The sequence below is a fragment of the Thermobia domestica genome, chromosome 2 (assembly GCF_964235325.1).
Source record: "Thermobia domestica chromosome 2, izTheDome1.hap1.1, whole genome shotgun sequence".
NCBI classification, from domain to species: domain Eukaryota; kingdom Metazoa; phylum Arthropoda; class Insecta; order Zygentoma; family Lepismatidae; genus Thermobia; species Thermobia domestica.
Window position 1 is genome coordinate 370,837,382 of NC_137455.1, and position 205,819 is coordinate 371,043,200.

A 205,819-nucleotide genomic window follows, 5' to 3' on the forward strand; every position below is an offset into this window, starting at 1 on the left:
AAAGGAGATAGTTACATGCAACTTACCACAATCATAGATAATGTTATTTTACAACATAAAATATAAACATGAAGAATTTTCAGTGTAGCCATCCATAGAAATTACAGTGTTGCCAGAATAACATTTCCCCCAAATCTAAATCAAGGCAGGGACTTGAGGAACGAACTCAACTGTATTTGATTACGTATCATGTTGTCTTGGAATTCTGTGAATTACTTTTTAAAAATAATAGTTGTATTTAGTTTTGTAATAAACAAAATAGTTTTAACATACAGTTATTAAAATTAAAGAATAATGTTATTTAAAAGTAGTTCACAGGATACCAAAACAACATGATACGTAAACAAATGCAGTTGAGTTCGTTCCTCTAGTTGCTGCCATAACTTAGATTTTTGGGGAAATGTTATTCTGGTAGTAAGACTGTAATTTCTATGGATGGCAACACTGAAAATTCTTCAGATTCATATTTTCTGTTGTATAATAACATTATCTATAATTGTGGTAAGTTGCATGTAATTATCTCATTCTACTTATGAAAAACATGCAAAAGAAAAAAATAGTAAATATTGTATTATTTTTAATATCTCAGGCTCTTAAACGCCTCGCCCTCTCTCAAAATTAATTTTAAGAAACTTCAGATGCAAATGCATAATCCTTTCTGTTTATAGGACTTTATCATATGATTATTTCAGAAATTCCAAATTTATAAAAATGGTTCTAGCTATCGAGGTAAATACATCTTCCTTTATATTTACAGGAGTTTACTACCTGAATTTCCAGAACTTCCAAGTTTTTTTGTTTTGTTGTGATTGTTGTTGTAAATACATATTCCTTTACACAGTGGTGCCCACCCCCCTTATGTCCATGACGCACCCTCCCAATTGTCTATCCGTAGGTGTTCTTCCATGAAAAAAAAATCTTTTCGATTAATTTTTACACCCCCTCAAACATATTTATACAGATTTTTAACCCCCCAAATATTTCAATGACGCAGTTTGCGTCATAGCCCCCCTTTGTGGGCACCCCTGCTTTACATTTATAGTAGTTTACTGCCTAATTCTTTCCTAGTCGTCTTTATTCCATATTCCCGTAGTTTGAAAGACAATAAATACTTTCTTTTTCGTAATATTTTAAAGTCATAAACATCTAGGCCCTTTCGTAATATTGTATCTAAAACTAAATTAAAGTTGATATACAAATACAGAATTAGGAACTGAAAATGCTTTCTAGTTATCAAATTTTCCAAACAATCAAATCATTATAGTTTCACTATAGCTGTGAAACATTATTGATTACAATAGAGTCCCTGAAACTCGGTACTCGAGTCCCTGAAACTTGGCAACTCGGCCACACCGTGGCAGGGCGAAAATACCCCGCACGCAGACCCGTTCAAGTATTTTTCTGAGTTCTGTCTTATCAGGTAAATTACTGTACAGTGTGTAATCATTAATTTTCGTTTTTATGTATAGTAAAGGCTCTATGCCTTCATAAAGTACGTACTTTTTCTTTGTTTAAGGGTAATTGGGCAGTTTATTCTCTGTATTTTGAAGCAACCAATACTTGCAAAGTATAGTACTGTATTTTCTGAGGAAACACTTGTAATTATTTCCTTTTAATCCAATTCCCGATCAATGTTTCTTTCAGGAAAAAAGTGTTCCGGGCGGCACACTGAGTAGTCGGAGGGACATTTCTGGTATTACCCTATTTATTACTATATTATAGACATATTATTCTAGTCTCTTCCGAGAGGACTCTACACTGCCCCCAATAAATAGTGTCTGGAAGAAACGTTGTCCCCGCTAATCCGCCATTTTCACAAAACTCAGCCACCCTTCGGTCCATATTAGCCCGAGTTTTTGAGACTCTACTGTGTTGTCTTGGCTTTTTAAGGGGGCAGACTACTAAATATTTTTGAAAAACTAATAATTTTTTCTTTTGCCCGTTTTTCGTAAGTGGAAAGAGGTAATAAAATGTAACTTACCACAATAATAGATATTGTTATTCTACACCCGAAAATACGAATCGGAAGAATTTTCAGTGTTGCCGTCTATAGAAATTACAGAGTGAACCGAATTTGAATTACTCAAAAATCTAGGTAAAGGCAGCGACTAAAAAAATAAACTCAACTGTAATTCATGACTTATCATGCTGTCTATGTTTCTTGTTTACTACTTTTTAAATAATGTTTCTATTTATTTTGTAATAACTTATTATTTTGTAATAATTTATGTAAGGTTTATAAAATAAATAGAAATATTATTTAAAAAGTAGTAAACAAGGAACATAGACAGCATGATAAGTCATCAATTACCGTTGACTTCATTTTTTCTAGTCACTGCCTTTACCTAGATTTTTGAGTAATTCAAATTCGGTTCACTCTGTAATTTCTATGGATGGCAACACTGAAAATTCTTCCGATTCGTATTTTCGGGTGTAGAATAATATTATCTATTATTTTGGTAAGTTACATTTTATTACCTCTTTTCATTTACGAAAAACGGGCAAAAGAAAAAATATTAGTTTTTTTAAAAATATTTAGTAGTCTGCAGCCTTAAGTACAATATTGTTAAATTTCAACATGTATTATACCTTAATATTATTTTATTGTTACAGTATTATGCAATACTGCAAAACACATTGCATTTTAGCACTACTACATTTTGAAATTAAGAAAGTATTGCAATGATTATATATGTTAACAACATGTGGGATGTTACTTTCTACTGAACACTTATCAGACATAATGACCTTGAACAACAGCAGCATTCTACGCCCGTTATCACTCTTTCGCAGCATGACAAATAATTATCACATTTATTACTGATTGACAAAAATTCAAGACGTATTTAGGTTATGTATTTTTTTAAAAAAAAAAATACTCTAAGTTAAACTTCATGTTTCGTCTTGAATTGTTACAGAAAATTGAGTTCAAAAATCGATTCGAGATATCAAAACTTTTTGATAAATCAGAATTCATTTGTAAAATTTACCATAAAGGTTAAATTAACCGAATATGTATAGCAACCAAATAATACTGTCGCTAGCTGTTCAGAATGACATTTCTAGTTACATTGCAGCTCCGTGCAAACAAATTATTTGTTGTTATTCTTTTGTACAAAGAAATAGCTAATAAATAAATATTATTATAGTTAATATTTCTTTTGTGCCATTAGAGTGGTTATAATATCCTATTATAGCGTCTTTTTTTGTGGTGATCTACCAACGACGATACTAATGGGTGGTAAAATTACAATTATGATTCTTGACGAAAAATATATTGTTTCTGCGTCTGACTGTTCTTCCTCTGCAATCAATAGAAAAGAATGATCACCAGAAAAAATAATCACATTTCACACCATTGACTTTTTTCTATTCCTTTTGTTGATATTCACAGTTTGTCATAACTTCACTGCGTCTCGGGTGGCAATCTTCGAAGGATTTGATTGACACCATAACTTAACACAAGAAAAGTAATTTCACGACAGAGATCCTCCGGTGGTGTTTGGAAACAACAGCGATAGGATAGCAGAACCTGAGAACAAACAACTCAAAGTTAGAATTTCATTAAAACACAAAGTTTAAGTTGAGACTTTCAAACATTTAGTAAATTCAAACAAGACTTTTTTCTAATGTTATATTCGGCCAAAACGTTTTGTAACTGTTAATCTAGTATCTAATAAAACTTGAATACGATCAGGGCCGTGCCGTGGAAAATCAGCGCCCGTGGCGAAAGTATACGACGGCGCCCCATACATATATTCCAAGCAATTTTTCCTATCTTTTTTCCTTTTTTCTATCGAATTTTTCGCCCCCCTTACTTCGGCGCCCCGCTCGCTCCCCCCCACGGCACGGCCCTGAATACGATAAACTTTGAAAGTTGAATATTTGAATTATTTTGTATTTAATAATATTTTTGTACTATTATATGTATAACTATGAAAGAAAATGTAATGCTGTATTGAATAAATCGAAAGTTGTGTCCCATAAAATACACAAAATTTTGTGTGCATCTTTCTGAACAAACAATTTCTTTAAAAAAAAATAAGTAAAAGGCAAGTTCTGTTAAATATGTGAGCTCATTCGTGGCTAAGCTATTAGCATACGCGCCTTTGGCATGGGAGACCCGGGTTTGATTCCCGGCGTTAGCTCATGTGGTTCGGATTCCACGTTAATCAGTAGGTCCCGTCTCATATAGCCTCGCTGCTGAAAAGGACGTTAAACTCAAAATCAACTCAACTCTGTTAAATATGTAATCATGCCTTCTAGACCACCTTGCATTTCTTCCATTCGTGTAATTTTAAATTTCATGCATAGATGGATTTCACGAATTTCCCTTACGCTGCATTTCAGAAATATCCATGGCATTAAGGACTCACTCACATTAGAATGCAGTAAAATTACTGAAGGGGCGCTTAATCCCGTTCAAAAAAATCATCAAAGAGCGATGGTCGAATTAGAAATAAATTCTGCTGAAAACAATAAAAGGAATCGCCTATAGAAGTATCAATTTCGTCCGGTACAATTTCGAGTGAAGTTATATTTACATCGAAATTGCAATACCCAAGCGTGACATAATTCCACGTGGTACTATGGACGTGGTTCACTAGAAAGGTGGAATGAAACGAGCCCTGCGGGGCTTCTAATCCCCTTCGCTCGCTCAGCTACGCTCGTAACGTAAGTAAATCACTTTTTTTTTATCAATAAAGCTATGTGTGCAAAGTAGACTAATTACCACGTGACATTACGTCACGACCGGATGGTGCAATTTCAACGTAAATTTAACTACACCCGTACATTTCAACTGCTGGAGAACGTGTGCTGCCACCTAGGGGCGCGATATGTAACTTCATGCTAATATTTCTGATATTCATGGTTACTTAATAATTGATATATCGCTTTCCTTTGCTTTAAATATTACGAAAAATTTCCGTTTTCACATATTTCTACAAGTAATAGCTTCCATCAATGAATTTGTAGAACTCTAACGTCAATAACAGAGAATAACGCCCAATATGCATTTGTTCACAAAGATTTTACAAATTACAAATACAGCTATATGTATATTATTTTGTGAATTATGACTTTGAGTATGAAAAAGTCATTTGTTTTATTTATATTGAAAGTTTATTATTATTATTATTATTATTATTATTATTATTATTATTATTATTATTATTATTATTATTATTATTATTATTATTGATGGTTTATTAGCTGGAATGTGTTCACAGCCCATTTCGTAAATATCTTTACAGAGACTAGTAAACTGGAGGTTAACCCTGGCTTTACTCTATAAAATATGTAACATATATTACGATTGGAATGCGCTTTGTACCCTAATCATGTTCCGTTACAATCTTACACCAAAACAATACTCCATCTCCTTCAGCCTAGCCGGCATAAACGTGGGACGTAAAACTCAAAGATTTCACTGATTTTTTATTACACTGCTGGATTAACAATTGTAACCGAAAATTTCACTAATGTTTAGTAAGATTTATTTTTATTTTTTTTTTAAAAAATGTAACTAGATAAACACAATGAAAATTGTGTGGTTCAGTTCCAATTGCTTTCTATAGGGTTATTCCAAAAGCGCGCCCGTTCTGTTACATCAAATTATGAACTTTATTTAAAAAAAAAAAAAAAAAACACTAACAAAATTCATAAACATGTTCATCACACATTTGATATCAGATATCGTGAATGACGTCGGGCATATGACCTCTACTGCGCTGGCATGCAATAACTGAAATTTGCTGATTGCCTGACTAACAGCCATACTGTCATGAATCACCGCGATGTTTTGCTCAGAATGACCACTACGACGCCACCCAGGACTTTTATTGTTTACTGTTGAACCCGTTTCAATTAACTTTTTCATAAGTCTGCGAATTGTTAATTCATTCGGTGTCTCATTTTGCCCTAGAATCGCGTGAAATTGCCTGATAGTTGCTGCGTAACTATCTCCGTTCTGATAAAAAAAAAAAAGTTCTCACAATTAGCACACGTTGCGCAATAGTAAACTGCTCCATGGCTACAACACAGACTGAAGAAATGCGAGAAATTCAGACTAAGGCAACAATCGGAATATTTGTGGGTAGAGCAACAATAAAAAACAATAGAGCAACCGAGAAACAAAAATTTGCCAAACCAGCACGCTTTTTGAATAACCCTTTATTTCAAACATTGAAGGGACATTCCTTTATTTATTTGTTTTAGTATTATTATTATTATTATTATTATTATTATTATTATTATTATTATTATTATTATTATTATTTAGAAGAGTAACTTTTGGAAGCTCAATATGGGCATGAATGACATAATAATAATAATAATAATAATAATAATAATAATAATAATAATAATAATAATAATAATAATAATAATAATAATAATAATAATAATAATAATAAATATTTTTCTTGTCTGACAATCTAGGACACGTAGTAACCCGCTATTTTCATAACAATTCCGCCTGATCTCGTACATAGATACTGCAACAGTCTCTGAAGAATAGATATCGAGCATCTCCATGCATTCACAAACTGACTCCCCCATTATGGCAAAAGTAGATCTCTCAATAATGTTGGGACTTAACAACTGAGTTCCTAGTTCTAGTAGAAACAGATGTCGGCGATGTTTCTCGTTCACTTTTCAGTCAGATTTTTGAGAAGCCAGATTACAATAACAACAATACGTATTTTCGTTTGTATTAGCACGTACTACGGAATGGAGCCCGAACTTGAAACCAAAAAGATTTTTTTTCTATCTCATATGTATAGAAAATAAATAAATTAAAAATTACTTTTTTTCTTTTCCATGGAACTAAGGCATACTTAAAGCTACAACATATTTGAAGTAAATATGATCCATATGTGAAACTATACATGGTGTTTCAAAACATCACCGACAACGTTTGAGAGGTGATTCCTGACACCAAGATAAGACAAAAAAGTATAGACCAACCTGGGTGCACAAATGTTCCTTTTCGTAGTTATAGGCTCCCAAAATATGAAGAAAACAATTTTAAAGGTCCGTAGCTCCAAAACTATGAGACCTACCGTAGTCGGGTCAAGATTTCACTTAGGAACTGAAATATGTGCTATCCAAAAATACATGTCTCAGAATCCTGTGCTACTCATGCAACAATTTTTGTAGAGGGAATTTGTCTACGGGCATATAATTTGAAGTACTCATCAACTACCTCTATAAAAATTGTTGAGGAAGTACCGTATGATTATGAAACTTAGATATTTGGATATGACATATACTGGTTCGTAAGTGAAGTCTTGACCCGACTACGGTAGGTTCCATAGTTTTGGAGCTATGGAACTTTAAAGTTAATTTTTTCGTGTTTTCGGCAGCTTATAACTCCGAAAGGAAGCATTTGTACACCCAAGTTGTTCTAAACTTTTTGTCTTATTTTGGTGTCAGGGATCATCTCCCAAACGTTGTCAGTGTTGTTTCCAAACACCCTGTATAGTATTTCATTCAAACTTTTATAATTAAATTTAATTCTGTATAGTACCTGTATTTCAAAACCATACCTGTACACTACCACAGAAATTGCTCTAAAGATATGAACTTACCAATCATTATTCCAGAAACACATAAAATGACGTGCGCACAATAGTAATCTACCAGTTGACCAATCACCACGTTTCCTACGATGGACCCTAATCTTCCCGCCACCATCGATAAAGAAACAGCTTGTGCTCTGAAAAAAAAAGGGAAAAAATCATAATTTTTACAAAATAAGGTCGCTTTTCAAATTTAATGCTTGTTCTGATATTTCTCAATACTTATCAAACTGATAGTTGTTTCTGTTCTTGGATTTCTGGAGCCCTTATTATATCATATATTTTTTATGGATCATATTAACTCAAAGAAAGATGAAAGTAGTAATATTTTGAAATTACATAGAATATTTTACAATGAACAATATTATGTATTGGATATTAAATATGCATAATTTCTTTAACAATCGTTGTATCAGTCCAGTTTCGAAATATAGTGTTGAAAGCTAATCTAAACCAATGTATTTTTCAACCTTCCGAGAATGAGAATGTGTATTTTTTATTTATTTTATTTTATTTTTTTTATTTATTTTATTATTTTTTTTCTTGGTGCACAGAAGGTGTAAATATATACTAACATTTCGAACAAGAACATTATCTATCGATGTATTAAAAGCAACACAATCGACTGTTTCCGCTTAACGATCTCAAAGGAATCATAAGAAGACTTTCACACTCAATATATATAAATACAGAGTTCTCATACATACAGGTCTCAATATGTAATACATTTATATCTCATAACTACGGACTAAGCCGGTAGCTATCAAACTGAATTTTCATTTCATCCATAATACACATATGAAAAAGCTTATAAACAAACTTTAAACTACGAAACATTTCCCACACTGGAACAATATTTAATAGAAATTGATAGCTTTCAAATAACATGTAGCACACAAGCGAAGCTATTTCAATCTTGTAATTATGTTGTATTGTCAGAGTCAATCAATCAGGAAATAAACTTTAGTTTAATTTCTCTCATTTCATTGTCTGTTTTTCTTTTACATATATGTAAAAACATGTGAACCCATGATTCATGAAATCTATGTGATTATTTGCTCTTTTAGGATTTTTACTTCTTGAAGTAAATTTTATGTACACAATGCGTGTGAAAAATTTCAATCTTGTATCTTGAAAACGAAGGGAGGAAAAAATTTGAAAGTCTGAAGGTATATTATATATATGTATAATAAAAATTACTGCGTCATTACTACTTAGCCTAGAGTCACGGTTCATACGCTATTTTCTTCAGTATGATGAGCCCTTTTCAACGGTACCATTCATATGTCCGTATCATAAACTTAAACCGGGAAATTCGGGGAAAACCGGAAATTTTTCTGAAAAAGTCACCCCCTCGGAATAGTTGCGCTCCTCGGACCCGGGCCTGGGTTCACGTAGGAATATCACAAAAATTGAGAAATACTCAAAGGTGCATACAATCCGTATGGTAAATTTAAATCGGATATCTTAAAAACTAAGTGTGATTTTTTAAAATTTGCCTTAAGCAAAAAATAAGTCACGCCCCTCCGCTCGCACTTGGTGCCACCAAGTTGACTTCCAGCTCCAAAATGCATATAAGGTATTATTTGGTCTATGTTTGACTTGACCAATAAAAAAACAGGCTTAAAAATACCTATAATAGAACCTAAATAAACAGTGAAAGACATTACTATTCCATGGTAACAAAAATAATCATAATTTTACCCTTGGTGTATTAAGATTTTCTAACCACCTATTTATAAGTTTTCAATGAGCTTTTCCTTTTCTTCTTTTTTTAAGAAAGGAGAAAAGAAAGAATTACAAAAGTTCTAGTTTTACGTACCACAGTTATACCCCTTAAGCTAAGGGAATGGTTGGTTAATGACGGTTAATGATAATGAAATACGTAAATAATGAAATGACAATGTGGGAAAAATCGGGAGAACCTAGGGAAACCACGAGAACGAAATTGTCTATCACAGCGCCGTACCATGGTTAGAAGGGGGCAAGCGAGGCGACGGCTCTGGGCACCGAAGTAAAAGGGGCCCAAAATCGGGGAGGGAAAAAGAAAAGAAGGAAAGAAAGAGAAAGACAAAAAAATTACTTGGAATATTTTGGATCAACTGCAGTATTTTTCAATCTAATATTTAATTTGACCAGGGTCAAATTTATATTTGTGTACATTATGTATAAAATGGAAGGAAAAAATAATAAAAAGTGCTCAAAATCAAGGAAAAGCAGAGTTTATGTTTGAAAATTTTTTTGCGCTTCGCGGTCAATGCGTCGATTTCACTCATATGTGCGGATAGTGACATCGTATACTCTCGCCCCGAGCACTGATTTTCCACGATACGACACTGGTCTACCACAAAACCACTTGGGTTGGATCAAACCACTGGACCCTAGTCTTAAAGTGACCGCTCTACCATTGAGCTCCATGCACCGACGAAGAATTACATGCTGTACAGGACCAGCGTTTAATAAAAGTCAACAAGTTCCTAAATGTTTAGAATTCGTTGATGGTTTAAAGTAATGCAACTTATATAATAATAATAATAATAATAATAATAATAATAATAATAATAATAATAATAATAATAATAATAATAATAATAATAATAATAATAATAATAGCTCCTGTCAGAAGAGCAACTTTTAGTCATTTCGAACTTTGGAAGAAAATGGTTCTATTTCCCTTTATTTGAATAAAATCTGTACCTGAGGTGCGTTGGGAAAATTTCAACCACTATACAGCAGAGGACGCTGAAAGGAACGGTTGCTGTTGCTTCAAATATACAGCTCATCACAAGGCTCTGAATTTTGGAGCTCACCAAATAGAAAGCAAGCGCTGAGCCACCTGCTCCAAGGAGGCTGGATACTGCAAAGGAAAGAAAATATTTCATTTAGGCAATTAAACACACGATTTCTTTATTTGTAAAGTCAAAAGTAAGTAGAGGAAAGTTGGGCACAGTGAAACAAGGGGCGTAGTGAAACAACCTGATTTACTCAATGCCATCTGGAAGCATACTTTTCAAACCCAGATGCTAGCAACAGTAGTGATTGTGACACCATATGCTAGTTTGCAAATGATTACAACCAACTGTGATTTCTGTGTTTTATAGGTTTCTTTGACCTTTAGGTGAGAACTAAAATATTGCTTTAACCCCTTGCGTCCCAGGTGTCATTTTTCTATGTGCGTGCTGTAATACCGGTTTCATTTACTGTTAAAAGACTTTGTAGACCGTTATATAGGGCATAATTATTGTGCGCGCGTGAGGAGAGCATTCACATTACTGAAAAAAACAATCATTTGCAATGTGGATAATTTGCACTCAGAAAGGGAAATTCTGATGTCTGAAAAGATTTTATGCCGCTTCAGGTTGGCAACACTGACCGAAGATCAAAGACAAAGGTTTTTCTTTTCCGATCTCTATCAAAACAAACACACGTGTGTTGTAATTGATTGCTTCCTTAGGCCTGCCAGTAAGGTGCTGTCATCTAAGGAGAAATAGTATAACTATGTCTTACCTTGCATCTACTAATAAATTTCAACATCTCCAGAATTAATACGACCTTAATAAGGAATACGTTTTCATGACATCCACATGGATGTTACTGGTACACAAGGGGTTAATCATTGAAGTGTTCAGCTACTTAAAGAGTTAATATTGAAGAAGACTAGTTAGACATTAAAAGAGACAACACTCTTTTCAAACATCACACAGTATAAATTTTGTATCACTTAGCAAAGATCGTTAATTTAGATATTATACATGGTAGCTAGAAAGAGAGCACAATGTAACACTTATATTCGGGGTGCAATGAAACATTTCATTGTGCGTGCCCTGTTTCGGTTGTTTCATTGCGCCTTTTTATTGAAACCAACTCTGTTACGTCAAGAAAAATAAGCAACTTAACTATGCGGTCACACCCAAAAGACAAAACAACTGTTATTTTTTTGCTGTCAATTTCTCACATACCAATATTCGTTTAGCTTCTTCAAGGATTTCGTTTCGCAAAATAAAGCCTTTTTTTTTATTGTAATCTAAAGTTACAATAATATTTGGTGCTCTTCAACCCATGTTACCAAAAATGGTTGGCCCAATATTGATTTTTAGTTGACATCACCAATTATCAACCGTTGAAACGATGGTTGGGCATGTCCGCTTTGCGTTTGTTGGGCCAACTCACCATTTCTCAACGTTGGTCCCACGAAGAAAACAACAGTTTTTCAACAATCTCCCAACCGTTGATGTCGCGTCAACCATTTGTTCAACCATGTTTCACCCGTTAATGTTTATGTCAACGTTGGGCCAACAAAAGATCAACCGTTACCGCAACCGTTTGACAACGGTTAGCATTTTACAACATTGGCCCAACAAAAAGTCAACCGTAATTACAACCATTATTCAACTTTATACACATATCAACCATATATCGACGTTGGGCCAACGACAATAGAAACAATAACACAACCGTTAATGCACTTCAACCATATATCGACATTGGGTCAACGACAGGACACGTGATAACTCAACCGTTAATGAACGTAAACCATTTATCAACTATAGATCGACGTTGGGCCAACGACAATACAAATGATGACACAACCATTATTCAACTTCCAACCAGTTATCAACGTTGGTCCCACGTTGGGCCAACGATAGGTAACAACGATATTTCAACCAACATGGACTGGATGGCGGGGATGGTAGCTTCCTTTGTCGCAGCAGGAGAATAACGGTATTGTACCTTGTACAGAACCAGACAATACTGACGCAGCCAATGGTGTACGGGTAGCAAGCCTGCTTGCCAAGTGGCATTCGGCTAGATCGAACGTAACTACGAACCCTTCTCCGGCAGGGCTTTCTCTGGGTTTCCTCAGTCCCACCTGGGGAATACCCGGATGCTGAGATGTGCAAATCCAGAGCCTCGCTACCTTCCCACATTCTTGTCCCTCCTATATCGGCCTAAGCATTGATATCTAAAGGTTATAAATGAAGTTCAATTTCATTAGAAAAGAAAAGTTGAACTTTATTTATAACCTTTAGATATCAATGCTTAGGCCGATATGGGAGGGAGAAGAATGTGGGAAGGTAGCGCGGCTCTGGATTTGCACAACTCAGCATCCGGGTATTCCCCAGGTGGGAGTGAGGAAACCCAGAGAAAGCCCTGACGGAGAAGAGTTCGTGGTTACGCTCGACCTAGCCGAATGCCTCTTGGCAAGCAGGCTTGCTACCCGTACACCACTGGCCGCGTCACTATTGTCTGGTCCTGCACAAGATAAAATGCCGTCATTCTCCTGTTGCGACCAAGGGAGCTACCATCCTCGGCAGTTTGTAAAAAAAAAAAAAAAAAAAAAAAAAAAAAAAAAGTCATATTTCACACATGACTGGTGAAAGGACTTCAAGGACCAGAAGGAAATCAAAGAGGTATATTTGAGCGGACAGTTTTTATTCAAAAATTTGAAGAAAAAAAAAACATACACATACACACAATGTAATTTATACATGATGTCAAATTATCGTACAATTAGTATTTATAACATGTTAAACAAACCTTTAAAAGCTATAGTTATGCTTTGAAGGCCATTACGCTTATTCGGATAACCAATGAAAACATTTGTTTCTTTCATTGATAACCATTTACATTTTCGTTTTACTGATAACTATTGATAACTATATACATTTTGCTTATTACTCGGATGTCCTAAAACTATAATGTTTTACGATAATTGTATAGGAAATAACTTTACTACAAATAACAGTGTGATATTTTGTGTCATTTTACAATATTTGGAAAGATTATACGGATGTCGCAATATGGATGGTCTCATTTTTATTTTTTAAATTCTCAAATGCGAGAAAGGTTTCCTGATAAGTATTGAAACAACGTGAAAACAATTCGTGCAAACAAGGAATAAAAAGAGTCTTATTTGAAAAATAATTTTATATTACACTCATAGAAACTACCTGTATACATACATGAAACGTTCCACAATTATGCAAGAGGGCACAGAACTCTGCTATGGCATACCAAGAAAATATTAAATACTTTTCATTTCTTATTAAATACTGATACGATTTAGACAAGAATGATACATCACAAAACTGAAAAAAAAAATGCATTGAAGGCATTAATACTAGGCCAAAAATTTCCGAAATCCGGCTTTCAAAAAAATCCGTACTTAGATGAAACAAGCAGTCTGGGTTTCGAGATTCTGACTTTTGTTTTAAGCCGCGTGGTGCTCTTGAGCTCACCGTCACAGTTAAATGGAGGGGAGCGGAGAAGCCACCTTTTAGCGGGATATTATGGCGAGGGCCATCTAGCCAATGTCATCATAGTATGCACCTTCCGGCTTCTGCTACGCAAGGCCATTCACATGAAACAAGTTACCTGACAATGTTTCGGGTCGCCCGACGCATCCGTGTATCCCATCGGTGATATATTCAACATACGGAAAGTAGAAGCGGATGCGATCGAAATACAAAATAGAAAATTTCCGCGTTTTGCTTAAATCAGCGACAGAGCTTTTGACAGTGTCGGGCAGCCACTTGTTTCATTCGGGTTGCCTTGAGTAGCAGAAGACGGAAGGCGACAACAATGATGTAATTGGCCAGGTGGCGCGCCCCAATATTTCCTGTTCAGTAAAATGGCTTGTCCCTATCCGACTGCGGCGTTTTAAGCTAAAGAGCAACAAGCCCACAACACGCGGATTCAAGTTGGACCAAAACTTTGAGCAGTGTTTACGAACTGAAAGCTTTTTTTTTTTTTTAATATCATTTCTTATGTCTATTTATTCAATTGGTCGCGTGCGGAATTGCCGTACTTTACAAAAGCTGGTTTTCCATTGCCTTAACACACACACACATACCAAAAAAAACTGGAGGTTGGTTAAGCACATTAACTCAACGTGTTGACTCTTGACCGTGGGAGAAAAAAAAACTGGATTATTTTCTAAACATCCCTTTTTTTTTTTTTTTTCAAAATTAAGATTTTTCCGACATTCGAAATTTTCTATTTTATTTTCCGGAATCTAGAAAGTAAAATTTCCGAAATTTCCCATCCCTAATTAATACTGTAGTACAGGCTTGGATCAAAATATGTCTCCTGTATGCTAGATACGAGTGTCCCAAAATTCACGCAAAAAGTAATTGTTACATTTTGACTTGAGCTGAAAATGAGCCTTATCGCCGATTACACTTTGAGGGCTTTGTTAATCAACAAAATCGTTGCATTTGTAGTTCAGAAAATCGAATTAACGCCTTGGAATGCCAACAAGGGTAGTACTTCAAGGAAAATGAACGCTATATGAACGAAAGTCAGCCAGATTCATTTAAAATGGTCATGGAAAATTTCAACAGTGAGCGTATGTGGAGGCTATTTACCCGATGTGTTGTTCCATGCATAACCGTATACTGTATAGTTTATGAATGAATAAATAAATAAATACAATCAAGTTTTAAGTATAAATATGTATTTTATGTCAAAATTAATTCTTGCGTGAAGTTTGGGACACTCATTATTAGCGTCCTTTCTAAAAGAATTCAGTGGTCTTCTCTGCTCACAATTTTTTCTCTCTCGGAATACCGTTAAAACCAGATTCTGAAAAATACAGCAGCTGTATAGCTCCAAAACCAAACGTGTCTCATCGAAGTGAAAAGCCTTAGTCATGATTTCACAACGAAAACAATAGCTTTTTTTTTTTTTTTAACGTACAGAAAGAGGCATTTTGCAACGTCATTAATTTTGGTGCTAAGCCTAAAGTTCAGATCCACGTAAGAAAATTACTTGGACAAAGTTTTTCGGTTACTTCACACATTCTCCGGCTATCATAAAGAAAGTGCAGATTTCCCACCTGAGCTTCCCTTATGAGAGTAGTAGAAGATAGTTGTGGAAAACAACCGAAAAATTTTGCCCATTTAATTTTTTACGTGTATCTGAACGTTGGGTTAGCACCAAAAGTAATGACGTTGCGAAACTAATGCTTATATTACTGATTTTCCCATATAGTTCTATACAGTTCTAAAAAAAAAAAAAAAAAAAAAATCCAGTATATTTCTAGGGTTTGCAACTCAGTACACACCTGCTATTTTTCAACTCTTCAAATGTTAACTGAATTCACTTTGGAGATCATACATCAACGGTACTTTGCAGCCACTTCATATCTCAGAAAATTAGATTTTAAATTTTTTAACCTGGATGTGTATCTTTGCTCTAACTAACTTTCTCTCCTGAAATACAATAAAACCTATCTAAGGAACATTAATCAACATGCGCGGCATCGCATTCCCATCCAAGCGCACCAAGAAATGTACAGCTACCAAAATCAAGTTATACACGAACCAGATTTATCGCGAAATCGTTGATTTCGAGGGCCCGTAAAAACTAATCGATGTTAAAGACGGGAAAATGAGCTTATGAAGTTTGGGTGATATGGTAGTTATGCACAAATGTGCAAAATTGCATGTTCGTAGCATAAACCATGTCTGAGTTGTGGACCTCTGAAATCAGCTTTTTTTCGCCCACTCACGTACTCATTGACTAACTGACTCTCATTGTTTAGGGTCCTCCCAGTTAGCTAGAGAGTTGAAATTTTGCACAAAGGTTCTTTATAACGTCCCGAGTATTGAAAAAATTATGAAATATGAGGTAGGTCGTATCACAATATTTTGTAAACTTTATGCAAATGTTTTTGCACTAACATGTGAAAAGTGTTTCAGTGAGCTTTAATCAACTAACCGTACTATGAAGTGTATGGGGTTACATATATGTCAAGGACGTTACGTCAAAACACGGTCCGATCCGATGAAAAACATCAGAGATACCAAAACTTCAGCTAAGTTCGACAGGCCCAGAATAGTGGTAAGACGGAGGATGGATGAGCAAAGCTCCTTGGCGAAAACATGTGATAGAAACTTTGGAAGTTGGCGCGAGGTCTCACACCATCGTCAATCCTAAAACTCGAATATCATCAATCTTGCCACCTCTCGGCAACTTCCTAACTTTCTCTAACAGGTCGCCAAGAAACTTTCGCTCATCCATCTTCCATCTTACTGTTTCTTAAGGCTGACGAACTTGGATGAAGTTTCTGATCGGATCTGATTAGAACTGTCATATCTTCTTTTCGAAGGAATGTTTTTTCAGATATAAGGTAGCAGCAAAATACTGTCGATGTGTAAACTCATAATTCTAATAAAAATGGTCCATGTTACAATAAGGAAGACAGTAATACAGGGATTCATTACAGAAGTCCCTAATTAGAATGCATTTTGTGAGAAATTCATCGGATGAGATTGTTAATTCATCCTTTACTTCGGATGCTCTAAACATGTGTAGCGAACTGCTATTAAGAGGCTTATGAAATATGTCTGTTTTCTTCAAAAACACTTGACACCTTAATGAGTAAGGTTCAGAGTTTCTACTATTCTGAACAATTGATTTTATCAGAAGTACTTCTTTCGCTTTAGTCATAAAGCAATTATCTGGTGATTCACAAGAAAGCAAACACCCACCAAGTTTCTCCAACCGTATGGACTTTATGTTTTGCTTCTTGTCAATTGTTACTGAACGGATCCTCTTCATAGTATTGTCACACACTGAATCTATTTCGCACAATCTGTTTGCAACCTGCGTCAACTCACGATTGGGACCACGCACCATGGATTTAATCTTCCGCATTTTATTTTCAAAGGGAAAAGCAGAAAAGTTATCTAAGGGCCCGTAATTGGCTACGTCATCTGCTATGTGAAGTAAATTGTGAAAATTGTATGTTAAAATACTTCTAGAATAATATACATGGAGAGAACTAACAAAAACGTGAAGTAGCTGACTTGCATATAACCTCCACTCCTCGTTGCCACTGAACATTTTGCTACAAAGTATGCAAGCTGATACATGTAGTATGAGAAAGTGTTCATACAAATGGTTAGGGAGAATTCCTCGTAAAACTATAGGTCCGAAATACAGTAAGAAAGCCCTAAGCTCCGTAGCTTTCCAAAATTTAAAAACACTTAAAGCTCTAGGTTTACGAACAAACTCTCTAGGACAAAATTTGGCAATGCTTTCCAATCTTTGTGACACTTCCCTTGTTTGAAGAAAGCTCAGTCGGCATTGTTTGGGACCCTTTTCAACCCACATCCGTATTAACTTTTTTGTCACTCCTAAATATAGAAGATGCATAGCATCTAAAGGAAATTGTGAAACTAATCCTAACTGTAGATTAGACAAGATGCTTTCGCAGCGTTGATGGTCGTCGTAAAACATGTTACGAAAGTCGGAATCAGTTCTTTTGTTGAAATTAACTTCATACTGCCATGTTGTATTACCATAGCTGACTCCCTCTTGTTCACATTTCTCACATCCATGAAAGCTATTATGAGAGACTATACACTTCACATATGCCCTTGCTGGAGCATCGGCTACAAAACAACTTACGCGAAAACCATAAACCTTACCATTGACAACTACTCCTCTTGTTTCCAATTCAAGGCACTCATTCACGAATGGTTGAAGAAATTCATAACTGCTGCTAGGTTTAGAATCGCCCAAGTAAAGAGCAATTATAAAGGGCGTTTTGTTAACCGACTGATCTAATAACCCAAGTATCGGCCAGAAAGATTTTGAAGAGCTTTCGCAAACAGGTAAACCATCTACATTTACGGTAAGAGTTAATAAGTCAGATATGTCGTCTGGTTTTAGGGTTGATATTATTGGATATTTTTGACCATCTCGTAGACCTTCATGTGCTAATTTTACTATTTCTTTTTCCACACCAAAATAAACTAAAGAACCACGATCATGTAACACTTGAGTGAGGACGTTTCGTGGAGTTTGCAAAAGCGTCCTAGCATCTGTAGGCAAATCAGGAAAATGAGGTTTCAGAATCTTCAAAAGTGCCGTTGTTGCATTATTAGGTATATTAAAGGTTTTAGACCAGGTGATGAGCTGATCTTTTACTGAAGGCACACAGAATGAATGATGTGGTGCATCCACACTTCCGTTCTCACTACTGTTTGCAACTATAGAAGTTACATCATTACTTGTCTCACTACTGTTTGTAAATATAAAAGTTGTTGCAGCGCTTGTTATACAAGGGCTGTAAATATTTACATTACTAGCAACACTTGTACCTGAGTGAAAGTTCACAAAATTCGTAGAACATCCTGCAACCTGTTTCCCAGATGAACGCAATGCCTCAAGAATGGTCCATTCCTCCTTCTCGATTAGTCTCCTCTTGTGTCTCTTGGAAATTGGATCACGTACGCCTTCGTTCTCTTCCTCCATTTCTATCTCTTCCCCAGCGGAACCAGTTCTGAATACTTTCTTTTATTTCCTGGTCTGTTGCTTTCCTGGCTATTCCATTAAGACGCACAGCCCCTGAAATGAAAATAATTTGTGAAGTCAACAGAACAATACTAGATATACTACAAATAGAACCAATAGATTACATCAATCCTTTATTATCCGTACTTCAATAACGGTTTGAAAACACTTGAAATATGAATACGCAAACTTACTACAATGTTCTATGTAACAGACTGGCGTGACTGAAAATAAAAATATTGTCTTAATGATAGTTGATTTTAAAAAATTACGATTCTACACAATGAAATAAGATCTGAGCACTCACCATATAGAAATAGTAATTTTAACGGCCTCACATCATAATATTTGGTTGTAATTAAGTAAAGAAGAGAGATCAAAAATAAAAATGGGTAAAAATCATGAAGGAAATTTCACAACACTTTAAGTCAGAACATTGTATAAACTATGCATGAATACTAGAGATAAGTCACAGTCTACGTAAACAACTGCAAGAATCACTGCTATGCTTTCTTCTGAGATATTGGCAAACTGAAGGAAATTCGTGTCAAAAAAAAGTTAACTACGTTCAACGTTGATAACAGTTAATTTTTATTCCCAAACTCTGTATCAAGTTTTAATTCTTTACAACATAAAAATTGATGATAGGTCATCGAGTTTTTTTCTTTCTTTTAAGTGGTGGGTTTTAAGAGGGCTCTCGACGCCAAAATTAAATTGCACGCATGATTTTACAAATGATAGCGTAGTTAAAACTTCTCTTAATATTTTCCGTTGTTTGGAAGTTAGGAAATAAACTTTTTAACGCAAAAAACAATTCATTCCTCGCTTTTTACATAACCAAAACATTCAGAGGAATTGTAACTACGCTATCATTTGGAAAATCACATTGTTAAAAGAACAACAACTTGCAATTTTTCTCCTCTTTATAAGTTTATGAAATATTTAGGGAAACGTTTAAAATTTGCGGCAATTTAATTTCGGCGTCGAGAACGCTATTAACCTTTTTTAAAAATTTGTTAAGTCGTATATATCATCTGCCCGCTTCTACTTGAAAACACATTTCCTTTTACACCTAGGTTTGCTTACACACAATCTTCTGTACAGTAAATATCGCATAGGGCTACGTGAATATCCCCAAACCGAATCTTCCATATCCAAATACAATACAACTGTCAGTTCTCATTTTGCAACACTGCTCTCTTCCGCATTGAAGAAAATTATTGAAGATGTACAGAACTCCCACCAGTGAAGGCCGGTCTCGCTACTCTTGTTCCTTCTGGCGGCCCAGGCTAGAAGTGGGTGATGAAATGCGAAAATGAGCTTCATTGATTTTGCAGATATGCTTTTTTAACATGAAATAATTCAAATATATTTCATCAACCTCTGCTCCTTACATAATAGTATCATTGAATTTCCTTCAGTGAAATGAAAAGCGTCAACACAAGTCGACTAGTGCCACTGCATCAAATTTACGAGAAGTATCGAGATAAGGTAATATCCTACCTATTATTATTCTTGAAATGGTCAACTTCTCCAGGGATCTCTTTTTACATTTCCCAGTCCAATTGTACAAGACAGCTACTTCGTCAGTAAAAACTCTTCTTAATATGTTTCTCACGACGTGGCCAAGATTTCTCCCACCAAAAGTGCCAAGGTACGTTTCCTGAAACAGAATTATAAAAAATAAGAAAAGAATTGAAACACTTCCTTCACGTTGTAAGTCAAGCAATCACAATATACTACTAGTGGGTCTACAGACCAATGGCCTCACGTCAATTGCAATAACTATTTAACATCTAAGGGTGGATTTCTATAACACTACTTACGCACTGACTAGGATGAGGATTGTTTAAAAGTCCAATTTTTGTTGCAAAGACATCATTTAAGGAATGCAACGGTTCAGCCGTCGCTTGAAAGCCCAAGTAAACTAGTTACTGTTTGGAGGTGTTTAGCCGGTAACTAAGATGCAATTTTTCAGAATGAACTGTTTAGTAATCAAACAACTCCGTATTTTTGAAAAGATAAAACATTATTCACGGAGAATAACTGTTCACGGATGAATAAAGGATGATTTTGATCCCATTCTTGCGTACCGATACAATCATGATGATGTACGACTCATGCATTGAATTTGAAAGCACACAGCACACGAATCGGTTGATCTCCCATGTTTAGGGTAGTTTGACACACGGGATTATCCATTGGCAACTGCTCTAAAGCTCTAATACTTTGTGGGAACTACTTATGAACAGGGAGTGCTCAAAGAACATCTCACACACACACCGCCGTTGTACTTAAGGTCGAAGTTGTAACGTAAGAGACGACGGTGTGCTTCATGTTGAATATTTTGAACCATGAATACGTGTGCGTGATAGAGTTTTGAATATGAAGGAAAAAGCCTCCTCTAGGCATTCCATCCGGTTAAATATTACCAGGGTTTGTTCTTCGTTAAGTGAACCATTGATTTCGTTTTTTTTTTTTTTTAAAAAAAAAAAGTTTCTAACCCAACTTAGCGAGCAACATCTTTATTATCTGAACGTATAATTGTTTAGAAGCAGGGCTGCCACAAATAAACTACAATAGTGTGAACTACTTTGTGGGTACGAGTTTACACAATTTGGTACTTCAGTGTTTTTAAAGAAGGATGTTAAAAATTAAAATGTATTGCCTTGGACGAAATTTGAAAGTTGACGTGTTTTTAAGACGCGTAAACAATAAATAATGGGGTTCGGTAAACTTAATTCAACAATTCACGAACGTAGCACAACGAAAGGTTAAAGTCCTAGACACATTTACACATTAAATTCATCTCTAGGTATTATTTTTAATTTGCCAAATTCTCCGTTATTCTAATGGGATTTTATTTTAATAAAAGAAATTTGAGGCCCTATCCCCTTGGTTTCAAATCTTTTAGGTATCCTTCCATTCACCCCCCGATTTACTTTAACTGATTCTTAAATTCACTCTACTAATTAATTAAATGAAGTCCTCTTCAATATTTCAAACGTACTGAATTGGCCTCTTTTCATTGAAGGGTGGGAGGCTCCTTTCGCCGGTAGGATCCCTTGAAGAATCCACATTCGATTTTTATTCTTTCTTTTTAATCAACTTTGGGTTAAAAGGGGCAAGGAAGGGTGTAAGATAAAAATGACGGGCAGTTTAGTTACAGGTCTATTTCTGCCTACTGCACTGTTACCTTACATGAATAGGTCTTACTGCGACTCCTTCCCAATATCTAACACGCCCTTTCCTTCCCCTGTGTTCATCCACAGTTGCCTAAAATCCAAAAATAAATTTTGATTCTGGATTCTGTGAGCCCCCCCCCCTCCCAAGGAAAAACTTGAAATATCTTCCTACATAAACAATTTACGATATTCCGGAATGAATAAAGTATCTAAAATTGGCAAGATGTTCATTAAAGTAGACAGCTTGAATAATATTTAATTTGTCTCCTTAATTTAATTTTTAAATATTGATGCACGGAAACAAAATTAGCGTAAAAATGCAAATATACTATTATTTAGAACACAAGCTTACCAGCGTCGTTGCATTATCACGTATTTGAAGCCATTCTTCCAAGTTTAACACATCTTCTACTGATGTACATGGAATTGTGCAGTTTTCCGGTAAGTTCACTTTTGCAGGCGATGTAGAATTTGCCGTTTTTAATTGGTCCTTCAGTAAACAAACATCATTGCTTAAATCTATTAGCATATTTTTCATTTCTGCAAGGTGTCTTGCAACTACTGCAAAACCTAGAATGAAAACAAGATGGGAGAAAATTAATACTCAAATTTTTTTAATAATTACTCTCAAATATTATGTTCTTGTTGTGTTTAAGCATGACGTGTATGAATTTTTGGATGAAAGAAAATACTTGTTAGAAAAGGTAGGCAGTGGGAAGGGACGGTAGGCCGAAGCGCCAGAATACCATAAACACACCATTTGCTGTTTAAATTGAGAATAAGTGACCTAAGTATATCTAGGGTTGTTGTATTTTAAAATAAAAAGAAAAAGAGATAGTAAATAAATAAAATAAACCTGAAGTACAAAAGAAATAAGTAATTTTTAATTTACTCTCACTCACATCTTGGTAAATACTTGATTTTTACTGAAACCCTTGACATTAAGTTACGTCCACAATCATGTGAATATGTTGGCCTTACGTCCAACCCCAGAAAATGTTTTCTTAAACAAGGGTACTGAGAAGTTAATAACATATATTTTAACATAGTAAATATTTAATGTAAAATAACATATAGTACTGTATTCATATATGTTAAAATTGTACTACGTTACTTTGTACTACACGACTATTCTCTAAAAGTCGAAAGTAGAAGAAAAAAATGATAACTACAGGAAGTTTTATTTCTCCAGATATTTAAGTGATTTTTATTATCCTCCAGTGTTTATATACTTATCAAGTGTGTCTGTTTGTTTTAATTACAGTATTACACTCTTGTAATACCTACCAACTTGATGAGCCTATATTCAGATCAAGCTGGAAAGAAAACACGAAAATGCCTACCTAATGTATATACGTGTTAATTTGCCTGAACTGGCATGTACCACAACTACTTTTAACAATTAAAACTTTAGAAGGGATTTTTCGAACAGAGCTACGTCTTTCATCAGGCATGAAGCAAAAGAAACTCAGGGAAAACTAAATTAAGATTAAAGGAAACGGACTATTTACATGGAGTCACCAGCGTGTCATTGTGCCAGCCAATATAGTTGAGTTTGTACCCAGACTTCCAGAAGAGCAAATGCATCCTTATTCTGCACATTCTTTAATATTAGACAACAAACCATAGTGGGCGGTTTCAGGGTTTCAGAATTACAAAATATCTTCTAAAGCCTTTGTAATTCTTAAACCTCATATCATTCACTCATGGTTGGTTGTCTGATGTTAGATCATGTGCAGAATAAGATGGATATGATCTTTTGGAGGCGTGGGTACATAATTGCAATTTCATTGCCATGAATAATGGGAATGCTTTGTAATTCAGCTTCTGTTCAGGCAAAATAAAATGGTGGAGAAACGTAAGAACAAATCTGTCACTTCATAAACTGTTACTTCATTAAAGTTCTGAGGGTGGTTGGAATCCAAAGTTATTCATTCGGTCCCGCGTTGCATAGCTGCGATGGTTAAAACGAACGTATAATTCCAAATTTTAATATCATGTAAACAACACGAAAAAAATAAAATTTTGGCAAAAATGCAATACTAAAATCAATCACAGTAACTTACTGCACGAGCATTCCGAAACTGTGGACGACTGTGGATAGGTCGAGTTCGAAATAATTCTTGATGTTCCGTCTTCTAACAGCTGACTGCCAGGTGATGTATTTCCATCTGAACTTGGTCGACCTTCTGTAACTTCTGCTGAGAAAAAAAAAATAAATAAATAAAAAACTCAAATGAAAACTTTCGCAGATTATTCAAAATATTAAGATCATATTCACAGTCATACATTAAAAAATACGCTTTTTGGAACAGGGCCCCAAAGAACAGGTAGATTCTTTCAACATTTCAAACCACCTCTACTTTACACTAGATACATTACCACATTAACTACAAAAAGGGGCCGACCAGTGCTATTTGTCAGGTACCATCTCACCATTTGTGTGCTAGGACTGAGAGAAACTCTGGAAAACCCGGTTAGGATCGTCGGCCGTAGGAATCGAACTCATGATCTCCCGAATAAGAATTCAACAGAGCTAACTAGCATGGTCTTTATTTCCGTTTTCATGAACTTAAGGTGTACGCAAAAACGGGGATTTCTCTAATATATACATATATATTCCCCAGCAACCCTACAGTACTTTTCTTATTACTTATTAAGCTTACAGTCGTGGAGCAAATTGTGAGTTTCAGGTTACTAGTATTCTATAGGAGATATATTCAATTTTGAGGACACTGAATCCCGTTTCTAATGTTTTCTTTTTCGGGAAGAAGTGAGATTTTCTTAGAATGCCCAAGACCTGGACAAAGGTAAAATTAAAAAAAAAAAAAAAAAAAAAAAAAATTGCACAGAAACAGGCTCAAACGTTTTTGATACAAACCAACCAAGCTTTCTCAAATTTTAAGATGGATTAACCAAACAAATGTTTAAACATTTTTATTTAGTGAGCTGTTGTGTAAAAGTTCATTTCTAATTCATACGTATCTCACAGTTGTTTGTGGAGAATTTAGATAAGAAAATAATTCTATATTTTGTAACATGTCCATTTAATTAAAAATTGCTCTTGCAAAAAAATTATTTTTTAAATTCATTTATAACTGTGGGAAATACGAACATTATTATTCTCTAATGTGGAGATTACTAATCTTACATACTTCCTATCATCCCATTCCTGGCGTACTCACGTATCTCAATTTTTCTAACACGCGAACCTCGTCCTTATCGACGCACATGTTCAGCTCATTTGGTATGTGGATTGTTGACATAAATATCAAATTGAACTGTAGTACTGGTGCTGTAGTGAATTTAATACATCACGTATCTCATGTGTTAATACAGCACAGGGTGGCGAGCGGGAGATGTTTCTGAAATTCCCTGACCAATTTAGGGTTTTGTAACCTGGAATACCCCTGTTAAAACTGCCCCCCCTCCTGTGTGTGACATTAAATATGGTATTTCATTTAGCACAAGGCCCAAAACGTTACTATAACCATTCCTCATATCATCATTATACAATTTTTATGCAATATAACCTAACTTTATCTAACATGAAGTCTGTATCGAGGACCAGATAACGTAACTGCCGAATTTACGGCAATTGTGTACATTGCAATCTTCATTAGTGCTATCGTACGACACGCTTAGTAGCTACTCAATGCTGCCAATGTACATGAAAATGGGCCGTTAACAATCAGCGGTAATTGTTACGATTAGTAACTTACACAGTGTTGCTCATGCTGCTATTATCTCTCTCTCTCTTTTGATTACTAATTATGTCTAGAATAAAAAAAAAAATCAATAAATGCACTTGGAGAAAAAATCACCCCGTGTTAAGAGCGCGCATTGCATGCCCAATCACTCCCTACAAGAAACTTTATTTTTTGTCTCACAGGGTTGGCATATTATTAGAATGTAGCCGATTGGGTAATATTTGACGTGAGCCGCTTCGGAGTTCGTGCAAAAGTTGGGGGCCAAATTTAGCAAAAATAGAAAGATTTACAGGAGAAATGTGTTAATAGCACTGAATCGTAATTCAACTGTCAGTGAAAAAATGAAATGAAATTTTTGAGTTTTACGTCCCACGCTTATGCCGGTTAGGCTAAAGGAGACGGTGATGATGAGTAATGAATGAAATGGTGGAATGAAGAAAGTGGGAGAACCCCGAGAAAACCCACGCACACGGTCAACTGTCAGTGAATTGTGAGAAAAATTTAAACGAATTTAGCGAGAAATAAGAGAAACAAATGAAAGTGAATCGCGATATAGCCGTGAATAAGTACCTAAATGGCCTAATCTTGCATATCGTGCGATATTTCAATATTAAATTTCGTGCTTACGTATGTGGGAAGAGAAAATGAAATGAAATCTTTGAGCTGTACGTCCCACGGTTATGCCGGTTAGGCTAAAGGAGACGGTGATGATGAGTAATGAATGAAATGGTGGAATGAAGAAAGTGGGAGGAAACGGGAGAACCCCGAGAAAACCCACGCACGCGGTGTTCGTCCACCACAAAGTTCACTTGGTGGGGGCTGGGATCGAACCCGGGACCCCAAGTATGTGGGAAGAGAGACTGAGCAGTTGTACAAATCATGAAGGTAAGTAGGAAATAGTAAAAGAACCAAAACCAAACCTAACCTAACCTATCCTAACATAATTTTGAAAGGAAATTACAAAATATGTAAAGAAAATAACACAATTGTTGTTGTAAAAACTGGCCCACAACTTGTGCACAATGGCTGCCACTTCTCTCATACAGTGTTACTTATAGTACAAATCAATGTTATTTTGGTTACTAATAATGTTAAGATCAGAAAACCCGAAGAACAAACCTCAATAAAGGCACCTGTGGGGGGAGGGGGGTTAAGAGCATGCCATATACGCGGTACCAATACCGGTACTTCCAAACAGTGTTATTTGGTTATTACTTATGTCCATAATCCTACAAAGATCAATAATTTCATTGTGGAAGGAAAGGAACGTATTAAAAGCGCACAAACACGTCCATCACCTTGCCGCGTCTCCGCCCTCTAAGGACCTATCCTTATAAGACACTTAATCATCATCTCTCGTTCACAGAGTTGGCTGTGGTAATCAAATAAAGGTAGATCATTTTAACTGGCAACTCCAATCGCTGAAAAGCCTCACGCCAGCTAGCGTTGTACAAGAGTGAGAAGAGGCTAATGTAAACTAACACCAATTAGGTAGTTACTTATGTTTGCACGGTTGTGGACATAATTAATAACCAAATAGCGCTACTTGGGAGTAGCGGGATTGTGTATAGCGCGCTCGTAACACGGGGTACCTCCCCCCAGCATTTTAAAGGTTTGTTCTTTGGGTTTTCTGTTCTGCACATTTATTAGCAACCAAAATAACACTGATTTGTATCATAAGCTACATATATGAGAGAAGTGGCTAATGTAAAATATTACGAGAATTGCTCCTTCCGTCGTACAGCATTGCTATATGGTACAAATCATCGTTATTTTGTTGGTAGTAATGTCCACAATGCTAAAAAGGGCGGACGTATTTCAGTACAAGGGCACATAAACGTTTTTGGCATTGTGACCTTGCACTCAAAACGGCTTAAGTTTAGAGTTGCCCCTCCAGCCTGAAGGTGCCCTTGGACATTGCAGCATACAGAAAACAGTGCTTAAAGTATTAAAAATTGTTACATTTCACTTAACTTCATTACTCCGTGTGCATCACAAAAATTTAAAATGTTTTCTTCATTATTTTTGCGCATCCGTTACAGCTATTCGCCATATTCGCCAAATTTTACAACTACCATGCTGCTGAAACATTCCGCAATGCTTCCGCATCCGGCAAATAGTACTAACTTCCACATATTTTTTCTCGTATTAAACATAACTCTCCTGCCGAACTTACATACCTAATCATCAAATAAAAACTTCAAATTATCATTTCTTACCTCATTTCTCCTGTAAATTTTCCTGATTTTTATAAAAAGCGGAGGGGTAACTCTAAACTTAACCCCTCAAAACTCCACACACTATCTCCTTTTTTAACTGTGGACGTTGCTAGCAACGAAATAACGATAATTTGCACAATAGCCAACGCTGTCTTTTGCGCGCAAGGACACATTGCCGAAATTAGGTGTGCCCTTGTACTCATATATACACACACTGCATACCACCCTTTTTAGCACTATGCACATCGCTAGCAATGAAATGACGATGATTTTCACCATAGCAGACGATGTGTGACAGGAGCTAATGTGACCTATTATCGCATTTTTTTTAAGATACCGTACTCAAAAAAACAAACCTGTTCCGAAATTACTTGGTACAATCGCGTTAACGGCGTATATCGTGTGCAGCTCACGGTAAAGTTTTACTGACACCATTTGTGTTTATTTTACCACTTCTGAAACAAACTCACATAAATTTAACGAACCTATGAGGAAGGAGGACCAGCTAACGCAACGCTTCCCACATTGCTCTACCCGTTTTTAAATTTACGTACACCTATTATGGGCAATCATATATCAATAGAATTACCTGCCGCTTTGTTTATAATCCTAGCGAACACAACACGGGATTTTATGTACGCCGAAAGTTTTGATTGCGTATTGAACTACAACCACTTATTATATATAAGTTAGGCATGCTACTGAACATATCTACAATGACATGAAATAACTACAAAATTGCATGAAAACTTACCGAAATCCAGCAAACGGAATCCTGCTGAGCGCAATGTTCGTACATACACTACACACTATGGCGGACTTCTGGCGGTTCGCCTGATGCACTCTGGGTAGGAATCACTCCTGCCTCCTACCGTCCACAGTATGAACTAGACGTGAAAATCTGGTAATTTCAACATGAAAAATATCATATCTAAATTACGTAATTGTGTTTTCTTCTGTTTTAATATTTGTTTTACTTTCCATTAATACATATTTTATATATATAAAAAATACACCTAAAAATCAACAATGGCCCACTGTTGCAAAAAGGTTGGTTGAATTCAACTATTATTTCAACGTAAAATGATGTTGGGCCAACAGTGGGACTTGGTTGGTTGCAAATAACGGCGTAAACAACACTGGACCAACGTTGCTTTTGTCACCAAAAATCAACGCAACCATATTTTAACGTTGGCCCAGCCATTTTGGTTACTTGGGAATATAATATCAAATTACCAGTTTTAGCAAAAATATTACTATTATCATTGTGTCGTATCTGTTGTTTCATTGTGCCCCGGAATTGGTTACGAAACATGTCGTATCTGTTGTTTCATTGTGCCCCGGAATTGGTTACGAAACAATATACAACTCCTGAAAAATATTTTATTCTAATCTTGTACGTTGAACTATTCGAAGTAATATGTGTGGCATAAATAGAGTAAAAATAGTTCTTTCAAGGCATGCTTTCGAATGAATCTATTGTAAAAGAATAAAGCAGCAATTGTAAAATATACCTTTTGTTTCATTGTTCCCCACTTTCCTGTATTTATTTATACACTGGTGTAAACACATTTGAGAACATCCAGTTTGTATAATCTGATTTGAACTAAATTCATACCACAATGTATATCTGTAGAAAGTATGCTATAAATGACGTCTATAGACGGCTGGAGTTACAGGATACCGACCATCGTCAGATATTTAATAATCGTAGTTCCTGTAGAGGGCATGGTACCAGGGGTGGACTGGCTATGTAAAAAGGGCGCGGTCACATACTCTGGGAGGGCGCCGTCCATCTGAGGCTTTCGCTTGTATGGAATACCCCCTCCTAATAAAAGAAAGTGTCCGGGGGCTTCCCCCGGAAAATTAGTACACAAAGCAACAAAAGATTAAGTAGCTATTGCAGTTAATCACGATAGAATTATACAAATTCAATATTTTCATAAACAAACAAAGAGACTTTGCGTACTAAATACGAGGCGTGTTTTTAAAGTAAGGTCCGTTTTGTTGTAGACACGAGTAGTTCGCGCGCATATCGCAACTAGCGTGTGCGTCGTGTACCGCCATGCCTCGGGAACAACTGTGCTCAGTTTCAACTCTGTAGCTGTCCTGTGCGGTTGTGTTCTGTGCTTTCACAATGTTTAAGACTATCAAGTCGCTCGCCGCGTGTGAGGTTCGCTCAGTGATACGGTTTTTGTCAGCAAGTAACCTATCTGCTGCAGAAATTCATCGACAGATTTTCGAAGTGTACGGTGATACTGTTATGAGTGCAAGCAAAGTGCGTAAGTGGGTACGGGAATTCAAAAATGGCCGTGACAACGTCCATGATGAGGACCGCTCCGGTTACCCTTCTTCGATTACAGACGATTTGGTGGCTTCAGTTGAAGCGAGGGTTCGTGAGAACAGGCGCTTCACAATAACAAGTCTTTCAAACGAATTTCCTGACGTGTTGAGATCAGTGCTTTACAAAATTGTTTCTGAACACCTAAAGTTTAGGAAACTGTGCTCCCGTTGGGTCCCGAAACTCCTAAAGAGAACCACAAAAACCAAAGATTTGAGTGTGCCATGAAGTTCTTGACTCGTTATCATGAAGAAGGTGACGGCTTCTTGAGTCAGATCGTAACTGGAAATGGAACATGGGTTTCGCATATCACGCCCGAATCGAAGCAACAGAACATGGAATGGAGACACACACACTCGCCTGTAAAGGTGAAGGCCAAACAGATTCTGTCCCAGCGCAAAATCATGGCGTCGGTGTTTTGGGATAGGCATGGTGCTTTGTTGGTCAACTTCATGCAACGAGGAACCACTATCAATGCAGAAGCATACTGCCAAATCCTGTGAAAGCTACGCAGAGCGATTCAGAACAAACGACGCGGCATGCTGACAAAGGGCATTGTTCTTCTCCATGACAATGCAAGACCTCACACTGCAGGTCAGACCCGCGATTTGTTGGACAGTTTTGGCTGGGAAGTTTTAGACTACCCATCCTACAGTCCTGATCTTGCGCCGAGCGATTACCATCTGTTCCTCTACCTCAAACAACACCTCAGTGGCAACCGTTACAATGATGACGACAATGTGAAAACGGCAGTGAACTCTTGGTTATCGGAGCAGGCGGCAAGTTTTTATGAAGAGGGTATTTTGAAATTGGTTGAGAGGTATGATAAGTGTTTGAACAAACTTGGCAACTATGTCGAAAAATAGAGTAAAGTATGTACTTTCTGAAAATATATTTACTTTTTTGAAACAACCTTTCGTTGTGTACTTATGTTCAAATGGCCTTACTTAAAAAACACGCCTCGTATATTAGGCCTATATAAATTTGCAGACTTTAACTGAGACTACAAAAATCACACCAGTTGTTTAAATTCTTCGGCTACATTTGTGAACAGCCTAATTATAACTGAAAATTTGAGTTGTTTGGGGCTTATGCTATTTTTCATACTTCTGTCCTTTTAAAGCTATGTTCATCATAACATTAACTTATTTTTCATATATTTTTGAAACCGTTAATAAAAAGTATACATGAAACTTTTACTAAAAATTAGCAAAAGTAAATTTAGAATTATATACCTGCCTAGCGAAAAAAGAATTCAAGAACAAAACTGGAAAATGAAAGTAAAGTCACTGCTTTATGCTTGAAGGAGCCTTTGCATCTCCTTGCTTTTTTCACACATTTTGTCAATAATAAGATTGTTGTCCATTTTGGTCAGAATGTCTCTTTCTGAGTTCATCAAGAACAATGATTCCAGATGTTCATCTGTAAGTCTTGAACGGAGTCTTGTTTTTATGTAACGCCACTAGCACCTCTAACGGCGGGAGTGGGAGGGAGAGACATGTAAAAATGATCCAAAATGACCGAGATTAGAGTCAAATCAATATATTTCGAAGTCACTGAGATCATTAATGGTACCACCAAAGACTAAAACAGAAAGGGCAAGGTCGTATGCCGAGTAAAGACGGGATCTGGGGGCGGAGCAGTGGGGGTGGGAGGGTTGATATATAAAAATCATCCAGAATGACCGATATTAGAGTCAAATCTATAAATTTCAGGGTCCCTAAGATCATTATAATGACATTCTCAAAACCAAAGACAGAAAGAGCGAGGCCGCAGACCGAGCAAATACTGAGATTTGGGGCGGAGCGTGGGGTTGGTAAGGGTGATATGTAAAAATTGTCCAAAATGACCGATATTAGAATCAAATCTATATATTTAGGGGTAAATCTAATATCATTAATAGCATTCCCACGCCGAAAACAGAAAGAGCGAGGCCGCAGGCCGAGCAAATACCGGGGTCTGGGGTGGAGCCCTAGCTGGCCAAAGGCTAGCGAATTTATAAAATAATTATGTAGCTTTGTTTTTTTTAAAAATTGTGTTCAGAGAGGAAACTGTGCGCCTTCCCGAGGCTAAGACGAGTCTTAGCCCCTCCCGAGGAGGGCGCAAAGGCACTGTTGTGAGGAGGGCGCAGCGGCCATCGGGCCGGTACTTGATTATGGCCAGTCCACCCCTGCATGGTACTACTAGTTTCAAGGTCCCCAGACAACATAAAAAATGTAGGTGTGTTCAAATGAAATCTATGTAAATCACAGCGTGTGTTTACATTTCTAAGGCGACTCTGGCCACCAAACGCCTATAGTACAATTAAGTGTCTTTGACCTTAGCTGTATAGTAATGCCTAACGATTCTCCCACGAAATTGCCCTCACCTATGTTGTGAATTGATAGTAATGAATTGGTGATGTAAATAATGAGAAGCAGAATTACTACACGTTTTTATCCTTAGTATCCTGTAAGGCAGTGGGTAGTACTCGGACAAAAGAATGGTGGGAGCTGCCTTAACTGACAGTACTGCGACCGTTGGTCTAATCAGAGGTATTAGGAAGTTGAATACTAAATAATCGATTGTTGGACGCAGGTCTATGTAAACGCGTTATCTCGCACAATTACTCTGACATCACGAATATCTTCGGTACTGTTTGAAGAGACTGTAGTGGCGAGGCGAATGGCTAACTGCGTCTTCACAGATGTACAGATGAGCGGAAAAATCCAATGTGTTTTCGGACAGGACCCACACTAAACGGTATGGTATCAAAACGCTACATATCGACGTTCTTGTATCTTATCTGGACACTGCATGACCCGTACTTGCAGCAGGGTAGCTCGCTTCCGAATACCATTAGGGCAAATCCAGTATTGTCTATTTGATATACGTCTTCTAAAGTTGCCTGCTATCAATGCCAACGCTAATGACCCCACACACTCAGCAATGCAGTAGTCCCCTCGGCAATGCAGTGGAACCCGATATACAGAGCCTAACCGTTAGCAAGGCTCTGACAACGACCGTCAGCTACGCCAAAATGGATGTGGGATGCCATGTCTCATGGCCACCACTACAACTCACAACAACATCATGGTGGACAAACACCGTATGCGTAGCTTTTCTCGGAGTTCTTCCGTTTCCTCCTATTTTGTTCATTCCACCATTTTACTCATTCTCATCATCACTGTCTCCTTTAGGCCACACATCACATCACAACGTAAAACGAACTGAAAGATTTAATTTCATTTTACTACAATATCATCTTTTCCCGAACAAACTTTGAGCTAGATCCACGAATTCCTACTGGGTGTTCTTAAAAAACATTTATATATATATAATGCATTATCTACCAAAAAGTAATGAAAACATTATCATACATACTAAAAAGGAAGCTTCTTTTTCATCAGATAGGAAAATGAAGAAGAAAGGACAAGAGAAAAGTTAAAGAACATAGGAGTAGCTCTGAAGCGTCCAGATGGGCACAAGGATTCCAACATACGCTCGCTTGTACCTTTCATAGATTCATTTTCGGTTTTTATTGTGATGTTATTATTATCATTATTATTTACTTCGTCCCTTCCTATCTGATGAACACTTTAGCGAAAGCTCCAAAACTTCATAGCAAACATTTTCAAAAGCTTTTTTTAAAACTATTTTCTGATAAATAATTTGTTTGCAATGTTCGGTATTCTTTTGTTCCGACCACATCCCGTTGTCTATCAATAAACAAACAATCAAGCACTGAGCCTAACAATATCTTCATATAATAAAAGAATACAGCAAAACAAATTTATTTAAATTTTTAGCGCAAAAATGGCAAGCAATGAAACAAAAGTAATAATGATTTATCATTTATTGAAGTTTAGCCTAAGCTGTAAAGCATAGTTTCCTGCAACTTCCCTTCCAAAAAGAATAAAAGAGGAAGTAAAAAAGACACTAAACGTCAAGTGTTAATCATCATGGTGAATTAAGAACTAAAAAGATTCATTTATCTCTTAAATGTTTGTGTAGTAGTTTAAATGTTTTAAATTAAAGAATAAAAATAAATAATTAAAATTATTCAATTACTTAGATAAAACTTTATCTAACATATTAATTCTTTTATACAAGAATTAGTATAGAAGTTTAAGTTTCTTCCCTTAGTTTATTACTATAAAAGTTCATTTTTTTAACAGTATTACTTCCTTCACAAGCTTCCACTGACAGCTATCAAGGTATATAAAATAACAGATAGCTCCAGTTCGCGTTTAACGTTCTGATTGGCTGCCTGTCCGTGACATCATGTGGAGGGACTTTGGCCCATCTGGAAACAGTATTGCGTATGCAGTATTTTACTTGTTCTCTTGAACGATGCCTCGAGATAACCAAGGATGTGTATAAAATAGATGATCTGCCCATATGTATCTTTATCCTATTAACTGAATGAAGCCAAAAAAAAAAAAAAACTATACCCTGGCCGGTGAACGATGATTTCTGACAGCTTTGCACAAGGCCACGGCGAGCAAGCAGAAGACAGCAGGTCAACCAACCTTAGGCTCAGAATCTGTCGCGTCTCCATGGTAACCACCGCACATTGCCAAACTTTCACTCACCTCCTCCCAACCCTCAACGAGGAAGCAGACGATTCTCTCCTGCGCGAGAAGCACATGGCAACACCGCACTCCACAGTCGTCCTCGCGAGCTTAGCTGTCAGAAATCATCGTTCGCCGGCCGGGGTATAGCATTGGCATGTCTGATTGGCTACTCTCGTTTCCGCCATATATATTGGCTCAAAACTAGGGATGGCCACAAAGTTCCGGTTCCGGCGGAACCGGTTCCACGAGGAACCGGTTTTCAGAACCAGTTCTGGAACCGGTTCCGACCTGGATCCGAAAACCCGGTTCCAGAACCGGATCTTAGGAACCGGTTCCAGACCTGGATCCGAAAAACCGGTTCCAGAACCGGGTCTTAGGAACCGGTTCCATATCTGGATCTGAAAACCCGGTTCCAGAACCGGATCTTAGGAACCGGTTCTAGACCTGGATCCGAAAGCCCGCAGAGACCCGTAAAGGAGGCACAAATTTCACCTTCAAAACACTGCAAAGAGGACCATGCGCTTGTGCCCTCCCCGCCCAGACTCTCTTGTGCCCCCAGAAAAAAAAATTTTGGGCCACCAGTTTTTTTTTTTGTTTGTTTTGTTTTTATTTTGGTCCACCAGTGGGTGTTTAGCCAAATGAGTTGGCCAGTTTGCCTGTTTAACCATTGAGTTTGCCTGCCAGTTACCCAGTTTATTTAGCCAAATGAGACAAGCGGCCGCCGCCTGGGCGCCTGCCTGTCGCTTCCACCATTTCATCTAGCACACTGTTCACAGCCTTCCAGCACCTCGGGTTTAACGTAGGGATCGTCTCAAAGTTTCGGTTCTAGACCTGGATCCGAAAACCCGGTTCCAGAACCGGATCTTGAGAACCGGTTCCAGACCTGGATCCGAAGAACCGGTTCCAGACCTGGATCTGAAGAATCGGTTCCAGACCTGGATCCGAAAAACCGGTTCCGGAACCGTATCTTTTAGAACCGGATCCGTTCAGACCCGAAAACCGGTTCCAACAGGAACCGGTTCTGGCCATCCCTACTCAAAATATCGCAATCTTCATATGTAGACATGTAGTGTGCCTGTTGTTTATTTTTATTTAAGTCTTTGCTTCAGGTTTATATTATACAATGGTTACATGCTGCACGTATGGGTGTACAAATAAAAGTGAAAAGAAATTACCCGGAATAACCTTTCACAGGTAAGAAAATCACCAATCATAGGATACGTATATGGCTGTGACGATTTTGTGGTATGGGCAGATCCTCTATTTTATAATATCCTTGGCGATACCTCCACGTGACATCACCGACAGCAAAGTATACTGGGAAAAATGAGACCAGAAAGGCTGAATCGAGAGTTCTCTGCACCGCTATTCTTAAATACTTCAATAAAAGAAATAATAGAACAATAGAAATAAAAGAAAAATACAAATATCATTTTATATTGTAAAGATTTAAGCTACTTAATGAAGATTTAAATTAAGAAATGAAGATTAAATAATGAATCTCTTACCTAGAAAGAATTTCCTTCCAAGCCTATCAACACAGAAGGCTACGAATATGTTCATGGGAATTGAGGAGACGCTGATGATAAGAGTAGATATTAAGACTTCTTTATCCATTTCGATTTCACAAAAATCGTCCATCCCTGTAACCAAATCTGCTCCAACAGACGCCACCTCACAGACTGAAGCTGTTTCGTTCGGATACAAGCTTTCGAAGATTTCATATCGATTGTAGATTTCAGGATTCCACAGGACCAGGGTGAAGTATCTGATACGAAACAAGTTAAATTAATGCTAACAGCACAAACACTTTACTACCTAGCTAACTCTATGGTTTAAGGAACTCGGTGATTCATTAACGCAGAAAGAAAGGAACAGCACAAGATTCTATTCTATGTCAAAGTAATCCAGTCAAAATGATATTATTGTACAGGGTGATTCACAGAAACAGGAAATTTTGAAAATTGTATTGGCAACAATCGACAGACTGCCATTTAGTTATCACGAATGCTTTGAGTGGTTCGCAATGTGCTTTCGCGATCAAAACGTTCTACAAGAACAATGACAGTGTGGATGGGGCATGTAGAGAATTTCGGCGTCATTTTAATTTAGGACGCAAGATCGTGTTCCATCAGCACATGCAATTAAAACATGGATACGTAATTTTGAGCAAACTGGTTCGGCAATGAAAACGAAATCTCCAGGCCGTGTGGGAGTCGTTCGTACATCAGACAATATACAAGCTGTTCGAGATGATATCATAAGAAGTCCTGTTATTTCTTTTTGTGGGGTCGTCTAAAAACCAAAGTGTTGCTTAGTCGACCTAATACAATGGAAGATTTGAAAGTCAACATCCGAGAAGCAATTGCCGAAATTCCAGTTGAGATGTTACGTCAAACCATGAACAATGTAACAAAGAGACTGCAGGCATGTTTACGTATAGAAGGAGCTCACATGCAAAATATCATCTTTAAGGAATAAATTATAATGTACGTATGTATTCTAAAATGTCATTATTTTTACTATTAAATGTGATACTTTTTTTTTTCATTTGTTTTCATGAGATTATTTAATTTTCAAAATTTCCCGTTTTTTCTAAATCACCTTGTATATTATATTCCCTCCTTCTTCTAGACTCACAAAAAGGTCTCTTACCCAAAGGCTTTCAAACTAGAAATCTATACATCCCATACGAGAGGGTACCCCCACTCATCTTAGGCGTCTTGAACTAATAGCTCATATACAGGATGCCCCAAAAGTATGTGAACTTTAAGTGATAACATTTACGACATTTTGGGATTGCACATACAATTACATTTACTAACACTATTCAATTTTGATAAACAAATTATCACATTTACAATTAAGTTTTATTGTACATAGTAATACAACACAAATTGTGAATAAAGGGATTTATCTAAAAATTTTACCATGGCAGGTGCTGAAACCGCTATCCGCCATGATTTATACAGCTTTGAAGTTTATCTTTCATCATTTCGACAGTCTTTTCTTGTACAAGTGTCTATGTGAATTAATTTCTTGAAAGGTACCTCTGTTATAATTTCCCAAATCACTAATACTTTGTGGCTTTCGACTATAAACCTTGTCGTTCGGTACTTCCAAGAAAGAAAAAGAAGTCCATTGGAGTAAAGTCAGGTGAATATATTGGCCAATCAATTGGCTCTCTTTGCCAATTCATTTCTCAAGAAATATTTTACCGAGATACTTTCCGGCTGCTCTTGAATAATGTGTAGAGGCCCCATCTTGTTGGAAATAAAAGTCATGTGAATTAACTTGTTGTTGTAACTATGGAACATCTTGATTTATCAGAATTTCGAGATACTTACCGCCTGTGACTGCTCCGTAAAAAGAAAGATAAAAAATCGTAAAACACCTGAACTTAAACTACAGTGATACCAGGCTGATTTACTTGTTACGATAATGTTAAATGTTCTCATAAACCAGTAAACACAATTATGTCTGGTAATGTGACCGAGTAATTTGAAAGAAGGTTTCATTGGTACATACAATATTATCTAAAAATTACTGGATTATCTTTAATTTCGTTCAGCGTGATTTCACTAAGTTATATCCATCTGTTGAGGCCATTCTCCAATAAGCCATTCATTAACCGTAGATGATAAGCTTTCAACCCAATAGATCTCAGGATTTGTATAATGGAGATTCTGAAATGCTCAAGTCTGTTGAAACTCTTATTATGGTCCTTTTTTTTTTTGGGGGGGGGGGAGAGGCAGAGGACTGTGAACAAATTGTTCGGCAACAAGTTGCTTATGAGTTTCTGTGCAGTTTTCGGTCGATCAGTTTTTGAGGCATTAAGAACGGACTTAGAGGTATTACATTTATCCCGAATATGGTAAATGATTTGCTTCTTTGGGGCTTGAGTCCAAATGTTCTGACCTATTTTCTTCTAACGGTTTCAGAATTTTGAGAATTCTAATACTCCTTTAACCCCCATTTTCTTGCTTTATCATTTAAATTATTTATCATTATAGATTCTCTGAACTGCCTGAAAAGAAAAAAAAAAGAATAAACTTGCCTAGGTAAATACATTTAGTTATAAAATTTAATATAACACCAACACCATAGTTATAATGAACATTATTGTTAAAGTATAACCATAACACAAACCCTATTCCACCTACTGTCCACTTATTTTTGGTTCACCCTGTATATATAGAGTGTTCATGAAATCCGTTTGGTACCCTATAATTCCGAAACAGCAATTTGTGAAAAAGGCTTAAACCCGTATTCCATTATTTTAAGTAGTTGATATTTTGAGCTAAGTGAATTTTACGAATGGCGTCGCCAGAGAGATGGGAAATAGAACTCAAATATTTTTAAATAAAGAAATGAAGTAGACAGGGCCGTGCAGTTGGGGGAGTGAGCGGGGCGAGGCCCCGGGCGCCGGAGTAAGGGGGCAAAAAATTCAGGAGAAAAAAAGGAAAATTGCTTGGAATATATGTATAGGGGCGCCGTAGTATACTCTCGCCCCGGGCGCTGGTTTTCCACGGCACGCCCCTGGAAGTAGAGAAATACATCATTTGAAAGGGTTTTAAAAAAAGATGCAATACAAGTTTCAGGTCACTTGAACTTGTTACATTAGAAAAATGCATATATATTATATATATATATATATATATATATATATATATATATATATATATATATAATGAAATTGGTTTATGCATATTTTCTGATTTTCTAGGGCTACATGCATATTTCTGTATATATTTATCATACTAACCCATACATAAATCCAAATTGCACAAACAGCATTATGAGAGTATTTTTGAGATGTTTGGAGCCAAACAAACTTGTCACTTGGTACCAGATATGTCTTAAAACTTTGCATTTTTTCCCTCCTGGTTCTAAGACTTCTGAGAGAGCTGCGTCTGTTGTTCCTACTATTAACACCTTTACCTGAAAAATATTTTTTAAAAAATATTTATTATTTCGTTTGCCGTAAGGTGTACATTACAAACAAACAAGCTCAATATTTGAAACATATTTATCGGCTAACATTATCAGCAGTAGTAAAAGAAGTTGGTGGAGATTGTGAAAAAGAAAAATTGACACTCTAATCTCACATTTACTAATAGCTCTAATTTTTCTATTGTTTCTGTTTAACTCAATGGAAGTTATGTCCAGCACTATGATTTAAAAATGTTTGTAATTAGGTAACTAGCATAAAACGTATGATAATACAAACTATGTATAATTATTGGTAAAGTCGTATAAAAGACTAGCTCTACACAACGCATTATTCACATATGAGCATGAATCTCCTTGTCATTCCTCACAACAACTGTACATGTTCCTTTACAGACACAAGTGAAAGACGTCTTGATACAAATTAGCACGGGGTACCATAAAGGGGAGATTTTTTTCCATTATTGTTTTCAATATCTCGCACTGTTTGCAAGATTTGAGCCTACTTCCGGTTGGAGTTTCTAATTCATGTGTGATCAGTATTTTCTTTCTTCTTGCATATAGTATGTAATAAGTAAATACATTACACACACGATTAACTATAATGTCAGTAATATATGGTGTTCATTGGGCAAAACACTCCAAACGATAAAGATTCATCTTAGACTGGAGAAATGGTTATCCTTCGTTTTTCATTATCATTTGGCCATGGAACAAACGCCTGAGGTATATACAACCCCTATATACAACGATGTGGTATTGGAATGTATAACTCAAAGGATATGCTGCATTTTTAAAATTTCAATACTTCCAGTATAGCCCTAAAAATGTAATAAAGAAATAACGGCCATTTTTTTTTAAATATTCAATTAGAACTGAACAATGTACAAACAATTTGCAATCGATCAGTGAAAATGGCATCTTTCTTGAGCTTGAAGTTTCCAAGATATCATTGTCAAAAAGAATTGGCCTCAAATATATAAACGTGCACGAATGTATAAATTTTTCTCGACCACAAATAAATAAACCTAGAGCTTTAATATATAGATTGGTTCACTAGAACTACTCAGGAAGAGTGGAAGAAGCAATCAAATAAATACTTTATCAACTAAGAAGTGGAATAAATATAATATAATATAATAAATCTAGTACAAATAAATTTTTAAAAGACTTGTTCTGTTAACTGTAGTATACTATTTTAAATTATTTTTACATTACATGAAATAATACAAAATATATATTGCGTCTTTCGATTGTAAATAAGTCGTCATCCAAGTAGGGAAAAGTGGAAATAGACAAAAGTTGAAATCTTCAAGCAGCCTGTTAATCTGCTTTGTTTAATTTCGTTAAATTTCTTATACGTGTGTTGTCTTATCTTGTCCTTTCTATTATTATAACATTCACATGGGTTTAATCCTTCCTAGTATGATTTTTCTTCGAAAACTCTTTCATAACATGGATTTGCCGATTTCTTGTATTTCCATCATACTATCAAACATTGTGGACTATCTTAACTTTTTTCTTTCTCTTCAAGGTTTATAACACTTTTCCCTAATAGTAGAATTATTTTATATTAGACTTTCTAAACTATGCTATCAGTAAGTATAGTGAATGTGAATCTTATAGAATGAGACAGGAATTCGGTCCATTGGTCTGTCTGTCGACATGTATCATAGTGAAATTGTAAAAGGTAGCAAGAAATAGTTTGTTGATACTGACCAAAGAAGACAGTAGAATTTATCAATCAAGGGAAGAAGGGTATAAACATTCAAACTCGTGTCCTTTGAAGAGAAGAGTGATTTTTGTGCATATATCTATATCTATATCTATATCTATATCTATATCTATATCTATATCTATATCTATATCTATATCTATATCTATATCTATATCTATATCTATCTCCATATCTATATCTATATCTATACCTATATCTATATCTATATCCATATCCAGTGGCGTATTTAAGAGTGGCTTCCGGGCTTAAGCCCCCCCCCGAAATCTTACTTACTATAGTAAAGTATATGAAATATCTTGCAGAATTTTCCCATTTTCAGGCAAAGCCCCCACCCCCGAAAGTTAGCAAAGCCCTCCCCGAAACAAAATCGTAAATACGCCACTGTCTATATCTATCTATCTATCTATCTATCTATCTATCTATCTATCTAACTAACTAACTAACTAACTAACTAACTAACTATCAATATCTATATCTGTATATATATATATATATACGAGAAGTCAAAAAGTAAAGGGACTTGAGAAAAGATACATTTATTCTAATGATAGAGAACTGAAACACACACTATTTTTCTATATAATCTCCCTGTACTTCACCACACTTTTCCCAACGTTTCACAAGTTTTTTGATTCCGTCGAAAAAAAAAAAGCTTTTCGATTGCACCTGTAACCAATGTAGCACCACATCAGTGACTAGTTGATGGTTGACGTTTAAATTTCTTAACTTCTGCTGATGATGGGTGTTTCCAAACCATGCTCTCAGCCTTACTTTTTGGTTCGTGATGATGTACTTAAGTTTCATCTACACTAACGATTTGCTATAAAAATCCATCTCCGTCGCAACGATAACGGACCAAATGCTTATGAGAGATGTTCAACCTTTGTGCCTTATGCTGCGTGATAAACAGCTGTCACCATACTGAGCTTGCATTCGACAAATAATTTCCGCAGGTGATACACCTTCCCAAACAAAAAGCGAATCACTGCCTTCACTTCCTCGTTTTTGCAAATCGCCAATGGAGCTGCCATGTTTAACCGTATGCTACATTCCAACGACTAACGTGGGGAATAAGAGTGACAAGTTGCATAGAAGTGTTGCATATGACACTAATTCAACGCTGGATACTAGCAGTGTTACCAAATCCTAGTGCAAGAAATTGCAATATAATGCAAATAACAATTTTGGTTTACTAGAACTTCTTTATACATGTATATTACTTTGTCCATATGCTTTTCTGGGAGACACAAAATCTTCACAGCTATTTGATGGATCACCATCAATGTTGATCAGCATATGAAGAAATTAAAAGATAGGAATCAAGTTGACGAAGATGACCATCCAGTTGATTCCAAGATATGGACAATCAAAAATCAGTCCTGTAGACATTCCCATGGGAACAAGTCTGAATATCATCCTAGCTAAATAGATTACTCCCAGTGCTACTGTGATTAGCGGGTTAGTATAATGTTCAGGATTCAAAATACTAATCTGTTCGTGGAGTACACCACTAAAATAAAACTAAATGACTGTTCACTAAACAAATCTAAAGACTTAAATATTTACTATATTCAAATTCATTTGTACCTCTGCATACGGAAAACCACATATCTGTACGGACGTAAAATTGTATAATAAGCTACCTGGGTACATAAAACATACTTCTGAAAAGAGTTTCTTTGTCAACTCAGTACGTAAACTGCTAATAAATAACACATTTTTATAGCAGATGAATATCTTTGCGATTCATTGTGAAACTTTGAAAAATAATTAAATCCCTATTGTATAGAGGGCTTTATAAAAACGTGTCACAATATTTTAGAGACAGATTCCTCACATTAAAATAAGAAAAAAGTTCATATGAACCTGTGCTCGAAAGTGGATAGTTTCTGAGTTATAGGGTGCCGAAAACGTGAAACAAATGAACTTTAAAAGTTCATAGCTCCACTATTATAGGACCTATCGTAGTTGGGTCAAGACATCACTAAGGAAATGGTATGTGAGCTATCCAAATATCCATGTTTAAGAATGCTCCAGTACTTGCACACTAACTTTTAGAGAGGTAGGTGCAGAGTGATCAAGTACTCTCAAACAGCCTCTCTAAAAATGATTGTGCAAGTACCGGAGGTTCTGAAAGATGGATATTTAGGTAGTTCACATACTAGTTCTTCAGTGATGTCTTGACCTGACTACGATCGGTCTTCTAGTAGTGAAACCATGGAACCAAGTTCATTTTTTCACGTTTTCGGCACCCGATAACTACTAAATTATGCACTTCCGATCACAGGTACATATGAACTTTTTTTAAATTTTATTTTGATGTGAAAAATCTATTCTCAAAATATTTTGACAAGTTTTTGTAATACCCCGTATATCAGAAAATAAATACAAACATACACATATATACAGTAATTAAGTCTCTCTCTCTCTCTCTCTCTCTCTCTCTATATATATATATATATATATATATATATATATATAATTGTTATATAGATTGTAGAATTGGTTTAGCCTATATGTATTTTCACAAGTTGTTAAAAACAAGCGCATGATATTTGTTCTAAATACTATATCTATTTTATGTACTGACGAGTTCTATACCATTTTGTATAAAGGTACATGTAATATGGTCCATAGAATCTATCTAGTCTAATAAATCTAATCTATTCTAGTCTGAATCAGCCATTGTGCACTCAGCTCGCATACTGCAGGACAGTGCTCCAATCCCTCTACGGCTGTTGTTCTCATGGCTACCGTGCTAAATTTGGGCTGTAGGGTGAATGCTGAGTCTTTTGAAACTCACAGTCTTTCTGCTGAATTTATTGAAACCCACAGTCTTTATGCTGAATTTCTTGAAACCCACAGTCTTTATGCTGAATCTTTTGAAGCTCACAGTTTTTATGATGAATCACTTGAAACCCACAGCCTTTATGCTTAAAATCTTGAAACCCACAGTTTTTATGATGAATCTCTTGGAATCCACAGCCTTTACGCTGGATCTTTTGAAACCCACAATCTTTATGCTGAATCTCTTGAAACCCATAGTCTTTATGCTGGATCTCTTGAGACCCACAATCTTTATGCTGAATTTCTTGAAACTCACAGTTCTTATGCTGAATTTTTCGAAACCCACAATTTTTATGCTGAATCTCTTGAAACCCACAATCTTTATGCTGAATCTCTTGAAACCCACAGTCTTTATGCTGAATCTCTTGAAACCCACAATCTTTATGCTGAATCTTTCGAAACCTACAATCTTTCACTGCAACCTTGGTAACAATAGCCGTGTGAACCGAAGCATTGCCATGCAAATTGCGAGCCCAACGCACAATGACTGATGCAAATGACAGTTTAAACAGCAGAAACTAATACGTTATTTCTTCCATAGATGACACTATGTGCCATGAACCACTCTTTACCAGTGGTACGATGTTTATTCATTTACAAAATATAATGTAAACAGCTTACGGGAAATTCTTGTTCGGTCTTTCCTGTGTTATAGCTGAACATTTTCTGAAAGACTTGAAGAGCTTCGTCTTGACGTCCGCAGGACAATAAATACTTGGGACTCTCTGGAAATGTAAACAGAACAAGTCCAGCCACGAGGTTAGGTATTGTGGAGACAGCAACAAATATTCTCCAAGAATTATACGTAAAAACTTCGGATTCGTAGGCCCAGGAAAGTGGAATTATCATTCTTGCAAGACCTGAAATTGAGAAACACAAATAATTACGAGATATTTTTCTAATTGATACAGCTCCTTAAGTATTTTTAATTTTAGGATTTTAATTTTGGTAGGCCCGCCATTGAGTATACATACACCATTGAGTATGATACAGAATTATCAGTACATTATCTCCTGAAACTTGATAATTAACCAATTAAAGCATCGCAAAACGTGACCTTCACTGTCTGCTTTAGAGGTTATTTTTGTTGTAGTAGTTGAGAGTATTTATTAAATTATCATTTGTAATTAACCCTAAGAACACCAAGGGAGCCCTGAGAGGCCCACACATTATTTTTGTTATATTTTGTAGCATATCTAATTGGATAAAAAATCTAAAAAGAAAAAAAGGTATTGTCAGGATTGATCCCCTTCATCATAAAATGTACTTCCTTACCTTTTGGTGTTTTGTTTTTTCTATTTATAAATAAAGAACGCGTTGTGAACCTCAGAGGCTACTCCCTTGGTAATACTAAAGAGCTATTCACCGCATACGCTAACTGTTACATTTCAGTGTTTTGGCTATTTATTTTATTTTCCTTTGAAACAAGTTTGGTGCCGTATTACAACATGCAGGGGCACTCTGGAGTTTTAAAGAGCTCCCTCGTGGCTAAGCGGTTAGCGTACGCGCCTCTGGCGTGGGAGACCCGGGTTCGATTCCCGGCGGGAGCTTATGTGGTTCGGATTCCTCGTTTATCAGTAGGTCCACGTCTCATATAGCCTCGCTGCTGAAAGGGACGCTAAACTAAAATCAACTCAACTCAAATCAAGTCTGGAGTTTTAAATGAATCTGACATAGAAGGTGGTGAGCTCGAAGCTAGTGAAGTGGAAATAAACTTGTCAGAATTTGATGCAGAAGATAGTGATTTGAACATATTATTTGATAATGCAAATGAAACAAATGGAAGAGTGGTGCTTTTGTTGCAGTGAATACTTTGTAATATTCATGGCACTGTATTGGTATTAGTTTGCAAAACTGTCAGACAACAGGTAGCTTGTTTGCTAACGTTTTACATGTACATTCCACAAAAGCAAAAAACTGACGTTGCGCTTATAGAAAAGTTGTAACTTTATGTTGGGTTGACAACACTGCTTCTCTGGTGACATCCCCTATAGTGACAATAATGGTCCCTGACACTGTCTATCTTTTCTCGGAAACAAAATTTAAAAGAATTTCGCCATTCCAAGGATAACCGGGATGGAAAGTATAAAAGGTTAACTCTGAATTCATAGGAATACTGAAGTATACTCCATTCTTCCCCATTCCACCCCATTCTACCGTACCACCACCAAAATGAGATTAGAAGCCACCTTTCAGCACATACACTGTACTAAATTACTATTGATCTGTTTGATAGTTTTTCAATAGAAAGAAATAAAATAAGTAGGTCATAGTTACTGACATAAATAAAAATGGTATCTTAAATAATTACAAACATATAGTTGGCAACATTGTACTTAGAAACCTAGTACTAATAAAGAATAAAAAAATATATGATGTCTTAGACGTCCCAAGTTCATATCAGACAAGATAAATTATTCACCGTGAGAAATGATGACCTTTAAGTTGTGGGCCTCAAAGTCCCCCGTGTTGGTGTTTCATGTAACCCAAAACCTTGGTGTTCCTAGGGTTAATATAAGCCAATTTAACAACTTCTTAAATACAAATCTACTGCTTTGTTTCCCATCTTACTCGCTAAAGCCACCTCTGTGCTGAAGTGCTTCTCACATACAATTATATATATATATATATATATATATATATATATATATATATATATATATATATATATATATATATATATATATATATATATATATATATATATATATATCGTTCAATTCATATCCATACAATCGAATTGTCAGTAACCATACGGCCGTCCTTCCGGAATCATGTTATTATTAGCTTGAAACAACCGGCACCACGGTAGTAGCAACTTGATTTTAGCAAATCGTTTTTGTAAGCACGAGAGTTATTTGTTTTTAACCGTCGTTAAGCAACTAAAGGAGAGCAATGTGTGATGATGAAACGTGGATAACACAAAGCTGTTCATTGGATCTCTCCCACATTTCTGATTATTTCATTCAATCATTGTGGAGTAGCGAATCGAAAACATATCGAGTACGAACAAAGCATCCATCAAATAGATGAACTAGATGTTATAATTCGATTTCCCTAGGCGAAAGGACATAATTCATTGTCGAATGAATACGTAAGGATCACGAGTGGGACTTTTAAGTATTGGCCGTGTGCACGACTGCTATATAGGGTTTAACTTAATAATCACGGGCGGAACTTTTAAGTGTTGGCCGTGTGCACGACTTGTACATAGAGCTTAACTTAAAATTTACGAGTGGAACTTTTAAGTGTTGGCTGTGTGCATGGCTGCTACATAGAGTTTAACATAAGAATTGCGAGTGGAACTTTTAAGTTTTGGCTGTGTGCATGACTGCTACATACAGAAGGTTGCTCGCTTCATATCCAACCATTTTCGATTCGGTGCTGTCACCTGGCGTATCATGCTGGAACTATTTGTTTGCTGGCAGGAGCAGTATTGTGTCTGATCTCGTAGGGGCGTGAGTGTTATTAAATGGCGTCGAAAATCAACTGGTATTAGGAGGGTTGTATAATGGTCTTTTACGTACTAAGTTTTCGTACGTATGTAGAATCGGTTAAGACTCCGAGTGACTACTGCGAAAGCTATTGTGGCTTTCACCCACGAAAACCACCTGCAGAAGAGCTACAAACAAAGTGACACTCGTAGTGCTATGAGGGATTCGTCAATTGGCATGCCAAGAAAATACTCCGACGCAACGTGATATAGGCCATAGACTCCACCTCGCACCGTTAACTGTGAACAAAACAATTCTCAAGCGCCTCAGATTGGAGTACGTGTGGAAGAACCGTGTACACCACCTGCTACCGCGTTACATTGCCAAACGTAAGATGAACTGCACGAAACTGTATGAAATATGCCTGATGGGTTCCAAATGGAGTGTATGAATCATATGTCCATCTCACTGCTAGTGGTCACATTTGTGCGATTATATACTGTGACATTGACGGCAAGGGGTGCAGCAACTTTGTTCGTCAGTACAGAGAAAGTTTTCCTTGTGACTTTATGATTGTTACGGGATTCGGATATGAGGGAAAGTTGATAATACGCAAGGTGGACAAAAACGTGAAGGTAAATGCAAGATACTTCCAAAATCTAATCTGACACCTATCTATCGGAGAGACCCCCACAATTGCATGAAATGGACTCGAATCAGGTGATGATCCATATGGACAAGGCTTCGCGTCATACCGCCAGAATATCATTATGTTTTTGTTAGTAAGTGAGAGGGGAATTAGGAATTCGTGTCATTCCGTTTAAAGACATTCCTATGAAAAGCCCAGATACCAGACGAATGGATTTTTGTGCATTTGGACTGTTGAAACGACGTTTACAATATCGCCGCCCGCGCATCCTGGATGGCACTCTGGTGCACAACTGCTATATATTTAATGTAATAATTACGAGTGGAACTTTAAGTGTTGACTGTGTGCACGACTGCTACATAGAGTTTAAATAAAGTATTACCGATATAAATGATAAGGGTGACCAAGGGCAGCAAATGATCTTGCTGAACGCATGAATCATGTAGTTCGTGAAACGCTAAGATTATGATCTACTGAGTCCCCTGAAACTTCAAGATCAGCCCTAGAGATATTGAATTACACTTGGTGGGTGATTCGATTACTACTCCACAAGAGATTCTGTCTATCGGTGTGAGAGTTGGGCGACATCTAATGAACAGTTTTGTCTTGTCCTGTTTTTCCATCTCATGTGGTTCATCTCTGGTAGCTTAAAGGAGGTTGAAAAAATAGCTCTCTTACAGACTGAATTTATGTAAGATTTAACAAGATTCTTCCATGTATTTTCTCCTAATCTTGCTCTAAATAGTAATTAGCTTTTCTTTTTTCAACGAAAATCTGGCTAAGTTCAAACCCAAATTTTAATGGCTAATAGCTCGGAGATCAAGAAGCTGCAGAGGAAAATATTTCGCATAAATACTAAGCGAAATCTGGCTAAGTTCAAACCCAAACTTTAATGGCTAATAGCTCGGAGATCAAGAAGCTGCAGAGGAAAATATTTCGCATAAATACTTTCGCATAAATCTGCCTAAGTTCAAACCCAAACTTTAATAGCTAATAGCTCGGAGATCAAGAAGCTGCAGAGGAAAATATTTCGCATAAATACTAAGCGAAATCTGGCTCAGTTCAAACCCAAACTTTAATGGCTAATAGCTCGGAGATCAAGAAGCTGCAGAGGAAAATATTTCGCATAAATACTTTCGCATAAATCTGCCTAAGTTCAAACCCAAACTTTAATGGCTAATAGCTCGGAGATCAAGAAGCTGCAGAGGAAAATATTTCGCATAAATACTAAGCGAAATCTGGCTCAGTTCAAACCCAAACTTTAATGGCTAATAGCTCGGAGATCAAGAAGCTGCAGAGGAAAATATTTCGCATAAATACTTTCGCATAAATCTGCCTAAGTTCAAACCCAAACTTTAATGGCTAATAGCTCGGAGATCAAGAAGCTGCAGAGGAAAATATTTCGCATAAATACTTTCGCATAAATCTGCCTAAGTTCAAACCCAAACTTTAATGGCTAATAGCTCGGAGATCAAGAAGCTGCAGAGGAAAATATTTCGCATAAATACTTTCGCATAAATCTGCCTAAGTTCAAACCCAAACTTTAATGGCTAATAGCTCGGAGATCAAGCTGCAAAGGAAAATATTTCGCATAAATACTAAGCGAAATCTGGTTAAGTTCAAACCCAAACTTTAATGGCTAATAGCTCGGAGATCAAGAAGCTGCAGAGGAAAATATTTTGCATAAATACTAAGTAAGTCAAAGACTACCTCTATGCTACGTTTTGTTAAGATCTCATAAGTTCTTGAGATCGAGTATAACATATACTCTAAATCCAAACCCCAAATTTGATATCCATAGCATAGAAACCCAAAGTCTACACACAAAAATTAAGCATATGCATACTAAGCAAGTTAAGATTGTTACAGCCTTCCTAAGTTTAGTCGAGACTGGAAGAATTCTGAAGTTCTCCCGGCCCTGTTCTTGTAACGATTTTACGCTTATCTACTGAATTTTAAGACTTTTTTAAAGTAAAGAATAGGTGCCCATACCTGCAATTCCCACTTTCCCTATTAACCAGTATACGTCCAGCCAACAAACAGATCCTCCTCTGTTCTTTGGCGCTTGAAATTCTGCGAGGTAAGGATACATCACTGTCACAGCACCACTTACACTAAAAAATAGTCAAACGTTTTTAAATTAATTTTGCATAAAATAATTAAGCATTACATCAATAATTAACTTCCCTTTAAGAAAAGTGAAACAAACAGTTATATTTCTTTACTTTGATAGATTTTTTCTTTTTCTTTACATAAGGTAAATTTAGAATTCATTGATACTTAGTCTACCTACAACTTATCTTAAAAAGTGTTATTTTAAACAGGAAGCACTGGTGTATATTTAAATTTAGATATGAGCTCAATATTTTTATACTGAAACATCCAATCGCAGCTGTTTCGATTTTCCAATGAACTGAAACATCCAATAACATCTAGTTCCATGTTTCAGTGTACTGAAACATCCAATAGCATCTAGTTCTATGTTCCAATGTACTGAAACATCCAATAGTATCTAGTTCCATGTTCCAATGTACTGAAACATCCAGTAACAGCTAGTTCCATGTTCCAGTGTACTGAAACATCCATTAAAATCTAGTCCCATGTTCCAATGTACTGAAACATCCAATAGCATCTAGTCCCATGTTCCAATATACTGAAACATCCAGTAACAGCTAGTTCCATGTTCCAATGTACTGAAACATCCAATAGAATCTAGTCCCATGTTCCAATGTACTGAAACATCCAATAGCATCTAGTCCCATGTTCGAATGTACTGAAACATCCAGTAACACCTAGTTCCATGTCCCAATGTACTGAAACATCCAATAGCATCAAGTACCATGTTCCAATGTACTGAAACATCCCATAGCAGCTAGTTCAGGGCTGCCAACTTTTCAAATCTGTTTATACGTACATTCATAGCTTGAGTGCTCCAAATTCAATTTCGTTAAATTAAAACCTTATTTGAGTTAAACACATCTATGTATGTGTTTTTATTTCTAAATCTATGTTTAGCAATATTTCTTAGTGAAACAAAATAAGGTTGATTTGAAACTGCAATTAACATTTATTTCTGAACAGACTTAAACTTATACGTCTTTTCATTTTTAGCACTTTTCGATACAGCAAGATTCCTTTTTACATACGAGTAAAGCTCTTCTAAGATCATAATAAAAAAGTATTAGCACAAAGTAATAAGTAGGCTGCGCTTTTGCTCTGAAAGGAACAGAGGAGTAGCTAGGTCGCACGCGGGGAAACGTCATACTAGGAATAGCTGCCGTCGCGCCACTAACTCAATACCGGAAAACAAAATTTCTGGTTGCATGGAGGCTAGACAATGACTATTAGGCTTATACAAAGTTAACACTGTTCGTATCTTACTTTATAATTCTGATCACAGTGGATGATAACAATAATGCTAAATGATAACAATAATGATCGAATTGTTGCTTTTAGCCAATAAAAGAAAACCACTGTCAAAATTGTTAGTTCACCCGTACATTTTGAGTAGCAGCTCGTACACCCGTATCTGAATTGTTAAACCCGTACAATTGGCAGCCGTGAGCTAGTTCAATGTTCCAGGGAACTGAAACATCCAATAGGAGCTAGTTGGCCAGGAAGGTTTCTTTAAGTAAAAACAATAGCGCATGTCAAAACAATAGAAGCTACCACGTCAGACTTAATACAGTGTCTGAAAATCTAAACCATCCCTTTTTGTTTCTTTTTCACAGATTCATTCATACAAGTGCAAAACAAGGCGCAAAAATGTATGTAACTCAAGAGTGTTTTGAAACAGTAACTTACTGATATACGCCTCAACACATGTAGCTGAAGTGAGCTACCAGATACATTGAGAAAATTGGAAAGTCAGTAGCCATAATCGCGAAGAAACTACGCATAGGGAGAAAAAAAATAAACAAAACATTTCTATACACAAGATAGAGATATGACATAACACGTGGGAAATCATTAAATACGCCTCTCATTCATCCGAAACACGAAAGAATATTCATAGTGCTATTGTCCTCGACAAACCGTACTGAAACCGCAAAGAACTTCCCTTGTCACTTCTCTACGTTGACCGACTTCATTCTTTGCAGAAACTGTACTAGAGAGATACCTTAAATTACTTTTTTTTTTTTTTTTTTTTTTTTTAAGAAAAAGGAAAATAGCCCCCTACCTTGGTTTGAAAGTCATATACTGGCAACTGTATCTAGAAAATTCTAATTCTTTCGCTCTAAATAACGATGTCAATCATTCTTAGAAACGCGACATTGATTAGTTCTAAATGTGGATTAGAAAGCAGGGCTTTACAAAGAGAGATGGGTGGTCATTTTTTACGAGACTGTACCTCTCAGCTTGGTTGGATATCATCTTAATCAATGTATAGGTCTTATCATACGCATTAAACTGAAAAGCATATTTATCAGGAACTGCAATGGCGCAATGAACATGAAGATAAAACATTTTAATTTTAAGTAGCTGAACCTGCACTCTCTACAGAGCGCATCATTTACATATGAGCATGAATCTCCTTGTCATTTCTCACAACATCTGTACGTGTCCCTTTACAGACACAAATGAAAGACCTCTTGATAAAAATCGGCAAGGGCTACCAGAAAGGGGAGATTTTTTCTATTATTTTTTTCAATATCTCGCAGCGTTTGCAAGATTTGAGCATACTTCCGGTTGGAGTTTCTAATTCATGTATGATCAGTGTTTTCTTTCTTCTTGCATGCAGTATGTAATAAGCAAATACATTAATACACAATTAATTATAATGTCAGTGATATATAATGTTCATTGGGCAAAACACTCCAAACAATAAAGATTCATCTTAGCCTGGAGAAATTGTTATCCTTCGTTTTTCATTTTCATTTAGCCATGAAACAAACGCCTGAGAGATATACAGTATCTGTAGGTAACTATGTTGTGTTGGAATGTATAACTCATAGGATATGATGCTTTACTTTTTAAAAATTTCAACACTTCCAGTTTCGAGATCTCATTTTCGAAAGGATTGGAGAGAAACATATAAACTTTTCTTTCGAGACAAACATATAAACCTAGCATTTCAATATATAGATAATTTGCTGGGGAGTTCATATTAATTTCATCTACATTAGAAACTACTATAAAAGTTCTACACTAAAAATTACTATTAAAAATTCTTTAAATTCATAAACCATAAATTCATAAACCATTCTTTAAATTCATAGTTAAATAAGGGAATATTTCTAGCTATTCTTACCTGAAACCAGAGATGAATCTTAATACTAGGAACAATTCATACGTCTGAGCAACACTTGATCCTAATCCGGATACGACATTAACAAATATAGATGCTAGAAGAATTGACTTTCGTCCCATGGAGTCTGCCAGCGACCCCCACACGAACGCACCCATGCACATGCCTTTAAAACAATAATAAAATGGATACACGTTAAAATACTTTCATTTGTACAGTGCTTCTGCAAATGAAATAGTCACTTTTAACATTGTATAAAATAAAATTAAAACAAAAGATGAATGTAAGGTATAATAACCTGTAATCCCATATGTTCATTATTAAAAGGAAAGTACTCCATATATTTATTATTCAAGGATACGTATGTACACTATATGTTTACTATTCAAAGATAGGCAGCCCATATATTTATTATGAAAATATACGAACACCACCTTGTATTATTTTAAAGATATGATTATTTTTAAAAAATGGGTATATTATACTCCTGCAATTGAAAGATAGGCATTTAGCATGTTTGGTGTTAAAATTCAAAAATAAGCACACCATATGTTTATTATTCAAGGATAGGCGAACCATATATGATATTTATTATTCAAATGTAGGAAACCCATTTGGGTATGTGTCCCATATGATTCTTTTTGAATAAGAGGCAGCCCATATATTTATTATGCAAATATAAGAACACCACTTGTGTATTATTTAAAGATATTGTTTTTTTTTTTTTCAAAAATATACACCTTATATTCTTATAATTCAAAGATAGGCATCGGATGTGTTTATTATTATTCGAAGATATGCCATCCATAACTAACTAACTAACTAACTCTATGGCCTTTGGAACCCGGAAGTTCAATGCCGTGTTCACAAAAGCTCTCCACTGACTTCTATCCTTAGCCATTGGATCCAGTTTCTACTTTGTATTCCTATCTCTGAGAGATCCATCTGAATATTGTCCTCCCATCTGCGTCTAGGTCTTCCTAATGGTCGTTTTCCGATTGGCCTTCCAGTTGAGACTTTGAAAGCGTTTCTACTTTCTTCCATCCTAGCTACATGACCTGCCCACTTAAGCCTCCTAGACTTGATGACCCTAACAATGTTGGGTAAACCGTATAAATTATGTAGTTCCTCGTTATGAAGTTTCCGCCATTCGCCATTCCCGTTTCTCTCAAATATAGGAACCGCATTTGTGTATTGTTTAAAGAAAGGTATCCCATATGATCCTCTTCCAAAATATGCACTTCATATTCTCAGATAAGCTCCCCATATGTTTATTATTCAAATATAGATTATTTATATCTTTTATTATTAAAGGATAGGTATTCTCTACTTCACTATTCTTAGACAGGTACCCAATACGTTTAGAAGTAAAGAGTAAGGATAAAAAGTTGAATGAAAGGAAGTTGAAACCAGAATACATTGCTGTATGGTATGAGAAGTTGAAAAAAAAATGGCTAGCAATCCTATTGAGAAGTACTCATTGGTTGTTTGAGATAGCGAAAGTACTGGGTTCTAGAGGGAGATGTGGTAAAGTACCAACAACATAGCAATGTATCCCCATAATAAGAAAATTTTAAATTACTGTTCACATTAACTTACAAAGAGTTAAAAAGTGATTTGATTGCATAACGAGATTTTCGTTATATTTTATATTACCCAGTTCGAAGATTAACATAAATAACACACCTCCATTAGCACATTTAGTTTTTATATATATTTTGCATGAACCATCTATTATCACACATTAAAATTATATATAGCACAATTTACTTTTATTCTCAAATCTCCATAAAAAACTTTCTGTTGTCATAGCAACACGAAACTGTAACTATCATTATATAAATATCTATCTATCTCAACATATATTCTACATTTTTTCTTTTTCTTCTTCTTCACAACAGATTGTGCACTTTTAAGCACCGTTGCCCAAAATAGCTACAATTAAAAATGAAAGTAATTCACAGATATCAGATATACAATATCGTTGTAACTGGACCGGGATTCGAACTGGGATCTTCGGCAAACCGTGCCGATACTTTAACCACTACGGCACCCGGTCCGCTTCCTAGAACAGATAAATACTATCTCACTCCTGTAGTCGGTGCTCTCTACTCAGGTCACATGGCTTGTACCACACCCTAGCTCTTTGTAAGTACTGAATTCGCATCTACATAATTGTGGTGTGTAAAAATAAGTTTAAATCGGTTGTTCCCTCCTTTCATTAATATTTACTATTCACATTATTTACAATAATCTCACAATATTTACAGTGTAAAACAAATTAACCGTTTCATCCTAGGTCGAATTAGAGCTTAGGGTCCCTTTAAGCAGAAGGCTGTAAGAGAAGTGAATCTACTAGTTAACGTAGGACCCGAATCACATGAGCTCCCACCACGAATCGAACCCGGATCTCCCGCACCCAAGACGCGTACGCTAGCCATATAGCTATGAGGGATCTCGACCCATAGAATATCTTTAACTTACTGATACAACCTTCCGGACATTCGCTACAAAATCGTGTTGTCTACAAAAAATGACAATTTGGTTTGTATACTATATCGATAGCGTTTGAGACAATCTTGTGTTCACAGCAAAATTTAAATGAGTAACTGGAAGGCCAACATTTTGCTGTAGAATGTGAAGATAGTCAATATTCGTGGACATATATTAGACAAAAATTTGTATAGTTGAGAATCATTAGGATGAATGATAGCGAGAAAAAATCATAAAAACTTGTATAGTTGAGAATCGTTAGAATGAAGAATGATAGTGGGAATAAAAAAATCATAAAAACTTGTATAGTTGAGAATCGTTAGAATGAAGAATGATAGTGGGAATAAAAAAATCATAAAAACTTGTATAGTTGAGAATCGTTAGAATGAAGAATGATAGTGGGAATAAAAAAATCATAAAAACTTGTATAGTTGAGAATCGTTAGAATGAAGAATGATAGTGGGAATAAAAAAATCATAAAAACTTGTATAGTTGAGAATCGTTAGAATGAAGAATGATAGTGGGAATAAAAAAATCATAAAAACTTGTATAGTTGAGAATCGTTAGAATGAAGAATGATAGTGGGAATAAAAAATCATAAAAACTTGTATAGTTGAGAATCATTAGGATGAAGAATGATAGTGGGAATAAAAAATCATAAAAATTTGCATAGTTAAGAATCATTAGGATGAAGAATGATAGCAGGAAAAAAATCAGAAAAATTTGTATACTTAAGAACCATTAGGGTGAAGAATGATAGCGAGAAAAAATCATAAAAAATTGTATACTTAAGAACTATTAGGGTGAAGAATGATAGCGAGAAAAAATCATAAAAATTTATATAGTTAAGAATCATTAGCATGAAGAATGATAGCGGGAATAAAAAATCATAAAAATTTGTATAGTTGAAAATCGTTCGGATGAAAAATAATACTGAGAAAAATTTTAGAAAAATGTATAGTTGAGAATCGCTGGATAAAGAATGATAGTGGAAAAAAATTAAAAAATATATAGTTGAGAACCGTTAGGTTGAAGAATGATAATGAAAAAATCAAGAATAACCAGCTGTATAGTTTTAACGAAATGCTAAAGATTGGAAGAAGCAGGAAGAATAATACTAGTTTTAAAATAAGTGATGGAGGTGCACTTGCAAATTACTTTGGTTTGCAGCCAGAGAAGTTTATGCTCATACTGAAATATTTGTCTTTCAGCACTTTAATTCTTTATCACTTATGGCCCTCAAGTACGGAATAATAATAATAATAATAATAATAATAATAATAATAATAATAATAATAATAATAATAATAATAATAACTTTACTTTCAGTGCTATGAACAGCTCATTGGCAAAAATACAGCACTATGTTAAGATCATTATACAATTATTTAAAACAGACCAGAAAATTTGTAGTATAGAATAAATATTAGAGCCCTTGTCAGAAGATTAATAAATTCAAATTACAAGATTCAAGCTGATTATAAAACAAGATTAAAATAGAAACAGTCAATATCATAAAATATTATTTACAGAATTATGCAAATAAAAGTTTCATTTAACTATCGTTTAAAGAATGAGTCAACCTTGCTTAATAATAATAATAATAATAATAATAATAATAATAATAATAATAAGTTGTAAATACTATGTACAGTATTACATGTTTCGTCTTAGACTAAGTATATATTTCTAATAAAAAGAATAAGACAATAAATTAGATACAACACAATAGAAAATAATAAATCCTTAAGCAAAACATAAAAAGAATATTCTATTACTTTTTTTTTTTTTTTTTGGGACAAATGAGCTGTCCGAAACCAGAGTGAACTTTCTACATTTTCGCCGATTTCCAAGTTTAAGCATGAAATCATTTGAGTTACGTATTCCACACTGAACCTTATGCTACAATGAAATAAAAATATATAGAAACTGACGTAACGTTCAGCTGAAGCCCATTTCCCAATCGTTACAGTTCGTATTAAGTTATCATTGATTCCATAAATGCTAATTTCTCAAAAAGGAAATGTAGTTAGTTCATTAGTAAGACTATTCATGGCTTTGGATTAATTGTTTTAACGAAAGAGACACTGACCAAAGCTTAAAACTTTATTTTAAATTATAATTTGTAACTGTTTCGGATATCTAGCATATCCTTCTTCAGACACGATCGAAATTAATGAAAATACAGACATATATATAAATGTTGTTATATATGTAAAGCGAAACAGTTACAAATTATAATTTAAAATAAAGTTTTAAGCTTTGGTCAGTGTCTCTTTTGTTAAAAAAAAGTAGTTAGTTCACTCAGACAATTCAGATAGCTCAAATAGAAATATAATTTTAGAAGCAGGACAAGTTTCAGTAGCAATAACGTTAATACCATAATCAGATTCGGAGCAATAAATAAGTAATACTTCTGTTGACTTTTCTTGATTTATCTCTCACGTAACCGCGATGTTATCTTGCTCATGTTTAGTTCACAATGTATCAAGTTTGATTGATGCTGAAGATACAATTCTCATTCTACAGAATCATTAAACTGAAATCTTACTGTTATTTTTATGAGACACATTAACTCAATGATACAGTGTCCACTTTTGATACATGAAGTTCATCATTCGATCCCAGATTATGTGAGGTTGTGACGAATCTCGTGCTCTGTTTTCTTCGGGCGTTTTAACTTCCTCCCACATGTTCATTCCACCGACATAATCATTCACTTGCACTTATGACAAGTCTCACTTAGACTATTAGGCATAACTATTTTATCAAAAGTGATTTGGTTTCAATTTACGTTATTTTTTCCTAAATTTCCAGGTTTGTGGAAAATTTAAAATTTTGTTAGTATTTCTTACCTGCGAGCGGTGCAACATTGAGCCATCCTTTTTTGTCTGAAGTGAGTTCGAAATCGCACTGAGCTGAAGGGAGTAGATAGGACACTACCGATATGTCCATCGTTGCTCCAGCATTCAGAAGACCGCATATGAGAAGAAGAAAGTGATGGAACTTTCCATGGCCTGGAACAAGATATTTATGTATTTATTACAAACAATAAACATGGAAAATAAGTATATATCAATGAAAGAAGAAACAACCGATTTTTAACACACTAGATCCCCTGTAGATGTGAATTCTATAACACACGAATGAAAAAGTGATTGACTGGACCGTGATTCGAACCTGGAACCTCGAACTTGGTCGCCGAACCTCTCGAGAGTAAGAGAATGTGTGGCTGTTCTGGGAATCGGACTGGGAGGCGTAGTGGGCAACGGCACAGTGTGCCGGAGGTCTCGGGTTCGAGTCACTGTCCAGTGAGTCACTTTTTCACTCTTTATGTATTATGAAAATAAATATTTTAAACACAGATACGATACAGCACATTTTCAGGTTACCGGCAAATCACCCACAAATATTGAGAAACATTTTGCGGATTACAAAAGTTATTTTGTAAACAGCACTATACATGCTGGCGTTTACCAGACAATTTGTCAATGTTCAATTCATACATTGAAATGACTTAAGAGAAATAAAAAAAAAAAAAAAGAACTAAAATAAAATGATATATAAGAGACATAAAAGTTCAGGATTTTGCGGTTTCTTGCTTGTCAAAACGTCTAGATATAACCAAACACAACTTAAAGAAAATCAAAGTTAAAAAAAAAAAAAAAAAAAAAAAAAAAAAAAAAAAAAAACTAAGCGAATAATAAATTTGGATGAAGAATCTCGACAAGAATTACGATTTAATTATAAACAGCAGGGTTAGAGGAAAAAATGAAGAAGAAAGCAAATAAATTGAGGTGTTGTGAATTAGTATATGAAGTGAACACAGAAATTTTAATAGCTTATTCCCTATTTTAGTGTTTGTTTGTAGAAAGGACGAAGTTAAATAAAATGAAAAAAAAATTGTGAAACCAAAGCTCTTCATTACTGATTAGCCATTGAAGGCAACAGGATTGGTTGCTAAAATTATACTAGGAATATAAAAAATCGTTTATAATTCCCAGAGTATATTATAGATGAGTATTAATAATGAAAATAAGTTGTTAATTTGTAACGAGGGTAAATACTGCTTTTCTATTATTCAATGCTTCGTTTTGTCAAGATTTATTTTCTACAGCCGTGGAATGATTAAAATTTTGTATTTTAGAGGATCTTTTACACGCCATTCTAGCCCTATTATTTTTGTTGAAAGTAGTGAAGTCTAAATATGAGGGCGATTTAGAAAATAATGCCACCAAGCCAGTAGCATAGCAGGAATTTTGATTGGGGGGCCTTAGTATTTATATATATATATATATATATATATATATATATATATATATATATATATATATATATATATATATATATATATATATATATATATATATATATATATATATATATATATATATATATATATGTGTGTGTGTGTGTGTGTGCGTGTGCGTGTGTGCTTGTATGTGTTTGTCAAAGGATACAGTTTTATTATTATTCTAATTAATAATAATACTTACATCTTTCTCTGAAGTGTACTTACATCTTTCTCTTCTTTAAATATTTCTTGATTGATTCTCGATTGCTGTTTGTTTTTGGATATTTTCTTCGCCAAAATTAACACCACTACTGCCCTTTTTTTTCGTGCTAGCCATTTTTCTCAAACGTGTTTAGAGTTTTCCTCTGAATTTATATTCTTGTTTAGATCTTTCTCTGTTGTTTTTTTGGTTTATTTGTTTCCACATTATCCTTACCGAAATTAGCACAATTGTCCTTCTTCCACTTTAACCACTTTTGTAAAACATTTCTGACATTTTACAACTGCGAAGTAAGTTCTTATTTCGACACCCTGAACACGCATAACTAAAAGAAATCTTCTGAACTGATGTAACTGATCAAACATCAGAGATTTCTCTAACATAGTTACACGCTACATGTCTTTATTTTTGTTTTCCACCCTCTCCTGTTAAAAATTATTTCCTCAAAAATTTTTCATGTGAATGAAACCAAAACAACAAAGGAAAATCTTTATTTTTAAGTTTTTTTCCTTGCAGGTTAAGCAGAGTAGCTGCTGAAAATTTATCGAAATCAATTGATGCCAATTGCGGCCCTTGAACTAAGATACAGGTTTTTTTTTTTTTTCGGGACCTCCCTTTATTATTAGAAAGGAACTGATTCTTTGTAGTATTGCTTGACTCAGTTTCCAAACTTTGGCTTTAGATTAAAGAAGACAAGTGAAAGCTACAGTCATTGCTATGTCAAATAATAGAACAATAACTTCAAGGTCAGCATATGCATATAGAGCCTCCTCTCCTCTTTCCTTTCTTCCCTTTGAACAGCAAGGATTCTTGGAAACCTCGAGTTCCACATCCCCCAAAATGCAAACATTTCTAAAGAATCAAGACCACGTTGGTGAACACAAGTTGTCTAGAAACTGTTTAGTGATATATTTTATTTTGAAATAAAGTACTTGGAAGGCAATTGTTGTTTGTTAAGGAAAAACATTAGAAACGTCAAAGTTTCAATATACATTGTCGAAAATCTTTTGGGGGACGAGAATCCATGGGCCCACCTCTTCCTTACGCCACTGCTCCAAGTCCACTACTTGACCAATAATACTGCAAACATTCTGAACTGTTTATCATTAATGCACTGATGTTTAAGCTTTAGAATGTCACTTGTTTCACCTTTCTATCTCTTCTCGTCCCAGAGTAATGGAGCAATACGTGCCATCCAGTGGTCAAGTCCGGTTGCAACAGCGGGCTGTCATTGAATTTCTGACTGCGGAAGGTTGTGCGGCCAGGAACATTCAACGCCGGCGACGAGTCCTGGATACACCATTACGACCCGGAAACGAAGCGTCAGTCGATGGAGTACCGCCACGCATCCTCTTCTCCGCCAAAAAATTCGAAGTTGTCCGACCTGCTGGCAAAGAGTTGTTAATATTCTGCCTCATCGTGCCTATAGGATCTTGCGCCTTGCGACTTTTGGCTCTTCCCCAAACTTAAGGATCACCTTAAGAGGCCCTATCACTGCGAAATTAAAATACCGCTAATTTTACAGTAATTGCATGATATCTTCCAATAGATTAAAGATAATCGAAAAGTGGAACAAGACCTCCTGAGACAATATTATTTTACGTGAGATACCGTTATCACGTCTCACTTATCTGCTTTCGGTTTCCAACCATTTAGAAAATCGGCATTTATTTTCGCGTTTCTAAATAACTGCAAACGGAAACTTACTAGGTGACTCGTGATAACGGTAAACTCATGCAAAATAACATTGTCTAGGGAGTTCTTGTTCCACTTTTCAATTATCTTTTATCTATTTGAAGATATCACGTAATTACTGTAAAATTAGCGGTATTTTAATTTCGCAGTGATAGAGCCTCTTAAGGATCAACGCTACAGTTTTGTGACGTGGAGGTGCAAGCAGCAGTTCGGCTATGGTGTCGCCAGTAGCCACCATAATTCTTCGTCAACGACATGAAAAACCTTGTTTCGCGTTGACACAAGTGTGTTGTCCGTAATGGGGACTATGTTGAAAAATGATTCCACCATTTGTAGCTGACGTTGCAAGCTTTCCACTGATACCTGTATCGATGATATCAGTCAAACACAAATAAAGGTATCACCTTGGAGGCATTACTTTCTGAGTCACCCTCGTATTTCATAAATACTTTATTATGTTTTAGTTTCGTAAGGGCTGCTTTCTAACATTTAACCCTTTCGGGTACCTGGGTTTTGGGGGTATTTTTTAGACTTTCAGTCAAGCAGCTACTGCATCGTCACTATTTATCCTAGAATCATGGTACATACCTCATTCTCTTCAGAATGGAGCTGGCTTTCAAATGGTACCACTTGCATGCCCATACCATATACCAGGAGAGGGAAAAGTGATGTCAAAGGAAAAATTTCGGGGGAATTTTTTTTCACACTTTGGGCCCCTCTGAAACGGCCCTGTGTGAGCGTTGAGATCTAAAAAAAATCTGATAAATAGTACTTGATAGAATGAATGTGTGTGCCAAATTTCAAGTTTCTATCTTGAATACTAATGGCGGGAGAAATTTTATCAAGAATCCCCACAATGCCCCAAGTTACCGCAAAACACCATGATCTCAGGTAAAAAAATTCCTGAGACATCTCTATTTACCCTAGGACTATAATGCGCCAATCATTTTCTTCAGAATAGAACTGTCTTTCATCCGGTACCATTCACATGTCTCCATCATGTATCTAAGGCGGGAAAATCCCGAAGAAAGGGACTTTTTCGTAAAAATATCCCTTTTTTCAACATTTTGCCCCTCTGGATCCCACCCTGTTTTAACGCAGAAATCTGGAAAAAAAATCTGGTAAATACTACTCGGTGGACTGAGTGTTTGTGCAAAATTTCAATTTTCTACGTGCAAAAATAAGCCCGCCAAAAAATAATGAACATAGGCTTAATAAAAGAAAATATATATTTTAAAATTATTACGTCATCACCTCCTATGTCTCGACGCAGGAAGATGTGAAACCATACGTAAGGTCTTCTACAATGACTCTGGACTTGAAAAAAAAAAATACCGGACGAAAAAGCTCAAATAGGAGAGCTATAACGCAATGTACCATGAAACAACCTTATGGTACAAATTGTACCATGAGTACCCGAAAGGGTTAAGTATTTAGTAATTCAAGAAAGTTACCATTTCGTAATTAAAATAACTTAAATTTACTTGAATACTTCTTGTAATACGTTGTACATTAATGTATTCTGTTGGTATTATTATGTTAAGAGGTTTAGTAATGTTTATTTCTATCTTTGGTCTAAGCATACTTTCAGGTGATTATTAGAAGCAGGGACTGCGGTCCTATAAAACTGTAGAACACGTGTTTGTACGCAGGGCCGTGCCGTGCGGGGGGCGAGCGGAGCGACAGCCCCGGGCGCCAAAGTAAGGGAGGCGAAAAATTCCGGAGAAAAAAAGATAGGAAAAATTGTTTGGAATATATGTATGGAGGCGTTGTCGTATACTCTCGCCCCGGGCGCTGATTTTCCACGGCACGAACCTGTTTGTATGTGTCAGAAAAATTCCAAGTAAATCCAAAATGTAAACAACAATAAACCTTCTTATTGTTATTTTCTCGGGGTGCTCCCATTTCCCCACATTCTCATTCCACCATTTATTCTATCATCACTCCTTGCCTTAATCATCCGTCTCCTTTAGACTAGTGGTCGTAAGCGTGGGACGTTAAACTGAAAGACAAAGATTTAGAGTAACTCTTGACGAAACACTCGGACGTATACTGCTTGCATAGAAACAATAATAGAACCAATAATGAAAAAAAAAAAAAAACAATTAAACATAATGTTTTGTATTTATTTCATTCACTTTCAGATTGTTTTAGTATTTGGTAAATGATTGTTGAGGAAACATAGCAGTCACTTTTGCAAAGCGTTTCTCTCCTCCACTCTTTGAGATTAAGATTTCTTTGGAATTGCAATTTAAGTTTAGTCAACAGGTCAAGAAACGTGACAAGCTCTTGCTTTTTTTCAGTCCAATCGAATGCTTGAAATGGTTTCCATAAAAATGTTTAAATTTCCTGTAAATACGAGCAGGTGACAGGTACAGACTACGCGGCCATTATTTCAAAGATGTAAACAAACCATAACCTCGTCATACACCATTGTTATACGAGTATGAAAAACAAAAAAGGCTTGATCAATACTGTTCTTATAAGGCATTTCATTGGTAACTGCTTGTGGCTATCGCTCAGCATACTTACAGTTAGACATACACGGTGCTGAAAAAGTCTCGGAACGGTCCAATATCTAGCGAAATACACAGATCAGCAAAACAACCAAAAACACATGATAAATAGTTTTGATAAAGCTATCTAATAATACCAAACACAACCCCTATTTTCACCTCGTCCGTGGCTACGGGGGCAAATTTAAAATTTTAAATGCGAACCCCCATTTCTTATAGCAGATTTGGACTCTCCAGAAACAGGGATAGTGGTTTGACCCAGAATTGGAAACAGTGCCTTTACGGATGGCGCTTGAATTGACACAAAAAGAGGGGGGACCAAAGTATTATGAAAACGTGAATTTGTGGCTAATCGCTAACGCTCTCGCCTTCCGTGCGGGCGGTCCTGGGTTCGATTCCCGGTAGGGGCACTCGGTCGAAAAAGTATCAAAAGCTTTTTCCGTCCAGCCATTCTGAATTAGGTTTCGCTGGGTTTTCCTCATTCAAACGAAGCAAATGCCGGGGTGGTACCTAACTTATAGGTCCCAGGCTGCTTCGTTCTTTTCCCAATCCTTTCTTCCTTCCCTTTCATCGGATAGTGTGCTCGTCGAGGGACGTCATCCCTCATACGTCACGGGTTAAATGGCCTTACATAATAAAAGCCCAGAAATCTATATGCTATGAAAATGCGAATACATCGAATCTTCTACTTGTTTTCAGTTGCATTACACCTTTACTTATACAGGGTGTTTCAAAACAACATCGACAACGTTTGGTACGTGATTCCTGACACCAAGATAAGACAAAACGTATAGGCCAACCTGGCTGCACAAATGCTTCCTTTCGAAGTTTTAGGCTGCCGAAAACATGAAAAAATGAACTTTAGAATCCCATAGCTCCAAAACTATGGGACCTATCGTAGTCGAGTCAAGACTTTACTTAGTAACTACTATGTGCCCTATCCATATATATCCAAGTTTCAGAATCCTGTGGTACTTCCGCAACAAGTTTTATAGAGGTAGTTGGTGAGTATAACAGATTAAATGCCGGTAGCCACACTCCCTGTATAAAAATTGTTATGTGAGTATCTTAGGATTCTGAGACATGTATTTTTTTGGATAGCGCACATATTTGTTCCTAAGTAATGTCTTGATCCGACTACGATAGATTCCATAGCTTTGGAGCTATGGACCTTTAAAGTTCATTTTTTCATATTTTCGGCAGCCTATAACTCGGAAAGGAAGCACCCAGGTTGGTCTACACTTTTCGTCTTATCTTGGTGTCAGGAATCACCTCCCAAATGTTGTCGGTGTTGTTTTGAAACACCCTGTATAACAATGTAGCAAAGTTATTACTTTAATTTACTATTATTATTGGCAACATCTCGCATGCGCATGAAGCTTACTCCTATTCTGCAAACTTTTTTGTCCCGACTGGCAGAACAAAACAGAAATAATAATAATAATAATAATAATAATAATAATAATAATAATAATAATAATAATAATAATAATAATAATAATAATAATAATAATAATAATAATAAGAGTGAAAGAGCTTCTTTTAATTTGCAATCTATGCATCAAAACTATAGCAATCAATCTCCTCAAGTAACTCTTAAATGTTGCAATACTGTTAGTATTAGACACATGTTTTTTGTTCAACAATGTGTAGTCATCTCACGCACATACATTACTAGCATGACGTAGTGGTATTTAAAAATTGAAAGGGGCATACCGAGTTGGCAATACTGCGTTACTTACAGGATTGATGATAATGCTTTAGGATAGCCTCTTTAATACGTAAAATGTTACTAAATTTTCCTATAGATTGACTAAATGATGAAATTATTGTAGATTATCAGTGCGAATTTAGGTGAGATCGATCAATTATCGACCAGATCGGAAAGAAATGGGAATACAATACCCGGTACATCAATTATTTATTGATTTTAGAAAGGCTTACGACTCGGTTAGGAGAGAAACATAGAGAATTTGGAATACCGAAAAAGCTAGCTAGACTAATTAAGATGTGTTTAAATGAATCCGAAAGTAAAATCTGAGTAAAAAAAAAATATATATATTGTCCATGAGCTTCTACATCGAGAATGGCCTGATACAAGGAGATGCGTTGTCGCCATTATTATTCAACTTCGTTCTAGAGTATGCTATAAGGAAAATCAAAGATAGCAACCAGGGTTTAAAGCTGAATGATATTCACCAGGTTATGGCATATGCTGATGATGTGAATCTGATACCTGTAGGAAATGATAGGAGAACAATAGAAAGAAATGCGGAGGCTTTATTAAAAGCTTGCAGGGACATGGGTTTAGAAGTAAATGCAGAGAAAACTAAATACACGGAAATTCGCCGGGGCGTCAAGATACTCAATAATGCCTACGACAAAGTGGATACTTTCAAATATCTAGGATCAATATTAACGAATGAAAATCATATACAGGAAGAAATTAGACTAAATGTCGACTGCAAGGAAGAAATTGAATTATTATTCAGTTCAAAATCTTTTGTCTTCTCGAATTCTGTCGAGAAATTTGAAGTTTAAAATATATAAAACGATAATCATGACTGTTGTCCTGTATGATTGGGAAACATGATCGCTCACTCTGAGGGAAGAACGTAGACTGAAAGTATTTGAGAAAAGATCCTGAGACGAATATTCGGCCCCCAAGAGGAACGGAAATGAGGAATGATGAAAACTTCATAAAGAGGAACTGCATAATTTATACAGTTTACCAAACATTGTTAGGATTATCAAGTCTAGAAGGTTCAAGTGGGCAGGTTATGTAGCGAGAATGGAAGAAAGTAGGAACACTTTCAAAGTCTTAACTGGAAATCGAATCGGAAAACGTCTATTAGGAAGACCTAGGCGCAGGTGGGAGGATAATATAAAGATGGATCTCTTAGAAATAGGAATATAAAGTAGAAACTGGATCCAATTGGCTAAGGACAGAAGTCAGTGGAGAGCTGTCATAAACACGATATTGAATCTTCGGGTTCCATTAGGGATGCGCACGAGACGAGTCGAGACAGGATTTTCCTGACAAAATTCGAGTCGAGACACGGCTCTTCCAATAGAGAAATATACATTTTTCGAGTCGAGACATCACTTTTACAGCACATTTTCGAGACGAGACAGCTACAAAATCCTGTATCGTACGGATCCTTAGATTCCATAGGCCATAAAGTTAGTTAGTTAGTTTATAGATTGCCTTAGTACATTTGAAGTTATTTGAATTTCATTATTCATTGTTTTTCCCCATTAGCAGCTGCAATTTTTGAATATTTTACATTTTTGGAGGGAGTAATTAAGTCTGTTTTCATGCAAAACCCATTTACAGTTGGGGAGCATTTCTGGTTGGTTCATATGTATATATTCTAATGTTTCGTTCTGTGGTTTTGATTGGTAAAGAAGCTGCGTTTGACGTGGGTTGTCAGACATAGAGAAATGAGAGTTCCGGGTTAATTAATTCATTGTTTTCAAAGATCGGTCTTGAAAGATAATTTTATCTAAGAAATTCATATTCGTGTTCAACTCCTAATTTAAAAATAATTAGCACAGTACTTAGGTGAAAGTTGCAGAGAGAGAGAGAGAGAGAGAGAGAGCAGTTTTGTGTCTGATCACTAAGGTTGAGATACTGCTATCTTCCTAATGTGTTCTGATATACCTATCACCTGTAAAAGTTGAAATCTTCAGGAGCATTCCCTGCGGATATACGGTAAATATGGGACAAACAGACATGCTAAGTAAACGTCCTGTTGAATGAAGTATATGTAATAGCTACGATAGAACTGCATACAGATGGTTAGCAAAATAATGGAAACATGAAGAGAATGAAAATTACCTGATTACTATGGCGTGGGACCACAGTTAGCGTAAAGAATGGAGACATCGTGGAATCGAGACATACTGTACATCGTATATGGTTCCATAGTACATTATACCATTCCTAATGTAGAGCAGCACTCAGATTCGTCAGCGAGAAAGGAAGAGGACATTTGTTTCCCAGTCTGAACTTCAGATCTGAACACAGGTGTTCAATAGTGTCAAGGTCAGAAAATTTGGCAAGTCCGGAGAAATGCTGTAGTTCATCACAATGTTCATAAAATCACATCTTAACAGCCCGCAGTGTGAATTCGCGCATTACCATGTTGGAAAATATATCATTGCCCGGAAACAACATTTGGCCAACATGCTCACTGGCAGTAATGACAGAGTATTCCACGTACGCTGTAGACCCTGGCGTAGCGGTGAGGTGTCGTTGCTGCTTTCAAGTTATCAGTCAGGCGCCACCGTACGGGCTTAATAAGGCTTAGGCCCAGAGACCTGGGAGACAAGGGTTGAAAGACTGCACAGAGTACAGGACGCTGGATTTCTCTAGTGGTGTGGGGTTCACGTTATCCTGTTGGAAGGCAGAGTCTCAGAAAATGTCCAGATAAAGTCGGAGGACAGGATTGAAGAAGTTACAAATGTCCTAAGAACTACTTATACTTCTCTGGATGAAAACTCAAGTGGGATTACTGTAAAAATAATTATTAAAAGAATTTAACTTTTGAATAATTATAACTTAACGTTACATTACTTTCAATTGTTTCATTCTTTTTTTAAACTACAAACTCCTATTTGAGCTCATTGTCTTCAAAGTTACTAGCTTATAGGGTATACTCTGAACTCTAACGTACAACTATGTACTTACCGGTAAGTTCCACTGCTTTGTCAAAATCAGCTTCTTTGTCATCTTCTGGCGATTCTGAAAGAAAAGATTGAAAGCAAATAAGTACAAATGTAAAATGAAAAATAACATAACTGTGTTACAAAAATGTTTCGTGTTTGGCCCAAAAGATTAATACTGTATTAACGTTATACGTGGATAAATCTAAAAGTATTATCTCCTATTTTTTTCTATTTTTTTTTAAAGAAATACAAAGAAACGTTTATCTTCAACAATGTTTATATCATTTTAAAGCTTTTATTTTTTAAAAAAATATGTATAATGTATACATCTTTCTCCTTCATACTTGCCATTTCGGTCGATGCATTTTTTTTAGGCGCTGTGGTTGTTCTTGTATACAGATGTCGGGTAACATTCATAAGTCCTAAACGGCATAAGACCTAAAAATATAGGCACTAGACCTAAATTTTAGGTCTTGTGCTATTTAGGTCTAGTGCCGCTAAATGATTTTTAGGTTTTGTGCTGATTAGGTCTTATGACGTTTAGGCCTTATGTCGGTTAGTACTTGTGCCATTTAGATCTTGTGCCATTTAGATCTTGTGCCTTCTTCATTCACTTGCCTTAGTTCTGAAATTCGCCACCACCACACGAAATTAACCAGTAACCAGTTGGCAATAATTGCAGTAACCAATTGGCAATAATGTTACGAAACGTAGCTAATTCCAACGGTAACAGCTATATTTGTACTACAAAAATTATTATTATCTGTTCTGCAGTTATATATGAATTAACCTATTTCATTCTAATAATTAATTATATAATTGGTTAAGAAATTCGTTTCCTTCAAATGGAGATACGAGAACCCCATGACAAATTCCTAAAAAATAATTAAATAAAAATGTTTAAAAAGCATATTTCACCAGATTTTCTGAAACCAAGCAAGCATTCAGAATTGCAATATATATTCTGTGAAGTGTATTTTATTAAGAGTAGGACAAAACCCCACTCTAACTTTCCAAAGGTAGAACAAAAGCTCACCAAAGTTTACTTAATTAGGGCAAAAGCCCACTAAATATTTCACAAGTGATCATTAAATACCGACTGCATACATTAGGAACGCAGTAAATTTAAAATTGAACAAAGAACATTTCTTATGCAATACAGTTACTATATTTTACAGTGTGTTTTCATAGAGTTGATATGTATAAGCAAGAAAAATCAACAAATAACGCTAAATTACTAATGTAATATGCAACACAATACGTTTGCAGAAACCAATACATAGTCATTTAGGGGCGTATCCTACAAACTTTTCTAGAAGAGCAGGTTTTTTACATATTAAAAGCAAACCAAAAGTTTATTTCCAGATTACGAAATCTTCAACAAGACTATAAATATATACATATTACACGCGTACATAAATACATATATTATTATATTTCCAGTTTGTTATCTTTTTGAAATCTGGATCTTGACAGTGCATGAATTTAAAACCACAGCTTGTGAAAAATGTACGAATAAGGTAGTCATTGGGGCCGCGGTGGCTCAGTGGTAGAGCGTTCATCTCTGGTGCATGGGGTCCCGGGTGCAAACCCTGCTCTCACCAAGTGAACTTTGTGGTGGACAAACACCGTGTGCGTGGGTTTTTCCGGGGTTCTCCCGTTTCCTCCCACTTTCTCCATTCCACCATTTCAGTCATTTTTCATAATCACCGTCTCTTTTAGCCTAACCGGCATAACCGTGGGACGTAGAACTCAAAGATTTCATTTCATTTTATTTTAAGTTAGTCATAAGAAATCGTAAACTGTTCATGGAAGTCCATTTGTTTGGCTGTTTTTATCTTCTGTACTCTTATATAAAAGTGTTAAGATGACTTTTTGGGCACACTACTACAAGTTGAGTTGTTAAATTTTAATTTTAAAAGATCATTTTCTTACGAAAGCAGGACATAAGAAATAATTTTTGGAAATACGTATCATAAAAAGGGTGGGGTAAGATTTTTTAAAAGAGTAGTGTATCTCCTAAATCTCTGAAGCTAGTAAAATGAAACTTGGCATATACACTTTCCACTGAAAATTCAACACATAAAAGGGAAATAATAAAGGGAGCACTTTCTTTAATGTTAAAATTCCCCATTGCTTATCCAGAAAATATTTATAAAGTAAGGAAGGATTTGCTTAAGCTGGATGCGTGAAACTTGGTATTTGAACTTTTAACTAAAAGTAATAAAATATGTTTCAGCGACTTGAAAATTACACTTCTAAGAGGGAAGAAAACTCTTTTTCTTTACGTCTCGGTTCATCTAGTTAAGCAAATGAGAGTACAAAGTGGATGATTAATTAGGTTCTTTTAATTATTTTAACATGTTGACGTAGTTTAATTTCTTAAAAAGTGTTATCTTTCACATTCTATTATAAACATTCTTAATTTGCTGTAATTATTAAACATGTTTAATAAACATAAAACAGACTAACCCAGATTTGGGGGCGGGGGTCATGAGTTTGTTTGGGTGTTAAGCCACGATTTGCCGTCCGTGACATAACCTTTGATTATAACTTCACATACAATCAAGGCTCAGGTCTCAAAATGTAGCATATCTGAAATTTACTACTACCACTACTACTACTACTACTACTACTACTACTACTACTACTACTATTATTATTATTATTATTATTATTAATAATAATAATAATAATAATAATAATAATAATAATAATAATAATAATAATAATAATAGTTAATTCCAACGGTAACAGCTATGTTAGTAATACTAAAACTATTACTAATAATGGTAACGAGTAAAGAGTAGTTAATTACGAATATGACAGCTATTTGCTACAAAAAGAGTTCAATACAATAAATATATGTGTAAAAATAATTTACTTCAAATTAGCACAAGGAAAGCAAAATTTATGAGGTATATAACTAAAATACAATATTATGTTACCAATACGAGGTCAATGGTGTGGAAATAGAAAAAAAAAAAAAAAAAAAACATTATGAAAGATCTGAGAATCATATTTCATAGGCAGTTAAAATTTTGTGATCACACAAATGCTATCATGCAAAGGGCAATAAAGGACAAAAGGCTTTATTTATTTCTTTATTTTTTATTTCAGAACGATAGAGTATGTACTTATACAAATTACCTGTAAGAACTAAGCTAGAATCTGGTTCTTTAATATGAAACAGTATGTTCAAAACTTTGACTAACAGGTTGATAGTATTCTTGGCATGGACGCAATGGCAGGTAAGAGATTTTTAGGGCTAGTGCCGTTTAGGACTTGTGGCGTTTAAAACTTGTGCCGCGGAAATAACTTTTAGGTCTAATGCCGTTTAGGTCTTGTGCCATTTAGGTCTAGTTTCGTTTAGGACTTGTGCCGTTTAAAACTTGGTCCACAACAGGGTGCGAATTACCGGGGGGGATGAGGGGGATTTTCCCCCTCAATCACATTTTGTTCCCCCCCAAAGAGGTCAGCTGAAGTATCCCCACCGGGGATGCTCGCTTTCCCCCTCAAACTATGCTTAGTATAACTCCAAATTTCACTAATTTTTGTTATTTCTTGTAAATTTAATCTTCTAGCTGTATTTCGAAATGATCGATGTAAACTGTTCAGTTTTGGTCATTTCTACTTACCACCTAATTACCCACTATTTTCAACGTTGTTTAGTAGAACTATATTATTATGACTACGGTTGTTACTTGCAACTGTACCTTCGTACCCTTCAGTTCGTCATCGTTTGTGAATTTGAATGTACTAATTGCGTATAACAAAGCCACATATAGATTTATAAATGTTCTTAGCGGTTGGCCAAGAAGAAGTAAACAAATAGCTTCTTCTACCATACTTGGCGAATTTCGGATATGTCATATTCATCCTCTATATTTGTAACGATTATCATCTTATTCTAATTTTTATTATAACATGTTATTTCATTTTCCAGTGTACTCTTTGTAGCACATGGTCTTCATTCCCTAGTAGGTTGTGTGTATGCAACTCAAAAGTTGCATTTAATTTGTGATAATTAGCATAGTAATCATTGCTTTTACAGTTTACGGAAATGAACTTGTGAAACTGTACTCAAAATCTGAGATATAGGTATTCTCTCGTAAGTATATATTAACGTACACGCTGGGGGATACGCTCCTAGTGAGCAGACATGTTAATGAGGGTGATTTTTAGGTGAATAAGCGAATAATTCAAGATTTGTTTCAGCATTTGTTAATACGACTGGTTCTCCGTGTCATTGTCCGTGTCTGTATAAGCATTTCAACTGGAGCGGGTTTTTTTAAAGTTAACCCTTCATTTTTCCATCTTTTCGCTGTACAGTTTGCTGTCCACGCAATTAATGTTGTCTGAAAAACTTCAGTGTAATGTTTTACTTTATTTGAATAACGTAGCCCATAGTGAATCAACTCATCTTCAACCTAACAGTAAAGTAATTTTTAAGTGTTGACTTTCTGTGCCCATCACGGAATCGATATTTGGAGAAAAAAAGTCGTGATGCGCACAGCTTTAGCGGGAAGTAGAAGCGCAAGCTCGAAATTTGAATTGAGATATTTTAAATATTTGGCCTTCGGTTTGACCTTGATGTGAGAAATCGGGACCAGCAACAATCCATTTCTTGTTTGATAGGCTAATATCTAGATTTTCTTAAAATAAATAAATAAATAAATAAAAAAGTCCGGTTTAACTGATAATTTTAGTAGTTTTCACAAGACTGAAGTAGGTTTCTTTTCGCAACCTGTATGTATTAATGCAAAGTGGAAGCTTTCAATATGAGTGGAAAAATTAACATATGCTTGTGATCATGGCTATCGCTCGAGCGGAATTATTAACTAAATAAACCTTAGAGAGCTACGGGGACAAGAGTGAGTACAACATTAAAACACGTTCAGAAAGGTTTAGTGGGGTGTGTGTATGTCAGACAATATATATGTGCATAGTTATTGTCGGTAGATTTATTAAATTAATAAATCTCTTATTTATTACAGATGTCACACACACACACACACACACACACATATATATATATATATATATGGGGGTAAGGCATTTATTGTCTCATTTTGAAATTTGAACCTTCAGACTGTCCTTTGGCCTAATTTTATCCCCCCCAATATAGATTATCTAATTCGCACACTGGTCCACAAAATTATTTTTAGGTCTTGCGCCGTTTAGGTCTTATGCCGTTTAGGACTTATGCCGCTAAATGATTTTTAGGTTTTGTGCCATTTAGGACTTGCGTCGCGCCCCCCCCCCTGTCATATCAGCTTGCTGCCATGTGTTTGAGGAAGCGTTGAATTTCATTTTTCACCTCTTCGTCGTTACTGAAGCGCGTTCTGTCCAAATGTTCCTTCAAATTAGGAAACAGGTGCTAGTCACCAGGGGCGGATCCAGGACGGACTTGTGGGGGAGCGGTGGGTTGTATTATTGCTACTCAGAGATACTTTTAAGAGCTCCAAACTCTGGCATGGGTTTTATTTATATATATAAAATAAAAAGGTTCCTCTTCTGGGGGGGGGGGCGATTGCCCTGATCGCCCCCTGGATCCCCCTGCTAGTAACTGGTTCGCTTAGCCTTGTCGGAAATTGATGATCTGCATTTTTCTCATCGTGAATTTCAGTACGACCAGCCACAAACTCCCTATACCATTTGCGGACTGGTTTTGTACATCCATGCACGACTCGCCGTACATTACCATCAATTGGAGATGAACTTAAATTAGTTTAACGCATTTTGCATTCAAAAACCGAATAACTGCTCGAACTTCGCACTTGGCGGTAGGGCCAAAGAGGCAACTTCATTACAAACGGCAACTAAGCCAAGTCTGAATGTCCCAACAATATTCACGCAGGATTGTTTCGGAGTGGGCGAAACAACAAACACAACAATGTTGCCAACAACCGCACGAACACGTTTCTTGAGTCCCCAACGCATTGGAGACCTTACTTATGGAATTATTGTCGTAGGTTACATATTTTTCTTTATTACATAGTTACCATATATTGAAAGAACAATTTACTCTATATTGAAGAACAAAACATATTTTCCACTACTATTATTTACAGTAAAAATTAGAAGAATTAGCACACGAAAAGAAATGTCAAACTATTTTGAAATTACTATTTAAGAGTAAAGCCTCCAGATTACACAGTACCATTGCGTTAGTCTGTTGTTCTTGTACGGAGAAAGAAGTCTATCATGCAGTTCATTCAAAATTTTACTTCATTTAGCGACATGTATGTAAGTCACACGAATATGAGCCGAATGAAGAAGTAAACGCATTCTGAAGCTTCCTTCGTTTCAGATAATAATTTTCGCATCTAAAGGGTTTACAAGTAAGAACATCAGCACTTTAAAATCGTTTCCTGGAAATACTCAATGGATTGGCGAGATTATGTTGTGACAGCCGAAGGAAACTATGTATATGTATATATATATATGTGTGTGTAAAATTGATGTAAAATTGTATCTTCAAAATTCATTCCACCCAACGCAGCACAGAGCATTATTTTTAGCACAGATTTCTCTTAAAAAGAACCAATAATCTTAACACTTTCATCTAATTGGATGGTAGACAGCAAAAATTATGATTCATGTTTCAAGTGCACGCATACCAAGAACGCTTTGTTACATTATCAAATGCAGATAGTTATTATAATTTACGCATATCAGACGCGCCCTTAATTTTTAAAATATTTTTTTGGCCTTATATACGCGAGAAAAGAGAAGTTATTTTAACAGTTTTTTTTTTTTTAAATATCAGTTTTTGTTCTGTATTACTTATCGAAAGATTTCTGCCACTAGTTTCCGTTGTTCGGGAAGGAGTTTAATTTATAATGCTCCAAAGAAAACATGTAAATACACTAATTTGCTATTCTTAGTGGATATATATTTTAACCTACTAGTTTTATATCAGAAAACAATGCTGCCTTAGGAACAAAATGAGTTATTCAAAAGAAAAGTGTACCAGCTTCTTCGATTTTACCGTATCATTATTGTCATTCATTTCATTTCTTATCGTATTTTCTGTTAACCTAAAAAGACACAAAAACGTTTAGGTAAAGATATCATTCCTTCAGTTCGGGCGAACCATTTGAATTTGTATGTAGCTTTTGTGGTTCTTGGTCTCATGAAATGTGTTTTTTTCCCCTTCCTAATTCAAGTACTTTCTTTTATCCATGTCTTTATTTCTCGTTCACACTTCATATCTCAAGTAGTCCCTTTTATTTTTTTCCTTTTCACTATTTTGAATTAGATCTAATCAAATACGTATATCATTTCTAGTTGATTGAACTGTGTTAAAGATTTTTCAGGCGCTAAACGCATTTGATTTCAAGCGTTTGTATCACTTTATAATGTCATCAAATTGCATGCATTATACCGGTATAGTACCAGCATATAGTCTCGTATTATGGTAAATGCATAAACACACGTACAAGCTATAATACGCTTAGAGTACGAAACGTTCGACATGGCTTCTGATATTTGCACGAAATAAAAGCATAGGTTGAGTGAGTGGGGTAGGTAAAGATCGAATAAACGTTATAAATTGATTTATAGCTGTTCACATTTCGCTGTTATCGCTGCATAAGGCTTTTTAAGTAGTCGGTTCAGTATGTCTTGCTTACGTTATGGATGACGTCACTTGTACGTTATCTTCAGAAACATTTAAATGTAGATGAATATTCTATTGTTATGCTTCTAGCAATTTCTCTTGTAACCTAAATGTCAAGTAAATAAAATGCCCGCTTTCCCGAAATCGAATCTGTCTCACACACACTGTTAAATACCCGTACGCAGGCCCGTATCCAGGGGGGTCTAGGGGGGCCAGGCCCCCTAAATTTTGCTGGTCCCCTAAAATTTTCATGTTAGGGTTGCAAATAAACTATAGTATGGTTGGATCGGTCCCCCCTAACTACAGCCGGCCCCCCTATATTTTTCGGCTTGCTACCGGCCTGCCCGTAGGCCTATTTCCAGGACTATTATTATTATTATTATTATTATTATTATTATTATTATTATTATTATTATTATCAACAACTTTAAAAGTTAGTTACTGAATACCTCTGTGTCTCTCTGTGTGTATATATGTTATTCTGTGTATGTATGTATATATTGTTTGCGAATTTTTCAATTTTGAACCCTTTTTTCGATAGAGCATCAAAAACTATCTGAAAGAAGTGATGGAATTTTTTTCGTCACTCTGACCATTCCCATTATATTGGTCAAAAGAGTTTCGATTTAGGGAGATTTAAGGAATCATATCTCGGGAACCGTACGTCATAGAGAGATCATATTGGTGTTCATCAATACTTAAGAGGATGGTGAACATTTTGGTACCAAATAGTATCCGGTTGCTACTGGTCAACTGGCCAACGTTCCCCAGATATTGGCCAAAAAGTTCCGATTTCGGGAGATTTAAGAAGCCACATCCCGGGAACCGCAAGTCATAGAGAAATGATATTTTGTGAATGTTTCAATTTTGAGCCCTCCATTTTGAGCATATGTCTTCGTAAAACAATATATCGTAGAAGTTTTAACAGTACTCTTAAACAAAACATGTAGAAAAAATTTAGTACTCAAGGAAATTCTTAATGGATAGATATATTACAAGAATTGTTTAATGAATATAATATTAAAGTACATAGAACAATTGAAGGTTTGGAAACAAGAACCAGGTAGGACTTTTTTTTTTTTAGTTAATTTGAGATATTCACATGTTCCAATAGGAAAAAAATCACTCTACAGGGTGTGCATGTATAATGTGGATCCGATTATTATATTCAGTATTATAATGCAAAGGAGGTACCTACATACATTATTCATCGTGAAATTAGAGCAAGAAGCAGGGAACTCCGGAAAAAATTCTAAAAGTGGATTTAACTGGTTCTTGCATCCAACCCTTCAATTGGTATAAAGCCTGTAGAACTTACGAGTCTTCATCCCTGCGAAATTAAAATACCGCTAATTTTACAGTAATTATGTGATATCTTCAAATAGATAAAAGATAATTGAAATATGGAACAAGAGCGCCCTAGACAATATTATTTTACATGAGAAACCGTTATCACGATTCACTTATCTGCTTTCGATTTCGAGCCATTTTGAAAATCGGCATTTATTTTCGCGTTTCTAAACAGCTGAAAACATAAAGCCACTAGGTGACTTGTGATAACGGTACCTCACGCAAAATAATATTGTCTAGGGCGCTCTTGTTCCATATTTCAATTATCTTTTATTTATTTAAAGATATCACATAATTATTGTAAAGTTAGCGGTATTTTAATTTCGCCGGGATGAAGACTCTTAATGAGAAAAATTACTTATTTCAAAGTTCGTCCTGGCAATGCTCTTCTAGTATTCTCAACTTGTTATTATTGTATTAAAGAAGATTTAAAAAATAGGAGAAATGAAGCCATTTCAGGGGCTCCCCCGGAGTTACAGGTTTCCCCTCCCAGGGGAATTTCTGTGATCGGGATCCACCTCAGTTACCAGTATTTTCGTAATACTATTCTCGCCATCATTTATTCTAAGTCCCCCGGGGAAAATCTAAAATCATCACTGAATATGCTCTAAGGTTGAATTTATGCACAAGCGATGCCTACGGTTGACACAAATTGCACAAACACTTATCTCTCTGTCTTTTTACTCTGATCGTACTCACGCGACTTAGAAAACATGAAAAGAAAATGTTTGGTGATAAACATAGCAGGCAAGGTTGCCGCTAACCTACTTATGAATCCCGTTCACAGGGTGTTCATAAAAGAATGAGAAGCAGTTGCCTTGTGCCGTACGCCAGTAGCACCCCAAAAGGTTAGAAACGTAGAACTGAATATACAAGAAGGAACCCTGCGGTCAAGTTCGAGTGACAAGATCGCACAATTCAACTCTTATTTAATAGAAAGTTAAAGAACAATATAGTACAAGCTATACTGGCAAACTCAGCTCACTGAAAAGCTATGGACAATTTAAAACTACGTCTAACGAGGGACCCTATCCAAGTGCGACTCTGACTTCGAGTCGAGACTATGGTCGTTGGATACCTTGTCCCAAAAGAACATAACACGAAAAGTGAGACATCCTCGATCGCAACCGTTGCAGAGATATAAGCGTGAAAAGTTCGAAATTGAGCTCCATACTATACATTACAAAGTCAGCTTCCGGGTCAGATTTGGCGGAAACGGTCAGGTAAGGAAACTCAGCGAATACATATCAAAGTAGTGTTGGGAGCCCACCACCTTTTGAATGAAAAAAATGTTGTCCCCGGGGCACTCGCAGGGTCCCAAGCGGGTCCAACTCAAAATTGCCAAATGGAACCGGGGGTCAAGTAGCATATTGTATGAAAGCTAGTGTTAAATAAAAGAAGATAGAACAAATCTCAACTCTCTATGATGACCCTGTGCAAACGGGCAACTGGTCAAAATGTCAATACAACCTACATCAGAAAATATATGGCCACTGTGAGAGACTCTGCAACAATTTGTTTAACTTCAATACCTTGCACTTTTAAACGTGTTTTTCTGTCTTGTTATTGTCACAACTTAACGGATTTAGAAGAGTGGCCATATATTTTCTGATGTAGGTTGTATTGACATTTTGACCAGTTGCCCGTTTGCACAGGGTCATCATAGAGAGTTGAGATTTGTTCTATCTTCTTTTATTTAACACTAGCTTTCATACAATATGCTACTTGACCCCCGGTTCCATTTGCCAATTTTGAGTTGGACCCCGCCTGGGACCCTGCGAGTGCCCCGGGGGCAACATTTTTTCATTCAAAAGGTGGTGGGCTCCCAACACTACTTTGATATGTATTCGCTGAGTTTCCTTACCTGACCGTTTCCGCCAAATCTGACCCGGAAGCTGACTTTGTAATGTATAGTATGGAGCTCAATTTCGAACTTTTCACGCTTATATCTCTGCAACGGTTGCGATCGAGGATGTACCACTTTTCGTGTTATGTTCTTTTGGGACAAGGTGTCCAACGACCATAGTCTCGACTCGAAGTCAGAGTCGCACTTGGATAGGTTCCCTCGTAAGATAAATCGTGCTGATTTTATTAGTTACTTTCGGAAGAATCGAAACCAGTTTGCTGAAGTGCATGGGATAATCCAGAAAGTGATTGACCCAAATGGAGATTATCCCCAAAAGCAGATAGCAAATGAAGAAAAATTTGAAATTTTCTTTAGGTAGACAATGGACATGCCACAGTGTCTTTGAAAATTATAATTATATATCAAAAATTATCATTAAAATTATTTTGTTTATTGCATAATTCATGAATTGTTGCACCTATTTATTTATTTTGTTTTATTTATATTTTTCAATGTTAATTTCAATGTGATGTATGTATAGGAACAACACAAATGGCAAATAATTAGCACGAGCAACTGTGTTTCATCCACGCGACTGAGAGCAGACATAATTTTTCTAAATAGTGTTGTTTAGGATCATGTTTCCAATTTTACGCCGTAGTATTTAAATTCTGTAAGATAGCTACAAAATAGTACCCTGTGCTACGTCGCCTCACACGTACTATACGCGCCTTAATTTACGCCTAACCTAACTTGATGTTCCTTGACTCGCGCGACAATCGCGATGCGTAAATCCCTTCTCACTATAGTGATCGCACAGAGTCGTGAAGCTTGACCTAGATGTAACAATTTCAGCATCCAATAGTACGCGAGGGTGTGTTCTGGCAGTCAACATCCAATCATGAAGTTTTGCCAGTTTCGTCTCTCGTGCTTTACGGAGAACAACTCCCGAGGGTACAATGTTGTCGAATTGCCGCAAAGTAGTTTTCGTGTTATCCTTGTTTAAGTGTTGTTTTCTTGTCCTTCATTCGCCATGTCTTCTAAGTTGGGCAACATTATTGGTGTTCACGTGTTCTGGTGTTTCACGTGTTTTCAAGTGTGCGTTCGAAATCATACCACCAGGAATCGTACCGAATTCTTCCAGTACATCACAGGTGAAACAAAGCAATTGTCATTGGTGTCGAGCCCAGGCTTCACGAGTCGTCGCGGTCACTATAGTCTAATGGCTAGCGCACGAGTATTTTATGCACGAGGTTCAGGAGTCGATTCCCGTAGCGAGAGCATTGAATACATTACAACAGTTCAGATTTTATTTTATGAAAAGTGTTGCTGGTGAACGGCGTAAAAATAAATTAATCTATGAATAAGGCCTAGAAGTTGAGTGGAGATAAGCTCTTCAGCATGGAGGGAGGGGGTGACGCAGTCAACATTATGTTTTGAACTCCTTTTCACGCAGATTGTTCCAGATAGCCGCATATTAACGAAAGCACAGGCCAGCCAAGTCGAAACAGAAAGAGGCAGGAGAGGGTACGGAGAAAAGGCAGGAAAGGGTGTGGAGAAAGAGACAGCAGAGTGCGGGGAAAAGGCACGAGAGGGTGTAGAGAAAGAGACAGCAGAGTGCGGAGAAAAGGCAGGAGAGGGTGTAGAGAAAGAGGCAGGAGAAGGTGCGGAGAAAAGGCAGGAGAGGATGTGGAGAAAGAGACAGCAGAGTGCGGAGAAAAGAAGGGGACGGTGTGAAGGAAGAGGCAGGAGAAGGTGCGGAGAAAGAGGCCTGAGTGCATTGACTGTCTGTCTCAATCACAATGTTGGAGAGGCCATTATCCAGCATGTGGTCAGGTGAGTATAGTTCAGGTGCAATGCTTGGTTTTCATTATTCACAATTTCCTGCCTGTACTGAGCCTCGCTTTGGTTGTTCTGTCCTCTGGTCAATACGGAGATAGCCTTTCAGAAGTTGGATGAGATTTCATGCAGTATTGGAACGAGAGTAGAGCGAAATTCCACCTTAATCGGGGATAGAACCGGAACCAGTTGATAGGTAGACGACTTAGTGAGTATGCCACAGCGACACTGTAGAAGATTTAGTATTAATATAATTTATGTAATAATTAGCCCTATCGGCTCCCGTTATAATGCGAAAGACAGTTCAACGTAATAACTTTCTTTAGCGTCTCTCAAGGTTTTTCAAGTGAAACCTCTTGAAGTGACAATAATCACTGGCGCAAATCCCGGAGGATGAGGGGGACACGTCCCCTCCAATCTTGAAACTGAGGGGGAACGTTTCCCCCAATAATCCGATTTGAAGTGTGTTTTTGGGGAGAAATTTGATGATTTTTGTCCGATTGCCACAAAGGACGTGAGATGAAATTCATGTCCCCCAGAATAAGCTTTAAATCTGCCTGCCTTCCAATGTTAAAGACAAATCTGCTCCTCTGATCCTTCACAACATTGTTTTTCAACTTCATAAATATTTTGAACATCACAATATACAGGATGTTCGGGATAAATTTGACAGTTGGTTTGACTTCATATAAATATGCGTTCACGGAGGGTGTTGCTTGAATTCTCACATAATTTCTTCTCTTTGGTTTCAGATACAGCTGTGAAGTCGCTCAGAACTGCAATGGATCAGTGGAATATTGGAAAAGAGTTACGTGAATCATGATGATTCCCGCCGGGCACCCAAATTTTGCAATCACGACAGCCGCTCAGTGCTCCTCAAACATTGTGAAAGCGATACGAAGTGAAATGCAGAGGTGCAACAGGGACTACGAAACCGTGGCTGCGAGAAAAGTGCACAGAAGTCGATCTGATTGCCGCTGTACACAGGAATTCACGCAACAATTGCAGGAGAATGTGAAGGATGATCCAAGTAAGGGTATCCGGGCTCTAGCGAGAAAAATGGGTGTTGCCCCGTCAACCATGCAAGTGGATTTGAACAAAGATCTTGAGAGCAAGACTCTGCTCCCTGCGATACTGCTGGGAAGACCCTGAAATGGTTGTCTGACAATTTTTACGACTTCACCGGTCCCGACATCTGGCCCTCAAACTCGGCTGATTGCAATCCTATGGATTATTATGTGTGGGGTGTGGTAGAGCAACTAACCAACCGCACTGCCTGCACCACGAAGACTCAGCTGATCGACCGGATTCAGGAGGCATTTGCAGCTCTCCCTTGGGATACCGTGAAGGCTGCCTGCTCCAGATTTCGGAGCAGCCTTGAGGCTGCTGTGGACGCGAACGGTGTTTTTGAGAGTTTTTGCTTTATCTGGTTCTCTTTATTCTGTACACTTTCCATGAGGTCAATACAATTTAGATTGAGGAAGCTATTCCCTGTTTATTACTTCCACCCGCAAGTGTCAAATTTATCCCGAACATCCTGTATATATATATATATATAGGAACGGTAATATTAATATTACTACTTTACCAAAACACTTATATTTTAAAAATACTACTAACAATATTCTCTCAATTTCATATTGGTACGTTCTCAGTTTCAAATTACAAAACCGTGACATACTATGAAGATTTACATTAAAAACGAAGAAATCCTTTGAAAATTTACATCAAAATCCGGGTCACCTTTTAAAAAATTACATAGTCATGGTTGTTTACTTCTTTACTTCTTTTTTGCTGAAATATAATTAATTAAGTAATATGGCCCACCACACGTAAGCCAGCAGGTAGAAACCAGCCTCGTGTAAAGAGGACCTCGGCGCTATTGCGTGTGTTTCGGCGCATGGCGACCCCCGAAAACAACCCTCACAGCGTGCAAAGGCCAGTAAATGCCACAAATTGCAGGCGACAATCATCCACATCATTCACAAGGATTTACGCCTCAGTATCGTTCGCAAGAGCAGTGGTGTCATGTGGCTGAGCGAAAAAGAAACCACAAGACACTGTATGAACGTCATTTCGCCGGTGAACGGTGGAAGTTTGTTGTTACACTTGATGAGGTGTGGATTTACTTGACATATTGTGGTAAAGTTCGTGCCATTACATACTGACTTGCTGACGCCAATGAGCGAAGCACGTTCTTCCGCCAGTGCGCAGAGAGTTTCCCAAAGGGATTCATGATGGTGGCAGGTTTTTTTGTATAGAAGCAAACTGCGTCTCCGAAAGTTGGAACGAAACGACAAAATCAGTCCTGCTTACTACTTGACCCATGTCCTGACTGAAATGTACAATCATGAAATACCAGCATTGTACAGGCAAGACGTGAACCAACTTGAACCACAAAGACAAGGCATCTAGTCAGATGGCGAAAACATTTCTGGGATTCTATCGCCGTATGGAACAGGGAACTGAAATATTGGCAATTCCCTTCTCTGATAATATTGTCAAGAGTCCAGATCCTAGTGAATAGGCGATTGCGTTTTCGGACTCGTCAAGCGGCTCGTGTCGCATCGTCGGGTACACACTGTCTCCGACCTGTGGAAAGCCTGTAAAAAAGAAGGAGGATATTATATCCATGGTCCAGCTGCGATTCAGTCTCCTGCAATGGAAACTCCGATGCCGGGCAATAGTCAGTAGCCTAAAGGTGGCCTGAAGGTTAAATATAACCGGTGGTGCAAACACCGTATTTACTTCGTAAGTGTTACATTTAAATTCAGGTCAATATAAATTAACTAACCTCTGTATAATGGTTGGAGAATGGTAATTCCTTCAAATTTAGCAGTTAGATTGGCAGCAAAAATACACCGTCGAGCGCATTTCGGTTTAAAAAATGTTTCAAATTTGGCACATCTTTGTTTTATTGAAATATCATACTGCTAGGAGCACATTTCGATTTAAAAAGTACTTAAAATTTGGCGCATCTTTGTTTTATTGAAATATTATACTGCAAGGAGCGCATTTCGGTTTAAAAAATGCTTTCAATTTGGCGTATCTTTGTTTTATTGAAATATCATACTGCTAGACTTTACTAAGATCATCATTAGAGACTATTTAGATCGCGCCCGTAACAAATGAAAGAGTAGAATAATTTTTTCTGAAGAATGTCACAGCCAAGGTATCACATGATAAAATCTATATGGACTAGATGGAAAGTTACCAGCGAGTGGGAGGTACCACTACAATTTCGTAACATTACACCATCTTCGAAAAATATAAGTGGCATAAAACGAGTTTTAGAAAATGCTATTTCTACATTTTTAAACCTACTTTCAATTCTGACCTTCAATGGTCAGCAGTTTACTTCAGGACGATAGAAAGAGGCTAAAGGTTAAACATCCTAGATCATACAACCACACCATATTTTCCGCAAACTAAAAGTTTAATCGTTTAGCATCATGGAGAGCTCAATCGACTACTAAGTTTAAGATATGCAGCTGATCAAACCAAATGGAGTCTATATTCGAAAGAAATGAAGGAACTATATATAGATCAGTTCGTTTGAATGCTACCAACATGTCCTACCGAGATCTAATTTCTTTATTCTGCTGTAAGAAGCTTTCAAAAGACAATATTCTTTCCTGAGGAATTAAAGTATGTTGATATTAAAGATAGGCATTTCCAATTGGAAACTACTATATGTATAACGGAAAATCCTCAGGATAAGAAAAGTTATTAGAAAACGATTGGAGAGTGGTTATATCTCACTCTTGTGCGATAAAACAACAAACACACAAATATTTAACTTTTATGTTGGACCATATGTAATCACCAAATTATTGAGAAAATGTGAGATATTGGAAGATATCAAGAGTAAATATCAAGGAACGCAAATTCTAAAGAATTTAAAATTCTAAAATTCTAAAGAAATTTAATTGATTAGAGAAAAAGAAACAAGAACTGTTGGCTCAACATCGAAACTAACTATTATTTGCTTGTAATACAAACCATTAGATATGAAACTGTATAGGTTCAACTTGTTGTTTGTAACCTATTATGTAGCAAGATGGTTTGCTTGTGAGAGAGAGAAGGAAAAGAAATAATTAATTTTTTCTCAGTTGTGCAGGAAAACTTTAGCAGACCATTCTGCATTACCATTATAGTTGTAATTTTAGAAGAATGTTTTATCAAGTAAAGTCTTGTAGTAGCTGCTTCTTTCGGAAGATAAATCGAAATGTTGGGGTTTATTTTCTTTGTGATAAAGACTATTTAAGCAGTCTTTTAACATTGTTATTGTAAATTTATAATAGGGAATTTAGAGAATTTATTAGAATATCTAATATTGCAATTGGATGTAAATCTATGTGGAGCGTTTATATGATTGTAAAGCATACATTTTAAATTATAAAGGAATAAAAAGGAGATAAAGCATATAAAGACGGTTTAAGAAAGCGTGAAATTACTTCTTGATTTTAGAAAGAAAGTTTTTTCATGTACTGCCTGTAACTTATAATTAAGTATTACTATTACTAGTACGGTTACACTTAATCAGGAATTGGTGTAGTAATTTCCTGATATTGTTTGAAATAAGTAAATATAATATCGGCTTTCCTCAGTAAGATATTGGTATTTTATGCATTACATGAATAAGATTTTTGCGTAAAAAGTCAGGATCCCCAACTGAATCTTACCTCACCTATTAATGTTAATTCTTCTCAATTAATCAAGTCTTACGTTGTATAGTATAGAGTGTGTGTCTTACAAAATAGTCTGTAGAATACCAATTCTGATGATACATGACAAATGCAGTTGTAATGAGATAATATCCCTAACAAATTGTTCTGGATGTCTGTCTATTTGAGTCTGCTGTTGCCGTGTTTCTCCTGCTATTTGATCAGGATATTTGGAATTAGTTACAGTTAATTTATCATTGCAGGGAATACTTTCACAAAAGTATTTCTTGATGCATATTATAAACTGTATCTATATATTAATCCATAGTGTAATGGCCTTACCGTTTAAGAATTCATGACTGAGAGGTTGCACTAGTGTATTGTGCCTGAGCCACTGCTTGTACATACGAATCATTCAGTAAAATTAAATATATGAGTATTGAATCCCCTTTGTATACAATATAACCTTGAGAGTTGTTGCAATATATCTGCTTGTTATTTTGGCGTTACTACTCTGGTGACTTCTACTATCTATTTTACTGCATAAGGCCTAATACAATGTACTTATGCTCTGTGGGAGGCTGCAACATGGGACTTAGACACATTTCTGGCGATGTTCTTTACACATTAGTAGCAATTTAAATCTACTGGAACCGTCTCTTCGTGCATGAGTTTAGCTTCTAAGTATGATTGACAGAGTAAAGGGATTGCTATAAGTGGCACAGTCGAAGAATATGGGGATCAAAATTTGCAAAATTTACAGGTAAAATCTGTTATGTTATTATGAAAGCCTAATGTATAAAGGGGGCCGCGGTGGCTCAGTGGTAGAGCGTTCACCTCTGGTGCTTGTGGTCCTGGGTTCCATCCGAGCCCCCGCCAGGTGAACTTTGTGGTAGACAAACACCGTGTGCGTGGGTTTTCTCGAGGTTCTCCCGTTTTCTCCCACTTTCTTCGTTCCACCATTTCATTCATTCCTCATCATCACTCTCTCCTTTAGCCTAGCCGGCATAATCGTGGGACGTAAAACTCAAAGATTTCATTTCATTTCCTAATGTATAAGGAACATTTATACAGGCCGATTACATCTAATTAAAATAATATGGCAAAAATAACAAAAATATAAGATTAATCGTCCTTCAATGGGGCCCTGTACACTGCATACATGTCAATAACTTACATACATTTCACTATGATATTCTTAGCTACAGGAAGTGAAGCGAGCGATTGCACTTTTGGTGTTCCACATATCTGTTGTTACACATCTAGTTTGTCTCAATCATGTTTCTAGTTGCGAAAATTGTTGCTCAGGTACGAACCAAATTCCCTCGTCACAGTATGACCAACATAAGTAAAAATCGCTAATAATTAATAAAATAAGAACTTTATGAAAATTGGAATAAAAAAATACAGCATGTATGATATGGAATGGCTCTCATATTGTTAAATTACATGGAAGGGATTGTTTGTTCATCATAATAATGTGAATATATGAAGTAAAGAGAATTTTTGAAAATTTTGGTAAAAATATAGAAAGAAAATTTGAATATAATCTGTATGAACAAACTCGATTAATAACGTTTGATTCCCTACAGGGTGGTCCGGAAATGGGCGTACCCCCTTTAGCAACAGTATAGTGTTAGTTATGGTAGAATGTCTGTACACAGCTACCTTGAAGTCTTAAGAACCTTAAGAGCCATCCATGTCGTAACAGCTGAATTCTACGCCAAGTTTTCGCAGATGTTTTGCAGAGATACTCCGGAGTCACGACGGTAAAGGCGTGTTCCACAGCTACTCGTAATACCTGCGTTGTGTAATATCGAGTGTTTTTTACTTGTTGCTTTATGAAACAACAGAGAGCATTGTTTAGTGTCGTGGTAGAGCGTTTACCTCCGGTGTTTGGGGTCCCTGGTTCGATCCCAGCTCGCATCGTGTGGACTTTGTGGTGGACAAACACCGTGCTCGGGGTTCTCCCGTTTCCTCCCACTTTCTTAATTACACCATTTCATTCATTCTCATCATCACCGTCTCCTTTAGCCTAACCGGCATAACCATGGGACGTAAAACTAAAGATTTAATTTTTTTCAAGGTATAGTTAGGATGCCTAATAGGTGAATAGACGATAATTTTAGAACGCACACTTTTTTTTTGCAGTTTTTGAATGTGCAAATAAATTAAAGATGTGTATTAAGTAATTATAAAATACACACACACACTGAGGTTTTTAACGGTTATTCCCGTTAAAATGTGTATTAAATAATTATAAAACACGCACACACACTGAGGTTTTTAACAGTTATTCCCGTTAAAATGATATGTGTATTAAATAATTATAAAACACATACACACACTGAGGTTTTTAACAGTTATTCCCGTTAAAATAATATGTGTATTAAATAATTATAAAACACATACACACACTGAGGTTTTTAACAGTTATTCCCGTTAAAATAATATATGTATTAAATAATTATAAAACACACACACACACTGAGGTTTTTAACAGTTATTCCCGTTAAAATGATATGTGTATTAAATAATTATAAAACACATACACATACTGAGGTTTTTAATAGTTATTCCCGTTAAAATAATATGTGTATTAAATAATTATAAAACACACATACACTGAGGTTTTTAACAGTTATTCCCGTTAAAATAATATGTGTATTAAATAATTATAAAACACACACACACACACTGAGGTTTTTAGCAGTTATTCCCGTTAAAATAATATGTGTATTAAATAATTATAAAACACACACACACTGAGGTTTTTAACAGTTATTCCCGTTAAAATGATATGTATATTAAATAATTATAAAACACACACGCACAATGAGGTTTTTAACGGTTATTCCCGTTAAAATGATATGTGTATTAAATAATTATAAAACACACACACACTGAGGTTCTTAACAGTTATTCCCGTTAAAATAATATGTGTATTAAATAATTGAGGGGCTTAGTGGAAAGGGGCGTATCCCACATTTTAATGTTTTCGAGAAACAGAAGGTTTTGCGTTGCAACTGACAAAAGTTTTACTATGAAAGAAAGGTACATAATTACAACCACACATGTTAGAGGAAGGTCTGATATGTTTCAGAAAAAATCATCATGCATCTTTAAGAAGAAATAAACATGAGATATGCACATGATCATGGTTGCCAAACCAATACGCGCTTTCTATATTAATGGATCAAAATAAAAGTTCCAATGCGCGAATATGTATATAACGTACAGAATAACACAACAGAGTAGACCATGTTCGTCTCTGCAAATAACGTTTACGTACTCTACTCAGTGAGAAAGAAATCCACACATGTTCGTATAGCCACGCAAATAACATGTTTTAGAGGACAAAAATATTTCCTTTGTACGGCAGCACCCTAATATGCTAGAACCGTACACACTATAAACACAACACTGCAGAGGAGCATCATACACATTATACTGTACAATAAACCATTACCCAGTTCACAGTACTCACGTCCCTGGAGAGTCACTTCACACTAACACTCGAGATCGCTACTGTCAATATCCTCTACCCGTACGTAGTACCTGTCGCCATTATTGCATTTTAGAGATCTGCAACATTCGTGGTGGATTGGTGGAATGTAGTTTAACATGCTCATTAGATTATCATACTTAGGCTTCTGAATAGGTCTTCCTTCAGGAAAACCATATCTTTCAGAGAGCGCGGTTGTCCGCTTCCTCTCTGCAAACGTAGAGTACTCAAAGACTCATATGTGGAGTACGTGTATTTCCCCTGGACTAGTTGGCTGCCTTTCATAAATTTCATGGCAGTCGCTGCTCTCATATTGAAGATTTTCCCATCTTCTGTTTTCTTGCTAAATATCAGAACATACCGCAACGCTGATACAACCTTCATGACTCATGTTGTCATTTCGATGACTTGAAATGGCTTCTTTTTAAGCGCTGTCTTTATCAAAGTGACTTGTGTGGGGGTGTACACAGATTGCTCCTCTTCGCTCTTTCAATGATACCGAAATCAGCATCGCAGGGGAGGAATATATGACCAAGAACCAAAACTGTGTTCTATTGTCTGGAGGTCGGTGGCATTTAACAAATACAGTCAGAGTCCCATAATGAGCGAATATTTATTTTATCCAACGCACGAATCACTGTACACTAGTACGTCTGTTGCGAATATCTCTGGTAGGTGCATCATCACTCGAAGAATACAGCTTGCAATTCACGAGAAGCATCACTATCATCACTATCACTATCACGAGAAGCAACAGATACCAGAACACACATAACAGCAGAATCATAATGACAGAAATGGGTCCCGAAACAATATGTTCACAAATGCCGCAAATAGAAAACAGTTCGCGTGCTTATCATCGGGGTTGAAATTACTTGATTCAGATCCATAGCAGCAACTATGGTGCTGCTGTTAATGTATTTGCATTCCTATTTTACATTTCTCAATGATTGGTAGGCTGCTTCGGCTTTATGAATATGTATATGATATTCAGGTGGTCTAGGTTCTGTGTGTAGCATCGAATCACAAGTTTTACAAGTGTCGGTGCGTGATGTTAAATTCATTATTGAACACATATCGATATGTATGTAATTTCACTGGACCGATTTCCCTTTGTTCACATTGTTCTACATATAAATCGTACATTTGTTGTAAACAATGCACCGAAACTACGGCATGTATATATGAGCGTTCAGGGTGTAGTGGAACAGTATCTTGGAAACGACCTAAAGTGATTCCTGACAATATCTAGTTTTTCTTCCGAAATAGCATGGCGGCGGTGTTGATGTTTACCTGGACGGTCTTCTTTGGGAGAAAGCAACGGTTTCGCAGGTATATCTTTCATATGTGTTCTCTAATCACCACGGGCGGTGCGCAATCTACGTTCAGTGATACCATAGGTATTGCAGAATGCTTGCTTGGCATGCATTAACTTTCATTCCAGATGACAGACGAAGAACATAATAAAAAGTATTGGCGCACCCGAAGACAATCACATTTTTCCTGTCTTTAATGTGCACACGTTCACATTCTGACTTCCTCATTAGCCCAAATAGATAGGCATTTTGCGTGTTGAAATCTTGCATGTTGCAAAACGAAATTAAAATATTATCTTTGGTTTCAGAATCGATATCCTTCAAATAGCCTATCTACACCAGGGCCGTGCTGGGATACTAATGAGGGCGGTGGACAAGTCTACTAAAAGGGCGCCCATAGAAACGGGAATATACGGTTTATATATATATATATATATATATATATATATATATATATATATATATATATATATAGAGAGAGAGAGAGAGAGAGAGACTTTGAAAGAAAGTATGGGTGCCATTTTATATCAAAATCACCACCAAATTTGTTTTAGTATTAACGTAAATAGCTAACCTCGAATCGAAATCCTCTTTACTCGAGAAAAACTTTTTAGTTCCTGTACGGGTAATAACATTTCTGTCAAATAAAAAGAAGCTAAATGTACCAACAACTTAATATAGCTCTATGGCCTATGGACGCAGGAGGTTCAATGCCGCGTTTACAAAATCTCTCCATTGATTTCTGTTCTTAGCCAACAGGACCCAGTTTCTACTTTATATTTTAATCTCTGCGAGAACCATTTTAATATTGTCCTCCCATCTGCACCTCGATCTTCCTAATGGTCGTTTTCCTAATTGGATTTCCAGTTACAACTTGGAAATCGTTTCTAATTTCTTCCATTCTTGCTACATAATCTGCCAATTTGAGCCTCCTAGACCTGATGACACTTAACAATGTTTGGTAAACGTTATAAAATTATACAGTTCCTCCTTATGAAGTTTCTGCCTTTCCCCATTCCCATTCTTCCTTTAGTTCGAATATTGGTTTAAGAATCTTGTTTTCAAATACTTTCAGTCTACGATTTTCCCTCAGAGTCAGTGACCATATTTCGCAAACATACAACACAATAGGCATGATTATCGTTTTATGTTTTGAGCTACAAAATTCTCAACAGAATTAGCGACAACGAAAGATTTTTAACTGAATAATAACACGAAATCCATGCTTTCAGTTGACATCAATTTTTTAGTGATTATGGTTTTGGTCTGTTAATAATGATCCTAGATATCTGAAAGTATCCACTCTGTCGAAAGAAAATATTATTTGGTATTTTAACGCTTCCATAAAATGCAGAATTACCATCTCGATAAACTTCCATTTATTTAGTTTTCTCTGCATTTACTTTTAAAGCTATATCCCTGCAAGCGTTAATTAAGATTTCTGCATTTCTTTCTATTGTTCTATCATTCCCCATTAAATTTACATCATCAGCATACGCATAACCTGGCAAATACAATTCAGCTCTAGTACCTGATTGCTCTCTTTGATTTTCCTTATAGTGTTCTCCAGAATAAAATTAAATTATAATGGCGACAACGCATTTTCTTGCTTCAGGCCATTCTCAACTTGAAAGCTCGGGAACAAGAATTTCTCTACTTGAACCTTACTTTGGGATTCATTTAGACATATCTTAATTAATCTACCTTTTGCGGCATTGCAAATTCTGTAAGCATATTGTACAATGTTTCCCTCCTACTGGAGTCTAAAGTCAATAACTGATGTGCCAGGATATTGTATTCTCATTTCTTTTCAAGTATTAGTCGAATGGTAAATATCTGGTCGATAGTTGATCGATTTTACTTAAATCCGTTCTGATTTCCAATAATCTCCAATAATTTCATCTGCGTATGGAGTCAATCTTGCTAATAGAATGTTTAAGAAAATTTATTGGATCTTGAGAGAAGAGAAATGTCACAATAATTATTAAATCAGTTTTGTTACTTTTCTTCTGAACTGGAACAATGATTAATTCTTTTCACTCTTGTGGTAATTCCTCCTTGTTCCAGATAAGGAGAATGAGTTTGTGTATCTTGCTCTGCAATTTTTCCCCTCCAGCTAAAATTAAGTCAACCAAATTTTTTTTCTACACCCGGAGATGTGTGTTTCTTTAATTTTTTAATAGCGATTTCTATTTCTGTCTGGATAGGTTCTTGAATATACGGTTATGTTGTATGGATTTCACTTTCTCCACGCGCATTAGTTTTTGGCTATGTGTTAAGCAAATCGTCAAAGAAATCTTTCCTTCTATTTAAGATGCTATCCTGATCAGTGAGAACTGTTAGCTTTCTTTAATATACAAGCATAAGGGTGATAGCCTTTCTTTAGTTCATTGATGCATTTATACATGTTCCGAATGTTTTTGTTTTTACTGTTATCTTCAAGTTAATTAATTTTAACTTTCAAAAGTCGCGTTTCTTTGTTCTAAAAGTTTTGGAAGTTTTATGCCAGATGACAATGAAAATTTATGTAGTTATTTCGTTCGGAGTTTGTAGCCAAAGCTGTTTCTTCTGTTTTCTCTTCTCTGCTACTTTAGTGCATTCCTGGTTGAACCATGGTTTGTTCCTACGTATTTCTGCGTGCCCCAATATTTCTTTTGCTGAAATTTTAATGTTATCTCTAATTTCAACCAAATATCCTTAACACTAGTGCACTCCGAACCTTCTAAAAACCTAGAATATGTTCGACACTTCAATCTGGCTCCCTTCTCACCTGAATCTCCTCTATTTTTTAAAAACAAATTAAACCGCTCCGTTTTCAGATATTGAATATTTCCTTTATTCAACGATAGTCTCTCTCTTACTATCACAATCAACTCCTCTGAACGACCGAACATCTGTTGTGCTAGACTGTTTTCTTCTGTCTACTAAAACATGATCAGTTTGAATATGTGTTTTACCATCTGATGAAGTCCAAGTATATTTATGAATGTCGCGATGCTGGAATTTTGTAATCTTCACGATAAGGTTTCTGGATGTTGCACAGTTCACGAGTTTAACGCCGTTGTCACAACCTTCCTTATGCAAACATTTATTCCCTATAATCGGTTTGAAAATACCCTCTCGTCCTATCTTCACATTGAAACCGCCTAACAGAATGTTCATATGGTATTGCAGACAATGATAAATACCCGTTCTGTTCTTTCGTAAAAAAGTGTATTTTTTAATGGCCATCCTTATTTTCTGTTGGGGTATGTGCATTTAAAACAATAATATTACACCACAGACCCTTAAGAGAAGTAAAAGAAAATCTAGCATTAACAAATTCAACCCATGCAATTGCTGATATTACGTATTCGTTTGTGAAAAGCCCTGTTCCTAGTTGGTAATTTTTAATTAGCTCCCCGTAAAAGAACGTAAAATTTCCCGACATGACTCCTCCATTTCCTTATCATCTAACTTCCTGATATCCCACTAGGTCCATCCTCTATTTTTAAAATCATTCTTTACAAATTTTAACGCGTCTGCCCTATAGAAACTTATATTCAATGTTCCAAATCTCATGTCGATTTTACTTTGCTGAGTTCGTGTCAAGTTATCAGTTCTGATCCGAGGATTCTGCGAACTTATCTGAACAATCCTTTCATTTTATTTTATTTTATTTTATTTTATTATTTATTTATTTATTTATTTATTTTACAGGATGAGGTTGTTAGCCCCACACCAAATCCCCAAGTTGGAGGATCAGCCCTTGTGTGTCCGTGACTGCTTATTCAGTGTATTCGCAGCTAACCTCTATATCCCAGAGGCCTTCTCCTCGATCCACAACCTGAGGACGCGCCGTACAGTGGTGACAGGAAAACCACATTTTACGGATATTAATATAGCTATATTTCATAAATACAATAGTTACCGATTATCCGAACACTGATTTAAAACACACAGAAACAATCAATATGTTCGGATATATGTTTTCAATTAAGACTGTGAAAGCTTCGATGCCGTAAAAGTCGTAAATTAGAGACTAGTATCAGTGTAGTATTACATAAATGCATCGTACGTTTGACTATCCGAACTATTCTTGATGTATCACATTGTTTCCTTTTATAGTAACATAACTTTATAATATTTTTATAAGTGATTATGCTCTTTACCTGTTATCTGCCAATAGCAACTGTATGAATCTTATAACGACTTATCAAAAAGATAGTCGTAAACCTGGTTCGTTTGCTAAAATAAATATTCGAAGTGGTAGTATTTCTTCTTCATGTACAAATTAGCTTCGATATGTAAATACCATTAATCTCACCTTTCTAATAAATATGACAACGTCTATAAATGGTGTTAAACTGGTTTATTATTTGATATAACTTAAATATCCTTTTCTTTAAACTGTTAAGTACACAAACTCACTGACTAGGTAACCATAAAACATGTCCATATCAACAACTATCCCATAATAATCTCTTACATATATTAAAAACATTCTTCTTTTGTTAATATGAAATGAACATTCTACTAAGTATAGTGCATATGTATGAGTACTTTCTGCCCAAGGTACAGGTAAATATTACACAAACCAAAGTATTTTGTTGTATAAAATGTCGCTCGACAAAGGGACTGAATATAAAAGTCATGAGTAGGCTTGGCTTTTATCTTCAAGAACCACTGGTCCGTTTACATTAATGTTCTTACATAGCTTGTGTCCAACATATTTTAATCGCACCTTGTATATCTATTCATTATATTTCACATATACATATATATATAAATACATTCATAACAATTCTTTCATTTCATCAATAATTATCTTTAATTACATTAATTATATTTATTTCATTATTCTCCACTATATTATTAATATATATTCTTATTAAAATATCGTCGCCTATTTAATTAGTCGTCGAAGGTTGCGATTTCAAAAAAATGTAAAGGACAAACGTGGGTTACAAATAATATTAATCTTTACGGGCGCATTAAATAACAAACAAGTTAGATGTTGCATTTAAAGATATACATAGTAGCACTAAGATGTTATAATAAAGAAGAATATTGTTCAAGTTAGTCGTTGAATAATTAGTTTTATAGAATAGAGCTTCTTTTTAACATAATCTTTGACAATTAAGTTTTCAACACAAATCAATCTAATATAAATAATCTTTGCTTTTAATTAATTATAAATCGAATTATAATTCCTCATATATTAAAAACATTTGAAAATTATCATTGATTAATGAGAATTAAAGAGAATTAAATTGAATAAAAATCATTTGAAAATCAATTTTCCAGTCTACTTAAAACTCTATTTAAGCATTTCAAGTATTTTTAAGAATCGTTTTCATTATTGATATTAACACATAAATTTTAAAATGAAAATTTACAAGAATCTACAACTAACATGAATTTAACCTAATTTCAGTAACGGTAATCAGGTTACATTCGAACTTGCATACGGTTCTAATAAAGTACACTGTACTGCGCTATCATGATTAGGTTCTACATGATGTTGTACATGTCTTTCATCGTGATTCTGACTTTGGTATGAAGTCCCATCTCTTGATCTCCAATTACGCCTATCCACGTAGTTCGCTGTATTTCTGGAATTTCGCCATACATTACGTCGATTTTTAAATCTATTTTGACTATATGGTCTAATATATGAATTGCTACGATTAATTAGGTTAGGCGGATTCTCTACATAACCTTGTCTATTTTGCGTATTTTGATTGCTAGAGTATACTCGGCTTAGGTTAGGTTCTGTATTATTCACACTCCGAATATTTAAATTCCGAACAGGCACCAAATGATCTGAATTATTCTTATTTTTACCTATTCCTGATTGTGGATTCATGGCATGATATTGAGTTTCGTAGCATTGGACAAGCATCAATAAATGGCTGAAACTCATACACTGTGTGGAAAATAAGATCTGTTGCAATTTAAATGGAAGCAAATTTCGAATCGATGCTATTATTCTCGATTCCGATTGCAAAGGATTAACGACCTTTAATTCGTTGTAGACATTTACAACAAATTCTACAACAGATTTGTGCAATCGAGGATTGAAGTGTTGATTTCTAAGGGTGGCATCTCTATTAGCCAGCAAAAAGTCATTTTCATAATTTGCGATCAATGCCGCTTTGAATTCCTCATATGAACTAATGTGATCACGTATTGCTTTAAACCATAAGGAACAAGGTGGGAGTAATACATGGGGTATTAATTTCATATATTGTGATCGATCGATACACATTATATTGCATTCGTCTTGGAATTTCTCTAAGAAAGAAGTAGCATTCTCATTACACTTACCACTGAATTTGCTCATAGCTCGAATTTCACTCATCTTAACACTTAATTTTACCTTCCTTTTCTCATTCCTTGTTCTTGTTGAGTGATAGTTCCTATCCATAACGTGCTGTGTCGTCACTCCATCTATGTTTCGCTCATCAGTACTCTTCGGACAACTTTCTTCTAGTATAATATCCTCATCAGACCCCGGCGAAGGCGAGTTCATCTCTGGTGAGTGGGGCAACTCAAAGCGATCACTACCCAAGTTATTACGGTAAATGTTGTCTTTAGCCTGTAACGTTCTAATCTCTTCTTGAATAGTAGCTAACAACTGTGTATTTACACGTATGTTATTAGAGTTGTTGCTGACCTGGATCTTTTGCTGTTTAATGGAAGATTCTATTACTTCTAAATCTTTTTTTACAGCACAGATTTCTTGATTTTGGTGATTGTGCTTTTCTTGACAATCATCGGATATCCTTTTTAACTTTTCCTCGAACTGTGAGGATATGTCGTTCACCACCTGGACAATTGTTTGTTTCGTTTCATCTGATTTCTGTTCTATCCGTTCTATACGTCTACTTAATTCTTCATATTGCTTGTTAGCTTCGTCAAACTTCAGTTCTATCTTCTGTTCCATGGTCTTGTTAGATTCGTTGAACTTCTGTTCCATGATCTGGTTAGCTTCGTCAAACTTCTGTTCCATTCGTCTGCTTAATTCTTCATTTTGTTTGTTAGCTTCGTCAAACTTCTGTTCCATTCGTCTACTTAATTCTTCATTTTGCTTGTTAGCTTCGTCAAACTTCTGTTCCATGGTCTTGTTAGATTCGTTGAACTTCTGTTCCATGTTCTGATTTATCTCGGTAGACAACTGCATTAATTGTCGCTGTAAAGCTAACAAGATATCTTCCGATGTCAATCCTGGTGTTACACTAGTCTCATCGCTGTCACTAGTATTTGATTTCTGCTGCATTGTTTCGTTGTCCATTTTTCTTATGATTACTTTACCACTTCGCAATATGGTTAAGTTCGTATTCATAAAAGTAAATTCAACCTTACTCCTCTTCTTCGGGAACTGAATTTACAAAGTCCCGGGTTCCGTCAAACCAAAATTTTTATAACGACTTATCAAAAAGATAGTCGTAAACCTGGTTCGTTTGCTAAAATAAATATTCGAAGTGGTAGTATTTCTTCTTCATGTACAAATTAGCTTCGATATGTAAATACCATTAATCTCACCTTTCTAATAAATATGACAACGTCTATAAATGGTGTTAAACTGGTTTATTATTTGATATAACTTAAATATCCTTTTCTTTAAACTGTTAAGTACACAAACTCACTGACTAGGTAACCATAAAACATGTCCATATCAACAACTATCCCATAATAATCTCTTACATATATTAAAAACATTCTTCTTTTGTTAATATGAAATGAACATTCTACTAAGTATAGTGCATATGTATGAGTACTTTCTGCCCAAGGTACAGGTAAATATTACACAAACCAAAGTATTTTGTTGTAATCTATAATACAAAACTGCAACACAGAAGAATAAAATAAAAAAAATATAATGTGATATTTCGCAGGGCATCTTATGTAAAGGGCGCCTTGTATTCTTCACAGGTTCTGTACTACCAGTCAGTATTTGAATTTATTATACAAAGCTGGTATACAGGATAACTAAAACCACTTATCTATAATGTGATGTTTCGTATTGCGCCTTATGTAAAGGGCGCACTGTACCTTTCACGGGTTCTTTACCAACAGTAACTGTATGTATTTATTGTACAGAACTGTGCTATACAGAAGAGTAAATAAAATCGTTCATCTTCGATGTGGTCTCGCAAGGGCGCCTAATGTAAAGGGCGCACTGCACCTTTCACGGGTTCTTTACCAATAAAACTGTAAGAATTTATTACTAAAACTTGTATCTTCTTTTATACTGTGATATTTCGGAGGGCGCACCGGGACACGTCCCGGTGTCCCGGTGGGCCAGCACGGGCCTGACCTACACCACTCAGTTTTACAATACCTAACATTACTTTGTATTTTATCCGGTACTTCCTTACATATGGGACCAATGTAAATATCTGTGTTGCTATTAAGCTTACATTCATTATCCTTCCATTTGACTTCGTTTCGTGGTTTAACAGACGAATTTCCCAGACTGGAATTACTTTCAACGTCCTGCTTAGCGGCCATTATTACTTTCAACAGCAGTGTGTATCAGCGGTCACGCTTGGCCGATTTTCTAGACTGATAACCAATGACAGATGCTGCTATATCACCACAAACTCACAATATTATAGATGGAAACGGGATACGTCATTTTTCCACTCACGAGTTGCAGCTGAAAGGGGATACGTCATTTTTCCACTAACATTTTTGATACAAAATTTTCTTAATTTTCTTCCTACGCTTATGGGATCCATACTATACGGAGTTGAATCCTAACATTTCTGCTCAATATACCAGATAGTTCCCTGTATCCAAATTTGTAGATATCTAGATTTTCTAAATTTTGTGGGATACGCCCCTTTTCCACTAAGCCCCTCAATTATAAAACACACACACAAACACTGAGGTTTTTAACAGTTATTCCCGTTAAAATAATATGTGTATTAAATAATTATAAAACACACACACACACACACACACACACTGAGGTTTTTAACAGTTATTCCCGTTAAAATAATATGTGTATTAAATAATTATAAAACACACACACACACACTCAGGTTTTTAACGGTTATTCCCGTAAAAATAATATGTGTATTAAATAATTATAAAACACACACACACACACTGAGGTTTTTAGCAGTTATTCCCGTTAAAATAATATGTGTATTAAATAATTATAAAACACACACACACACACACACACACTGAGGTTTTTAACAGTTATTCCCGTTAAACTGATATGTGTATTAAGTAATTATAAAACACACACACACACACTGAGGTTTTTAACGGCTATTCCCGTTAAAATAATATGTGTATTAAATAATTATAAAACACACACACACTGAGGTTTTAAACGGTTATTCCCGTTAAAATAAATTAACACCGGTTCGAGAATCGGCAAATGGCAACACTGCATCCATTCTTTAAATTCAATTACATTTACAAAAATTGGAAATGTTGTTTTCGGAGTAGTGTCAATAAGGATTTTCTTTTTAAAAAAGTGGTGACAGTAACGCCGATTTAGAGTTCAAAACTGAAGATTACTAGATAAGTTTATTATTATTTATTATTGTTATTATTAGTAGTATTATACTCATTTCTACAATTATTATCACTTGCATAACGAATATATTTTAAGTTTTTGTAATAGTATATGATATTTTTAAAGACAAAAATCGATATTTTCTCTCAAGTTGACAACTTTGTTCTGAATGAATTGCAACTGTTATATGAAACAAACAAAAAACAGAAAAAAGAACATAAGATTCCCGATAATACATTTACATAAAATTCTTAGTTTAAATGTCCTATGGTTATACTTTGTAGGCTAAGGGTGATAGATGATAGGGGGAAGAAAAAAACAGTGCTGGTGTAGTTTTGGCGCACCACATTTTGGAAGATTTACAGGTGAAATTGAATACTTTGTACGAAAAGATATATTCATAAGGAACATATTTCTGCAAGCGACAAAATTTTATACAAAGTAATATAGCTGGATTTCAGGTTTACAAGTGTAGGGTTACTAGTGTAAAACGAGTGCATGTGAAAGATGACTGTATTAGATGGTATTTTCCGCCGGTGGTGTATTTCTGCACAGTGTACAGAAGCTGTATTTTATGTTTACAAGTGGAACATTACTAGTGTAAAGGCATGACAATTGCTATTGAAACTCGGATATTTTCCAAAATCCACTTCTTTTTCACTGTCCTCTCTTATGCCTATACCCACCATCGCTGACGCGCCTGCTCCCTTCGGACGCACCCCCGCGCTGCCGCGCCGACCCACCGGCTTCGCCATACCCTGACATGGTTAGATAGCATTCGTGCTTTTTAGTGGCCACCTAGCACGGGTTGGTTAATGCTTTTGCACTGCAGTTCTTATGCAATACGTCCGGAAACAGTATTTATACGCAAATCGAAAAATAATTGTAATTTTTCAACAATTATCTCTGGTGGTCCCCTTAAATTTTATCTATGCCAAGTGAGATATTTTGATGTTGCCTAGCGCAAATCTTTTAGGAGACAATAAGAAGTAAATTAGTGAAAGAATTACAATTTTTCAACAATTATTTCTAGTGGTAAGCCAAAACTACACCTGCACGAAGAAAAAAAAACAGTTATTTAGCTACATCAACAATGAAGTTTCAGGGATAAACGTTTAAAACCACATTATATGTGCCTTTCTTCACAAATATATTTACCAATTACTTGTCACCAACTTAAAGTAACTTGAAAACTGAATGCATTTGATATCCTGGGAAAATTCTATCCTATAGTAACTTTTGGTCATATATAGCACACTGCCCATTAGAGTTGCCAACCTCAGAGAAAATATCGATTTTCGTCTTTAAAATTATCATATATTACAAAAAATATCGTGTGTTCCTTATGCAGGTGGTAATTGTATAAACAAGCATATTAGTACTAATAATAAATAATAATAAACTTATCTAGTAATCTTCAGTTTAGAAATCCAAATTTGTGTCTCTGTCCTCATCAATAAAGAAAAAAACTTATTAACAGTACTTTGAACAGTAATATTTTCACCCCCTCGTAAACGTAGTCGGAATGGGTGCAGGGTTGCCAGTTGCCAATTCTCAAATTGTTATTGATTTATTTGAGTGGAAATGACAGAGGCGGATCTAGAAGCTAAAAACTGGGGGTCCACCACAACCTAGATTATGATAGTTATATCATGAGTTTGCTTTAAAGTTTCAATTATTTTTGTCAATCAAAAAACTGGGGGTCTAGGGCCCCTAGGTCCCGGGCTTGATCCGCGGGAATGACAGTTAAAAGCCTCAGTGTATGTGTGTGTTTTATAATTATTTGATGCACATTCAAAAACTGAAAAAAAAAAAAGTGTCCGTTCTAAAATTATTGTATATTGTTCTATCATCACAAGAACATTATCGGATATAGCATTAAGGTTCAAATTATTGTATATCACGATCAAATATCGTAGGTTGGCAAGCTTGTTGCCCAACTATCGTTTATAATAACAAATTCGAATCCAAATGGCGGCCGTCCGCGTGACATACTCCCAAAAGTAATCCCCTGGGTCTAATATGTATCGTTAGTCTGATATTCAATAAAAACTACATCGGTGTGGATTTTTTTAAAGGGTAGTAAGGAACTTTTGATACACCCTGTATATTTATACATATCTGAATTTTATATGCAGATGAAGTGTTTATGAAGTGAGTTTTGTCCCTTGAAATGTTAGTATTCAGGAATACGAAAGGGACAATCTTATACTGCTTTGAGCCAATGAGAAGTTAATGTAAATGTGTTTGTATTGAGTTTATTTATTTATATTAATGTGATATTTTATCATTCCCTAATGAAAGATACGAGGGAGGATCAGATACTAAGATTACAAGGCTAATATTTCTAGAGTTTCATCTGTTATAGAGGAATGAGGAGTATGTTGTAATTGTAATACATGGAGTTGGCAAAGGTGCGAAGTTTAAGCCACCCGCCACCTGTGGCGCTAGATGTAGGGTAAACACAAATGGCGACTCGTTTGGAGAACTGTTCTCGCGAAGAAGTACGCTCAGTTATTCGATTTTTCTGAGCGAAACATGTAACCGCGACTGTAATTTAGCGGCACCTATTAGAGCTTTACGAAGAGACTTAATGTCTTGCCAGCATGTCGCAGAATGGTGTCGACAATTTGCAACTGATACAGAAAACACCACCGACGAGGAGTGCAGTGGTCGACCACCGCGCTGTTGAAGCAGTTTCGGTGGGACCGGAACTCGGACCAAGCGACTTTCACCTGTTCCTACATTTGAAGGAGCACCTATTGCCCTCCCCTACTTCCTGACAATGTGGTTAAACTAGTGGTGGGCACAAAAACAGTTTTTTTTTCGGTTTTTTAGAAAAACCGGTTCGGTTCTAACCGAAACCGGTTTCGGTTTCCTACAAAACCAGTTTCAGTTTTGTTCTAAACCGGTTTCGGTTTCCTTCTAAACCGGTTCGATTTTCACCGAAACCAGTTTGAGTGGAAACTGAAACCAGTTTCGGTGATAAACCGGACCGATTTTTGGATAAAACCGAAACCGATTTCGGCGAAAAAACCGAACCGGTTTTCGAGAAAACCGAAAGCGGTTTCGGTGAAAACCCGAACCGGCTTTTGGAGAAAACCGAAACGGGTTTCAATGAAAACCGAAATGTCGATTTTTCGGGTTTCGTTTTTTTAGAAACCGGTTTCTGGTTTTTATAAAAACCGGTTTTGCCCATCCCTAGGATGAACACGCAAAGACAGGATTTTTATCAGAAGGGAATCTTCAAACTCATCCCTCGGTGCGACAATTGTCTCAATCGATATGAAAACTATGTCGAAAAATAATCTAATATAAGTACTAGCTGTTAGCTGTATTGCTTGTATGAAATAGTATATACATGTTTCACTGCAGGGTTTGTAATCTTACTTTCCGATCACCCATCGCACTTTGTCTCTCATCTATCAAACCATTTAAATGTTCGATGTGAAAAACATGAAATCTGGAAGAACAAAGTGGGAAAACGAAATTGTTTCGGTTATAAAACGAATGAAGACCAATCATAACACAATAGTATTTTGTTCTTTTCTCTACTTGTAGATGAAACTTCTGTGTGTGTGTGTGTGTGTGTGGGTGGGTGGGTGGGTGGGTGTGGGTGTGCGGTTTTCTTAGTATTGTGAAACAAAATGATGTAAGATGTAAGTTTATAACAACAACTGTTTCTGGAATCTTCTGTAAGAAACTTGTTGCAGGCTTTTGTTTGGTGCTGAAGAGAATATTTCAACTTTGCAAACCATTCACTAATACCTGAATGATGATGAATTGGTAGAATGTACTGGAAACAAAACTTCTGTTTAGATTATTCAAAAGGAAGACACTAACATACAATACTGGTACTTACATAAATTATACGGTTTCAAACTTTAATGAATACACTGCAGAAAATACACATGATGGACATGTAATTAAGTTAATTACCACTAATGTTCTAATTTCAATGTACAGCAAGACAATGTAGAGTATTCATTCAAGTTATGGTCTCGAAATGTCAACATTACTCAACGTTAGAACGGACTAATTATTCCGCGAAAGTTATATCACATTTGCAGACATACAATTTAATCATACACAATGTTAAAATTAGGAAACGAGGCTGGGCCTGTTAAAAATAAACGAATAACAAGTGCAATTCAAAGTAGAAACTTCCTTTGTCCATACACAGCTTTGAACAATCTAATAAGATATGAAATTGTTTCTGGAAGTCCTGGACTGTAACAAGGTGTTTAAAGTTCTTGTCATTGCGTTCTAGATTGTGGAAACATAATAAAAAAAATAGCTATTAAATGATGTTTCTAATTTGGGCAAAAGAAAGTAACCATTGGGAGACAGGTTTGGAGAGTATGCGGGGTGTGGTAACACACAAAACTTTTATGGAAGGTCAAAAAGTTTCGAAAATCATTTTATTGTGTGGTGGAGCATTGTCGTGTAACAGATTCCATTGGAGATTACTCCGATATTTAGGTCTCACATTTGTAATTCTTTGCAGCAGACGTTTCAGAATTTCCGCTTAAAAAGCTGCAATGGCAGTTTGGTTGCTGGGTACAAACTCCCGGTGGACAGTTCCTTTCATGAAAAAAAATCGGGAGTGACGATTTTTTAAAATTAGCCTTTTTTGATTGCGGGGGGGTATCAGAACTTAGCACTTTGCCGCTAAGTTTCCGGATCGTATTGGAATATTCATGTTTTACCCTCTACAAATGACGCTTTGGTTAGAATTTGACTTCCTTTCAGCAGAATTCATCAGTTTGTGGCAAAGATGCACTCTTTCCAATTTAAACTAATCCGTTAAAGAACGGGACACAGTGCTCTGTTTCTTTAAATCATCCGTTATTATTTTAGGAACAGACTCTTTATACGACTTCACGAGATCTGATATCACCCTGAGATTTGCATTACGGTCGCTGAAAATGATGTCCCGAACTTTATCAGTAATTTAAGTTGTTTTGACTACGCTATCGATGTTATTGTCTGCCTGTCACTACTGTCTTGCTACTTCTCCTTAAACTGTAAAGGCGAAAAGCAAGCTATGACGTCACGGAATACTCACTTGAAAATGACTGCTCCAAGGGAACCAATATTGAAACCAAAACTGGCAGATTTATACTCACACCATTCCCAGTTTAATAAACCAAAATGAAAAAAATCCAACCCTATTACTGGGACTCTGAATTAATGTTGTTTACGAGACGGGGATCACATTTTTAAATTCTAGATGAAACGAGGAGCATGATAACTATTCTGTCGTTTTAGACGAGACGAGAATCGAGACAAGACGGTATACGGTCATACAGTTATAGAAATGACTTTTAAACAGTGTTAGGACAGTTTGCACATTAACCCTTTTAGGATTTCCACTTTTTGAGGTAAATTTTAGAATTTCACTCAAACAGCTACTGCTTCCTTACTATTTATCGTAGGACCTCGTTTTTTCAGGATAGAGCATACTTTTAAACGGCAGTATTGCTTGTCCGTATAATACACCAGAAAACGGGAAAATCGGGTAAAACCGGGAGATTTTTCGAAAACAATTTTTTTTTTCGAAATTTTTGCGCATATCTAGCCCGAGCCCGGGTTCACGTAGGGATTTTTTTAAAAGAATACTTGCTATGTATACAATACATGTGCAAAAGTGTAATCTTGTATCTTGAAAACTAAGACCAGGAGAAATTTTTGAAACTCTCATGGTGACCCATTTTTCATGTATATATATATATATATATATATATATATATATATATATATATATATATATATATATATATATATATATATATATATATATATATATATGTTCTGCGTCATTACTATTTGATTTAGAGCCATGAATCAAAAGCCATTTTCTTCAGTATAACAAGCCCTTTCCAACGGTATCACTCGCATGTCCATAACATACACCTGAAAAGGAAAATTCGGGTAAAACCCGGAACTTTTTTCGAAAATCCCTCCAAAATATTTTTCTAATCTGACCCGAGCCTCGGTTCACGTAGGGATCTGAATTTCTCTTACGAAATATGTTATTGTGTACTTAATATGTGTGCAAAATTTCAATCTTGTAGTTTGAAAACAAAGGACGGAAACATTTATTGAAAGTGTGAATTTAGGGCCTATATACATATTATGAAAATTTACTGCGACATTATTATTTGACCTAGAGTCATGGTTTGAGCTGATCTGAGCTGATTTTGAGTTTAATGTCCCGTTCAGCAGCGAGACTATATGAGACGTGGACCTACTGATTAACGTGGAGTCCGAACCACATGAGCTCCCGCCGGGAATCGAACGCGGGTCTCCCACGCCAAAGGCGTGTAGGATAACCGCTTTACCACGGAGGAGCTCGAGTCATGGTTTGAACGTCAGTTTTTTCAATATAACAAGCTCTTTCCAACGGTAGCACTCACATGTCCGTATCGTACACTGAAGTGGAAAAATCGGGAAAACCGGATTTTTTTCTGAAAAAATCACCCCTTCGGAATATTTGCGCCTCTCGGGCCCGGACCTGGTTTCGCGTGGGAATCTCAAAAAAAAAAAAAAAAAAAAAAAAAAAAAAAAAAAAAAAAAGAAAAGAAAGAAAAGAAAAGAAAAGAAATAAAATTAAAAATACCCAAGGGTACATACAATACGTATGCAAAGTTTCAATCCGATGTCTTGAAAACTAAAGGCATGAAAATTTTTTTTTAAATTTGCCTTAAGAGAAAAATGAAAAGTCACGCCCCTCCGTCCCCATTTGGTGCCCCTAAGTTGACCATTCGCTTCCAAAACGCACCTGGGGTGTCCTTTTGTCCATCCTTGAGTTGACTCAAAACAAACAGGTTTAAATACCTGTTATAGAGCCTAAACGCGATCAAAGACGATACTACGCCATGGTAACAAAAGTTACCAATAATCCTAAAAGTGTTAAGTAGTGTCTAGAATGCCTTCTAACAGTGATTAAAAGAAACTGCCGTCAGAGTGTTCAAAATTTACCTGAACTTCTGATGTGTCCAATGAGTATACGGTCACAGGAACGACCTTTAAATAGTGTTAGGACACTTTACATATTTACAGGTCAGAAGTATAGGTATATTTTGAGCAACCTGAGGGCAGTTCCTATTAATCATTGTTAGAAGGCATTCTAGACATCTTTTTATTCAATGATAAAACAACGAAAATTTTGACAATGACCAAAAGACGTTCTCTTCTTTAAAAAGTTCAAACGCTGATTTACTTTTTGCAGTGTATGAAAGCATTAAAATCTCGCCAATGCATGCATATTATTAGACTTTCAAACTACGCTATGCATAAGTGTCAAAAGTCTTATAGAATGGCTGTGTCCGTCCGTTCGTCTGTAATTCTGTTGACAGATATCACAGAAAAACAGTAAGATATGTCAAGAAACGGTTTGTTTTTGCAATCGATTCAACGATCCAGGAATACTTTCTACCTCCTTCGCTAACTTGATATTGAAACCAGAAGTAGATGAAATAAACCATTTCCAGTTTCAACGTTTTTCGCCTTAGAACAAAAACGGTAACTGATAGCGAGAAGCAGTTCTTTATAATCGATTCAGTGTCTCATGGAAACATATCGTCACCAACCTCAACATACTGCCAAAAGCGGAAATTTATTACTACTTCCGGTTTAAAAACCGAATTCCATAAAGAAAATCTATAAAAGATACGGAGAAGTGCCTTTTTTGCAATCCATTCAGCGTCCCGAGAATAAATTTATATCCTAGGCTAACCCTCTATTCAAATCGGTATTGGTACAAATAAACCATTTCAGATTTTAATGTTTATAGTCATAGAACAAAAACGATAATAGATGGCGAGAAGCTGTTCTTTTACAATCTGCTCAGCGTCTCTAAAGAGCATACCACCCTTATCTGCAGCACTAGCGAAACCGGAAGTGGTTGGCATTTACTAGTACTTCCGGCACCAATAGTGATTTCCACAGAGCAAGAACTGTTACACACACACACACACACACACATATATATATATATATATATATATGGCCGGATTTAGGGGGGTGCAAAGGTGCACGTGCAGCCTCCTTCGTTGTAAATATACACTAACTAAAGTGAGAAGCTAGCAGTGAGTTTTGCAAAATCAATAGTTTACGTCGATTTTCTGAAGGTTGAAGGAACGAGAGCAGACACTTTGCATTTCCAAAGGAATTCCTCATTCACATCACAGATGCCTAAAGGCATTTAAAAAACTGAAATTTAATTCAAATGTACTGGTAGTTATTGGTGCAACCCCTCAGAGAATCCTGGATCCGGCCCTGTATATATATATTCTTCCCTTATGGTGATCAAGTTGAAACAGGTAATGGTTAATTATTACCACTCCCAGTTTGAATTGAAATACAAAACTTATTTTTGAGACGCTGGAACCATATCATCAAAAGGTATGGACCACTACACTAAACTTTTTCGCTCTAATTCCTTAAATTAAATCTTGTGCTGCGGTTGTTAATATAAAACATTTTCTTGTGTATTGTTATTATTATTAAGTATTCTGCCTTTTGGCAGGTTCTGGGACTAATGAGGATTTTTTTTTTTCAATTTTAAGATTTGGGCCTGGAAATGTTTCTTCCACTTTTCTCTATCTTCAGCTTCCTCTTCTAATTCCCAATATTATATTATATTTTTCATATCATCGATCACCTGTGTTCTTCTTCCTATTCCTCGCTTCTCTTCCATCTTTTCTTCTATAGCGGTGTGAAGAAGATAATTTCTTTGCAAGATGTGTCCAATCCAATTGACCTTTCTACGAAGGATGGTGGCTAGAAGTGTCCTCTTCTCTACTATCTGTTATAAAACATCTTCCTTTGTTGTTCTCTCTGTCCATTTTATCTTCTCGAGTTTCCTCCAACACCACATTTCGAAGTTGAATATTTCTTCTCTAACTTCCGTACTCTGAACCATACAGTCAATGCTCCATATAAAGCACTTGACCAACTTCTTCTTAAGTCCAATATTGAGTCTACTAGTTAAGAGTGATCTTTTCTTGTTGAATGCTTCTTTGGCCATGGCAATTCTTGACCTGATGTCTTTGGTACAGTAAGCGTCTTTCGTCAAAATACTTCCCAGATACTTGAAACGATCGACCTCTTCAAGTTCTCTTTGTTATACTCTGATCCGTAAGGGCGTATTTCCACGGGATATTCTCATGACTTTCGACTTTTCGATGTTAATTTCCATTTCATACAATTTTCCAGTGTTAACTATTTTGTCAATCATCTTCTGTAGTCCTCCTTCGGTTTTAGCTATTATAACCGTATCATCTACATACCTGATCTTGTTAATGATCTGTCCTCCAATCTTGAAGTCTCCAATTCCCATTAATGCTTCCTTCATTAAACATTCACTGTAAATGTTGAATAATTGGGGCGACAAACTACATCCTTGTCTGACTCCTCTTCCAATCTCCGCACTATTGGTTTCTCCTTCATTCAAGCGCAACTTCACTCATTGTCCTATGTACAGGTTGCGAAAGAGTCGTCGGTCTCTCCAGTTGACCCAAACTTCTTTAAATATTTTCAGAAGTTTCATCCAATTGACCCGGTCGAAAGCTTTTCGCCAGTCGATGAAACACAAACACAACTCTTTCTTTACATCAAGAATTCTTTCTGATATAATTCTTATCAATCCAATCGCATCTCTGGTGTCTTTCCTTTCCGGAATGCAAATTGATCTTCTTGTAACTTCTCGTCTGTCTTACTTTCAAGCCCCCGTTCACTATGCGCGCAACAATCTTTTCAGCGTGGGAAATCAGACTAACGGTTCTGTGATCGCTGCACTTCTTTGCTTGCTTTTTCTTGGGCAATGCAATCATTGTAGCATCAAGAAAATCTTTTGGTCATTCTCCACTCAGGTAGATCTTGTTAATAAGTGAAGTCAGTACTTTCATTGCATTGTCTCCTAATTTCTTGAGCAAATCTACTTGTATGTCGTCGTCTCCAGTGTCCTTTCTCCTTTGCATGTGGGCCGCGGTGGCTCAGTGGTAGAGCGTTCACCTCTGGTGCTTGGGGTCCCGGGTTCGATCCCAGCCCCCGCCAAGTGAACTTTGTGGTGGACAAACACCGTGTGCGTGGGTTTTCTCGGGGTTCTTCCGTTTCCTCCCACTTTCTTCATTCCACCATTTCACTCATTTCTCATTATCACCGTCTCCTTTAGCCTAACCGGCATAACCGTGGGACGTTAAACTCAAAGATTTCATTTCATTTTCTCCTTTGCATGTCTTTAATGCTTGTACTATTTCACTTTTCCAGTGGCGTAACTAAAGGCTTGGAGCCCCCCGTAGACAGCGTGGAGTGGGGCCTTCTCCACGTCCCACTTCACGATTTAGGGGTCCCATGATTTCTTGGGGTCCCCGCAATGCAGGGCCTGCGGGGCCCTTATTTACGCCCCTGCACTTTTCAATATACTGGGTCCTTTGTCATCATCATCCACCTTTTCCTCTGCTTGGATCGCAATATCTTTGGGGCGGTTCTTTTGATCATACAGATCTTTTATGTATTCTTCCCAAATTCTAAGGATTCTTTGATGGTTAGTGATTACATTATATTGTTGATCTATGCCAGACGTTCGTATACTTTTGTTACCTTTCCCTTCTAATTCTTGTGCTTTCTGATAGATCAGATCATATCTGCCGCGTCGCTGAAGTTCCATTATTTCTTCACATATCTGATCCATGTACTTTTCTTTTGCTTTGTCCGTTTCTCTTCTCAATTCTTATTCAGCCTTTTGTATTCTTTGATGTCCGTGTTTTTCGTTCCTTCTGCGTTCCTCCATTTTTTTTAAGCATCGCTTCAGTTATCCATGGTTTTCTCGGTGCTGTTTCCACCCTGCCAATGTTATTGTGGAGTGTGTCAAGCAGAATCTGTTTAACTTTTCCCCAAATATTTTCTATATTGTCGACTATATCGCTCATTGCACAAATTATTATTTTTTCAATGTATTTCTTCACATCATCATCGATATTTCTTAGTCGATCTATGTTCCATTTTCGAATTTTCCTCTCATTTTTCTTGATCGACTTTAGCCAGGTTTTCACTTCCACCACCAGGAGATTGTGATCCGAATCAATGTCCGCTCCAGGCAGTGTCTTCACATCTCGTACACTATTCCTGAAACGTTGCTTCACAAGAATGTAATCGATTTGGTAGTGTTTCTTATCTCCTGGACATTTTCACGTGTACAGCTTGATTTTTCTTTGCTTAAACGACGAGTTCATCACCACCAGATCATGTTTCCTACAGAAATCAATAAGTAGTTGACCTCTTCGTTTCTTCTACGTAGTACAAATGGTCCCACTACCTTATTCACTGCCACTTCTCCTACTACGCTGTTCAAGTCTCCCATTACTACGATGTTGAGTTTATCTCTTCCTTCTTGATGCAATATGTCACTAATCTCATCCTGTGAAATACGAACAAAATTCTAAGGCGTTTTCGGTACACTTCACCGAAACTCATCCCCAAAAGTAAACAACCCTTGACGATTTTTCCATAAGAAATATCTTGTGCCATATATTAAAGTTAAGGCGGATTTTCATGCAAGAGTCCGTTGCGTTCTTTGCTTGTAATGTGGCTGAATAGCCAATTGAGAAAGCTGTTTAAGTATGAAATGAAATCTTTAAGTTTTACGTCCCACGGTTATGCCGGTTAGGCTAAAGGAGACGGTGATTATGAGAGATGAGTGAAATGGTGGAATGAAGAAAGTGGGAGGAAACGGGAGAACCCCGAGAAAACCCACGAGCACGGTGTTTGTCCACCACAAAGTTCACTTGACGGAGGCTGGGATCGAACCCGGGACCCCAAGCACCAGAGGTGAACGCTCTACCACTGAGCCACCGCGCCCCCCGTGTTTAAGTATGGTTCTACGTGTACCGGTAATACAACTTTCTATTGGCTATACATAGAAATCCCAAGCAACGAACGCAATGGACGCTTGCAAGAAAATCCGCTATTATTAATAACATATTTATTTATGAAATACAAGTAATAACAAACTCGCATGAGGGGTATTTCACCAAATTATTAACCAAAAAAAAAAAAAAGAGTAAACTACCTATTGTGGATATTCGCATGGAAGTAATTTAACATTATAAGAATAATAATGAAATATTTGAACGTATTTATGAAATACTAGCAGCGTTCACCCCGCTTCGCTGCGGTCACCCCGGAACGCAATAAACCTTGTTAATTAGATAATTTTTACTTTTTCGCTTTCAAGTGATATGATAAAAACCATAGTAGATTCCAGTAAATGTTAACATTATATCGCCTGTCATTTATGTTAACCCGCCGAGTCACATGGTCATGCGGGTTGCATATAAATACGTTTATTTTTACCTATGATGAACTAATAACAAAGGATTTGTACGTATGAACACTTGAATGGTCAATTATCTCAAGACACTGGTAATTAAAAATTAAAGTGATCTGATAAAAACCATCTAGGGTCCAAATCCTAATAACCCCCCAAAAATGAAAGAAATTGGTTCAGCCGTATTAGCGTGATGAGTTCACAAAGGATTTGTGCGTTCTCTTTTATATATATAGATGACTACAATCGCCCGTGTCTATTTTTAGAAAGTAATTTTTTAAAAAAAACTCATCCCCAAGCGTAAATAACCCTTGTGATTTTCTCGTAATTTTCTTGAGTACTTTACATAATATTATAGTGTTTTAATGAAATATGTATTTAGGAAATGTAAACATAATGGCATGAGTGGTTATGGAGAAAATCGTTCCAAAGAAACTTATCTCCAAAATAAACTACCTCCCGTACAGTTTCTTAGGACAGACGAGTAATGTCATATTGTCTCAGGTTATTAGTGAAATACTTATAATTATGGAAAAATATAAACAAAATCGCCTGGGTAGTTTTTTCAGAAAAAAAGTCAAAAAAAAAGAAAAACACCCCAAGAATAAACTATTCCTCGTAGATTTTAATATGAATAAAATCAACTGAGTCGTTTTTGAGAAATTAAAAAAAAAAAAAAGAAAATCCTCCACAATAAAGCACCCCTTGTACATTTTTCACGACAAAAGAGTTATGCCATATTGTCATGTTATTAGTGAAATATTTGAGACATCTAGTATCAAAATCCATCACATTTATTTCGCTTAGTTTCGAGTAACGTCGCAAACCGTGCAGTGAAGCTCCATATACGCGCGTACAAAGTCCCATATCTGAACTAGTTTTTTTTTTTTTTTTTTTTTTAAGTACGAAATATTAAGCACGAAATAGAAAAATAGCTAAAACCGAAGGAGGACTACAGGAGATAATTGACGAAATAGTTGACACTGGAAAACTGTATGAAATGGAAATTAACATCGAAAAGTCGAAAGTCATGAGAATATCCCGTGGAAATACGCCCTTACGGATCAGAGTAGAACAAAGAGAACTTGAAGAGGTCGATCGTTTCAAGTATCTGGGAAGTATTTTGACGAGAAACGCTTACTGCACCAAAGAGATCAGGTCAATAATTGCCATAACTAAAGAAGCATTCAACAAGAAAAGATCGCTCTTAACTAGCAGGCAGGCAGACTTAAGAAGAAGTTGGTCAAGTGCTATATATGGAGCATTGGACCGTATGGTTCAGAGACTTGGATATTACGGAAGTTAGAGAAGAAATATTTGGAAGGCTTCGAAATGTGGTGTTGGAGGAAGATGGAGAAAATAAAATGGACAGAGAGAGCAAAAAACGAAGATGTTTTAAAACGGATAGGAGAGAAGAGGATACTTCTAGCCACCATCCTTCGTAGAAAGGCCAATTGAATTGGAAGAAATTGTTTTCTTCATACACCATAGAAGGAAAGATGGAAGGAAAGCGAGGAATAGGAAGAAGAAGAACACAGCTAATCGATGAGTTGAAAGATAGGAGAAAATATTGGGAATTAAAAGACGAAGCTGAAGATCGACAAAAGTGGAATAAACATTTCCAAGCCAAAATCTAAAATTGAAAAAAAAAAAAAAAAAAAAAATCTTCAGTAGTCACAGGACTTGCTGAAAGGCAGAATACTTAATAATGATAATAAATCTTTTAAACAAAATTTTGTTTCCATGGAATTTCTCTAGATCAAACATATAACAAGCGATATGTAACTCAATTTCGGTAAAAAAAAAAAGCGGCTTTTGATGTTAGGCGCCTCATTTATTTATGAATTATGAACAAAATCATATGAATCGTTTTTGAGAAAACTGTCCTAAACGAAATTTGTCCTAACAATAAAATACCCTTCTGGAGTTTTCCCAGAAGAATGATTTATACCATACGATGAGGTTGTTTTAGGAAAATTGGTTTAAGAAATATAACCAAGTCGTTAGAACCGTTTTTGAGAAAGTCGCATTTAAAAAAAAATACCCTTAATGATCTACCCTTATTTTTAAGGGAAAAAATAAATTCGAAAAAATTTCTCTGGAAGATCACATAAAAACCTTAAAGTTTAAAATAGGGTTGAGGTACGTTGAACGATATGGCCTCTAAGTTAGCATTCATTAGAATGAACAGACAAACAGATGTCAAACCATTTTATTTTTTATTTTATTTATTTATTTATTTATTTATTTTTGTATCTATGGATCATGAAACCGTGTAATTCCGTTAAAATCTCGAATTCGATTTGTTTTACGATCACCAAACTTTTTTCTCTCCTTTCGAGGCTCGAAAGTAAAAGGAAAAAAATATCTCGCTATCTTTTACCGCCTTTTCTCTATGGAGATCAATATTGAAACCGGAAGTAGTTATCAATTTGTATCACTTCCGGTTTCAATAGAGATAAGGATTGTATCAGGTATATTTTCTTCAGATGCAAAATCGATTCAAAAATCTGTTTCTCTCTATCTGTTACCGTACAGAAATATTTGCTCTATGGTGATCAAAGCTGAAACTGGAAATGGTTCATTTTTACCATTTGAGGTTTGAATGTGGGGCTAACGGAGTAGATGGATCACTGAATCGATTTTTAAAAAAATGCCGTTTTTCTTCTGTGGATATCAACATTGAAGCCGAAAAAGTAGTAAGTTTTTAACACTATCGAATTTAGTAGAGAGATATGCGAGTGAAGATGGTACTTTTCTCCAGATGCTGAACTGATTCCAAGAAGACCGATTGTTACTATTTGCTACCGTTCAGGCTCTATGGTGACTAACGTTGAAACCTGAAGTGATTAATTCTCTACCACTTCTATCAAATGAAATGAAACCTTTTGATTTAACGTTCCACGGTTACGTCCTAAAGGCTAAGGGAGACGGATGAGTAAGGTAAGTAGATGATGACGAAATAATTGATGGAATGAGAACGTAGGAGGAAACGGGAGTATGCGGAGAAACGATGTTGTCCACCACAAACTTACTTGGCCGGAAATCGAACTAGGGACCCCACGAGCCATAAGCAAGCACACTTCCACTGAGCGTCTCTACACCACTTTCAATTTGAAGAGATGGTCAACGGATGAAAATGGAGCCTATTGTTTGGATGCTGAATCAATTGCAAGAAATAGTTTCTCAATATCTTTTACTGATTTGATCTGATAGCTGCCGACAGCCAGCCAGCCAGACAGATATAGCCGTTCAATATGACTTTCGATACCTATACATAACAATAGTGTCATTTCAGACTTTCCCGGGGGGGGGGGGGGCGCAGGGTTGCTCACCAATATTAAGTTCCACAATTTTAGTTACTATATTAACATACAATTTATTAAAAAAACAGGTGTTTCTCAAAGTCAGGGAGAGGACAATAGCTCCTGCCCTCGTCAAATGACACCCCTGATGCACAACATAATTTGAAAGTCTAATAGTTCAGTAGGGGTAGAAAACAAAAATAGCGCAGGTAAGCAAAAGATGGCACCATTAACCCTTCTAAATTTTATCACCTATTTTAGATGATAGGGTACGGTCTTTATTATTCGATTAAAAAAATACCAATAAAGTTTTTTACTTCATTTTTTTTCAAGCCTTGAGGCATTGTAGACCATGTTACATGTGGATTCGTGTCTTTCTGTGCCGAGACATAGGAGATGATGACAGGGACGTACGCAGGGGGTGGGTCCTGGGGGTCCGGACCCCCACCGAAACTTCAACTTTTGTGTAAATTTAGCCTAATTTTTAGGGGCAATTTCAGGAATTTTAATATGAAATGCCCTCATATTGAGTTTGGAGCCCTCCCGAAATAAATTCTTGCGTATGTTACTGGATGATGACGTCATACGTAACTTTTAATTTTTTTGCTATGTCCATTTTATTATTTTTTGCGGGTTTATTTTTGCACCTAGAAGAGTGACATTTTATACATAGTCAGTACACCCCTTAGTATTTTTCAGAATTTTTTCACAGGGGGGTCCAGAGCGGCAAAAAGAAAAAAAGGGATATATATTTTTTTTTTTTGAAAAAAAAAGGTCCCTTTTTCGAGATACATGATGGAAACATGTGAATGGTGCCACTTGAAAGACTGTAATATTCTGAAGAAAATGAGGTATAAACCATAATCCTAGAATAAATAGGAATGTCTCGTGAAATTTTTACCTGAGATCCTGTTTTATGCGGGACTTTGGGGTATTGTGAGGATATTCTTAGCACATTGGCAAATATTTTTAAATTTATTTTCCAAGGTAGAAGCTTGAAACTTTGTACACACACATTCAGTATACTCTTAGTATTCTTCAGTTGATTTTGAGATCTGTGCGTTAACCCAGGGTGTCCAGAGAGGAAAAGGGTAAAAAAGGGATATTTCTTAACAAAAATTAGTTCTCTCGCGATTTTTCCGCCTCTCATACATGATAGAGACGTGTGAATGGTATCGTTTGAAAGGCTGTTCTATTCTGAAGAGAATGAAATACAAAACATGACCCTAAGATAAAATATTGATGTATCAGGAAATTTTTAAATTACATCTTGGTCTTTTGGGGTAATCTGGAGCATTGTGGGGTTCATTGGTAAATATTTCTTCCACCTTACTTTTCAAGATGGAAGCTTGAAATTTTGTACACATATTAGTACACCCCTTGGTATTTTTCACTTGTTTTTGAGATCTGTGCGTTAACACAGGGGGTACAGAGATGCTCAAAATTTGTAAAAAAAAAAAAAAAAAAAAAAATCAGAAAAAGTCCTGATTTCTCCCAAAATTTCCCACCTCAGGGACACGATAGGGAAATGTGAACGATACCGTTTGAAAGGCTGTTCTATTCTGAAGAGAATGAAATCCGAACCATGATCCTGGAATAAATAGGCATGATGGTGTACCTGCTTGATTGAAAGTGTATAATTTACCTTGAAAAACCCAAAACTTAAAGGGATTAAAGAAAAAGTACCATAAAGTCCATAAGTCAATATAACGCAAATTCGTCATAGGTTTGGAAAGGATTCGGTTCTTCGAAATAATTGTGAAAATTGAGTTGAGTTGAGTTGATTTTGAGTTTAACGTCCCTTTTCAGCAGCGAGGCTATATGAGACGTGGACCTACTGATTAACGTGTAATCCGAACCACATGAGCTCCCGCCGGGAATCGAACCCGGGCCTCCCACGCCAAAGGCGCGTACTCTAACCGCTTAGTAACAGAGGAGCTCCAATTGTGAAAATTATATTAGATTTGCTTATTTACACACAACAATCTTCGTGCAGTATTTACTGTAGTCAGTGGCGTATTTAGGGGGGGACTTCCGGGCTTAAGCCCCCCTTCCGAAATCTTACTTACTATAGTAAAGTATATGAAATATCTTGCAGAATTTTCACATTTGCAGGCAAAGCCCCCCCCGAAAATTAGCAAAGCCCTCCCCGAAACAAAATCGTAAATACGCCACTGACTGTAGTAAATAGAAATATGCAATGTGGGTCAATAATATTTGTTTTATATGAAAAATGATGTGCTTTAAGGTTTGTGTGTGTTCGCGAATTCACTCGTGTCTTGTTCTTTTGTGTTCCATTGGGAAGAAAATCCTTCAGTGTTTCTTGCCATTAATGATACCGGAAGTAGAAGTGTGTGTTATATTTTAGCCATCCATTATTCTTGGACGCAATTTGCTTCGGAAATATGGAAACCCAAACAACAATTAGTGTGTTTGAAATTACTGGGGCAGTAAAGTAGCTTGCATGGTTTAAAGTGCAAACTAAGGCTTAAAAAAGTAAATATTGCACGAGATTTATAAGCAACTAGTTATCACCTGTTATCGCTACCAAAACGAGAAACCACTGGTAGCAGTGTTTTGTTTCAAAATGTTCGCCGAAAACCAAACAAAATTCAAGGTTTCATAAGGTTCTGAGAGGTTAATATCCTTTCTTTTTTTTCTATTTATAGCGTGGTCTCTTAGAGTTCGCATTGAAACAACTTCTTCACCTGTCAAAATAATGCAATGTACAGAAGCGTTTGTATCTCGGAACGTGACATAATCTAAAACAATATTTGTGAAAGGAGCTACGCGTAGCACACAATTGCATGAAACACAAAGCTCACGTGTAAGAAAGATCTTCACGTGCCAATTGTATTTGTCCTACTTTAATCTTTTTGAAGTTTTCAATTACAGAGACCAGAAAGAGCATTAACCCTCGGAACGTTAAAGACGGGTCAACATGACCCATACACTAAGAAATTGTAATTAATTATTACCCATGTCACTGAAAAATGAAATAAAATGAAAGCTTTGAGTTTTACGTCCCACAGTTATGTCGATTAGGCTAAAGTAGACGGTGGTTATGAGAAATGAATGAAATCGTGGAATGAAGAAAGTGGGAGGAAACGGGAGAACCCTGAGAAAACCCACGCCATGTCATTGAAATTCTATGTATTCACAAAAAGACTTTTGAGAAAAATGAAATGAAATCTCTAGTTTTACACTGGGCCGCGGTGGCTCAGTGGTAGAGCGTTCACCTCTGCTGCATGGGGTCCTAGGTTGGATTCCAGCTCGCGCCAAATGAGCTATGATGTGGACAAACACAGCGTGCGTGGGTTTTCTCGGGGTTCTCCCGTTTCCTTCCACTTTATTCATTCCAATCATTTCCCATCATCACCGTCTTCTTTAGCCTAGCCGGTATAAGCGTTGGACGTAAAACTTAAAGATTTCATTTCATTTTCTAGTTTTACAGAAACTATTTTTGTCTTTTTGGATAAAAGGGCTGCATGATTTACAGAAATACTTAGGTAAATGATTACGAAAGAATTGGTGGAATGAAAATGTAAGAGGCAATTGTAGAACCTCGAAGAAATCCACAGACACGATGTTGTTGACTAGAAACTCTCACGGCCTGAGATCGAACTAGGGACCCCTGAAACCGGAGGTAATTGCTATACTACTTTTTAAAATCTCTTCAGGAACTCACTCGTGGCTAAGCGGTTAGCGTACACACTTTTGGCGTGGGAAACCCGGGTTCGATTTGCAGCGGGAGCTCATGTAGTTCGGATTCTACGTTAAGCAGTAGGCCCACGTCTCATACAGCTTCGCTGCTGAAAGGGACGCTAAATTCAAAATCTAATCGATTCAAAAACTCTTTCTGTGACGTTTGATTACTTAGGTCTCCCACTTGGTCTAGCGGTTAGTGCGCGCACTTCCGGTGCAAAGACTTTCGTTTCGATTCCCAGTAAGAGAGCCTTGAAAATTGAGCACATTTCAGTTTTTGGATCAGTGATGCTAAACCATTGAAAAAAATCGCATTTCGTGAGAATTTTTAATTATAATATTTTGAATATCGATAAAGGGAATTTTCGTCAAAATTGACGGCATATATGAGATTTTTCAATTATATTCATCAACACCAATACAAAATTCTTTATGAGAGGGAAATAGACTAATGGCGCTTGAATAACTGTGCAATCAATGTTCATTGTCAAATTTTTGCAATTTGAAACTGCATGTTAGTGTAATAAGTTATTTATGCACAAACTTGTGAACATTTTTTTTTTTTTTAAAAAAAGCAACAAGGAACGTAAATTGTACTCTGGAGTTTTAAAAAAGAATCATTAACGGAAGAAAATAAATGATCACACAAAAAACCGCCAGTCACACACGGAATAACTGGAGAATAAAGTTTGCCAAGTTTCATTACGTTCATTCAGTAGAACATTATGGCACAAAAGCGTGAGAAAAAACTAAATTCTGACAACAAAATGGTGCTTCTTTTCATCAATTATAATTTTAAATATTACTAGCAGATTGCCCGTTCTTCGCATAGAGAGAATACGTTTCGTTTTGGACATAAAGAGCAATGGGGTTTAATTTGAATTTAGATGGAATCGGAAGTGTCACTGTTCGTCTCAGCAATCCAGAAAACTATGGATTATCTTTTCTTACAAACATTTAGTTTATTTAAGCAGGAAAACTGTAGCCTAAAGAAAAAAAATCAGAGATTATACGTACTTAAAAATAAGTCTTGAAAATGAATAAAATTTTAATAGGGAGTCTATTGTTCTGCGTTAACTTGAGAATATCCGGGAAAGGGTTCTAAATCTCCCATTCCCCTCTGTATGACCTCCGAAGCCGTGATTTTGTTTGTTAGATTAGTTTATTTTCATTACAAGAAATTGAGATAAAATGAAATGTAGATCTGATTGAAAGAATGAGTTATACATTACTATATTCTTCTATTTTAAGTTGCAGTCCAGTCTTTGATTGTTTAAAGGGCGACATTGTTGGAAATTAATCAACAACAACTGTCAACGCTGCTCCTTCAAATCCTGATTTGAACGTCAGGAGACCACAGTTCCTCCAATCTGCTGTCCGCGCTTCCCTTCTGTACTATACACAGAGAAGTCTGTCACGCTCACTACTCTGTTGAGAACCTGGTGTGATGATGGAATGCATATACGCAAGGGTTAAAGCAAGCTGAGAGTAGAAACAAAACGACGATGTAATACTATTATTAAATATATTAAGGAGCAACAAACAGCGCACGATATTTGGTGGTTCACGTGCTCTTGTGAATTGCACAAGCCGCCGCAACTGCATTTGAATCTAAAGGACGCTTTCTACAAAACAACAAAATTAAAATTCTTTCTGTTGGGTTTCAGTGTTATATATCATGCTTATGCCCTGTACCAAGCGTGTCGAGTCGAATGCGGAGCGTATACTCCTCAAGTTTCTTTCGAGAAATGGTAAACGTTTCTTATTAATTGAGCAAGCATTTTTATAATTATGATAATGAGCTATTTTTAGAAATAATAAGCCCTTCCTCCACAAGATTATCACGCTTGCCATTGCCTGTAGCCTAAGAAAGACGAATGAAAACAATAGACATTTTTCCACTCCGTACAATGGCATATTTGCCGTCTCCACTTTCTCCAGAAAGAGCAAATATTAAAAACCACAATTTTAAGTATAATACCCCATCATGAATAACGAAAGAGAGGGAAAGAGAAACTCGCACTCAGAAAGGCCTAAACACTACAAATACAATCTCGTTGTGTCTGCTTTAATCCTTAAATAATAATCAAGCAAACACGCCTGCAGAGGAAAGATGGTAATCCTTTTTATAGATTTCAATATCGAGCTTCAATCTCAATGTATCAGTTTGCAATTCCATTGCAACTAGCTCTTTTGTCTTTATTTCCTGATTTTCCTTTTATGTATGTTAATTAAAAAAAAGAAACTTGTTTCCACCTTCAATGATAAGGAACTTATTTGTGACAAATAGAAGACTAGTTTTCATATCAAAACCGTCATAACTAATTAAATGGAACAGGTGTTCGCTACCGTTCGAGAATTGAGTTCTTGTGTTTCACAAGAATCAAGTAATTCATGCTGGGATTTGTTTAACCATTTGCTTTAGCACTCTCCATGTGACAAACTAATGCGACCTTATCATGATTTATGAATGTAGTATCCAAATAGGTCAGCTTAATAAATTTAATACCATCATCATGAAGTCTGTTTCCAACAAGAAATATTTTATTTTTAATAATATAGTTATGACAGATGTTACCGGTCCGTGCAAGTGTACGTGTTTCACATGTTAAAGCCGGCTCTGACGGAAATTGCAAGAGAATGTTGACGAAGGAATTAGTTGGAGTTAAGGTGCTTTTACACCACAATACTATCTGAAATGGAATATGATATTAAAATAGGATGCATGTTTTTGGGAGACAGCTAGTTTAGGTGTACCGGAAAGAATGCTTACTTATGTATATACTACTTGACATTACAATACTCTTTTGTCAGGAAGGAGAACGCTTGCCTCATTTTGTATCGATTCTGATCCGAACTACTACTGAAATTTACATCCGAGGTAACCATCCTTGATGATGAACGAGCACGAGTAGGTGGAATCAAGAAAACAGGTGTAGGAAACAGGATTATCTCAAAAAATGTATAGCAACGACATTGTCCATTTAAATTTCAAATGTTCTTTCGTACTCAGGTAGCTGATGGTCGAGACTTCAACTCTCAGTGGGGGGTACTTGCCTAAGATACAAACTATGAAGTTAGGATCCCTCATTAAGCAACATTGTATTGGTAAAAAAAAAAAAATCCAAATTTTACTTGTTCTTCAAATTTCATCTGTGAAAATTAAGGTAGAACGCTCACCTCTGCTGTGTGGGGTTAATTCGATTTCATTCCATGTGAATTTGTGTTGGACGTCGTGTCCGTGAGCTTTCTTATGGTCAGTGGCGGATCTACAAGGAAAAAACTGGGGAGAGGGCAGCCAGAACCCACACTATGATAAGGATATCATTAGTTTACTGTAAACTTTCAAAAATATATAAATAATAGTTTAAATTATTTTTGTACCTCAAAAAATTGGGAGCTAGGCCACCCCGGCTCCCGGTTAGATCCGCCATGCTTGTGGTTTTCCAGTTTTCTCCCACATTATCACTGCCCCATTATTTCATAATCACTCAGTTCATTAATCATTCGTTTCTTTCAACCTGCGTGTAATAATAGTAATAATAATAATAATAATAATAATAATAATAATAATAATAATAATAATAATAATAATAATAATAATAAACATCAAAGATATTTTGCCATCATTGGGAGGTCATTCGCCGCGATTGAGAAGCTTCCATGCACCATGATCTTTAGCTAAACTCTTTGTTTCCACGTATGATTTTTCTGTTTTTGATGCCATCCATCAACAGTAAAATATTTCATACCCTCCCTCTCTTTCCTGCCACCATACACTTTGTCACGTCTCTTACGGTACATTTTCTTCTCAACCAATATCCCAGTCAGTTTTGCTTCCTCTTTTCAGTTACAGCTAAAATTGTCCTTTTCTCCCCCATCATTTTTAACATCTCAGTCATTTTCCACTCGAATTAGTTAATTCTCTCCATTTTTCTCCATACACACATTTCGAAAGCTTCCAGTTTTTTTCATCGCTTGTCTGTTCCACATATAATATAATATTCCACACGAAAACACTTTAAAAGTCTCTTTCTAAATTTTTTATTCAAAGACCCACAAAATAGCCTTTTCTTTTTCCTAATTATTTCTCTCTCCATTCCAAGCCTTGCTTTTATTTTAAATTCCTCCTTCATGTAATCATTAAAATAGTACTCAGATATTGAACACTATTCGCTTATTCTATTTTATTTTCTTCCCTCCTACTCTCCGTTCCAATCACCATGGATTTTGTCTCTGTAACATTTATTTTCATCCAATGTTCTTCACAGCTCTGCCTCAAGCAGGAGCGTCATTTCAGCTTTTGCTTGGGGGGGGGGGCAAGACCCCTTGATATAATTAAAATTTAGCGTTTTTCACTGATTTACTATTATTCTATTGATAAAATCTATATACATCTCAAACTCAGGGGGGCAAATGCCCCTCCCTGCCCCCCTAAATGACGCCCCTGGCCTCAAGTTTTCGGATCTTATTGATTTTCTTTTCATAGATTTCGAAACAAAGACTTTATTTGCAAACCGTATACCAGGTACTGTACATAGTCCCAGCACGTAAAATCAGAAACATTTAATTTTGAATTCCGTGCTGGAAACGTTAAGTTCGATTTCCGCGGGATGGTATGTTGTTGGAACTCCATTGACCATTTAAATCTACATCTGATGTATCCTGTAGCGAAGCGGAAGGTTAAATTTCAATAGTCCAATAACCATTTAAATCTACATCTGATGTAGCCTGTGGCGAAGCGGAAGGTTAAATTTAAATAATCCAATAACCATTTAAATCTACATCTGATGTAGCCTGTGGCGAAGCGGAAGGTTAAATTTCAATAGTCCAATAACCATTTAAATCTACATCTGATGTAGCCTGTGGCGAAGCGGAAGGTTAAATTTCAATAGTCCAATAACCATTTAAATCTACATCTGATGTAGCCTGTGGCGAAGCGGAAGGTTAAATTTAAATAGTCCATTAACCATTTAAATCTACATCTGATGTAGCCTGTGGTGAAGCGGAAGATCAAATTTCAATCTAATTACAAAGACCGTGTCCCGCAACAAAGATAAACCAAACTATTATTGACTGGCCTACATTCGTAGGCAGGCAAGAACCCAGAAATTTTTGTTGGAAGGAGTCCAAGTTTCGAAGCCAGGGGGAGGGGGACTCTCGTACTACAAGCCACTATGTGCATGTAGTATTGAACGGTTATTATTCTGCACCCAAAAAGGCGATAAGTAATTGTAAAATTTTTCCACCTATATTTTCGGAAAGAATGAATCTTTTTATAAGAGAAAAAGTACAGATGAAATGTAAGATCAAACTTTCACACTACATCAATCGTTTCCCTGTTAAACAATTATAGTTTTATTAAGAAAGTATACAAATGTTTGTTGAGTTAGGAAGTATTTTTGAGGGGTCCGTTCAGTAGGTGCGCCCCATAGAAGGCCCATTTTACCTTGGGCTCGCTCGGGTTCGTGCTCATTTCTTTCAACTGGGCTAGTATTCACTCGGGTTCATGCTTTACCTGTCTCAACTGGCCTCGCACTCATTCGCACTAGCGATCATTTCTCTCAACTGGGCTCGTGCTCATTCGGGCTCGCGCTCACTTGGACTCACGATCACTTATCACAACTGGGCTCGCGTTTGCTCGAACTCGCACCAGGGGCGAATCCAGGACCGAACTCGCACCAGGTGGGTTGTCATACTGCTACTTTTAAGGGCTCCAAACTTTGGGATGGATTTTATTTATATATATAAAATAAGAAAGCTTCCTCTTCTGGGAGGGGGGGGGGAGATCACCACGATCGTCCCCCCTGGCTCGCATTTACCTCCCTCGACTGGGCTCGCGCTCATTTGGGCTCCTGCTCACTTCTCAATTGAGCTCGCATCCACGTGGGCTCGCACTCACTTATCTCATTTGTGCTCGAGCTCACTCCGGCTCGCGCTCAATTATTAAACCCGAGTCCGATTGAGCACGAGTGCCGAGCTCGCGAGCGTCAGGCTCGCGTGTTTGAACACCTATTTTGCGCTCCTCTTCGTAGATAAGATAAATTAGCTTTCAGTACGTCTACAAACATTTTTTTTTTTAAATTAAGCACTCTCCATTGTCCAAGAATAACTGATATTATTCCGGAAAGAAGGAAGAAAGTACTTTCGCATGCGAAAGATAATACATTGATTCCACTAACCTGGATCTTTTCGTGTCGTGACAGAATCCTTTCTTCCCGATTTGCTGTTGATAGTTGCTGTATATTTCCCTTGGGTTTCTGAATGCAAATGTTGATCCTTCCGCCGTTTAAAACAGTTCAATACTACTCCAACAATTGTCATTATGATGACTAGTTTTAAAATCAAAAACACTAAAGGTGTGCGGCGTTGCCGGGTATTAACATAGAACTAATATTATTATCAACCGAACAGCGAAGACACACTGATGGACAATTGGTATCTTTGATACGAGTGAACTAATAATCTTATATTTTTTTTGTTTTGTTTTTTTACGCTTTTTTTTTTTTTTTGCTTTTGTTCGATTCAGACTTTTGTCTTCTGCCGAAGCCGGCGTACTGAAAAACTTTGAAGTAGAGGTGTGTTTGTACACTGATCGTAGAACTAGAAACCACACTGATTTAGGGGGGTTAGGGGGGGACGAAGGAAGGTGGCAGCTGAGTTCTTTCAAGAGTATGACGCTCTGTCGTATAAAAGCGCTGAGGGGAAAAGACAGGGTGACGATATTAAACGCTGCACTGGAAGGAGAACATCGGTTTGCCCGTTATACGGAAAAGACTGAACCGCTTACATAAATATTAATTGTGCTGTTCAAAAATCACGTGGGTTTTCCTAACACTTGTTTTTAGTTTATGTTTTGTTTGCTACACGGATGCCCCGCTCCCCAACACAACCTCTTTATTCTTTTATTTGTTATTCCACATTTACTAACTCAGTAAGTGATTATTTTGAAACGTTTTTCATTGCATATTTTATAAACATAGCTTATATCCGTAAGCAGGTTATGAATCAGCTTTTTCTCAGGTAGTTCACATTCCTACGTGTCAAAGTAATGTTCATTTTATCATATTGACCTTCAGAAAACAATAAATATTCTTTCCAGTATTTTGCAGAATTTTGATATTTTGTAGGTTCAGTTATTTCTTTCCAGAAAACAAAGAAACATGATTGTTATACAGGGTGTCCCATTTATATCGTCAATATTTGTGGGTTTCTAAAACAGTGTTCTCCATCTCTTAATTTCAGTACAGTAGCTATTTCTCCAACTGCCTCATAATGATGGCTGAACTCCGAACTTTTTATCAGTGCCGTGCCTTCGGGGAGCGGGGGGACGACGGTCTCGGGTGCTGAAGTAAGGGATGCAAAATTCTGGAGGAAAAATGTAATGAAAAGTGCTCAAGATAAATGAAATGCAGGGGTTTATTCTTGAAAATTTTCTTACGCTCCGCGCCAAATATGATGGCTCTTCGCTGCTGGTCTGTCGATCTCACTTATATGTACGGGGTCGCCGTCGTATACTCTCTCCCGGAGGCGCTGATCTTTCTACGAGACAGCACTAAATTTTATGTTATTCCCAGAGGTCGAATCTGGAGTCACGTAAATAAATTCCGTGCGTGGAGATGAACCAGCTAAAACAAAGAATTATCATGAGATCTGATGAGAAGTACTGACCGTTTTTGCAACACCAAATTCTATTCTCTTCCACACACCAATTTCTACAATTAAATTAAGGTCATGTATTTTTATTATATGAATACTGAATGGCTTTAAAAATGGGAATAGGTTTTTCTACATTTTTTACAGGATTTGTTGTCCTATAAAATGTCTGATGATAAGGTAGATTCACTGGTTCAAATGCTGGGGGATGAGGGGGACATGTCCCCTCCAATCTTGGTACTGGGCGGGACCGTCCCCCCTAATAATCCGATTTGAAATGTGTTTTTTTTTGGGGGGGGGGATGTGATGATTTGTGCCCGATTACCACAAAGGAAAGTGAGATTAAATTGACGTCCCCCCAGAATAAGCCTCAAATCTGCCCGCCTTCCAATGTTGAAGACAACTCTGCTCCCTGATCCTCCACAGGATTTATTTTTCAACTTCACAAATATGTTGTGCATCGCTTGCCAAAAAAAAAAAAAAAAAAAAAAAAAAGCCTTATTTGTTCCCCACAATGATGTTGAAGACAGATTTGCGTCGCTGGGTAGATTTGCAATATTGTATTCCCTACTGAATGAGTGCCAACAGGGAATGCAACAGACTCCAATAAATCTTTGTGTGCTGTGTTTGGAGACGGAACACTATCTGACTGTACATGCAGAAAGTAGTTCAAGAAGCCATGCAGAAGGTGGTTAAGGAAACTCAAGAAAAGAGACGTAACGCTTGAAGATGTACCACACTTTAAACGACATTCCGTGATTGATAACGATGCTCTTCGTATTAAACAGAATCTTGGTGTTGATCAGCAAACAGTTTCTGACCGTATTACACAACTGGAATTTTTGAAAAAGTGCTTCAAATATTCCATGTGAAGTGTCTGAGAAGAATCGACAGGACCAAGGGCACTGATTTTTCTGTAAATTTGGGGGGCCCATTCAGATGCAGAAGGCATATATATGAGGATTTTCAGACAAATTGCACTCAAATTATGCCAAATATTGTATATTCATAAATACAATGCGGGGGCCCACATGAGCTTTGAGGGGCCCGGAACCCCTCGGCCCGCCCAGGATCGGCGCCCATGGACAGGACCGTGTGATTATCGGTTCTTCTCTTCTTGACAGCCAGAGAAATGAACCATTTTTAGGTCGCCTATTAACTAGAGATAAAAGTTGAAGCACTATTGAGAATGTGGTTAGGGAAAGAGATTAATAGAAACCAGGACAAGCCGTCCCCTCTACACATACCAATACAAGATTTTACTAAGGAGAGATTATTGTCAATATGGCGGGATATAAGAGGAGAAATTAGATATGACTTTCTAAATGCAAACAAGACAACCATTTTTCACAAATACTGCCTTTAGTTGGGATCCTGAAACGTGAGAAACATTAAAAAAAAAAAAAAAATTAAGAAGAACTAAATTTAACAAGGACCAGCCCTAGGCAATTTGCCACCCCTCCGTGCAATGGAATCATTTGCCGCGCCACTTTATCTAGAAAGAACAAATTTTAAAAGCCCCGATTTTAAGTATGGTACCCCATCATGAACAACGAAGGGAAGCAAAGTGCACTCACACCCAGAAAGGCCTAAACACTACAAAAACAATCTCGCTATGTCTGTTTTTAAATATATTATATTAATAAAATGTAAAGCAATTATACTGAGAAGGAAAGATTATAATCCTTTTAATAGGATTTAATATCGAGTTTCAATCTCAATATATCAGTTTGCAATTCTAGTACAACTAGCTCCGTTATCTTTATTTCTTGATTTCCCTTCTACATCTGTTGAAAAATCAAGTATCTAGGTTGTGTTGGATAAAAGTGCTTTTCGGGACGACGATGCCCAATCTTCTAACATTGGAACACGAAAAGTTGGAATTTAGATTTATCGGTCCAAACTGACTCTTCCATTGTTCGCCGTTCATGTCTTTATTTTATTCTTGGCCCAGGAATACTTTTTCGTAATGAATGCGTCTTTACCGCAATCCTACCCTAAAAACCACAGATCTGAAAGCGTTGGGCCACCGTCCTATTTGATAACCGACTGAAAATAGCTTTTCCATAGGGTTCTAGTTCTATTGTTCTTCTGGAGTGATCTATTCCGTTTGATTGTTTTTTCCAGTAAACTTCCTTTAAAAAGTTGTTATTTTGGGACGATCGGTTTATTTTCGTGTAATATTTACATCACTTTGTGACTACCTTTCAAGAATCCGACACACTGCTCCAGCCCGATCACTGATTGCTTATTTACACACACACACACACACACAAAAAGACACTTTCTCCCAAAATAGCTACTTGAACGCGTGTTTCGACTCCTAGTTAACTACTTTAAATCCGTACTTTAGTGTATTTGCATGTTCCCCACACTATTCAAATGGTTCACGCGAATGAAAACAGTAAAATCGCCTGTCACAAATTTGCATCCAATTTTGCCCGTATTACGACACAGGTGAATAGCGCGTACACAAATGTTCATTGAAGTAAAAAATAAATAAATAATAAGTTACTGACAATGGTTCACACACATACACACACGCACCACTAGGTGACACTAAAATGATGCATCATCAAACAATGCATGATGTTAGTTATCTTTTTATTGCCAAGGAACTTTCTTGGATAAATTTGTCTCGATGCCAACAAGACTTAAAAAAAAATTGTATCCTTAAATGAACAAAGTTGTTTATTTTTTAAAAAACAGTCCAATAAACATAGTTTCGTATGGACGGAGGAAAATTCAAAAAAAAAAAAAAAAAAAAAAAAAAAACAACAGAGTGCTCGAACTTTCGATCGTACTTTAAGTTTTACGTCCCACGTTTATGCCGACTAGGCTAAACGAGACGGTGGTGATGAGAAATGAACGAAATGGTAGAATTAAGAAAGTGAGAGGAAACGGGAGAATCCCGAGAAAATCCAAGCACACGGTGTCTGTGCACTACAAAGCTCACTTGGCGCGAGCTGGGATCAAACCAAGGACCGCATGCACCAGGGGGTGAACGCCAAGGTGACCAGAACTTTTACTTTTAAAAACGGGACGCATACGAATCGGTGACGGGGGGGGGGAGTGACTTCCACATTGCATTTTGGGACTCAGCAATATTTTCAATTTACAAAATACACAAGTAAGAATGATAACGCAGCGTTTCTAACTTAAGTACTACCCAAATATACTTTTAACTACTTCAACACTCAGAATTACCACTCGATTCCCACTTGAACCACAGAACACTCAATTTTCATTTGAATATTCAGAAGTTCTAGGCACGGCTGAACCTTCCCAATGAGTGTAGAATTAGCATTGACCATTTATATTTTGAATAATAATTACGGAACACCTGGGTCATGTTTGCTTAAAAACGGGACATTTAAGCGTCCCGTTTGAGAACCAGAAAAAAACGGGACAAAGGTTGAAAATAAGGGACTGTCCCGGCTAAAACGGGACGTCTGGTCACCTTGGTGAACGCTCTACCACTGAGCCACCGCGGCCATATTTCGATCGTACTGTTCACATCGATTAAAAAGTATGGATTTCTCGAACTCAGGGAGGGCAATTGCTCCTGCCCTCGGAAAATAACGTCTCTGCATTGAATAGATATAAAAGTAGACATTCCTGTTTCTGGGCGGACACAGGCCAAAGGAAATTTAGAGGGATCTTGTTATTGACTTGCTGTGATGTATATCCTTAATTGTAACACTGCAGGGAACATTCTCGTTAGTTTATCGCAAATATATTTAAAGACTGTGAAACAACCTGGAAACAGATAAACTAAAGAATCAAATCAAGTTTTCTTATATTGCTTGTTCCATTTTATAAAGTTGTTATAGCCCTGGTACCTTGGCATTGGTGACATGGTCACCAAATATTATTCACAGCAAAGTTTTATGAATTCTTACATAGAAAAAAAAATGAATAATCGATTCAGCGTGTTTAATAATAATGTTTACGAATATTTTTAAGTTCTTTGTCTGGATTTCAATTCATGTTATTTTTTAACTTGCTTTTTTTATTGTTTCAAGAAATGAATCACATTGACGTCATTTTAAAAATCCTATTGGTTTTTCTTCTTCTTCTTCTTTTGAAATATAAACTTGATTCTTTTTCTATCAATTTATATACATGATGGAAAAAAGAATTGTAATATTATTATTTCATTGTTTGCTCACTGCATTTAACAATGAACAATGGTGTATCAAGCTATTACTATTATTACGATTAGTCATTGGTGGATAACTGATCTGAGTCAATCCGGTGTGGTTACGTATGGTTCAATGTTAAATCTCTTATCTTTGTAGATTGATTCCGATGTTGAGCCCTGATTGCTCTATCATCTATCAGAGTAGTAGAAGCAAGAAAATGCCAGTATAGACTAGTTAGCTATCAGTTTGCCTCGCCCGAATTTTTTGATGATTAGTTATCAGTGGCGGCTCGACTATATGTATATAGGTTTCAGCGACCACCATTAAAATTTTATTTTTTGTGGTTTATTTTTTAAACTTAATTATATTTTGCTTCTAGCGATAGTAGGGATGTAGGATCGTTATCAACATAATCAACGTGTTCTGCAATTATTGGCAGATCATTTGCTGCAACTGAGAAGTTTCCATGCTCCATAGTCCTCCGCTAACATCTTGGTCTCTTGGTCATGATACAGTTCCTTCTTAGCCAATGTCACAACCAGTTTCTCTTCCTCTTCTTAACGATATCTATAATTGTTCCATTCTCCACCACCATTTCTAACAGCCTCTTGTTCGTTTTCCGTTCGACCCAGCTACTTCTCTAGATTCTTCTCCAAATATACATTTCGAAAATTCCCAGTCGTTTTTCATCATTTTTGTGCAATATCCATGTTTCTGTCCCATACAGCACATGCTCCACACGAAGCATTTCATGAGTCTTTCTCAACTCTTTATTCAAAGTCCCGGAAAATAGTCTTTTCTTCCTCCTAAATGCTTCTTTTGCTATTCATATACCTGCTTTTATTTCACGTTCACATTTCATATCTTCACTAATAATACTATCCAGTCATCAAAAACTAGTCAACAGTTTTCTATATTTGGCAATCTTCCGTAGCTATATTGCATACGCATAAGTATGTTAAATACGTCAGCTATGTATTATATATACATACATCTGCATATGAGATCCCTACTGCCTATATACAGTCATACGAAAAGTACATATGGATGGAACACTTATACGGACAGAATTATAAAACATATGTTTTCAGTTATATGCTTGCTGCAGATGTTACATATAATCGTACTTTAAGTCCAAATCTACAGGATTTACGCATGTAACCTACGTTTTTACGTACGCCACATCGTTTCTTTTTTCTCTATGCACAAGCAGTGGCGTAGGGAAAGGAGGGACCTAGAGGGGCCGGCCCCGCAAAGAGATCCGACAATGTACTTTGGTACTTTGATGTTTGTAATTTTTTAATATATTTTTATGTTTATATACTTTTGGTTTGTAATTTTTCTATATGTAACTATAACAGCACTTGCCCCCCCCCCTCAAACACACATCCTCGCTACGCTATTGTGCACAAGTCATGAATCAACTGACCGTCGGACAAAACAACGGACAGTTTATGAGACAATATCTTCCTGCCTTTTTGCGTTATCTGACTTTGAGGTCCTCAAATATTTATGTCTTGTGAAAGTTTTGTGTTTGGTTACTCATTATCGCTCCCACATTTCTCTACATTTTTCAAAATATGACAAAAATAAAAGAGACTCCTAAAATTTTTCTACTTAATTGAATAGTAGTTAGTAAATATCACTCAGTGGAATAGATTTTTGTTGATGTACTCCTCGTTCTTTAAACATAAGTTTCCCATTCAATTAAGATTTCATTGGCATACTGTAGATGAATTAAGGATGGGAAACGAGGCCGTTTTCAAAACATTTGTTAGAGAACACAAGTGGTGTTTTGTGTTCTCTAGAAAATTAGACTAAGAAATCATAATATCATTCTTTTATTTCTGAACTATTAAAAGAGTGCGGATGGGTGTGGTAAGCACCTACTGCTGGAATACACAAATCGTAAATTGCTACAGAGACGCTAATAGATTTCTCCAAATTCGATGCGACACAAAATTTACCATATTTCTTTTGCTTGTTTATTTTAAGTGAAAGGAGATAATGAAATCTAACTTACCACAATAGATAATGTTATTCTACAACATAAAATATGAACCTAAAGAATTTTCAGTGTTGCCATCCATGGAAATTACAGTGTTGCCAGAATAATATTTTCCCAAAAAACTAAGTTAAGGCAACGACTAGAGGAACGAACTCTACTGCATTTGATTATGTATCATGTTGTTTTGGTATCCTGTGAACTATTTTTTTAAAAATAATAGTTGTATTTAGTTTGTAATAAACAAAATAATTTTAACATAAGTTATTAAAATGAAATAATAATGTTATTTAAAAAGTAGTTCACAGAATACAAAACAACAAGATACACAATCAAATGCAGTTGAACTCGTTCCTCTAGTCGATGCCTTAACTTTGATTTTGGGGGAAATGTTATTCTGGCAACACTGTAATTTCCATGGATGGCAACACTGAAAAATCTTCATGTTCATATTTTCTGTCGTAGAATAACATTAGCTATGATTTTGGTAAGTTGCATTTCACTATCTCCTTTCACTTATGAAAAACAAGCAAAATTAAAAATGGCAAATTTTGTATTATTTTTAGTATGTCAGGCTCGGTGGCAGGTAGGTATTGGCAGCTTTAAGACTAACGTGTACTATCAAAATATTTGCTAAATACGCCTACACACACTCGATGTCGACACAAAGCTATAGATTACCATACGATCCGGGTTCGATTTCCGGTGGAAGCTCATATGGCTCATGCTTCACGTCTCGTATAGCGTCACTGCTGAGAAAGACGTTAAATTAAAAAAGAAAAACATCGTACATAGAATTTCATTAAGGATTTGTTCTAACATACAGGTTCGTATTGATAACATTTAATTTATAATAATAATACACTTAATCGCGTTTTAATATATTGATATCTTATATACTGCGTCTCTTTAACTGTTTTCAATGATACAGTTATATTCATGAAAGGGCCAGAGTTTAAAACAATACAGAAGTCGATTAATTTTGAGTTGGATAGATTATCACATTTTTTCAAATTAATAAATTAACCTTAAATGTTCATAAAACTAAGCACATATTCTTTAGAAAAAGACATAAAATGCAAAACATTAATAACTATCCTATTAAAATAAGCTCTCAAAAAGTAACAGTTGTTGAAAACATAAAATACCTAGGTGTTTGGTTTGATGAGCATTTCATTTGGGAGAAACATTGTTCTGAAATCAGAAAAGTTTCGGGACGCACTAGGTTAATGTTTACATTATCAAAGAAAATTTTTGACTGAATGAAATATATTGGATTTTTTTCTGGATCAAGGGCATAAAATTTTTGAACGGCCCCTAAATCGAATTTCCGTTTATTTATTTATTTATTTTTACGGGATAAGCAGGTCATGGTGAGTTAAGTGATAGTTTTGTTTCGGCTACATTATATGCAGTTCTCCAGATATGGGGCGTACAAGAAAAATTTTGATTGAATGAAATATATTTAATTTTTTAGATTAGGAGCCACAAAATTTCTGAACGGACCCTAAGTCGAGTTTTCGTATTTTTTTTACGGCATAAACATATACTGAGTTCAGTGATAGTTCGGGTTTGACTACGCTATATGTAGTTCTCCATATATGGAGCGTACAATAAAATTTTTGATCGAATGGAATTTTTTGATCTGGGGCCACAAAAATTTTGAACGGTTCCTTTTCGTTTTTTTTTTTTTTTTTTTTTTTTTTTTTTTTTTTTTTTTACAGAATAAGCACATCATACTGAGTTAAGTGATAGTTTTGGTTTGGCTACACTATATGTATTTCTCGAGATATAAGATTCTCTACAAGAAAATTTTTACCTCAAATATATTGGATCTTTTAATCCAAAAAGGAACTTTTTCTTTCGCGTACAGAACTGGTATTCTGCGAGCTGAACATATTAAAATTAGACAAACTTTATTTTTATAGGATAAATTGCCTAGTGCAGAGAATTCTCAAGAAAGATGCAATTATATTTTTCACCACAATTTGTTGAAATAAAGCACTCAGTTAGTACATGTGCAAAGACAAACAAAGAATTTGAAAACAAGACCACGATTAAGTTATGGTATCAAAAGTATCAGGTATCGATGTGTTAAGACCTGCAACGTCCTACCCTGAGTCAGGCCCGTAGCCAGCCCAAAAATGTAGGGGGTGGGCCCGATTGAACTTAGGGGGGGGCGAACCAACCATATGATAGTTCATCACCATATTATAGTTCATTTGCAAGCCTACCGTGAAAAATTTTAGGGGGCCAACAAAAATTTAGGGGGGCGCCCCCTAGACCCCCTGGATACAGGCCTGCCCTGAGTATCAGTGAACTACAAACTTTTAGCAAATTAAGAAAAAACAGCTGAAAGAGTATTTGATAATTGAGACAATATCATATTAGTGTATCATTATTATTATTATAAACTTATTAAGTATTTAAAACCTCATGTAATTATGTGATATCTATATGTATTAAGTATTTACCCGCCATCCTATAATATCTAAATAATTTCTGGAAGGGAGAGCCATAAACAAGAGAAGCTTGGCCTCTCCTTGAATCGTTTATAAAGATTGTTAAGTAACTGTTTTGTACTCACATATATATAAATAAATTCTAATTCTAACCTTTTGGTTCAAATTTTAACAGACCGTAGAAGGGTCCAATAGAAGTGTTGTGGGATAGAGAACGCCTATTACAAGTACCACTTCATCTTCAAAAATAAGAGCAGGAGTAGATGAGTTTATCCAACAATGTAACGTCGTACCCAACCTTCTTCATTGTGTTTTCGTCCGTGGATGAGGCTCCTTCTATCTGTTATGGTATTTGCAATATTCATGTCCGTAATAGTGTCAATCACATACCATTCACTTGTCTCGTAAATCAGTAACAATCTTGTATCAAGTTGTGTGCTAGAGCGTAGAGTTGTGTAGAGTTGTGTAGAGTTGTGTAGATCTTGTAGAGGTGTGTATTATACATAAGAACTGTGACGTAAAAACTCTCAAATGGAGGGGAATTTCGGCGAAATTTCTCTTTTTGCAAATTTCACGAACCATAGAAGCACTTATGTTGTAGTCACTGCGTATCTCAAAACATTTTACATTATGTGGACGACAAAGCTACCAACTTTCACGTAGCATACTTTGCTGGATTATTAAAGTATATCTTTACTAAATCCTTCTATTCTAATTATCATGGAACTACATATTTTTCAAATTACATTATTCACATGGAACTGTAACGTAAGGATTGTAGTTTTTTTGCCAAAATTTTCCTCCAAATTTTCTCTTTCGGCTAATTTCGCGACCCGTAAGACAGCTAAGAACTCACCGTTGTTTTTAAATATTATTTTTGTTCATATTCCTCAAATGTAAGAAAAGAGACATTGAACACTTTTACGAGGCAAATAATCAACATTTAATAAAAAAAATCCATTGTACATAAGCTGGACAAAAACAATGGCAACATTTACGTTACGTGCGAGGATGGCAACAGGTAATTGGTAGGTGGTAACGAAAGGTTAAGAAGAAAGCATGGCAAGTGAACAGTTGCGTCTTATTCACTCAAATATTAAAATGAAGTAGAGGTTCAAGGGACCCGACGAAAGTTGAACAACATGTATGAATCAAAATTGAAATGGATGTAGTGGGAGTTCGAACTGCACAGCACTGCTTTTAGGGACTAAGCGAAATATGTGTTAAGAGGGGTTGTCACATCAAATAGTAGTGCGATGTGATAGATTTTCAGGAAGCATGCATGCCGCTCAGGACGACCTAGATTGATAACCAAACAAATCTGCTGGTATCTTCCACGCTAGAGACTGTGGACACTGATAGACTGTTTGAGAATTTGGCGCGGACATATGCCACAAAACCGTGTTCCAAACTATGCAAATATGTTCTTGGTGATTTAGAGTTTTAGTGCGGTGAATATTCCATCAAATTATCGAGGTGCCAAAATGTCAACTCTACGCAACTATGTAGAACTTGAACTTGCTGTAGCACTATGAGAGAGAAGGTGACAACTTCTTTGAATAAGTCGCCATTATGCTCAAAACCTCGAGTTTCTGTTACGAACCACGCCTGAAACAGTACTTAAATTGGTGAAAATATCCTCGATCACCTTGACCGAAGACAGCGCGTACTACGCAAGGTAGTGGGGTCAAAGTGATGTTGCTTGTGGCCATGGAACATGGAACAATATCCATGGAACAACAATCTTACATCATTCTTTTCGTTACAAGCCAATTTTGTCCCGCATTCAGCAAAAGGCAAGATCTCTTACGGACAAAACCTCACACAGATAACGGTGTACATGATATACTGCGTAACTAGCTGATGGCAAGTCGATCCCATTGTTATTACCCCTCAGATCGCCCTGAGACATGAAATATCTGTCAAAATGATAGAACCACTTCTCGGGAAGCACTACAACAAAATAGCCTTCATCCATACACCAAGCGACGCAGGATCTTGCGAAATATCAACGAAGGTGAACATACTGACGTGTGCGACGCCTTACCCAGGTGTGATAGGTCGTAAATATGATGGTCGGTTATATTGAAGCAACGCGACTAGCATTTGCTCTGCAAATAAGTTACAGCAGAGATTAAAAAAAATATATTTTTTTTAAAAACATTTTCACTGCGTAAGTCGACTTTTGTCGACGAAAAAGAAAATTCGAATGTCGACTATAGTCAATTTAAAAAAAAAAAATATTTTTGTCCGTATCTAGGGCTTGTCGAGAGTAGTCGCCAAAGATGTGCTGTGCGATTTTTGCATTTTGTTTTCAACCATTCCATTTCGCCACAACACAATGCGGCTTGCTGTCATTCGAATAGCGAAGGTTTTGTTTATTTGCTTCTTCTTTCAGACGTAAAAATACGTCTCGTAAGAGAACAACATATTCAAGGGAAGGGTCGGGTTATTTGGCAGTTTCTTCGACGTCCATACGGTAAACTGAATTCAATGGTCTGGATTATCTCCTGTCAGATGCTGGTGTATCTAAATTCTGGATGCGTACGACTTATTAACGCAAGTATTCTTCGTATGGGCGTTACAATCACTTAATACAAACACCATGTGCTGCCTTGGGGGCTTTTGCTGAAGAAAGAATAGTGACAATGGTTGCCTCATTTGTAAATGATGTCAAACGACTACTGACAAGTAAACCTTACGTTTGGGTGAATCGAGTTGCTGACTGAGACACATATGAGCAAGTAGTACTAAATGTGGTCAGTATTTCAGTGAAGTTGTAGGTGCGAAGCTCCAGGGGTTTAGGAGATACAGCTACGAGAACATCACATGGAAGTACAGAATAGTCTTCATACAGTTGGAGGTAAAAGCTCTGTAAGACCTCTTATAACGACAAAAGATGAATAACAAATATATGGGTATATATTAGGACTAGGGGGGAGTCATATAGTAAGGGTATACCTGACGGCGGCCATCTTGAAATCCGCCATTTTGAATTAAGGTTAAGTTTTTAAAATAGGAATAGGGTCATGTGATACATGATTTAAGGCGCAAATTTAATCAGAAGAACAATGGTGACGTTAATTTTGATCTACGCGCAATTGGTAAAAAGTTACAGGGAAATTAAATATTGTTGCAGCATATGTATCAGTCCTTTACCCCACCATGATAATTAAATAAAAAGCAGGTGGATAAATATTAGGTCTATGGTAAGAGTTGCCGTGATGGCGGCCATGTTCAAATCCGCCATTTTGAATCAGACAAAAGTTTTAAACAAAACTCATAACAGTGACACCTTATTAATAGCAAATTTTAACATAAATCCAACGGTATAACCATTTTTGCTTTACCATTAACCAGCACAAAATTAAATGGGAATAGAGTAATGCAATAGATGACTTCGGGCTAGAAGTTAATCAGAAATACAATGGTGGCGTAAAAAATGCTAGTTAATGATAAAGCAAAAATGGTTTTCCCGTTGGATTTATGGTAAAATTTGTTATTAATAAGGTGTCACTGTTATGCGTTTTGTTTAAAACTTTTGTCTGATTCAAAATGGCGGATTTGAACATGGCCGCCATCAAGGCAACTCTTACCATAGACCTAATATTTATCCACCTGCGTTTTATCTAATTATTATCATTAACACAAAATTTACACGGTGGGGTAAAGGACTAATACATATGCTGCAACAATATTTAATTTCCCTGTAACTTTTTACCAATTGCGCGTAGATCAAAATTAACGTTACCATTGTTCTTCTGATTAAATTTGCGCCTTAAATCATGTATCACATGACCCTATTTCTATTTTAAAAACTTAACCTTAATTCAAAATGGCGGATTTCAAGGTGGCCGCCGTCAGGTATACCCTTACTATATGACTCCCCCTAGTCCTAATATATACCCATATATTTGTTATTCATCTTTTGTCGTTACAAGAGGTCTTACAGAGCTTTTACCTCCAACTGTATGAAGACTATTCTGTACTTCCATGTGATGTTCTCGTAGCTGTATCTCCTAAACCCCTGGAGCTTCGCACCTACAACTTCACTGAAATACTGACCACATTTAGTACTACTTGCTCATATGTGTCTCAGTCAGCAACTCGATTCACCCAAACGTAAGGTTTACTTGTGAGAAGTTTACCGACACAGATCTCATCTCTCGGAATCTACTGAAGAGTTTGATCAAACTATTGTGAGAAAGGGCTTCCTAACGAGATCTACTACATTGAACTTTGCAGCTATCATACACGAGCTGTAATTTCTACATATTTAGATTATTTACACTTTTCTCAGTTGTCAGCGACTGCGAAGATAAAACAAGCCACAGTTACTCAGCGGTTAGTGATAGAACAAAACGGTCGATGTCATTGTTTAGTCAATGACAAATACAAAGATAAAGCAGGTCATAACGACCTGTTAATGATAAAACGAAACGGCCAGCGGCATTGAACTCCCGTGAAGAACTGCATATCAAACATGTGTCGAATGCTGACATTTGTAAGAGGTGTGCCATAAAAAAAAAAAAAAAAAAAACTGGTTCAATAAATCATTGTACTTACAGAGTCAGTTCTCTGTGACATTGTCACCTTCAAAGTAGTCCCCTTCAGCATTCACTCACTTCTGTATTTGCTGCTGCCATTGCTGGTAACAGTTCTGGATTTTGGAAGGTCCTTCAGGAGATTCTCCGTTTTTGCCTGAGCCTCTTCAACTGAGGTAACATGGGTTCCCTTTAAGCAAGATTTAACTTTAGGAAATAAAAAAGTCACATAGAGCCAAATCAGGTTAATAAAGAGGATGCCCCAGCACAGAATTGTTTTTGCTGGTCAGAAACAACTAGACAGATAGGGCTGTGTTGCATTGTCCTGGTGCAACAGCCATCCATCACTTCACAACTGTGGTCTTCTTTCCCTAATTTTTCCAAGAAGTCTTTTTAGTACTTCAATGTAGTAGTGTTGATTAACCGTCTGGCCACAGGAACACACTCAATCATTACAGTTCTATTAATGTCGAAGAAGGCAATTAACATTGCCTTGAATTTTGATTTTGACATGCGTGCTTTTTGGGTCTCAGGAATCCTGGAGAGTTCCACTCCATCAACTGCCGCTTACTTTCTGGACCACAGGGAAAAATCTATGTCTCATCACGTGTTACAACAAATTTCTTAAGTTTCACAAGAAACTTGTTGATTCGCTGTCGTTTTCGGTTTTTACATTAGACATTTTTCCGGCAGAATGCAGTTACACGTGTTCACTCAATGACGCAGTACTCCCAACTGGCGTGATTGGTTAAGTCGAAACTGGCCGCATGGATAAAGGAGGAGTGTGGGATGACGTCAGCAAAACAGTTGTTGCCAACTCCACTCTGTTTTCAAGCTACACACTTAGTCTCTCTCTCTCTCTCTCTCTCTTTTTTTTTTTTTTTTTTGGTGTCACACCTCGTATTTAAAACATTAAACTGATATTCAAAAGGCGGTCTCCAATATGACGGACATAGTGATCACTTGTATTTATGAGGTTGGCAGATTCCTCAAACATCATCGATGCGCAATGCGGACCCCCAATGCACAGCCATGTGAAGATACATGTGACTTGTGACCCATCCTGTACAAATCACACCTTTTGTGTTAATGTAGCAGATGGTAAAGTTTGAAGCCGATTTTGACGAAGTGGCTTGTTGAAAATGAACAAAATTTTGGTGGTGGATTGATTGCTACTTTATATTTCGTATTCAGAATGGTTCACTTTGGCGACATTTGTAAGAAACTTCAACGTCGATTTTCTCGAAAACTCGCCGAAGAAAAAGCTCAACTTTTTGGATCTGATACTTAGTATGGTGAGGGCTATCCAACGAGCTAAATTCGCTCTTCGTTACCTCATTGGCGTCTCGCGAAGTTCCCGTGTGAGCGTCTCAAATGTGGATAAAAGTTATTAATTGCAAAAATTTAACCAAAGCAGACGAAAAAAAAAATGAGGTAAGTAAATATGAATAATAGATACTGATTGCAAAAACTAAACCCAAACGAAGGAAATGGAGCCAGTAAAAGTGGATGGAAAATATTGATTGCGAAAACTGAACTCAGACAAAAAAGACAAAGAAAACTGGATCATAAAAGATATTAACTGCATAAATTGAAATCAAGCAGACAAAGAAAACGGGACCAGTGAAAGTTCATTTGCAAAAGTTGAATTCAGACAGAGAAAGGAAATGAGATCATAAAAATTAAAGAAAGATATTGATTGCAAATCAGTGGCGTATTTACGATTTTGTTTCGGAGGGGCTTTGCTAACTTTCGGGGAGGGGGGTCTTTGGCTGAAAATGTGAAAAATTCTGCAAGATATTTCATATACGTTACTATAGTAAGTAAGATTTCGGAAGGGGGGCTTAAGCCCGGAAGCCCCCCCTAAATATGCCACTGTTGCAAATGTTGAACTCAGACAGGTATATGCGAGGATAAGTCAAAAATTTATAAGCAATTTTGACTGGTTCTTCTTACATTGCTCTGTCCTTGTTTTTATTGTTATGCTCTTGTGGTCATATGAAAATTTGATCCTAAATTCCTCCATTTATCTTTCTTTTATTACAGATAGATCATGGCCGCTCCAGTAGAAGTTTGCACCAAAGAGGAACAACGAGCAGTGATCCGGGTTTTGTGGTCGGAAGGTATATCAGAAACCATGACTAATTTCCAGACAATGCACAGTGGGGCGAAAACGCAAAAAGCTGGCCAAAAGTTAAAAAAAAAAAAAAAAAACGAAAATTAGTAATATAGGAATTTTTTTATGTAGTTGGCTAGAGTGATGTTAGAAGGGCCCAAATCCATAAATAGAATAGGGTCTTTACTTTATTCCGACTACCTGAGCCACTCTTAAATAGACCCTTCAGCAGATCAAATGCATAGAGAACAATAGAAGAATTGTGACGCGTCCGTTGAAACGGTTGTAACTTTCGAACGCGCTCATAGTTTTTAAATCTGTAAAGTTTTCCTACCTAGGTATATCGTACTGGTAAGTAGAATAAGTGTATGAAGTGAAAAATTAATAATAATGATGTAATAATTTATAATTTGAATCGCAAGTCAGGCAAAATTTTCACATTGTTTATGTATTTTATTAACTTAAACATTATGTGCACCCTGCGTTGAAAACATTATGTGCACCCTCGTGCATCACGTTCATATTTTGTAGAATGGTAGTCTGAACATTAATTAATGCTGTCGATAAAAACGTAGCTGCCAAAACGTGCCAATTACGAAGCGTGTTGATGTTAATTATTGTTCATTTAATGTTACAGCTACAAGCCGTTGCAGTTATCATAACCGAATCAAATACCAATAATTTGTGTCATTTAAGTAATAATACATTTCTAATAAATAAGTACGTAAGTAACAAGTAATTGTTCATCAAAATATGTGAAAAAAGTGAATGTTGTTAAAGATACATTGTGAAAATTACGAAGTATGTTGACATTCTTTTTATTCCGCCATTTTGTTTTTTTCAACTTTAGTTGCAGAATCGTAATCAGCAACCTCAATAACCCCTTTATCGCTACTTTTGAGACGATTTCTACGACTTTTTCGACTTTTGGAAATTTTATTCCGCCATGTTGGATCCGCCATTTTTTTCAACTTTAGTTGCAGAATCGTAATCAGCAACCTCAATAACCCCTTTATCGCTACTTTTGAGACGATTTCTACGACTTTTTCGACTTTTGGAAATTTTATTCCGCCATGTTGGATCCGCCATTTTTTTCAACTTTAGTTGCAGAATCGTAACCAATAACCGCAATAACCATTTAATACTAAATTTCATTCAATTTTAATATAGTTATCATATTTTGACCAGCTGTTTGCGTTTTCGCCCCACTGTGCAATGTGTCACTTGATCAATAATCACTCATCTATCTAACAGAACCGTCACGTGCACGCTCAATATTGCCATCATTTGTGGTCGTAAACAGATGGTCGTCCGCCTCTTTCCTCGTGCGTAACACTAGTGTGGCCATTTTTAAATTTTGCAACCCATTCGTAGGCCCTCCGTTGTGGCAAGACATTGTTCCTGCATTGTGCCTAAAGTCTTAGATGGATTGTGGCCCTTAATACACCTTCCGACCACAAAAACCTTATCACTGCACGTTGTTCGTCTTTGGTGCAAACTTCTAATGGAGCGGCCATGATCTATCTGTAATAAAAGGAAGAGAAATGGAGGAATTAGAATCAAACTTTTATAGCGTGACCAAAACAGCCAAGGGAGCCGATTTCTCTGGAAATTTGGGTGGACCCATTCAGATGCAGAAGGCATATCTGAGGATTTTTGCATTCAAATTATGTCAAATATTGTATATTCATAAATACAATGTGGGGGCTCACATGAGCTTTGGGGGACCTGTCCTGGGATCGGCGTCCTTTACAACAGCATGACAATAAAATAACGCAGGACAGAAATCACTATGAACACTGTAAGATGAATGATGTCAAAATTGCGGATAATTTTGACAGAAAGTAACTTTAATAAAATTATGTAAAAACAATTGAAACTTTCTCATTTATATGAACTCTATTGTTGCTAAACTATTGTTACACAATAATCAACGTTGAAAACACAATAATGTGATGGAAAGGTTAGGGTTTGCTTCAACTTGTTTACAACAACCTGACACTCTAACAATTATTTTTTTATTATTAATCAGCATTGACATTACTTTTTCATGCAAAAAAAGGTTATTAGTTGAAGTGTTTTGTAAGTCACTATAGAGTCAAGTCGTCTTTTGAATGAAAATAAGAAAAGAATGCAGGTGTCTGAAGGGTATCGTGATCATAAAAATCCTATTAATAATCCGCTACAATAACAACTTATTTACTCTCTGCGTTTCAAGAAGTCAGAAAGAAACAACTGATGAAACTTTTAAAACAGGTGTTCTTACATGTATCTTCCAGAAAATGTATTTTTCTTGATTTTTTTTCTTTTTGTTTTATCTAGAAACGTAATCTTTGCAACAAAACTCTTTCTTACATAACGCAAAGTACAACATTTGTCACCTGCAGGTAAGTATTTGCAATGAATAATATTCAACATAACTTTTTTAAAAACAATAACTGTATACATACACGGTTGTGAGTGTATTAGTGTAGGTAAAGGAGCAAGAGAAACCAGGCCTTTCCTAAATAATGCTGCTCCCTCTGGTGTCCTTCCAGAGGAGTGTTTCATGAATATATGAAAAGTTCAGGAAAAAAATTATCTTGGAAAAATTTAATATATATAAAAATCTAATCTAGATATAAAAATGAAAGTGACCAAATTTGTAACTTCAAACCTCTTGAACGAGGGTTGCCATATTACCCGATTTTAGCGGGTACCACCCGATTTTCAGGTCCTGTATGCGTCCCCTGCTTAAGAGGCCTCATCCCGGCGAAATTAAAATACCGCTAATTTTACAGTAATTATGTGATATCTTCAAATAGATAAAAGATAATCGAAATGTGGAACAAGAGCGCCCTAGACAATATCATTACATGAGATACCGTTATCACGACTCACTTATCTGTTTTCGATTTCGAGCCATTTTGAAAATTGGTATTTATTTTCGCGTTTCTAAACAGCTGAAAACGGAAAGCCACTATAGGTGACTGTGATAACGGTACCTCACGCAAAATAATATTGTCTAGGGCGCTCTTGTTCCACATTTCAATTATCTTCTATCTATTTGAAGATATCACATAATTACTGTAAAATTAGCGGTATTTTAATTTCGCCGGGATGAGACCTCTTAAGCAGGGGACGAATACAGGACCTGAAAATCGGGTGGTACCCGCTAAAATCAAGAAAAAACACCCGCTTTTCTGGATTGGAGAAAAGCCTAAGACGATATTGTTGATGAAGTGTTGATATATTCAACGTAAACGGCTACATTTCTGTGTCAATTTCAATTCCGATTGAGTAAAATTTGGACTCGCGCTCATGCTCACGCTGTGAGCTATTTGCCCAGTGCTTATGCGCAGAGCCGTTTGCTAATAAGAGATTTGCTCTAATGCACAGTTTTTTTTTTTACCTTTATTATGACAAAAATTTAGAGATTATTTTGTGTTTCTTAGAGAGAAAACCATATAAACAATATATGCAGTTCATCGCTTGTTTTTTTTTTTTGGGGGGGGGGGCTTGCCTTACAGATATCCTTACACTAACAGATAGTATTGTAATCTGTACAAGTATCTTACTGTAGTATAGTACTGTAATCTGTACAAGTATCTTACTGTAGTACTTACTCGAGACTCACATTTGTTGAACTTAATAAAACATTAATGGCAAAAACTAAATTTGCTTTACTTTAGTTTCGTTAGAAAAGTACATTGGAAATGTCACTTAACAAAGAAACCACAAAAAAGAAAAGGTCTGAAGGATCCCAGGTCAGTATTTGTAATTGGCCACACTTTTCTTGACCACAAACGTATAAACCTAGCATTTTAATATAAAGATACATCATAAATCAAGAATTTTATCCATTATTGCTTGCTAAGAACACATAGCCATTAAGTCCTTTGTATTATGTTTAAAAAGGCAGAACTTATTGAGTACCCTGTACTTCGCGCCTATTATATTTTCTTCTTTCTGTTTATTTAGTTAAATACGAAAGAAGGAAAGAGACAAACACCTTGATTTTGCTGGGAAAAAAATACTTTTTTTTTTTCAGTGGTAGCGTCAATGAATACAAAGTAGTTAGAACTGATAAGAATTCCTTATCATCACTTCCGAGGAAAGCTACATTACATGGGCAATTTATGATCGCATAACAACAGTTCCTCAGTCGTTAATTGCAGTCTGTTGAAGGGGAAATATCAACATTTATATTCATGAAACCGTTTGCGATTGACGAAGAGTTTTTTTTTTTTTAATATCATTACCAGCACAATATTTAATGTTTAGTTGCATCATTACATCCACAATAATGATTTTGTTTGAAAACGCGTTTCTGTTAATTGACACTCTTACAGTTAAGTTACTTTTCTTGCTTTGCTATTTGCAAGTGAATTGTGTAATGACCTGGCATCACTTATTAATTGGTGTTAAGAAGATGAATTATGTGGTATAATCTGTGCTCCACTTACTTTCATATCCTTTGTAGTTAGAGTTACATTGCAATGGCGCCTATTTAAATGTTTACAGCTTTACACTACTGCCGAAGATATTACTGTTGGAAATTAGACATTGTTTAGCTTTTCTTTTCACAGTTCTCTCATAACAATTTATTTCAGAATAACCATAATGGGATACTAGGATCATAAAATTTTGCATAGACAGAAAGGTTCGATTAATTTGATGTGTTTGTTTATTTTATTTCTGAGTTTTACGTTTAACAGTTGCTCCTTTGGTGCAGATTTATTATACAAATCCTTCCTAAATTGATTGCATATATGCTTCTTTTTCAGTAAATCGAATTTCTGTATCTTAATCATTTTTGGAGTGTGGACTCGCATTTCTCTGCACGGATTCGCTTTAGGAGGGTTTCAGTGTACGTGCACATAAGATCTATTCTGCAAAAGACACTTAAGCTAGGTGACCACTAAAACACGAGGGAATTCATGAGGCAGGGCAGGAGCGGCAACGAAGAGGTGGGACCATGTAACTTACGTCAGCGAAGATGGGTATACACATAAACGAGAATAGCACAAAACACTGTATATGACGTTAAAACACTTACCTTTCGTGTTGGATTATGTACTTGTATGTTACTGAGGACGTTATAGGAAATATCCCGATATGTTTTCATTGTTTGCACATTTGTATTCGGAAATAACATACCGGTAACACATTACTTACATAGATATCCCAAATTTGTGGATCCCCTAACTGTCGAACACTTCTATGGTTACATGCCATGAGTTAGCACACTAACTTTAATAATTCACTTCACTTTTATACTGTGGTTAATTGCTGTCTTAGGGATTATTTCGTGCTTAACAGGTTAGACTTTTCTTAATGTATTACGCATAGATACGCATCTTACAGGCAAGGACACAACATATTTCGATTATGTACACATTGATCTATTAAAATACAAATGTGATCTGTAAATTTTGCAAATATGTGGATCCTTACAGTAAATCTGCACCTGGAATCCTGTATTACAGGCTTTCTCAGCCTATTTGATATCAGTATCCCTCCTTTTTCACATCCTCTTGCCCGATATCCCCATAACTAATTTATGGTTTATAGAAGCTTTTTGATTGCTACTAGTTATTATTGCTTACAGCTAAATTGCATTTCAATATGCAGTATTAATAAAACCTTGCAGGGACATGGGTTTAGAAGTAAATGCAGAGAAAATTAAATACATGGAAGTGCGTCGGGACCGGAATACAGCAAATTATGGATGCGTTAAAATAGTAAATAATACTTTTGATAAAGTGGATAGTTTCAAATATCTAGGATCAATATTAACAGAGGAAAATCATATTCACGGAGAAATTAAATGTCGACCAAAAGCAGGGAATTCGTGTTACTATTCGGTTCAAAATCTATTGTCGCGAATTCTGTCGAGGAATTTGAAGCTTAAAATATACAAAACGATAATCATCCCTGTTATTCTGTATGGCTGCGAAACACGGTCACTTACTCTGAGGGAAGAACATAGACTGAAAGTATTTGAGAACAAGATCTTGAGACGAATATTCGGACCCAAGAGGAACGGGAATGGGAAATGGCGGAAACTTCATAACGAGGAACTACATAATTTATATGGTTTACCCAACATTGTTAGGGTCGTGAAGTCTAGGAGGCTTAGGTGGGCGGGTCATGTAGCTAGAATGGAAGAAAGTAGAAACGCTTTCAAAGTCTTGACTGGAAGACCAATCGGAAAACGACCATTAGGAAGACCTAGGCGCAGATGGGAGGACAATATTAAGATGGATCTCGCGGAGATTGGAATACAAAGAAGAAACTGGATGCAGTTAGCTAAGGATAGAAGTCAATGGAGAGCTTTTGTGAACGCGACATTGAACCTCCGGGTTCCATAGGCCATAGAGTTAGTTAGTTAGTTAGTGTTAATAAAACAAACTCATCCAAAGCACCGAATATATTAATAATACTTGTGTAATTTCGGCAATGTAACATCGCCTTATCACACAGTATTATTAATATGCTCTTCAAAGGGAATTCAATAAGTTTTGCACACATGAGTATAATACTTTTATTAATTCCAATATGGTGATGAAATTTTAGGTGAACATACTTTGAGCCTTTAGTTTCAAAATAGTAATAAGTGTTGTTTTCAATTGTTCACAGGTAAACCACAATGGACACTGAAGTAGATAACAGGACCTGATAACGGTTGCTAACGGAATTCCTATTCAAAACCGGTAATGAATCAATTCAAAGAAAGTGGCTTCCGGTTTGTGGGATTCACACATTGATCCGTGCCAGTATTGAACATTGGTTGCAGCGGTTTAAAAACCACACCATTCCCTAATATTATGGCATCCTTTTTCTGCTACAAATGTGGTGTCAGTTTTATAGACTTCTTGGAACTTGGCTCCATAATTAACGAGGAGCGCTATTGTTTGTCACTGGATAAGACACGACGTGCTTTCCAGGACGATGGAGCTGCAAGGTAAGGTTATCAAACTCCATCATGATAATGCAAAGCCTCACAGAGTCATGATGACACAGCAGAAAATTATGAAAATGGTATGAGAAGTCGTCCCTTAGCCTCTCTATAGTTCTGACTTGGCTCTTTCGGATTTCTTCCTGTTTGGTCATCTGAAAGCCAACCTGCGAGGAAAAACACTCCAAAGTGACAAGGCCCTCATTTCTTGTGCGAAACAATGGTGTATAAGTCAGCCCCTGAATTTTACCCAAGTGTATTCAAGGCATGGAAAGAATGTTGGACGAGATGTCACAGCAGATGAAGGCTACATTGAGTGACATATCTTGTAACCAAACCATCAAAGTATGTTCACCTAAAATTTCATAATTAGAATGCAACTAATAACAATCACAAGCAGCAAGAAAGCTTTCGGCGAGTTGGCTCGTGTTTGGTTTTCGGCTTTCATACAATCTATCTTTTGTTGTACTTGCAAGCAATGCTTTAGACCCTTCGCAGATCGTCATAGTATCACTGGCCGTTCATTGGCTATTGGCTTGCAGCCAGCCCAAAACACTTGCATCAAACTTGAATGGAAGACTGAGTGCAAGGTTAGCTGCATGTAACTTCGTTACTGGAATCCAGCTTGCGGCATGCTTGCATGATTTCCAATCAAGCTGGAATGCAAGCTTGACCGACTTGCAATGCAAGCTTACAGCAAGCGGTTTGCAAGTTGTCTCTGCCACTAAGGATATTATAACCGTCTGTGGAAAACTTATTCAACGCTCTTTGTATATGTGGTACTTTGGTCAGGTTTACGTATTAATACTGTGAAATATTTCCAAAGCTATACTGCACAGGATTCAATAGGCAGTTTTTGTTGCATTTGTATTTTTCTTTCTCTTTAATACGGTACGTAGTTTTTTCACCATTTTATTCCAAATGTTCTCCGAATGTTGCTTTATTTATTTATTTTTTACTGTTTTTTGGAATAAGTGTAGGAATAAAAATGTGCCAATGAAAATAAGAAATTCAAAATAATCATTAAAAATACATAGTTTTCCGCTACTAAGTGTAAATTACATTTACTAGTCTTACCTCCCTTCTCGTGCCTCCAGGACTGTGGTGGGTCAGTGAAAGAGCGTTCACATCTGGTGTGCGAGGTCTTTGGTTCGATTCCAAGTTGTGCCAAGTGGGCTTTTCCCGTGGTTCTCCCGTTTCCCCCCACATTCTACCATCATCACAGTTTCCTTTAGCCTACACAGAATGTAAAACTGAAAGATTTAATTTCTAATGATATTTTCGCGATCTCCATAGGGGTTCCGACACCTAGGTTGAGAAATCTTACTCTATTATATAGTGTTGCTGTAAAAAAAGTAACAAAACACACCTTTAAAAAAAATGAAATAAGGGAATAAGTGCGAGAAAGGTTATGTTTATCTGCTTACTCCTTCATAATAGTAAGCTACTTATCAGTTTGACCAACTGAGCTTATTTTAAGATAAGTAGACCTTGTTTAACAGCATAAAATCCATATTATTATTATTATTATTATTATTATTATTATTATTTACCGTTTTTCTGTACAAACAGTTATGTCAGTTATTGCAATTGTATTCATTTCATACATATTTAGTCTATGAAAACAATATTGTAATGACCACCTCATTTAACAAAATATATGAGTTGTTATGACTCGCATTGGTCTTTCAAATTTTTAGGTTGTTTCAAATTTGAAGTATTTGGTATTCTGTGAATAGGACAAATATACAAAGTAATCTGGATAGGAGACAATAAAAAAGGTATATTTTCTTTCCGTTTTATTATTATTATTATTATTATTATTATTATTATTATTATTATTATTATTATTATTATTATTATTATTATTATTATTATTATTATTAGTAGTAGTAGTAGTAGTAGTAGTAGTAGTAGTAGTACTAGTATTGCAGGATACAGAGGTAGAATATGACATACTTTTTTTCATTATTTTGTGATTAAAATATCTCTTCTTCCATTTCATGCCTTTTTTCTCTTTTCACAGAGCAGCGTCATTTCAGATTTTGCTACTGAGAACAAGATCCTCCACTCACATACCAATTTAATGTTTTTTTTATTACTGTAGTACTAAACATTTCCGATGTTTTTGATCACGTTGTTACCTAATAGAATATAATTTCTGATGTCCTTGACCATGTCGTCACCTAATAGAACATAACTTCGCATGGCCTTGACTATGTCCTCACCTAATAGAACATAACTTCGGATGTTCTTGACCATATCCTCACCTAATAGAACATAACTTCGGATGTTCTTGACCATATCCTCACCTAATAGAACATAACTTCGGATGTCCTTGACCAAGTCGTCACCTAATAAAACGTAACTTCGGGTGTCCTTGACCATATCCTCACCTAATAGAACATAACTTCGGATGTTCTTGACCATATCCTCACCTAATAGAACATAACTTCGGATGTTCTTGACCATATCCTCACCTAATAGAACATAACTTCGGATGTCCTTGACCAAGTCGTCACCTAATAAAACGTAACTTCGGGTGTCCTTGACCATATCCTCACCTAATAGAACATAACTTCGGATGTTCTTGACCATATCCTCACCTAATAGAACATAACTTCGGATGTTCTTGACCATGTCGTCAAATAATAGAACATAACTTCGGATGTCCTTGACCAAGTCGTCACCTAATAAAACGTAACTTCGGGTGTCCTAGACCATATCCTCACCTAATAGAACATAACTTCGGATGTTCTTGACCATATCCTCACCTAATAGAACATAATTTCGGATGTTCTTGACCATGTCGTCAAATAATAGAACATAACTTCGGATGTCCTTGACCAAGTCGTCACCTAATAAAACGTAACTTCGGGTGTCCTAGACCATATCCTCACCTAATAGAACATAATTTCGGATGTTCTTGACCATGTCGTCAAATAATAGAACATAACTTCGGATGTTCTTGACCATGCCGTCAAATAATAGAACATAACTTCGGATGTCCTTGACCAAGTCGTCACCTAATAAAACGTAACTTCGGGTGTCCTAGACCATATCCTCACCTAATAGAACATAACTTCGGATGTTCTTGACCATATCCTCACCTAATAGAACATAACTTCGGATGTTCTTGATCATGTCGTCACTTAGTAGAACATAACTTCGGATGTCTTTCACCATGTCATGAAAAAGTGTTCCTAATCGTATTGTCAACGCATTGGTATCTGAGGTGAGCATTTACCAGACTTAGTGTTTCACAAATAACTTAGCAAATGGACATGAAGTGCAATAGTAAAAACTTCCTGACATATGTGTAAATGGACGAGTGTAGCGAGAATGATAAAAGAAAATGTATGAAGTTACATTGTCTCCAGGGTCAAGTATGTTATTTAGCAAATGGTTAATGGAAAATCTTTCGCCATGCATTACGTCTAGGGTTTACCCGGGACAATCCCAGATTAAGACCATCAGATTTCCCCCTTCCCCAAATGTTCAAAACTCCAAATGCCCTGTTTTTTTTCTCGATATTTAAAAAGAGAAATATAATGCAACTTTTCTTAGTCAATGATACTCAAGTAAGAAGAATAATCTATTATCTATCACCAGTGGCGTATTTACGATTTTGTTTCGGAAGGGGGGGCTTTGCCTGGAAATGTGAAAATATTTCATTTACTTTACTATAGTAAGTAAGATTTCGCAAGGGGGGCTTAAGCCCGGAAGCCCCTTTAAATACGCCACTGTCTGTCACTCACTTTTGGTGAGTTTTGATCTACTGTATTATTTAATTAATTATATTTGAGCTCAAGCCGAGCGCATGACTATGTTCTTTGTGGGGTGTCGCAGTTTTTTTAGTCTGAAAATCTGGAGTTCTAACTATACATACCGTTACGTTCCTTAGGTGAAACCTCAGGTAATACTCACAATCAGGTAATAAAATTATCCGCCCATAACTCAGGAGTTGGAAACTTATACAACATAATACAGCAAGTCAAAATCTACCTTATGGTAAGTTTGACCTCGATTGGATAAGTTTAGTTTATGATTTTGTTGTTGTTCAGAGATAGCGTGGGTCCATCGGCTCAAATCTGTCTTCAACATTGGGGGGGACGGGTAAGACCATTCCCATATTAATATTTATGAAATTGAAAAGCAATGCTGTGGTGAAGGATCAGGGGAGCAGAATTGTTTCCAGTGGCGTATTTAGGGGGCTATCGGGCTGGGCTCAAGCTCCCCCCGAAATAAATTTGTTAGTTTTTCGCATTCCACGCACAACAATAATCCTTCTTACAATTTCTAAGAATGTCATTGACTTTCCATTTTCTTATGCTCTTTGTTCAATAATAATACTGTATTTGTCAAATTTCATTCCATGTAAGAACTGCGTCCTTTTGTTCTTTCTTTCGTCCTTTCTACTTTTCTGTTTCTTTTTCTTGATGTTACTTTCTTTCATTTCGCTTATCATACTTTATCGACCGTTGTCAGTTTGATTCAAGTCGGCCGTCATCAGTAACACCAAAACTAAGAAGAGTTGATAAGCGAAACTGGTGTTCCACACCAACTTGCGCGAATATCAACATGACAGCACTTTGGTTATTATAACAAAGGAAAAATTATATCGTTTAGTTATTTTTAAAAGAAGGAAATGTTTGAATTAAAGAAAATCAAAACGGGGGAATAATTAGCCCGGGAAATTTGGAAGGCCAAGAGGATGCTTCCTTTTTCTTGTATGAATAGAATAAAGGGTAGATTCACTCCTAAATTTTTGTATCATATCATATAGGATTTATCGGTCTACAATTCTTGCCATTATAACTTCAATTTATGCATAAATTAAAATATCTTTAATTCTCAAACTCAGATGGGCAATTGCCCATTTCCTTCCCTGTGTTGAACATAGCCCCTCGAAACAAAATCCTAAATACGCCATTGGTTGTCTTCAACATTGAGAGGTGGGCAGATTTGAGGCTTATTCTAGAGAAGGGAGATGAAACTCATATTACGGTAGATGAATCTGATTTCTGAGGTGAACCTGTTGTAGAGTATATTATATATTAGGCGATGTTGATGAAGTAGTAGTACATATTAGTATTACAAATCATTGCCATGAACACATTTTGAAATCTGAATACATGCATATTTATAATTGGTATGTTTCTAATTAGGCATCCACAAAGATCAATGTTAAAATTATTTTATAATAATATAAATAATGACTTCCCCAAAACTATGAAGAAAGAATATCAATTATGTATGACGCAACAATACTCGTATTTGTTCAAAATGATGATAATCTCAATAACATTACAGGAATCGTTATTTTTCTACAGAAAACTGACGCATGTCATATACTCTTTAGTTAACAGATGTAACCTTAAGATTATCCAGAAAAATATTCGAGCAATAGAATTCTTTTCTTTGCTTACGAAGCATCCCCTCTCAAAAGAAAAATTGGGACACGCGGAAATACGTAGGAACAAACCATGGTTCGAAGTAGCAGAGAAGAGAAAACAGGCAAAATTACGTTTGCTACAAAATCCGAATGAAATAACCACACAAAATTTCATAGACATCAGGCGGGAAACTTCCAAAATTTTTAAGAACAAAGAAACGCGATTTTTTGAAAGCTAAAATTAACGAACTTGAAGATAATAGTAAAACTAAAAACATTCGGGAATGTGTAAAGGGATCAACGAATTTAAGAAAGGCTATCAACCTAATGCTTATATTAAAGAAAGCTGATGGAACAGATCTCACTGATGCAGATAGCATTTTAAATAGATGTAAAGATTTCTTTGACGATTTGCTTAACACGCAGCCCAAAACTAATGTGCGTGGATAAAGGGAGATACACACCGCAGAACCGTATATTCCAGAACCCAACCGAATAGAAGTAGAAATCGCTATAAAGAAATTAAAGAAACACGGGCTGAGGCGAAGAATTGTGGAACAAGATACACAAACTCATCCTCCTTATCTACAAGGAAGAATTGCCACAAGAGTGGAAAGTATTAATCATTGTTCCAATCCACAAGAAAGGCGACAAAACTGACTGTAATAATTATCTAGACATCTCTCTTCTGTCAACATCCTATAAAATCCTTTCAAATATTCTATCAGCAAGATTGACCCCATACGTAGATCAAATTTAGACGAAATCAATCAACTATCGACCAAATATTTACCATTCGCCAAATACTCGAAAAGAAGTGGGAACACAATACCCCGGTGCATCAACTATTTATTGATTTTAGAAAGGCCTACGACTCGGGTAGGAGAGAAACATTGTTCTTACAGAACTTGGAATACCGAAAAAGCTAATTAGATTAATTAAGACATGCTTAAATGAATCCCAAAGTAAAGTCCGCAGGAAAATTTTTGTCCACGAGCTTTCACGTCGAGAATGGCCTGAAACAAGGAGATCTGTTGTCGCCATTATTATTCAACTTTGTCCTGGAATACGCTATAAAGAAAATCAAAGATAACAACCAGGGCCTAGAGTTAAACGGTGTTCGCCAGGTTATGCGTACGCTGATGATGTAAATTTAATAGGGGATGATAGGAGAACAATAGAAAGAAATTGCAGAGGTCTTATTAAACGCTTGCAGGGATATGGGTTTAGAAGTAAATGCAGAGAAAATTAAATACATGCAAGTGCGTCGGGATCGTAACACGACAAATTATGAATGCGTTAAAATATTAAATAATACTTTTGATAAAGTGGGTACTTTCAAAAATTTAAGATTAATATTAACAGACGAAAATCATATTCACGAAGAAATTAAATATCGACTAAAAACAGGGAATTCGTGTTATTATTCAGTTCAAAATCTCTTGTCGCGAATTCTGTCGAGGAATTTGAAGCTTAAAATATATAAAGCGATAATCATGCCTGTTGTTTTGTATGGCTTCGAAACATGGTTGCTTACTCTGAGAGAAGGACATAGACTGGAAGTATTTGAGAACAAAATCCTCAGACGAATATTCGGATCCAAGATAAACAAGAATGGGGAATGGCGAAAACTTCATAACGAGGAACTACATAAATTATACGGCTTACCAAACATTGTTAGAGCCATCAGGTCTAGGAGGCTTAGGTGGGCAGGACATATAGCCAGGATGGAAGAAAGCATGAACGCTTTCAAAGTGTTAGCGGTAAGTCCAATCAGAAAACGACCATTAGGAAGACGTAGGCGCAGATGGGAAAACAATATTAAGATGGATCTCGCAAAAATAGGAATGCAAAGTAGAAACTGGATCCAGTTGGCTAAGGATAGAAGTCAATGGAGAGCTTTTGTGAACGCGGCATTGAACCTCCGGGTTTCATAGGCCATAGAGTTGGATTACGAAGCATGAGTAGATGCCTAGGCTAATACTACAAATAGGTGAAATGCGCATTTACTGAAAAGATGGGTTCTACTGACATTTGGTAGTCTATATACTCTTCGTGTTCTAGAGCCTAGGGGAGAGGAGGAGATAAGATTTCACATTAGGTTACACCACACACAGTCGCACACATTCATTTTCATTAAAAATGGAAAAACCAAGAGAAACAAATTTCATCTCACTTTCCTTTGTGGCAGTCGGACACAAATCATCACACTTATCTGCAAAAAGGATTTTTCAAATCGGATTATTGGGAGAGCCTCCAGTTCCAATGTTGGGGGGGGGGATATGTCTCCCCATTTCCTCGGAATTTGGGCCCGTATCTACATCTGAGACAACTTTTCAGCATGAGGAGAGGGACATATCCTCTTCTGGCATTTATTGCAATCTGTGTCCAAGTAGCGGAAGTGGAATTAATACATATTGATGAGACTACTAAAAGCACTACAGCGCGAAGTTCAGTTTGAAATACTACAAAATACGATTCTTTTTAAAAGAAATGGAAAAGCCAACAGAAATGAATTTCATCTCACATTCCTTTCTGGCATCATCACACTTATCCCAAAAAGCACTTTTTAAGTCAGATTATTGGGGGGGACAGTCCCCCCCCAGGTCCAAGATTGGGGGGACATGTCCCCCTCGTCCCCCCTGGGATTTGCGCCAGTGCGTGGGTCAATGAAAACTTGACCCATGATGCATTGACACACCCACCATGACCCACTATGACCCATCACCCACCGGAATAAATCGTCATCATTTCTGACCCATGATCCACGTTCTCCTTTTCACTGACTAAAGAGTACACTTATAATTAAGCAAGGCTGTGAAATTATCACTAATCGGAGTTGAAATTTCTACGGTCAATCGCTCAAACACCGCTATGTTACAATACTGGTGAATCTGAATTTTACGATATAAAATGATAACGTGTTCGTCATGGGTCATATTACGATAAATTGCTATTTAATAGTCATATGTAATTATTTCCCTGTTAAATTACAGATACTTTTTAGTGGAAAATAGGATAAAATTTGCGTCTCAAATCAAAGTCAAGTAGACCAACAAAGAGGAAAAAAACCTGTAAAATTCGACTGTCTCGAAAAACAAGTATTAAGTCCTATTGCTATTATTACAATTACAAATATCCAAAAGTGCCTGAAGTTCTTTTTTTTCAATTAGATGTACTTTACTCATTTCAGGTCAGTAACCAGAAACAAATGAAAAAGGAAGTAAAATGGAAACCTTGAAAGTAAAACGTAGACAAATTCACCAGTGTTCAGACAAATTCACCAGTCTACAATGCACTGAACAGAGTGAGTCGGTGGGTCAGAGTAGGTCATAGTGGATGGTGCGGACAGTTAATCACGTATTGTTAACTCACGATCCACTGACTCACCGACAAATCTAGACCCACTTGACCCACGACCCACTAACCCACTCCATCTCTGTTATTATTTCGAAAATACCACAGCTTATATTAAACATTTCTAATTTCTAATACTCTCTGCTCACTACCAACAGCCTTCACTAAAACGTAAGGTCCTTGCATAAATTTCATATTTTTGACACTTTTTCTGCTAATCACTTTTTGAGTGTTACATCTTCTTTCTGTTGATTCCATAAATTATCAAAGATTTACGTGATTGATTGATGTATTAACATTTATTATGCGTCACGAACATACTTTTGCAAACTCTAAACTTTTCGAAACTAAATTTTGTTGTTTACCAGTAAATGTCAAAGATATGGCAATGCTGTCAGAGGCACTTCTTTTAAGTGAACTTGTTTCATTTATGCATTAATTTGTCAAGGTGAGTGAAAAATGCATAGTCGTAAAAGAAAATGTCCTTCATTTGTGTTTTTTTAATTATTTTTTTCTGTCCAAGACTGACCTTAAAATGGTATTTAAACGGTATTTTTTACGGTTTTTTCTTTACTGAATGAATAGACTTAGAACTTCGATTATGCATAACTTACAAAGCAGAAGCAATACAACATAATATTTCGAATGATTTGTAAAAACAGGTTAAGGCGTGTTTCGTACAAAATTGATCTAGATTACGTAAGTTCCGTTTATTTTTTTGCTTTTGGACTCAAAATTTAAGCTGTCACAACTCGGAAACCGAAAGTTTGAATAACATAAGATTTCACATGCTTACATAGCAGGGTAGGGGCGTACCGACGGGGAGGTGGGGGGAGTCCACCGAGTTCAAATCCCCTTCCCCCGAAACTTCGTAAGTCGACATACATTTATAATTTTCGTTAATAGAACTGTGCTTGTTTAGCTGAGAAATTACTGATGTAGCATAAAAATTGGGTCTTATTCTTCATCTGTACCCTTTTATGCGCTGCGGTGGGTCAGTTGTAGAGCGTTCACCTCTGGTACATGGGGTCCTTGGTTCGATCACAGCTAGCGTCAAGTGAGCTTTGTGGTGGACAAACACCGCGTGCGTGTGTTTTCTCGATGTTCTCCCGTTTTCTCCCACTTTCTTCATTCCACCATTTCATTCATTTCTTATCATCACCATCTCCTTTATCTTAGCTAGCATATCCGTGGGACGTAAAACTTGCATTTTATTTCGTACCCTTTCTTTTCTTATAAAAACAATCTAGTTGTGATTTTTTTTTAAATATAGGCAGGGATGCGCACGAGACAAGATTTGTGGCTGTCCCGTCTCGAAAATGTGCTGCAAAAGTGATGTTTCGACTCGAAAAGTGTATAATTCTCTATTGGAAGAGCCGTGTTTCGACTCGAGTTTTGTCAGGAAAATCCTGTCTCGACTCGTCTCGTGCGCATCCCTAAACACAAGTGATATGTCTTTTAGTATTGAACCACCTTCCCCCAAACTTTGGCCCCTTCCCAACAAAAAATTCTGGGTGCACGTCTGTAGCAGATCAAAGTCTTACCACCGATTTCAGGAGGTCGGTGTATGGGTTTTTGCACATGTTAATAAAATTCTAATATTATAACTCGGGAGCCAAAACCCAACATATGCTTTTTAATATATGAATGAATTTTGAGTCCTAACCTAACCTAACCTTTTATTACTAAAAGTTTGCCCTTTTCTTGTTCCTCTTCTTCTTTTTTTAAAAAAGACAATTTTGCACGTAAAGTTCCTAGGTCTAGTTTTAACCAGGGGCGGATCCAGGATGGCCTTCTGGGGGGGGGGGCGGTGAGTTGTAATACTGCTACTTAGAGCTACTTTTAAGAGCTCCAAATTCTGGGATGGGTTTTATCAATATATAAAATTTAAAAAGTTTCCTCTTCTGGAGGGGGCAATCATCCCGATCGCCTCCTGGATCCGCCCTTGGTTTTAACCAACTTAGATAGAGACGAGTGCATACTATATGCTTGCGAATAAATTATTCACTAATGTCAAACGACGCCTATATTCTTCTATAGGAAAGTTACAAAAAAATCACAAAAAAATATTTTACAATAATAATTTTCAGATTACAAGAAGCCTGCTTCTTTCACACAACTTTCTGGAGGTGCCTGGTCCTTTTCCCAAACATCTTCCAACAAAACCAATATTAGAAATGACAAACTTACTATAGATAATGGAAATTATACTTTTCCTATTTTCAGGACATTTTAGAAGTTTGTAACTTCCATCTCCCAGAAAAATTATTACACTGTGAAACTTACGAGTCCAACCGTATTCAAATAGAAATTCATACATCGTTTCTTTAGATCAGGGTTTCTCAATCTGGGGGTCGCGAAGATAAGAGTAAGAAATGAATATAAATAGAATCTAATACCGGAAAATATTTTAAAATATTATTTCGAATTTTGTTTTAAAAGGCATATTTTTTATTTTTATACACATGTTTGGAAAAAAAATAGATCTATTAATCATTTTCAGCGGGTGCAGAGTTATTTAAGGTGGATCACTAGGCGTTGTCGGTGCTATGTTAAACACTGCTTGAACAGTGCGGCGTTGTCAGGTAGTGTCTGGTAGTTTACTGCTGCCAGATAATAAAGGAAGTAATTATGGAATTTTGCTTGGATACTTACTGGAGAAATTAGTTTTCGACCCTTACTGCAATTCACAGCTAAGTTCCGATACTCGAACTGCAACGCTAGTATCCAGGGATTAAACGTACAAATTTGGCAACAACGGATTATGGCAATCTGCGGAAGTACCGTCTCAAAATCTATTTCCTTAAATGTAAATTAATATTTAAATAAAATGTGAAATATAACACGAAAAACGGTCAAACAATATATCTATTTTATAGTAAGATCGTTACTTTAAAGTACATTACACATTCAAATAAACATTTCATAAAATTGAACACTTCTAGTAAGACCTAACAGCAAGTGCCATCTTGTGTGCTCATTGTAAAACGAATCAAATATTTTCTTTTATTTGTTACCTTTTTCGATATGAGAAGACACAACCCAATGAATCAGTGTCTTGTGTTGTAGCTGAAACATAACTGTATCTTATAGTACAATATTTATAATATGTAACGTTTCATTGCGCAGTAGTTAAGGGAATGAGTTAAAATATGAACTGACTTCCGAGTGGTGATCCATCTTAAAAATCATTTAAATGAAAGAGGTACGATATTAAACTAAAAAGAGCTGCATATTGAAATACCAAAAAAGTACAGATGCTACAAAACCTGCATATTGAAATACAATTAAAATTGAAAGCTAATGAGATATCTGAGCATGGTGTGATTTCACTAGTGCGGCAATGTCTGGTTCAATCTTCGTGACGCACATTATCAAATCATTTAACATACTCAATAACTTTTTTCACAACTTTCCAATTTTTTTTTTACCAACATTAGAAATCACTTTATTTTTTTAAATCATATGTCTCAAAATTAAGGGAGTTACGAAATTTTAAAATTTTCAAACGGCCTCCATTTTGAAACAGTATGACAGATCGTTTCGGTATTTGTAATATGAATGAACTGACCAAATTTGGTTTTAATCTATTCGCTTTAGGGGAAGTTACTGTATTCACTACATACAAGAAATGGATTCAACTATTACAGAAATAGATGGATATCGTGTGATCTCCCCAATAGGTATATTAAAAATCCCACACAAGCTTATTACAAACCAGAAGTTATAATTGGGTCACTGGCAAGAGAATGTGATAATATGGGGGTCGTGATAGGAATTACGTTGACTACCATTGTTCTAGATATTTGTTTACAGAAAAATCTTTAAGTATAAATCAAATAGAAAAGAAATACTAATAGAGAAAATACAAATATTTATGTCGTCACCAATTGATGTGTGAAGAAAACTTACCAATTAATGTGCGAAGAACTTCAGTTATTTCCATTTCTTCGTAAAAGCAAGTTGGTAAAACAGCATGAAACTACGTGTTACTTACATCATAATTACACTAGGTGTTTTATCAGAGAAAAAAAATCTTTATCTAGGATTGTTGCATAATCACGAAGTTCAAGCTTTTCAATTGCATGCTACCAAACTTGAGTTTCTCTACATGGTTTGGCTTTGTATGAACTTTCCAGCATGGAAGCCACGTGAAATTTGTAAATCGAATCGAAGCATATTAGCTTTCACCCAGAATCGAACCCGAACGCCCCTCAGCAAATATATGAATGCTAAAAATTTCAACATGAAGACAATTCTTGTTGGAGTGTTGATGGCTATTTATATACGGAAGTACCGTAAATTAGTTATCAGATTTCAAAACACTGTATTTTCCAAAATGTTACACGTAAAATAATATTTGATATGCGAAAAGTTGCGGTTACTCTTGAAGTTCTCATCACACACTACAAATGTTTAACCCCTTGCGTTCCAGGTGTCATATTCTTATCTGCGTGCTGTAATAAAAGGTTTTCATTTACTGTTGATAGACTGTCTAGACCAGCGGCCCGCCAAATCATTTTCTACAGCCCACAAAGCTTTTACGATTCACGATTTTTATCGCTGATAGTATTTTCATTTATATTTATTCATTCGTTTAATGTTTCCACTCTTCTTTCGAAATAATGCATCCACACTGAGAAAAAAAGGACTAGGATTTCCGTGTGGATACATCGTATTTACGCGGGTGCGCTCCTTAAGTAATGTAATTTCATGTATAAAAGTACAGCAGGTGGGAACACCATGCCAAGTCTGGAGTTCGGCATCGAACTAGACTCGCTGTGATTGGATAATTTTATTCACATGATTGATTTCATGTTAAAAACTATTACTCTCGTAAGGTACGGAGTCACAGATTTAGAAAGAACCAGGAGGGGACACTCGTAGGGAGGTAGTAACAACATTATATACCTAAGTTACCACCGTCGGAATGGGAATGGCGTTAATTCTAGATTTGAAATGGTAGTCCCACAATACAAAATTTTCGCTGGACGATGGTGTAAATCGTACTACGGATGAAACAACATTACTTAATGTGGTGACGCACGTAACCTGGTAAAAACAGCATTTACATGCCGACTGGATTATGCATTTTTCTCCGTGCATTTAGCGCTTCCGTACAGCAAAAAGGGCACGGGCATCCACGGCAACAGCTTTCCCTAAAAACTGTGAGTTTGGTCGTAAAAGAGTGTCAATGTTTCATAGTACTTATTTGTGTAAAAGTGCATTTACCACCATGAAAATTGTGAAGAATCGCTTCAGAAACTGTCTTGGAGATTCTTCTCTTTTACATCTCCTGCGGCTCGCAAGAATAGGAATGGATGTAGATATCCCAGCCCTTGCAAACGCTGCTAGTCATCCTCATTTGTCACAGATTGAATAGGTAATATTTCACTGGTATTTTGCAAGGGAGTATTTTATGACATCCACATGGATGTCACTGGTATTTTGCAAGGGAGCATTTTATGACATCCACATGGATGTCACTGGTATTTTGCAATGGAGTATTTTATGACATCCATATGGATGTCACTGGTATTTTGCAAGGGAGTATTTTATAACATCCACATGGATGTCACTGGTATTTTGCAATGGAGCATTTTATGACATCCACATGGATGTCACTGGTATTTTGCAATGGAGTATTTTATGACATCCACATGAATGTCACTGGTATTTTGCAATGGAGTATTTTATGACATCCATATGGATGTCACTGGTATTTTGCAATGGAGCATTTTATGACCGCGGTGATTTTAGCAGACATTTGTCCGCAGACAAAACGAAATTTCCCAGGGTTGCCAGTATATATTTTAAACGTATACTATCAAAACCAATCACGGTACTTCTACTGCAATGTCAATGACGATTCACGTCTTTAACTTATTATGCACATAATATGCTAACATGTATAATATCTAATTTAATTTTCATATATATAGCGATTAATTTTTCAGAAAATAACAGCAAAATATTGCCTTCATAAAAGGTAAGAATCGACCAGTGCCAACTTTAAAATTAATAACCTCATAATTTTATATTCATCTACAGGGTCCCCACTTACAGTTTATCACCATATAAAAGTGGGATATGTATATCTCTATAAAATATGTACGAGGAAAGAACACTAATTTTTCCGATAAAAATGAGCCAAATATTCCCTCAAATTAAGCTGAAATTCGACCAGTGCCAACTTTAAAATTAATAACCTCATAATTTTATATTCATCTACAGGGTCCCCACTTACAGTTTATCACCATATAAAAGTGGGATATGTATATCTCTATAAAATATGTACGGGGAAAGAACACTAATTTTTCCTATAAAAATTAGAAAAATATTCCCTCAAACTAAACTGAAATTCGACCAGTGCCAACTTTAAAATTAATAACCTCATAATTTTATATTCATCTACAGGGTCCCCACTTACAGTTTATCACCATATAAAAGTGGGATATGTATATCTCTATAAAATATGTACGAGGAAAGAACACTAATTTTTTCGATAAAAATGAGCAAAATATTCCCTCAAATTAAGCTGAAATTCGACCAGTGCCAACTTTAAAATTAATAACCTCATAATTTTATATTCATCTACAGGGTCCCCACTTACAGTTTATCACCATATAAAAGTGGGATATGTATATCTCTATAAAATATGTACCAGGAAAGAACACTAATTTTTCCGATAAAAATGAGCAAAATATTCCCTCAAATTAAGCTGAAATTCGACCAGTGCCAACTTTAAAATTAATAACCTCATAATTTTATATTCATCTTCAGGGTCCCCACTTACAGTTTATCACCATATAAAAGTGGGATATGTATATCTCTAAAAAATATATACGAGGAAAGAACACTAATTTTTCCGATAAAAATGAGCAAAATATTCCCTCAAATTAATCTGAAATTCGACCAGTGCCAACTTTAAAATTAATAACCTAATAATTTTATATTCATCTACAGGGTCCCCACTTACAGTTTATCACCATATAAAAGTGGGATATGTATATCTCTATAAAATATGTACGAGGAAAGAACACTAATTTTTCCGATAAAAATGAGCAAAATATTCCCTCAAATTAAGCTGAAATTCGACCAGTGCCAACTTTAAAATTAATAACCTCATAATTTTATATTCATCTACAGGGTCCCCACTTACAGTTTATCACCATATAAAAGTGGGATATGTATATCTCTATAAAATATGTACGAGGAAAGAACACTAACTTTTCCGATAAAAATGAGCAAAATATTCCCTCAAATTAAGCTGAAATTCGACCAGTTCCAACTTTAAAATTAATAACCTCATAATTTTATATTCATCTACAGGGTCCCCACTTACAGTTTATCTTCATATAAAAGTGGGATATGTATATCTCTATAAAATATGTACGAGGAAAGAACACTAATTTTTCCTATAAAAATTAGAAAAAATATTCCCTCAAACTAAACTGAAATTCGACCAGTGCCAACTTTAAAATTAAGAACCTCATAATTTTATATTCATCTACAGGGTCCCCACTTACAGTTTATCACCATATAAAAGTGGGATATGTATATCTCTATAAAATATGTACGAGGAAAGAACACTAATTTTTCCGATAAAAATGAGCAAAATATTCCCTCAAATTAAGCTGAAATTCGACCAGTGCCAACTTTAAAATTAATAACCTCATAATTTTATATTCATCTACAGGGTCCCCACTTACAGTTTATCACCATATAAAAGTGGGATATGTATATCTCTATAAAATATGTACGAGGAAAGAACACTAACTTTTCCGATAAAAATGAGCAAAATATTCCCTCAAATTAAGCTGAAATTCGACCAGTGCCAACTTTAAAATTAATAACCTCATAATTTTATATTCATCTACAGGGTCCCCACTTACAGTTTATCACCATATGAAAGTGGGATATGTATATCTCTATAAAATATGTACGAGGAAAGAACACTAACTTTTCCGATAAAAATGAGCAAAATATTCCCTCAAATTAAGCTGAAATTCGACCAGTGCCAACTTTAAAATTAATAACCTCATAATTTTATATTCATCTACAGGGTCCCCGCTTACAGTTTATCACCATATAAAAGTGGGATATGTATATCTCTATAAAATATGTACGAGGAAAGAACACTAATTTTTCCGATAAAAATGAGCCAAATATTCCCTCAAATTAAGCTGAAATTCGACCAGTGCCAACTTTAAAATTAATAACCTCATAATTTTATATTCATCTACAGGGTCCCCACTTACAGTTTATCACCATATAAAAGTGGGATATGTATATCTCTATAAAATATGTACGAGGAAAGAACACTAATTTTTCCGATAAAAATGAGCAAAATATTCCCTCAAATTAAGCTGAAATTCGACCAGTGCCAACTTTAAAATTAATAACCTCATAATTTTATATTCATCTTCAGGGTCCCCACTTACAGTTTATCACCATATAAAAGTGGGATATGTATATCTCTATAAAATATGTACGAGGAAAGAACACTAATTTTTCCGATAAAAATGAGCCAAATATTCCCTCAAATTAAGCTGAAATTCGACCAGTGCCAACTTTAAAATTAATAACCTCATAACTTTATATTCATCTACAGGGTCCCCACTTACAGTTTATCACCATATAAAAGTGGGATATGTATATCTCTATAAAATATGTACGAGGAAAGAACACTAATTTTTTCGATAAAAATGAGCAAAATATTCCCTCAAATTAAGCTGAAATTCGACCAGTGCCAACTTTAAAATTAATAACCTCATAATTTTATATTCATCTACAGGGTCCCCACTTACAGTTTATCACCATACAAAAGTGGGATATGTATATCTCTATAAAATATGTACGAGGAAAGAACACTAATTTTTCCGATAAAAATGAGCCAAATATTCCCTCAAATTAAGCTGAAATTCGACCAGTGCCAACTTTAAAATTAACTAACTAATAATTTTATATTCACGTAAAGGGTCTCCACTTACAGTTTATCACCATATAAAAGTGGGATATGTATATCTCTATAAAATATGTACCAGGAAAGAACACTAACTTTTCCGATAAAAATGAGCAAAATATTCCCTCAAATTAAGCTGAAATTCGACCAGTGCCAACTTTAAAATTAATAACCTCATAATTTTATATTCATCTACAGGGTCCCCACTTACAGTTTATCACCATATAAAAGTGGGATATGTATATCTCTATAAAATATGTACGAGGAAAGAACACTAACTTTTCCGATAAAAATGAGCAAAATATTCCCTCAAATTAAGCTGAAATTCGACCAGTGCCAACTTTAAAATTAATAACCTCATAATTTTATATTCATCTACAGGGTCCCCATTTACAGTTTATCACCATATAAAAGTGGGATATGTATATCTCTATAAAATATGTACGAGGAAAGAACACTAATTTTTCCTATCAAAATTAGAAAAATATTCCCTCAAACTAAACTGAAATTCGACCAGTGCCAACTTTAAAATTAATTAACTAACAATTTTATATTCATCTTCAGGGTCCCCACTTACAGTTTATCACCATATAAAAGTGGGATATATATATATCTATAAAATATGTACGAGGAAAATACACTAATTTTTCACATAAAGATGAGCAAAATATTCCCTCAAATTAAGCTGAAAAACGAGCTGTGCCAACTTTAAAATTAATAACCTCATAATTTTATATTCATCTACAGGGTCCCCACTTACAGTTTATCACCATATAAAAGTGGGATATGTATATCTCTATAAAATATGTACGAGGAAAGAACACTAATTTTTCCGATAAAAATGAGCAAAATATTCCCTCAAATTAAGCTCAAATTCGACCAGTGCCAACTTTAAAATTAATAACCTCATAATTTTATATTCATCTACAGGGTCCCCACTTACAGTTTATCACCATATAAAAGTGGGATATGTATATCTCTATAAAATATGTACGAGGAAAGAACACTAATTTTTCCGATAAAAATGAGCAAAATATTCCCTCAAATTAAGCTGAAATTCGACCAGTGCCAACTTTAAAATTAATAACCTCATAATTTTATATTCATCTACAGGGTCCCCACTTACAGTTTATCACCATATAAAAGTGGGATATGTATATCTCTAAAAAATATATACGAGGAAAGAACACTAATTTTTCCGATAAAAATGAGCAAAATATTCCCTCAAATTAATCTGAAATTCGACCAGTGCCAACTTTAAAATTAATAACCTCATAATTTTATATTCATCTACAGGGTCCCCACTTACAGTTTATCACCATATAAAAGTGGGATATGTATATCTCTATAAAATATGTACGAGGAAAGAACACTAATTTTTCCGATAAAAATGAGCCAAATATTCCCTCAAATTAAGCTGAAATTCGACCAGTGCCAACTTTAAAATTAATAACCTCATAATTTTATATTCATCTACAGGGTCCCCACTTACAGTTTATCACCATATAAAAGTGGGATATGTATATCTCTATAAAATATGTACGAGGAAAGAACACTAATTTTTCCGATAAAATTGAGCAAAATATTCCCTCAAATTAAGCTGAAATTCGACCAGTGCCAACTTTAAAATTAATAACCTCATAATTTTATATTCATCTACAGGGTCCCCACTTACAGTTTATCACCATATAAAAGTGGGATATGTATATCTCTATAAAATATGTACGAGGAAAGAACACTAATTTTTCCTATAAAAATGAGCCAAATATTCCCTCAAATTAAGCTGAAATTCGACCAGTGCCAACTTTAAAATTAATAACCTCATAATTTTATATTCATCTACAGGGTCCCCACTTACAGTTTATCACCATATAAAAGTGGGATATGTATATCTCTATAAAATATGTACCAGGAAAGAACACTAATTTTTCCGATAAAAATGAGCAAAATATTCCCTCAAATTAAGCTGAAATTCGACCAGTGCCAACTTTAAAATTAATAACCTCATAATTTTATATTCATCTACAGGGTCCCCACTTACAGTTTATCACCATATAAAAGTGGGGAAGCTCACATATTGTAATTTCTAAGGATCTTTTACATAACTTAACAACAGTCCAAACAACGAAATTTTCGCAAATAAATATTAAAATGAGAGTGTTCAAAGGTCTCTGTATGAAGTCACAGAATGCCTAGTTTTTTGGAGCTTCTGTGAATGATTTGTTGTGAAAAGAGCAGATGCTCGATATTTGATTCTAAATAACTAATTTTACAGTAAAACGAGACGCTAGCGCAAAAATTATGTGAAAATATTTTAGTAATTAGTATTGGATTTACGTAGGTCATACAACATTTCAGAGCGCTTTAGTTATTGTGGAAATTCGTGAAAGTTAAGTTGCAATATTTTACTTTAACTTACAAACAGATGAAGTAACTTGATAAAGGCAAACAAATAGAAGCACTGTGAGCTTCCGAGAGCATTAAGAATTACTTTTTTTTTCAGTAACTACCGTTTTCATACAAATACGGAACTCACGCTAACACTCAAGGGGCAATATAAAGATTTGCAGTCAATTATTACGCATTACTTGATATCGCTTAGGGTGAATAGGTTAATGTAACTGTATGTATGCTCCATTTGCAGCCCTATAAAGCGATAATCCCCCTTAGTTAACACGCATGAGCGAGCATGTCTATAGAAATTTCATCTATGATTGTAGGTAGTCAAGTGACTGGATTGTAGTTATTAGCATATTTAAATAAGTCCAGGGGTTGTTATTATAGAGTTTAGATTATCAAAACTCCTTTATATAAAAGGTGCATAAATTTGCTTCCTCCATTTTTTCCCGACATTTGAGACTTTATTCTGAAAAAGAAATGGTTATATATTTACGAATCAAAATACCTGCATTGTCCATTGTCGCCTAGTGCTTTCACTCATCTTTCGGTCAGTATACGAATCCCCGCGTCGAAAAAACTGCTCATCCTTTGGAGCGAGACACGTATCGATCCAATTTTTGACTTCTTCATAAGAATGTAAGTGCTAGGCAGCCAGGCCGTGTGCCATTGATCATAGCTCATGATAGTCAGAGGGAGCAATGTCTGGAGAATACGGCAGGTGGGGCAGTCATTTACAAGTATGTTTTGAACGACTTTGCGACATGGGGTCGAGCATTGCCATGATGGACAATCACTTTATCGTATCTCTCGTAAGACTATTTTGTGGGACCTTTAATAGAGTTGAGAAAAAGACTTATAAAATGCTTCGTGTGGAGTATTGTAGTGTATGAGTCAGAAACACGGACGTTACGCATAAATGATGAAAAACGACTGGAAATTTTCGAAATGTAGGCGTGGAGAAGAACAGAGAGGATTAGCCAGGTCGAGCGGAAAACGAATGAAAGGGTGTTAGAAATGGTGGGGAGAAAAGAACAATTTTAAATATTATTAAGAAGAGGAAGAGAAGCTGGTTGGGACATTGACTAAGAAGGAATTGTATCATGAGGGGCGTGCTAGAGAGTATGATGGTAGGAAAAAGAGGGAGGGAGCGAATGGACGATATCAAAGCAGACAAATCATACGTAAAGATGAAGAGGTTAGCGGAAGACGGTGAAGCATGGAAGTTTCTCAGTTGCGGCAAGTGACCTGCCAATAATGGCAGAATACCTATGATGATGATGATGATACATTTCTGAAACTTTGTTCTATTTTCAGCATTCCGCTTCTTTTTTTATGGTCCTACTCTAACCAAGGCCTGAGCTATGAACATTTGAAAGTAACTAAATGATATGTGCATTTCTGTACTTAAAAAAAAAAAAAAACAGAGCCTTCTATTACGGCCTTTCCTTGAAAAATTGAAATGTTAAAGGAAACGATGATTAAGGCAAGCGAATGATGATGGAAGACTTGGTGGAATGAGGAAATGGGAGGAAAGAGGAGTACCTCGAGAAAACTCATGGACACGATGTCCACCACAAACTAACTTAACGAGATTCGAACCAGGTATTCCACGCATCACAGGTAAGTGCTGTACCACAGAACTACCGTGCTCTTGGAATTTCCTTGCAGAATGGGCCTGTAATCGAAATGTCAAAGAAAGCACTGTCACAGTTAGAAGTCAAAGTTTGATTCACGTACGAGGGGGGAACCCAAAAGAAACCAGATTGAAAGAGCGCTGCCGTTCCTAGGCGTAGTAGAGAGTTCTCCTGCTAGGTGGGTCTAGTAGAGACCTTCCCAGACCAGTTGGCCAAGCGGCGTCTGCGTAGGAGGTTAACGTTTGATCATATTATTGTTTTTCTCAACTGTTCTCGTTTGCCGACTGCGAAATCGTTATGGCAGATTCAAAGGAACAAGGAGTGTGTTTGCTTCCTACTTGGAAAATCAGAAATGAAAACTTACCAAATGCTTCAACAGGCTTTCAAGAAGGATACTATGAACCGCACACAATTTTTTGAGTGGTTTGGGCGCTTTAAGTGTGGTGAGATGAGTGTTGAAGATCATGCTCGTTCTGGGTGCTCTTCATCATTTCGAAACGACAAAAATATCGAACAAATCTGCCCTAAAATCAGCGAGGATCGTCGTTTCATGATCGATGATATTTCAAAACAGGAAGGAGTGAGTTGGAGCTCGTGCCAGAGTGAGGTTTTGCAAATGAGATATTGCCGCTAAGTTTGTTTCTCGCCTCCTCACATAGGATCAAATCATTCGTCTGAATTTGAGCCAGGACTTGAAAAATCAGATTGAAAGTGATCCAAACTTTTTGACCAACATGATGACATTTTGCGAGAATTAAACAAAATCTAAAAGGAAAATGTTTTGATGGTGTAGAGGCTGTAAAAAGAACTTCGCAGAGCGCATTGGACGATATAAAAGTTCCAGAGTTCCAGAAGTGCTTCAAACAGTGGGAAAGAAGATGGGAGCAATGAATCGCATTTAATGGAGAGTACTTTGAAGGAGACTGAAAGAATTTTGTAACAAATTTAATAAAATATTTTTTTAGAACGAAAGTCCGGTTTCTTTTGGGTCCTCCCTTGTATGCTATGAGATCATCTATACATTCTTCTTCTTAAACACGGAGTTAAAGAAAAGTCACAAATCATAAGAAAAGTAACAAATCATAAGAAAAGTAACAAATCATAAGAAAAGTAACAAATCATAAGAAAAATTACAAATCATAAGAAAAGTAACAAATCATAAGAAAAGTCACAAATCATAAGAAAAGTAACAAATCATAAGAAAAGTCACAAATCATAAGAAAAGTAACAAATCATAAGAAAAGTCACAAATCATAAGAAAAGTAACAAATCATAAGAAAAGTAACAAATCATAAGAAAAATTACAAATCATAAGAAAAGTAACAAATCATACTTTCATATTTTTATTCGCTGGCCACATCGCTGGCTGTCGCTGCTTTAGTCGCAAGAAATTATGATAAGCGTGAAAAAAAGTCGAAGGGATTTATACGTTTCATGATCCGTATAGAGTTTTCGATACTTAGGTTGTGTTATTAGTAATGATATGGATTGTGAACGTGAAATAAAAGTAAGGATAGGAATGGCGAAAGAAAAATTATAAAAGCAAGGAAAGGAGTGAAGAAAGAAGCCTTTAGGAGGAAGAAAATTCTATTCTGTGGGACCTTGAATCAAGAGTTGTGAAGAAGACTTACAAAATGCTTCGTGTGAAGTATTGTACAGTGTGGTAGAAACATAACAAAAAGCTTTCGAAATGTGAGTGTAGAGAAGAATGGAGAGAATTAGATAGGTCGAGCGAAAAATGAATAAGAGGGTGTTAGAAATGATGGGGAAGAAAAGAACAATTTTAGACATTGTTGTAAAGAAGAAGAGAAACTTTTTAGATAAAGAAGAAGAGAAACTTTTTGGATAAAGAAGAAGAGAAATTTTTTGGATAAAGAAGAAGAGAAACTTTTTGGATAAAGAAGAAGAGAAATTTTTTGGGTAAAGAAGAAGAGAAATTTTTTTGGATAAAGAAGAAGAGAAACTTTTTGGATAAAGAAGAAGAGAAACTTTTTGGATAAAGAAGAAGATAAATTTTTGGATAAAGAAGAAGAGAAACTTTTTAGATAAAGAAGAAGAGAAACTTTTTGGATAAAGAAGAAGAGAAATTTTTTGGATAAAGAAGAAGAGAAACTTTTTGGATAAAGAAGAAGAGAAATTTTTTGGATAAAGAAGAAGAGAAACTTTTTGGATAAAGAAGAAGAGAATTTTTTTGGATAAAGAAGAAGAGAAACTTTTTGGATAAAGAAGAAGAGAAACTTTTTGGATAAAGAAGAAGAGAAACTTTTTGGATAAAGAAGAAGAGAAATTTTTGGATAAAGAAGAAGAGAAACTTTTTGGATAAAGAAGAAGAGAAACTTTTTGGATAAAGAAGAAGAGAAATTTTTGGATAAAGAAGAAGAGAAACTTTTTGGATAAAGAAGAAGAGAAACTTTTTGGGTAAAGAAGAAGAGAAACTTTTTTGGATAAAGAAGAAGAGAAACTTTTTGGATAAAGAAGAAGAGAAACTTTTGGATAAAGAAGAAGAGAAACTTTTTGGATAAAGAAGAAGAGAAACTTTTTGGATAAAGAAGAAGAGAAACTTTTTGGATAAAGAAGAAGAGAAACTTTTGGATAAAGAAGAGAAACTTTTTGGATAAAGAAGAAGAGAAATTTTTGGATAAAGAAGAAGAGAAACTTTTTGGATAAAGAAGAAGAGAAATTTTTGGATAAAAAAGAAGATAAATTTTTGGATAAAGAAGAAGAGAAACTGGTTGGACCCTTGGCTAAAAAGGAACTGTATCATGAGGGACGTGCTAGAGAGTATAGTGGCAGGAGGGAGAGGGAGGGGACTACAATTAATGGACGATATCATAACAGGAAAATCGTACGTGAAGACGAAGAGTTTAGCGGAAGACCGTGGAGCATAGAAGCTTCTCAGTTGAGGCAAACGACCTGCCAATGATGGCAGAATACCTCCACCATATGCCTAAAAAGTGAGTTTTGGATGTTTGGCCGTCTATTTGTCCCGCACACTACTAATTGATATACCGTTCAACGTATTCAGACGATATTTTGAATTACGTTTTTTAAAAGATTGTCCATTTTTCTTTTCTTTTTCGAATTTTATTCATACGTCCAAAAGTAATGATAGTTTACAAGAGAGTGAAAAAAAAATTATTATCTCAAAAACGGCTCTAATGATTTCGTTCATACTTCATGAGTAAATATCACATCACCAATCCTATAATATGGTAAAATTATATTTCTGCAGGAAAACAAACTACACAAGGAAGACTTCCTTGCTGGTCTAGTGGCTAAGCGACACGTCTTTGATGCACGGGTTTCTGTGTTTAATTCCCGGTGGAGCCTTGAAATTTGAACACATTGCGACGTTTTGAATTCCATCTTAACCTTTATACGCCTGGCAGGGACTTGAACGAAATCGTAAACTCTCACGTTGGGGGTTCTGGTGATTCGATAATTATTACAGAGTAATGATTTATACCTCATTATTGAACACTGATTCTAACGAGGTGTGTAATTCCCGGCCTATTTGTAGGAGAAAAAGGAAAAAAATTCTAAAAAAATATTAAAAAATTCAGTATGGGGTTCCTGGCAACCCTTAATGACTCTACGCTGACAAAATGAAGCTAATGTTTAGGCAATATATTTGTGACAATAATATTAAAAAATGGTAACCATTGCTGCAATACAAAGCGAGATAAAAATCAGAACAAAATTTCTATAGAAACGCCCTGTATATCATTTTAGCGTAGAAGAACAATTCAGTGAATTTGAAATTTACCCCGTTCCCACCATAGTACCACGCTATATGCACGCCATTTTTCATTTTTGTCCGTTGAAAATACGGAAAAAAGAATTATGCTTCTGGACTAATTCAATGAAAAGATATCTTGTCTTATATGGAACCGTCCAGAAAATAAATGTAATTTATGTCAAAAAACTGACTCAAAAAATTGGCCAACAATGTCCCTTCCCTACCCCTCCTATATAACGAACAAGTACTTTTACAGAGTATTTCATTGCTTTACATACCAATTTTTGACTATACCCCCAAGGGGGGACACCTTTATGCAAAAAAACATAAAGGTTTTATGGCCCCAAAAAACCTTTATGCAAAAAACAAGAATTTTATCCTCCTCCCTCTCTGCCGTGTTACCCCACATGCACAAGATGCATATCGGCAGCAAGCTTCATCTTTCAGAAATGCATTGATACCAAAATTATCTTCCTAGCCTAATTAGGGGCTGAGCTATTAACGTTTAAAGCCTTGAAACAGCAGATGTGCCCTTCTGCGTTTAAAGGTTAAATTGTAGGTCTACATTTCACATCTTGCAATTAACCACCAAGACTAGAAGGGATAGTTTACCCTTGGAGTGAGTTCTTGTCTAACGATTTTCTCAGAACGACTTAGGCGATTTTTTTATCTATATCCTTGAAGTTATTGCAGAAAAGAGGAAACTGTGACTAGATAATACTGGAAAATACAAAAGATGAGAACACTAGAAGTGACAGGTAGACAATGTGTGTGTATCAGATAAGACTACCACATTAACAAAGAGCTTTAGATCAGCTATACAATCGATTGTAGGAAACCAAACAAATCCTGCACAAACCAATACACCAGAGCTTCTTACAGCCAACAGAAACAGAAACAAAAAAGCACTTTTTTTTTTAATAATCTAAAGCTATTAAGTTTATTAAGGAAATTTCAGACGACAGAAGGTAAACTAAGATCTGTGTGAGTTCAGTAATACATGTGTATGTGAATAGCATGTTGGTGGAACAGGGACATTGTAGCACGCAATCGGAATGATTATCGTGATGAAATTAGGACAATTGGCTATTGTATTGCCATCAATGCTCCTTGTGGCTTTCTATGCGGCCATGGTGGCTCAGTGGTAAAGACTGCATCCCTGTCGAACTCCTCCCTCATCTTTTGATTGCACTAATCTCTGTCATTTCCTAATCTATTCTAACGCTTACTTGGTTCGTATATAAGTTTCTTATGAGTCTTCGATTTTTCCATTCCAATGCAATCTCTTTCAGAATTTCACTCGGTGAAAAGTCTTTTCTAAATCAATAAATGTAATATACATCCTCTTTTCTATAAATCTCGTTAATAAACTAATTGCATCTCTTGTGTCCTTACCTCTCCTAAACCCGAACTATTTTTCTTCAACTTCATTTATTCTACTATATAACCTTCTGTTCAGTATTCGAAGATTAATTTTTGCTGCATACGATATGAAACTAACAGTTAAATAATTTTCACATCTCTCTGGGTTTGGCTTCTCAGCCAGCAGTATCATGATCGTCTTTAGGAAATCTTTTGGCCAATTTTCTGTTTCACATATTTTGTTGCAGAGTCGGAATAATTATTGCTTGCCCTTGTCTCTCATATTCTTAATGGATTCGAGTGGTATATTACCTATTCCTGTTGCTTCTCCATTCCTAATCTTGGATATTGTTTTTTTCAAACTCATCCCAAAGAATATTAAACTCTATATCATCCTCACGTACTTTTATTTCTACTTCAACATTTAGGCCACACGGTCTATCCCTAGTCTCATGTAAGTCCTGAAAATATGGTTCCCGTCTTCCTAAGACTTGACTCGCTGACAATCTTCCTATTCTTAGTTTCTACTGCCATCGTATTATTCTCCTCCTTGTTTCCTCCGCAATTTTCCATAGATTTCACTTTTTTGTGCATATTCTCATATTTTCAGACTCTTTTTAACTCTTTTATGTTGTCAAACCTTCTTTACTAAAACTCTTCTCTTGCTCTGTCTGTTTCCCTTCAGAACTCGTTGTTTAACTAATTTTATACCTTCTGCCTTTGTATTAACCTGTTTTCTTCACGCTCTCTTTTCCCTTATTTTCTGAAACATCTGTCTGTAACCTATGGTTTCTTAAACGTTTTGTGCTCTCGATAACCTACTACTTCTTCTGGAGCCTACTCTACGTACAGTTTAGTATGCTCCCACCGTCTGTTAGTACCTACACCTCTTACTTCGTTTGAGTACTTTTTTTTCGAAGTTTCTTGCGAAAAAAAATTCTCACTCTCTCTTTCTCTTCAACTTTTCAGTATTCAACTTCTTGTTGCTCACTTTTCTTCTGGCTACATTTTTCAGTTGAATATCCACTACAGCTATCACAAGGTTATGATCAGAGAAAATGTCAACACCGGGAAGGGTTTTCGCGTTCTTCAGTCTATTCCGATCCCTGTCCTGAATCATAACAAGGTCTATTTGATATCTTCGGCCGTATATTGAGGATGTGAATGTGGATCTTGTTCTCTTGTGCTGATTGAACCAAGTTTTCCCAACTACTGATCCTAGTAAATTCTGTCTACAGACATTGGCCAGTTCCTCTCCCCTTTTATTTCTTTCTTCTAAACCATATATACTCACAATACTACTCTTCCTGTCCTTCTCCCACAAGTGCATTGAAATCTCCCATGCAATTACGCATGCACCCCTCTTCTCCCTGTCTATAATTTCTTCTATTTTCTCATAATTTTTCTCTAGTTCTTCAGTTGCATGCGAATTCATCGGTGTGTATTCTGTATTACCACTAGATTCTTCTTTGTTCCTTTAAGTCTTAACATCATAACTCTATCATCAATAAATTTTACTTTCTCTTTCACTACCTTTTCTTTTAAGCGCTCCCAAGAATTATTCACACACCATTATGACTACCCTTTTTAATACCTGAGTAAAACATTCTATGTCTTTCGTTTCTGAACTTACCATTATCTTCCTATCTAACTTCACAAACTTGTACCAATCTAGATTATTTTATCTCAATTTTTGTTTAAAATTTTTCCTCCCTGTAACATGTTACGATAAATACGTTTCATGTTCCTATCCTAAACCTTTTGTTCTTGTTTATTTTCCTTTCTCTTGCAATCTTCTCCACACCGTTACTCACTCGTCCAACAGTCCTTTCCAAGACATCTCCCTCCCGGAGATCCAAATGGGGATTTTTTTTAAACCTCCGGAACTATATTTTGGTCTGAGAAAGAGCATTGTCCGTAAGTTCTCTTTATGCTGTTAGTAAATTAAGGGAAAATAGCATGATGGTTTCCCGTCGGTTTCCTCCCCGCAGTATCCCAACTATAAATTCACTCTGACTACGTCTGGATCTAATGCCCAATTTGCCGTACCAATCACTACGATTTCTGCCAACTGGCTACTGGAGAACTGCTGCCTTGTCCCAGCACACTCTTCGTCTGGCTACCCCATTTAGACCAATTCGGTAGGGGTGGCCTTTCTGGTAATGAACTACCTCTGACATAGCTCTAAATATTACTGTAGCACTTAATCTTAAGTGTCTTCAAAACATGTGCATGTCAATTTCAATGTGCCCACCACGTAAAGTTTTTCTTGTGCAGGAATAGGTAAAGCTAAGTAGAGCAAGTTACAGTCCGGAATCGTTTTCCACTACTGGGTTTCCATTATAAAATCCTCTATAAACAGTATTTTACAGAAACACTACAATAATGTAACTTCTCTAAGGAATAGGTGTCCTCTCGACCCGACGGTCTCGATAAAGATTCCTCAGTAGTAAACTACGTAAAGGGCTATAGGACACTCGCTGCTCCACTGCAAGCTAGACCGGGTTGTGATTAGGAATCTCTCGCTGCTTAACTGCAAACAGAAAGAGAGGAGTAAAGCTTCCCACAAAGCTCCACTGCAAGCCAGGAGGAAAAGGAATCGTTACCTCCACTGCAAGCTAAGTTTGAATTTGGTTAAGGTACTTCCTAGGCTCCACTGCAAGCCAAGAAAGGGGATTTCACCAGTTGAAACTGATGGTTGTCCATGAAATCCTCTCGGTTGTATAGGCTCTAGGTGATGCGGTGGCGCTGCTGTTCCCTCGTCGTTATGTGGCCAGTGGTGTCACTGTCTTCTCCGCCGTCTACAGCTGTACCATTCCATAATAAGGTGCACTTGGCCGTTGTTTACAAACAGGAGCATATGTTGGGTGTTTATAAACACAAGAGCATGTAACATTGCAATATTGGTTTAGACCTACAATAATCAAGGAGTAATTAATAACACATATATTAATGTACAAATCTCACCACTATCATTGTGCAAGATAGACATTGCTACTGCAAGGAGAGCTTGTACATCCAAAGAAATAGGCTGGATTTGGTAGTGGTTATAGCACAGTAAACCACTTTCAAAATGTGAAATAGCTAACAGAAAGGTGAAACTGATGTACAGTAAATTATACTTATTTACTATAGGCCTATTCATTGATTGGGGGCGCGGTGGCTCAGTGGTAGAGCGTTCACCTCTGATGCTTGGGGTCCCGGGTTCGATCCCAGCCCCCGCCAAGTGAACTTTGTGGTGGACAAACACCGTGCTCGTGGGTTTTCTCGGAGTTCTCCCGTTTCCTCCCACTTTCTTGATTCCACCATTTTCATTCATCTCTCATCATCACCGTCTCCTTTAGCCTCACCGGCATAACCGTGGGACGTAAAACTTAAAGATTTTCCTATTCATTGATTATGAAAAAGCTTTCGATTCGATGACCACCTCAATATAGTTAGTAACGATCTCAAATCAAGTGGTGTCCAAGAAGCTATTCAATTTGTAGCACAGTAAATAATTTTCAAGTACTAAGAGAGTAAGCAGAAAGGTCGAATGGGTATAAACTACCCGTTAATTTGCACTGATAAACAAGCCTGTGTAAATATCCAATTGTTTAGTTGTACGAAGTTTGTAATAATAATGACAGAGTGTATTATATCATCTCATAATTTGTACGTGATATATTGGCGACCATCATTTTTGTATTGGCTTTGACTTTGAAATTTTGCGCTCTGTATATATATGAGTTCAAAGTTCTAAGAATAGGTTCTTTCTCCGCCTTTTTTCTACTATTGCAATCTGAAGTGGTAGAAATGAACCACAACTTTTGGCTTCAATATTGGTCTCCATAAAGCCAAAACGGTAATAGATAGCGAGATGCGGTTTCGTTTCCTCTTTCTTATCCCTTCTTCTCTTCCTATCTTAATATGAATTATGCAAGAATATTATAAAATAGAGGATCTGCCCATATGTATCCTTATCCTATTAAATCAATGAAGCCAAAAAAATAACCGAGCATCTGATTGCCTACTCTCGTTCCCGCCATCATCTGATTGGCTACTTTCATTTCCGCCACGATTGTTGGCTCAAAACATAGCGATCCTATTGGGCAGAGTAGGCAGAGTAGGGGTGGCGAAACTGTGACGTATGGCTTCAAGATTTTGTTATAATGGCAGATCCTCTATTTTATAACATCCTTGAAATTATGCGTTAGAATAATTGGTTTCATCTTCACTCTTATACATATATTGAATCCTAAGTTTGTAGAAATCAGCTCTAGTCCTTGTGGCTGCTCCAGTTCTTCTTATTCTATGTGTCAGGGGTAAAAGTGGATCTGAAAAGGTAGAGGGAAGCATGACGTCACGCCGTCCTCTGTGCCTATCTTTGACCATTGTAATTTTAAGGAAGTGGAGGGACGCCATACATATTTTTTGCGAGTGACAGGACAACATCCCCTGCGTTCCCCTTACATATGGACGACAATGACAAAACTCAATACATTATATTACTATTTTACATCTTAACTTGCCATTTCACTAGTGTGGTTAATTGTTAATATGAGTGTCCACTATATTCTTGAAGTTTTGTTAGAGCATGGGAAGACAACTTGAGTAAGAAAAAAAAGAGTTGTTTCTGCTGTTGACGCAACGCAAGAAGAGGAGTCGTGCAATCAGCAGAATTCATGCACGCCAGTATTTCAAAATTAGTCGCCAATTCCAACCTCAAGAAAAATGTTATTACGTAAGGTCATGGTTTTATGTGTATGTAATCAACGCTCAATAAAATAGGTCAGCAATTTTCTGTAGTTTGTACACTTTTGAACTTCCAATCCAAGCTATAGGATGCTTTATAGAAGACTATGCCTGTCCTGTCAGCCTATTGTCCGGTATCAGGGCAAATAATGTAAGAGATACAAAAAAATGTCTCTTTTCTCATTTGCATTTAGTGTCCTAAAAAGTGGTTTCCATTATCTTCGCCAATAACCATCTACTCAACCCGGGTGGGGTAAAAATCTACCATTTTAGGTTTCAAGAACGATCATCAGTGACGGATCTAGCCCGGGGCCGGGGTGTCTAGGTCCCCCAGTTTTTTGAGTAACAAAAATAAGCTATTATTTATGCCCATATATTTTTGAAAGTTTATAGTAAACATTGCATTTTATTGTTTATTGGAAAATTTTTGAAACATTAGATATGGTTTCAGTTTCAGTTTTTTCTGTTATGCAATGTGTAAAATAATACTTGTGGTATAATATCCATCAGGAGACAGTTAATTTCGAAATTTATGTTGGACCCATGAAGAACAGTAAACTCATGAGATATGATACCTATCATAATCGGGATTCTGGCTGCTCAGCCTAGTGTTTACCTTCTAGATCCGCCACTGACGATCACCGTAAAGAAAAAGAAAATAATAACAAGCAAGCTGTTTTTGATATGAATTTGATGTCTGAAGAATTCCATGTCAACATCTATCCTATTGAAAGCAGAAAGTGTAGGAATCTAATATAATTTCCAGTTTCGGCATTTATGGCCGCTGAACAATCATGGTGATAGGTAATGAGGAAATGTTTTTCATATGGGTTCAAGATCTGTAAAACAGATTCTATGTCAGCTTATACTTTTATTCAAAAATGGAAGTGGTATGAATCTCTACAACTCTTCTTTCAATATGGGCTCCAATGGAATAAAACCGGTAATAGAGCAGATATGGAGGAATGTTTTTTTGATATAGATTCAGGGTCTCAAATTACATGTTCTATCTCAGACTTAATGTTCCCAATAACATATTCTATCTCAGCCTTTATGGTCTTAATAACATATTTTATCTCAGCCTTTTTAGTCACAATAACATGTTCTATCTCAGCCTTTATGGTCCAAATAACATGTTGTAGCTCAGGCTTTTATGATCTCAATAACATGTTCTATCTCAGCCTTTATAGTCCCAATAACATGTTCTATCTCAGCCTTTACGTCCCAATAACATATCCAATCCCAGCTTTTATGGTCCCAATAACATATTCTATCTCAGAATTTATGGTCTTTCCTTTGTAGTCCCAACAACACGTTGTATTTCAGGTCTTTATGCTTCTAAGAACATATTCTATCTCAGCCTTTATAGTCCAAATAACATGTTCTATCTCAGCCTTTATGATCTCAATAACATATTCTACCACAGCCTTTATGGTCCCAATAACATGTTCTATCTCAGCCTTTATGGCCCCAATAACATACTCTATCTCAGCCTTCTGGGCCTTTAAGCCGCCCTTCTGGGTGATTTATAAAACGGGTGTGCTTTCCACTAGATTTTATGTTTATGAGAATGTTCAAGTAATAATGTGCGCTATGTTGCTTTACTTTGTTTCTAATATAAATGGCATGACGGTCTTGTCTTCTTACATGTGTTGTAAAAAAAATGGTAGCAATGACGTTGGAGCGGCTCAGGCCTACATAGGGCTCTCACGCCAGTGGTTATTTAGTTTTCACTTATTAGAAATTTCTCAGATATATTTTAAGTCCTTGACTTGTATAATATCTTGAAAGAATTCAAAGAGTACAAACGAGTATGGCAAACAGGGTAGGAATTTTATTTGCCACCTAAACTAAGGACTTTTAGATTCATATTTTTGTTACTAATGAGTTTTGAATTTTGCAAGGCAGGAATTCAATCCCGGAATGAATTAAGCCATTTCCTTGATCTCTTATTTGTGTTCGGTTTTCTTGATTGCCTTGTATATCATATAACCGAACAAGTTCATTACGAGACTATATAACTTCCGTACCTAGTTGTTAGACTTCCTGATAAGCATGTAGATTACACTGAAATTAACACTTGCTTTAAATGAAGTATATTGCAAGCATTTGTCATTTTACAAATGGTAGATGTCAACAGCATGAAAACAATAGATCTCTGTTACCAAATGTTTTGTTTTTCTGCATCCGCATACTATGGTCATTGCTCCAACAACATTTCAATCATGCGCAGAAAGAGGTTAAGTTATTACAAGAAAGTTTGAACATGATAAGTTCTATTGTACAAGATGATCATTGATCACGCCGTATCAGCGCTAGACGTTTCGCTGTTAAATAGAAGCTTCACTTTCAGCAATTCAGCAAATTAACAATCCGCTGTATGTACAGAATAACACCATTTACAATGTGCAGCACATGTGGACTGTTTCATACACCATTCACAATCTTCAGCAGATTCGGGTTGTTTCGAAAACACCATTCACAACTTGCAGTACATGTGGATTGTTTCGGACACCATTCACAATCTGCAGCACAGGCTGAGTTTTTACCTCCTATCTAACGATCACCCCAATCTTAGATTTAAAAATAGTTTGGTCTAACCATCTTAGTCTTCATCTATCAACACCGTCTCAGTTATATCGCTGTTTTGGTCTAACTATCTTAGTCTTCATCTATCAACACCGTCTCAGTAATATCGCTGTTTTGATCTAACTATCTTAGTCTCCATCTGCCAACACCATCTCAGTTATATCGCTGTTTTGGTCTATCTATCGTAGTCTTCATCTGTCAACACTGTCTCAGTTATATCGCTGTTTTGGTCTAACTATCTTAGTCTTCATCTGTCAACACCGTCTCAGTTATATCGTTGTTTTGGTCTACTTATCTTAGTCTTCATCTGCCAGCACCGTCTCAGTTATATCGCTGTTTTGGTCTAACTATCTTAGTCTTCATCTATCAACACTGTCTCAGTTATATCGCTGTTTTGGTCTAACTATCTTAGTCTTCATCTGCCAACACCGTCTCAGTTATATCGCTGTTTTGGTCTAACTATCTTAGTCTTCATCTATCAACACCGTCTCAGTTATATCACTGTTTTGGTCAAACTATATTAGTCTTCATCTATCAACACCATCTCAGTAATATCGCTGTTTTGATCTAACTATCTTAGTCTCCATCTGCCAACACCGTCTCAGTTATATCGCTGTTTTGGTCTAACTATCTTAGTCTTCATCTATCAACACTGTCTCAGTTATATCGCTGTTTTGGTCTAACTATCTTAGTCTTCATCTATCAACACCGTCTCAGTTATATCGCTGTTTTGGTCTATCTTAGTATTTATCTGTCAACACCGTCTCAGTTATATGGCTGTTTTGGTCTAACTATCTTAGTCTTCACCTATCAACACCGTCTCAGTGATATCGCTGTTTTGGTCTAACTATCTTAGTCTTCATCTATCAACACCGTCTCAGTTATATCACTGTTTTGGTCAAACTATATTAGTCTTCATCTGTCAACACCGTCTCAGTTATATCGTTGTCCCAATCGATCGTGATGTACTGATCTCAGCTGCTATAAACTAATGACAACAGAAGTATAAGTGACTGTGAATTTCGAAATGTACCGTAATGATCTTTTTGAACGTACAATAAAAACAAACAACCTCAAAACAAACATATGAACCGACTTTAAAATCCAGAACATAATAATAAAGTACCTGAAAGCAGAATATAATTTATCACTATTCTTTTAAACTCGTGCCAAGCCAAACAAATTAATACCTATTATAAAATCAATTCGATGGTGATTTTACGAGGCATTAATATGTTTGGTTTTGCACGACCTCAAAAGTTTTTTTTAATGGATAATAGTAATACATTATTTTCTATTTTCAGGCACTATTTTGTTATTTTCTGCTTTTTACTTTGTTTTTAAAGTCTATTATTTTTCTTTTAAGTATTTTTTATTTTTCACTTCTTGCAGTGGATGACCAATCAGAAAAAAGTGGGTAATATTGTGGTTCTCAATATAATTGCGAACATACATACATAGAGATCGAACTAAGAACATCTTTTTTTTATCATATGGGTTAAAAGTGGATATGGGATTGTTAAGATGAAATCATTAAAGTACAATCAAAAGACATGTAATATACTGTACTTGATTAGTTGGGTGTGAGTCTAGCGTCCCTTTCAGCTCCGAAACTATATGAGACAAGGATCTACAGGTTACCATCGAAATCTCATTAGCTTCCATCCAGAATTGGGATATTTCTTCTTGTGATACAATCATTTTTAATGAAACTGTCCAGGTACCAATTAAAATTATTTTACTTCACTATTTTTACATGAAATCATATATCTGTTTGTTATATGCAAATTTTAAATATTACATATCTTCCTCCGGCGTTTACGGAGTTTTTATCCCAATCCAGATTTAAAAAAGGTTGTTCAACGAATGTCGCAAGATCTGTGTAATAGGTACGATCTCTATGTATAGTTCGTTTTACACTTTATTCAGTGGTCGGTAAATAATTCGCAACCCCAATTTCAATTTCTCGATCTCGCTAATTTTGCCAGTTATACAATACAGTGTGTTCAAAAAGTTACGCAATCTTATGGGAAATCTCAAGGGTTGTTTTCGTCTCCCTATAGTCATTGAATAACTGAGCAGCCATGGGATATACTTTGCAGCAGTGTACATTGTAGTTCATTGTGACAAGGTGTGAGCAATTATGCTTTGACCCACAAGGCATGCACACAGAAATACGGAACATATGCTTAAAACAACTCCTCTATTTAGCGGCTGTACGAAAATTCCAGGAGATAGCTAGTGTAGTATAGTGGGCGCATGAGAAGGAATCAATCAAGGTTGTTAACAGAACAGTTGAACCATGTGCAAAGCTGATTATGTTGTGAGTTCAAACCAATCAGTACAACGACTTTCGAGCTCATTGGCAGAGCATACACCGCCTTGCACAAGTGTTGGAAATTGTACTTCTACGAAGTTAGAGCTGTCCAGCAACTGGTACTTGAAGAGCTAGATGCTCGCAAAGATACCTGCATGTCGTTGGTTTATGGAGTCTGTAACGCCAAAAGACAAGGAAGTAATGAATGGAGCTGAATTGATGAGACAAGGCTACATTTGGATGGATACATTAATCACCAAAATTCTCGGGTGTGGGCCAGTGGAAATCCATGTCTGCTGAAGGATCCATATCTGCTCGTGTATTCACACAAAATGGTCGTTTGGCGTACTATATCACTTAGAAGCGTGTTTGTTACATTCTTTGAACAAACAGTCACCTCTAAACGGAATAATGGTTTCTCATAAGGTTACGTAGCTTTTTGAACACTCTATAGAAAGACAAAAGTACAGGGGCGTAGTCATTAAGGCGATACTACCACTTGGACTGCCTGGGTTCGATTACCGGTAAGGTAATTTTCAATCATTGTAATTTTCCCCCTATTTATTTTAAATAAGGTATATTGTGACCATAGTATTCGACACTAAAGCACTTCGAATGTGCATTTTCCTGTCCATCTCACTTGGACCTTTATTGTTTCTGAAGCCTCGAAATTTTGGACGTTTGTATTAGTATAATGTCCATAGTTTGTAACGCTGTAGAATAAATGCGACATTGTAAGTTTCATTTAACATGTAGATCAAAACCTGTAATAACCGCACACAGAGAAGAAAGACGTATGCGGGGTACGTGGAAATGTAGGTTACATGCGTAATTCCTGCAGTGTTTGGAATCTATACGCACTTACCGCATGAAACAAGAAATGTATAAAGGCGGACAGGATTTCACATAGAGATGGACGTATATAACTTATAGCTGATTGGGATGCGCACGAGGCGAGTCGAGAGATGATTTCTCTGGCAAAATTCGAGTCGAGACAGGCTCTATCCAATAGAGAAATATACATTTTTCGAGTCGAGACATCACTTTTACAGCACATTTTCGAGACGAGGCAGCCACAAATGTTGTCTCGTGCGCATCCCTAATAGCTGACGTAAGTAGCATACGTACACGTATGTAATATACGGAAGAGTTTAAATGTCAGACATCTTGCAGCGGTATGATGTAACAAACTAAGTGGGGAAAAAAGCAGTACGTATGTAGCCTATGGTTGACGCATTCTCTGTACAGATTTCCGTAGTAAACATAAGAATTCCGTATATTTGTACAATATGCCGCTGTCCGGATACCAGATTCTTTTTCAGTGCTTTTTTGTTTTGGTTAAAATATGACTTTATATTGGTTTGGCAACTCTGTCAATTTCGTAATGTTACACAATATGCCAAACAATGACCCCTCTCGATATTCCCATTATACAAAATTTCAGTGTTTCTTATATGTAAGTTTAAAGGCTACAAAGCATTTCAAGATAAATAATTCACCCTGTATATATTGTATTCCTGAGATGGCGTAGATCAATGAACACTTGATCCATATAATCCATTGACTCACTATCCACTTTGACTCACGACCTACCGTACCCACCGTGATCCGCCACCCACCAAAACCCTCGTCATCAACTCTGACCCAGGATCCACGCCCTCGTCTCAACTGATTAAAAAGTTTACACTTGTAATAAAATAAGGATGTGAAATTACCAGTAATCGGAGTTTGAATTTCTACGGTCAATCGTTCAAACACCGGTCTGTAACAATACCCATGGATCTGACCTTTACGATATAAAATGGTAAAGTGTTTGTCATGGGACGATGAATTTCAATTTAATTATCACATAATTATTTCCTTGTTGAATTACACATGCTTTTCAGTGGAAAATAGAATAAAATTTGAGTCTGAAATCAATCTTAAGTAGGGCATCGTAAAGGAAAAAAATGTGTAAAAATTCGACTGTGTGTTGAATGCCAGGTAGTAAGTTCTATTGCTATACAATTACACATATCAGTAGCCAAAAGTGCCTGAAGTTCTTTTCTCACTCATCTCAGATGAATAAATAGAAACAAATTACGTAAAAACGAAAAATGGAGGCCTTGAAAGCAAAACGTAGACAGATTCATGAGAGCTCAGAAGATGGTCTACAATGCACTGAACACAGTGGGTTGGTGGGCCAGAGTGGGTCATGGTAGGTTGCAGTGAGTCATGTCCTGTTGACCCATGATCAAGTCACAAATCTTGACCCACTTGACCCACAACCTATTCCATCTTTGCTGTGTACAATAAAATGAGGAAGATATATAAACATTTTTCTGTTTTATAAATATTGTATTTGAAATATCTCAAGTATTTTTTTCCACGTTGCCCTAAAATTTCAATGACTCACATTATGTAATGAGACCCAATCCCACCTACCAGTGGTGTTCGCAGTAACACTTCTTAATCCATTAGAAACAGTTAGTGTTCTTTTGAACAGAGGACATAAAAAAACGAAGCAAGCTATACATAATATCGTGCAATATGAGTTTCTACCACGTGTTATTATGTTGTACAACAAACAGAAAATTAATTAATTTGTGTGTTTCTTGTTTTAACGAGCTTTAGTCGTTAGCAGTGACAGTAACAATTTATCTTCGTGATAACAGAACTATTTCAATTATAATCATCCTTTTGTCTTACGCCTATAAAAGCTGTAAATACTTGTTCTTACTAACTTTAATTGTCGTTTCAGTGCTTATCAGTTTCTTTTTCAGGATACAAATGGTGGAATATTTCTGCAGAAACAAACGCGCGTTTTGTGAGAACTTGCATGAGAAGACGAAGAGAAATGAACTGAAATGAAATCTCTTAGTTTATCATCCTTCGTTTATAATCTGAAGACTAAAGAAGATAGATAATAGACAATAAAGAGAATAACGCGAAAATTCAATTTCGACCGGTACAGGAGCGGATCCAAGGCGGGACTTCTGGGGGGAGGGCGGTAGGCTGTAATACTGCTACTTAGAGCTAGTTTTAAGAACTCCGAACTCTGGGATATTTTTTTTATATATAAAATAAGAAAGTTTTTCTCATCTGAGGGGAGGCGATCGCCCCTTCCCCCTTGGACCCGACCCTGGTCCAGTAGATGTCAACCACTGGAATTTGTTTGCAACCGTTCAACAGCACAATGTTAACTTTAAACATTCAACAATTACATACCTTTGTTTCAATCGGGTGGCCCATAGTTATGTATCGGTATATGGTTGACTGACTGCAGTATTTGTAATTCTGGACAAAAAATTCAACACGACAACACAATGTAGCCTGCGAGTAGGCATAATCTGCGGTGTTAGCAAGATACAGCACCGCTACACTATAGCATACAAGTGCGAGGGTGGATGAACGAAACATTCCTGAACTAGTGTATCGGAGTGGCCATCTCCCATTTCCCATTTGGCTTCACCTGACTTTTTCTTATGGGGTGTTCTAAAGGAAGAAACTTATCAACATCACGTCTGTAATTTGGCCGAACTACGGGAAGCTATCACAGAAGAGTTCCCACAGGATACCAGTACGGGTTTGTGAGGTTGCTTGTAACAACGTTGCTCTTTCTCTCTCCAAACATGTATCAATTTGGATGGTGAATTAATGCACCACGCCATGGAGAATAAAGATTAAAATTCTTGTAAGGAAATGCATAAGAGTAATATATTTATTTTCAATTGTATGTTCAAGTTATGTTGCTAGTTTCTTACCGCACATGGATGGCAAGAGATAGTCACAGTCTATGTCCGCCCCTAAGCTCATGCCTGACATGTACCTGGGGAACGTGCCTAGTATGTTCTAGGTATGTTCCTCATACCGTATGCGTCAATGAACCACAAAAGTACAACCTCAAAATATGTTAAATTGCCTATATGCGTAATGTGTTTACATTATGCTGAGTCTAAAAAAGCACTTTAAACAAGTAAAAAAAATATTTGTGCGGAGAGCTCTAATTACAGAATGGAAATAGATACCATTACTTTGTTTTCATGTTACGTGAGATGGTGCACTTTCAGGTCACCACGGGTGCCGATATTGGAGTTCCCCGTGGAGTCATCCAAAGTTTACTTGAACACCCTACGATCTAAACCTCTTTCCTAGGATTTTTAATCAGATATCTAAAAATAAAAGAAGCACACCGGAACGTCTCCCTACGAAGTTAGATAGAAATCGGCACCACTGCCCATAAAATAATTTGTAAATTATTGGTAAATAATAGGCTTTTAATAAAGGTTTATTCAAAAAGAATAGTGCTGAACTAAATCGTATTTATAATATACTGAAACGACATAGAAAAGCATAATATGGGGAGTATAGTGGATCAGTGGTAGAATGCTTAGCTATGGTGCGTGGGGTCCATGGTTCCATTCCGGGCATAGTAAGTTTGTGCTGGACAACATCGTGTTCACGGGTGTTCTCAGGGTACTCCCGTTTCCTCCCATTTTCTCATTCCACCAAGTCTTCTATCATCATTCACATCCATTAATCATCGTTTCCCTTAGCCTAAAGGACATAATTGTAAGCCGTTAAACCAAAGATTTTAATTTTCCACTCGAAAGCAAAATAGAAAAGAAGAAAAGAAGGTTGTAAGTTTTATAGTTTCAGTTTGTAGTTTACGTCAATGCCGTTAGAGGCGCTAGTTGTTGTGTAAACAATTAACAATGCAAATGGCGACCACAAAGGTAGAGTGTCCATATTGTATGATGAAATTTGCACTAACAGGCTCTGTCATTCGTATCCAACCAATTTTGCTTTTGGTCATATGTCCTTACAGTACAAAATAAATGCGTTTTAGTTTTGCACCATTCTTTTCAAATAACACTGTAAATCAAGGGCGCCCATCAGGGGGGAGCAAGGTGGGGCGCACGCCCCCCTCTTTAAAAGAAATTGTGCTTCGGAAGATCGAAAACCCAATAGATATTATAGAATAGTTAACGCAAAATTTGAGACTACATTTGAAATGTCGCTTATACTTGCCCCCCCCTTGAAAACCACAACATGGGCGCCCTTGCTGTAAATGATTTAGTGGTATATCTTCTTTAAATAAAATGTATGCCAAGCGTTAAAATTTAAACTTGAAAACATTACATTATATGGATCACAAAAAACAAATGTTTATGTTCTTTATATTAAACATATAAGAGAATGCAGTCTACATATGAGATATGCAGTCATCGTATAGCATTATCTAAAAATATTATCTATCTATTACTATATGTTATTATTTTATGCAAATAAACGGGACGAAAAATGAGTAGTATCGTGTGATGAAAAGTGGATAAAATTTCGCTTAATTAGGATGTAATACATTTTCAAATAATGCTTTTGAAAATAATTGTATTAAGCATGCTAATTAGGCTTCATAACTCCATTAATCAGATTACGACTAACTACTATTAAACATTAAATAATGCGTTATCTTCATTTTAAGCTGTTTCCTGATCTTTATGTAATACGCAAATATACAATTCTCTCTCTCTCTCTCTCTCTCTCTCTCTCTCTCTCTCTCTCTCTCTCTCTCTCTATATATATATATATATATATATATATATATATATATATATATATATATATATATATATATAGGGTGTTTTTCAGAGAAAAATCCGTTTTCCGGACAGCGGTATATTGTACAAATATACGGTAACCTCCTGCTTACTATAGAAATCAGTACGGAACATACGTTATCCGTATGCTACATAGGCACTGCCCTTAGTTGTTACATCATGCAGTTGCAGGATGTCTGACATCTAACAGTTTTCCGTATATCACACGCATATACTTATGTTACCTTCGTCAGCTATATGTTATATACGTCCATTTGTATGTGAGATCCTGACCGCCTACATTGTTTCATACAGAAAGTACGTATAGATGGAACACTTATTCAGAAAGTATTATAAAACATGCATTTTCAGTTATACGTCTGCTGTACGTTAAGCCCCAAAACTACATGAATTACGCATGTAACCTATCTTTTCAAGTATGCCACCTACAATTTTTTTCTCAGTGTACCGTAGTCGGGACTCCACTTAGGAACTAGTACGTGCCCTATTCAAATATCCATGTTTCAGAATCGTAAGGTACTTCCGCAACAATTTTTGTAGAAGTAGTTGGTGAGTACTTGAGATTACATGCCCGTAGCCAAAATCCCTCTATCAAAATTGTTGCGTGAGTACCTTAGGATTCAGAAAAATGTACTTTCGGATAGCTGAAGTCTTGACTCGACCACCGTAGGTCCCATAGTTTTGGAACTATGCACGTTTAACGTTGATTTTTTTTAAGTTTTCGGCAACCTATAACTCTGAAAGGAAGCATTTGTGCACCCAGGTTGATCTATACTTTTAGTCTTATCTTGCTGTCAGGAATTACCTCCCAAACGTTGTCGGTTTATTTTAAAACACCCTGTATACAACTAGAACTCAAGAGAGACACCTTATATATATATATATATATATATATATATATATATATATATATATATATATATACGGTGGTAGGTAAATCCACCGAAAAACGTCTCCTTTCAGAGTTATGATCCATTGAAAATTCGAAAAATCACTTTTAAAACTCCCTAACTTAGAAACTATAGGACCTATCGCAAGCGGCTTAAGAAATTACACAGGAACTAGTATGTGTTCTATCTAAATATCCATGTTTAACCATCCTCCGTTATCGGTGAAAGGAACTGGAGAAAGGATGTTGAAGTATATACTCCTTTAAGACATAATGGTGCGTTCGTTTCCCAGGTACCGGTGAATTCTGGAATAGGGATATTTAGATAGAGCGTATACCAGTTCCTATGTAATTTCTTAAATCGCTTGGGATAGGCAATATAGTTTCTAAGCCTGCATGTTTTGTAACGTGATATTTCGATTTTTCGGTAGTTCATAACTCTGAAAGGAGACGTATTTCGACCCATGTTTATTAGCACTTTTTTCTTTCATCTCGTATAAGGAACCGCCTCCCAAATTTTTTCGGTGGAGTTATCTACCACCCTGTGTATATACAGGAGAAAAAGTGGATCTGAAAAGGAGGGGGACCCATAACGTCACTCCATTTCCTTTATCTATCTTTGTAATTTTTAGGAAGTGTAAGGGCGCCATAGATATTTTGTAAGTGGAAGGATGACGTTTCCTCACACTTCTTCTCACTTTTCCCATATATATATAGGGTGTAAATGAACTATACCGACAAACTGTAAGAGGCGATTCCTCACATCAAAATAGGGGAAAAAGTTAATAGGAACCTATGTCGAAAAGTCGATAGTTTCAGAGCTAGGGCTATTCAAAATCGCGTAAAAGCTAAATTTTAAGAGGCCCTATTTCAAATTCCAGAAGCTGAGGATGGTGGTCCTTATCAGCGTAAAGGAAGCCACGCATGCACAATTGAAAAGTGCATATTTTGTCAATTATCATAAGGAAAATTAAAGATAGCAACCCGGGCCCAGAGTTGAACGGTATTCACCAGCTTATGGCATATGCTGATGATGTAAATTTAATAGGGGATGATAGGAGAACAATAGAAAGAACTGCAGATGTCTTATTAAACTTTTGCAGGGACATGGGTTTAGAAGCAAATGCAGAGAAAACTAAATACATGGAAGTGCGTCGGGACCGTAATACGGCAAATTATGGATGTGTTGAAATATTAAATAATAATTTTGATAAAGTGGATACTTTCAAATATTTAGGATCAACATTAACAGACGAAAATCATATTCACGAAGAAATTAAATGTCGACTGAAGGCAGGGAATTCGTGTTACTATTCGGTTCAAAATCTTTTGTCATCGCGAATTCTGTCGAAGAATTTGAAGCTTAAAATATATAAAACGATAATCATGTCTGTTGTTCTGTATGGCTGCGAAACATGGTCGCTTACTCTGAGGGAAGGACATAGACTGAAAGTATTTGAGAACAAGATCCTGAGACGAATATTCGGACCCAAGAGGAACGGGAATGGAAAATGGCGGAAACTTCATAACGAGGAACTACATAATTTATATGGTTCACCCAATATTGTTAGGGTCGTCAAGTCTAGGAGGCTTAGGTGGGCAGATCATGTAGCTAGAATGGAAGAAAGTAGAAACGCTTTCAAAGTCTTGACTGGAAGACCAATCGGAAAACGACCATTAGGAAGACCTAGGCGCACTTGGGAGGACAACATTAAGATGGATCTCGCAGAGATTGGAATGCAAAGTAGAAACTGGATGCAATTAGCTAAGGATAGAAGTCAGTGGAGAGTTTTTTGTGAACGCTGCATTGAACCTCCGGGTTCCATATATATACATATAGTTAATTCCGTTCATTCCATTATTCCAAATCTTGTTAACCCGAAAGTTCAAATAATCTGAACCGTTAGTCGTTAAATAAAAAAACACGACACAGGGCAGTAATCAAAACCCTAAGACAGGATAGGGCCGAGATAATTATTACGGGGTCGAACTTGACTTTACTAAGCATTCATAATTTCTTAGTACTATTGTTCATATTTTATGACCTTATTCTGGTTTTTAAAAAAAATGTTCAAAGGTGAGATTATATACTAGACAATAGAAAGATGTGAAATATCATGCGTAGTTTCCGAGAATATAGACAAACGAATGTCTTTGAAAACCTAAAAATTGAAGCTGTACGAACATAATGTCACTTATTAAGAATCTGATACTAAAAATGTAGTCTCATTATACTGCTGCCAGAACGATAATCCATAGTATAGATAATGAGATATAGAACAAAATTATCAATTAACACATAAAATTTTAATTTCTGTTTACTTAAAATATTGCCAAGAGCAAAGACATATATCAGCCACATCGAAATAAACAAGATAACACGCTTGAGGTTAAATTCCGATGTGTAAGTTTCGAGATTACTGAAAAAAAAAACTGAATTTTGTGGCTCTAAGAAGTATGTCGTTCGTTTGCCAATAAAAACGAACAATTTTTGAAACGAAGGGGTCGGGGTCAAATATAGAAGTAGAGGGGGGAGAAGATAGAACAAGTGACTAGTTTTCGATACCTTGGTAGTATTATTTGTAATGATATGAAACATGAACGTGAAATAAAAGCAAGGCTAGGCATGGGGAAAGAAACCTTTAGGAGAAAGAAACCTTTAGGAGAAAGAAAATACTATTTTGTGAGACCTTGAATAAAGAGCTGAGAGAGACTCATAAAATGCTTCGTGTGGAATATTGTACTGCATGGGACAGAAACATGGACATTACGCAAAAATGATTAAAAATACTGCAAGCTTTCGAAATGTGGGTGTGGAGGAGAATGGAGAGAATTAACTGGGTCGAGCGAAAAACAAATGAGAGGGTTTAGAAATGGAAAGGGGAGTAAAGAACAATTTTAGATATTATTAAGAAGAGGAAGAGAAACTCTTTGGGACATTGCCTAAGAAGGAATTGTATCATGAGGGACGTGTTAGACGGTATGGTAGCAGGAAAGAGAGGAAGGGGGCGAAGGAGACTACAATTAATGGACGGTATCAAAACAGAGAAATCGTACGTGAAGACGAAGAGGTTAGCGGAAGACTTTGGAGTATTGAAGCTTCTCAGTTGCAGAAGTGACCTGCCAATAATGACAGAATACCTATGATAATGATATGTATGTATCAGGATGCACTGGAGGGGCAAGTGCTTCAGTGTTGTAGAAGTTAACTCTGGTGTGTGGGGTCCCTGGTTAGATTTCCGTTCAAGTAAGTTAGTGGTGGACAACATCGTGCCCGTGGATTTTCTCGAGGTACTTCACTATCCTCCCACATTATCATTCCATCAAATATTATATTATCATGCTTTGCCTCCGTATGCTTTAGCCTAAACTGCATAATCGTGGCACGTTAAACTGAAAAAAAAATCATATTTTTATTTTCAAAATATGCTTGTGAACTAACGGATTGTTGTTTTTTTTGTTTTTTTTTCGTAACGATGACACATTGCACGTACACCTTAGAGCTGAACGGTTAGAAAAGTTGTAAACCTCAGTTTCGGTTTGTAATATGAATCGGTTTTAAACGGTTAACCGAACCGAAAAATGATTATATTTTCTATTGATCATTAACGTGTTCTCCTAAAGATATTAAGATAAAAACCTGAAAAATCACAATTTCCGTCAAAACTGGATATAGCAGATCCACAATTACTAAATCCTCAAAAGAAATCATTACATACTTTTCGGAATTTTCCGAAATGTGTAAGAATATTATGAAAAGTGTAAATCTAGTAGGTGCTTTCAAACCGAGCCGAACCAAACTACGGTTCGGTTTTTGAAATAAATCGATACATTCGGTTTGATCCTTAAACTGAACCCAAACCGGTTAACCGAGTTTCGGAACATTTCTGTAATACTCCTTACTCCTTTACGAATTTATATTTATTAATTTATATTTATTTATTAATGTATTTATATTAATTTTGTAATTGCGTAGTTGACAAATAATTCAAATATATTCTTGTGAAATAATTCATGAGTCACTCTATACCAGGGTTTCTCAACCTTGGGGCCGTAAAGAAAAGCGGAAGAGATAAATATAATTAGAATCTAATACCAGAAAATATTTTTAAATATTATTTTGAATTTTGTTCTGATAGGTATATTTTTATTTTTATACATACTGTTAAGAACAAAAAAAAAAAAAAAAAAGGTCTACTAAACATTTTCAACAGGTACAGAGTTGTTTAAAAATCAATTTAAATAAAAAAAGGTACCATATAAAACTAATGGGAACTGCATATTGAAATGCCAGAAAAATACAAATACAACAATACTTGCTTATTGAAATACAATTAAAATTGAAAAGTAATGCGATACCTGACCATGGTGTGATTTCACTAGTGCGCCAATGTCCGGTTCAATCTTCGTGACGCAGATTATTATCAAATCATTTTCAACTGATTAGCGATTTCTTGTCTTATAGTGCTTTTAACTGTTTTTGGTGATACTCAACATATACACAACAATCACTGGCACAAACCCCGGGGGATGAGGGGGACATGTCCCCTGCAATCTTGGAACTGAAGGGGACTGTGCCCCCCAATAATCCGATTTGAAATGTGTTTTTGGGGAGGAATTTGGTGATTTTTGTCCGGTTGTCACAAAGGAACGTGGGATGAAATTGATGTCCCCCAGAATAAGCCTCAAATTTGCCTACCTCCCAATGTTGAAGACAGCTCTGCTCCCTTATCCTCCACAGCATTGTTCAACTTCATAAATATTTTGAACATTGCAAAAAAAAAAAAAAAAAAAAAAAAAAAAAAAAAAAACTTATGGGAACGGTCTTACCCGTCTCCCCAATGTTGAAGACAGATTTGCGTCTCAAACAACAATGTACCACCAAATTCACAACAATATGAGGTAACTTAAAGTGGTGGTGCCTGAAAAATTAAAATAACTTTTTTAAACAGCTGTCCAAGTTTTTTTAACCACAATTAGAAATCACTTTATTTTATTTATCATATGACCCAAAATTAAGGGAGTTATGAAGTTCTAAAATTTTCAAACTGTCTCCATTTTGAAACAGTATGACGGAACGGATTCGATATTTGTAATATGAATGAACTGACCAAATTAGGTTTTCATCCATTTGCTTTTAGGGAAGTTACCGTGTCTACTATATACAAGAAATGGACTCTATTATTATAGAAATAGGTAGATATGGTGAGATCTAAGTAATAGGTATATTAGAAGTCCCACATAAGCTTATTACAAACCAGAAATTATAAGGGGGTCGCTGGCAAGAGGATGTGATAAAATAGGGTCGTGATAATAATTAGGTTAAGAACCACTGCCGTATACATAACGAAGTTAAGAAATCTATTCTGCGTGCGAATATGAAAGAAAGTGGCGGTAGATTTTGATTCGATGGAAATCAGTCAAAATGTGTATCGATCAGTCAAAATAATTTTTAGTTTCTTACCTTTCTTCGTCGTCGCTTCTTTTTCTTTGGATTCACTTTGAGACGTTTTAGAAATCATTCTATAAAACAATGTAGCATTAAACAAAAAGAACACACAGTGAAGTTAACCAATAACCTGAAGCACACTCATGTAAAAGGCGCGAATCAAGTTTATCAACTTCGACCACTGAACTTTAAAATCGTTCCATTTTTTTTTTCTGTTAACAGTTTACAGGACAACCGTGTTGTGACTGCCACCTACTGTCCTAGAAAATATTTTTCAAGGGGGTCACCTACTCACAAATGAGGAGCGCAATTAAGGATTTGCACAAGGCAAATTGGGAACCTGTTTTCGAGCGGATATCTGTTCCTTCTTATCTCCTGTTACGGGATGATACAGTATGTCAGTATTTTGCTCTTGTGGCAGAAGATATTACGTAGTTGGTCGTAATTTTCAATAATTTTTCTCTTTTATTCTTCCTGTTCCTCAGCTGAAGGACAATTGTGAAAGTGATTTTGATTAAATGGAGTCAGGGAGTAGCCTGGAATCCTGGATTAAGGGAAGTTAAGCGTAGGGTTGCCAGCTTCAAAATCAGTCAGTTTAAGGTCCCACTACTATGGCTTTTTTAGGCTAAGGGAGACAGATGATTAAGGCAAGTGAATGATGATGGAAGATTTAGTGGAATGAGAATACGGGAGGAAACGGGAGTACCCCGAGAAAACTCACGGACGCGATGTTGTTTACCACAAACTTACTTGTCCGGATATCAAACCAGGGACCCACGTACAACACTGAGGAAAAAAAAAACATTATCCGGACAGCGATATATAGTACAAATACACGGAATCCTTATGTTTAATACCGAAATCTGTACGGAACATACGTTATCCATATGCTACATATGTACTTCCTTTTTTTCCGCTTATATGTTACATCATCTCACTACAGGATGTCTGACATCTAACAATCTTCCTATATTATATGCGCATACGTATGCTAGATACGTCAATTCTATGTTATATACGAGCATATGAGATCCTGACAGCTTGCACACAGTTTTTTCTTTCGTATGGAAAGTAATTTTTTTTTCGGAACACTTAAACGAAAAGTACTATAAAACATAAGTTTTCAGTTATACGTTTACTGTTTGATATTACCTATATGCGTAGCTTTAGTCCAAAACTACAGGATTTACGCATGTAACCTACATTTTTGCGTACGCCATGCAGAGGTAAGCGCTGTACAACTGAGCCTTGTTCCCCGCCATGTTTGAAATGAATGCAAGACCGGAGACAGTGATATTTATGTAAGGGACTATTCACATAGGCAGTCTCCACCGCAGGGGCGTAAATAAGGGCCCCGCAGAACCCGCATTGCGGGAGGGCCCCAAGCCATCAGGGGCCCCCAAATCATGAAATGGGACGTAGAGAAGGGGCCCGCCCCACGTTGTCTGCGGGAGGGCCCTCAAGCTTTTAGTGACACCACTGCTCCACCGACATTTTAATGCCAGCAAAATTCGCTTCAAGCACACATACCCGTCTGCAATTCTATCAATTGCCAACAGTGACCAAAAGTCACGTTTACCATGGTTTAGAAGAAAATGCTATGATCGAAAGTGGATGCATACGTGCTAAGAAGAAAGGAAATAAATGGTGCCGAATCTGACACTTACCATACATAACAAGATAAAGTTGGATATTTATAGATATTAGATCTTAGTAGATTGATAATGGAGCTATACTAAAAAAAAAATCCAATAATTTAACAACTAACTTCTCATGAAGTAACAACTGTTCCGTAATTTTAATCAGAAGCAGGCCCGCGACAAGAGAGGGGCCGGGGAGGGCCTGGCCCCCTAAACTTTTCATGGCCCCTCCAGACCTCAATACAAAATGCTATTATTAATACAAAAGTCAGAATTTAGATATTTGTAAGATAATTTTTAATGGCTTGTCCCCCTATCTTATTCATACCCCCCAAACTTCTGCGTCTGGTTGCGGACCTGATCAGAAGACATATAATATCTGCATATGTAAGATAAATGGTTCTACTATACAAAATTTTACATAGTAAAATAATTAATTATAAGACTGTTTGAAGTGTTAAAAATTCCGTTTAAAAAAAGTGTTTGTAATAATGGTTTATTCATTGACTTTATATACCGTATCTGAAAAAAAATATTAACTTATTTTACCATAGCTACCATGTGTGACCTTGAAGCACGTGGTTCCCACTTCGAATATCAGTGGGGGCTTATTTATGGTTACAATTCAACATTATGAGACAGTTGGAGGCCTGCTTGAATTAAAAGGCTTTTAACTTCAGTATTAAAAGCAAACACAACTATAATATTGATTAATAACATATACCGGGTGTTTCAAAACAACACAGACAACGTTTGGGAGGTGGTTCCTGACACCAAGATAAGACGAAAAGTATAGACCAACTTGAGTGCACAAAGGCTTCCTTTCGGAGTTATAGGCTGCCGAATACATGAAAAAAATGAACTTTAAAGGTCCATGGCTCGAATACTATGGGACCAACCGTGGTCGGGTCAAGACTTTTTTTTTTTAGGACCTAGTATGTGCCATATCCAAATATCCATGTTTTAGAATCCTGCGGTACTTACGAAACAATTTTTATGGAGGTAGTTGGTGAGTACTTCAAATTATATATAGAGAAACTGCCTCTATAAAAATTGTTGCGCGAGTACCTTAGGAATCTGAAACATGTATTTCCGGATAGCGCACATACTAGTCCCTAAATGAAGTCTTGACCCGACTGCGGTAGGTCCCATAGTTTTGGATCTAGGAATCTTTAAAGTTCAATTTTTCATGTTTTCGGCAACCTATAACTCGCAAAAGGAAGCATTTGTGCACCCAGGTTGGTCTACAGTTTTCGTTTTATCTTGGTGTCAGGAATCACCTCCCAAACGTTGTCGGTTTGTTTTGAAACACGCTATATACAACTCGAACTCAAGAGGGTGGAAATTGCTACCTAAATGATGCTCCTGTCCTGGTACTACTCTTACAGGCAGGTAAGAAATTAACAATCTTTGTAATTATAAAGTATTATGAATATTAAACATTAGATTTTAGCAATATCCCTTTTGTCCTGCTTGATTGAAACCCACCTAAAGCATGGAGCAAAAGATGAAGTATTCTTCTGTGTTCTCTCTTGCACGCAATGATGTGGCGAGACCAGAAACTGAGCCAGATACTTGTGTCCATACTGACGAAGTTTGTTCAAACTTCTTTGCTTGGTTTCATGCGTAGATGTCACTACGTAATGTGAATACGAGATGCCCTTAGTCACTTCAGTTCGGTGGAAATCTCAATCAGACAGGGATAAATCTGAAGCTTTGACACTTTATAATTGTCTGCGAAAATTCAGAAGATTTCTTAGTTCTTGAATTATAGAAATATTTAGCAAATTTGTTTCTACTTACGTTAGGAATAAGTTTAATCGGCCGTATTGCTGGTCATTAGCGCTCTTGGTTTGGAATTGACAGGTACAGGGTTCGAATCCCATGGCCAAACATGTTGCTTGAGATATTTCCAGGTTTTTTTATTTATGACTGGAAATGTAGAGACTATATATTTTAAATATAGGCCTTAGAAGACGTTCCCTCACTTACTTTCGAAATGTTGCTATTGAGTGCTAATAATTTCATATTAAATTAGTATCGTACGCTGTATCTGAATGTTTGTTAATTACATAAGTCTAATAATGATTTTAGTGTGGGTTCAAACTCGGCCCAAAGGAAGCTTTTTTAAAATTCATAAGACTTTTATCATGAAAATAAGATAAAATAATAATTATTTTCCCTTGTATATAATATATAAAAAGTGATTTACTTACGTTACGAAACATTGCTGAGCGAGCGTCAGCGAACGAAGCGGGTTAGAAGCCCCAGAGAGCTCGTTTTGTTATACCTTGATCCCCATGATAGTGCCACGTGACATTTCGTCACATTTGGGTGGTGCAATTTTGATGTAAAATTTACATTGTGAATTTAACATCACTTGCTTGCTAGTGACCAACTTAAAACAGTAGGCTAGGGTACACTGAGAAAAAAATGTAGGTGGCGTACTTAAAAAGATTATAGGTGACGTACTTAAAAAGATAGTAGGTGGCGTAAGTAGGGTGGGGACACTTGCGGGTGTTTTTTTTCCTACTGCGCATGCGCAAACCCTGGACGCTGATTGGCTGGCGCAGGTCACGTGACCTCACCACGCCCCTTGACGCTGATTGGCTGGCCACGCCCCCTTCACGCTGATTGGCCGGTGCAGGCCACGCCCCCAGCCACGCCCCTTCACGCTGATTGGTTGGCCACGCCCCCTTCACGCTGATTGGTCGGCGCAGGCCACGCCCCCGGCCACGCCCCCTTCACGCTGATTGGTCGGTGCCCGCCACGCCCCCGGTCACGCTCTTTTACGACCTCCTATCTACCGCGCTGACTGGCTGGCAGCGGACCCCACCGATTGGCTGGCGCGGGACTCCCTTCCGATTGGCTGGCAGCGGACCCCGCCCCGTACGCACCGATTGGCTGGCGCAGGACCCTCCCTCTTTACGCTGATTGGTCGACCACGCGCACGGTCTGCGCAGATCACCCTCCACGCACTCGTTCCCTTTTATGAGCACTTTACGAACACATAGCAGAGCAGATATCACATTCTCCATCCACCTATTTAACATAGCACGTATAGCATAGCAGGCGTGTATCCGTTCCCTTTTATGACCACTTTGAACATAGCAGATATTACACAGAGACTACGAACACATAACATAGCACATATTACACAGAAACTCGTTCCTCTTTTTAAACATAGCAGAGAATAATGGGGGTGTATTCGCCCTCCATTTTGAGACCAATTTTTGACCTACTGCGCATATGCGCAAAACTGTTCCAATTTCGTCGTTAAAAAAAATAACAACACACACACACAGCAGACCGCAGTCTGTTCCAGTTCAGGAGCAGATTACGGCTATGCGCAGAAACATAAAATAAGACATAACATCCCCGTTCCATTTTATGAGCACTTTACGAACACATAGCAGAGCACATATAACATAAGACTCGTTCCCTTTTATGAGCACTTTTAACATAGCAGAAATTACACAGAGACTACGAACACATAACATAGCACATATTACACAGAGACTCGTTCCCTTTTATGAGCACTCTTTTTAAACATAGCAGAGAATAATGGGGGTGTATTCGCCCTCCATTTTGAGACCAATTTTTGACCTACTGCGCATATGCGCAAAACTGTTTCGATTTCGTCGTTAAAAAAATAACAACACACACACACACACACACACACACACTTGATTGCTTATGCGCAGTAAATTTAAATTTCCAATTAATTACACATTGCACGCATGCGCAGAAACATAAAATAAGACATTACACTAGACTACAGCCTGTTCCAGTTGCAGTGCTGGTTCCAGTTATTCATTCCCTAAATAACATAGTATACACCCACACTTGGTTGCGTATGCCAAATCCAATTTAGTAGAAATAACACGCATGCGCAGAAACATTTATATTTCCGATTCGACCATGCTGGTAAGAATACCACACTTATTTCTACCTGGGTCTTATAGTTTATGTGGGATACGCCCTTTCTATGACAATTTTAACCGATTTGGATGAAACTCGGTATATGAGGGTTTTCGAACATGTTGATTACGAATATCATACTTATTTTTACCTGGTCTTATGGTTCATGTGGGATACGCCCTTTCTATGATAATTTTAACCGATTTGGATGAAACTCGGCATATGGGGGTTTTCGACCATGCTGATTACCAATACCACACCTACTTTTACCAGGACTTCGTTTGTATGACACTTAAAACCTAATAACTCAAAAATGGGTCCACATATTGAGGTCGTGTTTCCACATTTAGTAACGGGTCACCAGCAACCACAAGATCCAAAACATTGACCATCGGGGTCAAAGGTCAACATACTTAAAACCTAATCACTCGAAAATGGATCCATATATTGAGATGGTGTTTCCACATTTAGTAATTGGTCATCAGGTACTACAAGATCCAAAACATTGACCATCGAGGTCAGAGGTCAACCTACTTAAAACCTAATCACTCGAAAACGGATCCATATATTGAGATGGTGTTTCCAAGTCTGGTAATTGGTCATCAGGTACTACAAGATCCAAAACATTGACCATCGAGGTCAAAGGTCAACCTACTTAAAACCTAATCACTCGAAAACAGGGCCACATATTGAGATGGTGTTCCCAAGTCTGGTAATTGGTCACCAGCAACCACAAGATCCAAAACATTGACCATCGGGGTCAAAGGTCAACATACTTAAAACCTAATCACTCGAAAATGGATCCATATATTGAGATGGTGTTTCCACATTTAGTAATTGGTCATCAGGTACTACAAGATCCAAAACATTGACCATCGAGGTCAGAGGTCAACCTACTTAAATCCTAATAACACGAAAACTGAGCCACATATTGAGATGGTGTTTCCAAGTCTGGTAATTGGTCATCAGGTACTACAAGTTCCAAAATAGTGGCCATCGAGGTCAAAGGTCAACCTACTTAAAACCTAATAACACGAAAACGGGGCCACATATTGAGATGGTGTTTCCAAGTCTGGTAATTGGTCATCAGGTACTACAAGTTCCAAAATAGTGGCCATCGAGGTCAAAGGTCAACCTACTTAAAACCTAATAACACGAAAACGGGGCCACATATTGAGATGGTGTTTCCAAATCTGGTAATTGGTCATCGGGTACTACATGCTCCAAAATAACGACCATCGAGGTCAAAGGTCAACCTACTTAAAACCTAATCACTCGAAAACGGCACCACATATT

The 205,819-nt window shown here is 36.3% G+C and overlaps 2 protein-coding genes across 5 annotated transcripts; both read right to left on the minus strand.

Moving 5' to 3' along the window:
• Nucleotides 1-457: 457 nt before the first annotated feature.
• LOC145678839 (synaptic vesicle glycoprotein 2C-like) lies at nt 458-199,318 on the minus strand. Of its 2 annotated transcripts, none has more exons than XM_081749397.1 (11): nt 198,978-199,318; nt 69,676-69,729; nt 59,113-59,274; nt 53,768-53,930; nt 50,509-50,630; nt 45,055-45,293; nt 39,664-39,839; nt 36,407-36,666; nt 10,281-10,440; nt 7,593-7,720; nt 458-3,532 (listed from the first exon to the last, which is right to left on the minus strand). In XM_081749397.1, the coding sequence occupies exons 1-11, from the start codon at nt 199,033-199,035 to the stop codon at nt 3,477-3,479; spliced, it is 1,578 nt and encodes a 525-aa protein (XP_081605523.1). In that variant the 5' UTR covers nt 199,036-199,318; the 3' UTR covers nt 458-3,476. The 2 variants fall into 2 exon arrangements, with proteins under 2 accessions (XP_081605523.1, XP_081605522.1); XM_081749396.1 differs by lacking the exon at nt 198,978-199,318 and adding an exon at nt 126,847-127,412.
• On the minus strand, nt 13,006-29,213 carry LOC145678838 (uncharacterized). 3 transcript variants are annotated; one of them, XM_081749395.1, is made up of 5 exons: nt 28,756-29,213; nt 24,139-24,270; nt 22,425-22,642; nt 20,391-20,550; nt 18,686-18,941 (listed from the first exon to the last, which is right to left on the minus strand). In XM_081749395.1, exons 3-5 carry the CDS (start codon nt 22,608-22,610, stop codon nt 18,820-18,822), a joined length of 468 nt encoding a protein of 155 aa, XP_081605521.1. In that variant the 5' UTR covers nt 22,611-22,642; nt 24,139-24,270; nt 28,756-29,213; the 3' UTR covers nt 18,686-18,819. The 3 variants fall into 3 exon arrangements, with proteins under 3 accessions (XP_081605519.1, XP_081605521.1, XP_081605520.1); XM_081749394.1 differs by having other exon boundaries at nt 24,139-24,273; XM_081749393.1 differs by lacking the exons at nt 22,425-22,642; nt 24,139-24,270; nt 28,756-29,213 and having other exon boundaries at nt 13,006-18,941; nt 20,391-20,524.
• Nucleotides 199,319-205,819: the final 6,501 nt, after the last annotated feature.

Excerpts from the sequence above, each read along its gene's own strand:
- LOC145678839 (XM_081749396.1), bottom strand. The coding sequence starts at position 126,988 with ATGACAATTGTTGGAGTAGTATTGAACTGTTTTAAACGGCGGAAGGAT. Across the intron at positions 50,631-53,767 it reads AGATTCATCTCTGGTTTCAG|TGTAAGTGGTGCTGTGACAG; the intron begins GTAAGAATAGCT and ends ACTATTTTTTAG. Across the intron at positions 36,667-39,663 it reads CAATTTGGATTTATGTATGG|ATACTTCACCCTGGTCCTGT; the intron begins GTTAGTATGATA and ends GTTTCGTATCAG.
- LOC145678838 (XM_081749393.1), bottom strand. The coding sequence starts at position 18,848 with ATGGAGGAAGAGAACGAAGGCGTACGTGATCCAATTTCCAAGAGACAC.